Source organism: Saccostrea echinata, unplaced genomic scaffold, assembly GCF_033153115.1.
Source record: "Saccostrea echinata isolate AGI-Se365-2 ecotype Australia unplaced genomic scaffold, CSIRO_AGI_Sech_v1 ptg000076l, whole genome shotgun sequence".
NCBI classification, from domain to species: domain Eukaryota; kingdom Metazoa; phylum Mollusca; class Bivalvia; order Ostreida; family Ostreidae; genus Saccostrea; species Saccostrea echinata.
The window spans coordinates 1,076,643-1,365,000 of record NW_026889825.1 but is presented as its reverse complement, the minus strand read 5'-3'; the positions used below and the strand labels follow the sequence as shown (position 1 = coordinate 1,365,000).

Here is a 288,358-nt window from a genome sequence, read left to right as displayed (position 1 = left end):
ACCCTATCCCCAGAGTCATGATTTGAACAAACTTGAATCTATACTACCAGAGGATGTTTCCAAGTAAATATAACCAATCATGGCTTTGCTGTTCTTGAGAAAAGAATTTTTTCAAGATTTTTCCTACATATTTCAATGTAAAACTTTCATTGTCCACTGTGGCCCACCCTACCTCTGGGTATCATGATTTTAACAAACTTGAATCTACACTATCTGGCCCCAAGACCATAAACTGAGAATATACTTAAGTCAAAATTTTGATTTTTAATATCTTGAGTTTTATCTAATCCATTTGCTTAAAATTCTGCAATTTTATATAAAATTTAAATTCAAATACATGATGAAAATTTCGTTTCATTATCAAAATTATTTCAAAAGTTATATAGGTTTGAAATTTTGACTTAAGTCTGTTCTCAGTTTATGGTCTTGGGGCCTGAAGATGTTTCCAGATTTCATCTTTCTTGGCCTAGTGGTTCTGGAGAGAAGATTTTTCCAGTGTATTCCCATATAAAACTTTGATCATCCATTGTGACCCCGCCCTACCCCTGGGGGTCATGATTTGAACAAACTTGAATATAAACTACCTGAGGATGCTTCCATATAAATAACTCATCATGGCTTAGCTGTTCTTGAGAAGAAGATTTTTAAAGATTTTTCCTATATATTTCTATGTAAACTTTGATCCTCCATTGTGGCACCACACTAATCCCAGGGGTTATGATTTGAACAAACTTGAATCTACACTACCTGTGGATGCTTCCATAAAAATATGACCAATCAGGGCTAAGCTGTGCCTGAGAAGAAGATTTTTAAGGATTTTTTCCCATATATTTCTTTGTAAAACTTCCATCCATCCATCCATAAATCATCCATTATGGACCTATCCTACCCCAGGAGGTGAACAAACTTGAATCTACTCTACATCAGGATGCTACCATATAAATATGACTCATCATGGATTTGTTGTTCCTGAGAAGATTTTTAAAGATTTTTCCTACATATTTCTATGTAAAATTTTGATCCTCTATTGTGGCCCCACCCTACCCCTGTGGGATTATGATTTTAGCAAACTTGAGTCTACACTACCTGAGGATGTTTCCATATAAGTTTCATCTTACCTGGTCCAGTGGTTCTTGAGAAGAAGATTTTTAAAGGATACCATTAATTTTTCACTAATTCTTAATTATTTCCCCTTGGAAGAAGGCACTGGCCCTTCATTTAAACAAACTTGAATCATCTTTACCCAAGCATACTTTGTGGCAAGTTTGGTGGAAATAGGCCCTCTGGTTCTTGAAAAGAAGTCGAAAATGTGAAAAGCTTACACGACACACACCCGCAAGATGCACAACTGCACGACAAGAGATGAACGCAGATAGCAATAGGTCACTTGATTTGACTCAGGTGACCTAAAAAAATTAAAAAAAAAAAAAAAAAACAAGAGGCCCATGGGCCTTGAATCGCTCTTCTGATAAACTGTACAACCTATCACTTCTATTTGAAGCCTCAAAGTATCCTGTATATTTACATAAACCCTTGAAATTCCAATTCACACTCTGAAAACCCAAGATGATTCTAAGCCAATTAGTACCTGAGAGTTGGTCATGGTGACCTACTTATCACTTGTCATTCTCTGAGGACCCATCAACTAAGTTTGATGATTCTAAGCCAATTAATACCTAAAATATTTTTTAAAATTATAATCATAAAATTTTATAAGTAGGTCAAAGTGACCTACTTTTCAATTGTTTTACTCCAAGGACCCAAGATGCATCAACTGACAAAGTTTGATGATTCTAAGCCAATTAGTACCTGTAATATTTAATTAAAGCCATAAATTTTCAAAAGTAGGTCACCGTGACCTACTTTTCAGTTGCTGTACTCCGAGGACCAAAGATACATCGACTGACAAAGTTTGATGATTCTAGCCAATAAGTACCCAAAATATTTAATTACAGCCATAAATTTTCAAAAGTAGGTCACAGTGACCTACTTTTCAGTCAACCTACTCCGAGGACCAAAGATGCATCAACTGACAAATTTTGAAGATTCTTAGCCAAATAATTCCTGAAAATATTAAATACAGCCATAAAATTTCAAAAGTAGGTCACCGTGGCCTACTTTTCAGTTGTTGTACTCCGAGGACCCAAGACGCATCAACTGACAAAGTTTAATGATTCTAAGCCAATTAGTACCCGAAATATTTGATTAAAGCCATAAATTTTCAAAAGTAGGTCACCGTGACCTACTTTTCAGTTGTTGTACTCCGAGGACCCATGACGCCTAAACTGACAAAGTTTTATGATTCTAAGCCAATTAGTACCTGAAATATTTAATTAAAGCCATAAATTTTCAAAAGTAGGTCACGGTGACCTACTTTTTAGTCGATCTACTCTGAAGACCCAAGATGCATCAACTGACAAAGTTTGATGATTCTAAGCCAATTAGTACCCGAAATATTTAATTATAGTCATATAAATTGAAAAGGAGGTCACGGTGACCTACTTTTCAGTTGACCTTTTTTGAGGACCCAAGATGCATCAACTTACAAAGTTTTATGATCATAGGACTTAAAATGTCCAAATTATGCCTCTAAAACGCTTTGAAATCGAATGCCTGCAAAGTTCAAAAAGTAGGTCACTGTGACCTACTTTTTAATAAATATGTTTTATGGCCCCAAGATGCATCATCTTACAAGATTTAATGATTCTAAGCCTCCCCGTATTCGAATTAATGACCTTAATTGTTTTATAAAAGATTAGCCATAAAATTCAAAAAGTAGGTCAAGGTGACTACTTTTTAGTTGACATACTTTGAGGACCCAAGATGCATCAACTGACAAAGTTTGATGATCATAGGCCTTAAATTGTTCAAAATATGCCTCTAAATCATTTTGAAAAAGAATGGCCGCAAAATTTAAAAAGTAGGTCACCGTGACCTACTTTTGAGTCAACATGATATGAGGTCCTTAGATGCACCAACTGACAAGATTTGATGATCCTAGTCCTTATAGTAAGCAAAATATCAACATTTTAATAAAATGTAATTTTTGGTCAACTTTGAAGTGACCTTGAGACCACGCCCTTTGCCCCAGGGTAAATCCCCGTGCAAATTTCAATCTACAACATATCCTCATCCTTTTGTGTAAGTTTGGTGATAATCTGCCCAGTGGTTCTTGAGAAGAAGATTTTTTAGCAACCAGTACTTTTTTTTCTATTTTCCTAATTATCTCCCCTTGTTAAAGGGTCACAACCCCAGTTTTAGTATAAAAGGGAGCCCTTGGGCCAAGGATACCCTGTGACAAATTTGACAATAATTGGCCAAGGGGTTCTTGAGTTATGGCCCATATTCTAAAAAGTTTACGCACACCGCACACCACACAAATGGCCATAGCATTAGCTCTTTGAGCCTTTGGCTCAGAAGAGCTAAAAAGGGAATCGTCTGAGATTTGAACCCAGGACCTCTCACTTACTAAGTAAGAATCATACCTCTAGACCACCAAGGCACTTGATTATAAATCAAATGAAATGCAAACATTAGGTCACATATAATGTTTATATTCACGTTTGATATTGTAAAAATTTTACACAATACATGGTGTCTAATTTAGCCTTTACTAAACAGCTCTAATAGATGTAATTAGAATATAAAGTCCACTGACAACCTGTATTACATGTACTAACTCTCTGCATGCCCCTATGCTAAAAACAGTGCCAAGCGACTTTTAATACAATAAATAAAAAAAACAGGGCTTTGAGAGGGAGAGAGAGGCCATAGGGAGTTATGGTATAAAATTTCATTGCAAAAGCTCAAAAGCCTCTTGAGATATCGCCCGGAAATGAAAGTGTTACACACAGACAGAATGTATAAATTTACGACCTTGAACTTTGACCTTTTGACCTCAAAATCAATAGGAGTCTTCCTTGGGCCAAAGGGAGTTGTTATGTAAAATTTCATTGCAAAAGCTCAAAGGATTCTCGAAATATCGTGCGGAAACGAAAGTGTTAAAACAGACAGAATTTATTAATTTATTGCCTTGACTTTTGACCTTTTGACCTCAAGATCAATAGGGTTCGTCTTTAGACCATAGGGAGTGGCTATGCAAAATTTCATTGCGAAAGCTCAAAGGGTTCTCAAGATATCACATGGAAATGAAAGTGTTACATACAGACAGAAATACAGATGGATGGACGGACGGATGAACGGACAGACAGGCAGACCGAAATTAATATTCCCCACTTTCAGTGAAAGCGGGGGCCAATAATTGTGTGGAACTGAATAACTTACAGTTCCATCCAATGCTGACATAACTTCTTTTTTAGCCTCATGAAGGCCACTCTGAGTTTTACTTTCAAATTTAATGTGGCATCTCTGCTTTTTCTTCTGCGTCGTGAAATTTTCAAAAGCAGGATCTGTTAGCATGAAACAATAAATATTTACAATAAAAGGACACATACTGATTAAGTGGTACTAATATCACATAAATGGACCAATTATTCTTAACAATAAAAAGGTCAACAAAGGACTAACATTTCAAAACCATCTATCTTTAGCTACAGTGTAGGTGATATTTAAAAATAAATCACAAATTATATGAACTTCATTGTAGTTAATGTAACATTAATTTAAAAATGTGGAAACCATTAATGCTTTCATAAAAATTTGTTAATTAGAAGTCCTGCTTTTCTTAATAAAATGAATTTGTAAGATTTTTATTGTATACATTTCCATATTAAAATCTAACCTCCACCCCAACCACCCACCTACTGTACCCTGTTATAGCCTTGCATTAGACAAATTCAAATCTTATACACTAAAAAATAAATTACTGTAAGTTATAATTATAATTTTCTCGATCTGGTTCAGTAATGCTGAGGAAGATTTTTAAAAGTTCCCCCCCTTTTTTTTTGTTTCTTAAAAATTTTCCCCTCGATAAAAGTTGTGGCCCCTTCCTTGAATTTAAATCCCATTAACCCAAGAATGTTTTCTGCCAAGGCTGGCTGAAATTGTCCAATGCTTCTGAGAAGAAGCACGCTAGTCACTGTGATACATATCTCAACCCATTCAACCAGAATTATATGACTTTGTACAGATTACAGGTACCCAATGTAACCAAATGACTTATTTGGGAGTAGTATGTAATTCCAATTCTGCATTCAATTTAACCAATAGAAATAATTTTGCACAGTTCTAAAAACTTTGGGTTTACTTGGCTTGTATTAAAATGAAATACTTACTGTATGCAGGGATATTATTACCCCGATGACATGTAATTTTCCCTCTTTCAAACTTCCACACAACTCTGTTCAATTTTAAATTCACCCATGATCTAAATTTGCTCACTTGCGCGAAGGAAAAAGGGGCAAAAATAAAGAGAGGATTCATTGTATACAGTATATATTATCAAACATTCCAAGTCCAAAATAACATACCTTCTAATTCCTTGCATACCCCACCAAAAAGTTTCATGTCAACATCAAGGATGATTCTTTTCAAACTTGATCCTTTTTTGATTTCCTTTGAAGCAGTGAAAACAGATTTGACTATTTCTGACAAGTATTGAGCAGCTGCATCTACAATATTATCAGAAAAAATAATAAAATAATATGCAGTCTTACCCAACCTGAATTAAATATTAATTAGAAGAATGACTGTATGGTGAACTAGCTAGGATAAAGCTGATTGATATTGAGTGGTACCTTGTTAATCAGGCTTCAAGACTAAAAAGTAAGAACAGACTCAAGTCAATTTCAAAATTAGTATAACCATGACATAATTTTGAAAACAAGAGGCCCAAGGGCCTTAACGGTCACCTGAGTATAAAACAACAATCCATAGAAGATCCACAGAGTATAAAATAAACTGAAAGAAGAAGCTTTTGTAAATCTTTGATCGTCCATTGTGGCCCCACCCTATCCCCAGTCATGATTTGAACAAACTTGTATCTACACTACCTGAGGATGTTTCCATGTAAATACATACTTGCCAACCTCCAACATGTAAAAATCTGGTCATGACCAGATTTTGAAGTAAAAAATCTGGTGATAACGCGTTAACGACATTCACGACACATTTACCATGATTAAATTAAATATATATGTATATATAAGCATTTGTGTATTGAGAATTATTTTATTAAAATGAGGCTTTACCTTACAATGACAAAAAATTAATATATATTGATTTATATTGATTAAATTTAAATGTTAAGAGAGCATTGAAGGTTTCATTATTCAGTGTTGACATGAATTAAATGTGCATTTTTTTTTTTAAAGAATCTGCATTGTTGATTTAGTTTGTGCTAAATTTGAAAGTATTCAAATCTTGGTTTTGAAGTTATTTTTCCTCTCCCGAATTAATTTAATTAACAAGTGCTATTAAATTTACAGTTATGTAACATGACAAAATCGGGTGAGTTGGCAACTATGTGTAAATATAACCAATCATGGCTTTGCTGTTCTTGAGAAAAGAATTTTTTCAAGATTTTTCCTACATATTCAAAAGTAAAACTTTCATTGTCCATTGTGACCTGCCCTACCCCTGGGGATAATGATCTTAACAAATTTGAATCTTCATACCTGAAGATGTTTCCAGATTTCATCTTTCTTGGCCCAGTGGTTCTGCAGAACGCAGATGAGTTAAGGCTAGGTATAAGCATTTCTATGCAAATAAACTAGTAATTAAAATGCCTAAGAACTATATCTATTATACAAAGAAAGTTAAAACTTATTGTCTAATATATACTTAGTATCCACTACATGAGATAGCCATTATAGATATTATATAGATATTATATATATTATATTATAGATATTATAGATATTATGATGCCATTATTCTTTACTACACAGTGTTATAATGGACATAAACAAAAATGCTTCGGCGCAAGGGCATGCTCTATTTTATTTAACTGAAACAAGGTATTTTTAGAAGCAAAATATTCCAAAGATTACTGGTATTGCTGCACAAATATCAACAGTTCAGTTGTGTAATTACTATTTGTAAAGTTTTAAGTTGAATCAGGGTAAAAGTTTCCTCAAATTCCGATCAAATAAGAAAATGCCTAGGATTTGTGCAGCAGTTTTATTAATCTATAGAAGATTCTTCTTACATTAAACAATTTTTATGCAAAATTAAATAGGGTAATCCCTAGCTCCAAAGCTGTTTTATTAATGTGTTTTATTACTTCCAGTAGGTAAGAACAATAATAATGTGTACTGGTTAAACATATCATGGGCACTAAGTATGCATAAGAAAATAAATTAAAACCTTCTCTGAATAATAAATATACCTCTGATGCGTTCTTATAAGCTCATTTGCATAGAAACACCTATACCAACCCTTAACTCACATGCGAAGATTTTTCCAGTGTATTCCCACGTAAAACTTTGATCATACATTGTGGCTATGCCCTACCTCTGGGGGTCATGATTTGAACAAATTTGAGTCTACACTGCCTGAGTATACTTCCATATAAATATGACTCATCATGGCTTTGCTGTTTTGAGAAGAAGATTTTTAAAGATTTTTTCCTATATATTTCTAAGTAAACTTTGATCCTCCATTGCGGCCCCACCCTACCCTCGAGGGTCATGATTTGAACAAACTTGAATCTACACTACCTGAGGATGCATCCATATAAATATGACCAATTAGGGTCTAGCGCTAGCTGTTCCTGAGAAGAAGATTTTAAAGATTTTTTCTATATATTTCAATATAAAACATGGATTCTCTATTGTGGCCCCACCCTACCCCCGGGGATCATGATTTTAACAATTTAGAATCTATGCTACCCCAGGATGCTTCCACATAAGTTTCAGCTTTTCTGGTCTAGTGGTTCTTGAGAAGAAGATTTTTAATGATTTTTCTATATATTTCAATGTAAAAGATGGATTCCCTATTGTGGCCCCGCCCTGCATCTGGGGGTCATGATTTTAACAATTTAGAATCTACACCACACAAGAATTCTTCCACATGAGTTTCAGCTTTTCTGGCCCAGTGGTTCTTGAGAAGAAGATTTTTTAATGACTCCACCCTATTTTTGCCTTTTTTTTGAATATCTACCCTTGTAAGGCGGCTTGGTCCTTAATTTTTACAATTTAATTTCCCCTTTACCCAAGGATGCTTTGTATCAACTTTGGTTAAAATTGGCTCAGTGGTTCTTGACAAGAAGTTGAAAATGTGAAAAGTTCACAGATGGACAGACAACGGGTGATCAGAAAAGCTCACTTGAGCTTTCAGCTCAGGTGAGCTACGCAGCTATGTTAAGGCTGTCCGAAGGCTTAATATGCATTAGATATATACTATTTTATTTTGAGCTATGTGTTGATTTCAATTTGTAGTCTATGCATATATACACAGTTAAGTTGTAAAGAGAGTTGAATAAGGTATTATAAAAAAGCATTTTTGGGATGTCACATGACTGTGTTGATCACGTGACGGACACTTATAAAGTTTCTTAAATGTTGCACAAAAATTGCATCGGTACAAGTGAAAAACAAAATTATTGTGAACGGCTTGTTACATAAATCAATTTAACGTATTCTTGGGTATATATAAAGTGCTGGGGGCATGTCTGAATTTTATTTCGTAAGAAAATATTTCACGAGAAATTCAACTTACCCACATACAAGGGGTCATTTTCCACTCTTCATCGCAATTTATACAAAATGGGATAAATTACATACAATCCCCCAGCAAAATTCAGTTAGAGGACATATTTCTCTAGTAGATTCACACAGAATATCTTCAATTAATCCTTATTATTCACTTGTGCCAGTCTAATTAATATATATAAGATTTATAAATTCTAACTCTGTCTATGGACGTGTAAGGGGGAGCATTTCACATTCGTTTTTGTAATTGTTTGAATACGTACATATTAGACAAGAAAAGGGAATAACGACATTATACTGCTAATATTCACCACCATAACAGCCTTAAAACAACAATCCAGACACATGATTTAAACATCAACTTAAAAAAATCCTACATGTGATGTGAAAGGAATGTAAAAGTTATGACACTTTCCCCATCATGTCTGCTCAAATTTGCAGTTACTTGACGTCATATGCCATTATGACGTCATATCTAGGTAGTTCAGAGAAGTTACTACAGCTGGTACACTGTGACATTCTCCGGACAGCCTTATCCTAGACGCGTAAAATTACTAAACCTGATAGTATTGTTTTTTAATTAGATTGTTAATCTTATTCGCAACCATCTGTCATCTTTGTGAGAAATGATACTCCACAGTGTGTTTGTTGAAATACATGTATTTATAACAAAAATAATTTTTAAAAATATCATATTATATAACTTACATCAAATTAGTATTGGTTACATTATATCAAATTTATTTTGAAAATAAAAGGTTGGCCACCAAGTAACTAAAGTGTATATGCATTTTAATTTGACAGATGTTATCTTAATTGCAACTGAGAGAGTTAAAGACGAGATCTTGAATTTTTCTGCCCAATTCTTAAGAGATATAGATAACACCTATACTTTGGTTTGATCAGAGATGCTCAGAAATGATTAAGATAGCCTTACTACACTGCACTTATAAATCTTTATATAACTGAGTGTATGTCCTCTTATTACTTCCGAAGGATTTATACTATCTGCTTTGTGATGCATTGCTAAGTGTGAAGATTTGTAGTATGATATATTAATTGACATATTTAAGTCATTACTGTTTAAAACAACAATTTTTTTTTCTGTTCAATTTGTTATAAAGCTGTATCTAATGAAAAAAGTGTAAACTTGATGCAACATTTTTTAGGAAATCTAGGCTACTGCATAACTCTAACACTTGTAGGAACTATCTACTTTAAAACTTTTTTTAATACTTGGTGAATTTTAAGTTTTAACGAAATATCATTGCTTGGACTTGGGTTTACAAAGAATTTTTTTGGTTGCATAGGAAAGAGATACGTTTTTAAGGTCCAATCCAGGGTGTACGAGGATTTACCTTTGGATGTATTCCATACACACTTCTGCCTTTAGTCTCAGGATGTATGGAACACAACCTGTCAGGATGTATGGAATACAACCTGGGGTAAATCCTCGTACATCCTTGATTGGACCTGGATAACTTATAGTATACAGACAGAAGGACATGCCGATCCCATATATCCCTCAACTTCATTTGCAGGGGATATAACAAAACATCAGACTCAGATTATTATCCCCTAGCAACGAAGTTGGAAGGGACATAATGACGCAATTGTGTGTGTTCATTTGTGGGTGGATGAGTTAATTCTGTGAGAAACAGAAGTGACATACATAATTTGCATCGGGATCGATGTCGAATGCTGCCCTGATTTACAGATATGCTCTTTGCGATGGAATGTTCTGCCTTGCCGTGCCCTAGTTATAAAGCTTGTTTATTTTTTATGAAGGGGAAGAGGGGCATTTTAATTTGTTTTACATAAGGCAGTAATAAAATTTTGCAATTTAAACTACATAAATTTAATTATTTCTCACACTTTTCAAATTACTTACAGAAAAAAAAATAACAACCAACAATTCTTAATATATTAGAAATTAATGGTCTACTGACAGACTGACAAATGCAAAATAGTATATCCTATTAAATATTAATTCAACACAATAGTATATAAAGTAGCAGCAAATGTATATTTTCTAACATACCTTTATTAGAAATCACAAAAGCTACAGATCCCAAATTATAATCTTCAGCACATTTTAGAGCAGCAGCTACTATCCCAGCCTCTCTTCCTGGATGCAACGTCATATGGAAGATCCATTCAACTGGACTGGAATCTAGTTTATGTTTCATGATGGATAGAATTTCTGATTGCAGCTTTTGCTCTTAGTTAAAAGAAAACAGAACTGAGTTTCAAACAGTTTTAAAAATATGTAGCATTGTTTCCCAACATTACTTTAATGGCTTCAACATTAAAAAAAAAAAGAAAAAGAAACATCCCAGGGGTCATGACTTTAAAAAAAAAATCGAATTTGCAATCTTGCATATTTAAATGACACATCATGGCCCTTCTGTTCTTGAGGATTCTGCCTTTCATATTATTCTAATGTAAAACTTTGACCACCTTTAGTGGCTCCACTCTCCCCACCATGCAATGAATTTGATATGTACCTAAATCTACACTATCTAAAGATGCTTGAGTGCTTATTAATATGACCAATCATACCATTATTGTTCTTGAGATGAAAAAAAATTATATATTCTTATGTAAAACTTTGATACCCTATTGTGGCCTTACCCCTGGGTCAATGTTCTGAACAAGAGGCTTATATAGGCCACAGTGCTCACTTGAGTAACTATGGCCCATCTGTTCTTCATCAGCAGATTCTTTTTGCTATGTGGTCTTATGCAAAGCTTTGATCACATATTATGGCCACACCCTTCCAAGGGGGTCATGAGTTGAACAAACTTTTAAAATCTACATTATCTGAGGATACTTCCATATAAAAATGTTTAATCATGACTTTGCTGTTCTTGAGAGGATTTTATCTATGCATTAATTCCTATGTAAAACTGTGGCCCCAACCTACTCCCTGGGATCACAATTTGCACAATTTAAATAAATTTCAAACTATACTACCTAAGAATGCTTCATATAAATATGATTTATAATGATTAATAATGGTTTTGCTGTTCACAGAAAAAAGATTTTTAAAGACTTCTCCTATCCATTCCTATTTAAAACTTTTGATCCCCATTTCTGCCCCACTCTACCCCAGCCCCTGGGGTCATGATTTGATCAAATATCAATCTACACTACCTGCAGATGCTTTGATATAAATATGACTAATCATGCTTCTAACTCTGATCCCCTGTTGTGGCATAATTTACCCCCATGTTTAATATACACTACATGAAAATGCTTCTGTATTATATCACTAATCATGGTTCTGCTGTTCTTTAGGGTAAGATTTTTAAAGATTTTTCCTATCTATTCCAATGTCAAACTCTGATGCCCTGTTGTAGTACTCCAAGTTCAGGAGGACAAATATGTTAGTGCTCAAAGAAAGGTCATATGCTTCTGCCAAGTACTGCCCACAATTATCGTATTGATAATTTTAATTGGCAGGTGGTGGTGCGCATGATGTGCCAATATCAAAAAAAAAAAAAATATATAAGAACTAGTACAAAACAAAACAAAACAAAAAAGTTATGAGCAAGGTTAAGTTTTGCAGACAAACAGATGGACAAACCAAAAATTATGCCCCTGAAACTTCGATTAAAAGGGGCATAAAAATAAAACTCACTCCCTGAGGAACCTCGCCATAAATCTTGTGCAAGTCGTCCACACTGTCTAATGCATTCTTTTCCTGGAAAAGTGAATGCAAGATTAAGCTTAATACATATTTGGTATTTAATCATAAGAGCATAAATCATCTTTTTGTTCCTAATTTAATACAAGAGGCTAGACTAGAAAAATCCCTAATCTTATTACAGTTGATAAATTTTTCATCATTTTTGGTAGTTAAACTCACTGAATGAAATATACCTACATCATCCAAATATGTTTGGATACGTGAGCCAATTTATTGTAAAACACTTTTTTATTTGCAAAAATATTAATATCTTGTAATTATGCAAGACAATCTACTCATGAAAATTTCATTGTCATGCATATTTTTAAGTATAGATTATACAGAACAATACCCAGCATTTGTGAAAATTTTGTCTCCTACATTAAATCAAATGCCTATCTCATGAAAATAAGGTGTCACAAAAATTTGATGCTCTACAATACTCTGATAAGCATCCTGATAATCAAATACAGGTATGTGCATCCACTGAAGAAGTTAAAACCCATCTATAACCTTTTCTTTCATTCAACATTCTGTAGAAAATACATTAAAAGAGACTACAGAATTTTTTTTGCTTTCAGTAAAAAAAAATAATTATATTACTTCATGGTTGAAGAGTGTAGAATGAAAGACATGATTTCCTGGGTCCTCTTATACCACAGAACTTAAGAAAATTAACCCCCCCCCCCCAAAAAAAAAAAAAAAAGTGCTTTCATAGTAATAAAAAATACTAGGTTAAAGCTTTTTTTCAGCTTTCATGTTAATATGCATTCAACAACAGCTAAGCATTGAATGGAGAAGGGGAATGGTTAAAGGCTGAGACATACTGTGTAATATGTCCTTCTTAATCTAGAACATGTAGGTTCATAAAATGTTTTTCTCTTAAACCCAATAATATACCAAAATGCAATTCCTATTTTAGAGAGAAATATTATATACAGGATATAATTTTGTATGTAAAAAGTAAGGACATTTTCAACTTTGTAAATATCGGTAATTTAATGGTTGAATGATTTTCGTACACTTAACGGAGGTTAAGTTTTGAGTCCATTTATCAAAAATTGCATGTTTAACAAAACATTTGGCAGTAATATGGGATTTTAAGGGTTTGTATCTGTTCATCATAAGTAATGCAGCAATATTCCAAAAAATAAATTCTCCTTTCTTTTCCGTAAGTGATGCCAAGGCTTCCTGAAAATGACTTAAGTACGCATTTCCATTGCTCTAGCTGGAAAATCTCAAAATAAAGGTGATGGAGAGTTGCCGATACAAATATGCACCACATCATGCCTCAACAGGCGCTTACGTATCATTATCATGAATGACAGTCCCTTGACCAGAAGTTCAAGGGTTACTACATTGCGTTAGGCTAGAGAAAATTTGACATTATCTGAAAAACAGGCATTTAAAAATGGCAAAGAATATTTCTTTTACTCAGAAGTTGAGATTGATGAACCTATTGCATCATAGAAATTAAGCTGCAATTGTTGTGCATGGCAGTCTTGCATGCTGTAATTGAATGGGCGGGATGGGGTGTTTTAAGTCATGTGTTAGTTACTTTCTAAAGTTAAAAGATAATCATTTTACATTTTTATCTAATCTCTGATGTTTTTAAATTGAGTTTTACCTTACTGTATTCATTTTTGAAAATAATTAAATAAAAAATTAAAATATTTATAGATTAAACATTTTTGTCTAATCTCTGATGTTTTTAAATCGAGTTTTACCTTACTGTATTCATTTTTGAAAATAATTAGATAAAAAAATTAAAATATTTATAGAATAATTACTACTTGTTGCATTTCTTTTGCATTTCAGTATATAATTATTTATTTAAGCAATGCATTTATTACATGTACATGAAGAAAAAAAAATCATTTCAATGAAGCATTATTTAAGTTCTGTACTTTAAAATAGTAATTTAAAATAGTAAAATAGTAATTTACTGAAATTGGCTAAATGTTTATATAATAATTATGACATAATAATATGTTCTTGTGATATGTGTCACATCACATTTAATTCTGATGAGTGAGGAATAGATCTTCTATCCCTAACAAGGCACTCAAGCTAAAAATGTGTGATCAGCACTAAAATATTTGTCAGACTCAACATACACAGATGCATAATTGTCACATATGTGCAAATCTTCTTTATACAAGTTATTTATAAGCTAGAAACAGACTTCAACAATGAACTTAACCTTTTATACAAGACATCACACATATTAACACTTTAGTTCATTAATGAGCAGGATATAAATCAAAGTACTGACAGTACTGAAAAGCGCTAAGCAAAGTTAGTTGAATACAATCTTGATAAGTATGCCCTCTTTCAAAAATTGTCACAGTTCTACTTACATAAACTTTTTCGGAATCTAATGTTGATCCAAGATGTCTCAAAATGTTAATTTTGTTAATGTTTGACATGGGCTCAATTTGATTACTTTAGAAACACGTTCAACTGCTGAGTTATTTTAATAATCAGACTTTGATCAGATTGATTACGATTATTGGAGCATGAATATGCAAACTATGTAAGTAATTTGTTTCTATCGCGCTAACTCATATTTCTATCGACGTGGCCTATCATCGAATACATTACGTAGAAGTGATGGCAAAAATAAATACTTGTACAACATGAATGTACATTATAACATTCAAACTGGCGTATTGCTTTGTCATACCGGTATTCATGTATACTCAGTATTTTTATGAAATCCATGTACAGTGATGAACAAGATACTGGTAATACGTACACTTTTTAAAGTTCTTTATGCCATAAGAAAAAAATCATCCAAATAAATACCTAATATTGTTCCCGAAAATTAACTTCTTCGTTTCCTGTGCGTTCTTGCAAAGTCGCTTCAATCGCAGCCGGAAAAATAAATGTCAAAGCCAAAACAATCAAACAAAATTTAAGAAGAAAAAAAATCGGAAAGCCTATCTTATGGTGGAAAGCTCTTGTCGATAAAAACGAAAGTTTGGGCAACCAGCCATGTGATTTTTTTAATTACCGGTATGTACTATAAATCATCAATTAATGAACCTTAGCATAGTTGCGTACATATTTTTATCACTTAATCAAGTACTGGATTGAGATTGAAAGGGTGGGGATTTTTAGCCGGGCTCATTGCTCGTAGAGCAATAGCCAGCTTATGCTACGGTGTTCAACCGGAAATGCTGCTTCCTCACTGCCAAATCAAATACGAGTAAGAATATAGTACGAATGCTCAACCACCTTTGAAGCAATACAAACACTAAATTAAACAAATTTAAGTTAACTAAGAAATTCTCTAAACCAAAAAAAAAATTAATGGTAATATACTTTCTTCCCTCTTCTTCAATTAATTATTTGTTTAAAAAATGCGAAAGGTTTTCATCAAGCCTGTCAGCGTCACATTCTATAAATAAAGGTTGTGCTAATGCGGGGAGCACTTGACCCGATCCACACCTTTATGCAAAACTCCCCGCTGAGGACCCGTCTGCGTATAAACGATCAATGTTTATTGACTTCTTTAAGTGATATTAGACCCCAAAATGATACATGTGATAAATTGTTTACACTGTTAAATTCAAACTGCATTTTATTTAATTTTTTAAACATTTTTATTTATACTATATGCCATAAATATATTTTTGTGTTGCACATTCTTATAGTGTCTTGTTACTCGTCTGTTATTACAATGTATGTTTCATGTAAAACGGACTTGTTCACTTCTCTGTAAAAGAGCCCGGATCTCTGTACTTCTGAGTACTTTGATTTTATATCTACATGTACATGCACATGATGAAGAGGTACACATGTCAATCAAGATTTTAACTCTTTGTTTTACATGTACAACTTCTATTAGATAATGTTTTTGCAAGTACTATCTTCGTTAAGCATTAAGTACAACATGCAGCAGGCAACAGTTAGACAACGTGTAATTTATTAATGTTTTGCATGAAGCACAGAAGCGTGCGTCTATAGTGAGCCTAAGTTAAACCATTCCAATAGATAGATAGATAGATAGATAGATAGATAGATAGATAGATAGATAGATAGGTAGGTAGATAGATAGATAGATAGATATATATACATACATGTACATTACATAAACGTATATCATGTTTTCCTTAAATACAGTTTTAAGAACATAGTACATATAATACTGGTAAATACTGAAATTTAATCAACCTCAACCTATCCTTCTCTTCTCTGAAATATTCAAAGGTTTTTTGAATAAATAATAATGCACATATTGACCTCTATTTATTTGTTTTGAATTAAATTTCATCCATACACTGTTACACGAATCTATAATGGCAGGGAATCTAATGAGTTTTACTCTTCGGAAATAAAAGAGTGTCATCTATCATACTATACATAGTAAATATATCTGCTTAGCCTTAGGTCACTAGTCCTTGGGAATTCCAGTAAAAGAACACCCCACATTGTGATATAATGGTTAACATTGTTAAAAGAAGTGCGAGCGAGTTTACTTGTCTTCGCCTCTAGATCCTTCATAAAATTAATCGGTGATCTAGCCCTGCGCTCGATCACTTCAGCGGTGCTATTTTTAGAAAATGCACCTATCGGAAGTTGAGATGCCATGAATAGAAGAACATAATGCCGATAGGGGTCGTTGATTGGAAGACTTCCTGTATATGAAGACTCCCCCTAACAAGCGCTTGCTCATGCACTTAGCGCTTAAAAATATACATATAAATACTTATTTTTGCTGTTACCTGCACCCTGAAAAACTTCAGCTTTATCGTATAAAAGAATTATTCCATTCAAATCATGTAGCCACACTTCACCACAATTAACCTCAAAGTACGCTCCATTTGTTGGGAACTGGTATGTTTTAGGCATAAGACGTCCACCTGGAATTAATGAAATTTATTGAGTAAAAATATAAAGATACTTTGAAATATCCTTGACCTTCTATATATAACCTTGAGTCAAGGTATATAAAACTTAGATATTAAACTTGCCCAAATTGCCCTGCATGGGGTACACTAGGTCAAAAGAATAATCTTTTCGTCACTAATTGGTATCACATAATTCTGCTAATAAAAATAATCCAAATAGGAATTACAAATTTTCTGTCATATAATCTTGAACTTGTTGAAACTGCAGTTACACAAGGTCAAACATGTATAAAAGCAACAATTTTGACTACATTGCTTATTTTTTAAAAAAAACTGTCATGGTTTTATCATTTTACACCCATTTTCCTTGCTTTTGTAAGATGAAGCAGCTAAACAAAAAAATTAGAAGATCAATGAACCTCAAATATAGGAAGCTGTCCATGAAGTCAAATACTGATGAAATTATAGTTATTGCCAAGACCAGAAAAACTGTTGTCCACAAAAATTAATGAAACCATAGAAATCTTTCTTAAACAAAAAATAAGATATACCAGGATATTATGTTCTTATGCATGTATGTATACATGTATATTACATATATCTAAGCTTGTGCATAACTTACTGATACAAGGAACATTGCTGTACTTCTTTTCTTCTAAGAAAAATGCCTGAAAGGAAGAAAATGATTTGGATGTTATTTAAAAACCCTTTCTTTGAACAAAAGATTTACCATCATATATACTCAAGTATGCTCTAATGTTACAGTGAATGAAATATATGGAGATAACGAACAGTATTCAAGCTCAAAAGTCCATTAAACAATACAAATCAGAAGCCAAGCCAACAGGGACCTCTAAAACATCAGAGGTGGGATCAGGTGCCATGGAGGAGTGAGAATCCCCTGCCGACTGGTCACACCCGCCGTGTACTCCTTGTTATGATTGAAATAACAGAAAAATCTGTAGTCAATTTGTGTGTGTATATAATGGCTTAACAATTAGTATGAAAACACCCATCAGCATTTGACTTAATGATATATTGTATTTGCTGACAAGATCATTGTATCGACCACAGAACTTGCGAAATGATAACTTTAAACAAGACTGTTGATATTCTTGTTTCATCAACTTGTTCTGCTAATAATGGGGCACAATTGGTACCCATAGAAATTCCTACAAAATTGTTAGAAGACCTGGTCTCCAAAAACCACATAGAAAATGTCAATCAGAAATTAATGCATCTTTTTAATATCAGCTTCAGAGTACTTGTGTGTACAATCAGGATGTTTTAAACAAAACAATTTTGCAAATGACCAATGACAAGGTAAGTAAATTTATGATTTTTTTTTTATTAAAAAAGCAGCTGTTAATGATGTCAAAAAGTCTGGACTTTGATTTATTGTAGGGAATGGTTGTATACTGAGTTGCACAGTCTAAATAAACCATTTTAGACTGCATGTTTGTATGTTTGACAAAACTTTTAGATGTGCCCTCTCTGCAGTAAGCACTGAATATTTGAGTGGTGCAGCTATTTGGGGAAAAATTCAGTAAATTCAACTGTTTACATACATATTCATAGGGTTTTAGTCCCCTGCTTTCAGAGTTTTATTGGTTGGAGTGCAATTATTTCTAGCATATTGTATTCTGAAAGAGAACGGGGCCAAGGAATTGGACTCAAATTATATATTAATTATTAGGTCTTTCCACCTTTCTGTGGAAAGACCTATTGAAATTGTTCTGTTTATTAGGTCTTTCCACCTTTCTGTGGAAAGACCTATTGATATTCTTCTGTTTATTATTATTAGGTCTTTCCACCTTTCTGTGGAAAGACCTATTGATTTTCTTCTGTTTATTAGGTCTTTCAACCTTTCTGTGGAAAGACCTCTTGAAATGCTTATGTTTATTATTATTATTAGGTCTTTCCACCTTTCTGTGGAAAGACCTCTTGAAATGCTTATGTTTATTATTAGGTCTTTCCACCTTTCTGTGGAAAGACCTATTGAAATGCTTATGTTTATTATTATTATTATTATTTTTCCGTTACCGCCTTTTGAACCGAAAGACTTTTCGAAGAACTTTATAGTTCATGATACTCGACATCAAAAGTTATTTCGAAAAACTACCCAACGAGTATGACCTATGACCCCTTTCGGAGTTCTTGCCCTTTGAACGAAGAACCTTGTTATCGCTACTCCTTCGAAACCATAAACCCCAGAGGTACGAAACCGTTACCAATGTTTTCGACTACTTGAGAGGACTTTTCAATCTTTCATTGCGAAATGATTTGTCGAGCCCTTTATTAAGTTATCGCCCCTGAGAGTTTTCGATGTTTACGAATAATGAAATATTTTTCAAAACGACAAGTCGTAAAGACATGGGACCAACTGCATTAAATTCTTTGACATTTGACCTTGAAATTTATATAGAGGTCAAAGGTCAAGGTCATTCAAAATATGAGAAAATGAGCTTTTTAAATATCTCTTTTGTCTTTCGACATATACTGAATACCTTTGCATCTATAATATGTCCTTCTAAAACTATTTTGAGGATTTCATTCTTGTCCCCCAAGCTTGACCCATTCAAAAGTTGTCACCCCTTTCGCAATAAAACCTTGTTATCGCTACTCCTCCGAAACCGTAAACCGTAGAGATTCCAAACCTTCATCAGTGTCTTCGACTCATTTAGTACACTCTTCAATCTATGCAGTGCAAAAGGATACTTCGGCCCCTTGTATGAGTTAATGTCCCTGAAAGTTTTCGCTGCTTACATTTAATGAGCTTTTTTTCAAAGGGTCTATCCTAGAGACATGGGACCAACTGCATGGGCATGTTTGACCTTTGACCTTGAAATGTAGGTCAAGGTCAAAGGTCAAGGTCATTTAAAACCATAAGAAATTCCTTATATGTATGTAAAGATGTAACAATCAACTAAATGACCTTGACCTTGAACTTTGACCTTGACCTTTGACCTTGAACTTTGATGACCTTGGCCTTTGACCAAAAGGTCAGAATCATTAATTAAATTACTCCTCTTCTCAAAAAAAAAAAAAAAAAAAAAAAAAAAATCAAACCAATAGCAACGTAGAATATTTCTCAAAAACTCGTACAACACCTTGGATCGACATAAAATTTCGGGGGAACTGCAAAACAGACCTGAAAGAAACTTTCCTGAAAGTTTTACGCTGAATCTCTGAAGTATATAGAAATTATGAATGTTAACGGCAAACACTACATTTTTTCTCGTATCTGAAATTTAGGTGCCGATGAACATAAAAATGAATTGAAGCTTTTATCGGTTATTTCTTCAGTTGTTATGAATAGCAGTCGATTCTCTTGATATGATATGATATTTTAATACCAAGCATTCTTGATTTATTTAGTATGTGGAATTTATTTCAATTTTATTTAGAATTAATATTAATCGAATGAATGTCGAAAACAGCGATTTTTCAGAGCAAATAGATTTTCACGCTCTCATTGACACCTTTTTCTATCTAAAATGCATATCTGAGATTTTAATTTATGCTACTTACATTTAATTCAGTCCACACAGAGATGCTTATTTCAATCTTACCTGGTATTTCAGGATATTCAGTCATATCCGAACCCGATCCGATATTTTCATATATTTGTAAACAAAGTCACGGCACTGCAGTACTAATGCATCATAGGCTCTAAATGATTAACTCAATGCATTCAAGTTATACACCAACTCAAATAATTTTTTTAAACCGAAAATCTGCATTCGTATTATACACCAATCGTGTTTCTCAAAACTATCTAATACTGATTACTACATTCCATAACAAACAAATCGCCACGTGCTTTTAGATTCCTATTTATTCCTAAACAATATATTTACTACCTGCATCTTCATCGGAATGCATGGCCTAATGGTTAGCGCACCTGCCTTTCAATTCAAGGGTTTTGGGTTCGATCCCTGCTGGAGGAGCAATTTTTTTTTTTTTTTTTTTTTTTTTGCATTTTTCTTCTTTTTTTTTCAACCCAAATGACACGGAAATACTTAAAAAGGTGGAAAGGCCTCTAATTGTTCTCTGAACAATTAGTCTCCTAGTTATTAGGTCTTTCCACCTTTCTGTGGAAAGACCTATTGATATTCTTCTGTTTATTATTATTATTATTATTATTATTAGGTCTTTCCACCTTTCTGTGGAAAGACCTATTGATATTCTTCTGTTTATTATTATTATTATTATTATTATTATTATTATTATTTTTCCACCCCCTGATGTGATTCTATGTTTCAAGATATATCGAAAAGATTTATAGTCTATAAGAATGTACTCTTTAAAAGATTTTTACAGTTGACCCTGCGTATATGAACTTTGACCCCTCTAAGAGTTATTACCCCTTTTGCAATAAAAGCTTGTTATCACTACTCCTTCGAAACCGTAAACCGTAGAGGTACGAAACCTTCACCAATGTCTTCGACTAATTGAGGAGACTCATCAATCTTTTCATTGCGAAAGTACTCGTGGAGCCCTTTTATGAGTTATTGCCCCTGAAAGTTTTTGAAGTTTACAAATAATAATTTTTTTTCAAAACGATAAGTCGTAGAGACATGAAACTAACTGGATAAGATTCTTTGACCTCAGACCTTGAAATTTATGTCAAGGTCAAAGGTCAAGGTCATTCAAAAAATGAGAAATTAAGCTCTTTTTATATCTCTTTTGTCTTTCAATGTATACTAAGTATCTTTGTACCATTAATATGTCCTTTTAAAACTATTTCAAATATTTCATGCTTGTCCCCTAAGATTTACCCCTTTAAGAGTTATTGCCCCTTTTACTGAAAACCTTGTTATCACTACTCCTCCGAAACCGTAAACCGTAGAGACACAAAACCTTCACCAATGTCTTCAGGGTCTTTAGACACAACTTCAATCTATTCAGTGCAAAAGTATCCAATGACCCCTTATATGAGTTATCGCCCTTTAACGTCTTTGCGCTTACTATTAAACCTCATAACTTTAAAAGTAAAAGACATAGAAGCATGGGGTCAAGTGCAATGTGACCCTTGACCTTTGACCTTGAATATTTGTTCAAGGTCAAAGGTCAAGGTCATTTCAAAATTTTAAAATTTTCATCTTTTCTATCTTTCAAGCCATTTATGGATTCTTTTTCTATAAAAATTAACTTCAGAGAGTAAAATATGAAAAATATATGAAATTTAAAGAAGGTGGAAAGACCTCTAATTGTTCGAGAACAATTAGTCTACTAGTTATTATTATTATTTTTCCACCCCCTGATGTGATTCTATGTTTCAAGATATATCGAAAAGATTTATAGTCTATAAGAATGTACTCTTTAAAAGATTTTTACAGTTGACCCTGCGTATATGAACTTTGACCCCTCTAAGAGTTATTACCCCTTTTGCAATAAAAGCTTGTTATCGCTACTCCTTCGAAACCGTAAACCGTAGAGGTACGAAACCTTCACCAATGTCTTCGACTAATTGAGGAGACTCTTCAATCTTTTCATTGCGAAAGTATTCGTGAATCCTTTTATGAGTTATTGCCCCTGAAAGTTTTTGAAGTTTACAAATAATAATTTTTTTTCAAAACGATAAGTCGTAGAGACATGAAACCAACTGGATAAGATTCTTTGACCTCAGACCTTGAAATTTATGTCAAGGTCAAAGGTCAAGGTCATTCAAAAAATGAGAAATTAAGCTCTTTTTATATCTCTTTTGTCTTTCAATGTATACTAAGTATCTTTGTACCATTAATATGTCCTCTTAAAACTATTTCAAATATTTCATGCTTGTCCCCTAAGATTTACCCCTTTAAGAGTTATTGCCCCTTTTACTGAAAACCTTGTTATTGCTACTCCTCCAAAACCATAAACCGTAGAGACACAAATCCTTCACCAATGTCTTCAGGGTCTTTAGACACAACTTCAATCTATTCAGTGCAAAAGTATCCGATGACCCCTTATATGAGTTATCGCCCTTTAACGTCTTTGCGCTTACTATTAAACCTCATAACTTTAAAAGTAAAAGACATAGAAGCATGGGGTCAAGTGCAATGTGACCCTTGACCTTTGACCTTGAATATTTGTTCAAGGTCAAAGGTCAAGGTCATTTCAAAATTTTAAAATTTTCATCTTTTCTATCTTTCAAGCCATTTATGGATTCTTTTTCTATAAAAATTAATTTCAGAGAGTAAAATATGAAAAATATATGAAATTTAAAGAAGGTGGAAAGACCTCTAATTGTTCGAGAACAATTAGTCTACTAGTTATTATTCTTCTATTTTTTCTTCCCGGACTTTTGAAACCGCAAGACTTATCAAAAAACTTTATAGTTCATAATACTGGATATCAAAAGTTATTCCGAAAAACGACCCCCCATGTTTGACCTATGACCTCTTACAAAGTTATTGCCCCTTTCGCAAGAATAGCTTGTTATCGCTACTCCTTTGAAACCGTAAACCGTAGAGGTACGGAACCTTCACCAATGTCTTCGACTAATTGAGGGGACTCTTCAATCTTTTCATTGCGAAAGTATTCGTCAACCCCTTTTATGAGTTATTGCCCCTGAAAGTTTATGAAACTTACGAATAATTAAAAATTTTCAAAACGATAAGTCGTAGAGACATGGGACAAACTGCATAAGATTCATTGACCTTTGACCTTAAAATATATGCAAAGGTCAAAGGTCAAGGTCATTCAAAATATGAGAAATTAAGCTCTTTTTATATCTCTTTTGTCTTTCAACATATCCTAAATATCTTTACATCATTAATATGTCCTCTTAAAACTATTTCAAAGATTTCATACTTGTCCCCTAAGATTGACCCCTTTAAAAGTTATTGCCCCTTTTACTGAAAACCTTGTTATCGCTACTCCTCCGAAACCGTAAACCGTAGAGACACAAAACCTTCACTAACGTCTTCAGGGTCTTTAGACACAACTTCAATCTATTCAGTGCAAAAGTATCCGATGACCCCTTATATGAGTTATCGCCCTTTAACGTCTTTGTGCTTACTATTAAACCTTATAACTTTAAAACTAAAAGTCATAGAAGCATGGGGTCAAGTGCAATGTGACCCCTGACCTTTGACCTTGAAAATTTTCAAGGTCAAAGGTCAAGGTCATTTCAAAATTTTTAAAATTTTCATATTTTCTATCTTTCAAGCCATTTATGGATTCTTATTGCATAAAAATTAACTTTAGAGAGTTAAATATGAAGAATATATGAAATTTAAAGAAGATGGAAAGACCTCTAATTGTTCGAGAACAATTAGTCTACTAGTTTTTATTATTTTTCTTCCCGGACTTTTGAAACCGCAAGACTTATCGAAAAACTTTATAGTTCATGATACTGGATATTAAAAGTTATTCCGAAAAACGACCCCCCATGTTTGAACTTTGACCTCTTACGAAGTTATTGCCCCTTTCGCAAGAATAGCTTGTTATCGCTACTCCTTCAAAGCCGTAAACCGTAGAGGTACGAAACCTTCACCAATGTCTTCGACTAATTGAGGGGACTCTTCAATCTATTCATTGCGAAAGGATTTGTTGACCACTTCAATGAGTTATTGCCCCTGAAAGTTTTCGATGTTCACAAAAAACTAAAAATTTTCAAAACCATAAGTCGTTGAGACATGAAACCAACTGCATTGAATTCTTTGACCTTTGACCTTGAAATTTATGTCAAGGTCAAAGGTCAAGGTCATTCAAACTATGAGATATTTATAACTCTCTTGTCTTTCAACATATACTATATGTCTTTGCATCTTTAATATATCCTTCTAAAAATATTTTAAAGATTTCAATTTTGTCCCCTAAGCTTAACCCCTTTGAAAGTTATCGGCCCTTGTGCAAAAAACCTTATCGCTACTCCTCTGAAACCGTAGACCGTAGAGACATCAAACCTTCACTAATGTCTTCAGGGTCTTTAGACACAACTTCAATCTATTCAGTGCAAAAGGATCTGATGACCCCTTATATGAGTTATCGCCCTTTAACGTCTTTGCGCTTAATATTAGGCCTTATAACTTTAAAAGTATAAGTCCTAGAAGCATGAAACCAATTGCAATGTGATTCTTGACCTTTGACCCTTAATGTGTGGTAAAGGTCAAAGGTCAAGGTCAATTCAATTTTTTCATTTTTTTTTCTTTAGCTTTTTCTATTTTTCAAACTATTTCTGGATTCTTTCTGTATAAAAATTAACTCTAAAGAGTAAAATAAAAAAATTAAAGAAATTTAAAGAAGGTGGAAAGACCTCTAATTGTTCGAGAACAATTAGTCTACTAGTTATTAGGTCTTTCCACCTTTCTGTGGAAAGACCTATTGAAATTGTTCTGTTTATTATTATTATTATTATTATTTTTCTTCCGCTGATTTTTTGTTTCAAGGTTTATCGAAAAGATTTTTTGTTCATCGTAAAAGTCATAAAAAGTTATGAACAAATTTGACCCAACGCATATAACCTATGACCCCTTTCACAGTTATTGCCCCTTTCGCTAGAAACCTTGTTATCGCTACTCCTCCGAAACCTTAAACCGTAGAGGTAGGAAACCTTCACCAATGTCTTCAACTAACTGAGTACTCTCTCCAATCTATTCACTGAAAAAGTATTCGTCGACCCTATTACTGAGTTATTGCCCCTGAAAGTTTTTGAAGTTTACAAAAAATGAAAAATTTTCAAAACGATAAGCCGTAGAGACATGAAACTAACTGCATTAGAATCTTTGACCTTGGACCTTGAAATTTATGTCAAGGTCAAAGGTCAGGGTCATTCCAAATATGAGAAATAAAGCTCTTTTTATAGCTCTTTTATCTTTCAACATATACAGTATATCTTAACATCTTTAATATGTACTTTTAAAACTATTTCAAAGATTTCAATCTTGTCCCCTAAGCTTAACCCTTTTAAAAGTTATTGCCCCTTGTGTGAAAAACCTTGTTATCGCTACTCCTCTGAAACCGTAAACCGCAGAGACACGAAACCTTCACTGATCTATTCAGGGTCTTTAGACACAACTTCAAACTATTCAGTGCAAAAGTATCCGGTGACCCCTTATATGAGTTATCGCCCATTAACGTCTTTGCGCTTACTGTTAAACCTTCTAACTTTAAAACTAAAGGTTGTAGAATCATGGGGTTAAGTGCAATGTGACCCTTGATTGTTGACCTTGAATATTTTTTTCAAGGTCAAAGGTCAAGGTCATTCAAAATATTTAAAAATTTTCATTTTTTCTATCTTTCAAGCCATTTATGGATTCTTTTTGTATAAAAATTAACTCCAGAGAGTAAAAAAAAGAAATATATATGAAATTTAAAGAAGGTGGAAAGACCTCTAATTGTTCGAGAACAATTAGTCTACTAGTTATTATTATTCTTCTTCCGCTGATTTTTTGTTTCAATGTTTATCGAAAAGATTATTCGTTGACCGTAAAGGTCATAAAAAGTTAGGAACAAATTTGACCCAACGCGTATAACCTATGACCCCTTTTGCAGTTATTGCCCCTTTTGATAGAAACCTTGTTATCGCTACTCCTCTGAAACCATAAACGGTAGAGGTACGGAACCTTGACAAATGACTTCGACTAATTGAGGGGACTCTTCAATCTTTTCATTGCGAAAGTATTCGTCAACCCCTTTTTATGAGTTATTGCCCCTGAAAGTTTTTGATGTTTACAAATAATTAAAAATTTTCAAAACAATAAGTTATAGAGACATGGGACCAACTGCATAAGATTCATTGACCTTTGACCTTAAAATATATGCAAAGGTCAAAGGTCAAGGTCATTCAAAATATAAGAAATTAAGCTCTTTTTATATCTCTTTTGTCTTTCAACATATACTAAATATCTTTCTATCATTAATATGTCCTCTTAAAACTATTTCCAAGATTTCATATTTGTCCCCTAAGATTTACCCTTTTAAAAGTTATTGCCCCTTTTACTGAAAACCTTGTTATCGCTACTCCTCCGAAACCGTAAGCCGTAGAGACACAAAACCTTCACCAATGTCCTCAGGGTCTTTAGACACAACTTCAATCTATTCAGTGCGAAAGTATCCGATGACCCCTTATAGGAGTTATCGCCCTTTAACGTATTTGCGCTTACCATTAAACCTTATAACTTTAAAACTAAAAGTCGTAGAAGGATGGGGTCAAATGCAATGTGACCCGTGACCTTTGACCTTGAATATTTTTCAAGGTCAAAGGTCAAAGGTCATTTCAAAATTTTTGAAATTTTCATTTTTTCTATCTTTCAAGCCATTTATGGATTCTTTTTGTATAAAAATTAACTTTAGAGAGTAAAATATGAAAAATACATGAAATTCAAAGAAGGTGGAAAGACCTCTAATTGTTCGAGAACAATTAGTCTACTAGTCCTCTTTTGCGGTTATTGCCCCTTTCGCTAGAAAGCTTGTTATCGCTACTCCTCCGAAAGCGTAAATGGTAGAGATACGAAACCTTCACCAATGTCTTCGACTAATTGAGAAGACTCTTCAATCTATTCATTACGAAAGGATTCGTTGAGCCCTTTTATGAGTTATTGCCCGTGAAAGTTTTTCAAGTTTACAAATAATGAAAAATTTTCAAAACGATAAGTTGTAGAGACATGAAACCAACTGCATTAGATTTTTTAACCCTGGACCTTGAAGATTATGTCAAGGTCAAAGGTCAAGGTCACTCCAAATATGAGAAATAAAGCTCTTTTTATATCTCTTTTGTCTTTTAACATATACAGTATATCTTTGCATCTTTTATATGTACTTTTAAAACTATTTCAAAGATTTCAATCTTGTCCCCTAAGCTTAACCCTTTTAAAAGTTATTGCCCCTTGTGCGAAAAACCTTGTTATCGCTACTCCTCCGAAACAGTAAACCGCAGAGACAAGAAACCTTCACTAATGTATTCAGGGTCTTTAGGCACAACTTCAATCTATCAGTGCGAAAGTATCCGGTGACCCCTTATATGAGTTATTGCCCTTTAACGTCTTTGTGCTTACTAATAAACCTTATATCTTTAAAAGTAAAAGTCGTAGAAGCATGGGGTTAATTGCAATGTGACTCTTGACCTTTGACCTTGAATATTTGTTCAAGGTCAAAGGTCAAGGTCGTTTCAAAATTTTTAAATTTTCATTTTTTCCATCTCTCAAGCCATTTCTGGTTTCTTTTGTATAAAAATAAAGAGTAGAGAGTTAAATATGAAGAATATATGAAATTTAAAGGTGGAAAGACCTCTAATTGTTCAAGAACAATTAGTCTACTAGTTATTCTTATTATTAGGTCTTTCCACCTTTCTGTGGAAAGACCTATTGATTTTCTTCTGTTTATTATTATTATTATTAGGTCTTTCCACCTTTCTGTGGAAAGACCTATTGATTTTCTTCTGTTTCTTATTTTTTATTATTTTTCCGCCGTGTGATTTTGAGTTTCAAGATATATCGAAAAGATTGATAGTCCATAAGAATGTACTCCGTAAAAGATTTTTGCAGTTGACCCTGTGTATATGAACCTTGACCCCTCAAAGAGTTATTACCCCTTTCACAATATAAGCTTGTTATCGCTACTCCTTCGAAACCGTAAACCGTAGAGGTACGAAACCTTCACCAATGTATTCGACTAATTGAGGGGACTCTTCAATCTTTTCATTGCGAAAGTATTTATCAACCCCTTTTATGAGTTATTGCCCCTGAAAGTTTTTGATGTTTACAAATAATTAAAAATTTTCAAAACGATAAGTCGTAGAGACATGGGACCAACTACATAAAATTCATTGACCTTTGACCTTAAAATATATGCAAAGGTCAAAGGTCAAAGTCATTCAAAATATGAGAAATTAAGCTCTTTTTATATCTCTTTTGTCTTTCAACATATACTAAATATCTTTGCATCAGTAATATGTCCTCTTAAAACTATTTCAAAGATTTCATACTTGTCCCCTAAGATTTACCCCTATAAAAGGTATTGCCCCTTGTTTGAAAAACCTTGTTATCGCTACTCCTCTGAAACCGTAAACCGCAGAGACACGAAAACTTCACTAATGTATTCAGAGTCTTTAGACACAACTTCAATCTATTCAGTGCGAAAGTATCCGATGACCCCTTATAAGAGTTATCCCCCTTTAACGTCTCTGCGCTTACTATTAAACCTTATAACTTTAAAAGTAAAAGTCATAGAAGCATGGGGTCAAGTGCAATGTGACCCTTGACCTTTGACCTTGAATATTTGTTCAAGGTCATAGGTCAAGGTCATCTCAAAATTTTTTAATTTTCATTTTTTCTATCTTTCAAGCCATTTATGGATTCTTTTTGTATAAAAATTAACTTCAGAGAGTAAAATATGAAAAATATATGAAATTTAAAGAAGGTGGAAAGACCTCTAATTGTTCGAGAACAATTAGTCTACTAGTTATTATTATTATTTTTCCGCCGAATGATTTTTTGTTTCATAAGTTATCGAAAAGATTTATAGTCCATAAGAATGTACTTCGTAAAAGATTTTTGCAGTTGACCCTGCGTGTATGAACTTTGACCCCTCAAGGAGTTATAACCCCTTTGGCAATAAAAGCTTGTTATCGCTACTCCTTCGAAACCTTAAACCTTAGAGATACGAAACCTTCACTAATGTCTTCGACTAATTTAGTAGACTCTTCAATCTTTTCAGTGCGAAAGGTTGCATGAACCCCTTTAATTAGTTATTGCCCCTGAAAGTTTTTGATGGTTACGAATAATTTTTTTTTTTTAAACGATTAATCGTAGAGACATGGGACCAATGGCATTGGATAGCTCAACCTTTGACCTTGAAATTTATATAGAGGTCAAAGGTCAAGGTCATTCAAAATATGAGAAAATTAGCTTTTTTAATATCTCTTTTGTCTTTCAACATATACTGAATATCTTTGCATCTATATGTCCTTCTTAAACTATTTCAAAGATTTCATTCTTGTCCCCCGAGCTTGACCCATTCAAAAGTTGTCACCCCTTTTGCAACAAAACTTTGTTATCGCTACTCCTCCGAAACTGTAAACCGTAGAGATTCCAAACCTTCATCAGTGTCTTCGACTCATTTAGTACTCTCTTCATTCTATCCTTGCGAAAGCATTCTTTGGTCCCTTGTATGAGTTACTGCCCCTGAAAGTTTATACTACTTACATTTAATGAACTTTTTTTAAAACGGTGTATCCTAGAGACATGGGACCAACTGCATTGGCCTATTTGACCTTTGACCTTGAAATATAGGTCAAGGTCAAAGGTCAAGGTCATTTAAAAACATAAGAAATTCCTTATATATGTGTAAAATATAGCAATTCACCAAATGACCTTGAACTTTGACCTTGACCTTTGACCTTGACTTTGGGTCAAATGGAAAAGTAAGGACATGCATTCAGCTCCAGTATCACGTGAAAACTTAGAAAGTAAAGATTTCTTGTGTGTGTGTGTGTTTTTTTTTTTTTTTTTTTTTTTTTTTAATGACCTTGACCTTTGACCTTGACCTTTGACCTTGACCCAAAGGTCACAATAAGGCTTAAGGATGTGGAAGTAGTTACAATTCTTAGTTTAAAAGAGGCATAAAATAAATAATTTACCCCCCCCCCTTCTTAAAAAAAAAAAAATCACATCAACAACAACGTAGACTATTACTCTAGAATTCAAACCAGACCTCGGATCGACACCAAATTCGGTTTAAAATGTAGTATAGACCTCAGAGAAAGTTTCTGGAGAGTTTTACGGTGAGTCCTATAAGTTTATAGAAGTCTTGAAGTTTCACAGCAAAAACTACAAGTTCTGTTGTGTTTGTAATTAAAGTGCAGGTGAACGAAGAAGTGATCTAAACCTTTTATCAGCTATTTCTTCAGATGTCATTAGCAGCATTCGATTCTCCTGATATGATACGACATTTTAATACCAAGCATTCTCTCTTTCTTTTACATTTGCAATTTATTTGATTTTTATTTAGAATTAATCAGTTTCCAGAAATAGCGATTTTCGGTAGATTAAAAACAATTCTCGCTTTCATTGTCGTCTTTCCCTTCTAAAAATGCATGTTGGGAGTTTAATTTGTGATACACATATTTAATTTAACCCAAAGAAATGCTTATTTAAATGTTTCGTAGTTATTTCAGGATATTCAGTCAGAAATGTTAAAATCCGGACCCGATCTTTTAAGCTTACAACGAAGCTATTTACAAAAAATTCAGCATGCTCACAATATCGATGAATCGGGCTACAGTCCATTAATACATTTTCATTAGGGAACAGTGTTAACTTTTTCTCACGCAGCCCGTCCCTTGTTATTTTATATACTGCTTGCAAGTTCGGGAACTATTTCCTTTTACGGAACTTCTTTCTTCCCCTACCGATTCTAAAAATATGCTTGCATTTCTTCTATAGTCTTAAAAAATTAACTTATGTATGTTATCGGAATGCGTGGCCGAATGGTTAGCGCACCTGCCTTTCAATCCAAGGGTTTTGAGTTCGAGCCCAGCTGGAGGAGCATTAATTTTTTTTTTTTTTTTTTTTTCATTTTTTGCATTTTTCTTCTTTTTTTTCAGCTCAGATGACACGGAAACACTTAAAAAGGTGGAAAGGCCTCTAATTGTTCTCTGAACAATTAGTTTACTAGTTGTAAAGGAATGTTTTCTTCACCATTCTTAGGACTTACTTACATAAACAGCTAGTTTCTTATTGTTTTATTTGTTAATTTCTGCTATTGTTACACTTACTTTTGCACTGTTCTCATCAAACACAACAAAGACAACCTCTGTCAATGATGTTAAAGTTGAAGTTTCAACAAAACTTCGTACAGTTTCAAACATGGCATTGGCAACTGCAAAGTGGTCATATCCCAAATTTCCTGTGCCAAGAGCAGGAAATGCAATTGATGTCATGCCAAATTCAGTTGCAAGATGCAGGCATTTTGCTACAAGTGACTTCAGAGCCTATGAAAAATAAAACTAAATACAATCCATACAAAAAATAATAATTGTTTACAATGCAAAAGCTTTAGAATTCTCATCCTCATAATGCTTGACTGTAGGAGCCCTGAGTCCACATGTGGTTGTGGGACCCTAGCTGAAAAACTTCATTCAGCTTTTTATGGGCTTGCTTCTCAAGTTGAGAACCACCATGGCCCAGGTTGTTTGTCAAAGAAAGGCTTAATGTGATTGGTCGATAAATAAGAAAACAATCAAGATTTGCAATTTCCATGAAGGACGTCACCGTAGTCAACCCAACTTAAAATATCAAATGAAGTTTATCTGTGGTCCCACAACCACTTGTAGACTCAGGACCCCTGATGTTGTGAGATAAAATATTTAAGCTTACTCTTGTAGGTTTTAGAATTTCAAAGTAGAAATAAGACAGTTAAATCGACTACAGTAAATTGTTTGTTGAAGGAGCAACAAGCCTTTCCACTGACAATGGTGGTTAAACTAATATGGAACAAATTGTTGTGTCTCAGTTAGACAGCATTTTGTCACCAGTATATCAACCCTTTTAAAGGAATCACTGTATCTGTTTGTGTTCAAATAAAGTTAGTTTGCAATTTAGAAATTTAATAGCTAATTTAGAAATTTAAGCATTAAAGCTGACTCTCTGATAAAATATACAGAAAGTGTGTCTTATTGCTATTATAAATCAATTTTTCCAATAAAAAAATTGACATTATTTGTTAAAATGCAAATGACTTTTTAATTAAATGTTACTCACAGCAATACTTGCATCTGGATTCCAGAAAGGAAGACTTCCATGAAATACTTTTTCTATTCCTCTTTCATGTAATTTGTAAGCATCGGTCACCAGGACTTCCCCAGACTGAAGTCCTTTTGGACATTTACGTTTTGCCTCCATTTGCATCTCATTCCCTGCTGCTGTTAGAATTGAATTTGACACATATCCATGGTTAAGTTTCAGTTCCTTTCCAGTTGTGTTGACCAACACTTGGACCTTTAAAAAGTATTCAAATTTAACAAGGGGCCCATTGACCACATCAACTTTCTTTAATTCTGCTCTCTCTCTCTCCCTCTCTCTCTCTCTGCAAGGCCAAATCAATGTGCAATATTATCCTTTATTTTTCAAATATCCCTACACCCTTTAGGGGTCTGCTTATAGGACAGTATTCAATATTTCAAGATGTCAATGGGCCTTGACAGTTTTCCGAGTATCATGGGATTTCTTAGACAATGACCAACACTGCCCCACTCACAATTAAGGACGTATGGTAGTGACGATTTTGAATCCACCGCGCAACTCCAAATGACGTAAATGAATCTTATGTCGTTCATCTCTTTAGTAGAGTTGGAAATAAAATTTACAATGCAACTTATTTTAAAGATATACTTGATATAAAATCATATAAAAGGTGACTAAAATTTCATTGGATTCAAACTAACAACAAGTCGAGGTAATTTTACGACTTATTTTACTTTTCGGTAATGTAAACAAAGCGGATGATCGGATGTTTCGAAAAGAATGAAATGCGGAGAAAACGAGGATTTTCGTCAACCAAATCTATTCAGCTGTACAGCAAGGCTTCGTTCACTCAAAAAAGGCGATGGTGAGCTGCGTCTGACTGAAAATTACTGTCCAAAGATTAAACCCATCATTCGAATCACAAACGCATGACAACTGCAACTCTAGCCTAGCAAAAACGATCTGCCCAGGTTTGTCTCTAGTATTTGACACCATTTAACTAACATTACCTCAGAAATTCAGTAAAAGTGATTGTGGCTCAGCAAAATACCGGTATTAGATAAGATAGATATATATATATATATGAGTGAATTGGGTACTTTTTTCTGAATTGGGGGCATGAGTGAACACACAACATTATAAATTAGTGACGATTCATGTTAAAGTTTTTTTTTTTCAAAAAAAAGCAGAGATTTTGAGATTAAAATTTGTTATATTCTTCCTTAGTTGTTGTTTGCAATATAGATTCAAAAAAGGGATAAAGAGCACTACACTATATTATAATAAAAATAATACCACTGGTTACCAGTGCACACATGAGGGGGTAATTTACATGATTTATATACAATTCTGTTTTGTAATTTAATTTATATTGTGTGACATGATTGCATTCCGGAATGTTGTTGAATCAATAAAAATTCAAAAATTTATTGATGTTATTCAGGTGCGCTTGATTTTGGTAAAACGTTTCGAGTTTCATGTACTCTAGACTATCATGTCTACATGTATGTATTGATGCTTTTAAATTCAGCAAACATAGAAAATATATTAAAAGAAACAATAATTTATTACAAATGTCAAGTCATATGAGGCAGTTATAACTCAATGAAATTTGAAGGTAACCAGATGCAAGGTGTTGGACACTGTCTAGACAATATTTTCTTCCAAAACATACTAGATAAAAAATTCACTACACTACAACACAAAATAATACTTACCACTAAATTCTTTGGCCTAAAACAGGATTTTCTTTTTATTAAGATTATTTCTTTCCTTATTAATTTCCCAAAGGGCTTTATGGTAAATTTGATCTCGTACCAACCCGTATTTATAGCCCGATAGATGTTTTAAAATGATACCTTATTACTTATACAGTGGCGCCTCGTTTATCCGGACGCCTCTGTCCCCACAAAATCGTCCGGATAAATGAATCGTCCGGATAATTGAATCACATCTCAAAAAGCACTCTCTAAGCATGTACATTGTATATATGCACATTCTTGTTTCAGATGTGACAGCAAAGAAAAAAACTTTTAAATTATATTTTGGTTTATTGTTTTAAAAGCAGTAATTGATTAAAGAAAAAAATATATTAAGATGTAATTTACACAATAAAAAAAATGGATGGGCAATTTTATGCAGACCTCCTATTTTAATTCGCCTTCTCTTTGGCCTGTGACTTCATGGGCTGAGCAAATTTTGATCTATAGTTGTTTTATTTAGCCATATATTATAATTATTGAAGCTCATATGATATGACAGAACTGTTCAGCATCATCATTAAAAATGTTCAAATATAAACTAACCCCGTATGTTCATTACACAGGGTTACTATAAAATTAACTGCAAGCTTACTCAAACAAAGTATTAAAAACATTCGTAAACACAAGTCATCTTCATGATTATCAATATTTTTTTCTACAGACTCTAAGTTTGAATTTCGATCATTAAAAATACCTTGATAAACGTAATCAACTTCTGTACGTAACGCCAGTTTTATATATCTTTTCTAAAACAATGGACGTTTGTAAACGGTAGTACATTAAATAGAGATATTTCTTCAGTTATGTATCTTTCTAAACTGTTTTGTGGGGAAAAAAGCGTTTCAAATACATTTACGTTTTTAGAAATGGAAAACAGTATTTTAAACTAACGCAATCAACATGATAAAGAGCATTACGAAATCGCTCGTTATTTATTGTTCATTTTATTTACAACTCTCCAAAATTCTCATGAATTTACCGATGTACATACGGTTAGCAATATGATTTTGAACAGATTATTATTAAATTAATGCACAGTGTAAGCTAAATATTAAAGATAAACATGTGATTGAATTAGGGTAAACACACGCTAATTATAGACGCTATTGTTTGTAGGTCACATGTAACCGTCTTCAAACTGACTGCATGGCCAATGTTTTTACAACAATTAACACGAATGCAAGCGAAGTGTGAAAAAGTCTTTTCTTGAAAAAATTACCGTCCGGATAAACGAGTCATTTTTCAAGGAACTATTACGTTTTGTAGTAGAAATTGACCGTCCGGATACGGAACGCGAATTTCCGGATTAATGAGACAAAATAACATGGAAAAAATCGGTTCCCAAAAAATATCGTCCGGATGGTGAAGCGTCCGGATAAATGGCGTCCGGATAAACGCGGCGCCACTGTATTTGAATTTGTGACTTGTTCATATTTTATATTTACCTGATTATAATCTTTAACGCGTGAAACGTTTTATTTTTCAAACCCAACTGATCCACTGATTGCGCGTGGACCCTTTATGACGTCACTGAGAAATTACATTGAACCATTATGACGCGGGGAACCCATGTTTATACGGATATAGATACGCATTGCTCTTAATAGTGTTATATAAAAGAAAACATTTGCAAATGTAAATATATTTACATATATGCAGTGATAGGGAAGAAATCTCAGCTATATAGATTTAGTAGTACATGTATATTATTTGAATAGGTATCCCTAATATTGTGGACATTGAACATGAAGTTGAGATGGAACAGGATCTGGAACCCTTAATATCTGCTAACTGGAAACTTGGAAGGAGGGTTATGGAACTGGGGGTGATATGACAGATGCTCTAAAATGTCCATGCCATTTCAGCAGCTCTTTCATGCTGTGGATATCCTAACTTATGGATCATCAGCTATCATTAAGGTACATTTACATTTGTCAAAATGTTAGGCTGTGGTGTTGTTAGGCAAAATTGTTTCCACTTTCACAACCCAGTGAACCCACCCTATTTTGTAGCTGACCCTAATTTTTTAAAATGCTTTTTCAAGAAAAATATGAATATTCATTTTAAAATTCCACAATAATAGCATGTATAAAAAATTTCCACCATAAATAAAACACTATTTCTTTGACATCCAGTCTATGCAAAAGACATCGGACCATCAGACCTGACCGATGTGCAGTGCCTCTGGTCCGATGCGTCATTTTTTACACCGGATCAGAATGTCAGATGTGTCTCTGTCCAAATTTTGAGCATTATTATTTTGATGGGGAGTCATGTAAATGTTTGTTATAAGTAAAAAATTTTGCACAAATCCAAATACGTAAATGAAGGTGATTAGGCCAAACAAAAAAATATGTGTGGTTCCGGTTACACCTTCAAAAAAATTAGGATAGGTAGGTAGGAATTTTTTTTTTTTTTTTTTTACAAAATGATTTTTCTAAATTTATCTAAATAATACCTATCACCACTTTGCAAGTGGCATTTAGATGTGGCATGATAATATACAAGTCAACATTGGTACAGTGTAGGGACACCCTAGTTATGAATATGAAACAAATATTTTTAAATCAAAAATAATAAACACACTAATAATCTTATAAATTTCTTTTTTGTAAAAAAAAAAGTTTGAGGTGAACATCCTTTTTTTAAATCCATGTTTATAAATGAAATTAATGACTTTTATCCAGAGTAATTTTTATTTTATTTATTAATAAATTTTGAATGATAAACTAGAAAACGGGCATAGAGTACTACTAAGAGCTGTCAGAGGAAATATACAATGTATTTAATATTGTGAGAATGTTAAATTCTTACAATGAAAAATTTTTGCCTCATTGAAGACTTTATACTTCCAAGCTCATTTCTCAAATATATATTGGTACTATGTGAGTTGACTTTATTCAGGTAAAATCGGCTGTCTTGTTTTTCACTTTTCCTCATCAACTGTTTTTTGCTCTACTTTTGGTTTAAAAGAAACGATCCTGATTTAAATTATTTTATAATTTACAAGTTAATCTATCTTACACATTGGGCCATTTCTTGCGTAATCAATGCAATCAAATGATGTTTTCTCATGTCCTAACTCCCAAAGGCATATTACCTGGCCAGCTGTCTGTGAACGTATATTTATTTAATTTTAGCAAGCAAAAACAAAACAAAGCAAAAAAACATGGTGCTGGAAAAAAGGAATGCTTCTGCGCTATGTTAACTTGCTTTAGATTTAACACTATCAATTGAACACTTGCACTAAGTGTTGAAACAATGTTTTGCATGGAGGCCGCCATTGCTGAAACTAAAACTAATACTGGAGCCGATGACGGAAAGCTGGAAAATTCCGGAAAAAAATGAAAATTGCCGGAAAAAAGTTTAGGGTCGGGGGTATAAAATAGGGATGGTCGGGTAACCGGAACCACACATATTTTTTTATTTGGCCTTAAAACCATATGGACCATCTACAGTACTATGCGAGAGCAATCCCTTGTAAAAGAAAAGGTGTTAGGCTTACTACTCTGCATTTTCACGTGTTCCACTTTTTTTACATTTTTGATCCGACAAAATTTGATTCGGTCCTGTGTGTTCATTGATTACACAGGACCGAATGTCCTGTGTGGTCCAAAAAACTTTCACATAGACTGGACATCAGTGTTACTTGGTTGTTTTATTTTAAAAAAGTCCACGCAAAAAAAAAAATTAAAAATATGCCTACCAGTACCTACCGGTACTCTAAGTTTTTCCAGCATGAACATGATAAAAGTGGAAACAAAGCAGGTTTAACCAATCATTTTTCTTGGGTTTACTTAGATTATTTTCTTTGATAATTGGCTAGATTTCACAATTAGTAAGCAAGTAAATTGTATTTTATACATGTAGTGATATATGTTACAGTATGAAGAAAAACATAAAAATACATGTAATCAGTCAATTAGACCTATGTGTCACTTTTAGACAAATACATGTATATCATAGTTGATACCCATGACAAGTTTTAGATAAAGTTTAAAGTACCATATGTAGTGATTAATCGATTAAATCAATTATCTAATCGAAATGGTCCCCGATTATAGATAATCGATTACTCAAAATATTAGTTAAAAGCAAATTATTCCTTTGATTTTTGATTCATTCTTCTTTGAATTTAACTAAATCCTAAATAATAATCTAATAAATGAACCCAATGATACAAACTATTTCAAAAATGTATTTCGGAAATCACTCCAGAATTTCTAAACAATTTATTCTACATTTGAAATTGAAGAAATATAATATTTGAAATTAATCAATTTTTTTCGATTATAGTTCATCCCATTATTCCAATAATCAATTATGAAAGAAATCCCAATTTCCCATCACTAACCATATGCAAGAATTGTAACTGTTTGATGAATACTAACTGGTATATTAGGTTTGACATTAAATATTATGAATTATACATAAATACAAACATACATGTACTTAATTATTGTTTATTTATAGTATCATAGGGACATACAACTTGTATGTTTCATAGTTATTAACTTATTAAACATTTCATGTTTGAAATAAAGCCAACAGGTTTAGGTATGTGAAATCACTAACTGCCCATATACATGTAACAAGTTTAGTGATGCAGACCTCTAGTAAAAAAAAGGGGGGGGGGGTGCAACTGACATCTTAATGAAAATTTACTCTATAGCCAAATACTATTCTCAGAAAAAAGTTAGGAGGACAAACCCCCCCCCCCCCCCCCAAACACACACAACCATTCTGTAGGCCTGTATTGACTAGATCAGGTGGACAATGTCATTTGATTGTTATTAAAATGAAAATTATTTGATCACTTGAACTAATAACTAAAACAAGATTATTGTTTCTTACAGAGAGCGGGAACATCATGATCATATAAGCAATGAGACGAGAAAAGTTTTCAACTTTTTCCACAAAGAAACAATCAATAAACAAGCAGACAAAATTACAGGTCTAAAAATAAATGGAATGAAGGTGTACAATAACAAGTGAACATAGAAGTTTCTCTTGTAACAATCAGAATTAGACTAAAGTTTTGAGTAACGACAAGAAAAGTGTAGTCACTGGATACACTATCATTTCCTATGATGTCCCAGTATTACCGAATGCAGTTTAAAACTGGCATTGTCAACAAATTCGATATGGAGTTATTGATGGAAGATGTGAATTGAAAACTGTGTGTGACTCGTTATAGAAAGTAAAGTGGATTCTATCTCAGAATGCAGACTTTTTCAGTTGAAAGACCCCAGAGTTTTATTTTAAAAGAGTCAAATATCTTCAGTCTGTTTGAAATGTCCATGACATCAGTTGTGGATACATTATTGGTGTTATCAGAAATTGCCATGTCTGTAGGATCATTTTTAGATACATGCAATGTCAGTGTTTGGTACTAAATGTAATAAGTTTTCATTAATTTAAATTTGGTAAAATTACAAATTATTTTTCTTTTTTTTTTAATTGTAGATAGAGCAAATAAGTTTTCAATATGTTAATGCATTTTGATTCTCATGAATTTTCATTATAAAAAAATATTTCATTACCTTATCATTGTATGAACAGATGCTAAATACACTGCATGTTAAAAAAAAAAAGAGTAGAACCTGGGAAATTCATCTTCCTTATTTTTAACAAGGTTTTCCATTGGAAAAATGATGAAAATGGCACACAAGGACTGCTAATGAGTTGCCCCTCCCCCTATTTTTGGTGAGTTTAGTTTTTTTTTTTTCTTTGCTTGACAGATTTTTTTGGGGGAAGGTGCCCCCCCCCCCCAACTTTTGAAACCGTTGCTACAAGCCTGCTGCTTGACTTGTAAACTTATGATACTTATTATTAGAGAAACAAAGGTTATTTTAACCATAAAAAGAAAACTAGAAAAAGATAATTAAGATAAATAGTTTAAAAACCTTCAAATTATAAAACATAAGTTCATCTATTTTAGTGAAGGACTATTTTTGTACTTTGTGGTTTTAGCTCTTAAAATTTTATCTGATTTTGTTAAATATTGCTGTTACTCTACACCATATTGTACACATGGATAGCAAAGTACAGTGTAGTATATTGTGGTGGTGTCACTATTTTCCCTAGCTTCAACAGCATGTATGATGGTTTAGTCAGACTTATAGCAATAATTTCAAAAAAGGGGGGAGGGCAACTTCCCCAAAAAATCTGATAAAGGAAAAAAAAGACCAAAAAAGGGGTGACATTTTCTCGAAAATCTGACAAGCAAATATAAAAAAAACACCTAATTTCACTATCCAAAACCTGGAATTTGCTAGTGCTCGACATTGGAGCAACTAGCATCTAAGGGAAAATTTACTACAACGATATACTTTACTCAGAACCCCCCCCCCCCCCCCCCCCCGCATTCTACGGACCTGGGTTTAATAGCTGGTTAGTTAATAGTTACTGAATCATATCTAATCTTTCATTATTGCTGAAAATGGAAAATATTCATTCAAGACAAAGATTTATTATCAATTAAAATTAAACATGGAGACATATCAGATAATGACATACTTATGATACTAGAACGAATGTACAATAAGCAGATAAGCCTCGAGCATTCTGTCTTTGTCAATTCACTTTATTTCATCCGTTCCACTAAAATGTTAGAAATTATAAGCCGGAGTTTCAAATTCTTTTTTTTTTTGTTCAAAACAATTCATAGATAATTGTAAACACCTCCTCCAAGTCTACTTTCAACTTTGATTCCGATTCGGCATTTTGTGTACGAGTTGCAAACTGGAAGTGATGTGTACACGATAATGTACAAAACCAAACCGGGAAATCTGAAGATTTTCGGATTGTTCGGCAAAAATCTGGTGAAAAGCATTGCCCGCCGTGTCACAAGAGAAAAATAATAACTATAATAAAAATTTGAGTTTAAAACGACAAAATCAGGAGAGTTAGAAACTATAAGCAAGTAAATAAATTGCAATCTCATTATTTTAACATTTTATAACAGCTTTTTAAGCAGAGGAAATTCGGTCAGGAAATTCGGGAGAACATTACTCCAAAACTACACACTAACATTATAATTTTTTATTAGCAATTTGTAAAGCAAGCAAATCACTATAAATATAGCATAAGATATCAAACTTTTAATTATTCTTTCATTATTAAAAAATACGTTGTACATATTCATGAACCCATTTTCCCAATAAATTGTCATGATATAAATGAATCAAAATTAATTTGTCTTTTTGGCTTTTTTCTTGCACTATTTTGTTTTGAAATTAAAATTTCAATATTGTGGATGACATCTTTTTCAAAAAAAAATTTTTTATGTTGTTTTTATTGTTGTTCTCAATTTTTTAAAAATTGGTTATAAAAATAAAACTTTATCATACAGAGTTACCCCCCCTTATTTTAGTGCGTCATAATTTTAGATTTACTCACTAGAACCTTTTCTTATAATATTTTATGAAATATATAAAGGTACTTCTTTCATTTTATGTGGATGTTTTAGAGTTTTAATTACTCTGAAATTAGGACTTGTCAGTACCATACTCCATGACTTTATGCTACCAAAGTGGGGAAATGTCGTTAATCTGTTAATTCTTAGGAATTAAAGAATGCATAAAAAAAACGACACTGAGGAGGACAGAATTCTTTCAATGTTAAACAGTCGGCAACAGACTCCTCTGGATTTTACAGCATGTCATGTTGTGCATGGACAGGTTCTGATACGTATTTATATGTTCGGTTTGAAATTCAGAAGAAGAGATGCACATTCGTAAGAAATCCAAAATCTCCATGACCTAGAAAGAATTGTTAGGGTTAAATTTGAGTAGCTTCCCTTTGCATTTACAAACCTAAAGATATTGGCTTACACAGGAAAATATACCCATTGGGGTGTAGCAATAAAGTGCCCCGCCACAGCTTGATACGCCCGTCAAATATTGTTCAATTGACATAAACAGTTTAGAGTGCAAGAAAATCATGTCAAACTTGATACAAGGATTTCAATGATTTTTCCATTCCTTATAATATTTGTTTATACATCTCCTGTGGTGTAGGCATTAACTTTTACAAATATTACATTATAGATCCTCAACTGGTTGTGTTAGAGCTTGATAAATGCCCATCTGCAACCCCCCCCCCCCCCCCCAGCTTTCAGATTTGTGAGACATGATGCTCTGAATTAGTTGATATTTTCAAAAAATTAAAAAACCAGAAGTCTCTGATGAGACTGTAGCTCTACTGGTTGTATTTTATATAAAGGAAGATAAAAGTAGCACTTGGACTTGAAACTTTGCAACAGCAATAAACAGAATAATGATCCTTGGTTTAGTCTCTTTTGTGGCAAGATTTATTATTATATCTGACTAAAACTGTAGGAGGAGTAGCCTTTTAAAACAATTTTACAGAAATTTTGACTTAAGTAACCATGGCGACATCATTCAACAAAATCAAAAAACAATAACACCAATTATGTATCTCTGTAGTCTACTTGTATGCCATATTATACTGAAATCAGACAAAAAGTGTAGGAGGAGTAGCGTTTTGAAAGTATTTCAAGAAAATTTCTATTTTTAGTAACCATGGCAACACTGTTCATCGAAATCCGAAACTGGTACAGAGAATTATGTATCTTAGTGTAGTCTACTTGTGTGCTAAGTAATACTAAAATCAGACCAAAACTGTAGGGGTAGCATTTTGAAGGTATTTCAAGGAAATTTCTATTTTTAGTAACCATGGCAACAATGTTCATCGAAATCAGAAAATCAATATAAAGAATTATGTATCTTAGTGTAGTCTACTTGTTTGCCAAGTTATACTGAAATCAGACCAAAACTGTAAGAGGAGTAGCATTTTGAAAGTATTTCACAGAAATTTCTATTCTTAGTAACCATGGCAACACCGTTCATTGAAATCAAAAACCGATATACAGAATTATGTATCTTATTATAGTCTACTTGTGTGCCAAGTTATATTGAAATCAGATAAAAACTGTAGGAGGAGTAGCATTTTGAAAGTATTTCACAGAAATTTCTATTTTTAGTAACCATGGCAACATCGTTCATCGAAATCAAAAACCGATACACAGAATTTTGCATCTTAGTATAGTCTACTTGTGTGCCAAGTTATATTGAAATCAGATCAAAACTGTAGGAGGAGTAGCATTTTGAATGTTTTTCACAGAAATTTCTATTTTTAGTAACCATGGCAACAACGTTCATCAAAATCAAAAACCGATACACAGAATTATGTATTTTAGTGTAGTCTACTTGTGTGCCAAGTTATATTGAAATCAGATAAAAAGTGTAGAAGGAGTAGCATTTTGAAAGTATTTCACAGAAATTTCTATTTTTAGTAACCATGGCAACACCGTTCATCGAAATCAAAAACCGATATACAGAATTCTGCATCTTAGTATAGTCTACTTGTGTGCCAAGTTATATTGAAATCAGATAAAAACTGTAGGAGTAGCATTTTGAATGTTTTTCACAGAAATTTCTATTTTTAGTAACCATGGCAACACCGTTCATCGAAATAAAAAACCGATACACAGATCTTAGTGTAGTCTACTTGTGTGCCAAGTTATACTGAAATCAGACCAAAACTTGAGGAGGAGTAGCATTTTGAAAAATTGTTTACAGACGGACGGACAGACAGACACAGACGGACGGACGACGGACACCTTGCTATCGCATAAGCTCTTCTGGTCTCTGACCAGTAGAGCTAAAAATATCATATTAAACAATATTAATTTAGTCTGAACAACTTAATCTATATAAAATTAATATTAAAAATACATGTAAAAGGCTGGCCATTAAATGACATGCTATAAACTGACAAGCAGTTCTTCTGTCCAATTCCCAAAGGATACAGATAAGAGCTGCTTGATCAGAGATCCTCTAACAGAAATGATTGAGACAGCTAGCCTTCCTATACACTGAACTCATTACTTAATCTATAAATGGATGCATGTCCACTCATTACTCCCAACGGATGAATGAATTTTTTAAAATTTTTATAAAGATTTATAAAAAGAACAAGATGTGTTTGTGAAACACTGATGCCCCCATATGGTAACTCGTATCAAAGGCTAAACTTTCTCAAATACAAATCAAATTACATTGGTACCCGAACAGGGATTTTTTTACCCTCTGATTCCAGGGGCCGGGGCCGTCAAGATTGGGAAAAAAAGCGATATTTCGTTGAAATTGGGAAAAATATCTTCATACAAATAAAAAAACAAGCAAAATACAAATATTTAATCATTTTTCTTATTTTTTTATAGTATGAAGCTGGCCTAAACCAGCTTTAGTGATATGAAATAATAGAGACTGTTCAGGAACTTAAAAATGGTAAAGCCGCAGGGTATAATAACATTGTAAATGAACACTTTTATACAACATTGTCATCTTTTTTACCTTTACGTAAGAAATTCTTTAAAATAAAATTTGATAGTGGGTTTGTTCCAGATGAGTGGTTAATCGGTATTGTTTGACTAATTTATAAGAATAAGAGTGATTCAACACAGCCTGAAAATTACCGCCCTAGGCAAGCTGGAGAGACTGACATGATGCACGTTTATTTATTAATTAACGATCCCGACTTTAATTTTTAAACATCGATCCCGCTTTAAAAAATATGCATGCAACATCCGTAGTATTCTGAATAACTTTTCGGAACTCCTCGGATGGCTCGTACATCGCACATAGAGGACATAAACACCTTTTTGTCATCATTTTATTTTACAATTTACAACTTTATACTTTTTTCATATTGGGAATTTTTAGGTATAATTTTGGGAAAAACATGCAATTTTCAGCATTGGGAATGGGGCCAAATTTCGGCCCCAGAGAGACCCTAAAAAAATCCCTGCCAAAGTAAGGTCTTGTCTCAAGGAATATACTTTTGAAATATGAAAACCCTAGCAGCAACCATTGAATAGATATGGAAAAGGTTAAAGTTTTTCAAAAGTAAGTCAAACATCAAGTTCAAATGGTCAAAATTAATGGTGCCCAAGGAAAGGCCTTCTAACAAAAAAATTCACATGTGAAATATGAAAGCCCTTGCACCAACCGTTCAAAAGTTATGACCAAAGTTAAAATCTTTCAAAAGTAGGTCAAACTCCAAGGTGAAAGGGTCAAAGTTGTTTGTATCCAAAGGAAGGTCTTGTCACAATGATAACATATGTGAAGTATGAAAGCCCTAGCTAGCACCAACCGTTCAAAAGTTATGGCCAAGGTTAATGTTTTCCAAAAGTAGGTTAAACTCCAGGGTCAAGGTTAAAGGGTCAAAGTTGTTGGTATCCAAAAGAAGGTCTTGTCACAAAAATTACATATGTGAAGTATGAAAGCCCTAGTACTAACCATTCAAAAGTTATGGCCAAGGGTAAAGTTTTTCAAAACACAGTCAAACTCCAAGGTCAAGGTCAAAGTGTCAAATGTTTGGTATCCAAAGAAAGGTCTTGTCACAGGGTATACTCATGTGAAATATGAAAGCCCTGGCATCAGCAGTTTAAAAGTTATGGCCAAAGTTACCGTTTTTTTCAAATGTAGGTCAAGCTCCAAGGTCAAGGTCAAAGGGTCAAAGTTGCTGGTATCCAAAGAAAGGTCTTGTCACAAGGTATACACCTGTGAAGTTTGAAAGCCCTTAAGCACCAACTAATCAAAAGTTATGGCCAAGGTTAAAGTCTGAAAAAATAGTGCAAAAGTGGGTCAAACTCCAAGGTCAAGGTCAAAAGGTCAAATTTTATATTACCCAAAGAAAGATCTTGTCACAAAGAATACACATGTGAAATATGAAAGCCATAACTCCAACCAATCAAAAGTTATGGGCAAGGTTAAAAGTTTTTGCGGACAAACAGACAGACGGATGTACAGGGCAAAAACTATATGCCCCCAAATCTTCGATTACAGGGGCATAAAAAAAAAAACTTGTGAAATCTTAATGCAACATTTTTAATAAGGTTCTTGTATTGCTCTTAGATTTGTAGGGACTATCTACCATAATTAAAACATTTTTTTAAATACTTGATTTTTTTTTTTTTAAAGTCAGACTGGTTTTAAGCTGCAATTCATACAGACAACGGGCATGCTGATTCTAATATCACACACACACATATCCCTTAGTATACTTAGTTTTAATTATATTATACAATATCAAATAAGTTTATTATACAATATCAAATTAATTTATTATACAATATATCAAATAAGTTTTAATTACTTTTCACCAAATTCATTTTAAAAGTTAGGCTAGCCAACTATTTAATCCAACAGGGCTGATTCTTTTTGCCCAGTTCCTTAGAGATATAGATAACACCTGCTTGATCAGAGATGCTCTACCAGTTAGCTCCTCACACTAAAACTCATTAATTTCTCTCTAATTTGACATGCAATTTTCTGTTATCAAATTCTCCTTGACCAGTGCTTGCTTGATAATTACACCCATGGGAGAGGTGGAATTTCTCTTGTGACATTACATTTGTTATAGATTGCTGTAAAGTATATAATGAAAAAAATAATTATTTTCTTGATTTAACATTTTTTAATAAGGATACTGCAACACTCTTGCATTTTTGGGATTGTGTAATCTAATAGTAAAATTACCCTTGCAGAATTATCCTGAGATATCCTAGGAAATCCTAAGATAATCTTAAGATTTATTCCTAGGATATCTTGAAAAAATCCCAGGATTGTTCCTAAGATATCCTGGGATGTTTTTGGAACAGGAATTCCTGGGATTTCCTTGGACAGTCCCAATAAAAGGGTTCTACAAAAATCCCAGGAATCAAAAAGCCAAGACTTCCCAGGATATATCCCAAGACTTAAAACTGCCCCAGGAACCAGGAATTCCTAGGATGTCCTAGGATATCCTAGCTAGGACATCTTTTTTAAAATTTATGCATAAAAACAAAGCATAATTATAAAATCTCTTCAAAATATTTAATGAATGTATGTATAAACTTTCATGGCCACACAGAAAAAATATTATATATTACATAAAATAATAAAAAATGCTGATGGTATCTGATACAACTAATACTTTACAATAATACTGCTATAACATTACAGTGTAATTATAAGAATCTATATCTATGATTCAACATAATGATTTACACACAAGGGGGAAAACCGATTTTCTTACTTTCAAGTTATGTTAATACATTCTGAAGTGGCTCTCATAGAATATTAATGATATACAATGACAAATAATAACAAGCATTCTGAGAGTATTGCATTAGCAATACTAGTCCCTTACCGGCAAGTGTAATCTGGTTCCCGTTAAAAATTGAAAATGCCATAATTCCGTCAAAAATCAATGAAGCCGAATGAAATGCAAACTTTATCTTTAACTCATCAAGGTAAAGTCACATACCAAAAATCAGCTCAATATCTGCAAGCATTTAGAAAAAAAGTGTGGAAAACCCTGAAAAATTGAAAAGGTCGTAATTCCATCAAAAATCATTGAAGCGGAACCAAATGCACACTTGATCTGTAACTCAAGATACACTCACATACCAAAAATCAGCTCAATATCTTCAAGCGTTTAGAAGAAAAGTGCAGAAAACCAAGTGGGTCAGACTGACAGACAGACAGAGGGACAGACAGACGGACAGACAGACGGACAGACTCAGAGAAAACCTTTGGTCCCCTCCGGTTTCACTGGTAGGAGACTAATAATAAAAAAATATTTAAGTCAACAACCTAGGAGAGGAAGGGGGGTGGAGGGGGGGGGGGGCTCTTCACTTCTGAAAGAATTCTGTACTAAAAAGTTTCAGATACCAAACAGAAACAATTCATAACAAAAATTAAAAAAAGAGGCCTTGACCTCTGACCATTTCACTTCAAAATCTATAGGGGTAATGTTTAATTTATAAACAATATTAAATTTGTATTAACGATCAAAATTTCAGTGCAATATCTGAAGGCTTTCTAGAAATATTAAGAAAACCAAGTGTTACAGACAGACAGATTGATGAACAGAAAGATAAGCAGACCCAATTTAATATCCCCTGCACCTCATCAATCCAATTAAAGTTACCCAGCTTTAGTTGATCCCTGACATATCTTTGTGCCTTAGCTGTACATTTTTCTTCCTCATCTTCAGTGGCCTTAGTTGCTGTTCTTGAAGCCTTGTGAGCGTTTTCTTCACTCGACTTTTCACTTGTCTTCGCTATAATAAAATTTTTAATTATTCAATTATTTCATGTATTCCATTGTTTAGTATGAATATGTAATTATTTCTAAGGGATTAAAATTAAACTTGTAAAATTTAGAAGCCAAAGAGGCTACCAAGCAGGGGTGTGCAATTGCAAAAATTAGTTACTAGCCCGTCGGGCTAGTGGCAGTAACAAAGTTACTAGCCCGAGGTTGCCAGTCACTAGCCCACTAACTACCAAAAACAATACATGTATAAGTGTAACAAAAAGGTAAAAAAGAACATTTAAGTTTGAAATAAATAAAACAAATAATGGTCTGCGCTTTGTTATTTATTGTCAGGTATTTCTCCCTATTTTTATCGACTAGAATTGTTACTGAAATGACTGGCGATAGCAACACACAATACATATAGGTTAAAATGAATTAAAGATTATGATTTTACAACAAAGTTAATTTGTACATCAATTCAGTCAACGTAAATATACATATACTTTTGTTTTAGTTTTACTAGCCCGACCGGCTAACGCTGTACAGATTTATGATAGCCCGACCTCTAAAATTGGTAGCCCCGGGCGTCGGTAATTGCACACCCCTGCCAAGCATCCAGATTCTACCAGTCCATCAAAATATGTATTAGCCCAAGTAAGATAGACCATTTTCTCAAAAGATTTATTTTATTCACACTGGCACATACACTTAAAACAAACATCAGCATGATGCTGGCCCTCACTACCTCAAGACCAGGGATCGACATTAACAGTTGTCCGATTGCCCGGGACAAGTAAATTCTCAATTCGGGCAGGTGAAATTGTCGACGTACTTGTCCGATCGGGCAAGTGAATTTTTCTCACACAAATGTACATTTTATATAGTTTACATTAATTTATGAATAAAACAATAAAATGAACACTTGATTTCCGCCACGCACCTGACTGACAATGTTTTTGCATTCGGAATTCCTTGGTAGCATTTCTGGATCATACCGCTCATTAAAAAATCGAGTTCGTTATTTTCTTTCATAGGTAATACACTCTACGTCTAACAAAATTTTGTTAACTTCTTATTAGGAAATTAGATTATTTATTCAAGCACAGAATATAAGTACATTGTAACGCTATTTATCCTGATTAAGATAAGATGCAAGTTTTGTAGCAACTTTCTTCCTTAAGGAGGTTGGATCCTGCCATCAAAAGTAATGAGAATTTTTTATCAAGTATATTTTTAGAATTTATACACATAGCTTTATTAAAAATCAAAACAAAAAATGGGGGTCAATGCGCTTCTTTTGGCGCTACAGAGCATTTAGTTTGACCTTTTTGCACTGTAAATACGTCTTACACATAAATCAATTTTTAAAGTTTTCCCTTCAATATTTTTTGTTCAAATAAATTATGGTGAACAAACACAGTCTTATTTCATCTTAAATAGACACATTAAAATTTGTAACAACGAAGAAATTTTCGAATTACTCCGCATATTCAATTATTTGACCTTTTTGCACTCAAACATTTTCATTTTTCTGGCATTAAAATTTAACAAGCAAAAAACTCATTTGAAAGTAATGACATTTTACTGAATTTAAGAAGAATGGTTAAAAGTATCTTATATATTCAGAAAAGAAAATTAAAAGTGAGGGTCTGTGATATTAATTTTTAGATACTACTAAAATAGTGCTAATTTTAAGCTTAAATTAGGGCTATTTTTTCTTCATTTTCACAATATATTTGCTATATTTATCAAATATGATGATAGAATTCATGACAGTTTATTTAATAGATAATTTAGGACCAATATAAAACAGTCCACTGCACAAAATAACTATGTGTGCAGACTGCATGTAAAAATAGGAATCCAAACTTAACATACTTTAAATACTTCAAAATAGAAAAAAATGATCATTTTCTTCTAAAAAACCTTCCGCCACAAAATATAGTTCCTCACTTAATGCTTTTGGTATGGAATTAAATCATGGAGTTTTAACTGAATATAGTTTAATGGGCATTGTAGAATCCAAATTTATTGTAAGAATTAAAACATTATGCAGAATTTTTGAAATTTAGGTTAAGATAAGAATCTGCTCAAAAGCTCAGGAGCGAACCTCGTTAAGCGTTGCTTCACAGTTATCTCTGAAAAATCACGAATCACAAAAGGATCCTACCAAAAATATATTTTTTAAAAATATGAATTTTATTAAAAGAAAACGGAGGGTTATTCTTGCATGGCAGTGTGTTAACAGGTTATATTTACAAATACAGTGGTATACATTTATGTACAAATGCAGCATGCATCGACATTTTTTCAGGTAGCTCAACTTGCCAAATTGACAGTATAGTGTATTTGGTCACATTTTTTCTTATCACTTTACAGTAATTAATAAATTTCTTCTTCAGTTCTTTCCTAATTTTGGGCAACCAAGTTTTGCATTCGGACAAGTCAAAGTTTGAAATCACTTGCCCAAAGGGCAAGTGAATCTGAAAGTTAATGTCTATCCCTGAAGACATGATGCAATTTCTGCCTTTCAAGAAAACTGTAAACTATTTGACAACAGGACCAAGTTATGTTAAGTAAGTGTTGAAAACCAAATGCGCGGAGCCATTTAAAATTTAAATTCTGTAAATTGTTTATAAATTGGGTCTTGTTTGAAAGATTGTGAAGACATGTACATTTGTATTTTTACATGAATTTATTCTCAAGTCAATAACTGATACCAAAAAAAGAAAAAAAAATGATTTAAATTTTTAGGAATCTATGTTTATTAGGGACCACTTAATGCCAGGGAGACAGAAATTCTTAAACTTGTACATTATTTGAACAGCTTACCTTTCTTGGCATTATTCTCCTTGTTGTCATTTGTTTCTTATTCCCTTAGTCTGAGTTAAACAGTCTGCAAAGTTACCAATGAATTTTTTATAATTAAGACATGTTTATATTTGTACTTTTGTAATCATGAAATAAATTTTAATGACAGTTGATATTTCTTGCTGATTTCTTTAGTGTTTTTCAGCGTTAAATTTTGCGAATAAATCTAATGAGTTCTATGACATCTGCCTCAGTTTTCCCCACTATATACACAGATTGAAATGTTTCATAAACTTTCAAGTTTACAAATGAAAATTTCAACAAAAATGACAAAATACCCGATGCTTCCTTCTTCATTTAGTGGTCTCATGGTAGTTTCCAGTCTCATGATCCTTGCCAGGCTTCAAGGTTCTTACTAAAAGCTAACAATACAACGCAGGCTTTATTAAAGAGTATAATTCCAAAAATACACCATGTCAAAACATCAATGTAAATTTAACAGTAACTGATACTTAATATCTGTTTATATAGTCTTCCACTAAATGACTAATTAAAGTTTAACATGCAAAACCTGGAAATATTTAACTGTGTATGTATGTTTGATCTTCATGGACTTGACCATGCCAAAAAAATATTTTACACATATTCAATTCGTTTCAGTCTTCTGTTTAAATATTGAAATATACAACATATCATCTGCACTAAATTATATAGCAATATTTGTGTTTTAATGTTTCATCATACAATTAAGCGTTACGAAGAACCACTCGCCACTTACCCCACTGGCCAGGATATCTATACTTCTTCCAACATTTCCTTGACTGTAGGCCTAGCTAGACCAAGCTTTTTGGGAAAGAGAACATGCTTTAAGTGAAGAATAAGCGTCCATGATGGGCATCTGTTGGGCATTGCGTTACATTTTCACTATATATCTAAACATTGCCGCTCCCTGAACTTCTATATTGCACTTCTCGATGAATTCTCGCGAGAAGATGCTTACAAGACGGTGTAAAGTGATTTCGTACCATACCATGAAAATGTTGAAAATGATAATTTGTGATGAATAAGAACTTATGTTTTTTTCTACAAAAAGAAAGTATATTTTTAGCGAACATTTTATGACAAATTAATATTCAAAGCTGAGTTGACAGGTGGTGTGTCCTTCATCCACTGTGTGCTAATTGATCGAAGATCACTTTTTTGTACCACTTCTCGGAAGTTAGCGCGAGAGAATGCAGAAGACACGGTGTAGGGGTATTTTGTATACCATTAAGAAATAGCCCGACATTTTACAGAAAGTCTTGTGAATAGAAACACATAATTAATTATCAGTGACAAAACGAACTGCATATTAGTAAAATAAAATATAAATGACCGTGCTCAACCAATTTTACTAATAAAAAGTGTTACAGCACAAAATTTTTTTCCAATTACTATGATGATAATTTATGCGAAGAACAATTTGTGTGGAAACCGTCCAACACACACATGGCGGATCCACATGGCGGATCGTGGAGCAGAATTGTGCAGTAAACAACGACTTTTTTCACATCTGAAAGCCTGTCACGATATTTGTAAGTATTCTATTGCTTGGTGATGAATGAACATCAATATGCCTGACGATAAAACCGTCAGGGCAAGCGCAGTTTTATTGTTTTTAATAATTAATCTACAACTCTAAACCTCTGAAATGTTATGATCTCTGTTTATGACGATAAAATTTTAAGTAAACTCTTTTAGTTTTACTGTGTATTTTAGGTTCTTCTTAAAAAAAACGATATTCAGTATTAAAAACAAAATGGGAAATAATATTCTCAAATTCTCCATACAACAAGATTCCTAGCCTCTCGGAACATTCCGACAAAATCTGAAATACCCCAGCCGTTTTAAGCCAGAAAGTGACGAAAATATGATGTCACATATAAAGTCATGTTTTCCGAGTATGCAGACTATAGTTTTTTGGTCTGGAAATTGCATTTATAATATTCATTTAAATTTTATTTAGTGTACTCTTGTTTCAATGACTCATGTTTAGTTTTCTTTTGTACAGTATCTCTGGCTGCTATGGGTGATGACAACAGTGAAACCATACAGATTCGAATGAAGATGATAAAAATAGTGAAGACAAAGACAGTCTGATGAACCAAATGACACTTATAAAGAAGATACAAAGAATGATACTTGCAGCCAGGCATGTGACTTTGAAGATGATAGTTTACTGTTTAGTAACCACCTCAAATCAGTGAATTGTTTTTCTGTCATCCATTCAACATTTGAGACTAGCTATTCCTCATTTTAGAAAACCCCATGTGCAGGTGATGAGGTATAGGAGAGCCATTTCTTATGTCATGCTTTGAGCAAGATATGTTTAGCCGAAATGAAATGTGAAATGAAAACTGGAAATGACAGATGAAGAAAATTTACTGCTCCATCCTTCTGTATCCCTAATGGTCTTCTGAATTTAAAGCCACTGGAAAACCAAGAGGAACACCTTACCTTTGGTGAATTATGGGTGGAAAATATTACTTCTACAGGGAAACAAAAGTCATATTATTACTTGTGTTGCAAGATGGCCAAATTTGTATGACCAGTGCTTTTGAAGAAAACTATGCTTGCACTCAGTCTCAGTGTCCCATGAACAAAGCATTCTAAAGATAAAGAGTACAATTTAATTCTTATGGATAAAGATCACCTCAGAAATGTTAGAACTTGTGTGATTTGAAGATGGTAAAATATTGTTTGTCTGTAAACGTTTTTCTGTAATACCTATTCATAACTCCTCCCTGACAGCTTCTGTATTTCAGAAAATATTTAATAAGAAAAAAAAAATTGTACTAGGGTCAGTGTCTTTCTATGTATCAAGTATAATATGTGAGAATTGAAAATTTATTCATTTTATGATTTTCTGGGTATTATTCATTAAAAGCAATATAAATTCCTGTCATTATGTTATAACATTTATTAACATGTGCATGTTTAAATTTTAATTTGTCATGTTTACCAATGTCCTGACATTAAGTCAAAAGTCTTAGGAAATGGGAATATAATAAAAATAAGTAACTCCTGGCTTTACAATGAAATGTCCTGGCAAGATTTGGATTTGAAATGTTTAACAAAGAAGTCCTGGGAGTTCCCAGGAAGTCCTGAATTCAAATCCCAGGATTATTAATCTTAGGATTTCCTTAAATCAGATTGTGAGGAACTCCTAGGAATTCTTGGGACATCTTAGGAATTCCTGAGAAGTATTTCAAAGTCAGGAATGATTTCTGCAAGGGAAGACAGGGTTTTTTTAATTTCACTTAAGGAGGGATTCTTCTCATATTTATTGTATTTAAAAATTAATGAAAATTTCACAGATTTAAGATGACGATATCACTAAATGCTGGTATCAATGAGATTAAATTTGACTGTTCTGTTTTAGGTGCAAGGTCAGGTCAAGGTCATCATCTTTTTCCTTGACATCAAGAATAAATCAAAAGCCTGAAAGGCTTCAATGACGTCGAACAAGAAAAACAATTTCAAAAGATCTGAAGATAGCAACACGTCAAGTGTAGGGATGTCAATTTTGTCAATAATTCATATTCGAATATTCAAGGAAAGTATTCGAATATATTTGAATATTCGATATAATAGATAAAATCTGGTTTATTTTAAATATGCAGCATCTTACTCTCATGAAAGGTTTAGCGTAGAAAGTATATTGAAAGTAAAATTGTATGAAGACTTTTATAGGTGTACAATAAGGAATTTCATTTGATATCTATTTTTGAAATAACTAATTGATTTAAATGAAGAAAAGTATAATTTTAAGAAATGATACATGTATTTTTATTGTAGCTCCAACTGAGAAAACAGTTGCCTTACCAAAGGCTAGATAGTCGTATACTGTCTAGATTTCAATATGTGAAATTATTTACTGATAACAATTATCAGCCTAATTTAATAAGAGATATGATTATAATCTTTGAAACAATGTTTTTAAAATATAAACATATATTTTCGTGACAGTTTTCTTAGGTAATTAACTAATTTCCCGATAATGAATATAAAAATTCAGGATTATGTACAACCTGAGATAATCAAGTAATTTACAAATTTATTCTGAAATTGAGCCCTTTACAATATTAATTACAGAATATATTCTATCTGCCATTCATTCAATGATCAATTAAATTTATTTTGATAAGTATACTCTTCAAGTCTTTTAGACATTCTAAGAAGGTTTTCATTATGTTGTCCTCGATCCTAGATATGATCGTATATATCTAATAAAAGTACGTTTTGTATCGTACATAAAGCATTATTGTATAACTCTTTAACACCTTACTCAAAACAAAATAATTTAGCAGTTCTATAAGAAAAGAAAGTAGTGAAAGAAATCAGGCGATCGAAATTGATCACTAGTAAATTAAACAAGGATAATTCCAGCAATGTTCTAATCAAAATTTATTAATCAAAGCACAATATTTTAGGAAATCTGAAAAACACCGAATATTCGAATCTTAAATTCATATTCGAATATCAACTCATAGAATGAATATTCGAATGTTCAAATATTCGTTGACATCCCTAGTCAAGTGAGTGACTCAGGTGACATAATAATAATGATAATTTTTAAAAAATAGTTGTAAACAAAATGTCACAATTACAGTCTGGGGCCTTATGTCATGGTCCTAATGGAGCAGGGTTCGAATTGACCAGGTACCGTCGAACATGTTCATGCTAAATTATATCAAACTAATTTCTTTTCAGTCAATTGAAGAACTATGAAGGATTTCATGAATTTATATATTATTCTTTCTTATTGCCAATGTCAAAGCGTTGTTTTAGTGATTGCATCTAAACTACAACCATGACTCTGCTCTGTTGCAAGTACAATCGAGTTATGATAAGAAGTGGTATATATTGGAGGAAATGGAGAAATACAGTAATACTGGTCATCATAATCGGTTTTTAGGATAAAGTTGGTTAAAAGATTGTAAAAGTAAAGCTAAGATTTAGAAATTCAATCTTTTGAGTCTTGTAGTGTTCGTGTTTATGTAATGTAATTATTTTATCGCCTGTTGGGATGTTTGTGTTCCACAGCTATCGTTCCAAAATGTTATTCATGTCATTCGGCGTACCCTTTCTGTAGAAATTCATCTGCAACAACCTTCACATTTTTCTTGTATGAAAATAAGACATAATATCGTTGTTTTATAAAAAAATTAATTGTAGATACAACTGAGGCAATTTTATTTTCAAGCTATTATTCATTGTGAGTGTTTTAAAAGAAATAGGTTTATAGCTATTGCTATTTTTCTATTGCGGATGCATCCACTGACACATTTGGTCGCGTACATACGGTGGCGATTTCACCTGGCCGATTGCTAGAAGACGTTCGAGCTCCAAGAGCTCAACGTCATAAAAATTACTTTTGCCAATCATTTGATGCCTTCATTTATTTTAAAAGATTGAATGGTTTTTTTTTGGCATAAAAAGATTTCACCATATAAGGTCTATCAGATGATACTACTAAATTAAGATAAAAAATATAACTAAAATAGATATTGGCTAATCCAAATTTCCTCCATTTTAATTAAATTTTTAGGGAATAGTAGTTATTTTGATACACTTTATATACTTAAATTTTTCTTATTTTCACATATAGTAAAGTAGTCATATTAAGTAACAAAGTGATACAAAAACAGAAAGTTTTGACCATTAAGTAAGAAAGAAAAAACACTTTTTACTGATTTTATGCTCAAATCTTTTCTTAGATCAGAAGCTTTCAGACTCTAATAAGACTGTAGCTTGTTTAGAAAATTGAATTTATTTTATACATTTTAAAACATTAGTCCATAGTAATTAATTTTAGTCACTTCAGAAAATTTCAGTCAGTCTTTCATTGTTTTAAAAAATTAACCAAATTCAATGTTTTATAGAATTTTAAGATGCAGAATAGGAGATATTTTCATATGCCACTATTCCGCCAAAAATAAAGTCCCTGCTAGATATCAAACCCAGCCTACCATTTGTATTCAAAGTTGTACAATTTAGAGAATGAAAGAAAAATATAATCTTTTAAATCCTTTACATCTAAATATATACGACATATGGGCAAATACACTTTGAATATTTCATTTAGTCAGAAACCAGACAAGAATCCCTTCTTAAATTAAAGGTCGCAGTGACCTTGAAATAGGTCGTGACACACCTTCTACCTAAGATGCATAAATTGGCCAAGTTTGATGATTCTAAGTCCAATAGTTTTCTAGTTATGAGCCGGACAGGATTTTTTCATATTTGGCCATAGCATCCTAAATAAAGGTCAGAGCAACCTACTTTTAGTGCAAGACACACCCAAGAAGTATCAGCTGACAAAGTTTGATAATCCTAGGCCTAATAGTATTAAAGTTATGAGCCAGACACAAGAAAAGCTAACAGACAGACAGACGGACATGAACATCATAACATAATACATCCTGTCTAAAGAAGGATGTATAAAAATTAATAACACAACAGGTGAGTTGTTTTGTGTGTTAAAACTGTTATTGTAAAGTTAGAAAAGCTGGTAATGACACGAAAATATTTGAGAACGTTGTTTCTTCTTTTTGTATTAGGCCTTCTCTGAGTCTGAAAATTTAGGTAGCCTTATAAACTTAGGTATATGTTGGACAGTTATTAGTTCTCAGGTCAAATCTCATCATTGAATTCAAAGATAAATATTAAATGATAAGAAATATATCTTATAATTTTTTCTATGACCGATGCATCAAAGAAAACTTAGACGGAAAATTTCATCAATGTGCATAGATCTGTATATTCAGTCATTTGAATTTCAGCAACGTTGTTGTGATGTATTATACCTACGCACTGTCTTTGATACGTAAATTAAATATTAAAGTGAAAAAAAGTTTCATTTTATTATTTTAAAATCATAATTAAATGATAAAAAAAAGTAACATATTTTTCTTTGACTGAAGTATCAAAGAAAAACTTCGGTCAAAGAAAAAAATATTACATTCATTTCTTAAACAAACATGGGGCCCTGTTGACTGAAAGTCCATGCTTTTGCATAGACCTTGATAAATGTCAGCGACTTTGAAGTTAAGGTTTCTGTGCAGCATGTAACATGGTGTGTACACATGTAATGTTAGTTCAATAACCCAATTTAACATCAGAAATAGAATTTTGAACTACAAAACATCTGAAACAGGGATTGAAACAAATGGTTGTTCTAACTGCATGGGCAATTAAGTAAATTCTCCATTTGGGCAAGTGAAACTGTCAACGTAATCAGGCAAGTAAATATTTCTGATGGAAACATAGTTATCTATAATATTAGTTTATAAATAAAACAATACACTGAACGATTTCCACTGGAAATGTTACTTAATTGACATCATTTTTGCAAAATTCCTGGGTAGTGTTTCTAGATTAAATCCTTCATCAGAAATATTTCTGATGGAAACATAGTTATCTATAATATTAGTTTATAAATAAAACAATACACTGAACGATTTCCACTGGAAATGTTACTTAATTGACATCATTTTTGCAAAATTCCTGGGTAGTGTTTCTAGATTAAATCCTTCATCAGAAATTGGGTTCGGTATACTGTTTAATACACCCTCTATCTAAAAATTTAGTCATTTTTTTTTATTAGGAACATTATTTATTATAAATATTTACTTTTATTTATACATGTCAAAGCTTGAGTCCAACTTTATGCTGATGAAAATTTTTAACCCAAATTATAACCTGACCCTAGCCCCAGAGAATCATGAAATAACCTAACTTCAATCATTAGGATGCTTCATTGTCATGACAAGTAACATAACCAGCTGTTCTTCAGAACAAGGAAACATGCAGTAGTAAAAACTTTGGCTTTATATTTTTACCCCTGAGCACTTATAATTTGAAAGAAAAAAAATGAATCCATACAACTTTGAGATGATTCCCTAAATAAAATTTAATACAATTTAGTGTTGCCCTCTTATTTCTTTTTTTCCCCTTAAAATTCCAAATCAATCCTTTCTAATTTACATTCAAAATATTTATTCTCTATTGTAGTCCAACCCTATCCCAATTAAGGGGCCCTGATTTGAACAAATTGGAATCTGCACTACTTTAAGATGATTGCTTCTTTTATACTATAGCAATTTCTCTTTTTTGTATAATGGTAATAATTAATGCTACGCGCGGGGTCACAAGTTTTTCATGAAAATATGTCACAGCATAATAAAAGTACATTTAAGAAATAATGTTGAAATCTGCATAAGAACTACACACGCTAACTCTGGATTCTCGCCTACATTTTACACCCATTTAATTCAATACTAATGGCAATTTGGCCATAAAACCTTTGTTGAATGCAAAGAACAGTTCAATGGTAATTGACTGATAATTTAAATTCCAGTGTTAAATATTTAATTACCCCTAATTCCAGCTCTTTAAATAACGGGGGTAGACGATAGTTTTCATTGGGCTTTAAAGTATCACCACATTTTAAAATATTCAGGGATATAAATAACTGTTACTTAAATCTTTTCTTATGTCTTACTCATATAAAATTAAACATATATTATTAATAAAATACAATGTTTCAGTTGTAATCCCCTTTGAAATTTGTGAAAAAATAAGCATTTTTGTAGTCCTTTGTCTGTAAACATATGTTCCACCCCATGAAACACAAAAAGCTTTGGTATGAATTTGTGAAATGACAGTCCATATTACCTGTAAAAAGAAATTTTTGTTTCACGGGGGGGGGGGGGGGGGGGGGGGAGGGGGAGGGGGGATGTTTTAAAAATATTTTCCATTGATTTCTATAGCGAAATTAAAGCACAAGCTTTACCAAAATTATAGAGTTATATCTCTTTGTTTTCCCAAAGAAGCTATGTTTTATGAAAATTCATATAAATATCTATACAGATATTAAAAATCATTCAAATGTGTTAACTTTTGAAAACTGACTTGGAGGTAGGCGGGAGAACAATACTATCGTTTGCAGTTCTTTGGCAATATAAACTTGTGGATAAAAAGTATGTTTACAGTATCACTAATTATGGTCCTGCTGTTCTGAAAATTTTTTATACATAAATTTCCCCAATATGTTAAATGTCTTCTATCATAGGCCCACCCTACAATAGAAGTCATGTTTTCTACACTTTTTCAGAAAGCAATCACATAAGTTTCACCTTTTCAGGCCCCATGTGAGAAGAAGGTTCTTTAAAAAAACAAAGTTTACAAATAGGCAGGTGGTCCTGATCAGAAAAGCTTAAGCTTTCAGCACAGGGTGAGCTAAAAATGGTTTTGACCAACAACTCCATCCCAGAATAAGTGAATTCAGCATTTTCACAAAAGTTGAAATGTTGATAAGCTAATGAACAATGCACAACTGTAGACAATGCATAACAGACAATATAAAAGTCACAAAAGACTTAGGTGACCTACAAAGTTATTCATGCACTCACTTACCTTTGCATCTGTAAATCTTTTCTTTTCTACTCGAATATTGACCACTGAGGAATCTGCCACATCTATAAAAAAAAGAAAAGAAAATAAAGTAAGTATTGAGAATAGCAAGTATTAACAATTTAAAACAACAGGGCAATGTCCTTAATAACGATCACCTTGTTATAATGCAACACTGTAAAGGATCCACAGAATATAGCAATTTAAAATAACAATTTAAAAAACAAGAGGCCCAAGGGCCTTAACGGTCACCTGAGTATAATACAACAATTTAAAGGATGCAATTCAGAGTATAAAATGAACTGAAAGGTGAAGCTTTGTTGCCCAAAAGCAAGAAAAATAGGATGATCAGCATCAACAAAATAATTAGTCTTAATATGCATTAACAGTTCACAAATTAGGTTCTAATCTGTTCCCCATTTATCACTATCACCATAAGTATATTAACAAATTATCAATGCTTCTGTACAATTTTAATCCCTTGTTGAAATCTCTTACATTGACCTCTCTAATTGGTCTTTGATGAACATTTAATAAGACAAGTTATTTTTGTCTCATTTTTATTTATCTACTACTTACAAGTCTACCAATCATTAAAACTATGATAGTAATTTTTGTATTATACAATAAAAATTCTTGCATAATCCTCTTATTCTATTAACCTTTCAAGTACATTATTTACAGTTATTAATTATCAAAAGTAAATGGCAAAGGGGAATAACTCCTCTCAGTAGAATACAAATTAATAGATCCCTGGCCAGGACCAGAACACTTGACCAAATGGTCTTGATGTACAACAAGAGGCCCAAGGGTCTTAACGGTCACCTGAGTACAATACAACAATTTAGAGGATCCATAAACTGATAAATGAAGCTTTGTTGCCCAAAAGCAAGAAAAATAGTATGATTAGCATCAACAAAATAATTGGTCTGGTATCTATCTATCCCCCATTTATCACTATTACCATGCAGACTATTAACAAAATGTCTGTTTTTTAACCCTATATTATAACTTCTAACAGTGGCCTCTCTTGGCCTTTGAAGAACATTTAATAAGATAAATTATTTTTGTCTCATTTTTATTCATTTATTATTTCCAAGTCTACCTGATCATTAAAACTTTGAAAGTACTACAGTACCAACCAGACCCAACCTGACACAAAGCAGTCCCAGAGCAGTCCCGGGGACTGCTTTCTGGGACTGCTAAAGCAGTCCCACAGTGGTCCCAGAGCAGTCCCACAGCAGTCCCAGAGCAGTCCCACAGCGGTCCCAGCAGTCCCAGTGGGCGGGATTAATTAATTTAATGGGCGGAGCTTACTCAGAGATTACCAATAAACAATGTAACTATAAAAGGCAGTCAAAATTGATGATGCATTTCTTTCTGAGCAGTAACAACAAATATTTACAATTCTTAAGTGACAGTCATTTCTGAACCGTTAAGAAAATCACAGTACGTGTATATAAATAAATAATAATTATTGAACAAAGAAGAAGTTCACACCTACTAATAATATGATTATTTAAACAAAGTTATGTGATATATTAATTTTTCACCAAAAATGTAACACTGATACCTTTCTGCTAATCATGCCCAAAGGCGATTGAAACCTCAAGTGTTGACACCACACAATTCCCGATATTTTCAAATGTCTATTTTTTAAATAAATGTACCTTTTTAATAACTTGTTTACAAATTAAAAACTAATTCACAAATAAATCCCCAAATACTCGCTCACATTGTTTATATGACGGAAGAATGGTAGAATAATTTTTTTCATGGTCATTTAATAAAATTAATTATTAGGTTTTATTTGAGCGCGGTAAAAAATAGCATGACATGTGCTTTTTTTAACATGGTTTTAGCTTTTTCAATAAAAAAAAATATGGTAAAACACATCCCTCTGAATATCTTACTGTAATAACATGTTTGTTTGTTTGAATAGTGCTAATGCAAACTTTGAGTACATAATTTGATAGCATTAATTAATTAAATAGGCCTAGATAATTTTGTTTCAAACACCTGTATTAAAGTTTAATTTAAGGGATAAAAATCATCTCCTGATTTCCCTTTTTAACTACTTTCATTTTTTTAAAATTAATTCTAGACTATAATTCTGTAATTTAGAGCCCCTGAAGACATAAAGTAATTACATGTATATATCTACTTCTACTTGTTAAAATTTTGTAAGAAATCCTTGTTTTTTATTTTTTATCTTAAACACCTCTCTGCTGAAAGTAAACAAAACAACAACAGGGAGACTGCAAATTCAGAAAAAAGCAGTCCCAGAAAGCAGTCCTGGGGACTGCTGGGACTGCTGGGTCTGCTTTCTAGAGCAGTCCCAGAGCAGTCCCATAGCGGTCCCAGAGCAGTCCCTGAGAGTGGTCCCAGAGCAGTCCCACAGCAGTCCCAGAGCGGTCCCAAACCAGTCCCGGGGACTGCTTTCTGGGACTGCTTAGGTGTCAGGTTGGGTCTGGTTGGTACTGTATTTGTATTATACAATAAAAATTCTTGCATAAATCTCTTATTCTATTAACCTTTCAAGTACATTATTTACAGTGATTAATTATCAAAAGTGAATGGCAAAGGGGAAAAACTGTGTTCAGCAGAATACAAGTTAATAGAGCCCTGGCCAGGACCAGAACACTTGCCTAAATGGTCCAGGTGTTCAAAATTCTGGTAAAAATACCTTTGCACATGTTGCATATTAAAACTTCAACTCTGTTTGCCTCGATTATGCCCAGAAGCATAGAAGATTTTCAAAGAAATTTTAAATAAATAAAGCCCTATCCTTACACCAGAACATCTGACCCATTGGCCATGAACTCACAATTCTGGAAGAAGCACCCTTGCACATCATAACTTCACACTTGTTTCTTTGCTTTATAACCAGTAGTACAAAAAATATTTTCAGAGAAATTATGCATTTTCACTATATGATCAATAGAGCCCCCCCCCCCCTTCACCAGATCCCCTGAGCCAGGGGCCATGACTTCAACATTTTGGAAGAGGCATTCTTCTGTATCATAACCATGCACTTCCTTTGTTTGAAAAATACCCAAGGTGCAGAGAAGAAGATTTTGAAAGATTTTATGCATTTTCCCTATGTAATCAAAAAAGCTCCGCCCTAACACCAGAACCCCTGACCCAAGGGCCATGAAATTCAAAATTTCCGAGGAGGCAGCCATGCTCATCCTAACTTTGTACTTAGTTTTTTTTAATATCCAGGAGCAGAGAAGAAGATTTTCAAAGAATTAATGCATTTTCACTATATATATCAATAGAGCCCCACCCCAACACCAGAACCCCTACCAAAGGGCCATGAAATTCACAATTTTGGAAGAGGCACTCTTCCTCTTCATAACTATGCACCAAGTTAGTTTATTTAATATCCAGGAGCAGAGAAGAAGATTTTCAAAGAATTAATGCAATTTTACTGTATAATCAATAGAGCCCCACCCTAACACCAGAACCCCTCACCCAGTGGCCATGAAATTCACAATTTCTGAAAAAGAAGCCATGCTCACCATAACTATATGCTTAGTTAGTTTATTTAATACCCAGGAGCAGAGAAGATTCTCAGTGAATTAATGTATTTTCACAATATAATTAATAGAGCCCCGCCCTAACACCAGAACCCCTGACCCTGGGGCCATGAAATTCACAATTTTGGAAGAGGCACTCTTGCTCTCCATAACTATGTACTTATTTATTTTATACCCAGGAGCAGAGAAGAAGATTTTCATAGAAATAATGCACTTTCACTATATAATCTATATAGCCCATTCCTAGCACCAGAACCCCTGACCATGGGGCCATGAATTTCACAATTTTGGTAGAGTCACCCTTGCTTATCATAACTATGCATTTAATTTGTTTCAATAATACCCAGGAGTAGAGAAGAAGATTTTCAAACTAATAATGCACTTTCACCATGAATTTCACAATTTTGGTAAAGGGCTCAATGCTTATTACAATCATGCCAACAGTTTTACTGCTTGATGTCCAGGAGTAAAGAAGATTTTTAAAGATTGCATTAACAGAGTTGTGGAAAACTGCCAGTCATGCCAGCAAAACTGACAAAAAATGCTCCTGACCGGTAAAAATGTTACAGACGTCGGTCCAAATGACCGGCCCCTTTTTTGGTTAAAGTTTTTTGTTTTACCATTTATCATCGGCGCACTTCCCAGCTTAATTATCGTACCTTACATTTATATGCAATTGTGTAATTCTTTTTCTTTACACGAGATCGAAACTATAAATGAAAGCGAAACCAGCATGTTCTCGTGACCTATTAAATTTACAACTGGGACAGAGGAAGAAAACATAGTGAAACAGATAAAGACAAGCTAAATATGAAAAATTTCGACAATTTCGACATAATTTCCACAATTTTTAAAAATCATTTTCTAGGTTTATGTAATTCCAAAATGCATAAATGTCTAAAAAAGAATTATGTTTACTATGCTGAATTAGCATTGTCACCTGCCCAAAAGCGGTGAAATCTAGTATTGTTATAAATGCAAAAAACGAAAATGGAAGAGGACTTTGAAATGGAGACTGAATGTTATATTATTATTAAGTGAATAGATGTGTAATGAAGTAAATAAATGTTATGTTTTTTTTATTTTGCGACTTACTCTTTTGGACCGGCAAAAATCACTTCGGACCAGCTTTTTTGTCTTCTTGCCAGTCCAAATGACTGGCTATCTGAAAAAGTTTTCCACAACTCTGGCATTAATTTTGATGGTTTTGACCCCACCCCTCAGACCCCAGGGGGGCAGGGGCCACGAATTTCAAAAATTTTGTTTCCCTACACCAATAGATGCTATACACCAAAATTGGTTGAAATTGGTTCGCTAGTTCCAGAGAAGAAGCTGAAAATGTTAAAAAGTTTACTAATGACGGATGACACACAACGATGGACGAAAAGAGATAGCAATAGGTCACCTGAGCAACTCAGGTGACCTAATAAACTGATAGATGAACATATTTTGCTAAAAAAAAAAATAACTTAGAAAGTATACAGAGTATATTTAATGTTCTGTAGTTGGAAATGGACTTTATTTCACCAGTGAGACAGGATTTTTTTTAAAAATATTTCATGAGTGCAAAGCACAAAACACAAAAAAAATGCTGTCTCACGTTACATATATTTTATATCCAACTACAAAATGTTGAATATCTGCTTATTAATGTGATAACATTATCTTTCATTTTACCTTTAGTATTTGATATTTGCCCCAGTCTGACTTTTTGTAACACATTATCAGAGGGAGTTTTTTTTCTTTCTTTCTTTCTTTTTTTTTTTTTTTACAACATTCTTTATAACAGAAATGAAAATCTAGAGTTTTGTCACGTTTCTGATATTTTACACTGTGACAAAATATTAATTTTATTCAATAAATAAATTATTATAGTATTTCACTGTTGAAAATGTAAAAGGAAATCTATATTTATTTGCTTGTATGTGCAAATGCTTAATATATAACTACACTCTCATTTATAACTATCATAAACCTTGCCAAGATAATGATTATCATCAATATGTTTAACTTTTAAAATTTACAGATGTACATTAAAAATATTTTCACAAAATCAGTTTGTTATATGCACAAATTAGTTTTATCATATACTTAGTAGTAAATACACCAATTCTGCACTGCACGATATGAGTGACGTCACAATACCCAATATCAAGGACCAGTCCAAAAGTCCATATCACATATCGGACCAGCATGCAAAAATCCATATCAAACCGGAAGTAATGTTTGTATAGAGTTTAAAAGTTAATTAACTTGATTTTATTTAAATGTACATGTAAAATAATTTTGGAGCTAATTTGTTTTCAAAGACCTAAAATTGGCTCTATTAGATTTTTAAAGAAAAAGGTCATAAACATGCACGAAACATTCTTCAACGACTTTATGTGAACTGGCATATTATTAATAAGTATTTTAAATATATGATAAATAGAATACTACATACTGAAATCCACATCATATGTCATATCAGCCCTTGGGCCCCATATCAGCCCTCGGGTCTTTGGCCCTCGGGCTGATATGCAGGGCCACTTGGGCTGATATGACATACGATATGCATTTTAGTATGTAATATTCTCTATATATCAGAGATGTTAAAATTGTAAAATTTTACTGGGAAATATGTAAGGAATTTTCTTGTGGATCTCGGAAAACTTTATATTCGTAAATTTTCTATATCCCTGTTAACTTTGTACTAAACAAGTTTTACTGTACTCAGAAATTAATTAAAGAAACATTACAATTTAACTTACCTCTCAAGTTTTCAAACGCAGAGAGAAGTTTTGTGTACTGTTCTTCTTCTGGATGACAAAATACTACAGTATTTGTGAAATATCTCCTTAGAAAAAGAATTTGCTTAAGTAACTGAGATGATGGCCATTTCAACGTAACTTGAGTAAGCAAAGGTATGGTCACCGATGTTAATTTGGCAGCCCGAAGTTTTTGAAAAAGGTACAATATCTGTTTTCTCAGTTGATTCTTCTCTTGGGCCTTTCCATCCTGCCAAACTGGCAAGTGAACAATAACCCACCACACATGTATAGGATATCCATCTCTTTTAAAGAAAGAGTTCTCATCTACAAAATAAATCTAAAGTATATCCTAAAATCTAACAGATATATGGTCAGGGGGTTCCCCTAATAAAATCCTATCTTAAATTATTCCTTATTTCACAACCTAGGCCTATCAAAATATCATAATTTTATATATTATACTTTCATGTTAATTAGTTGAATCTGATTCGTTGAGAAACATTTGTTAAAAAACACTACTACCCATGCTGGATGATGAAGCCACACCCTCCAGCACATAGCAACAGTCAACATTGCTTAACGACAGGTGATATTCCAAAAAATAGTGACTGTGCAGAATTTATGCTGTTATATGTAATTGTATGAAACATTCAGTATAATATAATAAATAATGCATGTAGCTGAGTGTAACATTGAAAATTTTTCGGCTGTGCCTCGGTTGACAATGGTTTTCTTGGGGTGAAAATTTTCAATGTTTCACTCAACTACATGCAATATTTATATATTTATATATAGGAGCAGGGGCAGGCCTGACTAATATTTAGGTCAGAATTCATGCAAAAATCAGTGTTTATTGCAGAGAATGCTGTTTAAGCCAACTTTGAAGGTTAATTTAAGAGTTGCAAATATTAAATTTTAGGTTCAACATGCAAAATTGAAAAAAAAATTAAGATATATATAAGATTAAAAAAAATTATGCACAATGATTTTTAAATGCGACTTTTTTTCAGGAATTGTTCTCTCTATAAGTCAAAACTTTTGATATTCCGAATACATCCTTTCGATGAAAACAATAAATTTTATGATGTCTTTAATGATATCATTTTCAATTTTTACAAAGACAATAATAAAAAATTTTATAACAGCATGATTTTTTTTAATAAATGTACTATCATTACTGTTTGCAAAAATTTTAATTAAATTTAATTAAAATTTAAATTTTGAATGGAATTTAGATTTAACAGGTTATTTTTAGTGGTCATTAGTTAAAATGACAGGGTCATTATAGGTATATTACATTCCTCATGCAAGGATTCCTAGGTCATTATTGCACTTTTTGGAGTATTCTTAATAGATGTATAAAAACTTAATAATATATATATATATATATATATATATATATATATATATATATATATATATATATATGTATGTATGTAAGACTCCAAAGTCCGATGGTGACGCTGAAGTCCGATGGTCTCGCCAAAGTCCGATGGTCAAGCCGAAGTCCGATGGCTCGTTTCCTATGAGACGCACTGCGCTAAAGTGCGATGGTCTGACACGCCAAAGTCCAATTGTGCGGAGAAACAATCAATGTTTATGACATCACAATTAATATTTGATGCCATTGTCCTGTATTCAAAAGCCATTATTTCTGAATTCGTCCTTGCATACAATTTTATTGATTTTGCTTATTGCTTGCACCTTTCAGAGATATTAGGGTTAGTCCTCGCACACCACTCCACTGATTAGGATCAGTCCTTGCTTCGCAACAACCTGAGAGAATTAGGGTTAGTCCTCGCACACTAGTCGAGTGGTAAGGGTTTCTCTCGCACCCACTAAAGATATCTAGGTTATAGTTGTTACACACTTTTCGAGCGATTAGGGTTAGTTTCGCACCTATCCGTGAGATTAGGGTTAGTTTTCGCATAATGATATTTATTTATACTTATTTAAGACCTTGTCATGGGGCGGCATTGCAGTTTGGTGTAGCAGTACTATGACGTCAAAAACGTCTATCGTTTTTCCGCACCATTGGACTTTGGCATGTCAAACCATCAGAGTTTGGTGCAGACCATCGGACTATGGCGTGACCATCGGACTTTGGAGTCCCATCGCACTTTGGAGTCCTACATATATATATATATATATATATATATATATATATATATATATAAAGTGACTTAAATTACATTCAATGAACATAACTTGAGAAATTTTGTATTCACCTGTCCCCAATTTCTCATTCACTGGTAGGAAATCAACAATGCAGTCTGTATTGTTTTCTAAAAAATCTGATGTTTTAGTCCTATTAAAGAAAACTTGTTTCCCATCTTCAAACTTCCACAGAAACCCATTGCTAGTTTTTAATTTATCAGGGTATATATTTTCCACTTCAACTTTAACTGAGCACTGATGCTTTTCCTTGATTTCTTCCACTGCATTCTGAAACACTTGCCCTGCAAGAACCTTTAGTTGCTTTTCTTTGTCAATTATTATTTCTCCAGCAAACCCTTCTTCATCTCCCTGTTCATTTTGAGATCCATCACTGTGTCTGTCAAGTTCACTGAGGGTATGTGACTCAGGTGATTTGGATTTCATGCTTGACTTCCTTTGTTCTTTGGTGTTCTGCAGTATGTAACTTTTCAACTGGGGAATGATCACATCTAAACACTCTTGTAGACCATAGAGAAAAATTGATGATTTTGAAACCTCAATTTCAACCATATTTGAAGAATCTTCTTTCCACTCAGAGATTTTCTTTTTTAGTATTTGGGAATCTGTATCAAGGCCTTCTACAGGAATTACTTTTTCACAAAATAACCTTTCAATGTCTTTTGCAAGATTTATGGCATCTTCTTTGTGCTTTGTGTAAATGTAAGCCTCACTATTTTCTTTATCCACATCAATGAGAAATTGAAATTGAGGCTTAACTTTTTCTCTCACCAGAGGCATTTCCAGGAAAGGAATGCAGCTTTTTAGAACATTTTCCATTCTTGATTTTGTTTCCTTTATTTCATTTACAAAACTGTACAAAGCTTTCTTTACAAAGGAAAAGTCGCTGTTTGGTGTAGTAAGTACCACCTCAGATTTTACATCATCAACATAAATTTCTTGGACTTTTGCTTGAAGACAACGCTTAAAATTGTCAACCACATTGAATTCTTCAATTATTGCCATATCCAAAGTGTTCATGGGGATGAAATCCATCACCAGTTTTTCTGATCTGACAGAAGGTGCACCTTCCTCAATTAAACCATCATGATACATTTGATCATAAATTTGATCAATGAGTGCTTCCTTCTTTTTCTCTGTAACAAACCACAACACTGTGTCATCATTCTCCTCACAATAAATTAACACTTCACCATTCAAACACTCTTTGAATTTGCGTCTGCTTCCATTTACAACTGTCTCAGCAGATGAGTTTCTTATCTTTGTTGATTTTGCTATTAGTGAACCAAACATACCCTTAAATATGCCCTCAACCCCTTTTAAACCCAAATTAAACATGTCTCCAGTTCCTGTGAGTGAAGGGACCACAATTGTGATACACTGTGTATCAGGTTCTCTAAACACATTTAACCTCATCTCCTTCACTTTTCCACAAAATTGCTGAAAGAAGTGAATATTTTCAAAAAGGAACAAAAGTTTGTAAAAGTCAGATGTACTGCATTCAAAGTAAACTTCTTTTAATATTTCAGAAGAACCAATCTTGATGGGTCCAAACTTCTTTTCTCTTTTTTCACTTAGAGCACTCAGCACAATATCTAAAATAAAAAAAATTAAAAAAAAAAACAAAAAAAAACTAGAATGTGCATGAGTCAGTAACTTTTTGAAGAAAACATGGCATTTTAAACATGTATTTGAAACGGTTAAACACCTCTTGCAAACAAATTTTAGACCAAAATACTGTACAAGAGCCTGAAAATACGGGAATTTAGGTAAAAATACTGCACAGTTCATTGCTCATCAAAAACCTATACAGAAAAATAAATAAAATATTGACAAACATGAGACCCATGGGCCACAATGCTCATCAGAGTAACTATGGCCCTTCATGTTTTTCATCAACAGATTCATCTTCCATATTCCTATGAAAAACTTTGATCATCCATTGTAGCCCCACTCTACAGTCCCTGAAACGTTCTACTTTGAATTCCCATTTTTCCGTTCGCTCACTGTTCATTCACTGTTCGTTCAGCGTGTGTTCACCGTTCGTTCACCATTCACAGTTTTGTGTTCTGCGTTCACCGTGCGCTCGCGTTCACCGTTAACAAAGCATTCACTGTTCGCTCTCTGTTCGTTCACTTTGCGTTCAGCGTTTACTTATCGTTCACTATTCACTGTCATTCGGAACTCCGAAGTGAAAGGACTTATCTTTTTTGTAAGTAAGGATTTACAGCATTTGAAATTTAATAATTAACTTATCATGTTTAAAGGATCATTATTTTACAAGAATAAATTATCTACAATATGTTTTATTATTATTCTGACTTAGTTGTTAGGTTATTAATTAAATTACTCTGGAAATTAAATGTTGTTATAAGTATGTACCTATGTAGAACGATGCTGAAAAATTAAATTTAAATACGGGCAATATATGCGTACTTCAAGCACTGCAACATTTTGTTGTTATGTTAAAGATGATAAGTTGTTAATGGAGAGATAATAATCCATGTCAATTAATTTACCAAATGCAGGAAGTATTTATTTCTTACACTTTTTTTTCAATTATTATAGAAATACATTATAAGAACTAGTTCTGAGAATTATAAATAGTACTGCGGATATCCAGTTAATTAAATATCTTTGGAGCGAATTAAATTGATAGTGTGGTTAAAAAATATTTATTTAAATGTAATATACTACAATTCATATATAAATTCTATTGTTAGAGAGTAAAAATTCCTTTCTCCACAATAACTTTATATGTTTGCCATTCAATATGATTAAGACCTCCCCCCCCCCCTTTTTTTTTCCACGTAGATCAGTTACTTAGTCAGTATTTCCAGTATATTTTAAATTAATATTTAAAAATAAGTTAACACATTTTGTAGCACAAAAATTTCAGTCTCAAAACAAACATGCATCTAAAACAGTCATTAAACAATAGTAGTTCAGAATATACACACGCCGACGGCACAGGTATTTGGGTCTTGGTTTATAATAAATATGTATGTACCTTATTGATATGTAAAAAAGAGTAAAGGTATGCAGGCTCCGTAATGGCATCTGCTCAACTCGCTTGTTTACATGGCTTGTTCTTTGAAAATAACACTGCACCTACCGATGTTTATGCACCGGACGTCTCGGAAGACTGATTACTTATTGTAAAAACCCTCACATCTTGCAAATAATTCCAAAAACGTGATTTTTAAACACATTTTCAAATTTTTCGTTAATGTGACCGGTACAAAGTGCAAATAATAAAACCCGATTCAAAACGATGATTTCCGGCCATTCAGACACTTCAAAATTCTAGAGGCGTTCCGAGAAAACTAAAAATAGTTCTGGGATAATTCAAGTTATACTTAAATTTCCCATGGGTACTAATTGCACCCCATTTTTAAGAGACCTATATTTTTGTATTCATATAAAGCAGAATTTATTCAAAATCTTATGAGAAGAATTAAACACTTGCTTTGGCCCTCAACTCGATATGTAGATATAATGAAGACATATTGTCAATTAACAAATAGTTATTTCCATTCAACAACAACAAAGCTTTCTGATAAATGTGACAAGCTTTTCAATTGTCAACTTCCCTTACTTAGGCAGCAATATACCCTTATCACCTGTATACAGGGTGCATATCTCTCAGTTGATTCGACAAGCAAGAGCATGCTCTACATATGACCAATTTCTAAAACAAGGGAAGTTACTGACAAACAAGTTGATGAAACAAGAATATCAACAGTCTTGTTTAAAGTCATCATTTCATAAGTTCTATGGTCAATACAATGACCTTGTCAGCAAATTCAAACTATCATTAAGTCAAATGCTGACTGATGTTTCTCATATTTAAGGTCTTCCGTCTTCACAGAAGACCTTATAGTGATTCTACTGTTTCTTATAAGTCCCCTACCGGTGAAACCGGAGGGGACTATAGGTTTCCTCTGAGTCTGTCTGTCTGTCTGTCCCTCTGTCTGTCTGTCAGTCTGTCCCACTTGGTTTTCCGCATTTTTTTCCTAAACGCTTGCAGATATTGAACTGATTTTTCGTATGTGAGTGTATCTTGATGAGTTACAGATCAAGTTTGCATTTCGTTCCGCTTCATTGATTTTTGACTGAATTATGGCATTTTCAATTTCTAACGGGAACCAGATTACACTTGCCGGTAGGGGACTAGTATTGCTAATGCAATACTCTCAGAATGCTTGTTATTATTATTATTCTTATTTTTTAGACAAATTTTGTGCACGCGATATCTCGAGAACTGTTCAGTGGTTTTTCATCAAACTTTCAGGGATAATGCGCTATTAAATGCCATCGTTACATTTGGAAGATTTTTTGAATAATTCGCTTCCGGTTCCAAGTTATGGACAGTTTTCTGATTTTAAAATGAAATTTTGTCGCCACTTTTTTGCAAAAATGGTAAAAGATATGAACTGGAGACTAGTTAGAGAGTATAGGGCATGTCTTTTAGATATGCGGAATCTCCTTTTCGTGCGTCGTCATTACTTCCGGTTGCTACCGGAAGCAAATTAAAAAATCAATTTTTTTCAACTTTTTTCTTTCTCAATATTTTTCTATGATTTTATAAGGGTTAATTTAGATGCTTATGGAAATATGTAATGTATATTTGTTTTAAAAAAAATGTCCACCAGAAGTAGTTTTAAAAATAGATTTTTTTCGATAAAGTTTGTGCACACCATATCTTGTGAAATGTTCAGTGGTTTTTCATCAAGCTTTCAGGGATAATGCGCTATTAAATGCCATTGTTACACTTGAAAAAAGTTTTGAAAAATTCGCTTCCTGTTCCAAGTTATGGACATTTTTTTGATTTTAAAATGAAATTTTGTCACCCCTTTTTTGCAAAAATGGTAAAAGATATGAACTGGAGACTTGCTAGAGAGTATAGGGCATGTCTTTTAGATATGCAGAATCTTTTCGTGCGTTGTCATCACTTCCGGTCGCTACCGGAATCGAGTTAAAAAATCATTTTTTTCAACTTTTTTGTTTAAATCTCAATATTTTTCTATGATTTTAAAAGGGGTAATAGAGATGCTTATCGAAATATGTAATATTAAATTTGTTTTAAAGAATGTCCACCGGAAGTAGTTTTAAAAATTTTTTTTTTTTTGATAAATATCTTGAGAACCATTCATTGCTTTTTTGTCAAACTTTCAGTGATAATCGCTGTAAAATGCCATTGTTACACTTAAAAAAAGTTTGGAAAAATTCTCTTTCGGTTCCAAGTTATGGACATTTTTCTGATTTTAAAATGAAACTTTGTCATTGCAGGATCTAAAGAAAGGCTAAAGATATGAACTGGAGACTTGTTGGAGCGTATAGTACATGACTTTATATATGTGGAATCCCCTATTTAGATGTAAGTGTTGTCAATACTTCCAGTTGCTACCGGAAACAAATCAAAAAAGTCGAATTTTCAGCTTTTTTGTTTTTCAATATTTTTCTTTGATATAAGTAGGGTTAATAGAGACTCTTTTTAAAATGCGAAATATATGATTTGTTTTAAAATTGATAAATCCAAACTCTAATAATTATGAAGCTATCACACCCATTCAAAAGAAAACACTTTCAAAAGAAAAGGCGCAATGATTTACTCGTGACGTTTGGCGTGAAATAATTTATCGTTCCAGCCTTTAATAGTAGACAAATTGACTGAAGTACAGAGACAGATTACACGGAAACGTCTCCATTTGGAATTGCATGGAATAAAAAGTTGAATGCATAAAGAACAAAGAACGTAAAGACATCAGTAGTTTTCATTAGTAACAGATAATGTCTTTTACTAAAAGTTTTTGTTAAAACTCATGTAACAAATTCCGATGTGAATCTACTTTCCTAAAATTTAGTTGGCTAGCTTTCATCCTATAATTCCGCACTATGAAAAAAAAAATTAACCTTCTTGACGCACGTTACGTCAGGCAATGAATGCAAAGTTAAAATCGATGAAAACGTGTACATTGGTGTACTGGTTCCTATATTAAATTTCCATCAGATGATCTGTGTTTAATCCGTCCTAATCCCTTTTCCCCCTTTTTATATTATGTTTCTTTTCTTTATAAATTCTGCCCTATTTTCATTCAATAAAAGTCTTTAAAATCCTGGCATTTAATCTTTGAAAGACCTATATGTATGTTATATTTTAGGTGTTTTTACTAAGAGCATATATAAATGTAATTTTACATGCCAAGAATATCACACATAAGGATAGTTTTTCAGACGGAAGACCTCTTGTTGCTCGCAACGAGTATCTAGTTTTCATACTAATTGTAAGGCCATTATTAACACACTGAATTGTTGACAGATTTTCCGTTATTTTTCAATTATGACAAGGAGCACATGGCAGGTGTGACCAATCAGCAGGGGATGCTAACACCTCCATGGCACCTCATCCCATCTCTGATGTTTTAGAGGTCCGTGTTTGCTCTGCCGATTTGTACTGTGTGAATGGACTTTTGAGCTTGAATACTGATTGTTATCTCCATATGTTTCATTTCATAAATATACCAAACAAATCATAAATTGCTCACACCTGTGGTTTGGGTTAGCTGTTCATTCTGTTCTTTGTCAATACATCCTTGTTCTTTCAAATTCCTGGCAAGCTTCTTTAATGCTTCTCCATTTCTTCCAATGATCCAAATATCTCCCTTGACAGAGTATATTGAAATATTGTCTCTCTGATAATCTGGGCTTATTTCTTTGCATTTTTTAACCAGGTATTTATACGAGATAGCTGTTTTTGCTCTAAGAACTTGTATATTGTGGTTGTACTTCACACTGTTAATGACACCTTCTATTTCATTTCTTATGGTTGCAGGTTCAGTTTTAGAACCAAGTCCAATGTTTATTTCTCCATTAACTAAAGGAAATGTATACCCCTTGCTTGAAAAAGTTCTCTGAAGATCTTTCTTCGTGTCTTTATTTTCGAACATAAACAAAAGTGTGAAGAATTCTGTACGACTGCAAAATATTCGAAACACATATTTTTCGACTTCCTCATAATACAGAGGTATCTCAAAGTCCCAGGAACTTTCTTTAGAACTCCAATGAACATTCAGATTTGTAGGGTCTGCAAAACAAGATTATTTGTTACCAATTTTTATTATCATGTTTTGATAACAAGAAGCCCAAGGGTATTAATGGTCACATGAGTTTAATACAACACTGTAAAGGATCCATAGAAATATAAAACAAAATTAACTGATAGATGAAGCTATGTTGCCCAAGAATTTCCAAAATTTGGTTTAAAAAAAAAACCTTTGCTTACTGTAACATGCTAGACCCGAGCGATCTCCTTGGGATAGTACTTGGTTTGTCCAAGTCTTCAATATTCAATAAATACAGAACAGGGATTTATCAAGGCTATTTTTACTACAGGTAAAAAGTACCTTTCCCCTCTTAAAAAAGGTTAAAAATTCCCCTTTTTCAGATAGAAAATTCCGCGAATAAACAGAGAATATTTAACCCTTATCATGCTTATTGCCGCGATTGGCAACTTTGCATGTCAGTGCTGATCACGGCAAAAGTCGTTTTTTGAATATCGTAGAATAAAAAATCCTTGTACAAACTAATTTTTTGTTGGTACAGTCCCTGAAACGTTCTACTTTCCCATTTTTCCGTTCGCTCACCGTTCGTTCACCGTTCGTTCAGCGTGCGTTCACCGTTCGTTCACCGTGCGTTCACCGTTCGCTCTCCGTTCACAGTTTTGCGTTCAGCGTTCACCGTGCGCTCGCGTTCACCGTTCACAAAGCGTTCACCGTTCGCTCTTCGTTCGTTCATTTTGCGTTCACCTTGCGTTCAGCGTTCACTTATCGTTCAGTCTTCAGTGTCATTCGGAACTCCGAAGTGAAAGGACTTATCTTTTTTTAAGTAAGGATTTACAGGTTTTGAATTTAATAGATAACATACCGTGTTTGAAGAATCATTATTTCATGGGGAAAAAAATTATCTACAATATTTATTTTTATTATTCTAACTTAGCTGTTAGGTTATTGATAAAATTTATCTGGAAAATAAATGTTGTTATAAGTACATGTATGTACCTATGTAGAACAATGCTTAATGCTGAAAAATTAAATTTAAATACGGGCAAAATACTGATACTTCAAGCACTGCAACATTTTGTTGTTATGTTAAAGACGACAAATCGTTAATGGATAGATAATAATCGAAGTCAAATAATTTACCATCTGCAGCAAAAATACGAAAATATTTATTTATATACATTTTTTTAAATAATACAGAAATACATGTTAGAACTTTTTCTGAGAATGACAAACAGTACTGCAGATATCCAGTTAATTAAATATCTTTAGAGCGAATTAAATTGATAGTGTGGTTAAAAAAAATAATATTTGTTTAAAATGTAATACATTAAAGAATTTTTTTCAACTTTACATATATAAAGTCTTTAATTAAAGAGAGAGAGAAATGCCTTTATAGCATGATTATCATTTATATAACCAAAGCGATTCTCCAGTAATGATATTTTTCACCGTAACTTTAAATGTTTGTCATTCGATATTATTAAGAGCCCCCCCCCCCTTTCCCCCTAAATCGGTTACTTAGTTAGTATTTCCAGTACATTTTAATTAACATTTAAAAAGAAGTTAATGTGTTTTGTAGCACAAAAAATTCAGTCTCAAAACAAACATGCATCTAAACAGTCATTAAACAATCGTAGTTCAAAATATACATGTGCCGGCCGTGATATTTTAAATTGGCAGGTAGTATGTTTCAAATTCAAGCGGCTTAATTATTCCAAGTATTTATTCCCAATGTATTTTATTCATTTATTTATTTATTTATATTAGAAATGTTGGAATCAGATCTAGAAATGATAAGAAAAAAATGTTAAAACTTCTTGGAAATACTAACACTTTGCCTTCTGTGTGACGAGACTTTTACACCTGCACAGTGTCGAATGATTTTGATTGACAGGTCATGCACGTGGACTTCGTGTGAACTTGAAGCAGGAAAACAAAAACCGATTATGACTGTAAAACAAATGGATTTGTTGATAAAAAAAAATGGTTACTTTCACTGCCTGATATATTTAGAAAAAATTTAGAATTTCTGTTTGATATAGGTACAAACATTTGAGGAAGGGGGGGGCTAAAACCGAATATCTCTCTCTCTCTCTCTCTCTCTCTCTCTCTCTCTCTCATTTGTCTGTTTAATAAAAACTATGACAGCATATTACTTAAATATCAAGTTGTGAAAATTTAATATATAACAAATAATATGATTGCCTCCTTGTATCATCTTGTCCGAGTATAACCACGGCCGGGAAAGTCTACAGATACATGTAGAAGTCTGCTCAATATATCATCATAAAAAATAAAACTGACACATAAATATATTATTGCATTAAAGTGTATTTATGCAATACGTCCACATACCTTTGTAAAATATTTTTTTTCTCATTATTTTACACGGAATCGCCTTTTATGGTTGTTACAACCATTGTAATTCATTCTATAAGTCCGTAGTTTTCTCTTCTAAAATCCACATTATTTGTAATGGTTTTATATATCAAATAAGAATAAACATATTTATTTTACAACTAGATTAATTTCATCTGTTATACTACAGCGTTCGGTAACAATTACAATGTTTTACAGCGATAAAAATTGTATTATCAAAAGTTGAATTTAAACATCGTACATATGTGCAGAAAATATTGTAAAAAACTTAAATTAATAATTTTACTTAATGTGCATGTATCGTCTTTCTGAGGACAATTTTCATTGATTTGTTTATTTATTTATTATTTATTTATTTTTTAGCACCAGGCATTAGAATACAATAAAATAGTTTCAATGCATGGAAAAGATCAGAGGCATTCCGAATAAATCGTTCATCTTGCGTTCACCGTTCACTTTGCGCTTGCGTTTGCGCTCCGTTCGCGTTCTGCGTTCGCTCACCGTTCACCGTTCACACATCGTTCACCAAGTTGCGTTCAGCGTTCACAGATCGTTCACTCACCGTTCGCTCTGCGTTCGTTCAGCGTTCGTTCACCGTTCGTTCAGCGTTCGCTCACCGTTCAAGTGGGAAAGTAGAACGTTTCAGGGACTGTATTTCATCATATCTGATTTACACACCAAAACACTGTTTATAAACCCTGATTTCATTGGTTGAAAGTTCAAAAGCTCATCAAAAAGACGCAGGTTTTGTTCCTTGTTTACCTCAGTTACAAAAATGGCGGAATGTATCGACACTGAAGATTTATTCCTAAACAACGCCAATATAACCGCATTTATTTTCAATTATCTTGATCATTTGATAAAGAAATTCTGATGGATTTCAATATGTTGTTTTTATTTACGATATATTTGTTAGATACAGTTCATGTTACATAGAAGATGACAACTGGGACGTCGCTGATATGCCTCTGAAATAAAAGCGTGTAAATCAGTTCTTTGTTCCTGTTTTATGTATTTTTTACAATTATTCACACCATTGAAATAAATGAACATAATTCCCTGAATATTTTCTATAGTTTAATGGTTAATGAGGTTTACCTGACATAGCTGTCTTACCTGAGCATACTTGTATCACAGTATGAATACGTCTAGTAAATGGTGATGAAATATCATCGCATCAAAATTGTTATTAATTAAAAAAAAAGTCATATTTGTTTTGAAAGAATGAAATTTTAGTATAGATTTGTGTAGAATGCACTTGCATTACCTTTTCTCACCTGTAACTTACACTGGTGAGTTTCTAGAATGAATCTGATATTGGAGTGAAATTGGTGTTGATTTAAACTATAAAAATTATTTAAGGATTATTGATGTATCTTAAAAAATAAAAATTCTACTGTAATTTAACATGTTTAAAGACACCAATATTTAAAAAATGATTTTATTGTTTTATACAGCACACTGTTATAATAACATACAAGTATTATAAAGCATGGTAAGGGTTAAAACATTGTTTGTAAATTTCCTGTTTTTGTCCGATTGAAGTTCAACTGCATATCCTAATTTACCGTCCTTGTCATTCAAACGCTTTTAGAACAAGCATTCTGAGAGTATTGCATTAGCAATACTAGTCCCCTACCGGCAAGTGTAATCTAGTTCCCGTTAAAAATTGAAAATGCCATAATTCCATCAAAAATCAATGAAGCAGAACAAAATGCAAACTTGATCTATAACTCATCAAGGTAAAGTAACATACCAAAAATCAGCTCAATACAGTGCAGGGAACTAATTTTGTTACATAAACCAGCATCAGCATAAGCATTAGTAGCATCAGGATCGAGCTAGCATCAGGATCAGCATTTAAAAAACAGCATTACTAGGATCAGCATCAGCAAGCAAAGGATAAAACCAGCACTGACCTACATAAAATCAGCATTATCCTACTTGCATCAGAAAATCAATGAGTTTTAATTTAGTAAAAAATTAAAAAAGAAAGAAAGAATATTGGTTAAAGTATTCACATTATTGATACATATTGAGATATTATGATCAAAAAATTGTAAAAGGCACTTTTATTGCTTTAAACGGCAATGCTGAAATTCATTATCTACTTCCGGTAGCATGATGCTACTTCTGGTAGCATTGACCTAATTATAAAACAGCATCAGGATAAGGATTACTAGCATTAAATCAGCAAGCAAAGGAAGCATTCAAATCAGCAAGCAAAGGAAGCATTCAAATCAGCATCGATGCTGTAACAAAATTAGTTTCCTGCACTGTATCTGCAAGCATTTAGAAAAAAAGTGCGGAAAACCCTGAAAAATTGAAAAGGCCATAATTCCGTAAAAAATCATTGAAGCTGAACGAAATGCAAACTTGGTCTTTAACTCGTCAAGATACACTCACATACCAAAAATCAGTTCAATATGTGCAAGCGTTTAGAAGAAAAGTGCGGAAAACCAAGTGGGACAGACTGACAGACAGACAGAGGGACAGACAAACAGACGGACGGACAGACTCAGAGGAAACCTATAGTCCCCTCTGGTTTCACCGGTAGGGGACTAATAAGATCGAGAGTCAGACATATTCAAGCTTCTAATTGATATTGATCGGTAAACATGTGCCATGTCAAGATTTGCACAACGCACTCTTAAATGAAAACAAGAGGCCCAGGGGTCATATTGCTCACCTGAGCACTTTAGCTAGGAAAAAGCAGAAAATTAATCAGTTCAGTATTGAGAAGTATAAATATGACCAATCACAGCTTTGCTGTTTCTTGAGAAGAAGATTTTTAAAGATTTTTCCTATGTATTCCTATGTAAAACTTTGATCATCCATTATGGCCCCACCCTACCCCCCAGGATTCATGATTTGAACAAATTTGAATCTACACTACCTCAGGTTGCTTCCTTATAAATACGATCAATCATGGCTTTGCTGTTCTTGAGAAGATTTTTTAAGATTTTTCCTATGTATTCTTTTGCTAAACTTTAATCACCATTGTGGCGCCCCACCCTACCCCTGGGGTCATGATTTGAACAAACTTAAATCTACACAACCTCAGGATGCTTCCATATAAATATGACCAATAACAGCATTGCTGTTCTCGAGAAGAAGATTTTAAAAGATTTTTCCTTATAATGTATTCCTATGTTAAACTTTAATCACCCATTGCAGCCCCAACCTACCCCGGGGGTCATGATTTGAACAAACTTGAATCTACACTACCTAAGAATGCTTCCATATAAATATGACCAATCATGGCTTTGCTGTTCTTGAGAAGATTTTTAAAGATTTTTCCTATGTACAGGTGACTCTCGATCTCTCGAAGTTCAAGGGACCGCAAGAAAAGTTCGAGAGATCGAAGGGTTCGATAGATAGAAAGTGAATAAAATCTGGAATTTTCAGTTCCGATCATCATTGTTCTTCTATTATAAAACCGGAAGTATATGTTGATAATATAATAGCACGTTTTCATTTCTATTTTACAGGTAATTCACTTCATTTCAACGGCAATGATCGTATTTTGAATAAATAATACGATCTCTTTAAGTATCACTATTTATTTGTTCTCATTTCATGTTCACTGTTATCCAGGTATAAGTCCAAGCTACATTAATTTTATGCTTGATTGGTGCAATCAGAACTTCTCGAGATAGAGAGTAAAAAACAATGAAATGTGTGTAACGGGACCCAGGTCTTGGTTCGAGAGATAGAGAACTTTGAGAGATCGGAAGTTCGAGAGATCGGAAGTAAATTTGCTTAGTTATATAGAGGAAAAAAACGGAACCAGAGGTTCACTTCGAGAGATCGAGAACTTCGAGAGATCGGAGTTCGAACCATCGAGAGTCACCTGTATTACTATGTAAAACTTTGATCCCCCATTGTGGTCCCACCCTACTTACGGGGGTCATGATTTGAAGAACCTTGAATCTACACTACCTGACAATGATTCCACATATTAAGTTTCATTTTTTCAAGCACAGTGGTTCTTGAGAAGAAGATTTTTAAATGATGCCATTAATTTTACATGAAATCTTAATTATCTCCCCTTGGGAGATGGTGTGACCCTTCATTTGAACAAACTTGAATTTCCTTTACCCAAGGATACTTTGTGGCAAGTTTGCTTGAAATTAGCCCAGTGGTTCTTGACAAGAAGATGAAAATGTGAAAAGTTTATGACAATGACGACGACAACACCAATGATAACGATGACAGACAACAGACAAATTTCAATCAGAAAAGCTCACTTGAGCCTTCGGCTCAGGTGAGCTAAAAATTAGAAAAAACAGATGCTGTCTGAATACAAACAATTGAGAAGCTTTTCAAGGCTTCAACAAAAAAAGAAAGATACGTAGAGTTAAAAGAAAGTGAAGATGAGTCAGCGAGTCAGACAGAACATGAATCGGAAGAGTGGGGTAACAACAACAATGATGTTAGTAGTGAAACAAGAAAAACAGGAATATTGATTTGTGATGAATTCAGAGAGAAAATTACATAAGTACTGACGTGGTTTTACCTTACTTTATTTGTTATTTCATATTTTGTCTAAAACATGTAGTTTTTTTCCCTTCAAGTTGTTAAAGGTCTAAAATTGACCCACAGAGGCTCTCAGAATGCAGGATTTTGTTCCATTTATTCAAAAATTTTCAGACCCCCCTAGCATATTCACTTCCGGCGCTCAGCTCAAGCCTGCGGCTCTCATTTTTCCCCTTTGTATATAAAAAGGGTAGCAAAACAAATAGCTAGATAACTCCCTGCAGAAATGTTTTTGTTACTTGCCTAGTGCTACAATTAAAGAAAAATCTCTAATGCCTATATATTTACGCAAAGTGATGCCTCTTAGCACAAATGACTATGGTGCTTGCCATTTGGTAACACTTCATCCTAACACTTGCCTGTTGACTTTACAAACAACTTGGTAATACCTGTTACCAGGGGTGCGTTCAACAGTGTAGCTGCTATGTACAGCTATACTCTTGAATGGAGAGCTAACTTAGCTGCTATGTAGGGAGAGCTAGCATAAATATTTAATGCTAAGTACCAAATCCAAGATGACCTCCTTAGTAAAAACTTCACAGCACATATGATATTAACTAAATGGGGAATAATTTTGTACATCTTATAATATTAAATGTATATTTACATATATACAGTGGCGCCTCGTTTATCCGGACGTCTCTGTCCCCAACAAAATTGTCCAGTTAAATGAATCGTCCGGATAATTGAATCACATCTCAAAAACACTCTTTAGGCATGTATATATGCACATTCCTGTTTAAAATGTGACAGCAAAGAAAAAAAAATTAAATTATATTTTGGTTTATTGTTTTAAAAGCAGTAATTGATTAAAGAAAAAATATATTAAAATGTAATTTCCACAATAAAAAAATAGATGGGCAATTTTATGCTGAGACCTCCTTTTTTAATTCGCCTTCTCTTTGGCATGTGACTTTATGGGCTGAACAAATTTTGATCTACTGTTGTTTTATTATGCCATATTTTATATTTATTGAAGCTCATTTGATATGACAGAACTGTTCAGCATCATCATTGAAAATGTTCAAATATAAACTAACGCCGTATCTTCCCCGTATATTTATTACACAGGGTTACTATAAAATAACTGAACACTGCAAGCTAACTCAAACAAAATATTAAAAACATTCATAAACACAAGCCATCTTTATGATTATCAATATTATTTTTTCTACAAAAGCTAAGTTTGAATTCCCATCATTAAAAAATACCTTGAAAAACGTAATCAACATATGTACCAGAGACATATGTCTCTGGGTAAACACACGCTAATTATAGACGCTATTGTTTGTAGGTCACAGGTAACCGCCTTCAAACTGACTGCATGGCCAATGTTTTTACAACAATTAACCGAATGCAAGATAGGCTAAGTGTCGTTTCTTGAAAAATTACTGTCCGGGTAAACAAGTCATTTTACAATGAAATATTACGTTTTGTAGTAGAAATTGACCGTCCGGATACGGAACGCGAATTTCCGGATTAATGATACAAAATAACGTGGAAAAAATCGGTTCCCAAAAAATATCATCTGGATGGTGAAGCGTCCGGATAAATGGCGTCCAGATAAACGTGGCGCCACTGTATATATATATATATATATATATATATATATATATATATATATATATATATATATATATATTTTCGCTTGAAATAAACTTTTTTTGCTCCAAAAACAAGTTTATATTGATATATTTATATTATTTGAAATTTAACACTTAGCTGCTAGGTTAGCTGTCCGTTCCATAGAGATAGATATCTACAACCTAGCTGCTAGGTTAGCTGCTACGATCTTGAACGCAGCCCAGCACTACAGCCACTTGGCTATACATTTGGCTATTCACCACTTGTTACAAACTACAACATATCGTCTGCCTCTCTGATCACTTGGTCACCATCATAAAGTATACAACTTTTTATGCAGTCTTTTTATTTCACTTCAGAATAACCCAACAATTGTTACACAGGATAGAATACTACTTTGATCAGTTGGCTATTTTGCTACATCAATAACCTTTTATATTGCTTTACAGGCAAGAATCCACCTTTGAGTATGCTTTGCTGATTGAAACCAAACATATACTTTTATTTTGTTTCATATATATATAGCATTCTTTCTTGTATTTTCATTCAATCAAATAACCAGTTAATTAAAGCAATATGAGCTGCAACTTTGATGTCGGAAACTTTTGTTGCAAAATTGTAATTAACTATTTCAATGACAGAGAAAAAGAATGTTTATAAATTTCTGCTTTCATATTTGCGATGGAAGAACTATTTATAATCTTTGATTAAAGAACAAGAGGCCCAGGGGCCACATCGCTCACCTGAGCACTGTGGCCAGGAAAAAAGGAAAAATCAGTATAGTACTGAAAAGCTTAAATGCATAAATGGTCCCAACCTACCCCTAAAAGGGAGTGGGGGGGGTATGACTTCAACAAAATTAAATCTACACTGCTTACATAATTTTTTGACTAACTGTGACTTTTTTCTCTACAAGTTTGAACTTTCACTGTGGCCCCACCCTACCTCTGGAGGTCATGATTTGAACAAATTTGAATCTACACTATCTGAGGATGCTTTCATATAAAAATTACAAACTGTGGCTTTGCTGTTCTTGAGATTTTTAAAGGTTTTTCTTATATATTCCTATATAAAACTTTGAACGTTCATTGTGGCCCCACCCTTACCCTAGGGGTCATGATTTGAACAAACTTGAATCTACACCACCTGAGGATGCTTCCAATATAAATATGACCAATCATAGCTTTGCTGTTCTTGAGAAGAAGATTTTTCCTATATATTCCTATGTAAAACTTTGATTGTCCATTGTGGCCCCACCCTACCCCCGGGGGTCATGATTTGAACAAACTTGAACCCACATCACCTGAGGATACTTCCATATAAATATTACCAATCATAGCTTTGCTGTTCTTGAGAAGAAGATTTTTGAAGATTTTTCCTATATACTCCATGAAAACTTTGATTGTCCATTGTGGCCCCACCCTACCCCCAGGGATCATAATTGGAACAAATTTGAATCAACACCACCTGCAGATGCTTCTATATAAATTTGACCAATCATGGCTTTGCTGTTCTTGAGAAGATTTTTGAAGATTTTTCCTATATTCTCCTATGTTAAACTTTAATTGTCGTCCATTGTGGCCCCACCCTACCCCCTGATGGTCATGATTTGAACAAACTTGAACCCAAACCACCTGAGGATGCTTCCAAATAAATATTACCAATCATTGCTTTGCTATTCTTGAGAAGAAGATTTTTGAGGATTTTTCCTATATATTCCTATGTAAAACTTTGATCGTCCATTGAGGACCCACCCTACCCCGGGGGTCATGATTTGAACAAATTTGAATCTACACCACCTGAATATTCTTTCATATAATTATGACCAATCATAGCTTTGCTGTTCTTGAGAAGAAGATTTTTGAAGATTTTTCCTATATATTCCTATGTAAAACTTTGATTGTCCATTGTGGCCCCACCCTACACCCGGGGGTCATGATTTGAACAAACTTGAATCTACACCACATGAGGATTCTTTCATATAAATATGACCAATCATAGCTTTGCTGTTCTTGAGAAGAAGATTTTTGAAGATTTTTCCTATATATTCCTATGTAAAACTATTGTGGCCCCACCCTACCCCCAGGGGTCATGATTTGAACAAACTTGAATCTACACTACCTGACAATAATTCCATATGAGTTTCATCTTTCCTGGCCCATTGGTTCTTGAGAAGAAGATTTTTCAATAATGCCATTAATTTTTTGCTATTTCAACATTATCTCCCCTTTGAGGAGGGAGTGGCCCTTCATTTGAACAAACTTGAATCCCCTTTACCCAAGGATACTTTGTACCAAGTTTGATTGAAATTGGCCCAGTGGTTCTAGTTAAGAAGATGAAAATGTGAAAAGTTTACGACGACGACAGACAACAGACAACTTTTGATCAGAAAAGCTCACTTGAGCCTTTGGCTCAGGTGAGCTAAAAATTACATTATTGTCGTCCTGTACAATATTGATTTCTTATATAACACTATATATTTGATTGTACAGAATCCTTTATTCTGAATCAGTTTGAAACTTTTTTTTTGTCTAATTGATAACAAGAGGCCCATGGGCCACATCGCTCATCTGAGTAACTTTGGCCATGCTGTTTTTTACCAGATTTCCCCCCTTATAATACCTACTGTGGCCCCGCCCTACACCCAGGGGTCATGATTTGAACAATTTAGAATCTACACTACCCCAGGATGCTTCCATATATTAAGTTTCAGCTTTTCTGGCTGGGTGGTTCTTGAGAAGAAGATTTTTAAAGATTTTTCCTATATATTTCAACAGAGTTCCTGAAACGCACCAATCCACCGGGCATCCCTGGTAAATTTTGAATGGGACCAGTAAAATCTTAGTTTTATCGGTCAAAATATCCGAAAGTTTTTTAAAGACTGTATAAAAATGATGCATAAGCTTAACAAAATCATTTAATTCAATTGTCCTGACAATAAGCAATGTGCAAAGCCAAAGGAAACAAACAAAAAAAAAACATCAGTGGCACACCAGGTTATTCTTGTGCATTCTTGTTAAAATGTAGACGGTGTATGTCTACTACAGTCCCTGAAACGTTCTACTTTCCCACTTGAACGGTGAGCGAACGCTGAACGAACGGTGAACGAACGCTGAACGAACGGTGAGTGAACGATGTGTGAACGCTGAACGCAACTTGGTGAACGATGTGTGAACGCTGAACGTAAGTTTCTTACAATATTTTCTGCACATATGTACGATGTTTAAATTCAACTTTTTGATAATACGATTTTTAGCGCTGTAAAACATTGTAATTGTTACCGAACGCTGTGTTATAACAGATGAAATTAATCTAGTTGTAAAATAAATATGTTTATTCTTATTTTATATATAAAACCATTACAAATAATGTGGATTTTAGAAGAGAAAACTACGGACTTCTAGAATGAATTACAATGGTTGTAACAACCATACAAGGCGATTCCGTGTAAAAAAATAAGAAAAAAAAATATTTTACAAAGGTATGTGGATGAATTGCATAAATACACTCATATTTTAAAATTTTAATGCAATAATATATTTATGTGTCAGTTTTATTTTTTATGATGATTTATTAAGCAGACTTCTACATGTATCTGTAGACATTTCCCGGCCGTGATTATACTCGGACAAGATGATACAAAGAGGCAATCATATTATTTGTTATATATTAAATTTTCACAACTTGATATTTCAGTAATATGCTGACATAGTTTTTATTAAACAGACAAATGAGAGAGAGAGAGAGAGAGACAGAGAGAGAGAGAGTTTCGGTTTTAGCCCCCCCTTTCCTCAAATGTTTGTACCTATATCAAACAAAAATTCTAATTTTTTTCTAAATATATCAGGCAGTGAAAGTAACCATTTTTTTAATCAACAAATCCATTTGTTTTACAGTCATAATCGGTTTTTATTTTCCTGCTTCAAGTTCACACTAAGTCCACATGCATGACCTGTCAATCAAAATCATTCGACACTGTGCAGGTGTGAAAGTCTCGTCACACCGAAGGCAAAGTGTCAGTATTTCCAAGATTGATTGATTGATTGTATGTTGTTTTACATCTCATTCGAGAATTTTTCACTCATATAGAGACATCACCATATACCAGTGAAGGGCTTCAAATTTTGACCTTTACTCGGCACTCAGGGCCATTGAGCAGTGAGGGATCTTTATCGTGCCAACGCCTGCCGTGACACGGGGCCTCGGTTTTTAAGGTCTCATCTGAAGGACCCAGTATTTCCAAGAAGTTTTAACATTTGTTCTTATCATTTTAAGATCTGATTCCAACATTTCTAAAAATAAATAAATAAATAAATAAAATACATTGGGAATAAATACTTGGAATAATTAAGCCGCTTGAATTTGAAACATACTCCCTGCCAATTTAAAATATCACCTCCGGCACATGTATATTTTGAACTACTATTTAATGACTTTGTTTAGATGCATGTTTGTTTGCTACAAAACACATTAACATCTTTTTAAATGTTAATTAAAATGTACTGGAAATGCTAACTAAGTAACCGATTTAGGGGAAATGGGGGGGGGGGGCTCTTAATAATATAGAATGACAAACACTTAAAGTTACGATGAAAAATATCATTACTGGAGAATCACTTTGGTTATATAAATGATAATCATGTTATAAAGGCATTTCTCTCTCTCTAATTAAAGACTTTATATATGTAAAGATGAAAAAAAAAACAACTCTTTAATGTATTGCACTTTAAACAAATATTTTTTTTTAAACCACACTATCAATTTAATTCGCTCTAAAGATATTTAATTAACTGGATATCTGCAGCACTGTTTATCATTCTCAGAAAAAGTTCTAACATGTATTTCTGTATTATTTTTTTGAAAAAAAGCTGATAGAAATAAATATTTTCATATTTTTGCTACAGTTGGTAAATTATTTGACTTCAATTATTTTCTATCTATTAACGATTTGACGTCCTCAACATAACAACAAAATGTTGCAGTGCTTGAAGTATCAGTATTTTTCCCATATTTAAATTTAATTTTTCAGCATCGTTCTTCATAGGTACATACATGTACTTATAACAACATTTATTTTCAAGATAAATTTTATAAATAACCTAACAGCTAAGTGAGAATAATAAAAATTAATTTTGTAAATAATTTTTTCCCATGAAATAATGATTCTTTAAACACGGTATGTTATTTATTAAATTCAAAACCTGTAAATCCTTACTTAAAAAAAGATAAGTCCTTTCACTTCAGAGTTCCAAATGACACTGAAGACTGAATGATAAGTGAACGCTGAACGCAAGGTGAACGCAAGGTGAACGCAAAGTGAACGAACGAAGAGCGAATGGTGAACGCTTTGTGAACGGTGAACGCGAGCGCACGGCGAACGCTGAACACAAAACTTTGAACGGAGAGCGAACGGTGAATGCACAGTGAACGAACGGTGAACGCACGCTGAACGAACGGTGAGCAAACAGAAAAATGGGAAAGTAGAACATTTCAGGGACTGTATAAAAGGCTACATAATAAAATAATAATCTCCATAAGTCCTGAAAAAAAACACTGTCAAACAAATATTTTTCCTTCTAAATATGCACTCTATAGTTCTGTCAGTAAAAAAATGTGGCAATCTACTTTCATTTTTGCAGGACAAACTTTGCAGGCTTAAGGTCACGTCAAGTTGCCACCTATTTCTGCTTGATCATGTTGATTACAGAAAATTTCTTAACAATTTTATTTTCTCTAAAAAAAATTAATCTATTAGAATTATTACCGTAATATTATACTAACTTTTGGATTTTTCCATGTTAACTTTTAGTTAACAATACTGGCGCATTTTTCCCCGTTTCTAAGAATAGCGGACAAACTTTAATGTAATAAAACGACAACAATTTCACTTTAAATCATCATTTCATGATTAATTTGCATATTTTCATATTATTATAATTACATACTGTTCACTGTATTGTGGTTGTATAATACATTCTAAACAATCAACCACTTAATATAATAATTTTACAGACAAAGCGCTGGTCTCCGCACACAAGCATCGGCGACGTCAAACCCCGCATACATAATAGAAAAACATTTTAATAAAATCTAAAATAAATATATATTTTTTTAAATCTGCATTTGCCAACTTTTCTTTTTACACATATTAAATTGAGACAATTTCCTACATGTTAGATTTACAAAGTGGCCGCTAGCAACAGGAACAAGTAACTATGAGAAAAACGCCATCAATTAGTAAATCTCTTCCATGTGATTAAGGACATTGGCAAGTCAGGGTTTTCCGGAGGAAAAAGGTTTAATACATGGATTTTTTTTACTTATCAAAAGTGATTGAGAGTGATCTCCCGTGTAGAATTCTCTAAGCGGTGAAAACCAATAAAGCGTACGTTACAGAGGTAAAAAAAAAGCATGTGTGCTTTCTTCAACGGGTAGAATCATCTATACAGCAAGAAAGAAAAGCAGTAATGGCTTTGTTGTACATGGTATTCAGTGACAAAGAGCCAACAGGTCCTCATTTACCATAGTTATGCTCAATATGCTGGGATGGGCAAAGATGTGACATCCCTGAAAGGTAGGTCGACCATGCCGAGTGAGAAGAGTTATTAGGTCATTTGAAGGAATCAGCATTTAGGAACTACGAATAAAAGTTAAAAATAAATCCATGCCAATATTTTATGACAACGTATTTCAATCAATTCAGTCAATTACATGATAAAAACAATCAACCAGTCTCTTGACCAATTTTAACCATTAAGGGACGCAACTCAAAACTGATGATCGGTGCCAGTATATCCATGTCTTGCTTCTGTATATACATTTTCAGCCAAAATATCTAGAAGTCATAGGAAATGAAGAGACAATAATGTATATAATACAAAAACTGTATGAAATAAATTGGTTTTGAAGAAATATTTTGGTGAAAAATTATGTAGGTCCCTTTTATCAACATTTTACATAGGAAATGCATTAAGAATTGTAAAAACACTAATTTGACAAAATCTAAAAAAGAATGTTGGATTGGTAGGTAAAACGATCCAGAATATAGCCTGTTTAGTACATTTAAACCTAATCAAAAGTTCTCGAAAAATTCTATACAATAACCAGGAACCTTGCCAATGTCCTTAATCAGGACCTGACTGTACATGTGACATATTTTTCAATTTTGATTCATAATAAAATTTAATCATGAAGTAAAGAATGTTACGGAGGATTTTAAACGGGTATTTGCCCTAAAGTCTTCCTGATCATGGACTACAGCTGCAATTAAGACAAACCGAATAGGAAATAGAAAGAGAAAAAGGAATAAATAAGCTCGAAAATGTTTTAACTGTTTACATTACTTTTATGTACATGGTTTTTATTTTATCTAAAATATTAATGTCCGGTAAATTTTACAATTGTCCGGTGAATTTTGAATATTTACAGGACAATTGTCCGACATATTTTTGACTAGTTTCAAGAACTCTGACAATCTGATCAGAAAATCTCACTTGAGCCTTCAGCTCAGTTGAGCTAAAAAGAAAATTATTCTTAACAAATGACATGAATTCAAGGCTATGGCTGAAGTATGATAGTGACTCGACTCGATGTGACTTAATGGCAGATTTCAACTGTCACCAATAATCAAAATCAAAGTACTCAGGAGTACAGAGAGCCGGGCTTATTTATAGAGCAGTGACCAGTACCGTTTTACATGAAACATACATGGAATAACTGCTACAGTCCCTGAAACGTTCTACTTTCCCATTTTTCCGTTCGCTCACCGTTCGTTCACCGTTCGTTCAGCGTGCGTTCACCGTTCGTTCACCGTGCGTTCACCGTTCGCTCTCCGTTCACAGTTTTGCGTTCACCGTTCACCGTGCGCTCGCGTTCACCGTTCACAAAGCGTTCAGCGTTCGCTCTTCGTTCCGTTCACTTTGCGTTCACCTTGCGTTCAGCGTTCACCTATCGTTCAGTTTTTGTCATTCGGAACTCCGAAGTGAAAGGACTTATCTTTTTGTAGGGAAGGAGTTACAGGTTTTTTAATTTAATAACTAACATATCGTGTTTGAGGAATCATTATTTCATGGGGAAAAATATCTACGATATATATTTTTATTATTCTAACTTAGCTGTTAGGTTATTTATTAAATTACTGGAAAATAAATGTTGTTATAAGTACATTCTGTACCTATGTAGAACGATGCTGAAATATTAAATTTAACTAAGGGCAATGTGCAAATACTTCAAGCACTGCAACATTTTGTTTTTTTGTTAAAGACGACAAATCGTTAATGGTGATATAATTATCCAAGTCAAATAATTACGCAGCAAAATTACGAAAATATTTATTTCTAAAACGTTTTTTTTAATTAGTACAGAAAATATGATAGAACTAGTTCTGAGAGTTATACATAGTACTGGGGATGTCCTGTTTATTATCTTTGGAGCGAATTAAATTGATAGTGTGGTTAAAGGAAATATTTATTTGAAATGTACTGCACTACAGAATTTTCTCTACTATAATATGTAAAGTCTATAGTTATAGAGAAAAAAATCCTCTCTTCACCGTAACTTTATATGTTTGCCATTCGATATGATTAATACCCCCTCACCTTTCCCCCTAAATCGGTTACTTAGTCAGTACTGCATTTCCAGAATATTTTAATTAACATTTTTTAAAGAAAGTTAAGGTCTTTTTTAGAACAAAAATTTCAGTCTCAAAACAAACATGCATCTAAAAAATCACAAAACAATAGTTACTGTAGTTCAAAATGTACACGTGTCGGCGGTGGTATTTGAAATTGGCAGAGAGTATGTATCAAATTCAAGTGTTAATGCCCAATGTATTTTATTCATTTATTATTCAAATGTTGGAATCAAATCTAGAAATGATAAAAATAAATGTTATAACTTGTTGGAAATACTTGCACTCCGTCTTCGATGTGTCGAAACTTTCACACCTGCACAGTGTCGAATGATTTTGATTGACATGACAAGCACGTGGACTTCGTGTGAAATCGAAGCAGGAACATAAAACGAGTATGACTGTCAAACAAATGGATATGATTTGTTGATTAAAAAAAGTTACTTTCACTGTCTGATATATTTAGAAAAAAAAATCAGAGTTTTTGTTTGATATAGGTACAAACATTTAGTGAAGCCTGAAAGGAGGGGGGGGGGAACTAAAACGGAATATTTCTCTCTCTCTCTCTCTCATTTGTCTGTTTAATAAAAACTATAACAGCATATTACTTAAATATCAAGTTCTGAAAATTGAATTTATAACAAATAATATGAATATGTATCTTTGTATTATCTTGTCCGAGTATAACCACGGCCATCTACATATACATGTAGAAGTTTGCTCAATAAATCATCATGAAAAATAGAAATGACACATAATATATTATTATATTAAAAATTTAAAATACGAGCGTATAAATGCAAAACGTCCACTGACCTTTGTAATTAATTTTTTTTTGATTAATTTACAAGAAATCGCCTTGACACGGAGATATATGAATGGATGTTACAACCGCTTTAATTCATTCTATAAGTCAGAAGTTTTCTCTGATTTGTTATCAAATAAGAATAAAAAAATTTTATTTTTCAACTAAAAAAATATCTTTTATACTTCAGCATTCGATAACAATTGCAATGTTTTAATGCGATAAAAATCGTGTGATTAAAAACTTTATGTGCATGCATCGTCTTTCTTAGGACAATTTTGGAGAATTTATTTTATTGACTTAAATATTCATTCATTTATTGGTTTACTTATCTATTATTTATTTATTTATTTATTTATTTATTTATTTATTTGGCACCTGAAAATATAATACAATAAAATAGTTTCAATGCAAGGAAAAGATCAGAGGTATTCCGAATATATCGTTCATCTTGCGTTCACCGTTCATTCACCGTTCACTTTGCGTTCGCGTTTGCGCTCCGTTCGCGTTCAGCGTTCACTCACCGTTCAGCGTTCACACATCGTTCACCAAGTTGCGTTCAGTGTTCACACATCGTTCACTCACCGTTCGCTCTGCGTTCGTTCAGCGTTCGTTCACCGTTCGTTCAGCGTTCGCTCACCGTTCAAGTGGGAAAGTAGAACGTTTCAGGGACTGTACATAAGAATTTCAGAAATATTATTTTGCGAAAACTTAAATGCATTTAAGTTTTTTAAAACACAGGCAGTTTTTTTTTAATTGTCTCTGTATAACATTATACCTGTATAACCTCGGTGTCAGGATATCGCATTACATTACCCACATTTGATTTAACTGGAACAACATTCTGCAGATTATTTTGTTCGATATTTTCAATTTGCAGTTCGCAATACTATTGTCATCTGTGATTATTTTTCCCCTTTTTTAATTTTAGTTTATTGTGCTAAATATCTCAACATCCAACCTAGTAACAAGTGCGCATATATACTATGCACACGTGGCGAGGCAGTGAAATTTTCCATCATTCTATAAATAGAGGTTGTCTTATCAGCTAAAAATATTTTGATTACGTGGCCAGTGTGCACATATAAGATATATATGGCAGCAGAGGTTAGGTTCACTCTCACACAGGTATTAAGCTTGCCTGACGTAAGAAAACAATATATTTCTGATATTTGAAAATTTGAAAAGTTTAACCAAGCGTCATCATCAAGAATTATTTGAGAACAGGAACTGATCTAATTTGAAAAGCGTAATGGTAGAGACAGGTAATGTTTACACTGGCGGTTGTTGGGTTACCATCCGGTGTACTCCGCCGCACTGAGAAACGATCCCGAAAGCCGGGCCATAGCTTACGCTATGGAGCCCGGCTAACAACACATTCTTTAAAGGTGCAAACTTTTTTCGATTTGATGATGATTGGAATCCATTCATTGTACTAAGCAAGATTATTAAGGTAAATGAATATCTTCTGGTCTTTCATTTTATAGTTTATGGTAATAATTAATGGGCAAGTATACATTAAGGTAGGGCTAGTGAATTTTGACTGTGTACTTGCCAGTGGGCAAGTGCTTCAAAATTTATTTGTCAGTCCCTGAAAGTAAATGCTGACACAATCTTGCTAGCATAATTAAGAAAATCTTAAGCTTGTCCCAATACCATCAAGAAATATATAAACAACACATACTTTTACTGATATTCTGTGACTCTGGAGACCCTGGAACACCTGGCGTAGGTTTCGGTTGTGTTGTGATTGCAGTACCAACATTCTTGCCTCTCCCTAAAATGATAATTTCAGGAAAAAATCTTCAACGGGTCAGACCTAATCACAACTCTACTAGAATTTCTGACATGTTTGTCTTTGAATCTTAATTTTAGAAGTTTACAAAGCACCTAAAATAAGTAAACTGGAAGTGTTCTAGCTCACCAATGCATTGAAACACATTAAATGATTACATGAATTAGTATAATCATGAAAACATTCTGTCTCCTAAATGTCCATGACATTTCCAAAATGTAATGTATTTTAGATATATGAACAACTTAATATCCCTTCCCTGAGGCATGAACTATGGACCAAATGACCATAAATTTTACAATTTTGTTAAATTTGAGTTCTCAACATAACCAAGCTTTCAGTCTGTCTGATTGATATTAATGAGTAAAGAGAATATATGCATTTTAAATTTTTTGGCCAACTAAGTACACCCTGGAACATGAACCCTTAACCCTAAACCCAAGAATAATAAACTTCATAATTCTGGTAGAGGACTCAGTGCTTATTATGATCATGCCAACATTAAGAATTCATTACATTTGATGGTTTTGGCCCCACAGGCCCAAGGGATGCAGAGACCATGAAATTGTGACACTATTTTATGGCCCAAATATAACGTTAAAGGGGTCTCTGAATCCACAAATCATGGATTTTCTTCAATATTACCATGAGTAACATGGTTTTACAGCTTCCTTAAATATTACCACGAGTAACATGGTCTTACAATTATGGAAAAAATTGTTTTCCTGCATTGTAACATGCATTATGTAAAATTTAATCCAGATTTTTGTCAACTCTATTGCAGTTACTTAAATAAAAATAAAACAAATTCAAACAACTTGGAAATTTTGCAAATAAATGATTTGATTGTGGTTCTTCAAAAGTCTTAAAATTCTTTTTAAAATAGTCTCATGTAAAAGTTTGATCATCCCTTATTGTGGCCTCCTCCTACTTGGGGAATGAACAGAACAAAATAAAATCCACATTTTGTCAGAAAATTTTTATAAGTTTCATCTTTTCTGGTCCAGTTGTTCTTAAGATTTCAAAAGATTATTTTGTTCTTTATTTTAGGCCATTGTAAAAATCCCCTATTGTGGCCCCATCCTACTCCTAGGGCTCATGATTTGAATAATTAAAAATTAACATCCTGTCAGAAAACATCAGAAAGTTTTAAAAAGATTCATCTTTTCTGGTCCAGTTGTTCTTAAGAAGATTTTAAATGATTATCTTGTCCTTTTTTCAGTCCAGTACAAAACTCTGATTCCCTATTGTGACCCCATCCTACTACTGGGGCCGATGATTTGAATAATTAAGAAGTAACATCATGTTCGGAAGCTTTAACATAAATTTCATCTTTTCTAATCCAGTGGTTCCTGAGAAGATTTCTACAAATGTGTTTCATTATTTCCAATTGCAAATCTTAGATCCCCTATTGTGCCCCCCTCCTCCAAACCAGGTCATGAATTGAACAATTAAGAATCTGCATTACATCAAGAAACTTTCACAAAAATTTCCTTTTAGGTCTTGTTTGCCTTGAGAAGATTTTTTTCTCCTTTTTCTGCCTAGGTAAGATTTGTATCCTATAGGGCCATGGATCCTACCTCACGGGCCTATAATTTGAACAATTTAAAATCTACACTACCACAGGAGGGTTTTAATGAAGGTTTACCTTTCAATGACTCAACCATAATTTTGTCTTTCTTGATTATCTCCCCCTGGCAGGGGCCTGACCCTTAATTTGAAAAATTTAGAATCCCCTTTACTCAAGGATGTTTTGTGCCAGCTTTAGGTCAAATTTGCCAAGTGATTCTGGAGAAGTTGAAAATGTGAAGATAGACAGAGAGATGGGCAGACAGAAGAACACTGGACAATGGTTGATCAGAAAAAGCTTACTTGAGCTTTCGGTCTTATGACCTAAAATGAAACCAATATTTGTATCAAATACAGTCAAACCTTATTTTCTCAAACTTAATGGGACCCAGAAAAGCTGAGGATTTGAGATAATGAAATTAAATGTTATTAAGAAAAGGCTTTTGAGACTTCAAACTCACTTTGACATATTAATGGTATTTGGGATAATGATGTTCAGTATAAGAAGGTCAACTGTAACTGGTGATTATTTACCTGCTTCATCAAAGCCTGATGCTTGATTATGTTGATGCTGGACATTTGCATTCATTTGTTGAGAAGAACCACTGGCTGACATTGTAGAGCCTTAAAAACAAATTTATTCACATATAAAATTAGAAAGCCACTGCTTATCTGAATTTCAATTTGGTCCCTGTATGCACAAAATGCAACAAACAACTCACTTTCCACTAAAATTTTCTAATTTTAATCTTTATATGTCAAACAGTACCCTCTTAAAACTTCATCCACCATGATTAACATTTTTAAGTTTTCTTTGTTTTAAAGCCTCTATAGTCTATCAATATTATTTTTGTCTTCTAGATCGACTTAGGCCTTTTTGATACTAGGCTTTAGAATTGTTTTTATGCAATACAAATTTAGCTTTACAGTGGAAGACCTATTTGTTGCCATCTATTGCAATGTGTAATGTTACATAAATAACAAGGTATGTGCACTTAGGCCCTGTAAATTTCACCAAAAGTAAAACTGCTTAGCTTTAGTTGGCAATGCATTGAATATTATTTAGACTCTTGGTATCTGTGTATAGCTGTTAAAAATGACATAATTTTCTGGCTAGTCAGTGCATAATGACGTTATGAATTGCGTTATATTTTTTCCATATCCTGAAAATTTCTACAAAAAGGCTAAATTTTAAAGCTATTTTTCAATATTTCGTATAGAGCGCAACCTCCGATATAAAATGTGCAATTACATAATGATAAAACAGTGTTTGAAGATTACAAAACATGTTCTACTTTTTGGATTGAGGGGTGCACTCATATTTTGTTTCTTCTCTGAAAGTACTCAAAAAAACCTTTTTGTTTAAAATTCAAGAACACTGCAATTTCATGAAGTCTGTTTTCCAATAGATGGACTCTCTGAAAAAAAACTTATATAGGAAATGAAATCACTCTCTTTATATCGATGTTTGAAATGGGACATGTAGTGTTAGTCAATAAATTGGTATATCTACAGGGCCATTTTATGCATAAAGTGAAACTAGCTCTTTGTGCACTTTTCATAACAAATCTATACTGGCAATGCAAAGAAAATGTCCCTCTCTTAGTGCTAGTGAATGCAATCTCTTAGTGTCTGTATACACTGTAAGGCTTGCCTAACAAGTCATGGAACTTAAGTCAAAGCCTTACCATGTGTACTCCCTTAATAGACATTTTTTTAGCCTTACAAGTTGACATGCAAATAGAGCCTTGCTCTATTTCTTAATACAAGACTTAGCTGACCTTTTCTTCTTTACTTATGAAAACCATTCACCCAATTTATTTTTTTTATCAAAACACATGTGATTAGATTGAAGTGAAAAAGTAATTTCAAATGACATAATGTATCCACAAATGCTTATGTTCAACCTCTTTCTCTTTTAAAAAGTGTGAATCTTTGATGGGTAAAATTATTACAATGCCCTAGCAATATTTTCTGCTATTTTAATGACTAAAATATACTATTTAGGGCTTAAAGCACATGGAATTTAAAGTATCGTTAAATATATTTATAATTAAAGCTAAAGTTGGACTTTTTTTTTTAAAAATCCATTAATCCCATTCATAAATATGTTGTTAAATTTTTTGAAATTCTTGTTACCTCCACTCTGGTCACTAGAAGATGTACTATTGTCAATGCTAATGTGACTATCTTCCTGACAAACAGAACTTAAACCACTTGTCCCTTCAGTAACCTCCTTTATCACTTTGTTAAAAAAACTTAAAAGTTTCAATTTTGATTTTTTCTTCCATTCTTCTCTGTTTTTATCCACTGTTTCATCTAAAACAATCTCATTAAGTAGCAATTCAATTTGGTCCTCATATTCATGAACTCTCCCTGAACTTTGACACTGGAATAAAATGTCTGAAGAGCTAAAATTTCTTAGAATCTCACTTTCATCCTCTTCACTTCTCAACTGTTGATCCATCACATATTTTGATTTTTCATCTTTAGTGTCTGGATGGACTTCTCTGATTCTTTTATTTTGATTCTGTCTCTCCTCATCAGAACTTTCCTGGTCTTCATTTTCTCCATTTGACTCTGTTCGAATCATTGAATACTTGGCTATACTCTGTATTGCATCTTTTTCAGAATCCCACTTGATGTTTTCACTACTATTTGTGCTTTCATCATATCCTCTTGGAATTTTCTGATGACCACAACTTGTAGGCATGCTTGAAGCAGCTGTGACAAACATTTGTTTTTGAGGTAAACCAATATGCATGTTTTCTTCCTTTCTGGATTCATCCACTCCTTCTTCTGAGATGCTTTTTCTTCCATCTTTGTTGGATTCATTTGAAAAGATGAGATTCTGGTCACCATGAGGAGTAGCTTGTAATGTTGGGATTTCCATTTCAGTTGTCTCTCTGTTGGGAACTTCAGGAATGTTTGGTGAATTAGCTACATCTAAATTTTCAATCTTTTTATATCTCTCATCTTCAGCAACATTTTCTGAACTTAATGTTTCTTCAATACCCCTACAGGTACCTTCTTTCCCTCTAACCTTGGTATTTATTTCTTCACCATTCTGACTTTCAGTTGTAACTTTCTCTGCAACATGTGTTTCATCTTCATGTTCTGTTGTATAAAAGGAAGTCTGCACTTGTGAGTCCAAAGAGTTAGTATTGTTTCTCTGATCAATTACTGGGATCTTTAGTGACTCTGAGCTATCTGCATCAGCTGTTTTTCCTTTACTTCCAATGCTCTCATGACAAACATTCTTGCCTTCAAGTTCCTGTTCCTGAATTTTAGAAGGTATTTTTTTCTCTGTTGTACATGGTGTATCTGACTGAACTTCAACTATCTTGTCTGATGGTTTTTCCAAAGTTTCCCCAGAAGATCCTGATTCTGGGGAAGGTTTTCTCGGCAATGGTTCTCTATCACCAGCATATTCTATGTCCTCATCCAAGGTTTCTGGAACTCCAGCAAATTTTCCAACACCAACAAAATTTTGTGAATTTTCATTACTGCTTGAAGTTTCTTTTTCTGCTAAATGCTTAGAAGCAGATGATATGTTTTCAGCTGTGGATTTACGTACTCTTTTGCCATTTTCCTTCTGTTCTACAGTACTCAGTTGTAGGTAAGTTGACTCTAATTCTTTACTGCTTTGTCTTGTATCTTTGTCTGTCTCTCTAGACAACTTCTGTTCTTCATCTTGTAATTTCCCTGTCACTATATCTGCATTTTCAAGTTTGCCATCTACTCTGTTTTTGTGAGAGTCTTCTGGTAGATTTTCCCCAGTTGGATCTTTGTCTTTTGCAGCAGTTTTATTTCCACCAAAATCTGGAGCTATTTCATTAGAATCATTCCTAATATCCAGTTCATGATCCCCGTCACCATAATCAGAGGCTTTCTTCTTTACCTGCTTCTCACCACCTTCTGCCTTTTCTTTGCCATTTGCAGATGCTGATATGAGGTCTTTGTTATCAACCTTTTCCTCTATCTCTGAAGAGGCAAAGGATTCTTCAATTACATTCAAATTATCTTGTAGATTTTCAAAATTTTCTTTGCCACTGATTACTGAATCTGATGGCTTCAAGCTAGGAGTTGTTTCTGTTCTTTCAGCTCCACCATCAGTGGTCCTGTCCTCCCTTTTATCAGATTGTATAGCAGCTATAACTTCAGGTTTATTCCCATTGTTATGATCAAGTGTCATTTCTCCATCATTCTTATCATTCATCTTTCCTGTTTTCTCATTGAATTCTCTACCAAATTCTTCATTAGAATTTGAAAAATCCTTTTCTGTGCTGTGGTCTCTAGTATGGTCTTGATTTGTAACAACATCTGAATCTTTTGAATCCTCATTTTCTTCATTCAGTTTGTTCCCTGCCACTGTGTCCTCAAGTGTTCGTGTTTTAAATTCAATTTTAGATTCAGCTGTGGAATTGCTGCTTCTTCTGCCATTTTCCATCTTGACCTGGTCTGAAGTACTTGCTTCAGGATTAGCCGTATCTAATTTTTTATGGTCTTGAGTGGAAACACTATCTTTTGTCTCTTCAGACCATCTCTGTTCTTCATCTTCAAATTTCCCAGTTACTGGATCTTGATAATTAAGTGCTTTACTTTTAGAAGTTGATTTATTTTTTAGGGCACCTTCAGGTGGATTTTTCTTGTTTGCATCTTTATTTCCATCTATAACTGGGTTCTCAATATCATCCTTCATACCAACTTCTTTATCCATATCTCCATGAGTGACTCTCTGTGTAATCTCAGTATCGCTTTTTCCCCTCTTTTCTGCATTTAAGTCAGCTTTCTCCTGTTTATCTGGAAAGGAAGAAGGTATATCCACTGAAATGAGATTATCCTTTAGATTTCCATTATTTTCTTTGTTTTTGGTTACTGAATCTGGCTTAGGTATTTCTTCTGCTTTTCCAGTTTCAACATCTGTGGTCCTGCCTTCCCTTATTTCAACCTGAGCAGCAGTTTTCATTTCAGGTTTATTCACATTGTTATGGTTAAGTGTCACTTTGCCATCATTCACATCAATCTTTTTTTCTGTTTCAGTAAAATTCTCACCAGAATTTGAGTGAATGTTTTCAGTGCTTTGATCTTTTGTATGACCTTGTTTTGCAAGGCCATCTACTGCCATTTTGGACTCATCAATTTCTTTATCAGGTCTGCTCCCTGCCATTGCATCTGCAACTGCTCTTGTTTCAACATCTTTTTTGTAAGTGTCTTTGGTTGCATCTTCCTCCTTTGCTCCAAGTTCAGGCTTATCCTTTGAAGGAACTCCATCCTCCTCGTTACCATCTACCTTCCTTGCTTTGGTTTTATCTTTGCCCTTATCACTATGACAACCAGTGTCTTGCTTATCAACCTCACCTCTGCCCAGGTCATCTTCAGTAGATGAAATTGGACCCTCACTAGTGTTGTCATGTTTAGTATCACTGCCAGTACCAGTATTGCATGCATTATCTACACTACCGACAGCAACATCACCATCCTCTGCAAAAATTGCAGAATAAACAAAGTAAGCACAAGGTTTTGTTTATCTTTTATTTACAGCACAGAGGTTGAATACAAGTAAAGCTTTAAATATACATAAGCTTTGAATACATACATAATAGTACTAATTAAGAAAACAATTAATAATAGTCAAAATGAGAAGAAAAGTTTAAAAATAGTAAACAAGATCCCATGGGCAACAATATTTATCAAAACCAAATTCCAAAGTTCAGTTATACAATGTGTATAGCCTTGTTACCTTTGTGAAAGTCTCATATTTCTGTGTAAGATTTATTTTCCTATGTCACAAATTCAAAATATCTTAATAGGAAAAAATGTAGGCAAGAGCTGAGGGAATTAAGTTTAGACTGCATTAGGATTATTACCAATGTAAAAGTTGAAAGATGTAAAGGGATATAGATCTGACCCCTCTGACTTTCCCGATCCAAAACCTGGGTACATTAGGAGGCTTTACAGAAGTTTTGCCATTTTCTGGTTTGATAGTTCTTTAAAAAACATTTTTATACTGATGCAAACATTCATGAACAGTGTCTAACATGCATGGCTCTTCTTCATTTGAATAAATTTAAATCCCCTTTACCCAAAAAATCAGTAAAGGGTTATCATGATGCACATGCTTAGAGGCATTCATCCATGCATATTTTGGAAATGTCACAGGTAATGCACATGTCAAATAAGATGGTCCTATCTTCCCTCATTCAAAAGTCATAATCAATGTTGAATTTTTTCTAAAATTATGTCAAACTACAAAGTCAAGGTCACAAGGTCACAAATTCAAGCATAAAGGTCTTGTCACAGGAAATGTACATGTGAAACATGAAAGCCTTATCACTTCTTCATCAAAAGTTATGTCCAAGATAAAGAAAAATTTTTTGAAAGGTAGATCAAAATTCAAGGTCAAAGGTCACAGGGTCAAAAGTCATAGTATATTTGGAAAGGTTTTGTCACAGGTAATTTACAAGTGAAATATGAAAGCCCTATCTCTTCTTATTCAAAAGTTATGAACAAGATTAAAGTTTCTGTGAAAGACTAACAGACAGACAGACTGACAGATGAATGAGATTTAATGTCCCCTCACTTTCACAAAAGTGGGAGACAATTAAATGTCATATGATACACATGGTAAACAAATATTCTACTTGATCTGATTTCAAAAGAGTGAACGCCATAGGCTTTTTAGCTGTAAACATGTATTCCATACACTTGAAGAGTTACTTTCAAGTTAAAGAAAAAAATTCCAAACAAATCCTTAACATTTTTAATGGAAAGAAATTATGTCTAATATGTGGCAGTCAGACAGGTTTGATTACCAGATATGGTAGAGCCCCTGTCAAGTGTTTAAGAGGGCACTGATTCAAATTCTGGTCAAGATACTCCACATTTGGTGCCATGACCAGGATTTAAGGCCAAAAAAAATAATAGTCTTGTTTCCTGCTACCAGCCTGAAAAAAATAGGGCAGGTAGGTAGGAAAATTATTTTATTTTATTTTTTTATTTTATTTTTTTCCAACAGCATTTGTTGGATATGAACTAATAGAAGATCAAATTAAACATGTCACAGGTCAATATTGTCTTTAAAATTAAATTTCATGTCTTTTGATGCACAACTCAAGTGATATTTTATGAAAGTCCATATTTAAAACATAAAATTTCATGAAATGCTTGTTTTGTTTTAACACAGAAACTGATTACAGTGACAGAACAAGGAAATTCCAGAAATTCCAAATTTTTCTTCCAAAACCAAAAAAAAAAAAAAAAAAATTTTGGGTCGGGTGCAAAAAAAAAGGGTAGGTCGGGTAGCAGGAAACAAGACTTTTTTTTTTTTTTGGCCTAAGAACAGAAGTCTCCCCATGGCAATATTAAAGATATACACACTATATAAACCCAATTTTTTTATGTGAAACAAAATGATTAAATGATTTGATAAACATGATGTGTAATAAAAAATAATTACTTTCCACAAAGTTTTACTAAATAAGTTGTTGTAATTACAAAACAATTAAGCAAGATCTGCAATTAAGAATTCAGCCTATTCATGAATATTGAAGAAGGAAGTGTGTAAACAGTATATAGACTCGCATGTCCACGGGAAATCATAGACAACGAGGTACGTTGCATTTTGACTAAGATTCTGAATAAAAGTTAATATCTGTCATTACAGAGTAGGTGGTTATACTGGTTGTTTTCAAAGATAAGTATCTTTAAGCATAAAACTATGCCATCCATGTCAAAAATAAATTTGTATACAAAACGGCCTACCTCATTTTTTTGACGCCATTTTTGTTTATCAATCTAAAAGTAGCAACGGTGTCACATGATGCATGAATTTAATAGAGGCATTACTTTCCTAGTAGGATAATAAATAATTATAATTTGAGATCTTTATAATGCGTTCATTTCCAATTGTGTAATTTACAATATTTTCATAATTTTATTTGGTAAACAAAATGAATTTATAAATTTCCAACTTAATCTTTAACTGACGCAAGTTAAAGCATGTGTATTTTTAAATTTATATGATAACACAGATTTAGGCCTTCAAAGTTGTGATCTGACCTTGATATGTTTCTGTAGCACCTTTGTCTTAAATTATAATCCAATTTCCTAAAATTATCAATGACATATACTCGAAAGTTTTTGCACAGATTAGAGATGCAGACAAAAAGATAAAGAAGGGGAGACTGGCAATTCAAAATGATGTACCCTGTCTTCAATCTCAAGAAGCACAGCAATTAATATGGTGAAGGTAAAAATAGAAAAATTCTTATAAAAAATTATCTGCAGTTATCATGATGGTTATAACCACCAAAACTCAAGAGTCAAGCCATGTTGAATTTGAATTGTTGCCAACTATTTATGCACAAGGTAAAAAGAAATTATGTTTACACAGAATGTTTATTTAAACAAGCTATTCAATTTGCGTACCTTGGTACAATTACTGTTAGAGCTTTATAACAGAGTCATTCTATATAAAAAGATTTCTACTTCTATATATATATTCTTATAAAGAAAGAAGTGCATACTAAAAAATCAAGTAATTATATGGAAAAAAAATCTTAATTTAAACATACATCTACAGTACATACCATTAACACAAGTATTTAGGCAGATAGAATATTAATTACAGTAATAAAAAGATATCAGTTACAAAGATGTGGCAAAACTTTGCATCAACTTATACAGGGTCAAAGGCAAATTCCTCCAAAATAATCTTATAAAAAAAAATACAGAAGACTTATAAGTGGACCGACTTATATAGATGAGGATATATGATACTTGATGAGCTTACTTTTTAACAAATATTGTAATCCTAAGCTACTGCATTGTTCAGTTAAACTAGTTATTATTATTGTCGTTATGGGTATTTCCTGTGTGGACAGAGTGGTGGATCTGTGTGGTTTTTAATGTCACGTGACACGGTCATATAAATAGCAGGTGCGTGCTTGAAAAGTCACTCCACCGCTCGTATAGAATGTAGAAATAGGAATGGAAACCAGTAAATTAGATGCACACATAAATGTATATGTATATATGTTATTTATGATAAACAATAAAGTATTGCATTCGGATGGTGAGTTTGAATAAAAATGTGTTGTAATAAATGTTCTGACGAGCAGCATTCCATGTATATGTGAGTTTGTTATTCTTTCAATCTTACTTATAAGTACAGAATAAAGAGTATAATTAACTTCTATTCGGAAGAACGTAGTGAGGGAGAATATAAAGCTACTTTTTCAATCATTATGAATGAATTTTAATCCTAAGTGAAGATGAAAATCTAACTAAAATTAGATGTCATCAAATAGATTCTCACCCAAAGTGTAGCGTGTATGTGAGAAAATCTTACTAACATCTAATTTTAATCATGTTAATTAGATTGTGTAGATGAACACACATAGTACAGTGAAAACCATCTATTTCACAAGCACAGGGGTAAAAAATTCTTTCGGAATAGATTGGATGTTGGATTGTATGTAGTACAAGAAAAAAGAATTGTTAAGCAGGGTGAAAATAAATGTCATTATATTCTCCCTCACTATGTTTGTCAGAATATAAAACAATTATATTATAAGTATGAGAGCAATGAAAAGAACTCATATGTTAGGAATGGTACTCGCTATAACCTTTTATTTTGCATTGGATTATATAAGTATAATATTGGTTCAGTCTATTATAAATAATTGTTTCATTAATCAATACATTCAGAAGCATAAACATACATAAAATACCAATTACATAATGTTCATTTCCTTTTTAAATATACATGTATACCCGTAGGTTATAGTGAGACTCGATAATCGAACATGAATGAGTGAGGCTATATATAGTATGTGATCACGTGATAAGTATGGAATGCAATGAATTTAATTCCAAGTATTCACAGTAAAACAGACTACACAGGTGACAGATTAAGCATTTTTACACTGTAAATTGTTACCTGCACTGGTGGCTCCCTGAGCAGCAGTGGAGACAGGTGGCTCACCTTGGTTTGTCGCCATCTTTGTTTCGATTTTCTCTCAGTTGTAGCTCACAACTAAAATATTAATTAAAAGAGAGCTCTTTGATTTCTACCTGACAAGCAATAAGCTTTTAAAATCGTAAACACTGACAAACTCCATCAGATCTATAAGAGTTTTGATTTTTTTCCCTCAACTAACCATTTAACTTTTAGTAAGATTAGGTATATGTACAGAAAATTATCTTTGATATTTTTACTTTATTTTTGGTTTAATTTATTTGAAGTGACGGAATCATCCTTATTGACTGAAGAATTAAATTAAAAATATTTTGTACAGAAAAACATGCAGTAATGCCTCTTTTTTTTGGTCCATTACAAAGTGGAGATTTAAAAAAAAATAATTACAAAGGTTAATTTATAACAGTGGTTTGTTTTCCTATACATGAACATAACATGGCTTCAAGTATATTCTATCAGTTCTGGACAAATGTAGTTGTGAGGGTGTAGTTATACTGTTTGCCTTCTTAAATGCAATTTTGGTAAAGTTAGTACAGACTACTTCCTTTCTTATTTATTCATGTTTTAAAATAAAATCATGGAAAATGGATTTTCGTCCGGCAAATGGGTTTGAAATGTGGACTTTCTAATAAAATTACCATAATGGACATAATCATTCATATTTATACATGTATATAATGTATATATACTCAGTATATTCCATATTCCTGAAGCATGGTCATAATGTGACAAAAGTATGTAACAAAAGAAGCTGCCATGGTAGAAATTTATGCAAAATTAAAATTCAACTAAACTGCATCGTCGGATACCCACGGGTGTCTCGTCTTCTACTTATCACCCTTGGGCAAACTTGCTGAAATATCGTCATTTAATCTCTAAATTCATTGGTAATAGACAACCGATCAGAAAGTTGGAACTCTTCAATTTTGAAAATACATTTATTAGTTTGCTATTTTTGCTCATATAATGATGCCCGTTACAACGTGCAAATTTTGTTTTAAAACAATAAAAGACAAGTCAATCAGGTCACTGGCATCAAATACCAGTCAAGAAAAAATAGAGGAGTGCCTTTCTCAAAATGCCAAGTGCACCAGTGAGTGAATTTGTCTCCAATTAGTATGTACCTACAGGAAAAGCATTTGTCATTACTGAACATACATATTTAACATAAACTGTGATTCGTTGATTTGCCATCACAATTCTCTGCATGAATCAAATGACCCATGCAAATTAATTACATACCATGATATTTCATCGAGTTTGCCCACGAGTGATAAGTAAAAGATGAGATCACCATGGGTATCTGAGGATGACTGATCAAAAATTTTTGATTTTTAATGTCCTTTGGATAAACACGCCCATCTTTAGTGAGAATGTATTATGGTAAAAAGTGTCAGACTTCTGTACGAGCATAAAGTGACATTCAAAACTTAAAATTTCCCCAACCAAAAAGTAAATAAAGGACATTTCAGTGTTCATACTGAAGAAATAGAGGATATTCAATGCTTTGTAGTTGGATATGGAATTTATTTCATGAGTGGATCAGGATTTTTTGATATTTTCAAAGTGCAAAGCATGAGTGAAAATATCAAAAAACTCCTGTTCCATTTGTGAAATTAATTCCATATCCAACAACAAAATATTGAATTTTCTGTTTAATACATTTTCTTTGATTTTCTCTTTGCCTCTGTCTTTTCATAACACTGAGTGTCATAGGCTGTGACATCCTAGTTGACCAGTTGAGGTGTCATAGCTTAACAATTGCGAGATTGAAAACATTGTTGACATTTGATTTCAACAACATATTTGGAGAATCTTTAGCAGTTTTATTCTTTGTCAGGATGGTTTATTTATATTACTATATCTTAATTATAATAGGCCAGAGAACATATGTTACACAGCACTCTTCCTAAAAGGAAGGAAAACCTCGAGTCTTGCCACACTTCTGATATCTGTCACACTGTGAGATAATATCGCTTCAATATACTTTCACACTGTATATAGAATATCACTTCTATTCAATAAATAATTAGCCCCTTCACGGTAACTGCTGTATATACTTCTTTTGCAGGGCAAAATGAAAACGTTTGGCAAAGTTATTGTTGGGAGATAATTAAATGACGTATATTTAACAATTACTTTTATGTCATATTTCACCAAACTATATCATTTTGCCCTGCAAAAGAGCAGTACCGCAGTTACCGTGAACCGGTCTATAGTATTATTTCACTGTTGAAAGTGTAATAAAATCAAACTCTTCAGCTCTTACATGTAACAACTCAAAATATGAATGCTTTTCATTGCGGTGTAGATTTTTTAAAATATTTTTCTCTGTTTTAGTCAATGTTAATTTTTTTTAATCAACACAGATATACAAATTGTTTTCAGGGAACCTAGTAGATGGTGCGGATCCATTTTTAAAATCGAAAGTAAATTTGGGTAAATTCTATCGATGATCATATCCGTAGAAATATTTAGCTAAAAATGTCTGGATAATAAACTTCTTGGTGCTAATTATCATTGGGCAATGAGTAATAAGAATTGTCGTCCAACTAAAACAGCAAAAGGATTTCCAATCGAAAACGAAAGAAGAGTAAAATTGTTTCTTCCTAGCTACTTGTTACGAACACAAATGTGCGAGAATATAACAGTCCCCATTGTTTGGCGTTACCTGATAAGTCAATTCACATCTCTTCTACAGCTGTCATGTCATCTAGCTCAAAAACTATAATAAACTGTCCGTCGGAGATAGCTCGTCCATCAGCCGAGCTTGATAAACAAGTCACGTGTCCATCTAACAGCCAATTAAACACGATAGTTAGAAACGAAAGTAATTTTCGCGGAATTAAAGCTTTCATTTAACACATTGGCGGATCCAGATGAGGGTTCCAGGATTGAACCTCCCCGCATTTTTCGCAAAGTGGAGAGAGAGAAGATAAAATATGATTTCTGGAATATTTATTCCTTTTTTAGCCATTAGGACTTCAAATGATTAATTTCTCTATCAAATACAGTTTACTGAATGATTGAAATACGAGGGATTGTCACGTGCCTGCCCATAAATCTAAAAAATAATCTAGGAAGAAATCGACAAAAGTTTGTTTGTTTTTTTTTCTTTTTTTTAAATACTACCTTTACTCATTTTTTTTTTCAAAGACATTCCTTCTTTTTGTATCAAATAAAATACCATCACCAAAATTCTACACGCACATATCAAACTGTAGCAGGTAATAAATCAAGACACCATTGCAAGACTTTACTGTATAAAATTCTATAAAATAATAAAATAGAATACCAAAATGTTAACTTAAAATATTGAAATATGTTAAACATAACCAAAATATAAATTAACATAGTAGACATATAACAGATTTTATTCCATAAAATGAAATATGTCAGAAAAGACATCATGCAAATCATTACCCGAGGAAACTGATTGATCGCATCATAAAACCAAATGTTTAGGCAGTTATTCGTTAATTGATTTCGTCGACCACTTCGTTGCAGTGGTTACTTAAAAAACAAATAAATGTGATATATTGTATTTTTTCTTTAAAACCCTATACTCCTTCTAAAGTTTTGGTCCGATTTCAATTAATAAGACTTGGTTAATGCATCATAACAACAAGATGCATAATTATTTTTATCAGTGTATGATTTCGTTTTGTCTTGCTATGATTGCTTAAACCAATTTTTCCTACTGTACAACCTAAGACCAAGCAATGACAATTAAAAAAAAACAGAATATGAGGTGCTTGTTTCATAGTGTTATTGAATAGTGAACCAAAGTACGTCTGTGATCATAACCCCCCCCTCCCCCCTTCAATGGTGACATGATCATATAGTGCAAGATTTCCCAAAACTTTCAATTTTATAACAAGTGTCTTGCGATTCACGGAATTTCCATGCCATCAGATTGCGTTCTTGATCAGTGGTCTTGAAATCATTTTTAAATATCAGTGAAGATGAATTGATGAAAATAGTTTGACTCTGTTGCCAGTAAATAGCTGTTTAGTTTAGGATTTTATTCTTATAAATTGCTTTATAAAAATATGCTGAATATTTCATAATATGGGTTTTTATTTTGATGGACAGATGTGTTAAGGTTGTTGATATATATCTAGTCAATGCATTTTCATATTGTACGAGATTTATTTTTTTACAAAAAATATCATGCAACATGACACTTTCTTTGGTTGTGTATGTACATCCTTCCTCCCCCCCCCCCCTTAAGTACTTATAGTTCTATTAATATATTTGATAAATTGTAAATAAGTTAGTTACTCTTAATTACTTGGAGACTGTTATGCTCGCACACAGGCACTGGTACTAAGCTGTAATAGGCGTACCTCTTAAGGTATGCACCCGAAGATGGCAACAAGCTCGACAGCTTCGCAAATTCATACTGCTCAATTCTTCAATTTGTAGAAATATTTAGTTTTAACACTTAGCGGCATGCAGAGTAGAATAGACCCGGAAAATAAAAATGTTATTTCTCGCGTAAATGATCGAAATGCTAAGCGTACTTTGACGAATATTTTGTATTTTTCATACAAGTACCATGTAAGAAAGATATCGGTACCTGCTATCTTTGTATGTTCTATTTTCTGTGGCATTATTATAACACCCACCCCCGCTATTCAAGTGACGGTGATAAGGTCAAGGTCACGGGGTCAAAACTCATAGTCCATTGTAAAAGGTCTTGTCACAGTTCAAGTGAAATGTGAAAGCCCTATCTCTTCTCATTCAGAAGTTATGACTAAGGTAAAAGTAATGTTAAAATTTTTGAAAAGTAGGTCAAACTTCAAGTTCAAGGTTACAGGGTCAAAAAGCGTGGTCTAGTCACAGAAATATGAAAGCCCCCTCTTTTTTCATTCATAAGTTATGATCAAGGTTAATGTTTTTGTGACAGACATACTGACAGTCTGACAGACGAATGAAATTTAATGTCCTCTCGCTTTCGCGAAAGCGGGGGACAATAAATGCTATATATGTGTTATAGTGTAGGTTCAAGTTTTGCTATGGATAACACCAAATAACTCTCTGATCAAAATGTTTGAAACGTCACAGTAAAATAGAAAGTGGACAATGGCACTATGTAACAAAGATTCTCTGAAAGTCTCGTTAAATTTTATTCAGTGGTGTAGGAGAAATTTGGGATAAGACATGGGTAAACCCCCCCCCCCCCCAAAAAAAAATAACATCGGAGATAACTTTTGAATGACAGAAGATGGAACATTTTTTTAAAAAATAACATTGGTAATAGAAAATAGGGCCATGGCCGTAGGAACCGGGGGGGGGGGGAGGGGGCGCCCTACCCCCAATAATTTTGCCGATATATAGATTACTATAGGAAACATAGATACTATATGCTTGTGCCCCCTCAATAAAAATGTCTGATGACCTTTTTTTTTTTTTTGCTTGTCAAGGAATTTAAGGTAGTTGACGACCTTTTTTTTTGTTTTTGCTGCTTCTTTGGTAGTGCTCCCTCAACTGTCAACTGAAAACTGTTTGACTGTGCCCCCCCCCCCAATTGAAATTGCTTCCTACGGGCCTGAGGGCGTTCATATCAAGTGCACTACCTGTAACAAGAAGTTTCCAAATGTGCTATGATATTTGACCTCATGACCTTGACCTTCAAGTTTGACCTTATTTTCAAAAATTTTATCATTGTTGCTAACTTTTGAAGTAGAGAAGAGAATTCATTCATATTTTTTACGTGCTTTACCTGTTTCAAGGCCTCTCCAATTGTATACTGGTTTTTTACCTTGAGACCTTGATATTTAAGTACCAGTCCACATAAAAATCAGACAAAGGGTGATATATGAGGGTTCTCAGAATTTGATGATTTTCCACACATAGATTTGTTTTGAACTATGAACAATGTATGTAAAATGAAAAATGTTTTGAGTCATGGTTACCATGGAAACCCGGCCAAAGAAATTTCCTTAGCAACCGGCAATTTTTTCCATGTTGATGGACAAAAATTCACCTATCTTTAAGGCTTAAAATAAAATTTTAATACCATGAAAATTATTCTCAATTACTGGTGTAATAAAGATACACATTTAAAGTGTTTTAATAATGCAATGAAAGAAATTTAGGTCTTAAGTTAGTTCTTTGCTAGCTATTGGAAGGTACATATGTTTTGCAATTTCTGCTGATTCAGCATTTTTCGTGATTTTGGCAATATTCAAGGCCAAATTTAAAAAAAGGCCAGATTAATACAGCTGTTGCGTGTATTTCACATAAAAGCAGATGAATTTCTCTTTCAGAATTTGAAGTCAAATCCAGGGGCCTTTTTGAAAATCAAATCTGTTGCCTAGCAACAAATATGGGCATTTTGATACATAAAATGAGAAACAATGTAAAAAGTTTACGGAAAAATCAAATGAATTGTTATCTACAAAAACGAAAAACAAATCTTAAAATAATAGTATTAAATTTGGACTTCCTAGCAAATTATTGAATATTGTATAATTATTTATCTCCATAGCAACAACAGGTTCTCCATAGCAACGGGGCAAAGAAAGTTAATTTTGACATGTATTCATGTAATCTTATTAATATTTATTCAAATTAAGTCAGAAAAATGTCGTTGAGCAAAATTGACAATGAAATGTTGGTCTTATTAAAGTTTATTTTTGGTATACTTAATCAACCCATGGCAACTATAACCAGTACATGACAACCAATGTGCACTATGCCTCCTGTAAGACAGATTTGACTTTGGGATGATATTGTTTGTGATGGAAATGAATATTCAATTAATGTGTTGATGATTGTATATGTTGAGAGAGCGGAAAGAATATAAAATGTTCTATCAGTTGTTGTCATGGCAACATGCAATCTCCTAATAATTAAGCCATGACAATATGCAATCCCCTTAGCAACTAAACATAAAAATTCATAATTCACCGAAAAAACATTCCAGTTCAAAGTAGGTATGAATGATGTCGAATGGAATGTAAAACAAATTCTGCAATACAGACAACTAAAGCATGTAGCAGGTCTTTTCAAAGTATTTTATTGCTTTATACACCTCAAGTAACAACACTTGAAAAGTTAAGAAGAATTAATTTCATTAAGAATGAATGTAAAAACAAATCTCTTTTTTTTTACTCCCACTTCGACCAGTGCATGTACCATTTTAGCCCTCTGTGTAAATTCAGAAGTGTAACTTATTAAAGCTCTCTAAAATGAATTGATCAAGATTCCTCAAATTACTGATACAAAGAAGATCGGCGAACAAGGCAAGCGAAGTGCCTATAGTGTAACAAACATAAAGGTGAAAAATTAAATCTCAATTACAAAATTTTCTTTGATATATCATCTAACATTAAAGTATACTTTATGTAAAATTTCCGCAATTTGCAAAAATCTCACGAAGATTGAAATTATTTGCCTATGAAATAGCATACACACACACTAAAGATGGCAAAACGATCATTTTCTCATACTATAACACATTTTTTTGATATGAGTGGGTCATCGCTCCATTTTATTGAAAGGTTACCGTCAAAGTTTGCATAAAAATATACATTTTTGGTAAACAAAGACAAGGAGCAAAGACCCACTATACCTTAAAAATACACTTTTATGACACAACATTCGCATCCTCTAAGAAATACTTTAAGTCCATTTAGTCAAGGGTCATATCACAAACATGATTTAAATGCCACTATTTATCAGGAGTTGTATAGCGTAGTGGTTAGAGCGTTGGTATCAAAGGAAAATGATACTCAGGATTTTTATTGCTAGGGGGTTCGATCCCCATGAATACCCCATTAATTTTTAATAACAGTATAATTTTTGCCGGGAAAATTTTCCTCGGAAAAGTTTTATCATAATTTCAGGAATTTCAATAAAAAGAAATTTACTAATACTAATTTCACAAATTGAATTTGGTTTTTTACATATCTGAAGCTATAGGCATTCTGCACGCCTTGTTCACCTACTCCTTACATCTATCTCTGATCTGTTACCAAAATAAGGATTTATTACATTTTCAACAGTGAAATACTGTGATTTATTTATTGAATAAAAGTGATATTCTCTCACAGTGTGAAAGGATACCAAAATGATATTCTCTCACAGTGTGAAAGGATACAAAGTAAGTAAAAAATAATTTCTGGCCTGTCATAATATAGAGATAGTAACTAACTATCTTGATAGAGCTAAAACTACAAATTTCTTCCCAAATATGTTGCTAAAATCCATGCTATGTAATGTTTTCAATCTCACAACTGCTAAGCTATGACGTCTCAACCGCTCAACTACATGTATGACGTCAAGCCTATGACACTGTGTTAAAAAAAGACAGAGGCAAAGGGAAAACCACAGAAAATGTAATAAACAGAAAATTCAATATTTTGTAGATGAATATGGAATTTATTTCACTCGTGAGACAGAATTTTTTAATATTTTCACTCGTGCTTCGCACTCGTGAAAATATAAAAAAAATCCTGTCCCACTCGTGAAATAAATTCCATATTCATCTACAAAACATTGAATATCCTCTATGTATTCCATAAATAATGTTTTTCATGTAACTTGTACACACACAATAGTGTGTATTGTGGATTAACTCCAAGACATGTGCACCATATTATGGGCATAGTTTCAATGGCTGCATTTCATCTCCGGAATTTTTTGAAATTTTCATCTTTTATTTCCAACATTTTAAAGTTTTTATCTCCGACATTTTCTCAAGTAGTACTTTTCTGCAATGAAAGCAGGATTGAAGACTTCACTTATGAAAAATTTTGATTAATAAATCATGGAGAAATCATTGAAATCCAAATAATGAGTTTTGCTTGAAGCCAAAATAATGATTAAAAAGATTCCCTGAGACACATGTAAGTATTGTGAACTTTCGTCATCTCCTTTTTTAAATGTTCAGATTTAAGTTTGAAATCAGATATGCTAGGATGGAAATTATAAGGCATACAGAAACCAGTCGACGTAAAAACAGGCCCATAGGAAGCAATTTCAGTTGAAGGGGGGGGGGGGGCAACCAAACACTTTCATTTGGGAGGCACTATCAACTACCAAAAATTCCTTGGCAAAAAAGGTCATCAGACATTATTATTGAGTAGGCACAAACATATTGTAGCGAAGTTTTCTATAGTATTCTATATATTGGCAAAATTATTGGGGGGGGAGGGCACGGGCCCCCGTGCTCCCCCGGTTCCTATGGCCATGAAAAAACCATCATCGTTGAAGGGATTCTCTGAAGACAGAAGAATGTTTTTATGTTTTTAAAAACAAAGACATCACATATGCATGTACATGCAGCACAGGGAAAAATGCTATAAATCTTAATGCTACCTGTATAAATGTATTGTATTATATGTTTTTATTTATATTTTGAAAACGTAGTTTCCACCTATTTGGCTAACATAAAATTGCCAGAAAGATATCCTGCAAATATTCTGGAAATACAAAAAATTGTCGGAAATGAAAAAAAAATTGTCGTAAATGAAATTAAAAAATGTCGGAAATGCTATGCAATATACCGGAAATGAAATGCAGTGAAAGAAAAGGTAGAGATTAAGTGAGCAAGCACATAAAATTGTACTCTATACACCTAATAAAACCCTTAACCCTGGTAATGTTGATCTAACATATATTGTGTTCATTTGAGATAATTTCTGTTTTTTCAAAAGATCAGATATAAGCTTGTATCTTTTACTTGTTGTTAAGAAGCTGACATATACTTTTTTGCCTCTGTGTAAATCCAAGTTATTTCATATCATGGTCTTAAGAATTGGATGAGGTTTAAAGGGGGGAGGGACAAGTGGAAAAAACAACCTCGAATTTGTTACATGTACGTAGGCGTCTATGATAACCCATTTTAAGAAACATTTGAATAAATGTAGGGAGACTTTTTTTCAATGGAGTATGCAACTGATCTTCATTGAATGTAAAGATATTAAAATATACCACAGAAGGAACAATCAACTATGTTTATTAAATATTTACATAAATTATAAAATTACATATCACTTCATTTTGTACAAATTTTTAACATCCAGTGATTTAAATACATTAAATGTATTTTCGGGGCTTGCCGGAAAGGCCTGAGAAGATGCCATTCGGGGAAAAAATCTTAAAGAATCTTCTTCTCAAGGACAACAAGATTATAAGTATATTGATAACCAAACACCTCATTCAGTGCAGATTCAGTTTGCCAAAATCATGGACCCGATAGGTAATCTGGCATGATCATATTAATTTAGGAAAGGGTCATTTCAACTTCTTAAGAATATATAGTGAAACTAGAGCAGAGCTCGTTGCAAAGCAACGAGTAGGTCTTCCGTTGGAGCTGCGAACAGGAAGAAGTGACCTTGAGTCAAGGTCATGCCACATTCTAAGGTTATAAGCAATCTTGTAAGGGGTATCAACTTGCAATGTCTCACCAGTAGAAAGACAGTTAAGGAATGTTGTTTCTCCGTTGATGACCTTGAACTCGTTCAAATGACCTTGCATCAAACCATGACACACTCTGGTTATAAGCAAACCCCATCTTTGTGTTACCGACTCGACAAGTTAACACATGTTCTTTCAGACCATTCATCCAGTCAAAACATTCTTTCCTTAGTGACCCTAAATTTAATCAACATGGCCGTAGGAACCGAGGGAGGGGGGGGGGCGTGCCCCCAATAATTTTGCCGATATATAGATTACTATAGTAGACATAGATACTATAGCTTGTGCCACCTCGATAGAAACGTCTGATAACCTTCTTTTTTTTGCTTGTCAAGGAATTTTTGGTAGTTGGTGACCTTTTTTTTGCTTGTCAGGAAATTTATGGTAGTAGTGCCCCCTCAACTGTCAACTGAAAATGTATGGCTGTGCCCCCCCCCCCAAAAAAAAACCTCTGAATTTGCTTCCTATGGGCCTGATCAAGGCAATGATACACTCTGTATGATATCAGCGATACCCTTTTGTGTGTTTCGCAGTTGACAAGTTCACAGTTTGCATTTATTGCATGATAGTGAGGGAGACATGAAGATTTCTTCGCCCATAAAAAATCATATTCCCCGAGGGCAACTTGAAGATTTCTTCGCCCATGAAAAATCATACTCCCCGAAGGCAACGCCCGAGAGAAATATGATTTTTCATTTGCGAAGAAATCTTTATGTCTCCCTCACTATTATGCAATAAATTGTTTATAATACCGAATTAACCAAAATGCAGGAATTACAAAGGAGATCCAATGAATAAAGCAAACATGCATTTGATGAGAACGATATGAAAGAGATGTAAGTTACAGGTACACCAATAGCCTCGTTTCATTAAAAAAAAAAATCCTACGTGACAAGTTTGTGTGATCACACCAGTAACATTCAAACACCATTACATTTTTACACATTTAAATCGACACAATCAATCAACGATAATATGCTGACGGTGCGACCGTTGGGCGAGTGCATTGTTCACTTAATTTTAAGATCCACCTCTTCAAACAGCACGAGACATTTGGAACGTCTAGACTGTGACGTCTCATGACGTATGTTAGCTGTATTTCCATAAACGAATTTTGAAAAGTGCAAACATTTTAATAAAGAACGTTTAATCTAATATCTGTATGCAATTCCATTAATTAAGGTGATTTTTTGGGGTGAATTTTTAGTTGTTGTTACCGCGCGAACGAAGTTAGCAGCGTCGCTATAAACAATCTAACTCCTCACTCGTTTAATTGTGACGTCACAATCGTGAAACACGACGTTTTGTTGCAGGGCAAACATGATGGACACGTGACATTCTCGGCCAATCAAATTCTATTTTACTAGTGATTTTTCACTTGTAAGCTAGTTTTCACAGAGGTATAATAAACGTTTTTTTAGACCATACATCGAAATAAATTATCATAATTTCTATAGTCGTAATTTATTAGGTTCAACTCACTGCTTTAAAGGATCATTGTAAATGTTTTATGCCCAATTTGGAAACTGAACAACATGTGATTTTTGAAACACTGATGCCCCCATATGGCATCTTATGGCAAAAGTTAAAAGTTTCTCAAATGCAAGTCAAACTCCATGGTCAAGATCAAAAGATAAAAAAAAAAATGTTATTACCCAAATAAAGGTCTTGAACAAAGAATATACTGTGAAATATATACTTGTATGAAAGCCACAGCAGCAACAGTTTAAAAGTTATGGCCAAGGTTAATTTCTTTAAAAGGTCAAACTCCAAGGTCAAGGGAACATAATTGTTTGTACTTGAGGGAAGGTCTTAATTGTTACAAGGAATACACATGTGGTATTAAAAAAGCCTTAGCACCAACTGTTCAAAAGTTAAAACCAAGGTTAAAGTTTTTCAAAAGTAGGACATAATCAAAGGTCAAGGTAAAATGGTCAAAATTAAAGGTATACAATGACAGGCCTTGTCACAAGAAAATTACCTATGTAATATAAAAGCCCTAGTACTAGTCATTCAAAAGTTATTGTCAAGGCTAAAGTTGTTTAAAAGTTGGTCAAACTCCAAGGTCAAGGTCAAATGGTCAAACATATTTATACCCAAGGACGCAGCTCTGTTAAGGCTGCATAAAGGGGGCGGGGCTTAATTTTTACGGGAAAAGTTTACTGTGACATCACACAAATATAGCAATTCCTCACAATAACGAAAAATGAAATAATTTGCGAATCTAAACTGCATAAGAGTAATGAACTACATCAAAACTTACCACTGCATTCATTTTTATAGCTAGTTAAATCCCACACAGCAAGATATAAACAAGTCACTGATCGCAATGCACTTGTCGACATGACGTCATCATGGTAAAGTTTGACGCATTTTATGTGCAGTGAGAGGCGGATCAAGTAATTTTTTCACAGTGAAAAATGCATTTTATTATTAAAGAGAATATTATTTGAAAATCTTAGTAAGACCATTAATACAAATCTGAAACGTTTGTTTAGTGCCATTATTTAAAAAATATCGAGAGAATGTATTGAATTAATTCTACCGTGTTTTTGTCTACAGGGTGTGCATGTTTCACGCCGAGGTGCCTCAATAAATCGCCTTTTCGCAAGGGCATACACTTAATAGATCTTGACCATTTTATAAATACACATAATGGACATATTCCTTAACTTGAAAAGTGCTGCTGCTTTCCTGAAATCGATAGCATAACTTAATAAATACATAAAATCCTTGGTAAAGGTCACACATATTTCGACATTAGCAAGATAACTTGAAATTTAAACTTATAAAATGCGAATTCTATTTAAAGCAGCAGCACTTTCCATAAACTACAAGTTATGTAGAAACAATCTATTACTTTATTTTTTAATTTTAACTAGGGTATGCCCTTGCGATATTGAAATTTGTTTGTGACCTACATACAGTACACATTACATGCATTTATCACGTGACTATCAAATAACGTGAACAAACCAAATTCAGTACAGAGTGGGGTATACAATATTATTTCAAAGAATGTTAAAGTCATAAGATAATATAGTACCTTTATAAAATTAAAATTCATTTTAAAAAGGTATGTATTTATGCACGTTTATATTCTGTTGATTTCTTCAAAGTACGCCTTAACGGTGCTGCGGAGGAGACTTATCACAAGGGATACAGATGTGAAGTATAAAAGCCATAGCACCAACTGTTCAAAAGTTTTGGCCAAGGTTATAGTTTGGTAAAATTTTGCGAAAGAGGATCAAACTCCAAGTTCAAGGTCAAGAGGTCAAATATGTTGGTACCTGAAGGAAGTCCTTGTTACTAGGAATACACATAAGAAATATGAAAGCAGTAGTTCCAACCAATCAAATTTTATGGGCATAGTTAAAGTTTTTGCGGACAAAGAGGCTAACACAGTCTAACAGACAAATAGACAGGTGGACAGGACAAAAACTGTATGCCCCCCGGATCTTCGATTACAGTAGCATAATAAAATGTCGGCGTCTTTAGGTTTTCGCATTGGCCTTAAATCTGAAAATCCAACGGATTACAAGGTGCATTACGATACGCTTTCACATCATGTTCTATAACCCAGAGCATATTGTCTGCAAAGATAAATATTTAATTCAGTATTTAATTAGCTATGCATAATTATCTATGTTGTTTTAAAAAGGAAATATAAAAAAAAAATATTTGTTTTATATTTTTCGATGTAGAGATATACAGAAAATGTTTTCCAATTTTAAGTCCTATCGCAATACACATTTAAAAAAAAGTGTGTGTTGGAGGGGGGGGGGTCATTACATTTTTGCTGGGATTCGCCTATGTATGATCGTAGAGAAACAAAGAGTGGGGAGGGTGCAAGCAGCAACTAAATCAAAATTTACATATTAAAACTACAACAAAAGACTATTTTCAGAAGGTCTGCCCCCCCCCCCCCCCCCCCCCGTACAATCCGTACAACGGACCTGTGAGAAAAATACTGATCCTACATTCAGAGTCCCAGGGCACCAGGAAAGAGTGGCAAAAAGAGAATATCGGTTTATTTCAGTCTATAAGTCGAATCAAAATATCTTTTCCTCAAGAGTCTTCTTTCTTTGAGTTCTTCCCAGTGATCGTGTGATTTATTTCATTTAATTTACGTTCTGTACTGGACTTGGAAAATGAGGACATCTTTAGGTTCCTGAGCTGGCCTTGAAGCCCGCAGAACAGATTTTCTGCTTTATGATAAATTCAAGTGATATGTAATACGGTATTAATTTTGTGTTGATTTTATTAATGTTAATTTCATCAAGAAATATGAAAAATTAATGTTTTAACTATACATAGTGAGGCATTTTTTGTGTGGAACGATTATTTTGGGGTTTTCACGATTTTTTCATATGGTACACATGATGAGTAAGTGCAATAAATATAATTTGTGGGGTCTGTCCACAAGTACCTGTTGTCAAGCCCGTAGAAAACAATTACAGTTTTTTTGGGAAGGGGGGGGGGGCAAATAGAAATTTCCACAGGTACTTGTACTCGATTTTTTCCTATGGTACACATGATGAATAAGTGTAATAAATATAATTTGTGGAAAAAAATGTCCAACAAACATTGGGGTTGAATTTGGGGGGGGGGGGATCCTGTCCACAAGTACCTGTGGAAATTTCTTGATACATAAACAGAATTTAAAAGCATGTATTAGACATCTTTTGAAGGGGAGAGGGCACGGCCGTAATTAAAAGTTATATAGAGACTAGGAAGGAATGAACTGTCATTAAATTTTGGTTAAGAACTATTACCTAAACTCTTCACTTTCACATTTTCAATTACAGATTCTTGTTTTTAAAAAGCTATACATGTACATTTATATGTATCTATTAGATGCATAAATTATGTTATTAATCATTTTATCTAAAAGGAAAAGTAAAAATCTCAATCAAACTTGTTCCGCATATTATGCTCTCTGATTCATTACTCAACAGATGCTTCATATACATGTAAGAAGGGAAGACTGCAGACTGCAGGTGTGATAAATTCACAGCATGCAGCTCCAGCCTTAATTCCAACTTTGTTCCAAAATATTATTATTCAACGCGAAAAATTAGAATTAGCCGATAGAATATTTTGAATCACTTCGGAAATGCTGCCGTAACACCAGACTGAGTTCACAATATCGAGTGATTTTGATTGACAGGTGTAGCGCCGTTGTGCATGGATTTCGTGTAACTATACATGTACTGCAGATTGTGGTTGAAAATAATAAACAAACAGATCTAAAGAAAAGATATTGTATACTATACATATATTTGTTAAGAACCAGTTCATTCATGAAACGAATTTAGTCGTATTATGTGGGCCCATGTTAGATTTGACAGGTTGATTTACTAGTAGAAATTCAATGGACCACCGTCATTTAGGGTATTCCGAATCACCCCGCACATCGCGACTCTCGGTAATTTACCTTACCGCTGTACCTCGCACGACACATGCACAGGTGTGACAACCAAACAGTCATTATTAGTAAGGTCTATACTTATTGCATACAACAAATAAAGAGGTAAACATAATGCGTTAACTAAAAGAATTAATTATTTTAATTCATTAACTTCCTATCCTTTTCGAAGAAAATGCCCGTGTAGAAACGTATTTCTCATCGATGTCGTGGCGTTGTTGGTGGATGAAACATGGCATATAAGGTATCGATAGAACGGCAATTTTATAAGCTTTTGTGAGTATTATTTGTTTTTTATAACACCTCAAAAATATACTAGTTATGGCCGCATTTGTAGCCCCCTACAGTTTCGAACCACGTGTGTACATGCCCCTAGCCAAATAAATTGCACACGCTACATGTATACTTGTTATATGTCAGATTATTATTTTTTTTATAACATTGTTTTTCTTAAATGCAAGGGGTATGAAAGTAATGATTTGACAAAGCAAGAGCTATAATAAGACTATCCCGGGTCCCGGTATACACTTGATCAGTGTTGATCAATGTTCATATGTACGAGTACACGTATGCAAATAATTCGATAGCTTTTGAAGATTTCAACATACATTTTTGTAACACGCATATTTGTAATAACCACTTTATATACAAAACAAAATTTCATTCTCTCATATGGTAATATGGACGTCGTAATAGATCTGACTGAATGCTTGACATGCCTGTTTCAAAAACGTTTCCTAAGTTATCTTAAGATATGCCTAAGTTATAACTTTAGAAGTTCCTAAGATTTATCACAGCTGTATCACGAAACAATCTTATCTAAAAAAAAATTTATAAGTCATTTCTTAAGTTGTGCCTTTAAGGACTAATAAAATAACATTCCCGCTCTATATACAACTCTCAGTATGGTATATATTTTTAGATTCAAAAAGAAAGGGTGCGAGGATTAGGGATTGCCCCCACTTTTAAAGGATTTGGACACAAGTATGCTTAACTTTGCGAAGTGTTTTGCTAGATCTAAGCATTCACAGACACACCCTTTCAAGCCATCTTCCCTTCCGAGCACACGATATTTGTATTTTAATTTTTAAACATTGTTCTAGGCGTTATACATTTACTTTATTTTGTTCTTATAAGGTATCTACATGTAAATAAAATTTTAAAATGAATGCTTCGTAGCGAACACATGCGAGTTTATATTTTTCAAACAATCTTTGCCAATTACTACACTGCATGTACATGCTCGTTGTTTGTGCGGTGTAGAGCAACAATGTATTTCAACATCGAGGTGCCCGCGGCTCTCTGTGGCCACGTGTATGTAAACGAGGACTGGACTACAACACTTAAAGACACAAAGCGGCAGAGACGGATGAAACTGTTTGCTATATTACAAAGACTTGAATTATAGTACATGTATATTTGAAGGAATTTTTATTTATGTTAATGTTTATTTAATTCTATAAATAATAAATGGACATTCACAAGAGTGGTGGTAAAAATAATATGTGCGTAGCATGCGTAGTAATTACAATTATTTACCGAAGCCCCCATTCAATTACAATTGCAGATGAATTAAAATACAACAACACGGGATAGAGCAATACTTTTTTTAAATGTATTGTTGCGTGAACAGACAAAAACAGCGATTAAAATTCAAAATGATTTTTATGCACCAGTGTTTGGAATTAAGATTATAAAAGATCGGTAAAGTAATCTTACTGATTCGATATAATTAAAAACATAACTTTCCATTAATTAATAGCTCTTTGTACAAAATTGACATTATACGCGATCACAAATACTAGCTTTGTTTATGGTCACAGGTGGCTAGTACACTGGTGACCTCGATCAACAGCGTGGGATTCGCGCGTTGGGTTACATAACTAAACATCGAGCTGAACATGGAGACCGTAATATGCATACAGCTAATGATCGTGAATTATTCAATGCATACAGTTTAAAATCACTTACAAAGTTTGTTGTAATAATAAACGTAGAAAGATAGATTTAATATTCTCCGCTTTTGAACACTATTAACCTAATTTAAAAAAGAAGAAAAGAAAGACTAGTTGTAATAAATAATTTAATAGTGAACCATAAACCACGTTTTAAACCTTTTTAAAAAGAAAATTAACATTAAATACCGCAGGGTATATTATTGATAGCAAGTCTGTTTAAGTTATACACATGAAGAGGTCTAATTTCCTTGCCGAATGAAAAACGTTACCTGTTTACCTGGCCTGCTTTCTAATACGTATTACGCAATACCCATGGTATACTCGAACAAAACAACATTTTCATTAGATCAAAAAGGTGTAAAAGAACAATTTTGTTCCCAAGATCCAGATCGAAATATTTACCGTTTTTGAGTTATAAAGCAAAAACTTTTAAGGGCCCAAGATCCCTAATCATAGGGGCCAGCCCCTTTTAAATAGTATCATATGAAAGCCCTTGCAATTATGCGCAACTTTTGTTCTACATGTCTTAACAAAATATTTCTAGTTTTCAAGATATAAAGGAAAATATGTCAAATTTTTTGCTGTTTTCCGCGTTCTAACTTTTGACCCCTCTCTAGCGCCATTTTTAATGCAAAAATCAAAAAACAAAAACCGATGTGCACAACTTCAATGCTTCCTCTTTTCAATTTCAAAGGGTTTTGTGCTCCAATTATAACCATTTCTGAGCCTTTGTCTGGAAATGGGAGGCATGCAAAATTCAATCAAAGGGGAATAACTCGTGAACAGAAGGTAATTTCCGAATTGTATTACGGTATTCTGACAGTGTTTCGTAAAGTCTAAAAGCTCTGAAAATTTGAACAAAATCTGTTTAAAAATGAGGAAGATATGAAGCGTCAAAGTTGGCGTCTAGGAAAAAAAAAAAAAAAGAATAATCTTAATCATCACAATCAGTAGAAGGTCTTCCGTTGGAAACGGAAGACCTTAAATATTCAAATAACAGCAGGAACAGATAGATTCAGGTGAAACTTGTGGCCCATGACCCCTTATTTTACAAAAAGAAATCCTGGAGGGAGATATAGTTTTTTAGTGAGAAATTCAAAAAAAAAAATTCAAACGTACATAAATAAATAATGAATACAATAGCAGATAAAAAGCAAAAACAGAGATTTAATACATAGATTCCCCTAAAACGTTTTGTTCCATATTTTAAATATATGATATTGTTGGTTTCAAATTTAATTTAAATTTGTTTAACACAACCTGTTTTTAAGTCTACGTTATTCTTTTAGTCTTTCGAAAACTTTAAATCCCAGTCACATTTCCAAAAATGACCAATGGCCGAAGTTTTTTGAAACAAAAATAGGATTCTTCGGGGGACAGTCGGCAGTTCATCGGGTGTTGTCTTGTCTGATTTTGAGTTCTTCTTTTTGCGTCAACCGGCCAATTTTGTGTCTGTCGGGACAAGTTATACTAAACTTAAAAGTTAAACCTACAGTCTTTTTCAATATTTCTTTTTTTAACATTGGCAACAACTTCTGAATGAGAGAAGATCAGGCTTTCATACTTTTGTGTACAAACATATACCTATGGCAAAACCTTTAAGAAAGATATACATACATGTGTATCATTTTTGACTTGACCTAGAAGTTTAAAGGACAAACAAACAAAACAGTTACAATATGCCATAAATAATTTCATTCCAAACACTAAGACACCCGAAAGTGGGGGACCGCAATTCATTGAATTTGCTTGTCTATTTATTTATTTTTTTAATTTTCCACACACAATTTTCAAATATATACAGTCACTGCTAGGACTTTACACACTCCTACAAGCCAATCTGACTAAGGAGTAAGGGGTTTTTAACTCACAATCACTCACACATTTATACTGATTGGCTTAATGTCTTTCCACAAATTTTATTTAAAAATAAACTTTGTTATGACTACTTTATTGTTCAACCCTGTGTATAATCACCGGGTTTTTGATATAGGGAAATATCTTTATAAATAAAAGTAAATCATCTGTATTCTAACTGTAACTGGTGACTATTGTTTGTACATGCCACTTCCATGCGACGCCTTGTGGAATAAACTTGAAGATTTTTATAATCTTCTTTTTCCTTTGGATTAACAGCCACGACAGACAGATCTGGAATCTACGTCAGTGGAGTGCAATCATATGCAAAGCGAGCTTTTCCCAAAATAAAGAAAACATTCCCCAAGTATAGAACACGTAAAAATGGACGCCAAATTCAGACGTGTCATTACATTCACAAGAAAGAAGAGAGAAAGGCTTACTCCGACTGTTATTATACAAACTATAAAATAATAATGTAATGACATTATTTTAGATTCAAAGATTACACATATCTAGGTACATTTGTAAATTTTATTTCCTGATTTCTATCTTGGGTATCTCAGAGAATGTGACTTTTTATAAAAGGCTAGTTTTAGGTTTATTTCGGATTTTTTCAATTGTAATCATTTTTGAATGTTTCATAGAAAAATATTTTAATTTAAAAAAGTCAAAGAACCATTGGGGTACGGAACATGGGGGGGGGGGGAGTTCCTGTGGTACAAGAGGGATAATGTGTTGTGGAATAATAGGTTCTTGTTCTTTATTCAAGTGATTAATTGATTAGTCTCACACATATTTCTTGTGTTACACTTAAAAACTCTAAAAAGTTTGTTTTTGCATTTTTATATACCTTGATAAAATTGTTATAATTCATAAAGGTTACCATCTTCATCCAAAAATGAATTAACAGCAAAACCATTATTTTTATACCATGACTTTAAGAAAAATAGTCTTTTTATCCACTTTTATATTTTCATTAAATTATAAAACATTTTTGCACATTTTTTTTGAAATGATTTCTTTTTCATAGCTTGCAAAGCTGTCTCCATGATTTAAAATCATCAATCCAGAACTGATTTTTACATTTTTTAACTTATGCAAAGCATAACTTGGCCCATATCTAATATTGATATCTGCCCCTATAATACAATAGCGTGACATTTGGTTGTATCTTGCAGTAAAACTTCTTAAGGAGGTTCGATCCTGAGCTTTTGAGCAGATTTTGGTCTGGACCTTTATTTCTAAAATTCTGCATCATTTTTAAGTTCTAACATTAAATCTGGATTCTACAATGCAAATTAAACTATATCCAATGAAACAACTGCGATTAAATTCCATTCAAATAAGATTAAGCCAGGAGCTATATTTTGTGGCGGAAGGTTTTTTTTAGAAGAAAATGATCAATTTTTGCCTTTTGAAATATATACAGTACTGTTAAGTTTAGACTCCTATTTTTCCATGCTGGTTACAAACAGAGCTGTTTTTTGCAGTGAAACATTTTATGCTGGTTCTGAAATATATATCAAATTATTTTTTATGAATTTTTTCATTATATTGTTACAAATATAGTAAATATATTCTGAAAGTCCGGGAAAAAAATTGAGCCAATTTTAACATAAAATTAGCACTTTTTTAGTAATATCTAAAAATTTTGATCATAGACCCCCACTTTTGTTTTTCTTTTCTGAATATATAAGATAACTTTGATCAATCTGCTTAAATTCAGCAAAAGTTTAAGACTTTAAAATAATTTTCTTGCTTGTTAAATTTTTATTGCCAGAAAAATCATATTTTGTGAGTGCAGAAAGGTCAAATAATTGATTATGCAAAGCAATTTGAAACTTTTTCTTAGTCACAATTTTAATGTGTCTTTTTTTAAATAGACTGATAGTTTATTTTGTCCCAAGATTTATTTGGATACAAATTTTGGAGGGAAAACATCGAAGATGTGATTTTTGATTAAGACACAAATTTCAGTGCAAAAAGGTCATATTAAATGTACTGTAGCGTCAAAAGAAGCATATTGACCCCCATTTTTTGTTTTGATTTTTAATTAAGCTATGTGTGTAGAAACTAAAAATATACTTCACAAAAAAGTTTAAGACTTTAAATATCAGGATCCAACCTCGTTAACTTTATTGCCAATACTTCTGTACATAATAGGAATAAATATGGGGATATTGTCTACCTCTTCCATTACTGAACCATCTTGACAAGTTAACACCATGATTAACTGTTGTTGAAATATTCTTGTAACAAACTTTAACCCATTTTCTAATAGATTCTCCAAAATTCAAAAAGAAAAATCATTACTCTAAATATGTACTCATAAGACACTGTATCAAAAGCTTTTTTTCAAAATCAATAAGAAGAATGATTATCATACTACGAATATTTTTGACCTGTGTATAATTCACAAAATATAAAATATCATTATCATAGTGTCTTCGGATATATTTCTACCGGGTATAAATCCTGCTGGGTATCCATACTATTTTTGGTAAAACAGATTTTATTCTAGTTAAGCTTGCTATGCACCCTGACCCAATTTTATAGACTGTGTTTAATAAGAATATTGGTCTCCAATTCTTAAGTACTGTTTAGGTTTATTAGGTTTTGGTCGACATACAATAACCCTGCTTCTGAGTGATAGATAGTTCACTCTTTTCAAAGGCAATTTTAATGACCTTACAAAAAATTGACCCAAGTCTTTCCAAAAAAAAAAAACAAACTTAATAAATTCTGTGGTAAATTTCAAAAGACTATTCAATTAATCACTTGAATAAAGAACAAGAACCTATTATTCCACTACACATTATCCCCTTTGTACCACAGGTGCTTGGGGATGGGATCCCCCCCCCCCCATGTTCCGTACCCCAAGGGTTCTTTGACTTTTTTTTTTTAGATAATTAAAACATTTTTCTATGCAACTTATGAAAAAAGCTTCTCAAATTAATTTACATAATCTTTCCCCTAGTATGATTGGCAATATTAGCGCATTAATTTTGAAGTTTCCTGTGCAAAAAATATAATATAAAACTGTACAAAAAAGTATTGTAACACATTGTTTTAGAATCAAGTACCATGCGAGATTTGTATAAGAGTATCTATACTGCGAGTTTTGAAGGGGTTACGGGGTTGTAACCCACTCTTAAAATTTACTATAACTAGTAGGCTATAGGAAAAAAAATCCCTTCTGGCCATGTACGTCTCTCCTATAAACAAATTAAGCGTTCTTGATGTCTGAAACGAGGTTTAAAAATATAAAAGGGTTTTTAGGATAAAAGTGAAAAGAAATCTGTTCCTTTCACCCAAAATCCTCTTATAAGGATTTTATTTACATAATGCATATGTGCATTGTAATGCAGGTTGTTTTAAATTCATTACGATTTACAAATTTTATCTCTATAAATGATACATGGCTCGAGGAGGGCGTTGTGCGCGACAGAAGCAACGTTGTAACAATTTTTAAGCAAACATCTTGCATGGCTCTCTCTTTTTTTTATTGAATGGCTCTACTGCTTAATGGGGTGATTGTTATTTTCCCAGAAGCATGACTAAGGCCTGTTATAAGGTGAACATTTACTCAAATTACACTGATGGCCCAACGGTAAATCATTTAACACTATCCATTCAAAAGCCATGATTAGTAGAGTAGAACCATGCAACAAGTAAGGGTTACATGTAGGTTTTACTATTTAACGCAACGACACGATATCTGAACAGGACAAAAATTATAAAAATTTGAAATCTAATTAAACTGAATGCATACAAGGGAAAGGGATAGTGAATATCAAACCCTTATTACATACTTGGTTAAATAAAGAATATTTTATAGACCTCCTCTCAGCATGTGGATAATTTAGATACATTACTTTTCATAACGGTACAACAAATAATATCCATCTGGGATTTCAATCTGACATATCTTCCTTGCATGTTAGTAAACAGATAAGTATTGTTCTTAAGCATATAAAATTCTTCTTCATTAAATACGCAAAACAAACGACGCAATGATCTAATTGTTAACCGGAAAGCAGTATTTTCTGTTTAATTGTGAAATTATCGCCCGTATAATTTTAAATTGCATTCATTTTTTGCATAAATAAACATTTCCGCTACATCCATTTCAAAGTAAAAAGATCAAGAATAAATATTTTATAATTTATTTTAAAATAGCAATAAAAATTTCTCTTTGTTTTAGAATAAGTATTTTCCCCATTTTTTTTTAATTGTAAAAAACTATGAAACATCTATGTAATAGGCATACATATAATTTATTTTACAAAGCGATACTGTAACTGAGTCAGGCGGACAAGAAATAAATAAAGAGAGAGAGAAAAAGTGGGGAGGAAGGCAGGGAGATAGAGAGGGAGAGAATGAGTGTAGGACAGAGAGAGAGAGAGACTGTGGGAGAGAATGAGTTAAGGAGAGAGAGAATTAGGAGAGAGAGTCGGGAGAGAAAGTGTGGAGAGAGAGAGACTGGGGGGGGAGAGGGTGGGGAGAGAGAGTGTGTGTGGGGAGAGAGAGAGTGTGTGTGTGTGGGAGAGAAAAGAGAGAGGGGGGAATGTAGAGAGGAGAGTGATAGCAGGTTGGGGGAGGGGAGACTGGTGTTTCACTTTCATGTTAAAGGTATGTCAGTAGTTAGGCATAGACATTTTTTGTATATTTGATGTTGTAAACTTTGCTTCCCTGGTATGTGTACTTCAAAATTTACTCTTATTTTGACCCGCTTGATATCATACTTGCATATTTCTTGTACTTGTATTAAACAAGATACTTAACCTGAATGTGTTGCAAGTTAACTTGAATTTGTTTGTTGTGTTGCAACTTACCAATCAGTTATCTATATGTTTTCCAATATCTATTTATAAAGCCGCACAATTCACAAGTTTACAAAAGTAATTTCTACAAGTTTGTCGAATTTTGATTATGGGAAATTATGGAGAGATAACCGCGCTACAATTTTTCATTTTTTTCTTCTAATTTTTTGTTTTTCCAAATCTGTTTCAATAATTTTATTTTTATTTATTATTTTAATTCTAGGTTTAGATTTAGACTGCTTTTTAAAAAAAAATAAAAATGGAACTCGAAAATTTTATTTACCTTGTCATTGATCAATTACAAAATTATTTTGTTAAAAACATTCAGATTGTAAACACAAGTACTCTGAAATTGATATTAAAAGGATACTTGAGTTTCTGATTGACTATATCTATGTGGGTTTTTTTGTTTTTGTTTGTTTGTTTGTTTTTTGTTTTTTTTTTTTTTTGTTTTTTTTTTTGTTTTTGGAGACCAGGTCTTCCAACAATCTGTCGGAATTCCCATGGGTACCAATTGCGCCCCGTTATTACCAGACTTATTTTTTTATTCATATGAAGCAGAATTTATTCAAAATCTTATACATGAGATAAAAACACTTGCTGCGGCCTTTAATTCGACATTTAGATATATCGACGACATATTATCAATTAACAATACATGTAGTTATTTCCTTTTATACGTCGACACTCGACACGATATAACCAGTGAGCTTGAAATTAAAATACCACAAAGTCTGACACATCTGTTTCATACCTGGATATTTTACTAGAAAAAGACGTTAATGGTAAAGCTTATTGATAAATGTTATGACTTCAACTTTACGATCGGCAACTTCCCTTACTTATGCAGCAATATACCCTTATCAGCTGGGTTTATATCTCTCAGTTGATTCGTTACGCGAGAGCATGCTCTACGTATAAACAATTTCTAAAATGAGGTAAGTTATTGACAAACAAGTTCATGAAACAAGAATATCAACAGTGTCGTTTAAAGTCATCATTTCGTACGGTCGATACAATGGCCTTGTCAGCAAAAAAAAATCTAGTATCATTAAGTCAAATGCTGACTGACATTTTTTATACTAATTGTTAGGCCATTATTTACACACTGAATTGTCGATCGAATTTTTCGTTATTTCCAATGTGTGTGACCGGTCGGCAGGGATGCTCACTTCTCCATGCCACCTCTGATGTTTAAGAGGCCCTTGTTTGCTCGGCTTTTGATTTTTATTGTTTGAATGGACTTTTGAGCTTGAATACTGTTCTTTATCACCATATTTCATGATATGAATTATTTCCCGCTTATGCACGGCATGCTGGGATCTAGATGGGCTTCGGTTTTTAAGGTCCCAGCCGAAAGACCATTAACTTTCAATGCCAAATTAAGGAATAGTCACTATCTACATGTATGTTAAAATATCTAGGTTTGGCACGACACCAGAAAGATTGGACAATCAGATGCTGAGCTCCCTTGGCGTACGAAGCTATCTCCCATAGACACTAGGTTACTGTGATCAGTGCCGCAGTTATCAAGAACTAATTCAACTGCAATTATATCAAATTTTTAAAAATAGCCACCCAATTGCCGATGTCACGGGTTCGTGACAACGTTTTAGGGGGTATTGATGTTTGGAAAAACAAGAAGTTAGAATACAGCTAGAAAATAAAACATTAAAAATGTGGTACTGATACTCCTCCATATATACTTTCTCATTATCAAAAGACACACGTCTAGACTTTACATTTTTAGACTTGTGAATTGTCTTTGCGTTTTGTTTAAAGAGCTCGGCACTATAGATAGCAGAAAACATGTAGAGTGATGAAAGGATAATTTACAACACATGCAAGTAAAATGTTTACTACAAGTAGACGAGGTGTACAAGTATGATACAAGTAGGGCAAAATTACAGTAAATTCTGAAGTTGTATGTTCGGAACTACATGCTAAAATTAATCGGAATTACCTACGTACATATGTAGACCATGAACCTACTGCGATTGCAAATTCGAATTTGCAAACTTACAAGACTGGATATTTGAACACGATTACCCTCCATACTTTAGACTCTTTTCTCATGACGGCTGCCTTTTTACTTCTTTTGTTCAGAAGAGGATCGAGCGTGGGAGATGGATCTCCTTACATATATGTAGTAAATGAAATAGTACCCTCCAAGGTAACACGGATCCCTTGTTAGAATTTAAATTAATGCATATGGAGGTAATCGGCTAGTCCTTCAGAAGTTTCATTACTCCATACCCCCTTAACATCCTTTATGTTATTGTTTTTTGTTGTTGATGTTTTTGTGTGTTTGAGGCTGTGTTTTGTTTTTCCTTTTTTGCAAACCTTTCCAGTAAAGAAACTAAAATATATACCGATGTATTGCGATTCGTTGACAAACTAGAATGTTCCAAGGAACACATGTGTCGCCTGCTTTGTAGTTTCCTTAAAGATGTAAATAATTCTTATAGTGGTCAGCTACATGTATATTTTACTATTAGCATGATAGTTTATTATGCATTCGCCTGCAAAGAAAAAATGGCATCCATGGATTAGTATAAGACTGCAATAGAACTGACAAGAAAATGTTGTTCCCGTACCCTCAAACAAATAATTAAATAGAAATTATTAGAAATAACTACAAGTATCTATCATTTATTAATACGTGTTTCCAACAATCCTCAAAAGAGATTTCTGTCCGTCTTTACTGCATTTGTCAGTCTACATGATCCACGTGGAATACCAATTCCGATGTATTTTCATAGTATTTAAATATACATGTAAGTAAATAAGGTAAGCGAATATGATACAGTTTCAAAGCACTGTATCATAAGCTAAACGTGTTTTCAACAATCCCCCAAAAGTGATTTCAGTTTGCCTTTACTGCAATTGTCATTCTACATGATCCATTTGAGTGGATTGTAGTGCTAGTATTTTTCATAATATCTTATGACAAACAGTGCACTTGTATGCTAAATAACATAGACTTACCTCTTAAATGTCAAAAATATTCCGTATATCGGCACTATGATCTATTCTTGAAAAGTAGGTCAAAGGACAAGGGTCACGAGGTCAACAACCATGATAATTTACAAAAGCCATACCAAGCAATATTTATTGAATATGTGCAAAAGATCAAATCCCTTACAGTTCTCGAGTGTGTGACAGACGGACAGACAGACCGGGTAAATTGATCCCTAAGTGCAGCTCTGCTCTGCAGGCGACACAAAAATGTCGTATTGAGATACTTTTCTAAGACCGATATACCACCAAAATGCTTGGACTTCTGATTTCTTAAAAAAATTTACGATGTCAGAAGTTAACGTTTTCAATCGTTCCAAACAGTAAGGTTGCTGTTTTGTGGTTGCATTTCAGGCCCGTAGGAAGCAATTTCAGTTGGGGGGGGGGGGGGGGGCACAGCTATACATTTGTTGCAAAACTGTTGTCAAATCTTGTTACAACGTATTTATAACAGCTTTATCTGCTCTTCTTATAAATGGAGGTTAATAAAACAAGAAAAGATCATTTTAACTGTTTTTTTTAAAATGCAGATATATTTAATTGCTGTGGTAAATTTTAGAAATTTATTTCAAAATTAAGGATTATCTCCCTCATGCATAGCTCTGATCCTTCGACGTATTTGGCTCCAGTCTTTCGCGCCCTTTTTTCAGCTCTTCAAAGTTTTTCATTATTTAAATATTTCGGATTTTCAACGTTTTGGCATGAGCATACTTACGAGACATAAATTGTCGAAATGCGCATCTAGTGCATAAAAATTGGTACCGTATCAGATTTACATGCAATTAAATCCAGCACTAAAAATAGCATTTTCAGCCTTTTCCATCTTTATTGTTTTATTCTTGATGAATATAAACTACAAGTCATTTTAACATATTGTGCATTTATAGGATCAAATTTAATTGTAAAATTGTGGATGAAAATTCATTTTTATCTAAGATGACCCCCCTTCCAGGTACTCCCTCCCCCATAAAAATGAAAACAGATATGTAGACCATATACTAGATATATAGTTTTATTTATTTATTTAATTATAGGTCACCCGAGTCATTCAGGTGACCTATTGCTATCTGTTTTGTCTATCGTCATTTAGTGTATGTGTTGTGTATTAAGATTTGAACGTTTTTAGATTCTTCTCTGGAATCACTGAACCAATTTTGTGATATAACATCTATGGGTGAAGGGGAACAAAAATTGTCAATTTCATGATCCCCACCACCTTGAAGCTGAGGGATGGGGCTAAAACCATCAAAATTGATGCAATCTTTAAAAATCTTCTCCTGGGCACCAAGCAGTCAATCTGTTACGATAATTGTAACAAGCATTGAGCCCTCAACCAATATTGTAAACTCCAAGGCCTTTGGGTCAGGGGTTCTGCAGTTAATGTGGGCCTCTTTTAATCATATAATTAAAATGCATACATTCTTCCCTACTCCTGTTTGTTTAGCAGATAAACTAAGTGCATACTTAAGATGAGAAAGGATTGTCTTCCAAAATTGTGAAATTCATGACCCCTGGTCAAGGGTTCTGGTGTTGAAGGGGGTGTGGAGGCTCTATTGATCATATAATAAAATTGCATTATTTCTTTAAAAAATCTTCTCTGCTCCTGGATATTTAGCAGATAAACTAAGTATATGGATATAATGAGCAAGGATGGATGTCTCTTCCAAAATGCATGGCCTATGGATCAGGGGCTCTTTTTTAAAGTAGTATTTAGGACAAAATTAAGAGATTTTTTGGGCTAAAAGTAGGACTTTTATAAATATATTATTATTAAGGCAGTTTCAGACATTTAAATGACAGATCTTTGCAAATTTAATAATAAGAAACTCACAGAATAAAAAGCCTATTACACTAGGTAATACAGCGTTCAAATAAGTTTCATATTTTCTGGCCAAGTGATTTTTAAGAAGATTTTTAAGTGACCCACCCAATTATCACCTTTTTTCTTAATTATCATCCCATGGAAGAAGGTGTGGCCCTTCATTTGAATAAAACTTGAGTTCACATCACTTAAGGATACTAGATTTGCCAAGTTTGGTTGAAATTAATTTTGTGGTTCTAGAGAAAGAGATGAAAATGTAGTTAACGATGACAACAATGTTGACAACAGCAACGATGACAGACATTGGACAAATTCTTATAAGAACACCTCACTTGACCCTTCAGCCCAGGTGAGCTAAAATATGTGATGTATTTTCACCTCATTTGATGTACAGTGTATAACTAGTTAAAATCATTCTATTCTTGGTACATATTTGAATGGGGTGTTTTTTATATTATTGTAATATTATAGGACTTTATACTCTATTATGTAATGTATGGGGGAGATTTCAGCTTTATATTGTTATATTATAGTGGGTAATGTCACCATGTAATATGTAGGGGGTGGACTACGAACCCCCTAAAGACGTTACAAAATTTAACGATTTTTTTTTTTTTTTTTTTTTTTTTTTGAGGCAGGGGTATCCTTGTGTTAAATAATTGATTATCTTAAGAGTAAATTTATTTCTTTAATATTTTTCTGGTGATAAAATTAATCTTTTTTTTCATATTCTTATTGATAGGGAATAAAACACTTAAATATTGATGCTGTTTTATTAAATGATATTAATGTTATTAATAAAAGAAAAGCCATGGGATAAACATTTATATTTACGACAAAATGTAATTTAAAGCTTTGAAATTGTTACGCGCAAAATCTCCAATGGGGATTTTCAAAAGTTGGCATGTATGGGTGGGTTGGGTTGGTACGTGAAGGAAGTCTTGACCCTAAAATTTTAAATAATGATTAAACATTAACACAGTTACATTAACACAGTTACCTGAAGTTTTCTTTCTCTCATCCTCCCTGTATGTAATGTGCTCTCTTCTAAAACTTATGTAAATAGTGTAGGATACGCACATTATAAGAAAACCACCTATACTATCAGAATTCCAGAATCGAAAATAGTTTAGACTGAAGACGGAAAACATAAAGTCACCCGCATCCGCGGATCAGCCCGTGTCATGCATATTCTCTGGTTCTTGTTGTTTTTAAAATAATTTATTTAAATTTTCATTATAATGGACCTTTTACATTTATGCTTATATTACAGCTCCATCCCTGTACATGTCACGTACACCACGATTTGAACAAATTAAATTTATCCTAAATTACAATGTTCTTATGTCACCTTTACAGTTTGCTTGCTTACAATCGGTAATCTTTTTGGGAGGGGTGGGGAAAAAAAAAGAATTAAAATTATTTTCAGGCATATTTTTAGGTACTACATGTACTTTGAATTTTATTGTTTAAATCCTGGCCCTGGTGGTTGTATGGTTTGTATAAACAGGGATATATTTATGGGTATCTCAGGCCAGTGAATGGATTTTTCGGGGATGGGGCCGGGGTATTAATTTTCATGTAATTCTTTTTTTAAACAACTTTTGTCATAGTTCTTAGTGCTTTCACAAGAAAAATAAATCTTTAATGTCTTTTGATAAACCCTCAAACAAAACAAAACTGGTTACGTGGAGTGTAACTAAAATTGTACCCTTATTATTTTTAAACTAATAAGATTTAGATCGGGCTCGACATACAGGTTCCGAAAGGGAAAGTACAAAATCCCCATGTTGCAATAATTGGAGATTTCTAAGGTCAAGACGATTATAATGTAACAACATGACAGAGATCTTGAACTTGGGTCTGTTCTACCTTGATAAAGCCGTAACACAGCTAGGTTATCCCAGAAAAGAGGTGGAAAAGGCTGCAGGCGAGGTGAGACAGGAAGTCACGTCTAAAGCAAAGGAAGTCATGGCCCTGCACGGATCAAGGTTTTTCCTGAGAATCGGTGGACTGTCCGGTGCCGTGGCAGTATCAATGGCTGCGTATGGAGCTCATGGTATTTTTTACTATCCAACTCATAAAGAAAATCATTTGCTTTAACGGCATTACGTCGTCATGTTCATACCATCATGCATACTTACTATTTGTGAGTGTTGTGTGCATATTAAAAGCAGGGACCTATATATAGTATACAGGTCCCTGATAACAGGCATTGAATTTCACCATGAAAATTGTGAATATTAGGGTATTGTGTATGATGAATTTGCTGAAGTGGTTTATTCAATCAAAATATGTTTTTAGAAAGAATTATAACAGCTGTATAATGTATTTACTCTAGTTCGGAATGAAACCACAATTGGCAATTCAACCTCCTAACATACTTAAATCCTGTGCACGAGTTTTCAACACCAGCTTTAAAGCAATAAGTTTTTCAACATTAACAAACCTGCCAAAATTTAATTCTGCATAATTTTTTTATATTGATTAACATAAGGTAAGGATCGTCAATAATGCAAATGATGGATTTAATCATTGTTTGCATTCGACTCATTTCTGATAAAGTATTTGTGTACAGGCATGGATCCAGGAATTTTTTCGTAGGGTTGAGGGAGTCTACATCAACTCTAATAAATGTCAAACTCAGGAATTTTTGGGCAAGCAAAAAAAAAAAAAAAAAAAAAAAAAAATATGAACATCACTTTCCTAAGTCAGTTTTCTTCAGATGCATCTCTCCTTGTAATTTTAAGGGGGATCCATGTTTCTTAGGGGGACCAAGGTAGAAAAATAGAAATTTAATAATTATGAAAATTCTAAGTAGGGTCACAACTAGGGCTGGGTATTGCCTAGAGATTTCGTATTGCGATATATTGCAATATTTCTAACTGTATTGTGATATGTATTGCAATATTTTCAACAAGAATTAAAATGGTATTTTCTTATTCTATTAACTTCCATTTAGTAATACATGCACTATGATGCAGAATGTAAATAACTATGATAAATGGCAAAAATATTTTGTTGATTTAATTTCAGTCGTGCATCGAAATACACCCCCTTCAACAGCTTTTGCTATTATACTGTTTGGCACAATCGCAAACGATTTTGACGACTAATACTTTATTTTTTATAACAAAAATATGAGTCTAAGCATTTTGCCAGTATATAGGTACTACAAAAATGTATTGCAATATGATATTTTTTGTCATTGTACCTCAGTATACAGGAATATTGGTATTATTGCACAGCCCTAGTCACCCTTACCTTCAACACCCTTTTACATCTGTGCATAATGTTGTAGTGAATTCTACATGCCATCTACTTAACCAGGTTTATTAATGAGCACAAATGAGGTTACATGTTTGTCTGTGAGTTGGCGATTGACTAGTTTTCAAATATTTTATTTTTCATAGCCTTTAAAGTTGAAGATGAAAAGGGAGAGCAATTGAAAAAGGTAAGTACCAGGAAATTAAACTAAGGTTACTGATTTTAAAAAGAAAATGTTCAATTATTTTCTGTATGCTTTTGAAACATGCTTTACAGTTTGTGGTTAATGATCTATAATTTATTTTCTCTTGTATTGTTAAGGCTTGTATAACTGCATCAATTCACAAAGTTCAATCTTAGTTTTCAAGGAAAATATTCTAAATAATATGAAATAACCTGCTATTAAGGAAATTAGGGTCAGATCACTTATACATTTTCTTGGCAGCTAGGGTTTGAATTACAAATACATTGTTAAAAACATTGAGTAACTTTTGATTTCTCATATTTCCTGTCTTTTGCTTTAGATTTTTGATACTGGGAGCAAAATGCATTTGGTGCATTCTGCAGCCCTAGTGTGCTCTCCTCTGTGTAACAGACCATACCTGGTAAGTACTGGTTACATATTTAAATAATGGGTATTTTCATTGGATGTCCATTTTTGTGGAATTTTGTGTATAGGACAAATCTGCAAAAATAACAATTGCAAAAATTTCAGTAGATGTATATTTCAAAATCTGGGATTAATGACAGTCAGACACAGGTGCTAGTTTCAATCTTAATGAGTGATTACAAATGTACAGTAAAAACTCACCCAAGGAGATAGTGAGAGTATGAATAGAAGGAAATCCACAATTGAAATAAATTGTAAATGATCTTTGAAAAAAAAATTATGTAGAAATTAAGCATTCTTTACTTTAAAGGTAACAGTTACTATGTTCCTGCAAGATAATATACATGTACCCCGGTATGATAATTTGACTGTGGGTATCATCCTGATTTCTAGCAGTTGTTACATGTATGTCCATCTTTATTCATTAATCCTATTCCTTCTGTTGTAGACTGGCAGTTTGTTGACCCTGGGGATCATCCTGTTTTCCGGTAGTTGTTATGTCCATGCTTTAACAGGAAATACAAAAATCCGATACATTACACCCTATGGAGGATTTGCTCTCATTTTTGCTTGGTTAAGCATGTTGTTATAATGAGAAACATCAAACAGACTGGGTTGATTTTCGAACATGTTGAAGACAAAGAAAGTTGTGATAAATTTTATATGAATTATTCATATTCTATAATTTTAAAATCATGTGTAAGAAACATTTTTGTATTGCTTTGAGTTCTCTGTTTTGAAACTTGAGACCAAAATTTGTCTTATGACACACAATAAAGTACTGAAAGTACTGATAAAATGCTGTCTTTTATATTCCATGTTGGAAAAAAAGAGGCACATCCCTAATTGCCTAATGCCATCTTCATGGTTTATTTTGCTAGTTAAAGCTTTTCATAGGCAGATATCTTTGATGCTAAAAGTTGTGGCATAACCTTGGAGGTCATATGACTAAAACCCAAGAAAATCACTTACTTTCGAAAAAATGTATTTGTATTTTCAATAACTATATGTGAAACTTAATTTGTGCAGGCGAAAATGAATCATGATATAACATTTAAGTTAGTAACAGTACAAAAAAGTTGTAAAAGCTATACTATATATTGACACACTGTGAACAATTTATCAGGAAACAGGATATCAGGAATGAATGTCTATCGAAAATTACTTATTAATTTTCTTTCTAGTCAATGCATTATGATGACATGAAATACATCATTATTCCCTTATATTGAAATTTTTGAAAGAAGCCAAAAGTTTAAGCGGTTATTCAACATTTCAGGTAGAGCACAACCTCTAATCCAAAATGTGAAATAATATAATAATAGAATTGTTTCTGAAGATAAAAACATGTTTATTTTTAGAATTTAGGAGTGTGCTTATTACCTGCTATATTGTAGCCCACCTCCTCTCCATTTTCTCTCCTGAAGACACCAGAATAAAAATACATTGTAAATTGCAGATGGCTACATTATTGCAGCTATGTGCTCACATGAAGAACTCAAATACACAAGTTTTCTGCGAAATTCAAGAACATCACAATTTCACAAACCAAACCTTGTATCTACATGTGGTAGCTGCAAGACTTTCAAAGGAAATTTTGTTGTAAGAAATGAAAGCATTATCGCAAAATTTTGCTTGAAAGTATACACTATGATCAAAATAGTGATGCGTTGAGTGACGACACTTTTGAATCTGCCCAAAATACAAATGAATCTGACTGAAATACTATTGATTGCGAATTCCAACAAAGAAACTGATTGGTTAATTTTATACCACATTTTCAAATGCATTGCCAAAAACATGGAATGTTTTCCAAGGAGGATAGCAAAACTCCAAAGAACTTTTTAAAAATTTAAAATCACCAAATTTTTCAAAAGTCAGTAACATCAAAACTTATGACTTTTCTATTTATACAACCATTCTTCACGATAAATTAAAAACTTGGCATTTTGATTTCAAAGACATCTACTTCGACCAAGGAACGGTTGTAAACTTCAAAGAATATCTTGGAAATTCCAGAAGCAAGTTACTCGATTCGTGCATTTGCAGAACGGTAGATAAAAATGTTCGTTTCTTGTGACTGGTCTTCAGCAAAATTACTTCGTTAACATTCATTTTGATTCTACATAGAAGTACTCTGAAGTTGTTATTAAAAGGATGCTAGAGTTCCTCATTGACAACATTTATGTGGTCCTCGGAGACCAGCTCTTCTAACAAACTGTTGGAATCCTGATAGACAATAATTGTTCTCCTTTATCAGTAGACCTGTTTTTATATTCATATGAGGCAGAATTTATTCAGAAACTTCTACACGAGAAGAAAACACTTTAATTTAATGTATTCAAACAATATTTTATTATGCATAATCATAATAGGATTGGACAGCAGGCACTGCCTATATAAGTCCTCTCCATAAGAAAACACTTGCAGTGGTGGCCTTCAATTCGACATTTAGACATATCGACAACGCATTATCAATGAACAAAAATACTTCCATTCATATGTCAACTTGATATATTCCAGTAATCTTGAAATGAAAGACACCACAGTCTGCCACATCTGTTTCATATTTGGGTGTTTTACTGACTATAGACGATTAGAGCCAACTAACAACTAGTATGTATGACAAACGAGATGGTTTCAGCTTCTCCATCGTCAACTTTCATGAAATAAAATTCCGCTATCACCTGCATATGGTGTTTCCATCTCCCAGCTTAGTTGATACTCATGATCAAGAATATGCTCCGAATACAATCAGTTTTTAAACCGAGGCAGACTACTGACAGATAAGTTGATGTTGCAGCAATTTCAACAACCTAGTTTAACATGGTCTCCCTAGGCACCTGATCCCACCTCTGGAATGTTCAAGGGTCCGTGTTTTATACCCAGTTCGAGCTCAGAATTATATTGTTTATAGATTTTTTAGGACACCTGAGTCACTCAGGTGACCTATTGCTATCTGTTTTCGTCCGTCGTCGTGCATCGTCCGTCGTGCGTTAACTTTTGAACATTTTTAACTTCTTCTCTAGAACCGCTCAACCTATTTCAACCAAATTTGGTATATAGCATCTGTGGGTGAAGGGGAACAAAAATTGTGAATTTCATGGTCCGTGCCCCCCTAAGGGCTGAGGGGTGGGGCTAAAACCACCAAAAATAATGCAATCTTTAAAAATCTTCTTTACTCCTGGACATCAAGCGGTCAAACTGTTGGCATCATTGTAATAAGCATTGAGCCCTCTACCAAAATTGTGAAATTCATGGCCCCAGGGTCAGGGGTTCTGGCCCCAGGGTGGGGCTTTATATAGATCATATAGTGAAAGTGCATTATTTCTTTGAAAATCTTCTTCTCTGCTCCTGGATATTAAATAAAGTTACTAAGTACATAGTTATGATGACCAAGAGTGCCTCTTCCAAAATTGTGAAATTCATGGCCCCAGGGTCAGGGGTTCTGGTGTTAGGGCGGGGCTCGATTGATTATATAGTGAAAATGCATTGATTCTTTGAAAATCTTCTTCTCTGCTTCTGGATATTTAATAAAGTAACTAAGTACATAGTTATGATGAGCAAGAGAACCTCTTTCAAAATTGTGAATTTCATGGCCCCAGGGTCAGGGGTTCTAGTGATAGGGCGGGGCTCTATTGACTATATAGTGAAAATGCATTAATTCTTTGAAAATCTTCTCCTCTGCTCCTGGGCATTAAGGTGATAAACTACTGTAGATTCCTTATTTTACGCGAGTACTTAATATCGCGAAATGGCACAAGGGCGTCAAATCGCGAGAAAAATAATTCGCGAATGGGTGATCTATCTAGAGATTTTACATATATTAAAGCGTCATGAAAATAAAAGCGAGTAATTTTATTTCGCGAGCGGTGCTTCTCGCGTAATTACGCGATAATTAATTCCTCGCGTATATTTAGGAATCTACAGTAAGTACATAGTTATGATGAGGAGGTGGGCCTCTTCCAGAATTGTGAAAGCCATGGCCCCAGGGTCAGGGGTTCTGGTGTTAGGGCGGGGCTCTATCGACTATATAGTGAAAATGCATTAATTCTTTGAAAATCTTCTTCTCTGCTTCTGGATATTTAATAAAGTAACCAAGTACATAGTTATGATGAGCAAGAGAACCTCTTCCAAAATTGTGAATTTCATGGCCCCAGGGTCAGGGGTTCTAGTGATAGGGCGGGGCTCTATCGACTATATAGTGAAAATGCATTAATTCTTTGAAAATCTTCTCCTCTGCTCCTGGGCATTAAGGTGATAAACTAAGTACATAGTTATGATGAGGAGGTGGGCCTCTTCCAGAATTGTGAAAGCCATGGCCCCAGGGTCAAGGGTTCTGGTGTTAGGGCGGGGATCTATTAATTATATAGTGAAAATGCTTTAATTCTTTGAAAATCTTCTTCTTTGCTCCTGGGTATTATTTAAACAAACTAAGTGCTTGGTTATGATGCATAAGGATGCCTTTTCAAAAATTGTGAATTTCATAGCCCCAGGGTCAGGGGTTCTGGTGTTAGGGCAGGGCTCTATTGATTATATAGTGAAAATGCATTGATTCTTTGAAAATCTTCTTCTCTGCTACTGGAGATTATTTAAACAAACTAAGTGCTTGGTTATGATGCTTAAGGATACCTCTTCCAAAATTGTGAATTTCATGGCCCCAGGGTCAGGGGTTCTGGTGTAAGGGCGGGGCTCTATTGATTATATAGTGAAAATGCATTGATTCCTTGAAAATCTTCTTCTCTGCTACTGGAGATTATTTAAACAAACTAAGTGCATGATTATGATAGACAAGGATGCCTCTTCCAAAATTTTTAAATATATGACCTCAGTTTTTGGGGTTCTTGAGGGCGGGGGGGGGGGGGGGGGGCTCTATTGATTATATAGTGAAAAAGCATTAAGGAGGCTGGGGGGTCAACAAATTAACCACAAATTAACCACCAGATTTAACTTAATTTTTTAGATATGATATCTTAAGCTGTCAACTATCATTTGGCAAAGAAAAATTTCAAAAATTTTAGTTTTAAATTTGATCATTTTCTATATCTTCATATGGAGCTCTTCCTCTAAAGGAGATCAATATAGTCTAAAAATGACCACAACCCCCAGCCTCTTTAATTCTATTAATTAATCATTAATTAATCCTGTCTGCTCCTTAGTGTTGAGCTGATAAATAAATTGCTTAGCTATGATGAAAATGGGAGCTTCGTACAGAATTTTTAAAATCTTGTGGTCCTAGGGTCAGGGGTTCTGGCATAACGAGGAGGGTTGGGGGGGCTTTTGATAATATAGTGGAAAAGTGTTAATATTTTGAAGTCCATAGTTATGATGATGAGGACAACTCTTCCAAATTTGTAAATTTCTTGACCCTTGGTCTTGGGTTCTGGTGTTAGGGTAAGGCTTTGTTGAATCTGTAGTGAAAATGCATTGTACCTGTGAAATTCTTCTCTGCTTCTGGGCATATCGGAAGCAAACTGAGTAAAAGTTTAAATGATATGAGTAAGCGTATTTCTACCAGATTTTTAAACATCTGGACCATTCGTCTAAGCATTCTGGTCCTGGGCAGGGCTCTATTAATTTGTATTCTACTGAGAGAAGTTATTCCCCTTTTTCATTCACCTTTGATAATTAACCACTGTAAATAATGTATTTGAAAGGTTAATAGAATAAGATAATTATGCAAGAATGTTTATCGTATAATTAAAAAAGTACTTTCTTACTTTTAATAATCAGGTAGACCTGTAAGTAATAGATAAATAAAAATGAGACAAAAATAACTTATCTTATTAAAAGTTCTTCAAAGACCATAAGAGAGGTCAATGCTAGAGGTCTTAATATGGGTTTAAAAATAGTACAGAAGCACTAATAGTTTGTTAATAGTATGCATGGTGATAGTGTTAGGTGGGGGACAGATTAGAACTTAATTTATGAATTGATACTGAATACTAGACTAATTATTTTGTTGATCCTGATCTTCCTACTTCTCTTGCTTTAGAGCAACAATGCTTCATCTATCAGTGTATTTAACTTCTAAATTGTTGTATTATACTCAGGTGACCGTTAAGGCCCTTGGGCCTCTTGTTAAAGATTGATCACGTTCGTTATCTTCGCCTTTTACAACCAGACTATCAAATACTTGGATGAACCGTAAAGCACCGTATACATCAATTTTATTTACATGTCTTTACCATCATCCGTACCTATCACAATAGAGTGGTATATTTCCAAAAGCTGATTCACTCTAGAATGGCCTAGTAAAAACTTGATATGTTTTTATTTAAAAAGGGTAATTAAACAGATATTCAAAAATAATTCTTTCAAATGTTTTGCTAGTCTTTTTAAAACTCAATAAAGAAAATGGTCTATTACCAATATTTTGTGAATAAAAGTTAGAATTCTATGAAAAAAAAATTACCATCTTACTTTAACATGCTATTAGCCCTCCATGAATACTGGACTTGAAACCAGGCACGACTTTTCCATATGGTAGCAATGACAATGTCGATGGTGTTGGGAATCTTTCAAGTCCACAGTGTAGCAATGTGAATGTGATAGGACTTTTGAACAATAAACAGAGATGCAAGCGTACTCATGGACATCGGTCTTTCAATAAACCTCTTATACACTTTTGATTCAATACTACCTTATGTAAATACACAAGTGGATCTTTATCACAATTTCACCAAACTTTACTCTGTCGCTAGACTATTTGAAAAGGTCAAAAGATGATCATATTTGGATTCATGGACACCAGAATACAGGCTTGGATCTATCTGTTTCTGTCATGGATTTTGCAAATCATAGGCTTTTTGAACCGCCATGTTTTACAGAAAAGCACATTCTGCTCAAACAACTCGTTTGTTCCTTAAACTTTAATTTGCCAATAAAGGAACTGATGCAGCAAATATAAGTTATATTCTTAATCAGAAAAAGGTCCAGTCTTGTATTCCAACATATTTCAAGTTAAAGTCCACACCTTGTATTTATTACAAAAATACTTCTATTATTGCTTCCAAACTTTTTAATTACAGAAAAAAAACTACAATGCCTAGATATCGAAATTTGAAACTAATCCTCCGACATGTTCATTTTCTTCTCCACCTTACAACTATAGTCCTGACTATAGTCATTATTGGTGACGTAAATATAATTAATAATAAGGTCTTTAATCACTTACTGTAAAAGGACCAAAAATTTAGGAAATCCCGATCTTTCAACTAGCGTCATTTCATAAATATTATGAATTCTGTGGAAGACTACGCCAGGCGATGGACCAAACATGAAGAAGAAGACCATGATACTTTGTCAAAGTGGATTAAAATTATCAGAAAAATGTTGAAATCTCGCATAAAGCAATTGAGGGACAATATGAAAACTATTCTTCTGTTTTCAATCATTCAGAAGTGAAGAAAAAATAAATTGCATAATCAATATTAACTGGTCCAAGCTGACAAAGAAGTGAACGACATTTTCTTTTTGTGAGGCAAACATTTTTTATTGTATTTTAGAGGAACTGGGATTTAATTCTGAAGAGGTAATTCAACTTATATCCAAATCACCCGACCTTTCTAAGAAGGGAATTCTTCAAAATTATATTTCAGTTATAAATATTTTTCAATATTACCAACAATCAAATTGAATTTAAATTACCATTTTTTTTTTACATGTACTGGATTTCTAATCTACGTAAAAATCCTTACAAAGAAAGATACATATAGCTTGCTCCAGTTAATGTTCTACCAAACCCTTTTCTTTGCTACTCACTAAAATATCGACGGCAACAAAGGAGAAATTTCGGGAGTACTGTATAAAGATATATTTGAGAAGTAGTTTAAATCAGACGTGAATACATAAAAACTCTAAGAAACTTTTAGAAAATTTGAAAAATTTCATCCAAAATCATTAACATCAAAACGTTTGACCTTTCAACATTCATACAACCATTACCCTTAAAAAAATAAAGTCCAGGCTTTTGACATATATCATAGACAACTGTTTTTTCAATAAAACGGGGCTCATAAATTGGTCATGTGAATAAGTATTTTGTATTAAACTTTTCTGAATGTACACACAAGTACTCCAAAGTTGACAAAAGTATTAAAAATATGCTCAAGTGTCTGGTTGAATATATTTATGTAGTTTTTTGGAGATACGTCTTCAACAATCTGTCGAATTTTGATTCGATATATCCCTCTACACTCTAAATATAAGATACACTGTACCACAGAGTCTAATCATCTGTTTCATATTTATTATTTTACTAGAAAAAGACGTTACTGTTAACCTTATAACAAAGCTCTCTGATAAATGTGACCACTTCAGCTTTTTTTTTATCGTCAACTTCCTTACTAATGTAGCAACTCCCCTTATTTATGTAGCAACACATCTATACCTTTATTACCTAGATATCGGGTTTATGTCTCCAGTTCATTTGATATGCAAGAACATGCTCTGCCTACGAACAATTTCTAAAACGAGGCAAGCTATTGACAAACAAGTTGATGGAACAATGATATCAAGAGTCTCGTTTAAAGTAAACATTTTGTAAGTTCTATGGTTGATACAATGACCTTGTTGCCAAATATTATCTGTCATTAAGTCGAATGCTGACTGATGTTTTTCATAGTAATTGCTAGGCCATTATCAGATTATTTATACACTGAAATGTCTCCGGATTTTTCTTTTTGCCCGATCATGACGATAGAAACACATGGAGGGTGTGACCGGTTGACAGAAAATGCTTACTTCTCCATTGCAGCTGATTTTTAGAGATCCATGTTTGCTCTGCTCCCGATTTGTATTGTTTCCGTGGCCTCTTGAGCTTGAGCTTAATTACTGATCTCCATATTTCAAAGCGATAGATGGTTCATCTTTGTTTAATAATTAAGGGACATTAATTTGCTGAATTTTAAACAGTAATAGGGTCGTAGCATACTTATATATATGATCTTTCTACTCTTCAAAAATGTTCTTTTAATATTTGACTTTTATAGCTCACCTGAGCTGAAAGCTCAAGTTAGTTATATGATCACCCATTGTCCGGCGACCGTCAAGTAAGTCCGTCTGTAAACTTTTCAGATTTTCAACTTCTTCGCAAGAACCACTGGGACAATTTTAACCAAAGCTAGTACAAATCATCCAAGGGTAAAGGGAACTCTTTATTGTCAAAATGAAGGACCAAACCCCCTTCCAATAAGAGATAATCAAGAAAATACAAAAACAGGGTTGGGCCATTAAAATCTTCTTCTCAAGAACCACTGGACCAAGAAAACTGAAACTTTTGAAACTTTTCAGTGGAAGCATTTTGAGGTAGTGCGGATTATTAATTGTTCAAATCATGATCCCCGCGGGATGAGTGGGACCACAACATAGAATCAAAGTTTTACATTGAAGGATAAAGGAGAAATCTTTAAAATCTTTCTTCAAGAAACATTGGACCAGGAAAGTTGAAAGTTATATGGAAGCATCATGAGGTAGTGTAGATTCTGAATTTTTCAAACCAGGGCCCCCGATGGTAGGGTGGGGCCACAATAGGGAATCGAAGTTTTACATTGAAATAAATAGGAAAAATCTTTGAAATCTTCTTCACAAGAACCACTGAACCAGGAAAACTGAAACTTATGTGGAAGCATCCTAAAAAAGAGTTGATTCTAAATCATACAAATGTTTTCCCCTGGGGGTTGGATGGGGCCATAATAGGGATTAATAATATGGATTATATAGGGAAATGTCTTTAAAACTCTTGAAGAACAAATCCATGATGAATCATATTTATGTTGAAGCATTCTCTGGTTGTGAAGATACAATTTTAGTCAAATAACAGCCACTGTATAGGGTAAGGTCATGAAAGGCAATAAAAATACAGAAAAAATACATGTATACATGCAGAACAGCAGGGCAACAGTGACTAAGGTGAGCGTTGTGGCCCATGGGCTTCTTGTTTAATTTTGTTTTTCAGTTTGGGTTACCCTTTCCAAGCTTGAAATTAAAAAAAAAACAACAACAAAAAACAAAGGTTATGGCGTTTGACTTATAATGTTATTAGTTTTAAATAAACTCTTCAATGACAATTTTTTTAATCAAATAGAGCATGATGATTAAAACTGATGACTGAACGTCAATTTTTAAGTAGTTAATTTGTTCAAGGGTACGCTACCATCTCAATGGAATTTATGATTTGATAAATTTTTGAATATGCAAGATAGATAAATGATGTACTCATATTTCTATAGAATTACTCATTAAGCCTCTTGAATCATTCCTTTGTACATGGACTGCACAATACAGTCTCAAGAAGCATGTTAACCGCTTTTTAGTGCATTTGCTCATAAAAGAAAATCTGAAGAAAACCTGAGAGGCTATAATACAATTCTAATCAGTCTGTAGGTCTTTACAGGCTCAAACGAACCAGGAGGCTCTTCGAAATGAAATCCTATTTCTAAAGGCTTGCTTGATTTCTGAAATCACTTGCCGGCAGAAAAAAATCCATGTGAATATATATTAAAACAGGAAACAGGATATTACCTCTGAGTGAAAGTGGGAAAATCCCAGTTATATAATTTATCTGAGGCAACGAAGAATTGCTGATTTGACAAAATGGAGTATATTGGCATCGGAAAAGACGCACTCTTTGTGTTTGATCAAGTGGCGGGAGTTTTGGGTTATAAGAAGAATGGACAAAGTAGTGGTGCAGATGTAGTGAACAAGGAGATCACAGAAGCACTAAAAGCTCTTCAGAGATCAACTCTTTTCCTGAGAATCGGTGGACTGTCCGGTGCCTTAGCAGTTTCAATGGCTGCGTATGGAGCACATGGTATTTATTGCAAATACTTTGCTTTCATTTTTACATGTGTGAGTACAAATAATTTGTATAATGCTAAGCGATTCATTAATGTTTGCATATACTTTTTTCTAGTCTTGGGGCACTGAGGAAAAAACGAAAGAAATGGGGGATTTTATATTGTAAACTGTAAACAGTTATATAATGCTTGGAGTGGATTTCACCTCACCTTAAAGTATGGAGATAGCCAGGAGTGGGGGGGGGGGGGGGGCAACAATAAAAAATTGTTCTGTTGTGTTATTGTCTAACATGCAAGGATTTTCAACCTTTACATTGCATGGTAAAATCGGAAGTAATAAAAAATTACTTGTGGTATGCAATGGTGATTTCTTTTCAAAAATAATTCCCTACCTGCTCTGATGTTCTTATTTGCTTTTGAAATAAGTAAAGTATTAAATCTAAATTGTATATGCTCGTCTTCTATGTGTATAGAAAAAGTCAAACGTTTTGTGGATGCTTATTCCTCCAAGGCAACTCATCCCACCTCTGATGTTTAAATGGGTCTTTGTTTTTGCCCTGTTCACGATTCGTTTTGTTCACTGAATTAAGGAGAATAATCACTTTCCGTTATCTTGACTTTTTACTTTCTTTTAATTTTTGTCGTGAAGAAAAAAATCTTATGCTTATCAATTCTTTTTAATAAATCATTGCAGTGACATATTTAACGGGTGAGAACCATTTTAACATGTCACAGAGATCTACTTTTTTTTTTTTTTTTTTAAAAAAATGCACATACTTCGGCCGAGGAAACTGCATCATTCGGTGACATTCAATAATTGACATTCTTTATTTTGATAGTTCCTGAATTGCAAAGCAACTTACAACGTCGTCAGGTAAAGTATACATTTTTTTTTAATTACTACACACTGTCCAATAAATATTGATAATAATTATTCGTCATTTTTTGCGATGGAGTATCCCTTATAAACAGTACATAGTGTATGCACTGTTGATAAAGAGAAAAAAGTAACAGGAGTTGAACTTCCATAGTGTGATTGAAATTATCTGAAATGTTTTAGTGAAAAATCAGTAGGAAGATTACTGTCTGCATGATCGTGACTCGCAATGATGATCATGTAAATTCCATATTGTAATTTTTGAATTTATTACAAAAATTACAATATTTCATATAAACTTGCTTTGAATCAATGCAATTAAAGTCAGCATTTTAAAATCAAGTTTTCCCGCGGGAATGCCAATTCAAAGATATTGAATTGGAATACGTTTATCTAAATATCATGTTTTATACGTGAATCTTGAAATTCCGCAATCCATGACATATGAAAATTATGTAAACGCTTACCTCAGAAGGGTACATAAACTGTATCTTGTTAAAAACTTGAACTAAATTTGCCACTCTTTATTTTTTTTTGTAGATATACGAGAAAGGATATAAAATGCAGTTGGTGCATTCTGTTGCACTTGCCTACTCAGATAATTGTAACAAACCATTTTTGGTAAGTACATATGGGCTGCCTATCAGTATTTTTCTGTAGAACTATCTTGACTTCCAATCTTCCAAGATTCGCAGTAGTTTGGTTAAGCATACATTACCTTTCTTAGTCCACAAAATACCATCAAATAGTCAATATTACATGTATCTCAAAGACATTTGAAACAGTTGGTAAAAAGCAAACCACACGATAGAAAGTCTCCTTGTTTTTAAAGAGGGACAACCAGATCATCTTTGTAATGAACTTAATGAACTGTTTATGTGATCGCTTGCATTAAATATGAAGATAACGAACAGTATTCAACCTCGAAAGTCCAATGAAACGATACAAAATTGGAGCAGAACAAACACGGACCTCAAAATTTAGAAGTGGGATCAGGTGTCATGGAAGAGTGAGCGTCCCCTGCATGTTGTACTCTTTCCTTTTTCAGGAAATATAAAATGAATACATCTGATTCGCATAAGGATAATATTTTGTACAACTTTATGACACATTTACAGAGATACTAGTTACAGAGAACGCTTGTTTAAGAGAAAAGAGGGGGAATTGCAAGGATATTATTACAATGACGTTTTTGTTCAAAAGTTGTTAGAATTGTCTTGCTTAAATCATGCATTTTTACATTTTTATCTTATAATTCATGTTCTCAAATTTTAGACTGCAATCCAGCTGCAGATTCCTCCTTAAAAATTTAGGCGAATCCCACTTAGTAACTTAACAATTAGTATTGAAACAAAAAAGTATTTTTTGTAAATGATAATCATTTCATTTTACCTTTACCAATCATTATAAAAGGAAACCCAGGTCTACCTCGAAATAAACATCAAAGAGCCTGCCACATCCGCTTCATTATTGGATATTTCACCGACTACAGATGCAAACAGCCAACTAACTATATGACAAATGGGACGACTGCATCTTTCTTCATCATAACCTTTCCCTGTTTATGTAGTATTTCACAATTCCCTGCATGTGGTGTAAATTTCTCCCAACTGATTTGATACGCAAGTGCATGTTTAGAGTATGATTAATTTTTTAACAGAAGCAGGCTACTGACGAAAAAGTTGATGTTACAGGGTTTTCAACTTTCTTTTTTTTCGCCAGCCTTTTTCAAACTTTTTGGTCGTTATAGTGACTTTATTTCCAAATGCAACTTATCTTTGGGTAAAAAAAAATTACTGACATGATTTCCACCAATTTTTCTACTATTTTTACCATTGAATACTCTGTTTACCTGATTGATCTGAGGGCTCACGGCGGGTGTGATCGGTTGACAGGGGATGCATTCTTCTCGTCGGCATCTGATCCCACCTCTGGTGTTTGCAGTGGTGTGTGTTTTTGTCCCGTTCACTATCGTATTCTTAACTGGATTTATGAAATTGATCATTACATGTATTTGGTATCTTCACCTTTTACATGTTCCTTGATCCATACGTTGGAGAAGCTTCACTCGCGGTTGCTTGGTCATGCATGTTAATTCTTTGAGAAAAACGAATACTTTAGTTTCAAACGCTACTCATCTACACCTTTGGTCTGATTTCATTTGAACTTTGGCATACTATCCGACTACAATAAGGTACATAATTCGGTATATCGGTTTTTTGATTTCGTTAAACGTTGTTGCCATGGTTACGAAAAATTGATATTTCTGTGAAATACTTTCAAAATGCTACAGCTCTTATAGTTTTGGTCTGATTTCAATATATCTTGGCACACAAGCAGACTACACTATGATACATAACTGTATATATCAGCTTTTGATTTTGATGGACCATGTTGCCATGGTTACTAAAAATAGAAATTTCTGTGAAATACTATCAAAATGCTACTCGTCGCCCGCGTGGCGCAGTGGTTAGAGCGTCTACTCTAGAGTCGCGAAGTAAGGAGTTGATCCTTAAGTCGCAGGTTCGAATCCCACTGTGGGACGTGGAGACCGGTCCTTTGGATGAGACCGTATAAACCGAGGTCCCGTGTCGCAGTAGGTGCTGGCACGAAAAAGATCCCTCACTGCTCAATGGCCGTAAGTGCCGAGTATAGGACAAAATTTGCAGCTCTCCACCGGCAAGTGCTGGTGTCTCCATATGAGTGAAAAATTCTCGAGAGGGACGTTAAACAACATACAAACAAACAAACAAACAAACAAACAAACAAACAAACAAACAAACAAAATGCTCCTCCTGCCGTTTTGGTCTGATTCCAATTTAACTTGGCACGTAGACTAAAATAAGATACATAATTCTATCTATTGGTTTTTTGATTTTAATAAATCGTATTGCCATGGTTACTAAAAATAGAAATTTCTGTGAAATTCTTTCAAAACGTTACTACTCCTACACTTTTGCGTCTGATTTCAACATGTGCGCACAAACAGAACACTAAAATACACAATTCTGTTAATTTGTTTTTGATTTCTATGACAGTGTTGCCATGGTAACTAGAATATAAATTTCTATAAAGTACTTTCAAAACGCTACTCCTCCAAAAGTTTTAGTCTGATTTTAATAATACTTTGTACAAACCTAAACTACACTAAGATACTTAATTCTGATTATTGGGTTTGGATTTCGATAAACAGTGTTGCCATGGTAGCTAAAGATAGAAATTTCTGTGAAATACATGTACATAGAAGATAAGGAAAACAATTACACAAGACTTTAAACCTTTTTTTATAGACTGGTGTCTTCTTCACGATGGGAATACTTCTGTATTCCGGCAGCTGTTATGCCCATGCTTTATCAGGTAATGACAGGCTTCGAAAAATCACCTATGCTGGAGAAGCTGTTCTCACGATTGCTTGGTTAAGCATGTTGATTCTTTGAGAAAAATAAACAGTCTAGTTGCAGTCAAGGAAACCAAAACAACATCAACACAAATACTGTATGTTGAAGACGAAACAGATCATTTGTATATATATATATATATATATATATATATATATATATATATATATATATATATATATATATATATATATATATATATATATATATATATATATATTATATATATATATATATATATATAAATTTGATTTAGAATTGTTATTAAAATGTCACATGTACACGTATTTGCTTCCTCTGTTGATGTATTGGATTTATTTTTATCAATTAAATGATTATTTTAGTAATGTAGTTTTATTTTCAATCTTACGGTGAAATTCTGAAAAATATGAATGAAATTATTAAAGCACACCAACAACGTCGTATGATTAATTGAGACTTCATTTCCAGATATACCATTACACAATGTTATGGACAGTGATATTCCTGACGCTTATCACGGAATTCTGATAACTTTTACCCACCAGCATATTGACAAACTAGCAAACAATTTTTTTTAATTGGAAGTTATTAATCAAACAAGATGTGTGTGTGAAACACTGATGCCCCCAGTATTGTAGCTCATGATCAAGGTTAATGTTTTTCAAAAAGTAGGTCAAACTCTAAGGTCATGGTTACAAATGTGATAGAATTTAAAGAAGGTTTTTGTCTCAAGAAAACACATGTAAGATATGAAAACCCTAGCATTAACTGTTTAAAAGTTATGACCATGTTAAAAGTTTTTCAGTACTTCTATTAACAAAAAATATCATGATACATATTTTACTGGAAAAATTATCAAAATTAAAGAAATAAATGGGGTTACGTGTATGAAGCTTGTTATAGCTCGTACACATAAATCTCTAGAGGAATTTTGATTTCGTAGTCAATTAACAAATAACAGATAATTCTGGTAATTTTCTTGCATTGATCATACCTATGAAAAAATAAGAAAATTAGTTTAATGTGTATCTATTTGCCAAATGGAGATTTTCCTGCTTTCATTAAAATACCGTGGCATTTCAGAGGTAATAACTAAACCTGAAAATGAAGTTAATATTGTAGACGATTTAAATCTACTATCACTTGAGTCATATTTACGATTTTTTTTTTATCGTCAGCTGAAAATAAAAATTATAAGTCAGCCATTCGTCACCCGATCATCGACGGTTGAACCGCACTTAAATTTTCATATCGGACATAATTTTGGAAAATATTATAATACATAATGTATAATATATTGGGAAATCCAATACCTAAATGTGAACCGACAGACTTAACAATCTATGGCACGCCGATTGCTTCAAAATTATTTTCTGCACTACCTTAAACAAAAATTACACGAGTAAGTAAAAACTTACACAAAGTGAGGAAAATATACACGAAGTTATTAAAATTTACACAAACTATAGAAAAACTGTACAATCAACAGCATATTTACACTATATAGTGAAGAAATTACACAAACGTAAAAACGAAAACTGCACGAGTGAGAATACATCGACATAACATGCAAATCATCCTCATTGCGCACATTTCATTAATATTCATTAGAGAACAGCTCAATGTGGCTTGGATGCTTGAAACATATTATAAATACAAAAGGAGTAACGAGTATTCTTTTTTAAAAAAGATTATTTTAAAATTCCGCTAGACTCTCAAGAATATGTACAACGAATATTATACATGTAGATAAATTGACAGGCACGCAATCTTAAAGTTGTAGTATATGAACACCCCCGAATAATAAAAAAAAAAACATTCTACACAGAATACATGTATAGATAACGTAAAAAAGGGGGATGCATATTACCAGTTGTGTGTTTAATTGTTGGATTTTTTTTAAGTATGTCATTCCTCTATATAGCAATTTCTTTTGAAAGTTTAAAACAATGACATATAGGCCTAAATAAAAATAAATAAAAACAACATGTGATATAATACAGGAGAGTTAACAACAAATCACACTATTCTCCTCCACCACCCACTGGGTGTACTTTTGGTAATAATCAAGGATGTGCATGCGTGACCTTTTCATACAGATCTCTCTCCCTGCTGCATGGTTCTGGAACGAAAAACACCTGTACGCTAATCGATTTATAGCTCTTTGACACACGAATAATACCTTTTGATTAAAGATTACTAACAATTCATACAAAGATTTTGAAGCAATGTTACGATCATCTGGGTTGTGGAATTTGACCGGAAGTGAACAGTAAAGAAAATCGAGTAAATAATTGTGCAACTTAAATTTTAATATTGAAACGCATACCTCACTTTTTGATATATGAATGTAACAAGGTAGTACATGTAGTCTTAACTTTTGAGCAACGTGTGGTGATTTCATAAAACTCCATGAAAATGTAGAAAAAATATACAGTCGTTTTACTTATGTGAATTAAAGCTTTATTTATGCTGTTTTTAATGTACCGGCGGTAATCTATTTTGAATAGTTAAAATGCATATAAAGGGGTTAAGAAAATTTAAAAATTATAAAGTACAGGCACGTAGTATCGGTTTTTGAAGGGGGGGGGCAGCCAGAATTTTTTTTTGACAACCTACCTGAAAAAAACATTGACAAGCAAAAAAAAAAAAGGTAAAGTGTCCAAACTCGAAAATCCTATTTCGTGGGGGGGGGGGGGGGGGGGGTTCCACCTTCCACTTTCTTTTCGAAACACATTATAATACCAAATTACTTTGATTTAAACTATCCTACAACAAAGGGGGGTGGGGTGGAGGGGCAACCAGCATTTCAGTGGACATGTACAATAGAAGTGGGTTATGTTTGGAAAAAAGTGGGGGCCTCTCCTGATGCTTCGTGCCTGATATATTTTTTAAGAATTTAAGGGTACATATAATAGTCTATCGAAATCTGGATTGCAATTCAACTGAACTGTAACGATATTGTAAGACCAAATTCAAGAAGACATACAAGAGTTGGCTGCACATGCATATTTATTTTCAATGCAGATTTTGACAATAATAAATTTGCACACGATAATAAAACAAAGATTTCTTGAGGTTTTTATTCATCATGTTTTCTTATATTTATTCGTAGTCATGCTCGAAGTAAAACACCTGGTTGATGCCATTGATACACGTGTACAATATTGCTATAAAGTCATGTTCTTTTCAAAATGACTATAGATTTTGGTAAAAAAGTGTTATAACAAAAAATTAGTGTTCGGAAAATAATTAAATTTTATGCATACAAATTCGAAATGTAAAGAGAATTTGTTATCTTGGAAAATATTTGTCAAACCTCGAGATCCATAAAGAACATGATTTATTTGCATTTTTCAAGAGTGATAAAACACGTGCTATGTTCTTTCTATTTATTAGTCCCCTACCGGTGAAACCGGAGGGGACTATAGGTTTCCTCTGAGTCTGTCCCTCCGTCTATCTGTCTGTCTGTCCGTCTGTCTGTCTGTCTGTCTGTCCCTCTGTCTGTCTGTCAGTCTGTCCCACTTGGTTTTCCGCACTTTTTCCTAAACGCTTGCAGATATTGAGCTGATTTTTGGCATGTGAGTGTATCTTGATGAGTTACAGATCAAGTATGCATTTCGTTCCGCTTCATTGATTTTTGACGGAATTATGGCCTTTTCAATTTTTAAGGGTTTTCCGCAATTTTCTTCTGAACGCTTTCAGATATTGAGCTGATTTTTGGTATGTGACTTTACCTTGATTAGTTATAGATCAAGTTCCGCATCATTGATTTTTGACGGAGATATGACATTTTCAATTCTTAAGGGGAACCAGATTACACTTGCCAGTAGGGGACTAGTATTGCTAATGCAATACTCTCAGAATGCTTGTTATAATATCCATTCCCATTTTCTTATTTGTAACATTTTACGTAATTCTCTGTTTTAAAATTTCTGATGTGTCATTATGGTCCAACGATTTGAAACTTTAATAAATACATAGATTCAGATGTTGCGACTCAATCATTCCACGAACCAGATCCACCACAAATGATATGTTTTACCGGTGCCAGGATTATTTGAGTGAGTTTTGTTATTTCATTTGGACAAATTTTAAGTAACAAAACACAAAACCGCATGTACATGTACATAAAGCACATAGAGTATATATTTTTTCCCTTTATCTGGTCCTTTTTATTAGTCCCCTACCGGGAAACCGGAGGGGACTATAGGTTTCCTCTGAGTCCGTCCGTCCGTCTGTCTGTCTGTCTGTCTGTCTGTCCCTCTGTCTGTCTGTCAGTCTGTCCCACTTGGTTTTCCGCACTTTTTTCCTAAACGCTTCCAGATATTGAGCTGATCTTTGGTATGTGATTTTACCTTGATTAGTTATAGATCAAGTTTGCATTTTGTCCCGCTTCATTGATTTCTGACGGAATTATCGCATTTTCAATTCTTAACGGGAACCAGATTACACTTGCTGGTAGGGGACTAGTATTGCTAATGCAATACTCTCAGAATGCTTGTTAAAGGTGAAAACATTTATCAAGTAATCGCCATTACGAATGAGGATAACGCTTACCCTTAGGAATGTCTTGTTTTTTTATTGAGTAGTTTATGACTGAAAATATGCGATATCACTTAAGGAATTCATAACAGTGTAGGCTACAGATATCCAACCAAAATTGATATCCTCATATTTTATAAACAAAGATACATGTATAATTAGAAATAAAATATTTTTTTATGTTTGACTTTAAAACATACTGTGTATATCTAAGGCCAGGTAATCCCCACTTTTTAATCTTTTTGAAAATAAAAAATATATCCAGCCAACTGAATAATTTCCTATTCCTAAATGAAAAAAAAAAATGCCCAAATGAATTCATAATTAGTACAAATGAGAAGTACCAAAATAAATTCCACAATTTAATGATTATAATCAGCAATAATTCTGCCATCATTTTCATGAAGAATCCACTTTAATAATCGTTTTATTACGCATGTGTTAATTTTATTTTATACAAGTACTTTCCGTTAAAGTTGTATCTATAAGTTAGAGAATATTAAAAGGCCATAGAGCGTATTACTTTTAGTTCGGAGTCGAGTGCATCATATGGAATGGTACTTTTTCCCCCGCATTATAACACAAACATGCGATTCCTTTCTTGTCACAATTTATGTCCGGCATCATATAATTCCTCCATATTTTGGCTAGGATCTCGGTCAATATAAGAAAAATATCTCCGAACAACTTTTAAATTTTTTCACAGTTCACAAGAAAACATTTCATTCGTTCGATTGGCATTAGCTAGAAATCGGATCGAGTTTTAGCAAAGAAATAAAGAAGCAAACAAACATGCATATCATCGTCAACACCATATTCTCCCGATTAGTTCCAGCATTCATGAAGAGATAAAGAGTACAGAAAACCAAGAACACAATGAATATTCTATGTGCATAATGATGATATGCGCAGCTGTATGCGCAGTAAAATTGTTTGTGTAATTTTTAGTTTCCTCTGCTCGTGCAGTTTTTGATTTTACGTTTGTGCATTTTATACCCCTTAATCGTGTAAAAAATTTCGGATTCGTGTATTTTTCGTTATGTTTGTGTTAAAATCTTCCAAACTATGTGCAATTTTTACCGATACGTGCAATTTTATTTTACTCGTGTATATTTTTCATCAAGCTCGCGTAGAAAATCGTGATCGTTGTGCAGAAAATAATTTTGAAGCATTCGGCGTGCCATAACAATCTGTCCGTCGATGTTCGTCGGATGATCGAGGGTTTGTCTACGGATTATTCAACGACTGCTTGGATTGAAGAAATCGGCAACCGACGCCAAAATAAATAAATAAATAAAATAAATAAATAAATAAACAAGTAAATTCAAAGAATTGTGGTCCCCCGCTTTCGGTGTCTTGGTGGGTGTGATGTAATTATTTTAGGCATATTGTGTCAAATATGAAGCCCTATCATATATCAATGAAAAGTAATCACCAAAGTTATTCTTTTTTTGGAAATTAGGTCAAATATAAAGGTCAAGAGTCAGAAAACGTTGGCATGCTCGGAAACATTTTGTCAAATGATAATGCACATGTCAAATATGAAAGCCTTATTTCACTCAATCAAAAGTTATAAAGAAAAATAACATTTCTGAAAAGAAGGTCAAACTTCAAGGTCAAGGTTACGAGATCAAAAATCATAGCATATTTGGAAAGGTCTTGTCACAGGAAATGTACATGTGAGATATGAAAACTCTATATCTTCTTATTCAAAAGTTATGACCAGGTTAAAGTTTTTGAGACAGACTGATAGACGAATGAGATTTAATGTCCCCTCGCTTTGGCGAAAGAACAAGTTTGCCTTTCGTTCCGCTTCATTGATTTTTGACGGAATTATGGCCTTTTCAATTATTTGGGGTTTTCCGTAATTTTCTTCTAAACGCTTTCAGATATTGAGCTGATCTTTGGTACGTGACTTTACCATGATTAGTTATAGATCAAGTTTGCATTTCGTTTAGCTTCATTGATTTTTGACGGAATTATGGCATTTTCAATTCTTAACGGGAACCAGATTACACTTGCCGGTAGGGGACTAGTATTGCTAATGCAATACTCTCAGAATGCTTGTTTGTATAAGGTAATTTTTTGTTTGGAGGTGCAAATGGCAAGTACTTGTCATAAAGTTTCCGTTTCTTTTTTAAATAATATTCAAACTTTCACGATTTTCTATTTTATAGGCTTAAAATTGCATGATAAAAAAGTGAAGTAATTGAAGAAAGTTAGTAGTTTGAAATGATGTCATTTTCAAAGCAATTCCAGATATGTTTTGATGCTTTGAAATAAATTTAGTATACTAAATTGTATAAGCTGTAAGCATGCATTGGAAAACAGTTCTATTTCATGATATTCTTGAAGGAATAACAGTTTTAGTGAGGAGGATGCTAATCTTTTCAGCTATAACATAATAATAAGCATAATTAATACAACTGCTTACAGCTCAAGGCATAGAAAAAGCAATGCCAAGTAGCAAAGTTTCTACTTTTCTAAATCACAATAGCTTGGCTTAGTAATTGCATCATTCAATAATTGATATTCTTTACTGTGGGACGTCGAGACCGGTCCTTCGGATGAGATCGTATAAACCGAGATCCCGTGTCGCAGAAGGTGCTGGCACGAAAAAAAATCCCTCACTGCTCAATGGCCCTAAGCACCGATCACAGGTCAAAATCTGCTGCTCTCCATCAGGAAGTGATGGCCTCTCCATATGAGTGAAAAATTCTCGAGAGGGACGTTAAACAACAAACAAACAAACAAACTGTTATAAAATCCTCAAATGCAATATGTGAAACAAGTTACCATGCAACAGAGTCGGGCAATATGCTTATTTGACAGGTCTTGAATAACAAGATACATTTACAGTCAATTTTCATAATTGTTTGTCATTTTCGTTGCGATAGAAGGACGTTTGAAACAGGATAAGTGCATGTAAATGTTAATTTCCAAAAAAAAGTAAATAGAAAAAATGATAATGATAAAAAATAAATAAGATTTCCCAAAAACAAAGCAAAATACTTTTTTAAAAGGTAATAAATACATAATCTCAGTAATGCAAGTACACAGTTAGCGTGGGATCAACGGCGATAATGGTGAATTTAAAAAAAAATGACCAAACGCAAATATATCAAATTGCATTTAAATTACAAGCAAAGGGAATAAATTTCTATGTCTCTGTATATGTTTTAGATAGTGTCTAAATACCTGCCAATGCAAATATCTCATTGATATCTCAATTCACAAAAATGTTATGCCCAAAAATGATGCTAAAAATGTCAGGAGTGCAACACCTTTTCAAGGCTTTTGTGACATTTTGAAAATCCAATATTTTTTTAAGATATGTGAAATAAATAATAATGGTTTTTGGTGGAAATAAAGACTTTCCTGATAATATTCAAAGTATTGCACTTTAAATGTAGACTGTAGCAACTTTTGTTTGACCAGGTTGTGGTCATGGCTGATGTTGAAAAAAAAGAGTTAAATTATACCATGTCAGGAGTGCAACAGAAAAAATGTAGTGTTGCCAAAACATCGATTTTCACAATCTGAAAGACAGTTAAGTCAAAAAAGAATTTTCAAAGTATAAAACAATAACTAATATACAATTTAAAACTTAAAAATGATATATAAATCACAAGCAGCATTAATGAGAGTCAAGTATCTGTGCATACCCAATAATGTCAGGATTGCAACATTTGATGTTTTGCTCCCAAGCATGAAAAAAAACCCCATTTATCAATATATGATTCTCTGATTTTTATTTTGTAAAATAGAGACACAAAGAACATATTAACCAAATAGATTTATCAATTACAGGGTCTGTCTGTGTTTCAGATCTATATATGTCTATGGTCAGGAGTGCAACACATTTTTAAAGTTGAAAAGACTTCTATTCATGCAAAGAAATAATCATTTTAATTAATGATTCATATGCATAATTTAGTACTAAAGTATTGACAGTTTTATAATTAAAATCCTTCTCCTTTTCAATTCCATCAATTCAGGTGTGTTTTGTATTTTCTTTGATTTTTTTATGAATGTAAAAAAATAAACACACTGAAAATGTTTTGTAAAATTCAAGTAATTCCACCTCAACTTCACTGAAACAACAGAACGAGTTCTGATGTAATCTTCGCTTTACAATTCTACTTTAATGCTCTTGGTCAGAGGTGCAACAGGTATGTTAGAATTATTGCTGATCAAATATGAATAAATATAAAGAAAATTGATGAGTAGAATGTTTATTGTTGTCCTCAGTTGCTGACAGTGTTTGTCCTGTGAAGGAAAATATACTATAAAATTTAAATTTTATATTCTAAATATATATATATTCTAGCTAGGAGTTTTTTTTAAACATAAATAGGGAATAATTCAAGACATAAAGCCAAGTTTAAATAGTTTCATGTGTTTTAATTATGAAGTATTGGACTATAAATATTGCACAATTTCGTTACCACTTGTTGTTGCCATCACCTTATAAATTTTTGTGTTCTATGGTTTTTAAAATTTTTTAATGTTACTGCAGTCAGGAGTGCAACAAAACTGTTTTATAATTATAAATAATCTTCATTTATCTTTACTAAAAAAATAAATTAAAAAAAATGTTTGATACTATTTCATGTTCAAAACATTTTGTCTATCAACTAATTACAAAAAAAAATTTAGAGTCAATTCAGAGAATAGTTTTCATCACTCAACACATATTTTTAAATACTATGTATATATTTTATATGTGTATTATATGTGCATCTTTTTTCCTCAAGCATACACAAAAAGAAATAAGAAATGAAAAATAGATTTCGATATTTTCAACCATATTTATTTAAAAATATAATTTTATTTATTTAGTAAAACTTTTTAATAAGTTAAAAATTAATCCGGGAAAAAAAATCAACGAATAAATTGCTCACGTTGTTTACATGTATATGTCGGGAGATTACTTTATAGAAAAAGATCGTTTTTAATTGAATTTATTATTAGGTTTTATTTTGAAGCGGTAAAAAGGCATTGGATGTTTTCTTTTTCATGATAGCTGCCTTTACCGTTTAAAAATAATCATTTTCCAGTGCAACATGTAGCTTTGAGTACTTTCTAAGACTATAATGCCGTGATTGTTTCCTCCTTTAGGACATAAAAAAAATGTAAACTTTGAGTACATAATTTAACAGCTTTAATTGATTAAATAAATTGCTTAGTTTCAAACACCTGCATTTATTTTAAATACACGGATTAAAAAAAAACCCACCTTTTTTTGTTCCGTTTTCTAAACTGGCAAAAGAACTTATTGTTATAACTTATATATAATTAATTTTTCTAATTGATTTTTCACTGCAATGGTACGAAATCGGCGGTTGAAGTATATTAATATCCTGTTTTCGTTTTGGAAAATTCTTGTTTATTTTGCTACTACAAGTTCTCTGCTGAAGGTAAACAAAACTACTGTACAAAATGAAACCTGCAAATTCAAAATACACAAGGGGCGAGACTTTCTTGTCACTCGAATAATTTTTAAGCATCGTGACCAAAGCAGTCCCAGGGAGTGCTGGGACTGCTGGTTTTGCTTCTAGAGAAGTCCCACAGCGATCCCAGAGCAGTCCCGGGGACTGCTTTCTGGGACTGCTTTGATGTCAGGTTGGGTCTTGGTACTGTAAGTGAAAATATGTTATAGTTGATTTTTTTAAAAATTCAATTTGATGGTCATTAATTTGAATTCAGGAATAAGTTCGGATTTTGCACCATGTCTGCGACAATGACAAAGCGACTGAACATTTGTCAATACAAAAATTAACAAAAATAGATAAACTGAAAATGTCGGAGTGGTCAATTGCTTCCAATGATAAACAAAAATATATTAACAGCGAACTCTTGTCCCTATACCTGTATGTGTCTGTTATATATTTGTTTTCAATACAGTATCTTTTGGAAGATGGTTGGTGGTGTCCTAGAGATGAACAATAAGGTTTCGAAATTTTCATTTTCACCCTAAGGGTCAAATGGGGGTCGAAAAAATGACGTTTTCCAAAAGATCATTAGGCTACTGCAAAAAATGTAAGTCAGAGGAGTGCTTAGAACCAGGTTTTTGTAGAGAACGTCATTATTTGGCCCCCGTTTGCCCCTATGGTAAAACTGATAATTCCAGAATCTTATTGCACATCTACAGCATGCATATGAGGATAAAAAGAGGTGTCATATATATATGTATCATGTCATTGTGATTAAAAGAATAGATTATACACGATTCTAGGCTTTCTACAATTTACAATTTTTTTCGTGAATCGTACCGTCGGATCAATAAATAAGTGATTACAGCTGCCCAAAAGGGCGTTTTTGGCATTTGGTTTTTGGATTCGCTATTTGTACGGTGATGTGCATTTTTGATAGCTTGTTTGCTTTTTGTAGCCAGTGTAGCACCAGTTATACAGTCCCTGAAACGTTCTACTTTCCCACTTGAACGGTAAGCGAACGCTGAACGAACGCTGAGCGAACGCAGAGCGATCGGTTGGTGAACAATGTGTGAACACTGAACGCAACTTGAGGAACGGTACATTGTAGGTGAACGCTGAACGGTGAGCGAACGCAGAACGCGAACGGAGCGCGAACGCGAGCGCAAAGTGAACGGTGAACGAACGGTGAACGCAAGCTGAACGATTTATTCGGAATGCCTCTGATCTTTTCCATGCATTGTATCTATTCTATTGTATTCTAATGTCAGGAAAATAAATAAATAAATAAATATTCAAAAATTGTCATAAGAAAGATGAAACATGCACATTAATTAAACTATTAATTAAATTTCTTCAATATTTTCTGCACATATGTATGATGTTTAAATTCAGCTGTTTAATCACACGATTTTTATCGCTGTAAAACATTGTCATTGTTACCGAACGCTGTAGTTTAAAAGATAAAATTATTCTAGTTGTAAAATAAATACGTTTATTCTTATTTAATATATAAAACCATTACAGATAATGATTTTCGAAGAGGACATTACTGACTTATAGAATGAATTACAACTGTTGTAATAAACATATATGTATTTCCGTGTCAAGGCAATTCCGTGTGAAATAATGAGAAAAAAATTAAACATATTTTGTTAGGGTCTGTGGACGTATTGCATGTAAATACACTCGTATTTAAAAAATTTAATGCAATAATATATTTATTCATTTTTTTTTTATGACGAATTCTTTCCATGGAGATACAGTTTAGCAGTGGAGTTTCTCCGCGATTTTGCAATGATTTTTAACAGGTTGGAGAGAATACTCGAAATCGGGTATTATCCGTGAAATCGCGTATAGTCCTTGAAATCGGGGTATCGTTGTATCCGCGAAATCGGGTATAGGCGGTGTAATTACTTTATAATACTTACACAATGGGATGGCGCATTTTACGGAATCAATTTTCACCTACAGATGAATGTTATCTTTAGGTATCACTAGCCAAGTAACGATCTGGAAGTCTTATTTAATGCGCATATGACAACATCATTTCATGATCTTTACCCAAAAAGGCGTTCGTTCTGCTTTATATTTTTCATAATGTTAAAAGTATTTGTAACTTCTTCAAAGTCATACCCAACACAACAAAACTGTAAAATATCCAAAGTCGGGAATTTATAATATTTCCACATCAATACGACAAACATGAACATTTTGTAAATAACTCAAATTATACGGAAACACATTTCACACACTAAATAATGTCACGTGTGAACAGGGGACTGTCTATCGTATCCAATTATGCGTCATTAATTGCTTTCACATTCATCTTGTGCATAAAATCAAATTTATTATAAAATGTATAAACTATTTTATGGTAAAGATGTTTCAAATTACGGCTAAAAATCCAATATAACACGTACATACGTATTTTTTTGGGGGGGGGGGTGGAAGGGGGGTGGGGGGTCACGAATCTATTTTCATGAGTTGATTTTTTTTTTTATCATTTACATATGTACATATTTGCAGAATAGCATTCCTTCCATATATATATTGTACATGTACCAGTACATATGCTTTACAAAAAGAGAATGACAAATAAAGGTAATTAAAAAAAAAATATTAAAATTTCCTTAGGATTCAACATGCCTCCAACGTTTTAGCAACGACAATGATGTTCTTAGCAACACAGCTTGTGAGAGAAAATAACTATTGATCGTTTAATTTTGCTAAGTCGGCAATATTTTACCCTTTTTCGGCGATTTCGGGGGGGGGGGGGGTGTTATTACTGATTACTAGGGAAAAATTCATTTTTCAATTATTTCTTGTCCGATCGCAAGTACTCGGCCAATCTCAGACAAGCAAAAAAAAAAAAAAAAAAACGACTTCGAATGTGTTATGTATGAGTCCAAGGGACACCCCCTTTCAAAGTAATTTTAAAAAATATATAAAATTTCATTGCAGAGTTTGGTGCTAAACGTCATTGAACGTTATATATTCATAGCATGATAAAGGGGGAAGATCTGTTCAACTGATAAAAATCATATTCCCTATATTGCCCTTTTGAGTGAATAGAATTATTCATATCTCCAATACATTCATGCAGTAATTGCTTATATACCAAAACAATACGAGGTTAAAATAGCAACCTGTTATTTTCTACCACGTACGACAAGTATTGAAAATAGCTAAATATAATGATGAAAAGAATAGGAAAAAGACAGTGAGTTATGAAGTTTTATTTCCATGTCGCGTGACGTACTGTCTAGAACCAAACAATGCGTTGTGTAAAATATTATAATAAGGTTTATCACAGACTACCACTAAAAACAAGTGACACCATTTCTTAATTATTTATTTATTAAGTTTGGCATCATATGGCCACGGCTGGTTGCAAATCAATTATTTAAGATACATGTGTTCAGTGGGTGCCGACCCAATTGGTTTTTGGCACACCTCCAATCAAAGCAAACAATCAAACAATCAATCAATCAATCAATATTAACTGTACACATGTCATTTTTTACACTATAAGACTGGCGTTTGCTTTCCAACTTTTGCGGTGCGCCAGCCTTATAAAACAATATTCAATCAATCAATCAATATCAAGTTCAATCAATCAATCAATAAATTTATCAATTCAATTAATGAATATCCAATCAATTAATGAATATTCAGTTGAATCAATCAAAAAGTTTCAGTCCAATGAATCAATTCATTTTCAATAATATCAATCAATATTAAATCAATCAATGTTCAATCAATCAATGTTCAATCAAATCAATCAATCAATATTCAATCAATCAATGTTCAATCAATCAATACTCACTCAATTCAATGAATTGTAGTAAGTTTATGTTTAAGCCAAACAATATTTCAATTAATCAATCAATGTTCTGTGTTAATCATCAAGTCAATTAATTGTTTTCCATCGATAAGTCATCCACATAATCAAGTTGCACTTGCGCTCTGATAACAGCGACGCGAGTCAAGATGATTTGTGTTAAGCGCTATACGATGTATCTCTCCAACTGGCTCTTCGTTCTGTCAATTACAGAGACAATACTGTCCGCATAATAAGATGACCAGCCGTGACGATGGGTGTTGTCTAGTCCTTGATCGATAATTATCGTGTTGCAGCTTCACCCTGTTTAGAGTCAATAAGCCAATACGATTGGGTGAGCGAAGTCCTTCCTACTGGTACTTGGTAGTGTCCATCACGATAGCATTTATCACTGTATGGCAAGGAATGGCAGCTTTGGCCGGTCGTGACTAAGGCAAGGTCTTAGAATGATTGACAGCTTGGCTCCTTAGGCCTCTTTTTCTGAAATGGAAAGAACTCGGCGCAGAAAACAACTCAAAAGTAATATGGGGTGTGGAAGGGCGGGTAAATTTTCTTAAAAATTCACAGCAAACCCTAAGCGTGTAACATTTGGAAATGGTGTGAGAATGAAATGTACAAATGCTTGCGCATATATTGCGCGCGCATCATTCCACGTGGTGCGCTGTGATAAATGGATTTATAACGCATTCACTTCATAAATCCGATTATCACAGACTACCACTAAAAACAAGTGACACCATTTCTTAATTATTTATTTATTAAGTTTGGCATCATATGGCCACGGCTGGTTGCAAATCAATTATTTAAGATACATGTGTTCAGTGGGTGCCGACCCAATTGGTTTTTGGCACACCTCCAATCAAAGCAAACAATCAAACAATCAATCAATCAATCAATATTAACTGTACACATGTCATTTTTTACACTATAAGACTGGCGTTTGCTTTCCAACTTTTGCGGTGCGCCAGCCTTATAAAACAATATTCAATCAATCAATCAATATCAAGTTCAATCAATCAATCAATAAATTTATCAATTCAATTAATGAATATCCAATCAATTAATGAATATTCAGTTGAATCAATCAAAAAGTTTCAGTCCAATGAATCAATCCATTTTCAATAATATCAATCAATATTAAATCAATCAATCAATATTCAATCAATCAATGTTCAATCAAATCAATGTTCAATCAAATCAATCAATCAATATATTCAATCAATCAATGTTCAATCAATCAATACTCACTCAATTCAATGAATTGTAGTAAGTTTATGTTTAAGCCAAACAATATTTCAATTAATCAATGTTCTGTCAATTGTTTTCCATTGACCAGTTATCAAAATAATTATGCTGCAGCCGCGCCCTGTTCACAGCGGCGCTAGTGGAGATGAATTGTGTTAAGCTAAATCCGCCAAACGTGCATAGTTACTCATGTAATATGCACGCCGCCACAAACGTGGAGGTAGCTTAACACCCTACTCACAAAACCAGCCGTGACCCCAACCATATATATCAATGATACTACTTCTACTATAAATGATAATATTAAATCAAGTTGGCAGTTCATTATGTTTTTAAGACCGCTTTGAAAAATTTTAGCTTACTGCCAGACGAATTGTATATATAAAATATCCTCTGTTGTAACTAGATTAATGATGCTTGGTAACTGAGTTAATTACTTTTGCGATCTTTTTCCTGATCGAACTTCACCATCACATCTGGAAACGATACTGAACTATTTAAGGATTCGGCAGTTTTATCAAATGAATGCATATCTTTACACAGCCAAGGTCATTTGCCCCGCAATAGAATATCAGATTAGGAACCCCATTCTAGCACATTCCTCTCTTGCTTTGTTACATCATGCTAAAATTTACTGCTATAGAAGCCTGTGATTAAAATGAACAGATGAACCAAATATCTCGAGAAAAAGTTCAAATGTCTTTCTTGTTTCATTGAACTGCAAGGTTTATAATCTATGAATGATAATATTTAAATTGTTCTCTTCCTAATAATTTAATTGATTCGCATGAAAGTAAGTAGCTTTGCAAGTTCTAAAAGAATATAATTTACATGTATAGTGCATATAGTTATATTGAGGCGCAACACATCTGGTTTAAGGTTATATAAATAATAAATTACGAGGAATGTTTGCTCTGATTCGTAATTAATGGTGCATGACTAATAATTAACAATACAGAGAGTAACTGTGCCTCTTTACCTTACTGCCCCCCCCCCCCCTCCCCCTGCAGTTTAACGTCTACGTGGTGAAAGTACTCGTTTATAACGAGGTCCTACTTATGCAATGCCGAGTTTGAACTTAAAGTGCTTAGTATAAAAAGGGTTTCTTACTAAAGATAGGCAATTATCTACTGTTGGATACATATTAACATTAATCAGAACATGAGATGGAATACACTATTTATGTATAAATTGATGATGATAGTATGATAGATAAGATTCTTTATTTCCAAATCAGGGCCCTTTCAGGCATGACAAACAACAAGCATGATTTCTACAATTACAAACAGTACAGACAATTTATGTGCATACTAAAAAATCTACAGTACATGTATTTTTATATTGTAAAATTTGACACTGTATATGTAAGTAATGTTGATAAATGAAATAGTACTTCCGTGATGATAACATGTGAAGTGTGATCAAGTAATTCTAAGATGGAGATCTCAATTTAACAAGGTAAAATCTAAAAACGTGTATAAGTCATTTATAAATATACTAAACACCAAACCAAACTGTATAGATCTTACATATTTTGACGTCTGTTTATAAAGTTGTGTGATCTAATCGTAACCAAAATAACTTTACTACAACCATATAGGCGTATAATCATATGTGGCTTTCCCGCAGCCAGTACGTCCGCGCTTACCGTGCTCAGCTAAAGAATATTACTGCTTAATCAGCCATATCGGAAAGAAATAAATATAAAGTGATTCAAAATTTTAAATGACATAAAAACAAATGGTCTTCATACAACTGAAAAGTTGCTGCATTTTTATGCCAATCATTGCATCGTGGGAACGCTGGTAACAGCGCGGGAAGACGGCACTGAAAGAATTGCATTTCATTTGAAGTGACTTTTAAGATTTATATGCCCTTCCTATCAGCAAAATCTTAGGTTTAATTAGCTTTTCGTCAGAATACAAACTTGTCATGTATCAATTTCCAAACCCAGATGAATTAATTTTGTGACGGGAACAAATGTTCAACGCATTGAAGAATTCCCAATGCTGACAAAATCGCCAAACGTGTCATCAATTTTGAGCAGATGTCGGAGTTGGCTGAACTCGCAAAACAGAAAGACATCAAGATAAATAAATGCGTATCATATTTCGAACAGACTTTGACCTGACGGCCCATTGAAAAAAGATAATATTTCATGTGTGTTTAATTAATTTATTAATCACTTTATTTACTTATTTATTTGTGACGATGTGTAACAACAAATGGAAGGCGTTTGACATAGTAGTTATTCGAATCCAAGTACGCAACAAAAAAAAAAACAAAAAAAAAAAAATCTGGTTTTCTTGACAATAGTCTAAAAACGATTTTTTGTATCCATTTGCCAGGTAAAGATCTTATCAATGGTGCTATCATACCGATTATGGCCCTCCATCTATAAAATTTTGGGTTTATAGTTATGTGGATATTGATCCCCCTCCCTGATTTACGGCCCTAGTTTTGATAGAGATGTTAAGAAAAGGAACAACCATTCGCCCATAGCGATTTCACTCCGCAACATATACTGAATTTGTCTTGATACAGATCTGCTGAAATTAATTTCAATTAATTAATTAATTAATTTGCTCTTCACTCCATGCGCCCTAAATTAGATTAAAACCATTTCAACTCATCGCCTAATTCTTGCTTTGGTGGAACATGACATGCATAAATATTGAAAGTAGTTTAATATTAACTTAAGAATGACCGATGTTTATTAATTGAATGCCTAGGAGTAACGAAATTTAAGGTTTTCTGTTTGAAAAAGTGTTTCCTCAGGCCGGGGTTGCTGATTTGTTGAGGATGGACACGAATATGTTAATCGAAGGGAGAACAAGCTTAAAATACGTGTTTTATAACAATATGCACATATATACACAATAAGTAACGATAGTTGACATCAAAACACTAGTCTTTTAATTGTATAAGGGATGCTAGCGAGGACAGTTAAATATTACAAGTGAGGATCAGGTTAATATTGCACGTAATGCAGCCATTACTTGCTATAAACTTAATTGATTTGTTTTTATAAATAATACATGCCCCCCTTTCAAAGCTCAATGGTTGGTGAATAAATAAATTAGTCTTATTATTATAGCCTCATATATCGATAACATTAAGGCTCCAAGAAGTACATACTCGGGCGCTTACAACATCGGAACAATGACCGACGATGCCGAGCGCGTGATCTTAAGAGTCTGAGCTTATACTAATTCAATTCACTGGGAGTTTTATGGAACCCGATCTTATCGTGTGCATAATTATATTTATATTGCTCTAAACTCTGTGGTTGAAGGGGGTGTGCTTAAATTTAGATTCTACTAAATGCAATACAGACCAATTGTAATGATTAGCTTATTCTTTGCCTTTTCCCACTGATTTCAACAGAATGATCGGTTAACTGTCCATTTCTTGTGCATTTTTTAAAAATGTAATTGATACAACAGTGAAAATATTATATTAATAATTGATGTAGGCATACAAGATGACATACCGTTTGTGCTGTGTGTAGTATGCATGTCCTCCTCATTGCTGGTATTGCCGTTATTCTCTCACTTCATTTTGTAATGCCTTGTTTGGCTTTGGCGACTATAGATGTTGTGGACATCTTTGTCAATATTTACAGCAACAATACTCCTACAAGTAAGAGTCTCGGCTAACGTCCATACGCTCCTTACAGCCCTTCGGCGCAAAGTCCAAAACTCTAGCATGTTGAAGTACACTAACGGTACATTTAGTGCAAACAAACAGTAAAACCTCGTCTTTGTACGCCACAGTCTTTTGACAATGTCATTGTGCAATATTCTAAATTTTCTTAAAAATTCACAGCAAACCCTAAGCGTGTAACATTTGGAAATGGTGTGAGAATGAAATGTACAAATGCTTGCGCATATATTGCGCGCGCATCATTCCACGTGGTGCGCTGTGATAAATGGATTTATAACGCATTCACTTCGAATAATCAAGTCCGAATAATAAAGTATATACCATAAACTATACTACAAAAGGTAAAATCTACCCTGTCTATCCAATATTATTATAAAAAAAGGAAGTGGCTCCAATTTGTATGAAATTTTAATATCCGATGAGGAATTACATTCGAGGTTCCATTTCAGTTTGTTCATAAATATTTACAAAATAAGATATGTGAAAACTTTAATATAAAATTCATATTTGAATATTAGCTCTATATTGGGAATGTAAAATTAGCACATGAATCCGAATTGGATACCCCCCCCCCCCCAAGCCAAAAAAATCCTTTTAACATGACTTCTTGCTCTCCATTTCCACACAAGCACATACAGGTAAAGTAACGTCGCTTGCATCGATCAAAATGCAAGCAAAACATTGAATGTGTCTTTGAATGAAATTTTCCATGCTAAATTGACATTAATTTGTTTTCTTAAAAAATTAGCGCCTCCTCTTTTCCCGCGGGAATTGCAGGACTGCGCTGCATACATACATCTTAGGAAGAACTGATGATTTTACTATATAATCTTTATATAATCTTTACTTTACCTATATATCAATACATTTGACAGCGTTAGTCGTTAAATGTCTTCAAAGTTTTACATTTTGTGAATAATGCGCGAATTAGGAAATTAAGCTTGAGGAATAATTTTTTGGGAAATAAACACAAACGACATGTAGTTATTTGTTTTTAGAAATTAAACACTGTATATATTTTTAAAAATCTATTTAAGTACATGTACATATTAAAATTTGTTTCATATTATATCATTTTTCGACCTGCTTTCCCATATGTTCTTTTTGTTTGTTTGTTTGTTTGTTTGTTTTTTTTTTTGTTTTTTTTAAATTTATTTTATTTTCCCCTTTCGATAACGTCTGCTTTCTATGTGGATGAGAAATACTTACCAACTGAGGAATAATGTTAATTTAACGTGAAAGGGGCGCCATACTTTTCTAAGTAAAAATAACATAACACTGCGTTAGTCGTTAAATTTCTACAAAGTTTTACATTTTGTGAATTATACATGAGTTAGGAAATTAAGCTTGAGGAATAATTTATTTGGAAATAAACACAAATGACATGTAATTATTTATTTTTAGAAATTGTATTGAAAAATAATGACGCTACCGTGTCTTCTGTGCTACCCCAGCAGTGTTTGTCGTGTGATTTTAAACTTGTCAGACAACCATATAAATTGGATTCAATAAATATAAATCCCCAAGATACTGATGTACATGTAACACTAACTGACATTATGCGCCGTTGTTTAAATTTTTTGCTGTTACAGAAAGTTGCACGGGATACCCGATTTCGCGAATTCAACGATACCCTGATATCGGGGACTATACGCGATTTCACGGATAATACCCGATTTCGAGTATTCTCTCCAACCTGTTTAAAGCTTCCTTTTGAAACTCCTTTCTTTTGGAGATATCTACGGATACACAACAACCTATCAGAAATAACTTCCTCTTTTGTTCATTTGGTGCAGAGAGTTGTTGTATTAAACAGACTTCTACACAAATCTGTAGACAATTCCCCGTGATTTTACTCGGACATGATGATACAAAGAAGCATTCATATTATTTGTTATAGATTAAAATTTCAGTACTTGATATTTAAGTAATACGTGTCATAGTTTTGATTAAACGGACAAATGAGAGAGAGCGAGCGCGCGCGCACCAGAGAGAGAGAGAGAGAGAGAAGAGAGATTCCGTTTAGCCCCCCTTTCCACAAATGCATGTACATGTACATGTATATAAACAAAAATTCTTAATTTTTACCTAAATATAACAGGCAGTGAAAGTAACTTTTTTTTTTTATCAACAAATTCATTTTGTTTGACAGTCATAATCGATTTTTATTTTCCTGCTTCAAGTTCACACGAAGTCCACGTGTTTGTCCTGTCAATAAAAATCATTCGACACTGTGCAGGTGTGAAAGTCTCGTCACACCAAAGGCGAAGTGCTACACTGTAGTATTCCCAAGAAGTTTTTTTTTATCATTTCTAGATCTGATTCCAACTTTTCCAAAAAATAAATAATAAATAAATAAAATACATTGGGCATAAACACTTGGAATGAATTTGAAACATACTCCCTGGCCAATTTAAATTAAAATACTACCGTCGGCAAGTGTATATTTTGAACTACTATTGTTTAATGACTTTTTAGATGCATGTTTGTTTTGGGAGTGAAATTTTTGTGCTACAAAAGCGTTAACTTCTTTTTAAATATTAATTAAAATATACTGGAAATGCTGACTTAGGTGGGAAAGTGTGTGTGTGTGTGTGGGGGGGGGGGGTTAATCATCGAATGGCAAACATATAAAGTTATTGTGAAGAAAGGAATTTTTCTCTCTAACAATAGAAGTTATATACGAATTGTAGTATATTACAATTAAATAAATATTTTTTAACTACACTATTAATTTAATTCGTTCCAAAGGTATTTAATTAACTGGATATCCGCAGTACTATTTATAATTCTCAGAACTAGTTCTAATAATGTGTTTCAATAGTAATTGAATAAAAACGTGTTAGTTATGAATACTTTCGTAATTTTGCTGCAGTTGGTAAATTAATTGACATGGATTTTTATCTCTCCATTAACGATTTGTCGTCTTTATCGTAACAACAAAATGTTGCAGTGCTTGAAGCACCCGTATATTGCCCGTATTTAAATTTAATTTTTCAGCATCGTTCTACATAGGTACATACTTATAACAACATTTATTTTCCAGAGTAATTTAATAAATAACCTAACAGCTAAGTTATAATAATAAAACATACTGTAGATAATTTTTCCCATGAAATAATGATCCTTTAAAAACGATATGTTAATTATTAAATTTCAAATCTTGTAAATCCTTACTTACAAAAAAGGTAAGTCCTTTCACTTCGGAGTTCTAAATGACAGTGCAGACTGAACGATAAGCATGGTGAACGCAAAGTGAACGAACGGAGAGCGAACGGCGCACGCTTTGTGAACGGTGAACGCGAGCGCACTGTGAACGCAGAACGCAAAACTGTGAACGGAGAGCGAACGGTGAACGCACGCTGAACGAACGGTGAACGCACGCTGAACGAACGGTGAGCGAACGGAAAAATGGGAAACTAGAACGTTTCAGGGACTGACACCTCCTATCATATTCCAAAAAAATTGATTGATTACTGCTTAAAATAAAAGAGGAGTTTCAGGAAAAAGAAAGTATAATAGACGGACGGAATAGGGTAACAACAATATACCCGAACTTTCTTTGGAAAGTGCGGGGATAATCATGTATTAATAATATATGGATAAAAGATATTTTTCATATAAATCAGTTGTATTAAATTTATAATTTCATTACAGAATTATCAATTCTAATTGACTTAGATTTATTAGTATTCAAGCTGATATATGTATTACGATATTACACTTCGTTCATGCTACATTTACATTGATATACACGTATATGATGATTTATACGGTCCATGCAAAAATACGCATATATGTAAAGAAATATATAATGCATTAATTGACATCAAAGAAACTCTCATTTTTTTCTATTTACGGCAAAAACTTTTTAAATTACTGTCTCTAGATCAGAAAAATATAAAAAATAAAAATAAATACAAAATTATGAAGATTTTTCGGTGTTAAATTCATATTTCAAAATAGACTAAGTTAAAATATCTATCGATTTTGGTCCTCATTTTTTTGAGATAGCTATTTTTGATGATATTGAAAGAACCACTTTTCAAATGAATTTTACATTGTTTTTTCTGTTCACAGTTGATAAAAAAGACTCGCTTTCAAAAATTGGTCTGAGAAAAATACGATACATTGTAAATAATTGCAAAAAAGTACGTATAAAAAAGATACACCCATTTGCACATCTTACACTCCTTTGAAAAAGAAAAACAGTATTAAGGACAATATATTTCCATTACTGGAACAAGTTAACAAAATAACTTTTTTCCGTTCTATGATATTTAATTGATAGAGGGAAGCCATTAACTTTGCTGATGGCATAATTAAGATATCTCATTATCGAAATATATTAAATGTATATTTTTTATGAGTTTTATTCAAACATTATCCAATAAAAATATTTCATCAGGTTCCTAGCATCATTTTCAAATAGTGTATGTGTGTGTGGGTGGGTGAGGGAGGGGTTAATTGAGTAACCAAAAATGTCTGAAGTATTCAGCAAATTTTAACGGTACTGGAAAAAAAGTCAGAAATATTTAGCAAACTTTGACAGTACAAAAATAAAGCAAAAGTACAGAGTGCGGGCCAGCCTAAATTACAACATAATTTAACAGAAAACTCTATATTACCGGAAAAAAGCAAGGTGGGTTGCAGCCCCCTCCCCCATACTTTGCGGGCCTGTTTTTTAATCTCTGACACTTCTAAATTTCTTACCCAGATTCACAATTCAAAATTCTAAGTTACATATCTCTAGTTCAACCATCCCACTTTTACGAAAAAAGTTTATATCCTTGCTGGAATTTTTACTACACCTTTCTATTTACCTACATAAAAGTATATTTCAGAGAACTTGCCACTTTAAAGTTGTATATAGATTAAAAACACACCTAGGTTTACACCAAGGTTTAGTCCCGACCTAAATCTCCGCCTTTTTGTGAAACGCAACTAAGTCCAATTTCCGGGTTTAGTCCCTGATTTAGTCCAGACTAAGCTTACGCCTAGTCTTAGGCCTTTTTGAGAAACGGGCCCCTGATGCTTTGGTGTATTTGTCCCAAATAATCTCAGACAAATAATTAGAAAAATTGTGGCTGTGTGGTCCAATATGTGAAAATTATCTATGAATATTGTAAATTGGGAAAATTTTATGTTTCGAACTTGCTCCAAACATAAGTAACTTACGTATCATCAAATGTATTTCGGTGAAGTAACCAGTAACACAAACAGAAATATGCTTGATCTCATTTAAGGCAGTTGAGGTTGTTTTCAATACAGGAGTGCAAAGATGTATGAGAATGCTTTTTTCTTTGGGCTCTTATCGGAGGCTCTGTCAAAGTGATTTTATTTGTTCCTATAAATACTGTCAAATCCAGATTGTCTTCTTTATAATGGCACATATCCTTTAAATTCTTCAATGTGTCTTTCATTTTGCTTTGAATATCAATAAATAAACAGCACTAATTTTAGAAGCACTCTGTTGGAAATTCCTCTGTGTGTCTTTCATTTTGCTTTGAATATCGTAAATAAACAGTACCAACTAAACTTTAGAAGTAAGTTGTTGGTACAAAAAGGTAACAAACACATATGTTGCCTGCCAGTATACGTAAAGGTTATAGCATTCATATGAGGATAAAAAGAGGTATCATATATTGTGATAAAAAGAATAGATTATATACGATTCTAGGCTTTCTACATTAACGGTTTTTTCGTGAATCGATCAAGAAATAAGTGATTACAGCTGTCCAAAAGGGCGTTTTTGGATTCCCTATTTTTACGGTGGTGTGCATTTTTGATAGCTTGTTTCCTTTTTGTAGCCAGTGTAGCACCAGTTGTAGCTATATCCATGAGTAGCGCAGGTGTCCCAAGGCTGACAGCAGTAGTTCCAGTATTTTGTGTCTGTATAACACCAATAAAAGCTTTCTTTGCCGTCTTCTTGGTGCATGCCACATGGGAACTCAGCCAGACATCGTTGGTTATCAATGGTGACATCATCGCCATTTCCACAATACTGCCATGTGTTACCACTTCTACACCACATGTAATCTGTGTTGTCATTGAATCCACAAGAGCCCGTGCAGCAGTAGTCCCAGTTGTTCTTGAAGTCTACATAGCACCAACTGTAGGAGGAGCCTTGATAGCCACAGCGGTTGCCACTTCTACAAAGTGTGTTTCCTGCTGTAAAGCTGTCTGCCCGATATGTTGTACAAAGTAAACTTTCTGCCCTTAAGTTTTGACAAAAAATTGTGAGATCAACTTTAGGAATGGTGTTCAGGTCAGAAAAATTGATCAGATATCCAGGGTTATAGTACGGGTACCTTGGATCCAGAGGTTTTGACATTGGTCTTCCAAAACATGTAGTTGCAGCGCACGCTCTAACTTTATTTGCGACACTTTCGAACACCGTGCAACTACTGGCAGAGTTTTGGTTTCCAGAAAAATATGTGTTCATCCATTCAAGTGGACATGTTGTTATATCGTATGTTGCGCAGAATTTGGTTAATTCGTTCACCAATGCTATGGTCATTGCTCTCTTGGCTGTGTTTTTGCATGAACAACATATATCACCAAGACATTCAACCATGCATCCTTGAAAGGTGTCTTTTAATTTGCAGACGTGAATATCGGGGTCGTCTTTCATTTGTAATTTGATCATTTTCTCAAAGTAAGCGTTTTTGGAAATTTCATCTGCCAGTTCTGTGCGTATATCTGAAACAGTGTCATTTGGGCGCTGGCATATTTGTCTGTAAACCGTGATGCCACTGTTCTTTAGATTATTTCGACTTTGAGCATTACTTTGTGGAGTCATATACGGTAGGCCGCTGTTTGTTCCTTCCACAGTGTATGCAACAACACGATATTGTACGTTGGAATAAGGCTGACGGTTAAATTGACTTAAAATCATGTTGGTGCAATTTGGACAAGGCATTATCCATGAATACAAAAGCATGAAGTTTGGTGTCCGGCCATTTTGGTTAAGATAGGCGTTCCACAAGCTGTCAAGATTATCCAGTATTCTTGCTTCAGCATGTATCATTGTACCTGCGACATTTTCCGGCCTTGTCGATACATAATTTCCAAAGTCATTAATATTGTTTGGAGAAATGGCGTACTTGTTGTCGAGGACTGGATCTCCGTTCTGATTATGCGGCTAGAAGTTCAGAGGAAAGTTGTTGAGATTGTCAATGTTGCCGAAAAACAGAACACCAAACTGACTCCTGTTGTTCTCACGTTGTCGATAGAAGAGCATTATAATGTTCATAAGAAAAGTTACCCACCATTCAACATATTGTATTCCTTTTCCAGGAACAGTGACGTGATTATCATCAAGAATCTCAAATTGATCGGTGAGCGCTTCTTTGTTTTGTCGTACAAATAGCAATCTCTCATCCTGCTCAATGATAGTCTTCTGGGTCAGTGTAGACTTTCCATCAGCAAGATGTGGTGTCCATGTTGCTGTCAGTAGTACAAGGATTGTATAACGATAAAAGGCAGTTTCCATTTTCCAATTCCCCGAGTATAAGCCTTAAAAATAACGAAAGTAGAAGAATCGTGTGGATTATTAAGAAGACTAAACGCGTGTTAACTTTAAAAACTAGGAATAAGAGATTACACGTTAAGATGTTTTTATAAGACTGGGTCACGTGACCCGTATATTAGTTCACTGTTCAGTCGAAGTCTCAAAACGGAAGCCGTGCGTATAACATATGAATTGAATCTACGCTAAATGAAAGAGTGCAGAAATTGTTTTGTTCAAAATACGCTGTATCAAACTAAGTAGGACAATTTGAAGATTTTCTTAACCAAACTAAAGAGGCATTTTGATTTTTTTTAAAGTGATAAACATTATATTGAACCACACTAGTATACAAACTAATCGCCTGCGTAATATTAGAACGCTTACTCGTCATTGACATTCTCTATACAGAGTTGTCTTTCGCTACGCTCACAACACCTCTGTCGACGCTCATTGTACAAGATCCTTGTACAAATTTTAAACAGTAAAAATTTGAAATTTAAATAGTAATTAATTATTGTAATTATGGATAAAGATTATAATTTATCATTTATTTTAAATCTATAATCCCTCAAAACGACTTATTTTTAGAGTTTTCAGGGAACTATTTTGCGGAGTAAAAATTAAAATCTTAATTAAAAAATCCTTTTAAGGTGTAATAATTTTTAAAAAAAATAATGATTTCCGATAAGAAATATAATTAAAAACGGTTATTAATACAACTTTTTACCATTTACAATTTTTCCAAGAATCTTGTATAACAACGTTGACAGAGGTATATGTGGGAGCGTAGCGGGAATGACAACTCTGGATAGAGAATGGCATCATTGATTGTTTGCTTCCGGAAATGTCATGTTAATTCGGACCCTGTGACATTCGGACAAAAAAAAAACAGGCTTCTTGACTAGTGATAAATAATTAATCTTTTACAGAGTGAATAAAAATGTGAAGGTATATATATTTTTTAGAATTTTTTTAATCGTATGTAAATATTACTTGTCTAAAAATTTTAAAGTAGTTATCAAAACCACAAATTTTTCACCAGTATTGAAATTGTTAAAAACATGTACTTTATTATTTTGACCTCGTCTTTCAGTACTGTATCTGTACTTTGATTTTATAAGTGTTTAGACTAATATAATTTAAACTATAACGCTTTTATATTGTATTCACAAAACCTAATGGAATGCGGCTGTGCTAGAACTTAATTTTTTTCTTTTTGGAACTGTTATTGTTTAAAATTCCAACATACTGTCTCCTTGAATTTCTGTTCTGTTCGAACCCAATAGACTCCAGACATTAGTCCATTGGTATGCGCACGAACATATGCACTGAACAGCACTGCATTGATTTGTTCTACAAAACCGATTTTCTGTTCTGTTCGTACCCAATAGACTCCAGACATTAGTCCATAGGTATGCACACGAACATATGAGCTGAACAGTACTGCATTGATTTGTATTACTATGCCGTACAAAATACTTACATAAGCAAACTTTTTAGTACACAAAATAATAACATTGTTAATCGATAAGTAAACAGCAGCAATATTCAGTTCAATCGGAAATAAGCTTTTAAAACAGCATATTCATTTTTTTGGATAAATATATTATTCTTTATAGGCGACATCTCGGAAGCCACTCGCAGGGATCGGATGTTTTTTATCTTCTGTTTTTATTTGCTGCAAGACACAACAAAACAATTAACATTGACCTTCATTATCAAATAAACACATTTTGCACTAAATCGCTGATGAAATGCCGATTTTTGAACCTGCAATATTATCTGCGTTAATCGATATTTTTATTACTAAAAGAAAATCATAATTTTTTATTCCAAGAATTTTTGCATTAATTTACACAAATTAAAAAATCCCATTTGCTACACAATTTCATCATCACAAGGAAGGTGTCCATTATTTGAACCGGAAATGCTTACCTGAATTATCAGTTGTCAAGACGTTGGCAAACTATTTTCGTAAGGATCGTAACATGATGTTTTCGTATTAAAGAAATCTGGATTAACAGGCGTCGAACACTTATTTATTGTATAAGTATATTTATTGTCAATTGCTGAATAACACTGTTTCATGAATTTCATCAGTAATTCAACAAATATAAAAATTCCATATGGTAGTTTAAAAACTTTTTTGAAATGAATGCTCGTAACATCGTAGAGTGCAAGACTAAGCTTGAAATGTATGTGTCCATTAGGCCGGCGGGTTAGATGCTTTGAGATATACATGTATAAGCATAAAAACCTGCAATATTTAAGAAATAAAGTCCTTGTTATCGTGAATGGTGCAGGATAACCTCCGAGGTCGAGAAATGTTGTCTGAAATATAAAAGCCGAGGCGTAATCCCAATGTAAGTAAACAACAGTGATTTCTGTTCACGAATAGTCTTTGAAAATTGTTCCTGCGGAAACAAGGCTGGTACCCTTTGTTGAAAATGAACTAAACAGTCACAATATACACATCTTTACATGATTTATTTTCCTCAAAGTCCAAAAAACACTTTCTGTTAGTGTTAAGAGCTTTCTCAAGTCGAAAAATATCCTAGTTACAATTTAGGTGGCGGCATCTTCAGCCAACAGTCTGATTAATATGCAAGCAACCCCATGTAGATTCAAATTTGTTGAAATCGTGTCCTTTAAACCTAAGGTGGGGCCACAATAGCGGGCAAAGTTATAGGAAAGAAATCGTTAAAAATCAACGTCTACAAAAAGTCTATTAGATCATCTTATCCTAAGGCTCAAGTGAGCTTTCCTAATCGAAGGATTTACGACGTCGGTCTTCGTCTGCTATCCGTCGTTTGTAAACCTTTTACATTTTCAAGTTTCATCTCCAGCACTATACTGGGCAAATTTCAACCAAACTTGCCACCATGTACCTTTGAGTAAAGGGGTGTAAGTTTGTTCAAATAAAAAACCACAGCCTTTTTTCAGAGAGATATAAATAGTAATTAGTAAGAATTTATTTAAGATGAAAATGTGTTGGAAAAAATCTATAATTTTTTTTCTCAAGAACTACTGAGTCATGGTTAGTCATATTAATATGCAAACTTCGTCTGGAAGTGTAGATTAAAGTTTTCTAGTATTTCAAAAGAGGCTTTAGGAAGTAATTATAAGATGGAGCCACGATAGGGGATCATAGGGTCATCTGTTTCATATTTCGATGTTTTATTGACTATAGAAGATAATGGCCACTTCATAACTAAACTGTATGACAAACGAGATGGAATGAATTCACCTTTTCAAATGTCAACTTCCCTTATTTATGTAGTAATATTTGAACATCACTTCCATATGGTGTTATGTTCAATTGATTCGATACATAAGAGCATGCTCAGTTTTTAACTGAGGCAAACTACTTGACATATAAGTTGAAGTTTCAAGGATTTCAACAACCCCGCAGAAGATCAGCTTTTCGCAAATTCTACGGTCGTTGTAATGACCTAGTTTATTAGCATAAACTATCGTTGGTTCTTATTTTTTCTGACATGTTTCATACCCTTTGTCTCTGCTTTTACACTTACTTTGACTCGGTAGTACTCCGTTTATCTGATCACTACATAGGACTCATGGCGGGTGTGACCGGTCAACAGGGGATACTTTCTTCTCCCAGGCACCTGAACCCACCTTTGGCGTTTCCATGCAGGGGTCCATGTTTTTGCCCTGTTCACAATTTGTTTTGTTAAGTGGATTTACTATTAAAATCAACATTTCGAAAATTCTATGGTCGATAAAATGATTTAGTGAGCAAATTAAATACAATCGATCGTTAAGTCGAATGGTGACAAACGTTTTCATGCAAATTTTGGGCAATTATTTTTACACTGAATTGTCTTGTGATTTTTCCGTTTGCCCGGAGCACACGGCGATTGTAACTGGTCAACAGAGGGTGCTTACTCCTTTCTGGTCCCTGATCCCACCTCTGATGATTTAGATGTCCGTGATTGCTCTGCTCCAAATTAGTATTGTTCCAATGGACTTGCTTGATTACTATTCGTTATTTTCATATTTCCCTATGTTCATTATCTTCACCTTTTACATTTTACATGGATTATATATAGGCAATGTTAAGATGTTAGAGTCCTTCGGTATTGCAGATTCAAGATTGTTAACATTATCCCCCCCCCCAAAAAAAAGGGGGGGGGAGGGCTGTAACAAGAGATCAAAGTTTTTCATTGGAATTATCACAAACTCTTCATCTAAAAAGAAACAGGACCCTGATTGGTCAAATATTAAAGTATCCTCAAACAGCGCAGATTTAAGTCTGATCAAATCATTGCCTCTGGGAGTAGGATGGGATCGAAGTTTCATACTGGAATATATAGGATCCTTCTTTTTAGAAATCTCTCCTTTTTTTAGTTCAGCAGGACAATGATCAGTCATATTTATAAACAAGCAACCCAATCTAGTACACATTCATGTTTGTTCAAATCATAGCCAACAAGGGGAGAGTTGGACAACAGAAGAGGATCAAAGTTTTCATGGGAATATTAAGGTAATTGATTTTAAAATTATCTTTTTAAGAACAACTCTAAATCATTTTAATATACACGTATTCCTATACCTTTCTAATTCTATCGATTCAATTTAATTAATGACCGTGGGGTTAGGTTGGGGTTAAAATCGGGTATAAAATTTTACCTAATGTGTTTATAAGGGGAAAAAGTCTTAAAAAGATCTTCTCATGAAAAGCAAGACTATGCTAGTCACATTGATATTTAACCATCCCAATAATGTTTGGAATGAATTTGGTTACTAGTATGTCATGACCCCTTAAAGATGAAAATTCTTTATTGAAATAAAGAGGGGGAAAAACAGCAGGGCCATGTGTCTCATGTGATCGCTGTGGCTCATGTGTCTCTTGTTTTAATTAATATGTTTTATTTAAACTTTAACATTTCACAGCAAATTCGTTAATGTTAGATATGCACATAAATATACATAAACGTGCATATAAATGTGAAGTCCATATTTTTTTTATATGGAAGTTGTGTTTGTAAAGACAAGAGGAAAAAAAGAGAAAAAATAAATCAAAAGGTAATTTCAAATAAGAGATTAATGGGCCACAAAAAAAAAAAACACCCAGAAGTCTCTGATGAGACTGTAGCTCTTCTAGTCTGTACATATACATGTAACAAAGAAAAAAATAGCACTTGGATTTAAAACTTTGCAACATAAATAGATTTATGTATCTTAATGTAGTCTACTTGTGTGCCAAGTTATATTGAAATCAAACAAAAACTGTAGGAGGAGTAGCGTTTTAAAAGAATTTCACAGAAATTTCTTTTTCTAGTAACCATGGCAACACCGTTCATCGATATCAAAAACTGATGCACTAAATTATGTATTTTAATGTAGTCTACATGTATGCCAAATCATATTGAAATCAGATCAAAACTGTAGGAGGAGTAGCATTTTAAAGGAATTTCACAGAAATTTCTATTTTTAGTAACCATGGCAACACTGTTCATCGAAATCAAAACCCGATGCACTAAATTAGGTATCTTAATTTAATCTACTTGTGTACCAAGTTATATTGAAATCAAACCAAAACAAGGAGGAGTAACGTTTTAAAGAAATTTCACAGAAATTTCTATTTTTAGTAACCATGGCAACACCGATCATCAAAATCAAAAACAGATACACTAAATTATGTATCTTAGTGTAGTCTAATTGTGTGCCAAGTTATGTTGATGAACTAAATTATGTATCTCAGTGTAATCTACTTGTATACCAAGTTATATTGAAATCAGACCAAAAGTGTAGGAGGAGTAGCGTTTTGAAAAATTGTTCACAGACAGACAGACAGACGGACAGACGACGGACACCTTAGTATCGCAAAAGCTCTTCTGGTCTCTGACCAGTAGAGGTTAAACTAAAAAACAAACAAACAAAACTGAATCCTCAGTACATAGAATGTTTGCAGATTAATATGATTTATTGTAGCTAGCGCTAGCCCTGCTACTGTTTAAAAGGTTTGTTCCTACATATACCGTTGCAAAACTCTGATCCCCTTTTGAAGCCCCACCCTCCCCCTTGGGCCAACGAATATCAATATGATTTAATGTGGCCATAGTACTGTAAAAATATTTTCCCAAATAAATCTTTGTTCTTCTATTGTGACGAGATCATTCTCCGTTGATTTGAACAAAGAAGAACACGGTTTCAATATCAATTGGCCTTTTTTTTTTTAAATATGAAGTTGCTGTAAAATATTAATTAAAAGACATAATTTCTGAACTGTTCAAACACTATGCTGTAAAATCAAACAAATCTACTGGTCAGAGACCAGAAGAGCTTATGCGATAGTAAGGTGTCCGTCCGTCCGTCTGTCTGTCTGTCCGTCCGTCTGTCTGTAAACAATTTTTCAAAACGCTACTTCTCCTACAGTTTTGGTCAGATTTCAATATAAATTGGCACAAAAGTAGACTACACTAAGATACATAATTTAGTCCATCAGTTTTTCATTTCGATGAGCGATGTTGCCATGGTTACTAAAAATAGAAATTTCTGTGAAATTCGTTTAAAACGCTACTCCTCCTACAGTTTTGATCTGATTTCAATATAACTTGGCACACAAGTAGACTACACCAAGATACATAATTTAGTACATCGGTTTTTGATTTCAATGAAGAGTGTTGCAATGGTTACTAAAAATAGAAAATTCGGTGAAATTCCTTTAAGGTCAAGATCTAGTAAATGAGTTTAGGCTGTAGTTTTGGTGCTAGATTCATTATGACGTCATCATAAATTTAAACTTACTTTTCCCCGTACTTTACAGCTATAACAGAATTATGTAGAAAATGAAGCATTTTCCTTGAATTCAATTTGAAATCATGTTAAAAGTATTCCGGATACCTATATTCAATTGAATATCATTTTAAAGAAAAGGTCAAGAAGATATGAAAAACTGTTTTCTGAGAGATTGTGGGCAATCTGGATACATTTCCTCTCTCTGAGATGGAAAAAAACCTCTCATATTTATATCTGATTTTCTTCATTTTTCCTTGAAAATGACAGTTTAAAAAATGTTTTTTGCCTAAAATTATGTCCCGATACACCTAATTTTACAAAGCTATATTTATAAAGCATCATTAAAGGAATCCATTTCTTAAATTTGAGAAATTTGTAGGCACCTTTCATTTGCTAGATCTTGATCTTAAAACGCTACTCCTCCTACAGTTTTGGTCTGATTTCAATTTGATTTGGCATACATGTAGACTACATTAAGATACATAATTTAGTGCATCGGTTTTTGATTTCGATGAATGGTGTTGCCATGGTTACTAAAAATAGAAATTTCTGTGAAATTACTTTAAAACGTTACTCCTCCTACAGTTATGGTCAGATTTCAATATGATTTGGCACACAAGAAGAGTACACTAAGATACATAATTCAATGCATTGGTTTTGATTTCGATGAACGGCGTTCCCATGGTTACTAAAAATAGAAATTTCTGTGAAATTCCTTTAAAACTCTACTCCTCCTACAGTTTTTGTTTGATTTCAATATAACTTGGCACACAAGTAGACTGCATTAAGATACATAAATAAATGCTCTTTATTGCTGCATGTTGCAAAGTTTCAAATCCAAGTGCTACTTTTTCTTTGTTATATGTACAGACCAGTAGAGCTACAGTCTCATCAGAGACTTCTGGTTTTTATATGACCTAACAAATGCCAATTGTGACGTCATGAACTTTTGCATTTTCCTGTATTTTCTTACGAGTTGTAGATGGCATCAGTTTTCAGTGGAATTTTCTTTCAGGCAATATATACATTGTACCATATGCATCGCCCATTAAAATTTTAAGAGCTGTGATTTCTCAAAGAGTTTTACACAACATATCCAAAAATTTAAGTGGGCGAGGCCTTGGACACTATTTTCCTCAGGAAAATAACCCCTTAAATGAGTCATTCTGAGGCCTTTTTGGGTTTAAAACTTAGAACTTAGAAATGTAACAAATTAATGATGTCATATTTCCAGAACGGTTCCTCTTATGTACCAAATTATTTCATGATTTATCACTTTCATATATTTTACCTATACTTAAGAAAATTTCAGAGCTTTTTGAAAACATCCATTTTTAGGGCATAATAAAGCCAAAACGGTACTTTCTTCTTTGATATTTAACTTTCTGCGAAAGCTAGCATATTACTATAACATAATTTTTAGCGACTATTTTTTAAATTTCTAGCGATGGTCTCCGCGACGCTATTTTAAAATGAGCGTCGCTAATCAGTCAGTCATAAATATAAATATATTCTGAGAAATAGAAATATCTCTGAAATCAACAGCAATAAGTTATGCTGAAAATATTTTTTTAAAATTTGTCACTTTTAGGTGACTGTTGTTATTCCAGAGATTATCCGAGTGTGCCGTATATAAATGAACTCCGCACGTGTACTACACTATTTAGCCTGGTTCCCTGACTCATCCATGCCAAGACAGGAGAACCGGATGGAGTTCACTCCAATGATTTCGTTTATCCTGCAACCACCTGACCGAATAAAGGTAAATAATATAGGAAGCTATATTCGGTCAATTCTGAAATAAAGCATTGCGCCTTCCGAAGTCTTTAACCTCATATATCTTTTACACCTTGGTGTCAACATTTCAACTGCAGATATGTACCTTTTGCTGAAAATAGCTCGTTTTGGAGATCAAATGTTAGTCTATGCTGCAGGGTAAACTAAAACATGATAACTGTCTTAATAATATAAGCAATATTTGGGCTTGGGTCGAAAATGCAAGGAGGGCTCACTAAGCTTCGACCTCTATTACATTTTCTTACCTTTGCCCAAATATCGCTTATATTTCTAGACAGTAACCATGTAATTTATATATCATTGGTCAGGATTATTCGCACAGAATCGTTATTTTTTTTTGTGCCATTGTCCTTAACGAGGTTCGCTCCTGAGCTTTTGAGCAGATTCTTATCTTAACCTATATTTCAAAAATTCTGCATAATGTTTTAATTCTTACAATAAATTTGGATTCTACAATGCCAATTTAACTATATTCAGTTAAAACTCCATGATTAAATTCCATACCAAAAGCATTAAGTGAGGAACTATATTTTGTGGCGGAAGGTTTTTTAGAGGAAAATGATCATTTTTTCTCTTTCGAAGAATTAAAAGTATGTTAAGTTTGGATTCCTATTTTTACATGTAGTCTGCACACATAGTTCTTTTGTGCAGTGGACTGTTTTAAACTGGTCCGAAATTATCGATTAAAAAAACTGCCATGAATTCTATCATCATATTTGATAAATATAGCAAATATATTGTGGAAATGAAGAAAAAAAATAGCCCTAATTTAAGCTTAAAATTAGCACTATTTTAGTAATATCTAAAAATTAACATCACAGACCCCCACTTTTGATTTTCTTTTCTGAATATATACGATACTTTTAATCATTCTTCTTAAATTCAGTAAAATGTCATTACTTTCAAATGATTTTTTTTGCTTCTTAAATTTTAATACCAGAAAAATGAAATTGTTTGAGTGCAGAAAGGTCAAATAATTGAACATGCGGAGTAATTCAAAAATTTCTTCGTTGTTACAAATTTTAATGTGTCTATTTAAGATGAAATAAGACTGTGTTTGTTCACCATAATTTATTTGAACAAAAAATATTGAAAGAAAAACTTTAAAAATTGAGTTATGTGTAAGACGTATTTACAGTGCAAAAAGGTCAAACTAAATGCTCTGTAGCGCCAAAAGAAGCGCATTGACCCCCATTTTTTGTTTTGATTTTTAATACAGCTATGTGTATAAATTCTAAAAATATACTTGATAAAAAATTCTCATTACTTTTGATGGCAGGATCCAACCTCCTTAAGCATGGAAATAAAAGTTGGCTAAATATTATAGCATGTCATACGTTGCAATATTTGATCTCTTCCATTTCTATTGAATAATTTTTCATTTGTATTTTATAGTTCCCAATTTGTATAATTTTCATTTTTATTCTAAAATTTCCTATTAATTTTGTATTTTATAATTTTTCATTGGAATTGTATGTTTTTCATTTGTATTGTTATTTTTTTCATTTGTATTGTACATTTTTTTTAATTTGAATTCTATGTATTTTTTTTAAGAATATTATAGAATATTCATATTATTCGCACAGTTTATCAGGTGGACGTGTTTTGAATCAATGCAGTTAAAATCAACATTTTAAAGATTATCATGCATTATAGATGCACCTTGAAAATCTTACAATAGAATCTGCAATCCATCACATTTTGAAATTTATATCTCAAAACGATATACACTGCATCTTGTTAAAATCTTGAATTCATTTTGCCACTCTTTGTTTTTTATTTTAGCTCTACTAGTCAGAGACCAGAATCTGATTTTAGTATAATTTGGCACACAACTAGACTACACTAAGATACGTAATTTTGTTTATCGGTTTCTGATTTCGATAAATGGTGTTGCCATGATTACTAAAAATAGAAATTTTCTTGATATACTTTCAAAACGCTACTCCTCTTACACTTTTTCATTCTGATTTCAGTATAACTTGGCATACAAGTAGCCTACACTGAGATACATAGTTGTCGTTATTGTTTTTTGATTTTGTTGAATGATGTCGCCATAGTTACTTGAATAAAAATTTCTGTAAAATTGTTTTAAAAGCTTCTCCTCCTACAGTTTTAATCTGATTGCAATAAATCTTGGCACAAAAAGAGACTAAACCAAGGATCATTATTCTATTTATTGCTCTTGCAAAGTTTCAAGTCCAAGTGCTACTTTTATCTTTCTTTATAAGTACAAGCAGTAGAGCTACAGCCTCGTCAGAAACTTCTGATTTATATGTTGATTTCCGAGAAAGGATACAAAATGCAGTTAGTGTAGCAGACCATTTTTGGTAAACACATATGGGTTTCCTACCAGTATTTTATCTAGAATTTTAACTACTAGTTTTGCCGTCTTCCAACCTTCCAGATTCGCAGTAGGTTAAGCATAGAATATTAATTACCTTTTTTAATCCACACAGACAGTTCTCAAAAACACCATCAAATAGTCAATATTTTCTAAAAGACCTTTGACACAGTTGGTAAAAAACAAATCGCATTATAGGGGCCTGGTGTTCTTGCTTGTAAAGAGGTATAAACTGAGCATTTTTGTAATGAACTGAATAAAACCTTGCATGTTGTACTTTCCGTGTTTTTTGCAAATAAAAAAAATCAATGCATTTGATTAGCATAAGGATAATATTCTGTAAAACTTCGTGCTTCATTCACAGAAGTGACACTCGATTAAAAGAAGTGGGGCTTTGCAATGATATGAATTATTTTACAACAATGAACGTTTTTGTTACTTACATGACGTTAGAATTGCCATGCTTTAAGCATGCATTTTGATCTAATAATTCGTATTGTGGTATGATTTTAGAAATGCAAATCAAGTTCCTCCTCCAAATAAAGAATTAAAAAAAAGCCCACTTACTTACTTTAGTTAACAATTTTTTGTAATGTTGAATATCAGTTCAACTCCCATGCATGACTGATTTCTTTTCACCATTTGTCAATTGTGATGATTTTAAAAGGTATTATTTGATTACATTTTTTTTGCACTTGAACACAGTTGTGTTGCTTGATGACATATTAATGTCGCATTGTTAACATAATTCCTCGCAAGTCGACAAAAATATATCTTGCATAAATGGAGTAGAAATATGGCACCGACTGATCACGTGTGATCACATTTTTCTTTCATACCAGAAAAGATATGTTGCTTGTTGACAAATTAATATTGCACTTGATATAATTATGTTGCATGTCCACTTGATCTATAGAAAAAAAATCTCCCATATAGGGTACAGGTTTTTTGATTTTTTACTCTCAAATTGAAACTAACATGCATATTTCCTGTTTCAAACGCTGTTCCATTGCAACAAAATTGAAAATATCATAATAATTGACTATAAATTAATGTTGTAAATATTGTTAATCAACCCTTGCCAATATAAATATCATCCTACTATATTGCAAGTTGCTTTATATTCTTTATTTCAGGATTTTTAAAATTAAAAATGTCAATAATTTAATAGTGAATAATGAAATTACTAAGCAAAACTATTGCAAGTTAGAAAATTTTTTTTTCTGTGGTATGGGTTCTTCAGTGTTTTGTTAGTGTATATTTCTTGAGCTGTAAACGTTATATAAAGATTTATATAAAAGAAAGAAGAGATATATAAAGAATAGACTGAATAAAATATCTTGCAATTCATTACTTCTTATCTTTTCACAACTAAAAAAATATTCCTTTTAGTCTCGCAAAAAATGACTTTCCATATGCAGTTTTAAAGCTTATACCATTTAATATTCTAGTAAACTTATTTCAGAGGCATCGAAATCGTGAATTGCTTTGAAAACAAGCATTCTGAGAGTATTCATTAGCAAGTGTAATCTGGTTCCCGTTAAAAATTGAAAATGCCATAATTCTTATGTATCTGTCCTCTTATATAAACTAGGAAATACAAATGTATATTATTTTTCTCTTATCATTCCATGCTCTCTGACTGGTTCAAACTTGATCACATGATCAAGTATATAAAACAGCATATATACGTGTTTTATGTGTTACTTTTTAAAGATTCTGAAAAGCAGACTTGATTTTCCTAAAAATGAAAATAAATCTTCTATAAAACAGCAATAGTGCTGACTGCACAAGAGCTAATATGACTTAATATTTCTGAAAAAAAAAATCAACTCCTGTTTATAACTGTGATGTTCTGTAATAATTGGTAAGATGTAACATTAATGCCTTGAATAAAGAGCTACTTTATATCAAAACATATTAGATATGTTTTTCATAAATCGATACACAATACGATAAAACAAATTATTAAAAATGTACCTTTTAACCCCTTCTTTACCGCATCGGTCAATATGACCGATAGCGCGTTAAAACAAGACTTCGCGAAAACAGGATCTCCGTATCTTTTTTATGATAGTATTAAGGTATATAATCTATATATCATCTTTTAGGAAATTCTCTCTACTTTTAAACCCTGTAAAAATTTTATAGATTATACGTCGGTAATGAATAGATTTTAATTTTTGAAGACATTCATGACTTTTTGAAAATGGCGCCAATTTCCAAAGCAAGGACGATTTTCCCGACGATTGGCATATTTTTTCCTGATCAATTGCATAAAGAAAGTTTGATATATTTAAAAAGCATATTTTCTCTGCTTTTAAAATATGTAAAAATTGTTGTTTTTACTTTAAAATATTTTGTAAAAACAAGCATTTTCTTCCACGTTTGTGTTTTTTCTCGTTTTTATTCATAATTTTTAAACAAAGCTCATTTTTACTTGTATTTCTGTATTGAAATAGGGAAAACAAAATACAGCTGGTAAAAGTGAAGAAAATTTCCATTCCAACAAGCCTGTACTGGTCTTCTAACTCTCAGTATTTTCTGAATTACGATAGTTTGAATTTTGGACCTCCGCCTAATTTTTTGTTGAAAAATCGGGGCTGATCAATATTTAACGTCAAGGTCGATTTCGTTATGCCCCAGTCGGAACAACATATTGTTTAGTACTATTTTAATATATATTTTTATTGAAAAAATGCTTTTTACAAAATAATTGGTTAAAAAACGAATAATATCTTTAAACCTTTAGTGAAGTGTGGTATTTTTTTTTTCATATAATGAATTTATTTATCTATTTTTATAAATACAATAATGTTGAGTAAAAAAAATGTACATGTATATTCCCTAAGGGTCTTTACGTCGAAAAAGTCAGAATTTATATTGCTGTATGTGTCATATATTCTTTATATATTTATATATTTATAATTAGACCTATACTGACATGAAATTTAGATTTAAACCATTTTGAAACAAGCACAAAATTTTGCATAAATTTTACACGACTCATCACTTAAGAGTTGATACGAATCGAGATTACCACGTGTTTCCGCTGTAGCAATAAACAACAACATGATGATGTGAACATCAATTTTCATGATTATTTTATGATGGAGAACATCACATCAATTTATCAGATAAGACGGTCATTCCATTGGTATTAGAGATGAGTAAGTATTGGTTGAAGAGTTTAAAACTGTTTTGAAAGTGCATTTATTCACGTTCAAATGAAAACAAGTGGTACACTATGCACACTGATACTGATGTATACATGTACATGCATAGGCGTTAGCCTGTATGAACTCGCATTATTAGATTGATACTTGTTCAGCTAATTTTGTGTTGTTTTTGAAGTGTATAAATTTTGATGACAACCCCAAGTACCATTCAAAGTAAAATCAGTTTGGCATATGCCATAATTCTTGAGAGTTGTCGTCTAACACAAACACATCGTATTTTTTAGCATGTTTAGGGTGCTGGTTTCGGAACGTTCAGCTGTGAAGATACACTTGCTAACCCTACCATGCACTGGAAAGACCATGATGTGGAGAACACAGGTGCTTATTATAACCAATGAACAGGTAAATCATTTTTTCTTTCTTTTTTAGTGAAAATTCCCGTATCTCTAAACATTAATTCTAAATAAAGTGAACTTTTAATTGTATATACTTGATATAGCATTCACACATTGACTAATATTTTGAAAAAAATATGTGATACACATGATATTTATAATGCATGATTATGCATGTAAACTCGCCATTTTACCACCCATTATGCTCAAATATGGAACCAGCTTTCTTTTATAGACTACTGTGGTATTTTCAATCTGCATGATGTATGTGGTTAGAATTTCTGTTTCTCAATTTTCAGTTTCTTTTGAATTATCACATATACATGGGTGATCAAACTTCATTCAATGGATGACTATTCGTCAACACTCCCATGTACACAAACAACCTTGTCCCAAGAATTTTGCCCTGGAGAAACAGTTTTCAGTCCATTGTGTCCTTTCTCTTAAAAAGCCTGACAGCCGAAACTGCAAAAGGTATTTGTTTTTTTAATTTTGATAGAATTAATGGGTATCTTTTAGCTCAATAATTGACTGAAATGATGGTTTACTACTAGGCTGGTAATTTTTTAGTCATAATACATTGACGTCCGCATACCATATACATATAACTACATGAATCACATAATAAATAAACTTTATAAATAAATACTTTTAATTTGAAAAGGAAAGTTATTTCAACATAATCAGTGTGTTAATTCTAGCTTTCTTACTTTTATATATGTAAATTTACATAAATTTTATAATACCTTTTTAATTATAAAAACTTAATCTTTTATATAGGATAGAAGCTTATTGCAGGAATACAACCAGAACTGATTATGTCTTTGGCAAGTCAAAGGAGTTCCTCCAGTCTTTCAGAGAGATGGCAATTGATGAAAGAATGGTGGCCACAAAACAAAAGTGCTCTGGTATTCAGCATTTTGTGATTGATGTCTGAATTGGAATTCAGTTAGCAATATTTCTGGTTTTGTATATTTGGGTAAAAAAAAAAAAACAATCTTAACTGATTGGAAACGTTTTGCATTAAATTTTGCGATAAATTAATTTTTTTTTCAAGATGACAGTTCAAATCTTTATTGTACCCCTAAACCACTTGGCAGAGAATTTAAAAATCTTGTGATGAAGTCAGTAAGTTTATTGTCTTGCTGAATTAAACGTTGGGGGAAAATTCATGATAATAAAGATGATTTTTTTATGGTATCAAGAAAATGGATTTATTTTTGTTTAACAGAAAGATTGTATAGTAGTTACTGTTATGTAATTTTTACATCACTGTTCAGCCAGACCTGTTTGTGATTTTTCATTGAAATTCAAAAGTGCTCTGGTATTCAGCATTTTGTGATTGATGTCTGAATTGGAATTCAGTTAGCAATATTTCTGGTTTTGTATATTTGGGTAAAAAAAACAATCTTAACTGATTGGAAACGTTTTGCATTAAATTTTGCGATAAATTAATTTTTTTTTTTCAAGATGACAGTTCAAATCTTTATTGTACCCCTAAACCACTTGGCAGAGAATTTAAAAATCTTGTGATGAAGTCAGTAAGTTTATTGTCTTGCTGAATTAAACGTTGGGGGAAAATTCATGATAATAAAGATGATTTTTTTATGGTATCAAGAAAATGGATTTATTTTTGTTTAACAGAAAGATTGTATAGTAGTTACTGTTATGTAATTTTTACATCACTGTTCAGCCAGACCTGTTTGTGATTTTTCATTGAAATTCAGGTTAAATTGAGTGAGGAAAGAAATTTAAAAACCTTTATTAGCCAATCTTACAGTAAATGTATGGGAGTTGTGGGTTTGTCAGTTCAATTTGCTTGTAAATATCCATCATACATTGGAACATAGTTGCACTGGTGGAAAGTACTGGGGTTTTTTATTGACTTGATATTATGATTGTGAACTCTTTTTTAAAGAAATTGGAACAAAAGAAAATCAATTCGCAAATTGTACTTCAAATTTTAGAGAGCTTGAATTTTTTTGATTTACTTGCATTGTCAATTATTGCATTAAAAGACCAAGTCAAATGTTTCTCATCGAACATGGCTATTGAATATCGCTATTCTTCTCACAAATCCTTAGCCTATCTTGCTATCAATAGTCAGGATTTTTTTTTTCTCGAGTCATGATTAGAGTTTATAGACATCATTTGACCAGACAGCAAGTGCTAAATGACATTATCTTCACTCAGGATATTTCTGGACTCTCGATAATGAAAAACTCATGTAAACAATGATTCATAAGATACTAGAATTCCATTCTTTAAATAGCTATGACATCATCCAATGCAACTTGACGATGATGTGTACATCATGTAATCTGGAATCTATATTGCAGAAATAGACTTGCAAATATACTAACAAACAAACCTATCTGCTTGTTTATTATTCTTCAGATACTTCATTTTTAAAAATGCTCTTTATTTCTATCAATAATGCAAGCTGTGATTCGAGATCATGTGACCTAAACAATCCTGACTTTTGATAGCATATTAGGTCAAGGGTTTGTGAGAAGAGTAGCAGATCAGAAATCCTTGGCTACCAAAGATGAGCAAATGCATGCCACATAAATTAGATGAATGAAAGGACTGTAATGAAAAAGCCACTTATTTGAAAAAGAGATTATAAGTTCCATGCATTGTCAATCTTGTGAGGTTTCTTCATACTTATCAAATGACAAAAATTGTTTTAACAAGTGACACAAGAAAACCATTAAATCTGTTAAAAACTAGACAATGAAAGATAATTCTTGTTAGAAAAGAAAATTGTAGTATTTTCTTATATTCCAATAGACAAAGAAAATTGTGGTAGTTTTTGAAAATGATGAAATAAGTACTTAACAGTATAATTTACGAAAATTTGTTGATAACTGTTTGCATTACTTTTTTACCATATTATTTTAACAGTATGTGTCACTAAGGTTGATATACATGTAATCACATCTTACAAATTTTATGTCAGTTCACTTAAGTTATAGATATATTTTTTGAATGGCAATCAAGATATGCAAAATAAAAAAAAGAACAATTCATTCGTGTAATATCTCTGTGGATTTTGTCGTTCACAATTTTATATGTCAATTATTAGACAATACATGTATGTCCATAATAATTGCAGCATTTCAAAATGGGTATGTTCTTGCAATTTAAGGCAGAATTCTGTATTGATAAGACCTTGACCCCCCTAAGAAAAAAAATGTCATGGTCAATACTTAAGACAATTATCTGATGTACATGTACATGTATGTTCTATATATTATTTTTGCCCCGTATCTTACTTACAACATCATGAAAAGCACAAAAGTAGCTTTCCATGAATGAGCGATAACAAACTTATACAACCGAAAAATTGAAATTTTTGTTGTTGCTTACCAACCAGTTAGAAGTCATTGAACACATATTTGAACATAAGTGGTATATGGATGTTGTAGTTCAGCATGATGCCTTCTAAAGAGTTTATTCTGATCTGTCTATTTCAGCATTCATTGTTGTAAAATTTTAGCAAGAATATTGAAAAATGTTGAAAAAAACTGATAAAATTCTGCACTTATTTGACCTTTGATCTCCTAAAAATAAGCCTACTGAGGTCAAACTTTAAGACAAATATTTACTGTACATCCCTCTTAATATTATGACCCCATATCTGACTTTAAAAGGTAATGGAATACATAAATGTGATTTGGATGAGCAAAAAACAAGAAATACTGCCCGAAAAATACAAAATACCCGTTGCTTAGCAACCTCTTTAAAATCTTTATTTTGCAGAATTGAAAAAAAAAAGTTTATGTGATTAATGTAGTTCAGTATAATGCCCTTTTGTGAGAATATTCTAAATTTCCTATTTCAACATACATCATTGTAAATTTTTAGCTTAAAGATTAAAAAGTGTCCAAAAATTCAATAAAATTCTGCACTTATTTGACCTTTGACCTCTATTTCCAGTAGTAAGGTCAGTTGTTAGGTATCTGAATAGCTATGGAATATCATCTCTGGAAAATTCCCTACAAAATGGTATGCATTATGCCTAGCTTTCCCTTTGGATAAAAAAGTTAAAAATTAACTTATTATGATATGTCAAAAGGTCTCCAAAGTCGCTTAAAATGCACCGGTAGAGAAAGGGTTAAGTTAGTAAATACTCCCAAATTACTCTATTAGTATACAGGAAAGACAATTACAAGAAAATAAATTATCTGAACTTGATTGGTGCTACAATTGATATGAAAAATATCTATTTTTCACCTAAGTGTTGTAAGTGTATTTTTTGCTCGCCGTCTTCAATTCTTCAGTTTTGTAGGCTTGATACACTAGCCTTTTTGGATTAAATATACACTTGTATGAAGACATTTATAAGGAAGTGGTCATCAGGGTCATTCGGTCTGCATTTTTCAAGATCGTTAATGTTTTAATTTATGGGAAGTAATAAATTAATATGTGCATTTTTAAATGCGATTTCATTTAAATGTTAATTTTAAATCTAATATTTACCGTTCATGGTAGCTCAGTCGGTAGAGCGCTCGTTCAGTGATCGGAGGGTCGTGAGTTCGAATCTTGGCCGCGACTGACCTAAGTCGATAAAAAATGAGGAGCAACTATTCCTTCGCCATGCGCTCGGCACTTTGAAGTGAAAGTTGGGGGTCCTTCGGATGAGACCTTAAAAACCGAGGTCCCATGTCACGACAGGCGTTGGCACGATAAAGATCCCTCACTGCTCAATGACCCAGAGTGCCGAATAAAGGTCAAAATTTGAAGCCCTTCACCGGTATATGGTGACGTCTCTATATGAGTGAAAAATTCTCGAATGGGATGTAAAACAACATACAATCAATCAATCAATAAATCTAATATTTAAAAATCCCTAGTAAGCAATGTCACATATCAAGTAAGCAATATCACAAAGAAAGTTGGCAATGTCACGCATCTCATATACATGCATCTAATTAAGTTGACTCCAAGAAAACTTAGCTGAACAGAAAAAAACGTTATTGTCAAACTTCTGTCAATGTTAACTTTATAATTGTCATCAAATTATATATTTTTTAGATTGAATTAATTGATATTTCTAGTGATGTGACAATGCAGCAGGAACTTGTGACAATTATTTATGATACCTCAGTATGTTTCATAGTTTTCCTTTGCTTTCTTGCTTATTGAAAATTCAAAATTATAAATCATACGTAAATTATTTTTTCCGCTAAAACATGTATTTACATTCACAGAAGCTTTCCTTCTTTATTTCTTATGAAAACCACTTCTTTCATAAATCAGTAAACTCCTGTAAACTAGTCAGAACAAGTTTTTCAGGCCACCTGTATAGATTACTTATGCAGTATCAGTATGCTTTTTTATATTCACTCAAAATTCAAGTAAATAAAACATTTTGGTTGTGTTTATTTACAATCTTCTTTTTAAAAACCATGTTCAACAAGTAGATTAGAAAATGAAACTTGTGTAAAAGGTTCATTAAGTGTACTCTTATATTTCTTGGTGTGAGGCCATAATGAATGATCGATGTCGACGGTTTCTATAAGATTAAAACATTTTGATAATCTTGATAATTTTCTCCTCAGGAACCCCCCAGATCGGTCACTATTTGACAAATCAACGTACAGTGTCCTCGCGAGAAGCGAGAAGTCTACAATTACCCTTATCGCAGCAATATTGTGGACGGAAACCCCACCCTCTATATATTCATGAACGACTCTAAACAATAGGTCATTTAAAACAATAACAAAAGGTTAATACCTTGACTTCACTATGAATTAGTGTGTAGAAATTTTAACAATAGGATATTAGTAAGAAAGGAAAATAGCTGACTTTAGCAGATTTCCATACAATAGGATATGTAAACGGGCATTCTCAAAACAAAAGAGAACAAAACAAAGAAATGGATCTTCTTTTTTTAGACAAAATTTGCAATGTAAATATTTTTTGAGGCATTGTTTATTTAGTCCATATCCTTTAATTTCGATGATCTTTTCAACTTTGATGTAAAAATTGCTTATTCTCATATGGGGTTTTAAGGGGAAAAGATTGGTTCTGCAGGAATTGATTTTGTAGTTGGAGAAATACTGAGTTGTCTCGATTTGAAATTCTAGAATATCGTAATAGACATGTATTTGTTCGTGATTCCGTTTTTTACTCCTATATAACAGGGCTGTAGAGTTTGACCAGTATTCGATACTTACGACATTTTGCAGTAAGGGATCTTAAACGAGTCAGTACCCAATGCATCATCGGACCTTGGCGTATACGGACTCATCCGAAGGACTGGCCTCCACATGCCAGCAGTGGTATTTGAACTTTTGACTAAAGGATAAAATCAAACCTCTGTGACTCGATAATGAAACGCTCTTACCACTGTGAAACGTGAGCAACCATTTTCATAGGTATCATTATATCAAGAAAAGATCTAAAATTACCCCCCTCCTCCCAACCACCACCACGAAAATTAGTACTTACAAATAGTATTTGACTGTCTTTTTTCGTACTCCTCTTAAATGCCTTTCAGATACCACGAAAATAACCCTGAACAGTTTTTGTCATTTTGGCTAGTTAAGACTTTTCTTAGATGCTTTATGCGAACGCAATTTCCTATTTAAAAAAATTAGAGAAAAATAAAATTCACAGATGACGATGTTGGCTTGATTATCGAAGGTCTGTTATAGAAATAGTGATACCTAATTGTGAAATCTTAGTTTTAGCAACGAAACGTCATAGGCAATTTTTTTTCTATATTCAGGAATTACTAGTCGTATATAATTACATACTACCACTAGTAAATGAAGTCGATCGACACTTGTTGTTTTGTTTTCTTTAAAGTATAAGATACAATTCTACATGCATTTACATGTATTTAGTTTGAAATTGTGATTTAAAAAAAAAAACACACGAAATTGTTGTTGCTTAAAAATATATACTTAAACTATTTAATAAATTTTCGAAAGTGATTTCATTATGTAAAGAAAAAGAAATGTAAAATATCTTACTACCAAGACCGGTAACTGTATTTCTTACTCTATCATACAAAAGAACAATAACACCGTTTCACCAAGACGCGAAAATTCATTCATCGCCAAAGTCGTATAGCGCCAAAATTTCTGGCGACAGTTTATTGAATGCCATCGTTAAATACTGGTTTTGAAAAACTGTAGAGGGCAACCAGTCTTTTCAAGACAAGGAAGACAATAGAATGATTCTTTTGGAGTTGCTAGACTTCAATGGTAACACCAATCTTCTCGCAGTTTCCTCTGGAGCCACGATGACTCCCAGGAACCATAACTAGCAAATAGTTCTATTTATAAAAACGAGAGTCATGACCCTGCCTGCAATAGTAAACAGTGAAATGTTGTGCTTGTCATATGGTGCTCTGTCGAATTTGTTCTTGTAGAGGTGTATGCTGTTTAAACCCTTGAAGTCTACTTCAGGCACTGAGCATCCTTAACATATTCATTATACAAAATTAACAGGTTTGAGGCAGTATAATTTCTATGCATAACTTTAAGAGCCAGTCCGCAAGAAAACCATGCAAAGCTGTCCAAATCGAAGGTTGTCATATCTTGATGAAATTTGTTGGGTAGTTAGACTTCATAACATGTAATTCAAAAAAGCCAAAAATTTTCTCCATCATCCAACATGGCAGCCGTAGGAAGCGACATCTTGTTTTTGCACATTTAAGTGCAAATGCACTTAAATAATTCAAGCAAAATGGTAAAAATTACATTTGATTTATTTTACTCAAAATTAAATTTGTATTTCCTTTAAGGTATTTTAAAGTAACATATGACTATGTTCTTCTAAAGCTGATATTTATCATAATCAAATACGCAACATATCAATGGGTAGACAACTCTTAAAAATTGGCACAATGCCAAGTTTGAAGAATTGACAAAATTATTACATATTGAATGGCCAAAATCTTCCAAGACCAAGCTAAAAAATTAAAATTTTTGATTTTATTGTCAAAATATAACTCTAAATATTATCTTTGCAAAATATTAAGCTTGGGATTTCATAATTTATTGAGATATAGATATTTACAAATTGCCAATTTTCTAGAAAAATTCTTCAAATTCCAATGGGTTAAAAAATCTCATATAGAACTTTAAATTATAAATACTTGTTGTTAGATAAGAAAAAATGTTACCGTTTTCTTTATAACCTTAATTAAAATTGAACTTTCGAACTAAACAAACCTGATATTACTTATAGTAATTATGAGGAAAAGTTACAAGCGGTCAAAAAGCTTATTCATGATTGGTCTTTCAGAAACCTCACACTTACTGGAAAAGTCACAGTGCTCAAAACATTGGTTTTACCAATTTTTGTTCAACTTTTTACAGTTCTCCTGGACCCACCTGCAGATTTTTTAAAGAAACTTCAAAATATGTTTTTTGAATTCATATGGGAAGGCAAACCAGACAAGATCAAACGTACAGTTCTATATAATTCAGCAGAAAACGGAGGGTTTAAGGTTCCTCATCTAGCATCCTTATGTCAAGCCTTGAAAATATCATCATGATTCATGGGTAAAGAAAGTACCTGACTCTTCTATCAATTCCCCATGGAAACTCTTGCTCTCGGACACGACACAAACTTCGGAAATGAAAAAAATGTGGTATTTCAGATACGAAGGTTTAGAAACCATTTCAAACAAATTTAATCCATTCTGGAAAAGTGTATTAATAGCTTGGGGAAAGGTTGGTCAAAACTCTACCACATCCCCTTGTGAAATTTTAAGTCAACCACTCTGGCTAAATAATGATATCAAAGTAGAAAAAAAACGTATTTAAACGAAAATGGATAGCCAATGGTATTTTTTTCATTAATGACTTAATCATGGAAAATGGCGATTTCATGAATTTCATCCAATTTAAAAATACATACAATTTAAACATAAATTTCGTTGAATATAACGGACTATTATCAGCAATCCCTAAACATTGGAAGCAAACGATTAAACATCACCAAAAATTGAATGAAATTAAAAGTGAAAATATTTTGAAACTTCAAAAAAATATGAAAGTTACAAAACACTTTTATAAAAAGTTTGTTGAAAAGATAACAGAGTCCTCCTCAATGGCTTTAAAGAAATGGGAGGAAAAACTTTCAATACATATTAATGAAAATAAATGGAAAGACTCTTTTTCTTTACCCTATTTAATAACAAAGGACACAAAGCTTCGATGCTTTCAGTTTAAGCTTTTACATCAAATAATTTTTACAAATAGCAAACTTATGAAATGCAAATTAGCTGAAACAGAAATTTGTTCTTTTTGCCATGATACTAAAGAAACAATTATTCATCTATTGTGCTTGTGTCCCTATTCCGTTACTTTATGGTCTAATTTAAGAGATAAACTTCGAAATACATGTGGTTTAATTATTAAATTTACTGCTGAAGAAATCATATTTGGGTATAAAAGTTCTCGTGAAACTGATTTCAGAACTTTGAATATAATTATTCTGGTTGCAAAGCAATATATATAATGATTTGTAAATGGAAAAATATAACACCGTCTTTTTATGCTTATTTGGAAGTACTTAGATATTATAGAACTATAGAGCTTTTTTCCTCCTTTTCTCTCTCTCATAGGAAAGCAGACATGATAAAGCAAAGTTGGGATTTTTTGAAAACATTTCTCAGTCAGTGAAGGTTTAAATGTTACGAAAAAAAAATGCTGTCTATTTTTCAAAATTGTTCAAATGGATCTCTTTTATCTATCATATAGAATATTTGTTTTTATGCCATTCTATTGTCTATTGTAGTTTTGTAATGTTTATAAAAATGCATGTTATGACGGAAATAAAAATATAAATGACAAAAAAAAATTAAAATTGAAAAAAAAAAATAATATTGAAAATTAAATAAAAATTTCAAAAATTACCCTAATATGAGGATTAACATTTTGCCAATTGTTTAGAAATAGAATGAATTCATGATAAATTTTTTTGGCTTACTTGTAAATTTTCATCGATGATATTGAACATTCATATTTCTTTCATTTTTGTAAGACAGTTTCTCTATATTTAAAAAAAAAATGGAATCTACATGTATTTAAATTCAGGAGGACTCTATTACATCACGGTTCACCATACATATAAATTATGAGACTTGCCATGAACACATTTGAGCCTCCGATAAGTTGTTTGCATTCTGTCAATTTTAAATTGGCGCACTCTTGTTAAAATAGCATTTCTGATTTATCAAATTTTCATACATCCATGTAGATTCATTGTGGTAAGAAGTAAGAATCAGACAGACAGACAGAACAGAATTGTTTTTATTAAAATCTGGATTTTAAAAATTATTATTGCACATTTTCTTCTTATAATCTTACTTAAATGGATTTTGTAAAATGATATACTGTTAAATCATTTATATTTTGTAGTTTGAGGGAAAAAATGGTTCGAGGGGACTCGATTGTATGGCTCTAAGGTGTTGTTGCATATTCCAAAATTTACATTTTAAGGATCTCTTCATACCACGATAACAATGCCCCCCCCCCCCCTTTCCAGTTTTAGACTCCAAATTTTTAACTATGTTATAAATTGTGTTAGCCAGTAATTTCAACATACCAATATTTTCAACATTCACTTTAAAACTGTATTTTTATAAATACTTTTTAAACAAATTTCTGCATAATATATAGTCCAATTACACAAAGGTTTTCGTTTCAATCATAGTGCAAGTACTACAAATAATATATCACTAAGTTTGCTCTTTGAACATTATAATATGGTACTTTCTTGATCATTTAAAAAAACACACATTATTAGAAATACATGTCGGTACATGCAGTTTTACATAATACGTGCATGTATATATTGATATGCTATTGTTTTCGTCTGATACATAAAAAGAGAGCGAAACGATATATTTAAAAACAGCTTATGTAGACAAAAGGGTTACATTATCGATAACATATAGTGCATATTAAAATACAAAAATAGGAAAAAGGTGACTTGATCCCAGATTTTAAAAAGACCAAAAGATTTAAAAGGGGGGGGGGGTCCATACCTCAAGTGCCTGTGCCATATTTTTAGCATAAATATGCTTAAAATAAGCACGTCCTGTAAATATTATCATTGTTTATTTACTCTATGAAATATGGGCAAATACTTCGTTCAAGCGCACATGGCTTGACCCACATTCAACAGCTTACGTTGAAACAAAAAATCAGACACCAATTTAAATATGTTGTCACAATATTTACATGTAAGCATGTATATAGAGCCTGAACTTGAAAATGAATAATCTTTCCTCCACTGGGAAGAAGTTAATCTGACCTTGAATGCCCCCCCCCCCCCCGCCAACTGTTTTCAGTGAATATATATAGAGTCTATACAAAAAAAAATTCTCCGGTCATCTCCAAAATTAAACTCTGTCTGCAAGGGTATTATTATTAATATTATGGTTATTCAGACAAAGTATCAAATACATTACAAAGCATAATACAATTTTATTAATTTAATGATATTATAAAAAATGACATGACAAAATTCGACAGCACCCCATGCCTTCCAATTTGAATGAAATCATCACTCCTTTATCATGTTTATAGATCTTACATCCGTTTTTAAAAAATGGCATATGTTTTGGCTGCAGTCATGTGTTCTTTGCAGAAGCAGATACTTCCTTTGTCCTTGCTTGTTTTAGGATGATCCTTCTATCCGCATACATGCACAATGTTTGCTTGTCTCTCCAGTAAACAAAACGCCATCACGATGTTTTAAAGCATATAATAAAGGTTTTAACGAGTAGAGTTTATCACAATTTCCATTTCTACACACCGATACAACATAGGCCTTAGTGCAGGGGCTATTTGCTTGTCCAAGTTGGATTGTGTTTTTTAGCTCACCTGAGCTGAAAGCTCAAGTGGGCTTTTCTGATCACATTTTGTCCGTCGTCCGTCTGTCCGTCTGTCCGTCTGTCTGTAAACTTTTCACATTTTCGACTTCTTCTCCAGAACCACCGAGCCAATTTCAACCAAACTTGCCACAAAGCATCCTTGGGTAAAGGGGATTCAAGTTTGTTCAAATGAAGGGCCACGCCCTCTTTCAAGGGGAGATAATTAAGAATTCGTGAAAATTTAGTGGTATCTTTTAAAAATCTTCTTCTCAAGAACCACTGGGCTGAAAAAGTTGAAACTTATGTCAAACCTTTATTACATAGTGTAGATTCAAATTTGTTCAAATCATGCCCCCCTGGGGTAGGGTGGGGCCAAAATGGGGGATCAAAGTTTTACATAGGAATAAATAGGAAAAAAATCTTTTAAAATCTTCTTCTCAGGAACAGCAAAGTCATGATAAGTCATATTGATATGGAAACATCCCCAGGTAATGTAGATTCAAGTTTGTTCAAATCATGACCCCCAGGGTATAGGAGGGGCCACAATGGGGCATCAAATTTTTGCATAGGTATATATAGGGAAAAATCTTTTTACATCTAATTAAGAAGAACAATTGAGCCATGGTGTGTTAAACTGATGTGAAAACAGTCTCAGTAATGTGTAAATTCAAGGGTTTTTTCAAATCATGACCCCCCAGGGTTAGCATTGAGCCACAATAATGAATAATAATTAAATGAATCAAAGTTTTACATGGATATGTTTTTAACTTTATGCCACAAAAGAAATTTAGAGAAAAAGTGTGTAAATATGACATTGATTGGTGCCTTTTTAATTAATGTATTTAAAAAACGTACAAATGATAAATTCTCTGGAAGACGTTAGACACAAATTACAATATAAAGAATATTTTTAATTTTTGGATCGGGTTCGATATTTCGAATATCAAAACGAGGTTCTTTGTGACAGCCATATTGGAAGAAAAACAGAAGTCTGAAAAGAGCGTTGTCCGTGTACGGTGTACATTATCTAACTTTGGTTTGATAGAGTTGAAATAGTATTTAGTTTTTTCAAGGTAAAGTAATCCATTCATTGATAAAACAGAATTGCAATGTTTGTTCTTGTATTTTCTTGTATTTATTCTTTACATCATAATCATAACAAGGCAGTACTCCGAGCTCCGAGTATTCTTTTAATGCATTTGTGGGAGAGCTCCAAAATCGGCTAAAATATGTTTCACGCTCTGTACCAATCTGGGATAGAAAGAAAAATTTGAAAGCAGTGGAATTAAAAGTTTAAACATTATAGTTGATATTTTTTTACTTATTTTCCGATGTAAGTTAAGAAGAATTCTTATAGCCAATAAAAATCCATATAATATTCTGCCGTTTGGATGCTTTTTACAGAGTTTTAAAAGAAAATAAAGACAGGCTTGTCATATATTAGATAAACTATTATTGGAGAGAACCAATAAACAATTTACCACTGTGATTTCTCTGAAAGCTTCTGGAAGGGGGAGGGTAATTCGGAGTTTGATACTGTTATTATATAATGTAAGGTAACAAAAATTATTGCAGAAACAAGTGCCTCTAAAAGTAACCCATTTGTTGCAAGTTATGGTTTTATTGTTATAAATTCATCTATGGAGATAGAGCTGTTATTATTCTAAACAATGCACATGAATGGCATCGCCTCATCTGCAAGGAAATGATCAAAACAATATATTTGTATTGTTCAACTCAACTTCAGACAGGTAAAGGTGGATGTAGAGAGTTGAATATTGTGTCAGTTTTGCAATGAAGCAGTCATAATTTTGCTGTAGTTGTAATTACAGCAAACACATCGCATTAAAGAAGGAGAGGTTTATATGCTTTAACAAAACAGTTGTTATGGCATATGATGCTTGCAAAACTGTCAAACTGAAAGTAATAAAGATGATGAAAAAACTTTAAAGTGTTGTGTAATTTTTTGTTGTTGTTGCATTTTAGATAATGTTCAAGTACAATTGTATGCATGTTTATAGAAAGTTTGAGCTTGCTGAGATTGTGCTTCCAATGACTGTATACATATAGTTGATTTACCAGTAAGGAATATTTGCCAGTGTCCAATAATTTTTTATTTAATTAGTGACTGGTTTAAAAACTTTTCACTAAAAGGATGAATATTGATAACTCTACCCCAGTGTCCTTGCATCATGCGTATAATTATTTTCCACAGTACAGGTAAACTTTGTTATCTCAACATCGACGGGACCACAGACGGATGTCGACATATCCCAGGTTGTTGACATATCCGATGTAGAGATATCAAAGTTTACTTGTATTTACTATTGAAAACAAGGATCCAGATTGGAACAAGTGCTAGTAAAAGTCAGAGAAAAAAGTGTAATCAAGTGCTTCTAAATCAAAATTTTCAATGTGTTTTCAAGGTATGAAGAGGCCCATATGAAAATATGTAATTTTAGAGTAAAATTTGTTACACCCCCCCCCCCCCAATAAAATAGAGTTGGAGTTCTGCAGCTTTTCATCTTTTTGAAATTAGATAATTTGTCCTTTACTAGCATGGAAGTAATCTGACTTGGGGGGAAAAAAGTCTGCCCCCTTCCCTTTTAGAATCAAATGGACATCTCCTATTCAAGATATTACAGTAAAATTACATATGTTCATGTGTCACATATTTGTAGTTTGTAGGAGAAATTTTTGGTGGAGGATTTTATTTCATGGTTGAAGGACAAACATGATAATTTACATGTAGTTTGAAATTTCACACTTAACAAAGGATACAAATTTGTGGGTCTCCTCATACCATGAAAACACTGTTTATAAAGTTATGATTTCATAGTACAGTGTAGCATTGAATTTATTTATGTCTAGTATTAGGTGCTCTTATTTCCAAAAGAAAGAAATGCCCATCAAAATTTTCTTTTTGGTGTTAAATCTGATGCACAGTACACTCTAGATTAATTTCCAATAGCTTAAGGTATCGGACCCATATTAGGACCTAATTTTCTAACCTTAAATATCCATCCTGTATTAAATACTCTGATATTAATTCAAAGCATTTTAGTGTAGTAAAGAATTTACCAAGAGAAATTTTCAAAAATATAATTACCTAAGCAGTAATTAATTAATGAAGATTGCATTGATGTCTATGGGGACAAGCAAATTTTTGAAAATAAAAATTTAAATACTAAGAATATCAAAAAATGCTGTGGTGGAAAGATGTATTTAATTATAAGGAATAGAAAAGGGATTGAAAACTTAAGTTCTACCAGATAGATTTTTTAGAATTGATTTTTGTTGATTAAAAGGAAAGGGGGATAACTCTTCAAGGACAGGACAAGGTCAAAAATTAGGACACATTCCACTCTTACATACTGATACTAAAACATGAAGATTATGTCTACATATACTGAGTATTCAGCCAATATATATCTGTTATACATTCAGATTCACTGAATCTGAGGCTTTCATGGGTCGGATACCTTAAGCAACAAATTACTTTGTTTTTGTTGAGGATGTCCTTGACACAGCATAACAAGAGTTCAAAATTTACATATGATTTCAAGAGTTATTTTCCCTTGTATTCAAATTTTCATTAACAGAAGTTACCAGAGTATATTCTTACTATCAGCTTGCATTTATTTTCTATAAATATTACTCATTAAATATTACATAAATGTGTATCTTACTAAAACATATTTGTTTTATAAGTACAGAAATGATGGGCAGGCAGTGAATTTTAAGGACATATATTTATTTACTCCCATGAAAAGTGACCTACTGATAAAGGGTTTTAACTTGTGTTGGATTACTTGTATTTTTAATTTTCATTTCCAATTATATTTGAATTGTGTTTTGTTTTTAAAAAAATGTTAAAAGAACACAACTAACTGACGTTATTGGAGATCTGATTAACATCCACCGAAGGTGGGTGACCCCTGTTGATATTTGGGTCAGAAAGGGTCAAATGTTGAACTGCACACTTATATAGATAATTTTTGGCTCTTTGCTTGAGATGCCAAGTATTTATACAGAGACTCTAAATCACTGACAGAAGATCCCTATCTAGATAAAGTAAGTTTTCAATTAAAAAAATTGCACTATGTTTTAATTTATTAAGTGGTTAGGGAGTTTGAGCTCTCTCCCTCCCCCTCTGCTAATAAAATGGTGGTGAGCCCCAATGAAATTTTTGGACAATTGTCATGTACAGATTTAGCAGGTGGAAGTTTTCAGAGTTAGTAAATTTCTATGAGAAGTAAGTAAAGAACTGCGAACGATAGTATTGTTCTCCCGTCTACCTCCAAGTCAATTTTGCAAAAGTTAACACATTTGAATAATTTTTCATATTTATATATTAGATATTTATATGAATTTTCATAAAACATTACTTCTTTGGGAAAACAAAGAAGGATAACTCTATAATTTTGGTAAATCAATGGAAAATATTTATAAAACATCTTCCCCCCCGGACATAAGGAAATATTGGCCTCATTATCTTTTAAAACCTTTGATGGGCATCAACCTTGGAAAACTGCTTCCCCCTTTAAAGTAGATGACCCCTGTTGATTTTGTGGTAAGGGACAAACGATACAGGAAGAATTGTCAGCTTAGTATCTTTGGAACCATTTGCTTTGCAGACATTAAATTTTGTTCACTGGTACGCTTCAAAAAGTAAATTATCTCTAATGATATTGAAGTCTGATAAAGATCAAATATAGTTTGTCTCTGACTAGTAAATACCGGTAACCACTTTTTTCAACTAACAGATATTGGAAATATAAAGTTGTTCCCGTTCTAATATTTCCACGTGTGGGAGGGGGGATATAATGATGTTTCACAAACTTTTTTTAGCTTGTCAAAACATTTCTAACTGCTTTTTTAAAATTGATTTGCAGCCCCCCCTTTAATTTTTATTATGCCCCCAGATCCAAAGATCCCGGGGGAATATTGTTTTTGTCCTGTCTGTCTGTTTGTCTGTTTATCTATTTGTCTGTCTGTCTGTTGTTAACTTTAACCTTGCCCATAACTTTTGATTGGTTGGAGCTATGACTTTTATATTTCACATGTGTATTCCTTGTGACAAAACCTGTCTTTGGGTACCATCATATTTGACCTTTTGACCTTGACCTTGGAGTTTGACCCACTTTTGCAAAATTTTATGAGACTTTAACCTTGGCCATAACTTCTGAACAGTTGGGGCTTGGGCTTTCAAACTTCACATATGTATTCTTTGTGACAAGGCCTTCCTTTGGATACCAACAACTTTGACCTTTTGACCTTGACCTTGGAGTTTGACCTACTTTTGAAAAACTTTAATCTTGGCCATAACTTTTGAACAGTTGGTGCTTGGGGTTTCAAACTTCACATGTGTATTCCTTGTGACAAGACCTTCCTCTGGATATCAACCTCTTTGACCCTTTGACCTTGACCTAGGATTTTGACCTACTTTTGAAAAACTTTAACCTTGGCCATAACTTTTGAACAGTTAGAGCTAGGGCTTTCATACTTCACATATGTAATCCTTTTGACAAGACCTTCCTTTGGATACCAATCACTTTGACCTTGACCTATGAGTTTGACCTACTTTTGAAAAACTTTAACCTTGGCCATAATTTTTGAATGGTTGGTGCTAGGGCTTTCATACTTCACTTATGTAATCCTTGTGACATTACCTTCCTTTGGATACCAACCACTTTGACCCATTGACCTTGACGTAGGACTTTGACCTACTTTTGAAAAACTTTAACCTTGGCCATAACTTTTGAATGGTTGGTGCTAGGGCTTTCATACTTTACAAATTTAATCCTTGTGACGAGACCTTCCTTTGGATACGAACAACTTTGACCTTGACCTTGATGTTTTACTTACTTTTAAAAAACTTTAACCTTCGCCATAACTTTTGAACAGTTGCAGCTAGGGCTTTCAAATTTAACATTTTTTTATCTTTTGGCCTGGATATTGACTTGCATTTGAGAAACTTTAACCTTCGCCATAAGCTGCCATAGGGGGCATCAGTGTTTCACAAACACATCTTGTTTTTTTTTTGGATAATCATGCTTCCTATATCTTAAATCAAATATTATCCAATAATTAATCAAGACCATTTTACAGGAGTACATGCATTTTTAAAAAAAAAATGTTGCTTTAATCTTAAAAATGTTGTTTTGTAGATGCCTCGTAAGAAGTACTGGAGGAAGAGCACTGCCAGGAAAGAGTTACAGACTGACAAGACTGAGGAGACTGGCCTCATGAAAAACAGTAAAACAGTGTCTGACCTGGACTTGACTGAGGAGACTGGCCTCTTTAAAAACAGTAAAACAATTTCTGACATTAGAATGACTGAGGAGACTGGCCTCGTGAAAAACAGTAAAACCAATGTTGACCCCGAGGAGCCTGCCCTCAGGTTAGAAAAAAACATGAAAACCAAAGAAAGTTGTGAAACAAATTTGCTGAATGAACTTTGTGAAACAAATTTGCTGAATGAACTTTGTGAAACAAATTTGCTGAATGAACTTTGCGAAAACGATCTGCTTTATGAATCTGTTGAAATGACTTTGCAAAATAGTACTGTTGAAAAAAGTGTAGCAAACAAGACTTGTAACACTGAATCTTCACAGTATACTGGTGATAAAGTTGGAGAAAAAATGATACACAAGGATTACGAAGGTGACAAAGTATGTAATAGAAAAATAGTATTAGGGTCATTCCATCAAGGGGACATTAGATTTTCATCATTTTCAAGAGGAAGTCAGTGTACTTGCAATGCTCTTACCATGTTGATTAAATGTTACGAAGGATTTTCATTTACTTCAGAATTCATAGATAGAACTTTAATATCAGGAGACCAAATTTATGGAAAGACTGTCAGAAATTTGCAACAAAGAGGAAAGTTTCTCAACAAACTCTTAAATTTTGATGAGTTGCCAATAAACATATCATTAGGAGAGAATCATCATGTTATTAAAAAATTTGAAGCCATTTGGGGATTGGTTGTCTCTGAGGAACAAAATAGGCGAATTAAAACATTGCATTTTGCTTTAGAAGAGGCATTTCAAATTTCAAGATATTTATTGATAATGATAGGAGCCATTTGTTCTGCTGTATATAAAGTGTCGAACAGTGAGTATTACTTCTTTGACTCACATTCTCATGACAGAGATGGCATGTCTTCGTGTGATGGTAAGTCTGTACTAGTGCTCAACAGGAGTATTGATGACCTAGTGTCGTATATGTACAGTATGTATAGCAGCATGCATATTGATCTTTCAGTGCAGTTTGAAATACTACCCATCTCCATCACAACATTGTATCATAGCTTCCCAGAAAATGATCCATTGCAGAAAAAGTTTTACAGAATGGATGAAAAGCTAACATCTGTGATAAATTTAAAATCCCAAAATAAATCTAGGAAAACCTATATGAGAGAATACATGAAGAAAAAGAGACAGAATGAAGAATTCAAACATGTTGAAAGAAATAAAGATGCTAAGGCCAAACAGATGAAAAGGCAAGATGATGATGCAAAAAATAAGGAAAATCAAAGGGAAACAACTGCAAGAAAAATGAAAAGGCAAAATGTTACAGTAAAAGAGATAGAAAACAAGAGGGAGACAATTGCAAGAAAGTTAAAAAGGCAAAATGCTGAAGTGAGAGGGAAAGAAAAAGAACTGGATAAAGTTGCAAGGAAGTTGAAAAGACAAAATGTTGAAGTGAGAGGGAAAGAAAAACAACTTGATAAAGTTGCAAGGAAGTTGAAAAGACAAAATGCTGAAGAAAGAGAGAAAGAAAATGAAAGAGAAACAACTGCAAGAAAAATGAGAAGGCAAAGTGTTGAAGTGAGAGAAAAAGAAAAAGAAATGGATAAAGCTGCAAGGAAGTTGAAAAGACAAAATTATAACATTAAAGAAAAAGAAAATGAAAGAGAAACAACTGCAAGAAAAATGAAAAGGCAAAATGTTGAAGTGAGAGAAAAAGAAAAAGAACTGGATAAAGCTGCAAGGAAGTTGAAAAGACAAAATTATCAAGTTAAAGAGAAAGAAAATGAAAGAGAAACAACTGCAAGAAAATTGAAAAGACAAAATGTGGAAGTAAAAGAGAAAGAAAGAATAATGGATAAGTCTGCAAGGAAGATGAAAAGGTTAAATAATGAAGTAAAACAGAAAGAAAATGATGGAAATAGAATTTCAAAAAGAAAATTTAGGGAGAATCCTCTTGTTCTCGAAAAAGAGCGATTAAAAAAACAAGCTAGAAGAAATGACTTTCTTTACAGACAAAATGAAAGGTTGAACAACAGACAAAGGAAACAAGAAAAAAGAGTAAATGAAGAGTATTGTGACAGAGAAAGTGAAAGAAATAGGCAAAGACAGTTTGGAATACACCTTCAGGATTGCATCCAAAATTTTCACGAAAAGATTAAAAATGGTCCAGTTTTTGTTTGCTCATGTTGTCATCAAACGTGGTTCAAAGAAAGTGTTTTAAAAGTGGAAAACACAAATTTGGATGACACAAGTAAAATGAGATATCTTACTGGTATTATTTCTGTTGGAAATGCAGAATGGATTTGCAATACTTGCTATTCAGCAGTTAGAGAAAGAAAAGTCCCCAAGCTGTCTGTTCTAAATGGTATGATATGGCCACCTAAGCCAAAAGAATTAGATTTGTTTCCATTAGAAGAAAGATTGATATCACTTAGAATTCCTTTCATGCAAATTAGAGAGTTGCCAAGAGGTGGACAATATTCTGTGAAAGGAAATATTGTGAATGTTCCCGTGGATATTCAACCTACTATAAATAGCTTGCCTAGAAAGATGGATGAAAATATCACAGTTCCTGTTAAGTTAAAGAAAAGGTTGTGTTACCAAAAATGTGATTATCATGAAAACGTACGACCAACAAAGGTATTGGTGGCATTACATTGGCTTTTGAACAACAGTGACTTCTATAAGAATGCAAACATCAATGTTGATGATAGTTGGTTTCAAGAAATCACATCTTCGGCAAATGAAATCGTTCAAGAATTAGTGCAAACACATACAAAAAGAGATCAAAACATTGATAATCTTGAGACAGATGATGATTATGATGATGAATTCTGTGAAGCAGATGGAGTTGGTAGAGATGGTAATTGTGATACTCTGTTAGATGACGCTTCTCGAGACATGAATCAGATATACACCTTTGCTCCAGGAGAAGGACAACGTCCCCTTAGTTTATATCAAGATCAGACTACAGAATATTTATCATTCCCAACAATATTTTGTGGAAAGGGAAGATTACAAGATGATGAAAGACAAGTTCATGTCTCGTATGCAGATATAGCTAAATGGGAATTGAGAAGTGTTGATAGAAGTGCTTCCCAGTCTGTTCCAAATTTGTTTTTCAAGTTGAAAAAAATACAAATGAAGCAAGTTACAGACAAATGCAACCTGGCTATTAGAAAATGTAAAACCAAAGGAAAATCCCTGACGGCAAATGAAATGAAAAATCCTGAAAATGTGAGTAATCTTGTTAGACACAATGAAGGTTTCTTTGTGTTCAAGCAGTTACGAAATTCACCTGCATATCTTGAGACTAGAAAAAAAGATGTATTTGCTATGATCAGACAACTAGGTTTACCAACATGGTTTATGTCTCTATCTGCAGCTGATACAAGGTGGAATGATCTCATTAGAGCACTTGGGGTGTTAAATGATGGAAAGGAATACACTGATGAACAAATTGACAGTATGACTTGGTTTGAAAAATCAAAATTAGTACAGAAGGATCCCATCACATGCACTAGGTACTTTGATCATAGGTTCCGTATGTTTATGAATTTAGTATTGAGGAGTGACCACCATCCAATTGGCTTTGTAAAAGATTTCTTTTACAGAATTGAATTTCAGCAAAGAGGATCACCACATGTTCATATGATTGTTTGGATAGAAAATGCACCAAGATATTTTGAAAATAATGACAAGGAGATAGTAAATTATGTAGATAATTACCTGAAATGTGAAAAGAATGAAGAGGATGAGTTGACAGGCTTACAAGTACACAAACATTCACAAACATGCAAAAAGAGAAGTAAAGCTGTATGCAGATTTGGCTTTCCCCTTCCTCCTCTTGAAAAGAGTTTGATTTTGAAGCCACTGGAGTGTGATGTTGACAAATACAGGAAAATGTATAATGAAATTCAAAAACAGCTTAATGACATGAGAAATGGATGTGATTTATCCTACAAGGAACTCCTGACCACAGTTTTAAAAATATCGGAGGAAGATTACATTAAATGCATAAGAAGTTCACTGAGATGTCCAAAAGTTTTTCTAAAGAGAAAGCCATGTGATATGAGGGTAAACTCGTACAACAGTGTTGTTCTTGATGCTTGGAAAGCAAACATTGATATTCAGTATATTTTGGACCCATATGCCTGTGCAATGTATATTGTTTCTTATATAAGTAAATCACAAAGAGGAATGAGCGATTTACTAAACAGAGCTGCAAAGGAAGCCAGAGAAGGAAATCTTGACCTAAAAAGACAGGTACGCCACATTGGAAATCATTTTCTCAACAGTGTAGAAGTTGGAGCACAGGAAGCAGCATATCTAGTATTGCAAATGCCAATGACTAAGGCATCAAGAGATGTTGTTTTTATCAATACAAGTCCATCAGATGATCGAGTAATTCTCATCAAGACAGATGCTGAATTGGAGAAGTTGACGCCAAATTCTACAGATGTGGAATGTAGCAATGTAATTAAACGATATGCAAAACGCCCAAAACAGCTTGAAAACTGGTGTTTAGCTGATTATGTATCACAACTAGATGTTGTATTTCCTAAAGATAATGATAAAGAGTTCACTGCAAATGAAGTGAATGATGATGATGATGATGAGAACAAAATGTCAGATGATGAAGATAACAATTCAAATCTCGATTTTAGTGAAAGTGATACACTTGTTACTCTGAGAAATGGCATAAAGATAAGACGACGAAAAGTACCCAGGGTAATTAGATATGTCCGGTTTAATAACAAAACAGATCCAGAAAATTACTATAGAGAAAAACTAATGTTGTTTATGCCTTGGAGAAATGAATCCATTGATCTAATATCTGGAACTGACACCTTTGAGAAGTCATTTCATCTGAAGAAGTCCTTTCTTACACACAAGGTCAAGGAATATGAATTCAATGCTGAACAGCTTGATGCAGCTTTGCAAATGGCAACTGAGGATTTTTCAGAAGCTTTTGATGAATTGGCACCAAATGCTCAACAAAGAGAAGCAGAAGATGAAAACGAGGGATCTTTTGAATCTGAAAACTTTGTTCAGTTTAATCCCGACAGGCCTGTTGAACAGAGACAGTATGATATAGGGTCTGACATTGGCATTCCATCAACAAGACAAATAACTGAAGAAAGTTCTGTTAGATTACCAGACAGTGAATACTTGAAACTTTTAGAAAGTCTAAATGTAAAGCAGCGGGAATTTTTCAATCATGTCTTGCAGTGGGTCAAAACAAAGACAGAACCTATTTATTCATTTTTATCTGGGGGTGCTGGTGTTGGCAAATCTGTTTTGATAAGAGCACTTTATCAAGCTCTGCATAGATATCTATGTTCCATAGAAGGTGAAAATCCAGATGACATAAGAATACTTCTTTGTGCTTATACAGGAAAGGCAGCATAAAACATTGGAGGGGCAACTATAGCATCTGCTTTCCATCAAAAAATTAATCAAAGTCAGCAAAGTTTGCACTGTGATGAATTAAACACTTTTCGTACAAAGTACCAAAACCTAAAATTGATCATTATTGACGAGATATCGATGGTTGGCAGTAGGTCATTAGCACTCATTGACAATCGTCTACAACTTCTCACAGGCATCAAGAAACCATTTGGTGGCATTAGTATCATAGCTGTTGGTGATTTTTTTCAACTTAAACCTGTGATGGACCGTTGGATCTTTCAGGATTTAAATCATGATGCTCAAGCTCTTGCAAGCAATCTTTGGAAGGAGCATTTTTCTATTTTTGAATTGGATGAAATAATGCGCCAGAAAGATGATCTTGAGTTTGCTCAACTTCTCAATCGTCTTCGCTACAATGCAATGACAGCAGAAGATATGAATGTAATACACAGATGCATGATTACAGAAATGAGTGACAATTACCCACATCATGCTCCTCATCTCTTTACACAGAATTCTAAAGTAGATGCATACAACAATCAGTTGATTGAAAAACTTGAAGGAGAAAAGGTCACAGTGAATTCAGTTGACACTGTTCTTAAGGATTATTCAAAGGAACTTAAGGAAAAGCTCCTCAGGTCTCTTTTTAAAGCAGATGATGTTAGCAAAACTGCCAATTTGATGCAAAAATTGATTCTTGCTGTTGGGATGATATATGATATCTCAGTCAATGTTGATGTATCTGATGGTTTAACAAATGGGTCATCATGTAAGGTACAATTAATTGAAAGGAGAATGGAAGGCATATCAAGGCCTAGCATAGTTTGGGTAAAAATTTTTGACTCTGCCATTGGAAAAACAACTCGCAAGAAATACAAACATTTGTTTCATGATGGAATTGCTGAGGACTGGACTCCAATTTTTGAAGTTCAACGGTCTTTTGTATTGAACTACAATACTTTTCAGAGAATTCAATTTCCATTACGGCCAGCTGCAGGGAAAACAGTTCATAAAGCCCAAGGTTGCACTGTTGATGAAATTGTAATTGATTTGTCTCAAACTAAAGTACGGAAAAATCCACATATTCACTATGTTGCTCTAAGTCGGGTACGTTCAGTAGATCATCTTCACATTCTAAACTTCAATGAGCAGGCATTGGCTATGGATGAACAAGTGGTGGAGGAAATGGAAAGAATGAAAAAAGATGTACCACTGCAACTTTGTTACGTCCCATTATACCTTGTTGATTTGCATTCTTTTAAAATTGCTTTCAACAACTGTAGATCACTTCATAAACATTTCCCACAAATTCAAAATGAACCAAATATTGTTGCGTCAGATGTAGTTGGATTCTCAGAAACTAGATTAACTGGTGCAGATGTAGCTGAAAATTATCAACTAAAGGGATACACGGCAGTATTTAACCATGAGGCTACAGCTAATCTGGATAGACGTCCACATCATGGAACAGCAATATATGTGAAAAATGTTTACAAAACAACCTGCATCTCAAAGCTGAACACTGGTTCCATAGATTTCATTATGGTAAATATACAATTAAACCAAAATAAAGATGTCCAAGTTGTAGTTATTTACAAATATCCATCTTGCTCTTCTGGGAATTTCAAACAGGATGTTGAAATGCATATAAAACCCTTGATTGATAACCAGAAAGACTTGGTATTCTTAGGAGATTTTAATTTTGATTTATTTGCTGGACATACAGACTTTCTAACATTTATGGAAAAAGGCTTTAACTGTAAACAAATTGTATGCAAGACTACTCATGACTCTGGTTCTAAACTTGACTTGATTTTTACAAACATCTCTCCATGTGAAACAGATGTGATTGAAGCATACTGGTCAGATCATAAAGTGGTGTACTGTGCATTTGATAAGACTGTGCATTAAATACAATGGGGCACCAAAGTAAAACATTTCAGAGGGAGATGCGTAAGAATGCCCCCTCCCTCATCCCTTTCTCCCAGCCTTTTATTATACCCCTCAAACAGAATTTGAGGGGTATACTAGCTGGAATCAACATGTCCATCTGTCTGTGTCACTATCTGAAGATATTTTCTCATTTTTTTTTATGATAATGTCTTGACCACCAACAAAAGTAATTTAGACAAAATCAAAGACAAATTAACACCAGGTCATACTTTGGCAAAGGTTGCTTGTGAAAAAGAGGTCTGTCATGATCTGATGCTGTGATTGTCTGTATAAAGTCATATGGTAAATATGACCAAGAAATTGAGTATTCTTTGACCCAAGACATTTTAAAGCTTGGACTGTGGGTAATAATGTTTTGTAATTAACATAGAGATTATCAGATGACATATAACTAATTAAATCTCAACAAGATTCAGGCTATGGGATTTTTGGCAGTATAATTATAGCACGATTGCAGTTGGACGAGAAATATACATCTTTCCATGTTGTCTTATGGGGGAATTAGTCCTATTTGGAAAGTTTAAGTTAATATGCAACACCTACCTTTTGAAAGTATGAATTTTGTACTTTATCTTTGTTTGTACTGTTACACTTATTATTGAGATGAAGACATGTAACTTTTACATCTGACTGTGACTCCTTTGCATGTATAATTCTTACTGTATTTATGTATATATGTTTACTTGCTTGGAATTTTCTTTATAAAAAATAATTTAATATTTTCGGTAATGCATATTTAAATTAAAATGAAAAGGTCATATTCATACATTTATTGCTTTTTCACCAATTACCAGTGTATTGATTGTTGAAGACTAAGCTTATCTCTCAACATTTGTAAAATCATGAACAACTCTTTTCATTCGTAACAAGTTATACTTTTCATTCGTAACAAGTTATACTTTTGAATATACTGTGGAATCATTTTAATTCGTTGGGGGTCGATGTTCGTGGGAAGCAAAATTTTACTTGTTCGTGGGGACATAATTTCGTGGGTTACTTGTTTATATGGTAGATTCAATGAATCAATATGTTTACATTATAAACATTTGTAGGGATGTTAATTTGTGGGTAAGGATGACCCATAAAATCCACGAACATTGGACCCCCATGAACAATGATGATTCCACAGTATTATTTGTAAATTTGTTAAGATTTTTTTTAATAATTCCATTATAATTTTGCACATGTACTTATTCATTTTGTAGTTAATTGTATTAAATACATTTTTTTCTATTCCAAGTACATGTATTACCATTTAAGAGGGCTGGGTGGTCGTGGCTATTTTTGGACTATATTGATCTCCTTTAAAAGAAGAGCTCCATATAAACATATACAAAAATGCTCAAATTTTAAAACTAAAATGTATGAATTTTTTCTTTGCCAAATGATAGTTGACAGCTTAAGATATCATATCTAAAAAAATAAGTTATATCTGATGGTTAATTTGTTGACCCCAGCCTCCTTAATGGATTATATTTTATCCTGATAACTGATTTTTTTTTAGCTTTTTTTCATGATATTTTGTGATCTATATGCAATTGAAGAATACTCTTTAATAGACTACAGTGATTGTGACTCAAGACTATGCCATTATCTGTGATTCGACTCTTAAGTACTGTGTGTGATTTTGACACTCCTAGCAGTAATTGCCAAATATAATATACAACTGAAATGGATATGTCAGGCACCTTATAGAATGTGTAAACCACAGAGTTGGATCTCTTCATTGACAGATGTGTAACTTTTGCTCAAATATCTTGAACATTTATGAAAAAATGGATATCTGCCTGACAATTTTCTAACTTGCTTGCTATAAAAGTATGATAAAACTGGACATACAAATTAGTCATTATACTTTAATTTCATCTTATTTGTATTGTGAACTTTTTTTTAAAACATGCATCTTGAAAATAAATAACTCAATGTTTACAGTTAAAAAAATACATTACACAGTAGAAGTTTAATTGTGAAACCTCAGATTTGTTGATTCCTATGAATTTCACCTACCATGGATCATGTAGATTTTTGTGATTATCAAATAATTAATGATGACTGCAATTAGACCAACTTTATTATGTACAAAATGTATAATTTATAGGTAAGTATGGAAAGAGGAGGTCAATGGCCAGCCCGGAAAGGGAGGTAAACCTACCTCTTTCAGAAAAATATTAGAAAAAATGCTGTTAAATTAAATATGATAGCACATGATATAACTACATTTGGAATTTTTAAAAAATCTGAAAAGAAAAGTGTTCCCTTTTTTCAACAAGATTCTTTGAATCTGAGGTTCTGGTATTGCAATTATATATCTAAAATTAACATCATTCTGTCATTTAATATTGAACAATTTAAAGGCAAAATATGTTTATGGTTAAACCTGGAAAACTTTGTTCTTTCTCATTCACTTATGCATAATATTTCCCTTTTTCATTTTTTCGGGGAAAGGTTATCTATATTTAGTGATTGTACTTTTTAAATGAACAATATAACTAAGACATACATGCATATTATGACAACACTTTCATGCTGTTTGCTTTTCATTTAACATTTTCATTTGCAATCTTCGATCATGCTTCATATTTAATTATATACTGATAACTAAATGTATGTTTTTGACTTATTACTTCACATGCATGTACATGGAAGTAGTTAACAATAAATGAGAAATATATTATTTTATATTTATTTAAATATACTAGTCTCATATGTTTCAATCTATTTTGATTTGTACCAGCTTGTTTAACATTTTATGTTATTTTTACCTCAGAAGTTGCATAGTGTTACCTGCAGATAATCACTTAAGACTTACATAAATTTCTTGTAACCAAATAAAGTTTTTAAACACAATAATATTTTTTTTTTCTTACTGACTGAGAGGAGCCAAATAACAGATTGCACTTGTTTATGCAAAATAAATCTTAAGTTGAGAGGTGAAGAATAGATCTTCCTACAAGAAAAATAGATTAATGAAATCAAATCCCTTGAATGACATCATTTTTATGACTATGAAATCTGTGTTTTATTTTTTGTCTTGTGTGTTTTTTGCGAATAGGTAGGTAGCTTTTTGAATGATGGGTGGACGCTAAACAGAGAAAAAACTTGGAATGGCCTTATGAACAGAAAAAAATTTAGTAACTGCTTTACTTGCAGAAAATGGATTTGCTTTCCATCTAATTCCTTTAATGCAATAATAAATCACCATTATACAGTTCCCTAACGTTATATTAGACAAAATGGCACTGTGGTTGTGAAAAAACTTGATATTTCACCTAAATTGCATGCATTCTTCCTTACTTTTTATATATAATAACAAGGAGTACAATATGTTAGGTTAAAAACGTACCTATACATACGTACATGTATAATGACTGACATGGAAAAAACGCCAGGTTATTAAACCGGGTGAAATAAATCTCTCTCTCTTTCTGTCTCTCTCTCTCTCCAAGCTTAAATATAGAATTCAAAATCATTCTTATTATTATGAAAGAAAAATCAAGGTCACGGCTGCAGGAACTGAAGGGGGGGGGGATTTTGGTAGTTGATAGTGCCCCCAACTGAATATATATGGGCTGTGCCCCCCAAACTGAAATTGCTTCCTACGGCCCTGAAGATGGCTCTGTCGGAAATATTTCAAAATCCTTTTTCGTATTCTGAAGAGAAAAAATGTAAATAAATGTGGTTCTTTTAATTAAGTTTGATGAAAATAATGTGGCACTCTGCTAAATAAGTCGGGATGAATTCATCACGACAAATTTATATAAAATTTTGTCATTGGGCACTTTGAAGTTTAAGAAAGGGAAGTTTGTACATTTGAGTGCCTTGGTTGAAAATAGGGCTCTTTGACTGGGGCGGGTTCGTTGAGGGGCGATTTGACTGGCTCTCCTACCAAATGACGTTTGTCTCCTTCCGCCACCACAAACAGAAGACATAAATCCTAGGAAAATTAAAGAAAATTTCTAATTCAGGAATCTTTTCGTACTGAATTTTAAAAATATCACATATACCCTTTGAGTTGACTTTTCCGTGTTCGATTACATACACAATATTCGGGTTTTTTTTCTTCATACAGGTGGCTTATATTCTTCCGACATTTTTTCCCGCGTTAATGTCCCTAACCATCATGGCAAAACGACAAGCTGATCATGCTGAGGATTCAACTCAAGGCTACATCCATGAAGTCTCGCCAATTAAAATTAGTAGGGCCAACAATCCTTATTTCACAGGAAAAATTCAAGTTAATACAAACACATTCCAGAAAATCGTTTGTTTCGACCAAAGTAAGCATGCGGAATTGAAGAGCTCGAGTGCGGCTAGAACTCCTATAAAACTCTGCGATATAAGAAATGTGCCCAGCAGGGAGGACAGCAGTAAAATCGACATTTTGGTCAACTCAAAGACAACAATAAACGCTGTCAGAACATTGGATTTCCGCTGCCACAACGATTCCAATTCTGAATGTTCCACTAAAACCATTGAAGAAATAGAATTAACACCCGAGAAAAACCAAGTAAGTAAAGCATTTCTTAATGTTTCATTATTTAAAACTTAAATAATTAATCATTTATACTTTTTTAAGTGCCGATATATATCAACATCACGAATGGGGTCAATTACTTTAAATATGATTAAATTACATGCTTTGACTTCTTCCATTAAATTACAGGCTTTATAAGACATGTAGGCCTACTTAATTAAATTTCAGTTACCTTGCAAAGTAATTAAATTACAAATAACATTTGTTATCCTTTCAAAATTTTTAATAATACTTGTGAATGAATATGCAGAACATTTTATAGATAGCATGGATAGAATGTTCGATCGTTAAAGTGATAAATGTCTACGGACCCGGTTTATCGATAGAATGCGTTACGTGCATTGTCAATCTAGCAAAGAAAATACGGGAGATAACTCTAACTCAGTGCAATTACTATGAAAAATCCTGAGAGTTCCGAATATCAACATGGTGTGTAAATTTGAAACAAGTAAAAAACGTTGGTGAAAAAGTGTTGAATTCTTCCATTATATGGATTAAATTTTTAGATGAAAGGTATTTACAGACTCAAAAAGGTTTGTTATGATTAATTTGACTGTTATTTTCAATGCAACTTCATTAATTTTCTTCAAAATTGTTTCGGAGCGATTCTGCAATTTTCTGCTACATTTTGGGTATATGGGAGGCATTCTAACTGTGGTGAGGGCTTGTCCCGAGACACAGTTAGATTATTCTAACTAAACATTTTAAAGAAGCTCAGCTTCTGTGCAAACAATACAAGAAATAAATGTTCTTATAGTACATGTCACAGGCTCTTGTGGAAACACCGAGTGGAAAAGTCGAATTCAACCCTGAAATGCTAATCCCGGGCAGAGAGCAAAAAACTTGCAGAAGATTTAACAATTCACAATTTCTAATCATTATCTCGCCTATAAATGTGCAATTTACAATTTGAAATAGTGCTGCCTCTGGGAGTCATTCTTAATTTCGTAGCGATAAGACACATAGTTTTACCTAAAACATTGCAAACCAAAAGATTAAGTTGACTACACATGGATTCATAGTTAGGGTTGGATACCGGTACTCGGTACCAATACCGTACCGAATAGTTACTTCAAAAATACCGGTAAAATACCGTTTCATTTAATACCGGTTCTAATAACGGTACTATTTCTTAATCTTAAAAACATTTTAATACATTCAAAATGATTTAAAACTAAAATATAATTCTCCGCACATTGAAAGGGTAGGCTAATTAACGAAATGGATGCTTAGTATGACTATACGACACTTGCTTTCGACTGCCGATATTCGAGGTAAATCAGTACGAATATCTCTTTTATTAAAAAAAAAAATTTAATACATTAAGATTAATCAAGTTTTAACTTAATCAATAAAAACTGATAATAAATGTAAATTAAAAAGGCAAAATGTCGCAAAAATGTGATGTGCATTTCTATCCATCTTCTAATGTTTCGTTTTTAGTGCGACCAAATGGGTCCTAGCAAAGACGGAAGTTGTGTATACTTGTGATTATGTATCTATTCAAGTTAATTTGTTTGAGATTCAATTTATTTGTTTTGTTGGTCATTTATTAAAAGGTTGAAATATAAACATATTTTATAAGCTCATTTTAGGTTATAAGATTGAAAGGTTGATGACTGGTGAAGGCATATTTGTTATGAAATGAACCCTTAAATATTCTCATTCATCAAGGTATAGTACGGTATCGTTAAAAATACCATATCGTTTCAAAAATACCGGTATGGTATCGTACCGTTTCATCCTTAACGGTATCCAACCCTATTCAATAGTGTTGTTAAATCTTTTTCTATGACAAAAGAAATCAAAAAATTGTAATCATTATGCAAAATAAAGACCCTTAAGTATATTTACATATTTTACAGGTTAATGTAGTTGCAAAAGTGCTGAAAGTAGACCCAGCAACAGGTGTGGAAATAAGAGGCCAGCTCGTTAACAAACAAGATCTCATTGTTGGAGATGCAACAGGAACAATTAAAGTTACCCTATGGGATAATCTAGTAAACAAATTGAACAAAGATACTACATATCACTTTGAAAATTTGTCCACCAGAATCTTTAATGATTCCAAATTCCTAACAGCTACCAAAACATCACAGATGGTGGAAACAACCGCAATGGAATCTGTTGCTACCTTGCCTCCTATTGAAACATTATCTAAACTTAGTGGAAGAATAACGCAAGTAGCGATTACAAGAAACATTGCCTGTGGCAGCTGCAAAAAAAGAATAAATATAAATTTATCGGATTCAGTTGTGAGATGTCCTTCTTGCAGCATGAAACAAAAGGTTACAGATACCATTTCTACACTTTTATGCAACCTTAATATTGACAACATCAAGCTCACAGTATTCCATCCTCAGATTGTCAACTTCCTCATCGTCAATAACCAAGAAGACTTGAAAGACGACCCGGATCGTATTGAAGATTTCCTACTAAACCAAGAAAAGATCTCTGTGGAATTCAGAAAGAATAATGTCATCGAAAACATACAAATCGAGCATTAGGACTCGGTCAAAGTCTGTATTTCTTCAGAAACTTATTGGATAATGGATGCATGTTCTTCTGTTCACCATGGCAATCATTTATCACATGCTAAATTTGTACATTTGTTTATTACAGAAATTTTTGGAAAAACATTTTAATTTTTTTTTATTTTGCAATTGAGAATGGGATATAAACATTTTTATTTCATGTTCTGCACACAGCAAAAAAATTTCATTTTTTTTTATTCTGTACACAGCAGACAAATACAGGATATGAAACATTTTTAATGTTTTTATTCTGCATACAGCAGATGAATACGGGATCTGAAACATTTTTAATTTCTTTATTCTGCACAAAGCAGATGATTTTGGAATATAAACATTTTAAAGTATTTCCATCCTCCTGTAATGTGATGTGTTTTTGCAAAAAACTGTTATTAATCTGAATTCATAACCTATAGAAAAATATCTCTTGTAACAATGTTTTTCAATAATTGTATCGCAAAAAATTGTCAATTGAAATAATTGGAAAAATGTGTTTTCCTTATTTAATCTATAAATCAAGTTTTAAAAAAATTCTTAAGGGCAGTAACTCTTGTCATATCTTCATTCAGACATTTTCTTTATTGTACTATAAAATGATTTCCATGATGTGCACAATTCACACATATTTATAAACTAGGAATTACTTTTGAAATTTCAGCATCAGAATAATGTATTTGAACCAAATCTGCTCCCATTAGTTAATTTAAACAAATTCATTGAAAATAAATTCCTACTTTGAATCATTAAAATGGTGAGGATGGAAATACCTTAATTTCATTATTCTGCCCACAGCAGATTTTCTATGTTCCTTCCACTGCAGATGCTAGTCAATATTAAAGAAAAATGTGTAAATCATTTTACTATTGTTGTTTTCTTCTTTAAGCACCTTAATATACCTCGATCATTATATATATGTGAGGTAAGGCCACTCCAAGTTCTTCCTATGTTTAGCATCAATGGATGCATTAGTTATCAGGTTATAAATTAAAAAACAATTACAAGTAATAATAATGAGAAAATGCAAATATTTGCAACTCAATTTACTCGAGAGATCAGTGTACCAAAAATATTTAATTTTAATAAACTTGTAGTTTACATTTGTTGCAATGCAAGGAAAATTTTCAGATAATGAGAAATTCACAATTATTTTACCCCCACTCCAAAGGAGAGGGGTATACTATTTTACCCTTGTGTGTCTGTCCATAACAAATTTTTATCAAAGTTTTCCTAGCTCATCACAGATGCTTTAAATTTTAGTACACTGTCTAGTCATGCCATACGCTGGAATTCATTATAAGCTCACCTGAGCAGAGGGCTCAAGTAAGCTTTTCTAATCACTTTTTGTCGGGCGTCCATCTATTTGTAAACTTTTAACATTTTTGACTCCTCAAGAATCACTGGGCCAATTTCAACCAAACTTGCCACAAAGTGTGCTTGGGTGAAGGGAATTCAATTTTGTTCAAATGAAGGGCCACACCCTCTTTCAAGGGAAGATAACAAAGATTTAGTGAAAAATTAATAGCATCTTTTAAAAATCTTTTTCTCAAGAACCACAGGGCCAGCAAAGATGAAACTCATGTGGAAGCATCCTCAGGTAGTGTAGATTCAAATTTGTTCAAATCATGACCCCCGAGGGTAGGGGAGGGCCACAATGGAGGATCAAAGTTTTACATAGAAATATATAAGAAAAACCTTTAAAAATCTTCTTCTCAAGAACAGTAAAGCCATGATGAGTCGTTATTTATATGGAAGCATCCTCAGGTAGTGTAGATTCAATTTTGTTCAAATCATGACCCCTGGGGGAAGGGCAGGGCCACAGTGGACTATCAAAGGTTTACATTGAAATATATAGACAAAATCTTTAAACATCTCAGGAACAGCAAAGCCCTCATTTGTCATATTTATATGGAAGCATCCTCAGGTAGTGTTGATTCCAATTTATTCAAATCATGACATACAGGGGTAGGGTGGGGCCACTATGGAGGATCAAAGTTTTACATAGAAATATATAGGAAAATTTTTAAAAATCTTCTTCTCGGGAACAGCAAAGCCCTGATTGATCATATTTATATGGAAGCATCCTCAGGTAGTGTAGATTCAAATTTATTCAAATCATGACCCTTGGGGGTAGGGTGGGGCCACAATGGAGGATCAAAGTCTTAAATAGAAATATGTAGGAAAATATTTTCTGATGAAGAACTGCAAAGCCATGATTAGTCATTTTGATATGAAAGCATCCTCAGGTAGTGTAAATTCAATTTTGTTCAAATGATGACCCTTGGGGGTAGGGTGAAGAAAAGCTATGTTGATATATTGATATGGAAGCATCCTCAGGTAATGTAGATTTAAGTTTGTTCAAATGATGACCCTTAAGATAGGGAGGAGCCACAATGGGGGATCAAATTTTAACAAAGGAATATATGGAATTTTTTTTTAAAAAATCTTCTCAAGTACAACAAAGCCATTTCTTATATTGACATAGAAGCATCATCAGGTAGTTTAAAATTCAAGCCCCTGCCCCCCCCCCCCCCCCCCGTAATCATGATACTGAACTCATTTGTTCTTTTACCTAGCCAATGTGCTCAGGTGAGCGATGTGGCCCATGGGCCTCTTGTTCTTTCATTCAAAGATCTTAAAAATGAGGTTTTTTTTCCACTTTCAGAGTGCAAGGACGCTCCACAACAACTCATATAAAATGATCATACATGACCTTCCATGTTGATATATCTATCATTTTACCCAATAATAATAAAGAGTTAACATTTTAACTCCAGGAAATTGGTTGCAGGGGGCAAAAATAAGCAATAGAAATTTATATGAAGTATCTAAATAAGATATTCCTATTTTAAAAAATACATTAGATTTAGAATCTTCTTTTTTTCATTTAGGTATTTAAGAAATAGTCTATAAATATGATAATGGACTGTTATTTAAATTATGTGAGATTGTAGCGAAGTATGGTATTTCAAAGTTAATTTTCAACATGTAGATATTATTTCCCAAGCTCAATATTTTAATACATAGTAGACCTAAGGCCATTCTAAAGATGACACTTATTTTAATTTAATTTTTTATTTGGTCTTGAGAGAAAATAGCATCTAAAAATGGCTAAAAAAATCATACTCAATTGATTTAGGATCTATAAATAGACCTTTAAAAAAATAAAACATTCATTTTAATTTTGTTTTTCTTCATTAATTGTAAAAATAAGACCATGAATTTGAAAAGAAAACAAAATTTGAAACTAAACTGATGGTAGAAGGTCACTTTTGAAGTAATCAGTTTGTATGGTTTTTCTGTATAATTTAGTGTGATTTTCGACAAATATGCAAATGAACTGTTACTAAAAATAGATGCAAGGTTCGACAATTTTTTGTAGATATTCTGACTTCTATTTTTATGTAGAAAATTTTAAGCCACTAAAAAATCCTATGTTGCAACCTTCCATTTGGACTATTTTTTGAATTTTGCATTGTTTTCTTGCGGACTGGCTCTTAACATTAGGGTAATTGGAAAACTCGAGATGGCCGGTGCGTTTGGCAACTCCTACACATGTCATAACCATCTTTAACCAACACCAAAACTTGCAAGCAATTTTCTTATTAATATAAAAAGTGACTACTAGCTTATGAACTTGGTAAAAGGTGGTTATAACATTTAAATAAAATCTTTTCTCTTCATTCGAACGATTATTGTAGGGAAAGCTCACTTATGTACATGTATAATGACAGCTATCAACTTATTTCGAATATTTCATATTTTTAACTTTCAATTAGAGTACAATTTTCAGTTGATACAACGAGAATTAATATAAGCCATGCAAATTTCACTCGAAAAATAGTAATTTTTTTTACTGAATTTTCAAGAACCAAAGGACTGGAAAGACTGGATGTCATGGAAATACTGATAACATTTTGTTATACCTATGATTACAAGTCTAACTGAATTGAATGGTAGAAATATAAAGACATTATTTTTTATTAACTATATGGAATGAATCCTTATTACTAAATGTAGCTTTACTTCCTCTTTGAATATATGTGTTGGTATATATGTACTAGAAATGATAGTAGCTATCGATGTTGTAGAGGAAAGATACACGTTTGTTTTATTGTGGTACTAACTAATTATAGTAGGTAACTGTGATAGATATGGCTTTACTTACATGAAATAAATACTTCACAATAGGAGCGCTTTGCCTCTACCTTTTAGAGGGACACTCTTATTTTCTCCAGATGAGTGACACAGGATCGAAGTATTTTATGTTACCTAGGTATTGAGGTGTGACTCAATCTATTGGGGTTTAAGGTTGCAACACACATTTTTAAATCTATACAAGCTTAGACAACAGTGGCTCCTTCTCAGAAACCAAATACCAAAGGGGGGGGGTCTAAAGAATACATGTGATTGATTGTATCTTTGTCTTAAGCAATACAAGAATTTTTCGCCCATGTAGAGAGGTTAACCCCTTTTGTGAAGGGTCAAAATTTTGATTTGTACATGTTGCTTCTCAATTGGCCAAGGTATACCGTGACACCTCTGTTTTTAATATAATATATTATAGAATCCAACACATTTACTCTTAATGTTATTCATATATCAAAGGAAAGGTCACTGTCCATATAAAACGCGTAGTTTAAAGTGATCAGTATTCGGTGATAATCGTCTAGAGCTTCACAATTCATCAAATTGTAATGATTTCTTACACTAGGTCCTATATGTAACTTATGACATTGTTCAATTTTTGAAAAGAAAATTCATTTATTAACTGATGTAATCATTTAATGCCAAACAGATATTTATAGACACATCCATTAAAGTAAGCAGATACATGTAACATTTTTTTATGTTTTAAAATACACGTACTTTTTGATAACAAATTGATCATATGTCAAAGGATTGTTTCATTTTATATATTTTTGTTGTGTATTTTTTTTGCATCTGCAACTTGTGTCTATTTTTTTAAGGAATCAGCATGCTTAACCAAGCAATCATTAGAACAGCTTGTCAAAAATAGGTGATATTTCAAAACCTTGCGTTACCAGATGTGGCATGGGCATAACAGCTGCCTGTGTAAAGACGACTAATGACCCCCATAGAATAATGACGGGGTCATTTTTTGACGTCGAAAAATGACCCCCGGTCGTTATTTGACGTCAAAAAATGACCCTTTTGTCTGTAGAAAAAGACTCACCCTTAAAATCTGCATTCTCTACTTGAAAAAATGGCCCCCGTAGAATGACCTCTTGCAGATTTTATAAGGGATATATTTTCTTTTTGGTTTAAATTTTTGATTTATAATTATAAATCAAGGGGCCCGTGGATCAAAATGCTCATCTGAACTGAATTAAGGATGCGGCGATAATTTGTTGTTCTCATTAAATCTTTCAAATGTCTTTTATGATATATTGACAGCATTAATCGACTTCAGTCAACTATGTGGAAATTGATAAACGTGATGACTTTAACTTTTCAATCGTCGACTTCCCTTACTTATGCAGCAATATACCTTCATCACCTGCTACGGGGTTTATATCTCTCAGTTGATTCGATTAGCAAGAGCATACTCTACTTATGAACAATTTCTAAAACGAGGTAAGTTATTGACAAACAAGTTGATGAAACAAGAATATCAGCAGTCTCGTTTAAAGTCGTCATTTTGTAAGTTCTATGGTCGATACAATGACCTTGTCAGCAAATACAATTCATCATTAAGTCAAATGCTGACTGACTTTTTCATACTAATTGTTGGGCCATTATTTACACACTGAATTGTCAACGGATTTTCCGTTATTTCCCGATCATGACAAAGAGCACAGGGCGGTTGTGACCGGTCGGCAAGGGATGCTCACTCCTCCATGGCACTTGATCCCCCCACTGATGTCTTAGAGTTCCGTGTTTGCGCTGCTCCCTATTTTTTTTTTTTTGTATAATGGACTTTTGAGCTTGAATACTGTTCGTTATCTCCATATATTTCATCCATATTGATTTGACTAATGTATCATTGTGTTAATGAAGATTTCTTTTTTATCTTTCGCTTATATTCCAGAGAGAGAGAGAGAGATTTGTTTGTTTGATTGTTGTTTAACGTCCCGTTCGAGAATTTTTCACTCATATTGAGAAGATACCACTTCCCGGTGGAGGCCTGTACTCGGCACTTACGGCCTTTGAGCAATGAGGGATCTTTTTGAGCCAGCATATACTACAACATGGGATCTTGGTTTATACAGTCTCATCCGAATGACCGGTTCCACGTCGCACAGTGGATTTGAAACCGAGACGTAAGGTTTAACTCCTTACGTCACGACTCTAGAGCAAACGGTCTAACCACTGTACCATGCGGGCGACTAGAGGGAGAAAGAATAGCTTATATTTTCTATCTACCGGTTAATTAAGTGCCTGGTTTTTTTTTAAGTCAATGATTTAAGCAGTGTATATAGATGTAATTTTGGGATATATAGCAAAAGTGTCTTACACTTTCAATAAGAATTACGTAATGTTTTAGAGATTTTCGTACATTTTAATGAAAACCAAAAGAACAAGCATTAACTCAGTGTATATGGCAGACAAAAGTTGAGATGCGAGCAATTTTAACCTAAACTGCAAAGGATTGGGGTCAATTAAAAAAATATCCATATCTCAAAAGCAACGTACACTTGCTTCATGTGCTTTATACATGTACCATCTTTGAGTTTTTGTTGATGCTCTCTTTTATCAGAGAAAAGTTCTGTCCAAAGAAGAAACATCAAATATGATTGAACAAATATGTGATTCGCTAAATTATTCAAATAAATATCCATATTGTCCGAACAATTCCGAACAGAAACGATTTAATCTACTTTCTTCTAGCCTATGAGTATACCTAATTCGTCCGAAGAAAGAATGTATTTATCCACACGAATATTTTGTTCGTCTGAATGAAGAACTTACTTGTCAGAACTATTATCTTTTTGTCAGAACAAATGTCTAATTCTTCCTAACAATTGTAGTTCTTTTCCGGGCTTTAACGGTATTCCGTATTTAGAAAAGTCATTGCCTCCACGGATTTTTTGTAAATTTGTTGAAGTTATCAAGATTCTAAAATTACAAAATGTATATACTAACAAGGTCATAACAATGAACTAGGAATTTTAGAATTCTAGGAATTTTAGAAATGCTTACTTTGATTGCGGCGTTGAAAGCCTTGCAATATCAACTTATTTGTCATTATCTTGTCTCTGTTTTAATGTTGAGTGTACTCAGACCATGCTCTACCGTACCGAATAAGTTGGGAGTCCGAAAGAAAAAAATCTTAAGTGTAAATGCATTTGTGAAGTTTCATGAAGATTGTCCAAACCAACCGTGAGATCATTCCTTTACAATTTTTTTTGTTTCCATGGCAACGGTAGTCAGTTAGAAAAATAGAAATATTTAATGAACATTACAAAGTTGCTGATCGTCATTCATGAAAGTTTCATTAAGTTTGTCCGAGACAACTCCAAGAAAATGCTCGGACAAAATAATGGGTCTAGAGATATCAATATGTAGTTCTGACATACGTTCTTGACAACATAATAACAGCTTTAACCAAGAGCCATTGTGACGTATATATTGTGCAACTCCCTTACAACAAACCTGACGTTTTTCATAATTTTATCTCTTTATATTTATTCATTTTTTAAAATTTTTATCTTTTTCTTTTCACACCAGACTTAATAAACATCGGCATTTGGATCTTGAAGTTATGTTCATGCAATGACAAAGAAAAATATATACAATAATAAAGATGCTAGTACATGTGTATAAGTTAAAATTTTGAACTTTATTCTTGAATAATGGCCCATTACCAAAGTTCTCGATTGGAAAGATGGGCGAGTAAGGGGTTACTACTAACTGATCGATTTTAAACCCTAGATACAATTCTTCTCTGTCGCCCGCGTGGCACAGTGGTTAGAGCGTTCGCTCTAAAGTCGCGGAGTAAGGAGTTGATCCTTACGTCGCGGGTTCGAATACCACTGTGGGACGAGGAGACCGGTCCTTCGGATGAGACCGTATAAACCGAGGTCCCGTGTCGCAGTAGGTGCTGGCACGAAAAAGATCCCTCACTGCTCAATGGCCCTAAGTGCCGAGTATAGGTCAAAATTTGTAGCTCTCCACCGGCAAGTGGTGGCGTCTCCATATGAGTGAAAAATTCTCGAGAGGGACGTTAAACAACAAACAAACAAACAATTTTTTACGTGTTAACTACGTTTACTCACTCCTTTTATCTCAGTTCTCAACCTACAAAAATCTTGTCTAATATGGTCTGCTGAGCTTCTGGAAAACTGAAACATGATGCGATATAAAAATACTGATGGATAACCTATGTACGTGTTCTTACCACGAAGGGTTTGTTACATTTATCGTCTGAGTTCGTAAATGCAACAGAACGCACCAACTGCTTTTTGTATTCTTTCTTTACAGATAAAAAAGAAACAGTAAGTGACAAAAATAAGAATAGAGAGATGCTGCCTTAATAACACAAATAAAGCGTAAGCAAAGTTTTCAAATAATCTAGATTGCAGAGAACTCTATTGTATAATGCAGAATGTTTTATAAAAACCCATTCAATTTTAATTTCAAGTTGCTATTAATTTTACATTATGTAACAACTTTTTTAGACGATTCAGATCAAAAGTTATAAAGTGTAGCTCTAATTACTTCAATGTTTTTTATCCAATTTTATAACCTCATGTAAATTAGTTGAATTTGATTCATGAAAAACATTTTTAAAAAACACTATCACCCTCTGAATGATGAAACAACGCAATGCAGCGAAATAAAATGTAGCAACAGTCAGCATTGTTTGACGACGGATGATATTAAAAAAAAAAAGCTGAATTTATGCGCGTAATGTTCGATATATTTGCAGAAAACATTCAGAACAACATAATAATCATTGCATCTTGCTGAAATTTTCACTTCGGCTGCTTCTTCGTTAACAATGGTTTTCTTGGGGTAAATTTTTTAAAGTTACCTTCAACTGCATGCGATATTTATAAAACATAGGGTTGTGTTTGTTTATTCATGTTTTACCCTCGCCAAGAAAATAACAAATAATTGTAATTTGATCCTTGACTGTGCGTAGTAATTCAATCCGAATGTATATTTACCTAACGATGCAATTCAGGAACTATCAAGACAACTATTGAATAATGGAATAACTAAAGCCGAAGTATGAAAAAAGAAAACTTTATATTAACGCTTTGTTATGTTGTTATGGTTCCGTTCTCTTTATCACTGCACATATCGTAAGCTAAAAGGCTTAAATAAAAAGAGAAAAGTTCTTTAAAGTCATACGGCACACAAAACAATTTCTTACCACTAAAAATTTTGTTCTTCGATAAGACTGAAATTTAAAAATAAAGACGTTTTCTATACATGTAGATCATCAACTTACATAATTTAGAATAATTACAAAAGCGAATAACAACATAGAAAATTTCAGGGTTGTTTTAAAAACAATACATTAATCAAAACTACTTAGTAATCATTCTGTTTTCAATAGTTCTTTTTTATTTTGAAATATAGAGACTAATAGACAGCAAACCTTGAAATTTGACAATTACAAAATTATTACATAGGCACGTTGTTCGAGAAGGGGAGGTGGCTAGTCCTATTTTTGCCGTTAATTTAGTGTGGATATTTTATGGGGAGAAGAATTGAGCAAGACAGAGCTCTTTTCATACTACCATTTTTCCTGTAAAAAAGACGTCATATTGCAAACAAATAAACAGAACCGAATTTGCCTTTCTTCCATGCTAAAGTCAGTGATCTGCAATATCCAGCAAATCTGGCAATTCGAACGTCTACAAAAAAATATTTAAGTATTCAAAATGTTATTTGATAATGTTGAATTTATGTGTAAGATAAGTTTTCTTTGTAATTTAAAAAAAAAAAATATCTACAATATAGTAGTATGCAAATCTATTAAACCCTGAATGGATAATAGAACTATGAACCAAAATTATCTTCCCTGCATACTATATGCGTATGTACATGGAAAACCATTGTGTATACATATCGAGCAATTCTGCCAAAGAGGGAAATCGTATTCATGATTGTCAACACAAATGTCCAAATATTTAAATATGTGTTCATATATTTGCTTATATTTCTGTGTATTAAAAAATGCATATTATAGTTTTTTTTTTAAATTTCCCCGGGGGAAATCGTTATGAAAAGAATGCTTTGACATTCTTATTAATTACAATTTATTTGTCATTAGGCAAGATTTAAAATGGAAAAGGGTAAAGAAAATAAACAGTGATCGATCTCATTGAAACTTCTAACAGTACAAATCTGTGAACAGGGCATAAACTCGGACCCCTGAAAATTCAAGAGGTGGGATCAGGTGCGTAGGAGGAATAAGCATCCCCTGTCAACCCGCCACACCCGCCGTGAGCCCTATGTATTGATCAGGTAAACGGAACATTTCGTAGTCAAATTTAGTACACAAACAAAGGTCTAACAATTGATATATATAACAAGTCAGCCAAAATACAGCCCAGTAGTAGGTTTTATTATACCTCTGTGAATTTTTTCTATATAAAAATATGACGAATAAACCTGCTATTTTTTCTAAACAACCCCTACTGTGGAATAGTTTTTGTGCTATTTGCCTATGGTGAAATAGTCATTAAACTATTCACCGGCAGCATTCCGTTTCCCTCGTTTTTCATCTCATTGTGGTATTGTGACGTATCCGGTTCGTGACGTAACAAAAGTAAAGTCGGTTTCGGTATAATAAATCACCTTTTTACTGACTATTCGGACAATAGCAAGTTTACCGTCCCCCTCGACAGCAACTATTTTCCTCGGCTGCGCCTCCAGAAATAGTTGCAGTCTTGGGGGACGATAAACTTGCAATTGTCCTCATAGCCAGTAAATAGATTATGATTTTTACTAACAAGGTCATTATAACGACCATAGAATTTACAAAATGCTGACTTGAAACAAGGTTGTTGAAATCCCTGTAGCATCAACTTATCTGTCAGTAGCCTGCCTCAGTTCCAAAATTGATCATACTCAGAGCATGCTCTTGATTAACAAATTAGTTGGGAAACATAAACACCATATGCAGGTAATAGCGGGATATCACTTTATGAACAAGGAAAATTGACGATGGAAATGCTGAAGTCATGTCGTTTGACATATAATTTAGTTGTTAGTTGGTCTTTGTCGTCTATAGTCAGTAAAACATTCAAATATGAAACAGATGTGGCAGACTCTATGGTGTCTTTTATTTCAAGTTCACTGGGATATATCGAGTCGACTTATAAATGGAAATAACTATTTTTAATTGATAAAACGTCGTCGATATATCTGAGTGTCGAGTTGAAGGCCACAGCTATTGTTTTCCTCTCATGTAGAACGGATGTTTCTCTGACTACAGACGATAGGAACCAATTAACAACTAAATTCAATGACAAACGAGATCACTTCATCTTTTCCACTACTTTTCTTATTTATGTAGTAATATATCCCCAACTGATTCGATACTCAAGAACATGCTCCGAGTACGATCAATTTTTATACCGAGGCAGGATACTGTCATACACGTTGATAGTTCATGGATTTCAACAACCTCTTTAAAGTCAACATTTCAACATTTATGGTCGTTATAATGACCTTGTTAACAAATATAATCTTTCATTGGGGTCGTATTTGGGCTGACTTGTTCCATACCAATTGTTAGGCCTTTGTTTATCTAATCAATACATAAGACGCACGGCGGGTGTGACAGGTCAACAGGGGATACTTACACGTCCTATGCACCTGATCCTATGAAATTTCCAGAGCTTCGTGTTTTATGCCCTCTTTACAGATTTGTATTGTTTATAGATTTTTTCAAGATCGATCACTGTTCGTTTTTTTCTTCACCTTTATGCCGTCACAGTAGCTCAGTCGGTAGAGCGCTCGCTTCGTGATCGGAAGGTCGTGTGTTCGAATCGAGGCCGCAACTGACCTAAGTCGATAAAAATAGGTAGCAACTGTTCCTTCGCCAAGCGCTTGGCACTTTGAAGTGAATGTTGCAGGTCCTTCGCATGAGACCTTAAAAACCGATGCCCCGTGTCACGGTAGGCGTTGGCACGATAAAGAACCCTATCTGCTCAATGGCGCTGTGTGCCGAGTAAAGTTCTTAATTTGAAGCCATTCACCGGTGACAGCTCTATATGAGTGAAAAATTCTCGAAAGGGACGTAAAACAACAAACAATTAATCAATCTTCACCTTTTTCATTCAGTGACAATGCCTTTCCATTTTACAATGCATGTAGGCTTTCATGCTTTATATGCTTCAATTAACTTTTGTCTGACGTCTGGGCATTAGACAATACTTACTGGATTTAATCAAGGCTTGTTGGTAAAGTTCAATTGCATTTTCGTTCAATTTGCCAGATTTGTTGTATATTTCATTTCTTCAATTTTAGCGTGTAAGAGAAGTGAACTCGGTTACTTCTTTTGAATTGGTTTTAATGTAACGCACTTTTAAGGGAATGGTCAGCACTTTACCTTGTAACTTTGTTGTAGGAAACTTAAATAATCGCTACTTCTTGTAAATGTTATTGCCCAAGGTTGGGGCTGTCCGTACATTGATATACATCCAATCTATCTGCCATAAGGGATAGGTACCTTACTTCAATATGAACAATTTGTCGTTAATCCAAGAAGCCTGCTAACCGCTTCTATGTTCTTTTAGTATTTTGATTGTTTTCCTCATAAAAATTCAGTTACATTAAATGAATATCAATCTGTTCATGACAGCGATATTTTTCGTGTTAAAAAACTGCGACCTATTTAGGCTCGTAGCTCGAAACTAGAAAGGAGAAATCAGTCCTCAAACTTCCTATGGGCCTGCGCTCTAACAACTCTTGTCGAGAAAAAAAAACCCAGGTAAATGTCTATTGAAGCAGAAAGCAGGAATTTAAATATAAATGAAAGTTGGAAAATCAATAATTAAAGCCGAGAACAAGAAGAACTGTTGATGTGACAACATGGATTATTTCTTTAACTTTGGCTCTCTTCTTGGCTACGGGAAAGACGCACTCTCCGCGTTTGATGTAGTTGCTAAGGCCCTGGGTTATCAGAAGACTGGAGAGGGTAGAGATGTATTGAACAAAGAGGTCATAGAGGCACTTAAAGAACTTCTGAAATCAACAGTTTTCCTGAAAATCGGCGGTTTGTCAGGTGCATTGGCTGTGTCAATTGCTGCGTGTGGAGCTCATGGTATTTATTGTTCTTTATACGTTCATTTTACGCATACACATGCAAGTAGAACATACAAAGGGCGATATCAAACGAATCAGTAGTGTGTGCACATACTTTATTTCCAAGTCTCGAAACGCTGAAGAAAAACAAAATTATGAAAAGAGGATTTTATTTTGTAAACAATTTTAAAAAGTTATTTGTAAAGTAAACTTTCAGTTTGTTAAAGGTTTGTTTTTAGATTCAAAAGAGGTCGGACAGATAAAGTTAAACATTGTTTCTTAACAGCCGTAGCATCGTTTTGAAAGGTGAGGGGAGAAAGTTGACGAAAAAGCATGACGATCGGAAAAAAAACTATTTCGTGGGAAGTGGGTTATAAGAAAACGCTCTCTAGGACTATGTATTTTTTTAAAGAACAAAGTAATATGGTAGGACTTGCTTGCCGAAATGCAACAAAAACCATTTTTGTTTTCAATGAAAACAAAATTAACACAAAAAATTAACACAAGATTAACAGAAAAAAAAAAACATTCTCTTTGAAAGACGTAAGAAAACACACCCCTTTCTCTCCGAACTACATGTTCATGTCTGTGTAATATTTTAAATGGTCAAATTAAGAGTTTCTTTTCATTATCTTTATATTTCAAGATGAAAAAGAAAGTAATACAGTAAAAACAATTAGTAGTATGGAATAACGTATTGTTTTCAAAATAATCCTAGTTTCTTTTTTTTTTTAAATAATTTTCGTATTTGCTTTTTCGTAAATATTCTTAATAATTATTACATAAGTTGTTAATCTACATGTACAGAAAATATCAATTTAAAGCAAATTCACGTCAATCATCTGATGGAAGAAAAATTATGACAAATTTTTAGTGGTGAGAAATATGAAATCAAGAATTTTTCTGTTTAGTTGTAAAGACCTTGAGCTAATGAACTTTACGCTGAAAGCAGAATTAAGGAACCGTTACAAAATAACAAAGGGTTAATTTAAAGTTTTCTTTTTTACTCACATTCGACTTTAGTAATTCTATTATTCAATAATTGACATTCTTTGTTTTGATAGTTCCTGAATTGCAAAACAACCTTCAACGTCGTCAGGTAAATATAAATTCGGGTTGAATAACTACGCACAGTCAATGGTCATGATAATAATTATTTCTCATTTTCTTTGCAAACATTGAACAACATTTATAACAGCAAACATAGCCCCCAGTTCATGTAACTATTGCATCCAGGTGGTAAAGCCATTGTCAAGCAAGGCGCAGCCTAGATCGAGTATGTTTTTTGAAGGGTGTAAATTTCAGCCGGATGCAATATTTAATATGCTTTACTGAACCTAAATTAATAGTCCTGCAGCTGTTTATAAATATAACAGTGAACAGAGCGCGCATAAATTCTGCGCAGTTAACATTTTTGGGAATATCATCTGTCGGCTGTTGCTTCGTTCTATTACGCTGGATGACATGGTTTCATCATTCAGAGAGGGTGAAAGTATTTTTAACACATGTTTTTGACGACGAATCAGAGTCAATTAATTTGCATGAAAGTTTTACATTGAAAAAATAGCATTAAAGTAATAAGGGCTGAATTTCTGTTGACTTTTGCTCTCAATCATATGAAAAGGTTTGATTACGTAATTTTTAGATTCAATAGCAACTTTCAGAAGCATATGCATGACTGTCTGATCATTACAACTCGAGTAAACATGATTTGAACGAAATCAATGTGAGTCAGCATTTTGAAATTAAAGCTTAATGAAACACGAGGATGACATTTAAAAAGATACTGAAATGGAATTAGTTTTATTAAGTATCCTGCATTATACATTACAGTTCTCCGCAATCTAGGTCATTTGAAAATTTAGATTACGCTTAATCATTTTATTTAGGCTGTTTCCTTTTTCTATTCTCAAAACCTTGTATTGATTTTGTTACTTATTGTATCCTTTTTTGTCTATAGATTTACGAGATAGGATACAAAATGCAGTTGGTGCATTCTGTTGCACTTGCCCACTCAGACAATTGTAGTAAACCATATGTGGTAAGTACACATTTGCTGTGCCGACAAATTGAATACCTAGTCTTTATTATGAGTTTAGCGCCAGAACTGGTGTGCTTAATAGATGTAAGAGCCGATTGTGACGTTGGACAGTTAAATAACGCAAATGAACATTGCGAGATAAAAAAAAAAAATTAAATTTAAACGCACAGTTGTTGTATTTTACGTTAATTTAACAGGGTAGTTGTTTTTACTTCTTTTCTTCATTAAATTTAGTCAAAACAATATACAATTTGGTGTTCCTAGATATTGAAAATGCATATAATTCCTACTGTGTATTCTCCCGCGCGGTGAAAAGGTTTCGCGTGTATTTTAGAGATTTGAACGTCGTAGATTTCTAATGGATTTCATAAAAGAAAATTACACTGAATGTAAATATTCTTTGTTGAATGCAAGGAAGAGATCAATGGTAATTGATTGATAATTTTAAAATTAGTGTTAAATAGTTAATTACTCTTAATTCCAACTCTTTTTATAAGGGGATAACCGACGTTTTCCATTAAAATCGGTCTTTAAAGCATCTGATTCACCAGATTTTAAAATATTCTTGGATATGGATAAATGTTCCTTACATCTTTTCTTATGTTCAACACATATAAAATTAAACATAAATGATCGATAAAATACAATGTTTTCCGTTTTTCATTGATTTTTATAGTGTAAATCATAAATTTTACCAAAATTATAGAGTTATCGCTCTTTGTTTTACCAAATAAGTAAACTGTTATTTCTTGTGAAAATCCATATAAATATCTATATGAATATGAATAAAATCATTCGAATATGTTAACTTTTGAAAATTGACTTGGAGGTAGGTGGTAGAACAATACTATACTCGGCTCTTAGAGCCATTGACCAGTGAGGGATCTTTATCATTCCAGCAGCTACTGCGACACGGGACCTCGATTTATAATTATACGATCTCATCGGAAGGACCGGTCTCCACGACCCGCAGTGGGATTCGAACCCGCAACGTAAGCATCAACTCCTTATTCCGCAACTCTAGAGCAACGCGATAACCACTGCGCCACGCCAGGAATAGAGTAAACGATAAGACAAGTTTTTCTGTTAATTGATACATGTAACTGGGATAAAAGGACACCGTGTTAACATAATAGCACGTAAAGAAGAATTATAATAAAATTATAATGTAACAATGTAAACCTTATGTATTTAGTTCTGCTTGTACAGGGTTTACCCCGGGTTAATTTTTCTAACCCTTATACCATGAGACCAAAGATCTTCGGACAAAAGTGTATGAAATACTACCCTGGGTCATATTCTGTAGATCCTTGAATTGACCTTGAAAGGGAATTTATTCCCAATACTAACAAATTAACTTATTATCAACGTTCAATCAAAAGTCTAGGCCTGATTTTTTTTTATTTGAATGACGTTGTACAAAAGTTTGAATTTAAGAAAATTATTTACTTCCCATTTTTGGGGGTCAAGGTACATTAATCCATGACTTAAGCCTGGTTGGCGGAAGAACTGCGAACGATAGTATTGTTCTGCCGCCTACCTCCAAGTCTAATTTCAAAAGTTAACATATTTGAATGATTTTTCATATTTATATAGATATTTATGTGAATTTTCATAAAACATAACTTATTTGGGAAAACGAAGAGAGATAACTCTTTAATTTGGGTAGAGATAGTGTTTTTCACTATAGAAATCAACGGAAAACAGAAAATATTTTTAAAACATCTCCCCCCCCCCAGTGAAACAAAAATTCCTTTTTATAGGTTTTATGAATTATTATTTCAAAAATTCCTACCAAAGCTTTTGTTGTTTCACGGGGGGGGGGGATTTGTTTACAGACAAAAAACTGCAAAATTAGTCATTTTAATACCTATTTCAAATGAGATTACAAATAAAAAAAAGGTCTTTAAGGAGGTTGGATCCTGCCATCAAAAGTAATGAGAATTTTTTATTAAGTATATTTTTAGAATTTATACACATAGCTTAATTAAAAATCAAAACAAAAAATGAGGGTCGATGCACTTCTTTTGGCGCTACAGAGCATTTAGTTTGACCTTTTTGCACTGTAAATACGTCTTACACATAAATCAATTTTTGAAGTTTTTCCTCCAATATTTTTAAATCAAATAAATTATGGGAACAAACACAGTCTTATGTCATCTTGAATAGACACCTAAAAATTTGTGACAACGAAAAAATTTTCAAATTACTCCGCATGTTCAATTATTTGACCTTTTTGCACTCAAAAAATTTCATTTTTCTGGCATTAAAAAATTTAACGAGCAAAAATATCATTTGAAAGTAATGACATTTTACTGAATTTAAGAAGAATGGTTAAAAGTATCTTATATATTCAGAAAAGAAAATAAGAAGTGGGGGTCTGTGATGTTATTTTTTAGATATTACTAAAATAGTGCTAATTTTAAGCTTAAAATAGGGATATTTTTTTCTTGACTTTCAAAATATATTTGCTATATTTATTAAATATGATGATAAAATTCATGACAGTTTATTTGATATATAATTTAGGACCAGTATAAAACAGTTCACTTCACAAAATAACTCTGTGTGCAGACTGCATGGAGAAATAGGAATTCAAATTTAACATACTTTAAATACTTCGAAAGAGAAAAAATGATCATTTTCTTCCAAAAAACCTTCCGCCACAAAATGTAGTTCCTCACTTAATGCTTTTGGTATGGAATTAAATCATGGAGTTTTAACTGAATACGCGGGTATGTTAAGGCTACACCCAGAGATATCGTACTTGCCTTTACAATATGACGTCATAGTAAGCTGTATGACGTGAACTTTAGAAATAGTGGTTTCTTAATATCTATATTTAAAGTTCAATTTCAGGACAAAGAAATGAATGGAATCATTCAAAACATAATATTTACATTTCCAAGTATTTTTCCTTAAGATTCTTTGCAAATTAAAAGATTGTTCATTTTCTCATGAACTACCATGAGATGAGCATGAATATCTCTATTGTTACGTCATAATACCGTACTTGACGTCAAAACTATAGTGCAAACGGTTTTGCTTCAAAAATGACAGTTGAATGGTGTAACTTGTGGAAACTCATCAAAACAATAATGTAAATATAAGAAATGAATTTCATTTTTGAAAATTCATGAGGTACATGAACTACGACGCTTCACGCCGGCATATTTATCATGAAGCGCTAATTTTTGTTTGTATCGAAAGCTTGTGTTCTGTAGTACTTGGAAAGTGCTGCTAAAATCGTGTGGTTAACATGAATTGATAACAATTCCTTGGTCGTATGTATAAAATGTAAAATTTTGGTAAGGTTTCATGTGAAACTTTGAAATATTTTTTTCTGTGTCGGGAGAGTAGGATTCTAGCAGCACTTTTCATGGCCCAGTGATGTTTTTACATAATTATTTTTACTAAAAGAAGTGAATTAGCTCCGGGGTAGTCATGAACTTTTCACTTTTTCATTAAGGCAATTTTTTCTATTTATAGACGTCACTTGATGACGTCGTAGTGGAGTGCTTCTTTTAGCCCAAGACTCAATGACGTCTATACAACGAATAATAATAGTAAATGTTTTATCTAAGGCTTTTCCGATTTATCAATGTTACATTTTACGAAAAAAGTCTAAATTCGCCGAAATATGATCTGGGTACTGCCTTAACATACCTGCGTATAGTTTAATTGGCATTGTAGAATACAAAATTATTGTAAGAATTAAAACTTTATGCAGAATTTTTGAAATATAGGGTAAGATATAAATCTGCTCAAAAGCTCAGGAGCGAACCTCGTTAATAAATATCTTTTGTTGAATTTTACATATTAAGTTAAACATACAGAATGATTTAAGGTTCATATATCTATTTCCATGCGTTTTTGAAAATCTAGCGATTTTTAAAGCCTGATTTCAGTAGATAAAATTTTCAACCCCCCCCCCCTTTTAAAAAGAGTCGTAAATAAGAGCAATCTAATTTTTGACACTGGTTTTAAAATTATTAATCAATCAATAATGAACTCTAAATTAAATCAAGTTTTAATGGCTAAACTGCCATTTATATGGAATGAAATGGGTGCAAAATATATAGCGGGAATCGAGAGTTAGCGTGCGTGGTTCTTTTACACCTGGCTTATCAACCAGTAAAACATTTCTTACAAAAACATGTCCGTCTCACAAATTACATAGGAAATAAAAACACAATTACATAAGGGTTTAAACTTTATTTTTTTAATTTTTCTTTATAGACTGGCGGCCTCTTCACGCTTGGAATCCTGTTATATTCTGGCAGCTGTTATGCCCAAGCCATATGGGGTAACGCTTGGTATCGAAAATTCACTTTAAATGCTGGAGAAGTTGTTCTCGCGATTGCTTGGTTAAGCATATTGATTCCTTGAGAAGTCAGAGATAAGGAAAACAAAACAAAGACATCAAAAATATGCATACGAAAGTAAAAATATACTAATTTGACTTCGATTTGGTATTAAGAAACTTGAAATATTAAACATATTTTATTGTTCTTCTATTTGGGTTAATTTGTTTTTATTTACTTTCTGAATAAAATTAATCAAAATATCAATGAAATCACTGAATCACATCAACAATATGACGGGACTTCTGTGCCAGATACTAATAAACAATGTTAAACACAGTGAAGTTATAAAAGGTTATCGCGGAATTCCGATCAATTTAAATACCAGCATTTTGATGCATTATCAAAATGTTCTGTGAATTTAAATAGATTAATATGTATATCTCAGCAGGAAAACTTTTAGGGAAGCCTATCGCCGGATTATTTTCAAATCATTTCGACATCTTACACACAACGAAAAGAAAATATGGGAGTTATTTCTTGTAATCTGGACATTTTTAATATTTCTACCACAGAAATTCATTAATGGAAACGGTGAAGTCATACAGCCTTCCATGTCTTAATTATTGAAATCCGGACTATATAATAAAACAATTACGGACTCTGGTGAATATGGTTTGTTATTCACCATATTCACTATCGAAAGATTCCATATATAATCGACCCTCCTCCAAGCATCCTTTAGGATGTAAAAGATGAGGGTCATTCTACGTAATGAGCCTGAGGCTCAAGAGGGTATCATGTAGCATTATCTCTGAGTGCAGCGAGGCATATCTCAATTCAAAGAAGCTAAAAAATGATCTGTGTGACGTAAACACACCTGTGGCCAGTAGTATATAAAGCATAGCTCCACGTGCCGAAGTTATTCTTGGAAGCTTGTTTGTGACAACTAACAAACACCATGTGGGTGGGTTATTTCCCTCAAAATGAAATCAATTCGGGTTGGATACATGATACCCTCTTGAGCCTCAGGCTCATTACATAGAATGACCCTCATCCTTTACATCCTAAAGGATGCTTGGAGGAGGGTCCATTCTATTACATATCGCCTTTCGGCTCTACAAGGGTATCATGTAGCATATTTAAAGAGTTGGTCACAAACAAATGTTTGCAAATAAATATATATTTTCAAGGTATTCAATAACAAGACCTTTTATTAAAATATAACGAAAAATACAACTCAAATGAAACTAAATTTATTCATTGTCAAAGTTTATATATAACATGATAATGAGTAATCCCATTTTATCAACAGTGTTTATTGTCAAAAAGCAACTTATGTCACCAAACAATTCATTGTTCATCCATTCAACACTGAACGCGCAAATAGTCCATCTGTATCACACCCAGTTATGTTCGCCTCTTTGTAGTAAAACTTAAAAAATGTCTTAGAAGAGGACCGATTTGCCGCATCCGTTATTTCTTTTAACGACACACCTGAGGAATAGGCCACTGAAGCGGAAGTTCCTCGTAAGAATGTGCAGTAAAGTACCTGATTCCTGACAGTTCTAGAACAGTTTTCAGCCATCTTGCTAACGTACATGTTGAAACAGGATTAAATGTTTTATAGGAAACAAATAGTGTAGATGATTTTCTTTTATTTTTTGTTCTTCTTAAGTATTCATGTAACGTGGAAACAACACAAAGTCTGTTATCAGAAAATTTATGTAATACAACTCTATGTACAGGAGTTCCAGGTTTACACGTTTTCAGTAACTTCTGAATTTGAAAAATAACCTTATCAGCAAACACTGACATATATCTCAAATCAAGAACCAACAGTGTTTTGGCCCTGGAAGCTGTTGTAAGTGCAACAAGAGCACCGCTAAGCGGGGCATCCCCTCGCGCCAGGAACTTCACCGGTAATGGCAATGTCTACATACGAGAAAAAAATTCTCAAGAGGGACGTAAAAAAAGATACAATAATCTAGGCCTAGTAATCAAGGGTACCCAGTATTACTATACTGTATATATAAAGTTTAAAGTAAGGTAAAGAAATTAAAATGTATTGTAACACTGATTAAATTTTAACAAAAGTCAAGGTGGATATCATCCGGGGGGGGGGGGGGGTCATAACAGGGTGCGTCAATTTATCCAAATGGACACACAAATGGACCCAAATGGAAATCAAATGGACCCAAATGGAATATTAAATATAGATTATCGTATTCCCAAGTTGTTACTTATTTGAAATGATGAAAATAATAAACTTGCAAATGGAAAATATTAATTATTCATTTCTAATATTGTATTTTAAAATACGAATTATTTTTTTTTTCTATTTGAAATAACTTTTGCATATCATTGAATACAAAATGGAAGCATTTCATATTAAAGTTTATAGATTTCATGGCTGTAGGAACCGGGGGCGGGCGGGGGGGGGGGGGGGCACGAGAGAGGCGCACTACCCCCCCCCCCCAATTCTGCCGATGTATAGAATACTAAAGAAAATTAATTCGTATTTTAAACTACAATATTAGAAATGAATATAATTAATATTCACCATTTGTAAGTTCATTATTTTCATCATTTTAAATAAGCAGGGACCTATATATTAGTATATAGGTCCCTGAAATAAGTAACAACTTGATAATACGATGACATATATCTAATATTCCATTTGGTTTCCATTTGGGTCCGTTTGATTTCCATTTGGGTCCATTTGTGTTTCCATTTGTGTCCATTTGGGTTCCATTTGTGTCCATTTGGGTAAATCGACGTGCCGGTCATAACAAGCATACGTGATTGGGCAGTTTCCCTTATTCCTAGCAGAAACATATGCTGTAAATTTCATTGATTTGCCTATACCTGAGTAGCATGCAATAGGCATCAAATCTGAAAATACGCACGGAAGTAATATTTTTTTTGTAGTGAAAAATGACAATATACCGGTGTTGAGATGTGAATGAAACTTGTGAAACTTTATATTTATATCTTTCAAGAATTATGTGCGCCTCAAGATTAAATTCCACAGGCCCCTATTATAAACACACACGTGTAGTGCATTGAAACCGCGACGTTCATCAAATTATTTCAGTTACTCAGTGACAGAGATGACACTTTTAATTCACACAACTTTTCTCAAGATACGCAATAATATGACAATACGCGAATACAAAGTAGAATTTACCGAAGCGACCCGAATTTTAACCTGTTAAATTTACCGGAAGTGAGTATTGTCAACTCGTACATAAAATTACAGGGTTTGAAGGTAGTAAAAACGCGATATTTTAAGAACTACATCACCGATTAACTTGAAAATGAATAGGGTTCGTCCTTTTACAATGCCACATAAGTGTGTGAAGACTGAGAAATGATAGTGCAAAGTTTCTCTTTAAATCTTGCCCACAAGCTGTAACGGACACACTAACACACTAACACACGCACAGCAGCGATGCTATATCCCCTCCGCAACTAGTTGCGCGAGGGGATAACAAGTTTTAAAGTTAACAAACGCAAAGATATTTCATGTATAGGCATTAGATTGCGTAAAAAACACAAAACTTTTGATACATCCCATGATGTCTTAACTTTAGGCCGACATGGATTAAGATTAAAATATCCTTTCATTAACTTTGGAAGTAATAATGGTTCTTTAACCCAAAAACACCAAAATATCGTAAAGTGTTAATCAACATGGATTTATGAGTATTCACAACAGACAATGAAACTTTATTACTCATCAAAGAAATTAGATATTTTACAACTATTTCTTCAGAGGGTGAACAGGGGTTAGTTTTCCATTTAGAACACCAAAGCACCCATTTTTGCCAGCAGCATTGGTATTGTTTATTAGTGGTCGGTCGTAATGAAGCAAGGATGATGTCACTATCGAATCTTGCCAGCCATTTGTCATAGAGGGATCTCCTGATACAAGACAGGCGGTTAGAGTAATCTTGCGGAATGGATGTACCTTTCCCATGTGTGGCATCACCAAGAGATCCTTGTGTCGAGGAAGTCGAATAGGAATAGAAATCAAAACAGACATTAGCTGTGGAAACCAAGTTTGAGTTTTTTCCATAATGGAGCGATAATTATGGCTTGCTTTACTCTATCTTCTAATATTTTATTGATTATTCTACCAATTTATTTAAAAGGTGGAAAAATATATGGACTTAGGTTTGACCAAGATAAAGTGAAAGCATCAATGTGATATGCATCAGGATCAGAATTCCAGGAAACAAACTTTCCCAATTGTTTATTAATACGAGAGGCAAAAATCTATGTCTGGATTAAAAAATTGTTTGCAAATTCTCAAGAAAATATCATGTTTTAACATCCATTCTGTAGAGTCAGCAAATTGCCTAGAAAGTGCATCAGCATAAATATTCTCACACCCAGGTAAATATTGGGCCGAAATAATGATATCACGTTTTATGCAGCAATTCCAAATTTTGATTGAAAGGTCATTGAGCTGTTTTGAATGCATTCCACCCATTGCATTAATGTAAGAAACCACGGTTGTATTGTCAGTTTTGAAACAAATATGTTTTGAAGTGTACTCTTTAAAAAACGATTTTAAAGCAAAATACACAGCCATCAATTCTAAAACATTTATATGATATGATGATTCTGAATATGTCCATCTATCCCCTGTCATTTTGTTTTCAAATCTAGCACCCCAACCTAGCAAGGATGCATCAGTTTCCACCCATAAATCAATTGATCTTGATCTGATATCTTTTCCATTTAGTATTTGTAAATTTTTACACCACCATTTTATTTCATTGATACTCTCAGCAGAACAAATCATAAATGAATTATAATCATCATTGTTTATTTTCAGATTTTGATCTTTATCTCTTTCTAAAATCCTGTAATGCAGAGGACCTTGAAAAACCGCATTACATGCATGGACCAATAAACCTATCAATGAGGCCAATTGTCTTATCTGAAGCCTTGGATTGGACAGAATAATTTGGCTTTGGTTTAAAATCTTCTCTATTTTTTCATCTGTCAAATAGACATTAAATTCAAATGAATCTATAATAACTCCAAAGAAAATAATTCTTTGCGAAGGGGTGGTTACAGATTTTTTATCATTTATTGTAAAACCAAGATTGTTTAATTCCAACATAACTCTATCTGTTTGTTCTTGACATATAGAAAAATCTTGATTCATGATTAGGGAATCATCAATATAATAACAACATCTTATGCCATTTTCCCTAAAGAATGCATAAACAGGTTTCAATATCTTTGTAAATATTCTTGGACATGAAGTTAACCCAAAAGGTAAAACTACAAATCTGAAAAATTTTCCATTCCAAGAAAAAGTTAGAAATTTCTTGTAATCTGGGAGAACACTGACTCTAAAATAAGCATCCTTTAAATCAACCGAAGTAAGATAATCATCTCTCTGAATCAATTCTAAAGAAAATATTAAATTTTCTTGTTTGAAATGATAATATTCAACAATTTCACTTAATTGTTTTAGATTTATGATTGGCCTTAGATTACCATCTTTTTTCGGTACAAGAAAAATATTTGAAATAAAGCATCCGAAATATCTTCTACTTCTTCAATTGCACCTTTATCAATCAATTGTTTTATTTCTTGTGATACCAATTCAGATTCTACTGCATTAAATTGAATTTGCTTTGGAATGATTCTTTGAAAAGGTTGCTGAAAATATTCAATTTCATATCCTGGATCAATTATTTTTAAAATCCATTTATCATTGGTAAATTTTTGCCAGTAAGGTTTATTAAGCTTTCTCACCTTTACTTGTTGTAACTGTATGGTTTCTTCATTATGCCTTTGTACTGACCCCTTTGACCTCTGCCTCTCTGGGAAGGGTATGCATATTGGCGGTTTCTGCCTCTGTACTGGTTTGTGAGAGGTTGATATCCCTGGTTTGACATGTAGTTTTTTTGTTTGATTAACATTTTTGAATTTTGTATCATAACTTGATTTCATTCCAATTGGTTGCTTGGTAATGTCTCCCATTTCTTTAAGTTTAGAGACACAATTGTCTCCAAACAAAAAATCTGTTACTGGAATCTCAGAGGAAGCAATTTTTCGATATCGAAAATTTAAAACATTTTTAATTTCATTTCTTCTTTTCATTGAAAGATTGTAAAAAGCATTGCCAAGCATACTTATAGAATCTGCCAACATCTTTTTACAAGTTTGGGGGTCAAGTTCTTTTTTATTGACAAACATATCTGCCATCTGTACTAAAGGTATTATACCCGTGGCTAAAGATGTTTGAATCACTGGTAAAGTGAGATCATCTGAATGGGCTTGCTTATTCATTGCATCCCAAATTTCCTTATTGACTCGAGGTACTTTCAATAGATTACACTTATCTGGCCTGTCATATTTTTCTCCAATTCTACCATACTCTCTTTGCTAGTTTTAATAGAGATCGCTGCATTTACAGCTTTTCCCAGTACTTCGTTTACTTTTGGACCACTTTTCTCATTTGCATTTAATTGTGGGATATCCCAGTCATTACTGCTAGCACTGTTATTAATTGTAATCTGAATTGATTCATCATTTAAGATCCCCTTAAATGTTTCTTGAGTATCAACACCTGCAATAGAAGGAGAAACTTGGCCACTCAAATAGGAGAAATCAAAGTCAAAGTCATCAGGGGTTCATCAAAAGTTTGACGAGAATCATAATCAGGAATGTTAACCAAGTTTCTCAGCGGTCTGTTACGCAAAGTTTGTGTAAAATTACCGGGAGAATTATTACCCGAAGTGTGCACCATGGATTCGGTAGACCGCAATGCCAATATTTTCATTGCACGTATTACGCGCCATAGAATTAGAAAGACCCAACTGTTTTACAGTATCTGTTAGCGAAGAATGGGATTGCAAGATTTTGTCTATGCCCAGTTGACTTTTAAGTTCGTCAACATTAAATTCTTGAACAGACTCGGACTGATTTTTAGATTTTTTACTTTGTTTCGTCGCCCGTGGCGGTGGTGCACTTGCAGAACATGTCGAGGTCTGCGCTTTACGCTTTCATTCCTCTAGTTCTTTTATTTGTAGTATTAGTGTCATCTGTTACACTTCGTGTACGAGGTTTCTTCTATGTCTGAGTAGTTGTCATGGTCACTTCCCATGAAAGACAGGACATCGTCCTGGTTTTCAGCCGTCATTACGGTAAAATACAAAGACTTCGTAACTTACCTTCAAACAGTTTAATATTTTAATAAGAGCTGTTTTTCAGCAGCAAAAAAACCCTTAAAAACTTGAACAACGTTCTAAGTTAATAAAGCACCTCTATATGATAATGTTTACCTGTGGTACAGGTAAACTCGCACGCCGCTGAGAGAAAAAGAATGATTTCGGCACGTGGAGCTGTGTTTTATATACTACTGACCACAGGTGTGTTTACGTCACACAGGTCATTTTTTAGCTTCTTTAAATTGAGATATGCCTCGCTGCACTCGAATATAATGCTACGTGATACCCTCGTAGCGCCCAAAGGCGATATGTAATAGAATTGTATAATATTTACCATTGTAGTGTTCTTTAAATTATGGCCCCAGGAGCTAGGATAACAATAGGGGATCAAAGTTTTATATGGTATTATTTAATAGAAAATCTTTTAGGATATGCTTCTTAGGATTTACAGCTCAAAAATTAGTCATGTTAATATGCAAAAGTTTGAATGATTTCATTTTTTGCATATCTTGACCTCGAATGACAATAGGAATAAGGGCAATAGAAGTAAATTGAATAATTTAAATATTTATTAGATTAGAAATGGGTAACATTAAGAAAATAAACAGAAGAAATTCAAAGTCGAAAAAATAAACAGGTTTAATGTTCAAACACTTACAGTTTATTTATATTTAGGAACAATATTCTATTTTCAATATAAAGAGGATATTCAATGTGTTGTAGTTGAATATGGGATCTATTTCAGGCGTGGGACAGGATTTTTTTAAAAATATTATCACGAGTACAAAGCACGAGTGAAAATATAAAAAAAAATCCTGTCTCACGAATAAAATAAATTCCATATCCAACTACAAAACATTGGATTTTCTGTTTATTACATTTTCTTTGATTTTCCCTTTGCCCCTCTATTTTTTAACACAGTGTCATATGCTGTGACGTCATAGTTGAGCGGTTGAGACGTCATAGCTTAGCGAATGTGAGATTGAAAACATTGTAAACATGGATTTTAGCAACATATTTGGGAAGACATTAGCAGTTTTAGTATCTATCAGGATGTTTAATTTACTATCTATATTGTATGACAGACCAGAGAGTATTTTTCTACAACATTCTAATTGAAGGGAAGGAAAATCGAGTTTTGCCGTGCTTCTCATATCCTTTCACAGTGTGACAGAATATCACTTTTATTCAATAAATAAATCACAGTATATGACTGTTGAAAATATATAATAAAATTCAATATCCAAAGAGTTTTCTTACTTGTAATATTTTGCTAATAAAGGAAATATTGGTTTTAGAGTAAATATAGTTGTTTTTTCCTTGAAATACTCAGCGGCCACTAGCATGAAAAGAAGTGCATTGAACTTGTTATTTGAAATGGAATAATAACACTTTAACCATGGGTCTGCAATGTACAATAGGCGATTTTTTACTCCTACCAGTTTATTTTTTTTTTCATCTAAATACACATCATTCTTATTACAACGACAGGACCAAGAAAGAGTCCACGGTTTTTAATGAAAATCATGTGATAGGCCATCTAAAACTTACCCTCTTAAAATCATTCAGATTCTACACACAAGTACTCTCCGAAGTTGATAATATTAAAAAGATGCTTTACTTTCTCATTGACATACATTGAATTGATTTATCCCTCTAAATTTAACATTAAAGACACCAAGACGTCATGTTTAGTGTGCCCTAGATTTGAATTGTTAGAGTGGACTTCCGAACTTGATGTCTGATTTCTGATTATCTTCATGTTTCATTGGAAACTGTAAAATTATTTTCTATTACGTCAAACCCCTATATACTATTTAATAAGAATTTTAATATGATGACTTCCCAAAAGCCAAGGATTTGATTTAAGATTGTCCTTTTTTCATGAAAGGAAAAGGTAATCTGTGAATCTTTTTGTTTATGTATTGCATTACAGTATTTTGTATAATTTCGCATATTTGAGCTTGTCTCGCAATATGCGACCTTATTAAAGCTTTAACCTGTTAATGATATCCTCATGTTCGTCTCATTTTGTGAGAAATTGATGATTGAGTAGAGTCAGAATTCTAATTTAGTTATCCATCCATACAGTGTCGCTACCTAGCCACCATGTTTCCTGGGACTCGTTTTACAAAAGAACTTACGATTAAGACCAAAATTTAATTCTGCATATAAATTTCAAATTAACATTTTATTGACAATGGTTTTAATCTTTTTAAAAGGAATGTAGTAAGATATGATTAAAATAGCAATTTTGAACAGAATCATTAATTTTGTAAAATTTTAAAATCAACTTAAGGTTTTGGTCTTAGTCGTAAGTTCATTTGTAAAACGGGCCCCTGGTTATCTCCCCTTTCCATGCGTTAATGAAAGTGAAAGGTGGGAGATGAGAGTATCTGATTAAATTGTGTATTAGAAAATAGTCTACCACCATCGTCTGTTTTTAAAGTTAAGTTTCAGTCGAAATAGGAAGCATTGGTTACTTTGTCAACATTTATACCGCTCGATGGTGAATTTTTGGCCCGATTGAAATAGGTCGATTTGAACCCAATCTCCCCCCCCCCCCCACACACACACACACGAACACAAAAGGACTGGCACGTGTTACAAGGAATATAGGAATGAATTTCTGAGCTTCATTAACAGAATTTGAATGAAGAAAATTTGAGTAGTTGAATAATCGTAGAGAGTGTGCGAACTTGAAAATGGTAAGCTTGCAGCTTTATTCGGCACCCTTTATTCAAGGTCAAGGACATATCAGTATATTTCAATGGTTATGTCTTTTGGCCACTGTCTTTAGGGGGGAAGCTCATATTTATCAAAGTCGCTTTTGTCACTACTGCATGGTTTGTTACATTCATCAGTTGACCTAAAATATTTATTGTCAGATGACATAAAAATATTTACTGTCCCAGGATAGGGCTACCTTGTACATTACCCCCTAAAATAATAAATAAATAAAATAACTACAGAAATAAACAAATTTGCAGTGGACACAGCATGTCGAAATGTTTTGCAGCTCGACCCCTAGCACTAGCAACATAGCACTTGATCACAATTTATGACTATATGAACAACTATATGATATGAAGCCCATTAATTTTTTGCAACCTATACTTTAACATTTTGTGCCTCGGAGTGGGGGAGCTAGCCCATTCTGAATCTATGTTACATTTAAGGTATTTATGAGGTAATAAAATTAAGGTGATAAGTTGCAGATTTTGACAGAGCATTCAAAAACTGATAAGCTGGGCAAGGGTCCCGAGTAAACAATTTAGTCACATAGGCATTATATGTCTGGTGCAATGTATCATGAATACTTAAGAATTCATTAGAAAAATTACCTGGTCCTCTTTTCTATCTATTGGGTTTGGACGTAATTAGTAGATATAAATTATAATGGAGATGCTTTGGCAGAGCTTGATCTTAACAATAAGGTGTATTAACACCATTCTCTTAAAATTAGTTCATGCACTGATGAACGGAAAGGGCTTATCAGATTAGGAAATAAAGATGGCAGGGAGATGAAAAAGCCAGTGCATTTCAAACATTATCAGCTATATCCTTACCTGTTCCGCAATTCACAAAGTGGTTATGTGATACTTTTTAAAATTTTACAAAGTCAAGTTCAAGCTGTTGAGTGGCTTCATATTTTGTAAAAAGAAAAAAAAATGCAGGTACAGCAGCCTTATGCAGATGGGAGGGTGGTGTAAAGAGGTTGGTGTTTTTTGGTAGTGTTTGCAATCACAGCTGGAAAGCCTAGTTTGAGAACCTTTTAAGTATATTTTATCACAAGTACATGTACATTGTATTATAAGTACCGGTATATTGATAAGGTTTATCTCACTCATGCTTAGCTCTGATCCTTCGACATATTTGGCTCCATGCAGTCTTTGGCACCTCTTTTTCAGCTCTTCAAAGTTTTTCTTTAATTTTATTTAAATATTACGGATACGTTTCGGCATAAGCATCACTGAAGAGCCATAATTTGTCGAAATGCGCATCTGGTGCATAAAAATTGGAACCGTATAAGATTTACATCACACAGCCGTGGAACTAGAAAACATAGACAAACACTAGTATATGGATCGTATTTCTGTGTGATGGCCCAGAAAACATAAGTTGACTTCCAAAATGGCTAAAACCCGTCTTCTGAATTGAAGAGATTAAAGTTGAAACATACCCAGAAAATTGATTTTGTTTGAAACATTGCTACTCGGGCTAAGGTAGATCTTTCATACTAGTCAAAAATGGTAGCAAAAGCTACCATTGTTAACTAAACATTTAGCCTTTTTAAATGCTGATTCATTGGTCATGGCTTCAAGAAAAATTATCGTTTTATCTTTATTTTTTTACTTGCGATTTAGTTAAGCTTAGGCCAGTGATTTTCTTGTTTTCAATATGTTCGTATTTCAAAATTAACGAAATACAAAGTAGGTGCTTTTGGTCATTTTATATTCTTTTCTTACAAAGAACAGTTAATTATTTTTAGCTATATATGCAGTTGAATTAACGCAATAGTCTAACTGGATGCAAGTTTCTTTGAACTTTTAAACGTGAAGTAAAATTAGTAAGTCTGTAGATGGTGGTAACTATATGTTATTCTTCATTCCTTCATGGCAAAAGTGAGTTCTCTTTTGTGCTCAATTACATACAGTTTACACCTCTCCTAAACATAAGTAAAAAGAAAACTTGGATAAAAGGAAAAAGAACACAAAATAAATACGCAAATACACTGGAGTATTTATATATGCAATGAATTTTAACTTTGCTGCTGGAAATGAAAACGAACAATTCATATTGTTTGAATAAATTATAGTTTGCTTCCTCTTATAGACTGGCAATTTGTTTTCGTAAGGAATTCTGTTTTCCGAAGGATGTCATGCCCATAACTTAACGGGTAACTCCAAGTTTCGAAACATTGCCCTTGTTGGAACAGGTGTTGTAATTGCTGCTTGGTGCAGTAAGTACATCCTTTGAAGAAAATGAACATGCAGATTTTACATTATGGAGCCATCTTAATCAGCGTTTATAAGTGAAAAAAGAAGAAGAACTAGAGCAGAGCTTGTTGCAAAGCAACGAGTAGGTCTTCCGTCCAATTTTCAGAAGCACTGCTTGTAAGATGGATAAATGAAAGTAAAGTATACTTAAAAAGAAGGCCTCCAGACCAAAAATGATGTCGATCTGTATTTAGTTTTTTCATGATTTTTATGCTTATTTTCGTTAAATAAAGCAAATCAAGTCTTGTAATATACACAGAAATCGGATGTGGAAAAGAGAGTATGTGTAGAAAGGGGAGGGGTAGGGGGGTTAAATATTTACAAATACTTTGTCACATGATCAGATGTATTATACCTTTTTCAGTTTGTTATTGCTATATACTCATTTCCCTACTGTGGTAAAGAAAATATTCTTTTTCTTATCTGATTGCAATTTAAAATAATTAAATGCAGAATCATCATGATCATTTCTTATGCTACTGTGTATAATTAGCCCACTCAGCACTTGCATGTATGACCTATTGTGAGTTAAACATAAAACATGTAACATAAATTAATCATTTATTATCTTCTTCATTCTAGAGAATGGTACCCAATTTTGCCTGCCCTCATTAGTCATCACAATATAAAGGATTTTACATTTAGAAGTAGGTATGATTAGATTATTTATTTTGTGTTTATGCATGTTTCATTAAAATACATAAAAATCATTATCTAAGTTGAGATGAAGTGTCTGCAGATTTTATGAATAAGTGATTTTCTTCTTTTTAAAATGTTGAGAGTAAAACTGAAATTAATGTATAATTGTTCTGGTCATCATGGTCATGTTATATGTATTTTCATTTTTTTTAATATTCAAATTTCAAGCAAAAAATGAAAAGAAATTAACAAACAACATATTAAATAGATTAATACAAGCAGAAAATAGAGAGGTGAAATTTAGACAATTGTACATGAAATGAGAAAGATAATCACAATCAAATACAGTTTTAATGCATAATGTATATGACAAAATTTACAATCTACATGCACATAATGGTGTGTGTTTTTTTCTTCAGGACTATCCTGCAAATTTGCAGCTGTACAAATTGCACTTCATCTCATCTGCTGCTGGAATAAATAATGAAAGATTTTCAAACAAGTGTCCAAAGAGCCCCCTAGAGTCTGGAATGACGGTGTTCTTTATAAAGGAGATCAGTGTGTGAAGTATTTGTTTTCTGTGCATTGATGACATTTGTGAAACTTTTCGGTTACTTTATGACCATCTCTCTGACAACTACTTTGACATTTGAAATTCAATTTGAGCGACGGACAAGCAGGCCAAATAATATGCATGTAAAACGTACAATTGTAATAAGACGTTGATAAACTTCAATTTAAACAATTAAACTACATGTACATGTTCCTTTGAGCTTGGCATTGAAATACATGTATACTTTACATGGACACTTTTAATGAATTTGTCTCATGATAATGGAACATTCAATTGTTATACATTGTAGATATAAATTGTAGATAATATGCATTTGGTCCAATACACATAATTATATTTGTATTCACTGAAAAAAGGAATTACCCTGAATAAATGTTGTGAACTTGGTCAATTATTTTTATTCCTCATTTAGACACTGAATAACATTCAAGATCAAATCAAAAACAAGATTTACTTAAATTTGGGTTATAAATACTGTAACAACTGTGGATTCTTATGCATGTTTTATAAGATCTAAGGAATATTTGTGAGCTGACTACAATAATTATTGCTGTCAACCTGTCTGACTATGAAGATTTAGGAAAATGTTTTCTGTAAACATAAATTGATTAAATTCTCGCACATAAATATTTTTTTTAATTAAGATACACTTGTACGGCACTGAACTGACCATAAATTGAGAACAAACTGAAGCGAAATAAGAAATTTTAACATTTTGAATATCTTGATTTTTATTTAGCAAACATGATGAAAATGTTGCATGTTTGTAAAATGTTCACATACAAACAAATGATGAACTGAACATTTCAAACAGGAATAACTTTAATAATAAATATAAAACAAATTTTTATCATACATTTAAAATTGAATATAATAAGAAAATTTTAACTTATTTAATAAATGAAAGTCAACATATTCTAGATCTAAATTTTGACTTGTCTGTTCTTGGTTTATGGTCTTGTCAAATTTGAAGTTCTTATTTAGGTTTACGCCAAAAGTAAAATCTAATATACAGCTGATATAGGTGCAGTTAGATCTATATGTTATTTTTGTGATGCCCAGTTAAGGGGAAAACAAAGTTTTGGATAAATTTTACATGAACAGATGAAACATACACTTGTTAAAACATCAAACATATCCTATTTTTAGCTCACTTGAGCGGAAGGCTCAAGTGAGCTTTTCTGATCACATTTTGTCTGTAGTCCGTTTGTCCGTCTGTAAACTTTTCACATTTTCGACTTCTTCTCCAGAACCACTGGGCCAATTTCAACCAAACTTGCCACAAAGTATCCTTGGGTAAAGGGGATTCAAGTTTTTTCAAATGAAGGGCCACGCCTTCTTCCAAGGGGAGATAATTATGAATTCGTGAAAATTGAATGGCATCATTAAAAAATCTTCTCAAGAACCACTGTGTTTGAAAATTTGAAACTTATGTGGAAGCATCTTCAGGTAGAGTAGATTCAAGTTTCTTCAAACATGACCCTGGGGGTAGGGTGGGGCCACAGTGGGTGATCAAAGTTTTACATAGGAATACATAGGAAAAATCTTTAAAAATCTTCTTTTCAAGAACAGCAAAGCCATGATTGGTCATATTTACATGGTAGCATCCTCAGGTGGTGTAGATTCAATTTTGTTCAAATAATTGAACCCCGGGGGTCGGGTGGGGCCACAATGGGCGATCAAAGTTTTACATAGGAATATATAAGAAAAAAATCTTTAAAAAAATCTTCTTCTCAAGAACAGCAAAGCCATGATTGGTCATATTTACATGGAAGCATCCTCAGATAATGTACATTCAAGTTTGTTCAAATCGTGACCCCCGGGGGTTGGGTGGGGCCACAATGGGCGATCAAAGTTTTACATAGGAATACATAGCAAAAATCTTTAATAAAACTATTTCTTAAGAACAGCAAAGCCATGATTGGTCATATATACATGGAAGCATCCTCAGATAGTGTACATTCAAATTTGTTCAAATCGTGACCCCCGGGGGTCGGATGGGGCCTCAATGGGCGATCAAAGTTTTACATAGGAATATATAGCAAAAATCTTTAAAAATCTTCTTCTCAAGAACAGCAAAGGCATGATTAGTCATATTTATATGGTAGCATCCTCAGGTGGTGTAGATTCAATTTTGTTCAAATAATTGAACCCTGGGGGTCGGGTGGGGCCACAATGGGCGATCAAAGTTTTACATAGGAATATATAGGAAAAATCTTTAAAAATCTTCTTCTCAAGAACAGCAAAGCCATGATTGGTCATATTTACATGGTAGCACATTCAGGTGGTGTAGATTCAATTTTGTTCAAATAATTGAACTCCGGGGGTCGGGTGGGGCCACAATGGGCGATCAAAGTTTTACATAGGAATATATAAGAAAAAAATCTTTAAAAAAATCTTCTTCTCAAGAACAGCAAAGCCATGATTGGTCATATTTACATGGAAGCATCCTCAGATAATGTACATTCAAGTTTGTTCAAATCGTGACCCCCGGGGGTTGGGTGGGGCCACAATGGGCGATCAAAGTTTTACATAGGAATACATAGGAAAAATCTTTAATAAAACTATTTCTTAAGAACAGCAAAGCCATGATTGGTCATATTTATATGGAAGCATTCTTAGATAGTGTAGATTCAAGTTTCTTCAAACATCACCCCTAGGGGTAGGGTGGGGCCACAGTGGGTGATCAAAGTTTTATATAGGAATACATAGGAAAAATCTTTAAAAATCTTCTTTTCAAGAACAGCAAAGCCATGATTGGTCATATTTAAATGGAAGCACCCTCAGGTAATGTAGATTCAAATTTGTTCAATTCATGCCCCCTCTCCCCCCCCCCAAACCACTTTTATATTTAAACTTTTCAACCTTTCAAGACTGATTTCTGCTTTTTCCTAGCCATAGTGCTCAGGTCAGCAATGTGACCCCTGGGCCTCTTATTGTCATTATTTAGTATGTGTAGACATGATAGAGAAATTGTTTCTTCAATGGGTACAGTTATAATTCAGTGTACCTACCCTGCATGAAGGATTTGGTATTCATGGTCTGATTCTTATAAAGAGTTTAAATTTTGTTCCTTTTGTCTACTTTATCATAACATTAGAAAAGTATTTGCAATCTTTATTGTTTCCCCATTTTTCTCTCTCTAATTTTAAGTCCATTTTTTTTTTCGTAGAGAACAAATTCGAAAGAAATCACAAATACCTGGAGGTCTCCTGATCATTGTTAGTATGTAAAATTAAACACAAATAAAATTTAACTATATTTTTTTCTTCAATTCTTCCAGAGTTCCAATTTCTTCACATGTTCGCTAGATCGATACTTGCCTATGTTTTATTACAATTCTTTTATTTACATTTTAACTGGTTACTTGCAAATTAATTCGTGCAGGGTTTCGGAAATTAATGGAAGTTGATCTCGATTATTTTTTCTCCATTAAAATTTATTACATTTAAATTAATTACATAACTATAACTGATTTTTATTTGATGGTTATTTTATAATTTTTTTTTCGTTTTGTCAAATTAACCCCTAAATATTAAAAAAAAACTGAGAGCAGCAGGACACAATGTAGGATAGGATAGGATTAGACTGAAATGACAGGATAGGATTGTGGATTCAGGATTCACGATAGGATAGCTAGGATAGGATTGTCAACTTATAGGATAGCAGCACTGTATTGAATTGAATTATGCATGTCACAGAGGACATCTGATTGTATTTCCTGTGGAGTATCGTCTCTTTTGTCAACTTCCGGTTAAACCGGAAGTGACTATAAATGATGTATTTCTGCAGATATCAACATAAAATTAAATGATTGAATTCAACCAAGACTTTTGACCCAATTTTCTGTCGATTGGGGGTCACTGGTTTGACCGGAAGTGACCCCCAATCGACAGAAAATTGGGTCAAAAGTCTTGGTTGAATTCAATCATTTAATTTTATGTTGATATCTGCAGAAATACATCATTTATAGTCACTTCCGGTTTAACCGGAAGTTGACAAAAGAGACGATACTCCACAGGAAATACAATCAGATGTCCTCTGTGACATGCATAATTCAATTCAATACAGTGCTGCTATCCTATAAGTTGACAATCCTATCCTAGCTATCCTATCGTGAATCCTGAATCCACAATCCTATCCTGTCATTTCAGTCTAATCCTATCCTATCCTACATTGTGTCCTGCTGCTCTCAGTTTTTTTTTAATATTTAGGGGTTAATTTGACAAAACGAAAAAAAAATTATAAAATAACCATCAAATAAAAATCAGTTATAGTTATGTAATTAATTTAAATGTAATAAATTTTAATGGAGAAAAAATAATCGAGATCAACTTCCATTAATTTCCGAAACCCTGCACGAATTAATTTGCAAGTAACCAGTTAAAATGTAAATAAAAGAATTGTAATAAAACATAGGCAAGTATCGATCTAGCGAACATGTGAAGAAATTGGAACTCTGGAAGAATTGAAGAAAAAAATATAGTTAAATTTTATTTGTGTTTAATTTTACATACTAACAATGATCAGGAGACCTCCAGGTATTTGTGATTTCTTTCGAATTTGTTCTCTACGAAAAAAAAATGGACTTAAAATTAGAGAGAGAAAAATGGGGAAACAATAAAGATTGCAAATACTTTTCTAATGTTATGATAAAGTAGACAAAAGGAACAAAATTTAAACTCTTTATAAGAATCAGACCATGAATACCAAATCCTTCATGCAGGGTAGGTACACTGAATTATAACTGTACCCATTGAAGAAACAATTTCTCTATCATGTCTACACATACTAAATAATGACAATAAGAGGCCCAGGGGTCACATTGCTGACCTGAGCACTATGGCTAGGAAAAAGCAGAAATCAGTCTTGAAAGGTTGAAAAGTTTAAATATAAAAGTGGTTTGGGGGGGGGGGGGGAGAGGGGGCATGAATTGAACAAATTTGAATCTACATTACCTGAGGGTGCTTCCATTTAAATATGACCAATCATGGCTTTGCTGTTCTTGAAAAGAAGATTTTTAAAGATTTTTCCTATGTATTCCTATATAAAACTTTGATCACCCACTGTGGCCCCACCCTACCCCTAGGGGTGATGTTTGAAGAAACTTGAATCTACACTATCTAAGAATGCTTCCATATAAATATGACCAATCATGGCTTTGCTGTTCTTAAGAAATAGTTTTATTAAAGATTTTTCCTATGTATTCCTATGTAAAACTTTGATCGCCCATTGTGGCCCCACCCAACCCCCGGGGGTCACGATTTGAACAAACTTGAATGTACATTATCTGAGGATGCTTCCATGTAAATATGACCAATCATGGCTTTGCTGTTCTTGAGAAGAAGATTTTTTTAAAGATTTTTTTCTTATATATTCCTATGTAAAACTTTGATCGCCCATTGTGGCCCCACCCGACCCCCGGGGTTCAATTATTTGAACAAAATTGAATCTACACCACCTGAGGATGCTACCATGTAAATATGACCAATCATGGCTTTGCTGTTCTTGAAAAGAAGATTTTTAAAGATTTTTCCTATATATTCCTATGTAAAACTTTGATCGCCCATTGTGGCCCCACCCGACCCCCAGGGTTCAATTATTTGAACAAAATTGAATCTACACCACCTGAGGATGCTACCATATAAATATGACTAATCATGCCTTTGCTGTTCTTGAGAAGAAGATTTTTAAAGATTTTTGCTATATATTCCTATGTAAAACTTTGATCGCCCATTGAGGCCCCATCCGACCCCCGGGGGTCACGATTTGAACAAATTTGAATGTACACTATCTGAGGATGCTTCCATGTATATATGACCAATCATGGCTTTGCTGTTCTTAAGAAATAGTTTTATTAAAGATTTTTGCTATGTATTCCTATGTAAAACTTTGATCGCCCATTGTGGCCCCACCCAACCCCCGGGGGTCACGATTTGAACAAACTTGAATGTACATTATCTGAGGATGCTTCCATGTAAATATGACCAATCATGGCTTTGCTGTTCTTGAGAAGAAGATTTTTTTAAAGATTTTTTTCTTATATATTCCTATGTAAAACTTTGATCGCCCATTGTGGCCCCACCCGACCCCCGGGGTTCAATTATTTGAACAAAATTGAATCTACACCACCTGAGGATGCTACCATGTAAATATGACCAATCATGGCTTTGCTGTTCTTGAAAAGAAGATTTTTAAAGATTTTTCCTATGTATTCCTATGTAAAACTTTGATCACCCACTGTGGCCCCACCCTACCCCCAGGGTCATGTTTGAAGAAACTTGAATCTACTCTACCTGAAGATGCTTCCACATAAGTTTCAAATTTTCAAACACAGTGGTTCTTGAGAAGATTTTTTAATGATGCCATTCAATTTTCACGAATTCATAATTATCTCCCCTTGGAAGAAGGCGTGGCCCTTCATTTGAAAAAACTTGAATCCCCTTTACCCAAGGATACTTTGTGGCAAGTTTGGTTGAAATTGGCCCAGTGGTTCTGGAGAAGAAGTCGAAAATGTGAAAAGTTTACAGACGGACAAACGGACTACAGACAAAATGTGATCAGAAAAGCTCACTTGAGCCTTCCGCTCAAGTGAGCTAAAAATAGGATATGTTTGATGTTTTAACAAGTGTATGTTTCATCTGTTCATGTAAAATTTATCCAAAACTTTGTTTTCCCCTTAACTGGGCATCACAAAAATAACATATAGATCTAACTGCACCTATATCAGCTGTATATTAGATTTTACTTTTGGCGTAAACCTAAATAAGAACTTCAAATTTGACAAGACCATAAACCAAGAACAGACAAGTCAAAATTTAGATCTAGAATATGTTGACTTTCATTTATTAAATAAGTTAAAATTTTCTTATTATATTCAATTTTAAATGTATGATAAAAATTTGTTTTATATTTATTATTAAAGTTATTCCTGTTTGAAATGTTCAGTTCATCATTTGTTTGTATGTGAACATTTTACAAACATGCAACATTTTCATCATGTTTGCTAAATAAAAATCAAGATATTCAAAATGTTAAAATTTCTTATTTCGCTTCAGTTTGTTCTCAATTTATGGTCAGTTCAGTGCCGTACAAGTGTATCTTAATTAAAAAAAATATTTAAGTGCGAGAATTTAATCAATTTATGTTTACAGAAAACATTTTCCTAAATCTTCATAGTCAGACAGGTTGACAGCAATAATTATTGTAGTCAGCTCACAAATATTCCTTAGATCTTATAAAACATGCATAAGAATCCACAGTTGTTACAGTATTTATAACCCAAATTTAAGTAAATCTTGTTTTTGATTTGATCTTGAATGTTATTCAGTGTCTAAATGAGGAATAAAAATAATTGACCAAGTTCACAACATTTATTCAGGGTAATTCCTTTTTTCAGTGAATACAAATATAATTATGTGTATTGGACCAAATGCATATTATCTACAATTTATATCTACAATGTATAACAATTGAATGTTCCATTATCATGAGACAAATTCATTAAAAGTGTCCATGTAAAGTATACATGTATTTCAATGCCAAGCTCAAAGGAACATGTACATGTAGTTTAATTGTTTAAATTGAAGTTTATCAACGTCTTATTACAATTGTACGTTTTACATGCATATTATTTGGCCTGCTTGTCCGTCGCTCAAATTGAATTTCAAATGTCAAAGTAGTTGTCAGAGAGATGGTCATAAAGTAACCGAAAAGTTTCACAAATGTCATCAATGCACAGAAAACAAATACTTCACACACTGATCTCCTTAATAAAGAACACCGTCATTCCAGACTCTAGGGGGCTCTTTGGACACTTGTTTGAAAATCTTTCATTATTTATTCCAGCAGCAGATGAGATGAAGTGCAATTTGTACAGCTGCAAATTTGCAGGATAGTCCTGAAGAAAAAAACACACACCATTATGTGCATGTAGATTGTAAATTTTGTCATATACATTATGCATTAAAACTGTATTTGATTGTGATTATCTTTCTCATTTCATGTACAATTGTCTAAATTTCACCTCTCTATTTTCTGCTTGTATTAATCTATTTAATATGTTGTTTGTTAATTTCTTTTCATTTTTTGCTTGAAATTTGAATATTAAAAAAAATGAAAATACATATAACATGACCATGATGACCAGAACAATTATACATTAATTTCAGTTTTACTCTCAACATTTTAAAAAGAAGAAAATCACTTATTCATAAAATCTGCAGACACTTCATCTCAACTTAGATAATGATTTTTATGTATTTTAATGAAACATGCATAAACACAAAATAAATAATCTAATCATACCTACTTCTAAATGTAAAATCCTTTATATTGTGATGACTAATGAGGGCAGGCAAAATTGGGTACCATTCTCTAGAATGAAGAAGATAATAAATGATTAATTTATGTTACATGTTTTATGTTTAACTCACAATAGGTCATACATGCAAGTGCTGAGTGGGCTAATTATACACAGTAGCATAAGAAATGATCATGATGATTCTGCATTTAATTATTTTAAATTGCAATCAGATAAGAAAAAGAATATTTTCTTTACCACAGTAGGGAAATGAGTATATAGCAATAACAAACTGAAAAAGGTATAATACATCTGATCATGTGACAAAGTATTTGTAAATATTTAACCCCCCTACCCCTCCCCTTTCTACACATACTCTTTTTTCCACATCCGATTTCTGTGTATATTACAATAGAATAAAATTTTAATAGTTCAAGTCATTAAAACATTGCTTAAAGGGAGAGATATGTATAAACATGCACACATTTACAGTGTGTAGTATACTTACATGGTCTTGCACCAAACAACTGCGATTATGATCTGTTATAGTCTGCCGCTGACGGTTCAAGTGGAATTATCCAGACAAACAGAGCACATTTAACAGAGAAACATGTTATTGAACTGTAACACAAGTAGCAATCGAGTTAATCATCCAAACATGCTTGTAGTGCTATGACACTGTTTTCCTTTCATATTTCTCAAACTGTCACATTCATTTCCCATCATTTATTTCCATCAACATAGGTAAAGGAAATGGTAAAGGAAAGGGAAAAGATTGACTACAACAAAAAAAAAATAAACAGAACTTACAATGCTTTACATTATATAAATATGACCGAAATGATGCACCATACGACTGACTGATAATACTGAATACAATAAATATGAATACTTTATGTAATAAACTAGTAATGCATGATGGTGTTGAATAATTTAAGTGAATAGAAATGTATAAATGACGTTAACATCTAACGTGTGAGAACGCTAATTTACATCATATACTCAAACTGAATATTAACCTTGTTTACTCCAAAAATACAGTATACAAAATGATATGAAGTTAACACTGCATTTATACAACCATAAAAAAGGTAATTACCGTGATTATTTTCCAACTCATCCAAAACTCTAAGGTAAAACAGCTCAAACTCACTACAGCTTTGGGTAAACATCGAAAAATCGTGCAAATATGGCGGGTTCACACGTCAAGATTGAAAATTCATATTCTGACAAAATTGGATAAATAAATTGATCCGGATAAATTTGGACAATAATATAATATCAATCTTACACCGGCCCCTAAAATATGGTCCTACACAGAACATATTTTACAATTTTCCAATGAGCAATTAACATCTTTAAACATGAGAAACAATTTAGTCTCTGTCATCCGACTCCAACACAAGACACAGTTTCGTTATTGGACGTGTAAGAATATTGGACACAGTTTTCACTTTCACAACACGCACAATATTATGTCTGTCTTTTTGAACCTCCAGAACTCGTCCAAGATTCCAATAATTCCTTGGGCCATTTTCAACAATAAGAACCAAATCACCTTCTTTAACATTGCGTCCCTCCTTTAACCACATCTGCCTGCTCTGAAGAAGGGGTAGATACTCTTTAATCCATCTTCTCCAGAAGATGTCTGCGAGATATTGGATCTGGCGCCATCTACGTCGAACGTAGTTGTCCATCTGTGAAAAAGTTCCAGGTGGGCAAGTTTCTCCAGATCTAAGAAGTAGCAAATGGTTTGGTGTCAAAGCGCTTAGATCACTAGGGTTATCTGATGTGGGCGTCAAAGGTTTTCCATTGAGAATTGCTTCAACTTCACAGAACAAAGTTGTGAGTCCTTCATCGTTCAGATAAATAGTTTGTTCATGTAAAACGGAAAATATCACCTTTCTTACGGATCTGATAAGTCGTTCCCAGACACCTCCGAAATGTGATGCTGATGGTAGGTTAAACATCCAATCTATCCCTGACTGCAACAAATGAGAATGAATTTGGTTAACGTTCCATGTCTTGATAGCTTCTCTTAATTCCTTTTCTGCACCCACTAAATTTGTACCATTGTCTGATCGGATAAATTTAGGTTTTCCTCTCCTTGCGATGAATCTGCGAATAGCATCAATACATGAATCTGTATCCAAAGAGAATGACACTTCAAGATGGACTGCTCGTGTATTAAGACAGGTAAATATTACACCATATCGTTTCACCATACTCCTTCCTCTCTTCAATTCAAATGGTCCAAAGTAGTCCATACCTACACGGGTGAATGGGGGATCATCTATTTCCAATCTTTCAGAAGGTAGATTGGCCATTTTTGGTGCATTGGAGGAGACTGGTATCGTCTGCATATAACACTTTTTGAGATAAGCGATTTTAATACAGAAGAAATACCGGGTATCCAAAACTTCTCTCGAATGACCGCTAAAGTAGCATTCTTGCCCATGTGTCCTGCAGATCTGTGGGCATCTATAGCAATCATCCTAGTCAGTGTGGAATTTTTTGGAATGATCATCTGATGCTTAGTGGTAAAAGATGCGTTTAGCTTTTCTAGTCTGCCCCCGACTTTGATGACTCCTTTATGTAAAATAGGATCTAATCTAGAAAGCTGTGACGATTTTTTGACATATCCATGTTTGTCTCCAAGAATTTTCAATTCATTTGCATAATACTGCCTTTGCTCATATGCCACAAGTTCTCTTTCAGTTCTGTCGAGGATATCAGTACTGAGAAAAGGAATCGCTTTTGCCTTCTTGGACTCCTTTACTCTTGTTTCACTTTCCACTCTTTCAATCTGCATGATTCTCTCCTTTGAAGCTCCAGAGTCTATCATTTTTTCTCTTCTTTCTATTTTCTGCTTGACCATTTTTCTCAAGTTATCCTTGGCTTTCAAGAACCATCCAACCGTGACTTTAAGTCTTTTCCAATCTGAGAAATGCTGAAGAATTTTTTCAACACCATTGAAGGAAGACTGTATAAGGGTAGTGTTGATGCATTTTTTCACTTCCACGTCGTTAACCCCAATAGTAGTATCAATGTCACAGTTCAAAAGCCAAATAGATTCTGATTTCAGGAGGAATTCAGGTCCATGAAACCACAACTGATGATCTATGAATTTATCAATCACAGATATTCCTCTAGATGCACAGTCAGCAGGATTTTCTTTTGTGTTCACATAATGCCATTGATCAAAAGTTGTGTGGGCGTTGATGATGGCAAGTCGATTGGTGACAAAGGTTTGGAATCTAGTCTTGGTGTTAGCGATGTAGCGAAGTACTGTTGTACTGTCTGTCCAGAAATGTATTTTCTCTATAGGAAAGTCTAATTGCTCGTCCACCAGTCTACTTAACTTGACGGCTAATGTCGCAGCGGTGAGTTCCATCCTAGGAATTGTCATTGTTTTCAATGGTGCCACTCTTGATTTGCCCATGACGAAGGAACAATGTACATTTCCATGATCATCAGACATGCGCAAATATATGACAACTCCCATGCCAAGTGTGCTTGCGTCCGCAAAACAATGTAACTGGTATAACACAGAATGTCCAATATTCCCTGGCTTGTAACATCTTTCAATTTTTACATCTTCCAGATGTTTCACTTGCATGAGCCAGCTGTTCCATTTCTTTAACATGGTTCTATCAATTTCATCATCCCATCTTACACCATCTTTACACAGCTGTTGGAGTATGGATTTAGCTGTCAAAACAAATGGCGCTACAATGCCGAGTGGGTCATAAATGGAACTTGTCACAGAAAGTATGCCTCTTCTTGTTGTAGGATGGTCCTTTAACTGTATTTGAAACCCTAAGGAATCATCTTCCACGAACCAATAAACTCCAAGGGCTCGTTCAATCAGAGTTTCTTCATTCAGACTAAATTTTTTGATGTCTTCTGCTCTATCTTCTTCTGGGACGGATTTCAATACCTCCTTACAGTTACTTAGCCACTTTGTTAACCGAAATCCTCCTTGTTTACAAAGGGCCATCAGATCCTTTATGAGGTATTTGGCTTTCTCCTCTGTATCAACTGATGCTAAGCAGTCGTCCACGTACATATTTTTCATTATGGTATTCTGTATGCTTTGATCATAGTCGTTACCGTGTTCCTCAGCAGTTTTCTTCAAAGCATAATTGCAACAAGTAGGTGATGAGACAGCCCCAAAAATATGTACTTTCATCCTATACTGTTTAGGTTCAGCACTCAGATTTCCATCTTTCCACCAAAAAAAATCTCATGCAGTCTCTATCCTCTTCTGGTACTGCAACTTGATGGAACATAGACTCAATGTCACCTTGTATCGCAATACGTTCCTGTCGAAATCTTAGAAGCACTCCTAAGAGACTGTTAGTTAAGTCAGGTCCTTGTAGTAGTTGACTATTTAGAGACACACCCCTAAACACAGCAGAACAGTCAAATACTACTCTTATTTTTCCTGGCTTCTTTGTATGATATATACCATGGTGAGGAAGATACCATACGCGTCCATCATTCCTTTGTAGTTGCATCTCAGGAACTGGCTCAACAAAGTCTTTCTCGAACAGTTTATTCATGAAAACAGTGTAATCAGTTCTAAATTGTGGATTTTTCAACAACTTCTTCTTCAAACATTCGAGTCTCTGTAGTCCTTGAATCATATTATTTGGCAAGCTCACAGAATTGTTTCTAAAAGGAAGTCCTATTGAGTAATGACCATTCACTTGTTTGATGGACTTTTCAACTTGGCTCAGAAAAGTTTTGTCCTCCACTGAATGCTCTTTCTTTTCTGCTATCATGTGCTCTGGAAAGTCTGAGTTAATTGATGCCTTCACTTATTCTTCCAGCTTAGTGTCACATTCACAGTACCGCTCCAGTGTCACTTTGTTCACATCATATGATCCTGACCCGACTTCTCTCAGTACATTCCACACAATCCATCACAAGCGCGTCCTTGTGGCGTGAGGAGATCCACTTGGTCCGGTAACCACTTCAAATGGAGCATAAGCGTCTGGGACATTGCTGCCAATAAGAAGGCCAATTTCAGCAACAACATTTGGGAGCGTTATGTTCGATAAATGATGCCACTTTGAAATTTCTTCCTTTTTAGGAATATGTTCATGGGTGACAGGCATCCTGTCTTGCATATAAATTTTTGGAAGATCTATGAATTCCGTCATGTTCTTATCACAGAGTTGTAGGCCTCTGACAGACTGGGACACCAACTGATATGGTTCTCCAATTGTGTTCAGAGTGATGTTACATTTCTTTCCACTAACGCCTAGTTGTCGCATGAGGTTTTCAGAACAGAAAGTAACGCTGCTACCCGAGTCAAAGAATGCGTATGTAATGACACTATGGTTCTTGTTTTTCAACTTAATTCTCACAGGAATTATCGCCATGGCCGATGTTTGTTCTCCGGCCCCAGTATCACAAGAAGCACCGACATCAGAATTCCCTGTGTGGATGACAGATTGATCAACGTTAGAACTTGATGAAACTGAGTTGTTGTGTTCTTCCCTATTGATTGGATAATTCGGTGTTGATCTTGATGGGTCATGAAGAATGGTAGGGTGTTGACGTCCACATGAAATGCATTTAAGTCTGTTTCTACATTTCTTGGTTACATGTCCCTTTTTCAAGCATCCATAGCAAAGTCCTTTATTTTTCATAAAGTTATATCTCTCTTGAATACTAATTCTTTGAAATCTGTAACAATCGATCAAGACATGGCCAGCACCACCGCAAAATTCACATTTCAATACTAATGCTCCAGGTGATTCCTTTTCACTACTTAGGCCTCCTGATGCAACTGTTCTTTTCTGGTGCTTATCAGGCTGTGAACGTGAATTTCCACTCAATGATGAAACTCCATATATGGGATCATTAGATTTCTTTGCCTCAGTCTTCACAAAGGTCACAAAGTCACTAAATCCTATTCTTCTCTTAGTCTCCTTAATTTTGAGAACTGCAGTTCTCCATCGATCGTGTAGATATATCGGAAGTTTTGACAAAAGTCTTTTAATATTTTCAGCATAGTCCAGAACTGACACACAGTCTATGCTTTCTGACGCGTTTTGACATTCTACCAGGAACAATGCAAATTCATCTAACATTTTCGCATCTTTGATCATAGGCCAATCAAGAGCTTTCTTGATGAATGATGTCACTATCAGTTCACTGTCTCCGTATCTTTCTTCCAATTGCTTCATTGCTGCTTGGTATCCTTTATCTCCAGACATGTGTGTGTATCCAGATACGACACGGTTTGCTTCACCTTGCGTCATCTGTTCCAAATAATTGAGACGCTCATCATCATTACTGGTGTTCATCACTACTTTTGCGTGAAACTGTCTCATGAATCGCCGAAATTCTAATGGATTTCCACTGAATTTTTTAATTTCTGGCAATGGTCTTCTTAGGTAGTTCACAACATCCTGCATTGCATTTTGTTGTTTTGTTTCCATTGAAATGTTTGGCACAAAAACACTGGCGTTTGGATTGAGTTGTTTTTCTGACACAGAAATTTGGGAACCAAGTTCTGCATCCTTGCCTATGATTCTGGGGGATGGCATAGGTGGATTTCTTCTAGGTGTAATTTCTTCACAAAATTTATCACTGTGAGTGTCAATAATTTCACTTTCTAGCTCGTACTTTTGTAAAACTTCAGTCTTTGCATTAGAAATTGCAATATCTGTCTCTATGTTAAATTCTTCTTCCTTAAGGTATGTCTCTCGTCAGCCTTTTAGAAAATTTAAGTCAGAACCTCTTACTTAAAAACTATTTATTACAATTCAATTTTTATAACATATTTAAATTAAACAATGTAAAATGTTCAACATTCAATTAAAAAACTGCTCAAAAATTCATAAAGAAGCAAGACTTATAAGGGACTATTTCTTGTGGTGGAAGGATGTTTAGCAGAAAATTCTGCAAATCTACACATTCATTAAATTTAATATCTTGGAACTTTAGCCTCACATACTTTTACTCAGAGAATATTTTCCGTTATGATATACCTGGAATATTAAATATAGGTCTCAATTTATATTTTTATAACAAAATTTACACCTTCGCTCAACAAACTTTGCCAAGAAATGAAGATATATTAAGGAAGTCGAGATAAAATTTACACAGTTTTTTGCCAGAAAATCGCATATTTTGACCAATATTTCAAAATTTACATCACTGACCCAAACTTTTTCTTTCATAATTTTTAACTACTCGATACTTTTGACCGACCAGCACTTAAGTCGTAAAAAGTTTGATACAAGAAAATATTCTATTGCCTATTTAGATTTTTATTACTCCAAATATGAGACTTTTTTAGTGCAGAAAGGTCACATAATAATTTACGCGCATTAATTTGCATGATTTGTTCAATGATAAATATTATTCAAACTAGTTTACGTAAAATGAGATTATGTTTATTGCCATGGTTACATCTGATAAAATATGATAACGGTTAAAGTGATTAACCAAAGAGTTATAATTTAAGTGCAAAAAGGTCAACTTAATTGTACCGTAGCTCAGTTAGATGCACACTGACCCCCCATTTTCTCTGCGATTTTGAGTCATACTATATGAGTACTTAACCAAAATATACTTCTCAAAAAATCCTTGATATAACAAATTTCACGAGTGACATACCTTAAGTGTAAGTTCTAATTTGGCCAATTCCAATTCCTTTCGTTTCTTTAACGACGCTTTGCGTGCTTCAAGTTCTGCTAGCTTTTGTTCTTCCTTAAGTTTTTCAAGGGAAACACAAGAAGATTTTGTTGTTCTAGAGTTTCTACTTTGTGCTTTGTTTACACTATTCACATTCATTGTTTCATTTTTCACAGTATCTTGATACGAAAAGAATGCTTCTACTTCTTTCTTAAAATTTATCAAGAATATGTCATAATCTTGATGATCTAACAGCAATTTGCTTTTCTCTTGTTCATCCTCTGTCTGGGTTTTAAGAACATCAAATAAGTTTAAAAAGTGTTCATAATTATCCAACCAGGAACTATACCTCTTTCTTATAAGTTCAGTGTCTCTATTCTCTAACATCAAATTCTTTATTTGTGTTACTGACGATTTTAATTTTCTAAAACTGTCATAATATTCTTGTAATTTATATGACCTGGCCTTTTCTGTAAGTTTTTTGTTTTCCCTACTTGGTCGTGATTCTCCGGCCTCAGCCCTTGGTAGTTTACCATCTTCTGTCATGGCTGCCGTCCGGTTCCAATAGTAGAATAATCACGTCAATGTGTAGTGCTATGACACTGTTTTCCTTTCATATTTCTCAAACTGTCACATTCATTTCCCATCATTTATTTCCATCATTTATTTCCATCAACATCGGTAAAGGAAATGGTAAAGGAAAGGGAAAAGATTGACTACAACAAAAAAAATAAACAGAACTTACAATGCTGTACATTATATAAATATGACCGAAATGATGCACCATACGACTGACTGATAATACTGAATACAATAAATATGAATACTTTATGTAATAAACTAGTAATGCATGATGGTGTTGAATAATTTAAGTGAATAGAAATGTATAAATGACGTTAACATCTAACGTGTGAGAACGCTAATTTACATCATATACTCAAACTGAATATTAACCTTGTTTACTCCAAAAATACAGTATACAAAATGATATGAAGTTAACACTGCATTTATACAACCATAAAAAAAGGTAATTACCGTGATTATTTTCCAACTCATCCAAAACTCTAAGGTAAAACAGCTCAAACTCACTACAGCTTTGGGTAAACATCGAAAAATCGTGCAAATATGGCGGGTTCACACGTCAAGATTGAAAATTCATATTCTGACAAAATTGGATAAATAAATTGATCCGGATAAATTTGGACAATAATATAATATCAATCTTACAATGCTGAAGAAATACGATCTTTTGATGTCCGATCTCTTCTTTGTTTACATGCGAAACTTCTTCCGGTGATCGTTCACGGTTAGATCGTACGCCATGTTACTCGAAGGTAATAGAATAAATGTGTGTTAAGGAAAAAAAACGTCTATTTTTCTTTTGTGATTTTATAAATATTTCTTTTGTAAACGTTCTATATCCTTTTGCGTTTCTGTAATTTATTCTGACATATGAATTAACCTTAACTCGAATACGAGTACACTAGATCAATATGCAGCTGAATTGTACCATCTTGATTCTTTCTATCATCTTACTAGTTGCTAACCAACTCATAGGCACTTGGGGTATGGACACTCCCCCCCCCCCTTTTCCGCTTTTTTTTCAACAAATTTTACCCTAAACGAGGGTGATTTAATCGAAATATTTACAAATCGGGGGCACATAAAAATTAAATGGAAATATGAAAAGGAAGAAGAAAGTGTAACAAATTTATTGACGTATGCATATTCCATGTGTTCTTATGCTTTAAATAAATAAATCAGGCGAAGTTTAAGCGAGGTGAGGCAGACGACGAGAAAAGAGTTGCAAGCCTTCTTTCTTATTATGTATCAGTCGAAAACGATATATTTAAAAACAGCTTATAGAAACAAAAGAGTTACATTATTGGTAACATATAGTGCATATTAGAATACAAAAATAGGAAAAAGGTGACTCGAACCCAGATTTAAAAAGAAAAAAAAAGCGGAAAAGGGGGGGGTGTCCATACCCCAAGTGCCTATGAACCAACTGAGTGAAATAAAACCATGCCACTCAGACTCTTTAAATGACCAAGAGAAGGTGACAAACCTTTCAAAGGCACAAGTTTCAAGCATTGTCCTAACACAGCTTAAAATAAATAAATGTAGACCAGTTAGTAAGTACATATTCATACTATTACTTGCAAATGCATTTGATACAGAAACAAATCCAGGGCCTAGAACACCTAAATGGCCATGTGGCACTTGCTCGAAGGCTGTCACTTGGAAACACAAAGCAGTCTGCTGCGATAGTTGTGAAACATGGTTCCACATACAATGTCAACACATACACTCGAATACATACCACCTTTTGGATGCAAGCAATGTATCTTGGATGTGTCTGAAGTGTAGCTCACCCAATTACTCTACAACAATTTTTGACTCCACATAAAGTATTGAAACAGAAAATAACCTTGAAATCTTGAGTAAAAGTTCAGTATTAAGTAGTCCAGGAGCACCTACAGCTACTTCCTCCCCAAAATCAAACAATATAGATAAAGAGAAAAGAACTACACAGAAACCAACAATAAATAAAGCCAAAAGACCTACAAGAGTACTTAACATCAACTTTCAGTCTTTATGTAATAAAAAACCAGAATTATTAGAAATAATACACTCTACAAAACCTGATATTATTATGGGAACAGAAACTTGGCCAAATAACACAATCCCATCTTCAGAATACTTTCCACCAGACTTATATAATGTATATACAGAAAGGATAGACAATCAAAGAATAAAGAAAAAAGTTATGGAGGAGTGCTGCTTGCCATCTCCAAAGAGTTTGTTAGTTCAGAAATTTGTGAATTACAAACAGATTGTGAAATCATATGGGCAGAAATAAATATTTCAGGAACAAAAAAGATAACTATAGGTACCTACTACAGACCTCCCTCTGACGATGGTACATCACTTGAATACCTAAATCAGTCACTAAATAGGATAAATATCGTATCAACATCGAATGTCTGGCTAGGTGGAGACTTTAGCTTAGGCCATATTGATTGGTCAGTACCATCAGTAGTTGTAGGGAAACCTGAACCAAAACTACATCAAAAACTACTTGACATCACTTCAGATCATAACTTACACCAAATGACTGATAGAGTTACACGAAAAGATAAGACATTAGACCTCTTCTTCACAACAAATCCAACAAATGTAAATAAACTAACAACCCTACCACCCATTGGTCAAGCAGACCATGATGTGGTTTATATAGAGATTGATATATGGCTTAGAAGGGTGCGGGAAGTACCCAGAAAGGTATATAGATTCCACAAAGCAAATTGGGAAAACATAAAATCAGATTTGAAAACAACCCTAAAAACATTAGAACAAAACAAAAGTGAAAATGTAGACTCTCTGTGGAACATCTTTAAAGTAAATCTTCTCTCTTCTATTGAAACAACATACCATACAAAATGATAACCTATAAACATAGGCTTCCATGGGTAACAGATAAACTAAGAAAGCTCATAAACAGGAAAAATAAGGCATATAGTAAACGAAAAGAACAACCAGAGAAATTTAAAGAATTAAAAAAATTGTACAAAAGGAATTAAGAACAGCATACTGGAGATACATTGAAAACACCATTTTTGATTTACCAGTAAATGAACCAGACCAACATGAAACACCAAAGACAAAACCTAAAAAATTATTCAGCTACATCAAAAGTACAAGAACAGAAAATTCAGGGATTGGGCCCTTGAAAAATGAGGGAATCCTAATAACAGACACAGTGGAAAAAGCGAATTTAATGATTCAGAACCATCAGTTTCAGTCAGTTTTTACAAATGAAACAAACACAGATATACCAGACAAAGGTACAAGCCCCCACCCTGACATGCCCCCTATATCTATTAGCAGTACAGGAATTATGAAATTACTGTCAAATATAAACCCACATAAGGCTTGTGGACCAGACAATTTAAATGGCAGGGTTTTGAAAGACCTAAAAGAACAAGCCACACCTATCCTTACACTATTATTTTCAAAGTCATTAGAAACTGGTGAGATACCTACTGATTGGAAACATGCAAATGTAGCTCCAGCTTTTAAAAAGAGTGAAAAATATAAAGCAGTAAATTATAGGCCAATTTCATTGACTTGCATATGTTGCAAGTTAATGGAACACATAATCACAAGCAACATCATGGCCCATCTAGAAAACAATAACATCTTATATGATTTACAATATGGGTTCAGGAAATCAAGATCATGTGAATCACAATTAATAGATTTTATCCAAGAACTAACATACAAAAACAATAACAACATACAAACTGACTTAATCATAATGGACTTTGCTAAAGCCTTCGATAAGGTTCCCCATCGTCGCCTCCTGTACAAATTAAAATTCTATGGTATAAGACAACAGACATTAAACTGGATTCATGATTTTCTATCAGATAGAACACAAACAGTAGTAATAAATGGCATTTCCTCCACTTCTGTATCTGTCACTTCTGGAGTGCCCCAGGGAACAGTCCTTGGACCTATCCTTTTTCTTATTTATATAAATGACTTCCCTGAATATCTCCATCATAGTAAACTAAGGCTCTTTGCTGACGATAGTATCATCTACAAAGACATAAAAACACCAGAAGACTGTCACAAACTACAATCAGATCTAGATGCAGCTGCACGGTGGGAGTCTGATTGGCTTATGGCTTTCCACCCAGACAAGTGTACTAAACTTACCATCTCTCATAAGAAACGGACATATTCTCAAAATTACATTCTACATAATCATGTACTTGAGTCAGTAAGTTCAGCCAAGTATTTAGGTGTAACATTACAGTCAAATCTAAAGTGGAACACACATTATGACAATATTATTGCAAATGCAAATAAATCATTAGGATTCCTTAAACGAAATCTGAAAATTTCAAACACAGAAGTAAAATCCAGAGCCTATCAAGCAATAGTGCGCCCTAAACTCGAGTATTGTTGTAGTGTTTGGGATCCACATACGACACTGTATAGACAAAAACTTGAAATGGTTCAGAGAAGGGCGGCTCGCTATGTACATAACAATTACCACAATACCAGTAGCGTTACAGACATGATTAGTACACTACAGTGGCCAACACTAGCTGAGCGACGCCTCAAAACCAGATTAATAATGTTTTACAAGGTAGTTCATCAACTTGTTGCTATACCCACAGACATACTTATACCTACAGATGCAAGAACCAGACAAAATCACACACAAACATACAGACACTTACAAGCATCAAAAGAAACATACAAATGGTCCTTTTTTCCACAAACTATAATACAATGGAATGCTTCCCCAGTCTGTTGTCCAAGCCACTAAAGTAGAAATTTTTAGAGAACAGCTAACCCCAGCTGTCCTCAACAGTATCATGTAAAAAGTAACATTTCTTTTAATCACAAATGTACCGGTAAATAAAAGCACAGTTTTTTCTTTATATTAGTTTGCTTAGGTCACGCATGCGCACCAGCAAGTAATCTTCAGCGCTCTGAAGTTTTGTTGTAAATAGAAGAAGATGATTGGCTGTAGGATACAGGATAGGATAGGATAGGATTGGATTAACTACTATATGTTTCTATCGTGAATCCGCAATCCTGAATCGTATCCAATCCCATCCCATATCAACTTGTGCGATAGCAGCACTGTACCAATATCTGTGACAATAAGCAATTTTCTACTACTTCCTGTTTGGCCGGAAGTGACGTAATTCGACGCATTTTGATGATCTCGCAAGCTGTTACTTGTCATGTTAAACAACTTTGCTTCTTTGAACTATTACAAATTCTCAATACTTTTTGAGATATCAGGAAAAATATTTTGGCCCCTTTAGATTCCTTATTTTAGGGGCCAGCCCTTTTTTCGAGATATCATTTAAAAGATCTTGTAATTCTGCACAAATTTTGTTATATATGTTTCAAGTGTTCGAAAATTTGAAACTCTCGATACGACTTTTTTCAGACCATAGCGAGCGTCGACGTGTGGCACTTCCGATGAAAGTTAACTAAATATTACAGATCTACATATGTTGCTCTGTCTTCGCTAAAAGTTTCACGTTCCTGTGATGAGTGGTTTCTTAGAAAACCTGCGGACAAACTGACCCTCCAAAAATCACTAAATCGCAAAAATCTTCGGACCGGAAGTGACGTCATCAAAATAAAAAAAATATGTATCAAGATTTTTTAATGTTCTATCAGACCTGAAAGTTTCATGAAAATCGAGCGAACCGTTTTCGAGAAATCGCGTGCACAAAATCGGTAAGAAAAAAAATAATAAGAAAAACAGCGGAAAAGAAACCGAAGAATAACAAGAAGGTCTTCCGCTGAAAACGGAAGACCTTAATGAAATAGTCATATACATGTACGAGAGGTAAAGATTCTGAATTCGAGTCATAAAATTAAAACCCACTTAAAGTTCATCAACGATTTTTTTTTATATATTTATTTATCATCATATTTTCTGTCCGCATAATAAACTAGATGCTGTCATAAGACAGTAATACCCGCGCTAAGGTGTTTGCCTCTAAATGCACACTCCTTCATATTGGGCATACCAAGGAAAAAGTCAAAATAATTCTATAATTTACACAGTACATGTATTCGTCAAATCGAGCATAAAATGCTCAGGTGACCATGTGACCCATGAACCTCTTATACGCATTTCATATACTTAATTCATTACCAGTCTGAAATAACAGAATTTAATTAATGATGTAAATTAGGTTTTGATAAAAGGGGGATATAAATTTTTGGCCCATAATTGGAACTTTTTAAATTTATTTTCTCAACAACAAATAAAATTATTTTATTACAAAGCGTTTTTAATGAATTTATCAAAATGTGCAAACTTTTTTTAGTATTTGATTAGGCAAAAACCTCCTTGAAAAGCCATACCCAATCAATTTTGTCACCCCCCTCCCCCCCCCCCCAACACACACAAACACAATTTGCCTGTTTTTGGAAATAGGCCTAGATGGCAAAGTTATGTTAAAACATCGTTTGTTATGATGATTTAAAATTTGTTCTTGTACTGTACATGTATGTGAACACCTTTTTGAAAATTTCTACATCACATTGGGCTTGCGTCACCCTACCAGTACTAATACTAGTTTTACCATTATCATTTTTAGATTGCGCATGGTGCAGTGTTACATGTATATATCAGTGGAAATTAATTCATTTTGTGTTATAATTGGATTATATTTCATGAAGTTGACAGGACCTATGATAGTCGGTAAGTACAAGTTTAAGTATAGATTGGGGTAAAATAAAACGAAATGCAAATGGTTAGGTTAAAGTTTAAAAAAGATCAAAGATCATCGGCAATCTCCTATGCAGAGTTGTCGTTCGTTTCTCTCTCAGACACTGAATGTATGAGCCGATGGTAGAGAGTTGATCATCGGATGCCACAATAGACGAATTTCACATTCTGAAAAGTTATCTCCCGTTGTCGACATTACATTCAGTTACAGGCACAGATCCAGGAATTTTTCCCGGGGGTGGGGGGTGGGGGGGATCCACACCTCAGTCAAAAAAAATTCCAGCCCAGAATTTCCTGAGGAGCAAAAAAACAAAACAAAACAAAACAAAACAAAACAAACAAACAAAATAAAAACAATGATGGTGGGTCCATGTTTTTAAAGGGGAGGGTATCCAAAGTAATTTTCTATTTGCTTCTGTAAATCAGTATATAGTCCTATTTAAATAACTCTGCAAATTCCAGGTTGGGGGGGGGGGGTCCAATCTCCCTAGCCGCTCCCTGTCCCTAAAATGACAAATGATCATGTGACTCCTAAATAGTACAAAACTTTTCCATTCGACTATACATAATTTTGTTTCTTGTGTTATTATGTTATGTACATCTTATAATGGTTTAAGGTTATGAACCCCTGGACTGGTCATCCCCACTCTCTTAACGAACTGGAAATGTTCACAATATGACTACATCAAATTAAATAAAAGTGCATCAATGATAAGATTACTTGACACTTCATTCATGAATTTGGGTCAACCCATGTACCCTCCTAGAATTAGGAATGAAAATCATTCAAAGAGATGGACCACTAAACTATTTGTATATATTCACATTTTTTATGTCAAAACAAAGTATTAGTTTGCATACATGAACAAACAGGGGTCTGGGAAGGGGAAGGAACAAGGAGAAGGAGTTATCTCTTTACGTCTTAATTGTTGAAAACTCCTAAAATGAATGTTAACCTTAAATCCGACTTGTACGTCTTCATTATTTTTAAGTGTTGGTGTCTCCATATGAGTGAAAAATTCCCGAGAGGGACATTTAACAACAAACAGACATTAATGACTTAAAAAACACAATATACATGTACATGTTTATTAGTCAACGGATATACTTCTGGTCATATCTCTAGTTCTCTCTTGAATCAGAGATGATGATATAAATATTTTAAGACTGATTAAGAGTTGAAAAGGTTGTGCATTTTAAAATTGACTAAGCTCTGTGGTTGAATTAGCTATACCAGTTTAGCTTATTTTGCAACTCAAAGCACCTTGATTAACTATTTTTAATCATACTGTTTTCTGAAATGTGAAGTTTTTTCAACATGGATACAAGTCATACATTTTCAGCTTCTGAAAACAATGCATGAAAAAAAACTGCTTTTCAAATACTGTAACTCTTTCCAAGTACTTGTGATCATAAGTTTTTAGCTCACTTGAGTTTTTCTGGTTTTCTGATCACATTTTGTTTGTCATCCATCTGTCCGCCTGTAAACTTTTCACATTTTTGTCTTCTTCACTAGAACCGCTGGGCCAATTCCAACCAACCCTGCCACAAAGCATTTTCGGGTAAAGGGGATTCAAGTTTGTTCAAGTGAAGGGTCACACCCTCTTTCAAGGGGGGATAATCAAGAATTAGTGAAAATTTGGTGGTATCATTTTAAAAAAAGTCTTATCAAGAACCACTGACTGGGCCCAAAAAGTTGAAACTTTCTTTACATAGACTTAGTGTAGATTCAAATTTGTTCAAATTATGACGCACTGGGGTAGGGTGGGGCCACATATGGGGATCCAATGATTTACATAGAAAAATGCAGGGGATTTTTTCCATCATAAATCCTCTTCTCATGAACAGCAAGGGCATTATTGTGATCCGTTTTCGCGAAAGGGACCTAGGGGACATTAAATCTCATTTGTCTGTCAGTCTGTCCGTTTGTCAGTCTGTCTGTCACAATAAATTTAACCTTGGTCATAACTTTTGAATAATAACAGATAGGGCTTTCATATTTCACATGTATATTACCTACAAGAACTTTCTAAACATACTATGATTTTTGAACCCATGACCTTGACCTTGAAGTTTGACCTACTTTTCAAAAAATTTAACATTATTTTAAATGATCATTTTGAAAGAGAAAGATAGGGCATTCGTATTGTACATGTATATTACCTGTGACAAGACCTTTCTAAAGATATCATGACTTTTGACTCTGTGACATTGACCTTGAAGTTTAACCTGCTTTTCAAAAATGTTATATTTCCTTAAAACTTTTGATTGAGAAGAGATAGGACTTTCATATTTGACATGTACATTACCTGTAACAAGATGTTTCCAAGCATGCTATGATTTTTTTACCCCTTGACCTTGATGTTTTACCTAATTTTCAAAAATTTTAACTTTGGTGATTAATTTTGAATGACATATGATAAGGCCTGCATATTTGAAACAATATGTCATAAATAATGGCATCCCATCCACTAGGACACGGAAAGCAGGGGACCACAATTCTTTGAATTTGCTTGTTAGTCATTTTGATATGGAAACATCCTCATATAGTGTAGATTCAAGTTTTTTATGCCCTGCCATGAATATGGCCGAGGCATATAGTGTTTGTCATGTCTGACTTCAGTCAAACGTGATATGCTGATACATGATGATGTAAGCTTTTCAACTGCATCAAAATTTTTGATCTTGACCTTTCCTTTGACCTTGACCTTACTTTTCTTAAATTAGTGTCTAGATCAGTTTTGAATAAAATATTCAAGATATATTTATCAAACTTCATATGCTGATATATACTGCTGAGAGCTATTAATTGCATCAACT

General features: G+C 33.3%; 2 protein-coding genes, 2 long non-coding RNA genes and 1 pseudogene across 5 annotated transcripts; 3 read left to right on the top strand and 2 right to left on the bottom strand.

Moving 5' to 3' along the window:
• The first annotated feature begins 33,706 nt into the window (after positions 1 to 33,706).
• Positions 33,707 to 39,469, top strand: LOC133176570 (uncharacterized). The gene is made up of 3 exons (XR_009719489.1): positions 33,707 to 33,801; positions 36,312 to 36,512; positions 39,450 to 39,469. It is a non-coding gene; the product is annotated as an uncharacterized LOC133176570 (long non-coding RNA).
• A 99,405-nt stretch (positions 39,470 to 138,874) lies between these two features.
• Positions 138,875 to 141,800, top strand: LOC133176502 (transmembrane protein 256 homolog). Its single transcript, XM_061311619.1, has 4 exons — positions 138,875 to 139,183; positions 140,538 to 140,578; positions 140,916 to 140,996; positions 141,450 to 141,800. Exons 1-4 carry the CDS (start codon positions 138,964 to 138,966, stop codon positions 141,591 to 141,593), a joined length of 486 nt encoding a protein of 161 aa, XP_061167603.1. The 5' UTR covers positions 138,875 to 138,963; the 3' UTR covers positions 141,594 to 141,800.
• Positions 141,801 to 151,554: 9,754 nt separating this feature from the next.
• On the top strand, positions 151,555 to 248,997 carry LOC133176522 (transmembrane protein 256 homolog). Of its 2 annotated transcripts, none has more exons than XM_061311639.1 (4): positions 151,555 to 151,814; positions 243,609 to 243,643; positions 244,505 to 244,585; positions 248,825 to 248,997. In XM_061311639.1, exons 1-4 carry the CDS (start codon positions 151,598 to 151,600, stop codon positions 248,972 to 248,974), a joined length of 483 nt encoding a protein of 160 aa, XP_061167623.1. In that variant the 5' UTR covers positions 151,555 to 151,597; the 3' UTR covers positions 248,975 to 248,997. The 2 variants fall into 2 exon arrangements, with proteins under 2 accessions (XP_061167623.1, XP_061167624.1); XM_061311640.1 differs by lacking the exons at positions 243,609 to 243,643; positions 244,505 to 244,585; positions 248,825 to 248,997 and adding exons at positions 152,640 to 152,674; positions 153,218 to 153,298; positions 155,968 to 156,187.
• Positions 248,998 to 254,672: 5,675 nt separating this feature from the next.
• LOC133176533 (uncharacterized) lies at positions 254,673 to 255,700 on the bottom strand (annotated as a pseudogene).
• Positions 255,701 to 282,508: 26,808 nt separating this feature from the next.
• Positions 282,509 to 283,570, bottom strand: LOC133176567 (uncharacterized). The gene is made up of 2 exons (XR_009719486.1): positions 283,515 to 283,570; positions 282,509 to 282,864 (listed from the first exon to the last, which is right to left on the bottom strand). It is a non-coding gene; the product is annotated as an uncharacterized LOC133176567 (long non-coding RNA).
• Between the last annotated feature and the right edge of the window lie 4,788 nt (positions 283,571 to 288,358).

Coding starts and splice junctions, on each gene's coding strand:
- LOC133176502 (XM_061311619.1), top strand. CDS start 138,964: ATGACAGAGATCTTGAACTTGGGTCTGTTCTACCTTGATAAAGCCGTA. Junction 139,184..140,537: donor GGCTGCGTATGGAGCTCATG/GTATTTTTTACT, acceptor TATTTTTCATAG/CCTTTAAAGTTGAAGATGAA. Junction 140,997..141,449: donor TGTGTAACAGACCATACCTG/GTAAGTACTGGT, acceptor CTTCTGTTGTAG/ACTGGCAGTTTGTTGACCCT.
- LOC133176522 (XM_061311639.1), top strand. CDS start 151,598: ATGGAGTATATTGGCATCGGAAAAGACGCACTCTTTGTGTTTGATCAA. Junction 243,644..244,504: donor ACAACCTTCAACGTCGTCAG/GTAAATATAAAT, acceptor TTTTGTCTATAG/ATTTACGAGATAGGATACAA. Junction 244,586..248,824: donor ATTGTAGTAAACCATATGTG/GTAAGTACACAT, acceptor TTTTCTTTATAG/ACTGGCGGCCTCTTCACGCT.